Source organism: Lissotriton helveticus, chromosome 4_2, assembly GCF_964261635.1.
Source record: "Lissotriton helveticus chromosome 4_2, aLisHel1.1, whole genome shotgun sequence".
NCBI classification, from domain to species: Eukaryota; Metazoa; Chordata; class Amphibia; order Caudata; family Salamandridae; genus Lissotriton; species Lissotriton helveticus.
The window spans coordinates 44,188,684-44,477,041 of record NC_136064.1 but is presented as its reverse complement, the minus strand read 5'-3'; positions in this window follow the sequence as shown (position 1 = coordinate 44,477,041).

Genomic DNA, 288,358 nt, shown 5'->3' with positions numbered 1-288,358 from the left:
TTGTAAAAACCGCGTTGTGAAGGCATGCGATGTAAAAGCATGCGTTGTAATGTCATACATCCCCTCCTAGATATAGAGCTGGGGTTTGCATTGCTGTTATCATTAGCCTTTGAGGGCTGTGTGCCGCTGAAATGATAAGGCTTTGAGAGTTGAGATGGTTCGAGGGGTGATTGTAAACCCGATACTTCTTTGATCTTTGAAAATAAGGTATCCCCTGCATTTTTTAGGGAGCAGAACTTTGTATAGATTTTAGGTAGAAACGAGGTTTGGCAGGTTTTTGTCTTAATGCACCTTTCTGTTTTGGCCATATTGTGTGAGTTGTTTGAAGCGGATTTGTCCAATGATATGTCGATTAGAGAGCTCTGTGTCGTAAGCTTGAGTTTGGCTGGCGAAACCTCTTTAGTTTCCTCAAGCGGCTTTGCTGTTTGTTTGCGTTTTTTTTATTCCTCCTTTGCTCGTTGGGCCTCCTCGGACCCGTCCTGACCTCATTTTTGAGCCCGTCAGGCCCTGAGTTTGCAAGGTTTGGAGGATTGACCAGAGGATGGCAAGCGAAATTGAATGGACGGCGACCTTAATGCAAACTATTGGCGCTGTTAGCGCAGTTTCCCAGCTGTGATCCCTGTGGTCCCTGTGTGACTGGCAGTGCAGGCAGTCGCACGGTCACACAGAAGGTACGGCTGGGGTGGGGCTGATAAGTGGTCCTTGTAACTGTTTCCCTTGACACAACAATAGGCCCCCGTAGAGAGGAGAGGTACCTCAGCTTGCCTTCCGGGCTTGGGTGTCGCCACAAGGGTTTACAGATAGCCAATGGAGCTCAAAGTTTCCTCTAATGTATTAGTGTGTTAGTACTTTAATGGTCTCCGTCCCTTGGCTTGCAAGATTTCCAGCTCACCAGCCTGTCTGCTCTCTCCCCTTCTTCTCCCGCCCTGCCCTTCCCAGCTCACAAGCGCCGGGAGAACGCCAGGGGCCCCCCCGCCGCCAACACGTAGTGCTGCAGCAGTTGGAACAGGGCAGCAAGGCGGGCAGCGAGCAGGCAAGGCGGGCAAGTGGGTGGGAGCAGTAACAGCAGCCGTCAGGGGGTTAGCCGGTTAACAAGCGGTTAAAGCGGAATGATGGTGGAGACAAGATCCAGGTGTCAGCAGTGGATTCTGCGATAGGCTCTACAGTAAATTGAGCTCATCTCAGGCTGGCTGGCTGGTGGTGAAGGCGATGCAGGCGCTGAAGGTTGTTAGCTCTCAGCCCCTCTCAGGCCCCGCTCTCCACTGTTGTACTCCGTGGATGCTGTGCTGCGCGGCTCACTCCGCTGTAAGGCGAAAGTCAGAGGCGGGGTCATGGGCGAGCTTCTTTTCAACTCTGGCCGCAATGCCGCTTTACCGCTTTAATTCCCAGATTCCTAGCCCAGCCGCTTGTCTTCCCGCTTGTGCCGCAACCAGTGTCCGCGGATCGGGGAGATGGTTGGCAAGATGATTTTCAGCGGTTTTCAGCGGTTTCAGCGGTCTCGGCGGCAGCGGCGGGTGGCGGCTCGCGGATCAACTGACCAGCAGGCTCTCAGCTCTCGGCAACAGGCAAAACACGGAATGGAATCGGAATTTTTACCTCAAACACCATGATTAAAGTCTTGGAGGTGATTCCCGTTCCTTGGTCAGACCACAGAGTTATAGTGTACAACATAAAAACAAATTTGCAGCTATTAACACCAATAAATACACCTATCATAGTTACCTATCAAGACTGGGCCAAAATTAACACTCCTTACCTTCAAACCTCACTATTTGAAATTAAACAGAACTTGGCAGCAGATACGAACTACGCAGTTCATAGATTAACCACTTGGATCAAAACAGCAGTAGATGCTGCAGCCCCCAATAGGAGTCTCTTATCCAGAAGAAAAAAGCTGTCTGAACCTTGGTTCTCTGAGAAACTGAGAGCTCAAAAGCAAATTTGCAGAAGGACCGGAAAAAAGTGGAGGGCAAAATATGATCAGGTCATAAAAATCGAATATGCACAAACACTATCAGAAAACAAGAGACTGATCATTGAGGAAAAAAGTAAATATTTCACGTCGAAAATTTTGGAAGATAAGAATTCCAGCAGGGAACTGTGCACTACAGTAAAAAAAAACGAGGAAATGTCCCAGCCAATTCCAAGACAGCCAGTACCCCGGAATTTTGTAATACTAAGGGTCAGTTCTTTATAAATAAAGTTGAGACGGTATACCAACCTTCATAGATGGTAATCACTCCTCCCCTAAGACATCCACGCCAGGGCCGGATAGTCACACACCTGGCACTGGTTTCTCCCTTTCGGTTCCCTCGTGGGAACAGATCATGCAAGTGGTGAAAACAACCAAATCAGGAGCCCCGTCAGACCCCTGTCCTCCTAACGTCTTCCATCTGTTCCCTGAATTACTCAGTGAACAACTAAATTTAGTGTTCACAGAGATTATTCAGTCGGGCAGGTTTCCTGATGTTCGGAAGGCAGCCTCAGTCCTGCCTCTGCTAAAAAAACAATCTAGACCCCGAAGAACCTAGCAGTTACCAGCCAATTTCTAGAATCCCATTTTCGTCTAAGGTATTAAGGAAACTGCTTAATACACAGATTACTTCTTTCACCTCCGCAGGAGAACTCCTGGATCATTTTCAATATGGGTTCAGAGAGGGAAATGGAACTGAGACTGCTCTGATCATGGCAACAGAGGAACTCAGAAGATCACTGGACTCAGAAGTGAAGGCCGCCTTAATTTTGTTAGATGTAAATGTAAATGTAAATGTGTGGGACAGCTGCCCGTAAGCGTCCCGGAGCTGAAGACCGCTGGGGAACACGTCCTGGCTTTCCCTGTGAGATGGTCCCTTCTGGGTATCTCCAAGGGAATCCGCCCTGCATACAATGGGTTAATCTACTGCTTTTTATCGTTACTGTGTGGAAACATGTGCTCCACTGTCATTGATGTATCACTGGTTGATGTTGATGTTAAGCCTCAGTGTGAGACAAAGTTCCATCCATTCGAGGCAGCCTTATACTTTCAGTTGCACCAACGACTTTGCACATTGCAAACCCCATCCCCGGTTCCATCACCAACAAAGGTGATTCTTTACTATTAATACTGTTCGACCTCCCTTTGGCCTTTGAAATCGTTGATCATCAGACTCTGAGAAACACTATGGATTCACATCTGGAACTTTCAGATATTTTTTGTTAATGCATCTCCTGATTTCTTGCACCAAAACCATCTTTTGAAGACTGACACCTCAAGATCACGGAAGTACCAGTCACCTGTAAAATGTTCCATTCATTCATCCTCTTCACCCCCATCTTTAACCTTAATATAGAACAGCAGGTAACTTTCTTTCTGAACAATGTCATCAAAGGACTTAAATATGCATATGGTATACAACTCCACATGACATTCTTAAGGAACAACAGCTTCTTCAACATACTCAAGACCTGCCTTGCTTTCATAGAGAATTAGATGTCAAGGGGCAAGCTGACATGAAACCTATCAAGGCACATGTATTCTTCTTCACAACCAGTAACAAAAAATCCCAGGTAGATTCACACATCAGTTGTCAATTCATTGCTTGGTAAATCTGGAGTAATGCAAGGCAGTAATAATACTTTTATTTGATTTGTAAAAAAATCATAAAAGGGTGGAGCTTACCACCATGCGATCATTATTTACATCTTAAAAACAGCGCAAAATCAGCTTCAAGAAAGAAAAGAAGATAACATCTTAAAATTACACAGGCTTTTCAAAAAGTGGTCTAGGGGGAAAATTAAGTTTGGGAGGGAATGTAAGTTGGATCGGGGTACACTTTTATGACACAAATTGGAATACTAAGGAAAGGAAGCAATAAAGTCTGTTGGGAAAATGAACATTGGTCCATCGCCGGCTTTGGCCAGACCTGTTATCCTGAGTCCTCTTCGGTTATTGCCTTGTTTCCCAGTTCTTGAGCAGCATGCTCCAGGAATTTTATGGTATTGCAGGATAATTTTATCCAAGACCCACTGAGGCATATGATGACGGCCGCCCTGCAGGTTCTCACCTGAGCGTCTCTTAAGAGTGGTAGCAGGAGCGCTTTCCTTAGGTTCTGGAGTGCTGGGCATATACATATTAAGTGCAGGATTGACTCTGCGCCGTTGTCACAAAGGCGACAGACGGAGGTTGGCCACGACCGTAGCCATTTGGGGGTGAGATCTTTGCTCACGAAGCAGCCCAGCCTTAACAGGCTTAATTTCCTTTTGTAGTAGTCCCTGAAGCAGTCTTGCAAATATGGATGGGGTTTCAAGTGGATGTATGATGACAAAACGATCCAGGTGTGGCTTTTTTCCAGCCACTGCAGCTTTATCCATTAGTAGTGATGCTTGTTTAATTGCCTTGTTGGTTCGCAGTTTGAAAGCAGTGTAGGTCATGGGTACAAGCCAGAGTTCTTCCAGTACTAATGATTGATGCTTTTGCCTGAGGGACTTATATGTGGAATTGGGGAGTCCTGCCTGTTTTTCCACTTCCAGCCAGCACAGATGAGCCAGGGAGTGATCTTCTGCGTCGCTCATTCGCCAGTAGTATTTGACAAGGGCTCCTTGTCTTGCCGGGAGCTGGTTTGTGAGACCGTATTCCAAACGTATTTGGGCTTGCGAAATGTAACGCGGGATTGAAAAAAGGTTTTTAAACAGTCTGGATTGGGCGAGGTTTAGCGCTGTGGAGTCCCGGGTTGCCATCATCTCAAAGCCGTATGTAAGCGATGGCAAGAATTTAGCAGCTACGATCTTTAAAATGTGGGCAGTGGAATTTCCACATAGATATTTTTGTACTGTTTTGAAGGCAAATTGGAGTTGTTTAACTTTTGATTTCCCCTGTTCCAAGTGCTGTTTATACTTTAGTTGGTGGTCCAGTAAGATGCCCAAGTATTTATATTGGTCTACCTGAGTTAGTGTGGTGGAGTTTATCTTCCAGACAAATTTTTGTCTTTTCTTGCGAGAGCCGGAGAAACATAGGACGTTTGTTTTTTTTAGATTTATTTTCAGTTGTGCATTCGAGAGGTACGACGCGAGCTTGGAGATCATACGTTGTAGGCCGAGAGGAGTTTGTGACAGGGGCACAATGTCGTCTGTGTATTGTAGACTCATTATGGGTGAATTACCCAATTTTGGTGGGTCCCCCTGTATAGAGCGTAGATCACTTTCCAGGTTCGCAGTGTAAATGTTAAAAAGACTGGGGGCCAATACGCAGCCTTGTTTTAAGCCATTGAGTGTACGGAATTTCTTTGTCAAGCATCGGCAGTCTCCTTTTTTCAATTGGACCCAGGTCTGTGAATAAAGCTCTATGATTGCTCCCATTAGCTTTGGCGGCGCTCCCCAGGCTTTCATTTTGGCCCAGAGTTTGGATCTGGGCACTTTATCAAAGGCCGCTTTTAGGTCCAAGAAACCCGTGTACAGCGAGTTGGAGTTGTCAATTGCCCTTTTTGCTAGTAGGGTTATCGCAGATAAGTTGGTGAGGGTGCCCGTTCCTGGGCGAAAGCCTGTTTGAGTCAAGGGGATTAGCCCTATACTGCTAACCCAAGCCTCCAGTTCTACCAGTAAGTTTGACGCATAGATCTTGGCCTCGACATCTATTAAGGCTATTAGCCTATAGTTGTTAGGGTCAGAGCGAGACCCAGATTGATGTATTAGATGTAAAATACTGCCCCTCCATGATTCGGGGATGTTCCCGGTCTTTAGACTATGACAAAATAAGGAGAGTAATTGACTTGCCCAAAACGTAGGATCTTTCTTAAATAGGGCGTTGGAGAGACCGTTTGGTCCAGGCGCTCCGTCTGCTCTCAATGATTTTATGGTGTTAGAGACCAGCGTTAATGTAATCAGGTTGGTGTCTCCTGTGTGCTTTATTATTGATGGTTCGCGGGTAGCTTTGAGGTCGGAGGGCTTTGAGACTGTCGTTGTTCTCAGGCTTGACAGGGCACACTCTGGGAGAGGGGCAACTTTATTATCTGATGATGTATCGTGTGTGAAGTTATATAATAAATCGATGTGGCTACACCAAAGCTGGTCAGTCATATCTGAGTTGAACTGCCGATGTTTACTGTTGAGTATGAAGTTTATTTTTGCCCAAAAGGCTTTTGAGATCTGTAGCTTGCTAGCGTGGAGTATGGTGCACGCTAGTTTTTCCCTGTGCATTCTCTTGGCCAAATTGGTCTCTCTTTTAAGCTCTTTTTTTAAGGATTCAATTGTTTTCAGAGTTTGTTGTGAGAAGTGAGGATCCTTTTTGCGTTCAGCCCTGAGAAATGCATTTATTTGCCTTTTTAGTTGTCGCAGCTTTGGGATGTACCCGTTCCCTCCTCTGTTTCTAAAGGCTTTTTGTCCTCTGTGGTTCGATTGAAATTTCTTGTTTATGTCCACTACAAAGGACTCCCAAGTCTTTGTTATGTCCGTTGATGTGTCAGATGGTGAAAGCAATGCGTGGATGACGCCATTAGGTTGGCGATGTTTTCTTCATTCCAATTTAGCCATTGTAGGTTAAAGATTTGGGTGTTCAAGGATAGAGGCAGCGCTTGCTCCGACTTTTTTGGTTGGGTTGTCAAGGTGAAGGTCTGTGGAAAATGATCACTTTCGCCACGTTCCTGAATATGGAAGTCTCTTATGTAAAGGAATAGGTCGGGGTCGGCCAGAGTATAGTCTATGGTTGATCCTGAATTCTTAGAGACCCTCGTTAGTGCAGCCGGTGTATCCAGGTCACCCCTTCCATTTAAGGTGTACAAATGGAGGGCTTCCAGCTCCGTAGCACATTTCCTTCCTGTTGCACTTTGTCTGCAATGATTGCCCTGCCGTGGGACAATGTGGGTGGGGAGGGTTCCCTCCTGGCGTTGAATTAGATTCATGTTAAAATCTCCAGTTATAAGCATATTTTCGCTTGGGTAGGTGGACTTTAGCATGTTGATTGCGGTGACTAGTTGTTTTATCCTCTTCCCTTTGTGTTTTCCGCCGGGGTGCATATAGAGGTTCACGATCAGAAGGCCCATGTTTGGGGAAATTTCAATTTTAATGCATTGCAAAGGCAGCACTGCCATGCATTAGTCTGTGCTGGTAAGGCGTTGCATGGTTGGAGAGTGGGCGTTTCCGTGCACCATTTGCTTCCTTTTTCTAAGTGTTCTGCATTCTGCAGCACACTAAGAAAGAGGAAACCGCCTCTAAAGATTATTTATGTGCAGGAAGGTGTCCCTTTTTGCATGGAAACAATCTTGCCTGGAATGCAGGCACCCTTGCACAATGGCGCAAGGGTGTCTGCTTTGGAGCTCGGCCGCACTGAGTGCGCCAGTGCACAGAGAGAAGGAATGCACCTTACAGTAAATATGGCACATTCCTGCCGCTTTCTCCATTTGAGGCAGCACAGCAAGTTGTCTTGCTGTGTTGAGTTGCGTCAAATAATGATAAATCTGGCCTGAGGGGTAGTCTGCGTGGGACTTTCACTCTTACTCAGACCTTCCCTTATCCAATCGCCCTTTTCATGGGCCTGTTTGTGTACAAAGCTTGATGAACTAACTACCCCAGATAGGCAAATCCACTCATGTTTATATGATCTCTGCAATTATAAACCTGTAGTGTTGGTATTTGGTTTACATAATTACTGAAAATCATGTACATTTCTTTCATGTTAAAAAGAGCTTCAGTAAAAATATAACAATACACATGAATAATTCCTTAGTAAAAGCAATTAAAAAAACAGTGATGTGTTAAGATCAAATATTTCAAGCAAAAGTCAGTAATAGGCGTACTGTTTCCCCCAGCCTTCAAAATTCTCAATTTCAGCCCGTCTACCTCTGTTTTGGCCCACATGTGCGAAAAGGGGGTTAGTAAATCAGATTTCTCCTCAGTGGCTGGTCAGGCATTATGAGCTATGAAGGGTTTCTCCACCAAAGACAGTCTCTTGTGATTGTCAAGCAGACAGCAGTACTAGTGCAGCCTTCATAAACTTCACAAAGCAGGCAGCCAATTGTACAGATTTCCTTCTCAAACACACCTCTATGGCTCCTCGGCAGGTCCAGATATTCAAAATGCGCCAAACTAGTTGAAGTCAAATCTTCCTTAGTGGGATCAACTCCTCGCAGATACATAAGCACATGGGTCAATGATTCATCTCCCTTGGCACAAAGGCGGCATTGCCTGTCCTTCTCCTCCAGGTTCCTCCGCCCATACCAATAGGACTTCAAGGGATTAAACTGAAGAGCAGGCCCATTAACTCATGTTTCATGGTGAGGTCAAGAGGCAGGGAATCCTAGTCCGAGTCGGGAGGAACATGGCGGCAGCAGGCTAGCTGTCGCGGCACTCCGAGCTCCGAGCCCCAGCAGAGTGTGATCCAGCAGCTATGGTTTACAGGTCTAACGCATTTTCGTAAAATGGTGCATTCATACCGACTTATTTGAAGAAACTTTCTTGTGGGGCTTTTCGAGGCGCGGAGCGCTTTTGGTGGCTTTCTCTTCTTCACGTTGCCTCCCTTCGTCTTTTGTAGCGCTCAGGGGGCGGCGCGCCCGGTCTGATGTGCTTTGTGTCTGGGGATGTGGTGCGGGCTGACCTGGCGGTTCTTCGTGTTGGCGTCCCGGGGGCTTTGCGGAGGGAGATGCCGGGAGGCGTGTGGTTGTGGTGCCGGGCCGCCCTGATGCTCCGCCGTGGTAGGCGATTGCGGAGCCTCTGCAGAGACTCCCATGTTGGTATTACCAGCTCCACTACATCCAACAAGGCTATAGTGCCGACGGCTGTGACTGCAGTGAAATTGGCAGAGTCAGAGGAGGCAGCAGAAGAAGCGACAGTGCCTGCAGTGTCTAGAGCGCCAGAGGGGATTTCTGGAGACGCAGTTCCAGCGCTGGAACAGGAGGTGAAGGGGAGAGAGGAAGGGGGGCAGCCAGTTGGGGGTCAAGCTGCAGCAGTAGCTTCTTCGACCCCCTTCACTGCGGTACTTTCCATATCTAAAGGAGCACAGTGTAAAGGTGCCAATAGAGCGACATTTAGCCGCAAGAAGAAGGGGAGGAAAGGGACTATCAGCGACCCAGATCTCCCAGGCACTTTCCGAGCAGGAGCAAGGGGTCCCTCCACAGTGTTTCTCTGCTATATCAGGGGCCATCCATTGAGTAAACCATCCTCATATATTACAACTGAGGTTAAGGCCAAACGTTCACACAGGGGAACTAAGGCAATCAAACCAGTACCTACTACTGGTTCTAGGATTACGCCCTCACTACGCTCTTTTTTTAAAGTTGTTCCCCAGGTATTGGATTTGGTCCAAGACCACTCTCCCCCTGTGTATGACTTCTCCCCCTCTATCTTGGTTACCCCTGGCCCTTTAGGCACTCCTACACAGCTACGTCTTCCAGAAGCTTTCAGTGCTACACGCCCGCTAGGTCCTTTTTCAACCTCTCAATCGTTTCCTGCAGTGGACGTCCTAGATACTTCATCGATCACTGCACCAGCCATCTTTTCAACTTTAAATATGGAGGGGCCTTGCCGTTCCCCCAGGGCTTGGGGGAGAGTGTAGCATCTTGCCATAATGAACAAGATAACAATGTTATGTCTCCTCTATCATTGACTGGGCAAAGCGCCTCTAATGAAGAGGCCATATTGGTCCCTCCACTTAAAGAGGTCGAAGAAGTTGGTCGTACACCTTCTAGCAGTAAACAGGGTCCTTCTAACCCACTAGTTGTTGATCCTATCTCCGACTCATGTTCCAGGGGGAGTACATAAAGAGACCAAGCAGGTCATGGAGGGGAAACTCTTGAGAAGCAGTTAAATTTAGACTGTTCTCTACAAACAACCTCTGACGTCCCGCCCGCTACAGAAGATATGCCAGTAGCCAGTGATCATAGTTACCCAATCTCTGATCCATCTTCTAGTATTTCAATGGCTTCCCTGCAGCTTATGTTTACTACCTTGTCAGCTGATATTAAAAGAGGGTTTGAAGAGTCTGCATCGATCCAGAGAGAGATCAGAAATAACTGTGAGTCACTTGACAGTAAAATTGATGGTCTCACTGCGAGAACGGAAGCTCTGGAAGAGACTGTTGGTGGGTTATCCCTGCATCTAGACAATGCCAAGGAGGACATATCGAAACTCAAGAAGGACGACCTGACACTAGCGGAAAGGTTGGAAACATTGGAAAATAATGCTAGGCGCTGTAACATCAGAATCCTGAACGTGCCAGAAGGAAGCGAGGGTTTGGATGTTAAAGGCTTTATCATTCCGCTTTTAAAACAGTCCCTCAACCTTGACTTGCCTGAAGATGAGCTAGCTAAAGATATCCAAAGGATACATAGAGACCCTTTTAGGCGCAATCTCCAAAGAACTAAGCGTACAAAGATTTTGGTGAACTTTCATACTTACGCTCTAAAAGAGCAGATCCTTAACTTGGCTCTAAGGCAAAAAATTTAACAGGCAAAGGGTTTACCTTCCAGATAAGATCCGACCTATGTAGGACTACCCTGGAAAAGCAGTGGGAGCTGGGAAGGAGGATGGAGGCATTCCGGGGGTTGGGCACGACGGTTCAAATGGGCTTCCCTGTAGCTCTGAAGATCATGTTTAACAACAAGATGTTTAATGTTCGCTCAGTCCAGGCAGCAGATGAGCTGTTGTCCTTAGGGGGGAAAATGGGGGCCTCTGGTTAGACAAGAGAAGTAATTCTAAATTTGAATTGAACATCATAAGGTCCATTACTATTGGTTAGCTGGTTGTTCTGTTTCTCTCTCCCCCTTCTTTTAGCCTTTTCCTAGGTCCTTAGCTCTAGGGCTTCTTTTTGCTATTTAGTCTCCTAACACTCTAACTCTTTAGTGAGAATGTTCATGTTAGGTTGAAAAGAGGATCTATGGAAAGGGGCAACCGATATTAGAAAAAACATCAAGGAACGACGCGAACTACGGCCACTTGGCTAATTGTAAAAGGTATATTGATCTAAATAAACCGTAAAAATGAAAAAAAGGACACAAAAAGGGAATAAAAATCAAATAAAAGGTAAAAAAATAGTAAAGAAAAAACAAAAAAAGAGAGAATAAAGGGAAAATAAAAAACACTCACTCTGCGGGGGCTTGGGTAGGGGAAGGGGTACCATCTGCCGGTCCTGATCCAGTTAGATAGTACAAGGGTTCTTCAGGGGAGGGGGGGGTAGGTTGGGGCACTGGGGGCTCAAGGGTTGGGTAAATAAACATAACATTTCCTCATTGATGGTCAGGTTCTTGGCTACTCCTCTTGATAAAATATGGGTAGTGAATTTAAAAATGGCAGGAGTTAGTGTTGACTCTTTCTTCTTCGTTAGATTAAGCGGATCTACGGGTAAGACAGGATTTTGGAGTTATGAGTAATCTCAGGATCCTTAACACAAGGAGGGTACAAAGTTCCCCGAGTGAGGTGAGAGTGTGAATGTAGCGTAGAGAAGGAAAAGGAAAAAAGGGCGGGGAATTTCCCTTTTAGGCAATCCACAGTCGCTCCTTGTCCTGACCAGACTTTGCGTGGGGGTAGGTGTTGACGGCAGAGACCGCATGCCGCTTGGGTACCTTACTCAAAGGTGCAGGTCCCACGGGAGCAGACTGCGGGGCACCTTAGGGATTGTCTTGGGGTCGCTCGTCTAAGGGCAGGACCATTCGGCCTGCTTTTCTACTGACCTCAAGGCATAAGGTTGTATTTTAAACATTCATTGTGTAGTACTGAGCACTTAGGTCCTGAAGAATTGCAATGAATGCAAGAAACATGTTGACCTGACCAGAGGGTTGTAGATATCTCACTGTGAACCTTATCACAGCACCTATCTCCCCTCCCACCTTTTAACCAAGGGAGTCAACCACACTAATAAAGTTCCCTGTGGATTGCCTAACCTTTTTTAAATCACTCTCACTTCATGACTACACATTCACTTGCCCTCTCGCACGCATGCACCATATGGCTGGAACAGAAGATCTCCGATAAAGAGCCCCTTCGCGGGTGCCCGTCAGACATTGCAGCGCCAGTCTGACGAGGAGCAGAACCCATATGATGAAGCATGACACCTAGCTTGCTAGGTGTGTGAGGGTTTTAGTTCCAAAAAGGGAAATTCCCCGCACTTTTTTCCTTTTCCTTCTCTACGCTACATTCACACTCTCACCTCACTCGGGGAACTTTGTACCCTCCTTGTGTTACTGTTCTCCCGGACATGTACATTGGACCCCACTAAATATAGTCCGTTTCTGGTTCCTGCCTTTTGTTGATAGATATAATCTCAGGATCCTCTCCTGGAATGTTAATGGCCTGCGCACCAAGCCAAGAGCAAATAAGATCATACAATACTTGCGTGATACGGATGCGCAGGTCATTATAGTCGAGGAGACACACTTAATAGAGGCTGGGATGCTCGAACTGGTTAGGAAAAATAGGTGGATTGATGTTTCAGTATCTTCTTCCCAAACTTTGAATATAAGGGGAGTGACTATCCTTTTAAAAAAAAACATAAATACAAGAATTATTTTGCAGGAGGTCGATTCTGGTGGGAGATGGGTTATTACAACTGTAGACATAGGTGGAGCTCGTTTGACTTTAGTTGGCTATTATGGGCCTAATCGGCACGATCCATCAACTCTCGAATCATTATTTTCTCATCTTTTACGGTTCCCAGAGCCCATTATTATAGCAGGGTACTTTAATATCATATTAGATCCCTTGCTCGATAAATCGCCAAGTAGTAGGCAGCAAACATTATCAAAAACTAGAGCTTTTCTTCTTAACTGTATGAGTCAATATGGACTCACAGACATTTGGAGGGTAAAAGCAGGGTTGGAATCTGGATTTTTGTTTAGAAATTTCAAATATCGTCACCAATCCAGAATCGACTTCTTTTTAATTAGTCGTAATTTGGTTGATTCCGTAAAAAACATCAGTTATTTGCCCTCGCATCTGTCCGACCATTCCTCAGTATCTTTGAATCTCTCTGGAGTAATTACACCTCCTTCTAGATCTTGGTCGTTCGACCGTTCTCTTCTCTTGTCTCCAGAAGATATCTCATCTATTAAATTTGAAACCCGCGAGTTCATGCAAGCAAACATTGGCTCTGCGGATCATTGTATAGTATGGGATGCTTAAAAGTGCTTTCTTCAAGGTGTAATCAAGAATAAGGTTGTGTTCCGAAGGAGGCAATATACTCAAGAAATAGAATCCATTGAAACTGACCTTCTTGCAGCACAAGCTGAATTAGAATACAGCCATAATACTCCTAACCATGTTCCTTCATTGCTACACAAAAATCTGCTTGCCCTAAAAGATAAAATGGTATCCGTCCTGAACCAACGTATCCTCCAGAAATGGGAGAGTAGCAAGCTATCCCATTTCGAATATGGGGAGGGTGCCGGTAAATTACTGGCCTGGAAGACCAAAACTGACCAGGCACGCAACATCATAGCCTCGGTAATTACGAGCAAAGGCACCCTCTCCTCGGACTCAGAAATTAGAACAGCTTTTAAGGATTTCTTAAAAAAAATATCAGGAGGATAGGAACATCACCATAGACAGTGTAGACAGATGGTTAGAAGGTGTCTCCCTACCATCACTATCTTCTGAACAAAGTGCTTTTTTAGATAGGGAGATTACCGAGGATGAGGTTATGTTAGCTATCCAGGGGAGCAAGGGAGGTAAGGCTGCAGGCCCAGATGGCTTACCAGCTGAAAACTATAAAAATCTGGTGGCAGAAATATCGCCCTTCCTTGCCGCTCTCTTTAATCAAATACTGCAGGAGGGGGCTCTTCCACCGTCATCTTGGAATGGCGCATCTATCACGCTTATTTTGAAACCTGGCAAACCTGCTATCAACTGTGGTTCGTACCGCCCCATATCAATCCTGAATGCAGATTATAAAATCTTTGCATCTATTTTAGCAAACAGGCTGGGCCAGGTGGCCCCTGATATCTTACATCCGAATCAGAAGGGCTTTGTTAGGGGACGCCAACTTTACGAACTTACTTACGACCTTATAGGTGCCATAAATATAGCGATTAAGGACTCCATCCCTTTGGCTATCCTCACGTTGGACGCCACCAAGGCCTTCGACAGGGTCCACTGGACGTTCCTGTCGGGGGCCTTGACCAAATTCGGCGTGGGCGAGGGCTTCCGTAGAGCATTGGAACTGCTATACAATAGTCCATCAGCCTCTGTACTGGTAAATGGGGCCTTGTCTGAACCCTTTGCAATTACAAGAGGAACACGACAGGGTTGCCCCCTATCCCCTCTCCTATTTGACTTATATATAGAGCCCTTTGCACAGAGATTAAGAGAGGATGATACCATCAAACCCTTCATCTATGGAGAGTGGGAAAAGAGGGTGGCCCTCTACGCGGACGATGTCATGATAATGACCTCTGAAATCAGTACCGCGTTCCCTGCAGCTATTAAGTTAGCCTTGGAATTCGGGGAAGTGTCAGGATACGAGGTAAATGCCTCAAAGACTGAGATTATTGTCTGGAACGATCATGCGAGTGGCTTTAATGAACAACTTAGTGAAAGCCTGCGTTATTTAGGCCTAAACATCGTTAAAGATATCACTCAAATTGCCCCCTTGAATTTTGCAGTAATCGCTAAAGAGTGTCGAAAGCTAATGAGATTTTGGCAACACCTCCCCCTGTCTTTGTTGGGTAGAGCGAATCTGGTAAAGAAGTCTATCCTACCAAAGGTTTCCTTTTTATTCAACAGTATCCCACTTTTTTTGATCCATCCTTGCTGGCTAAGTTACAGGGAGAAATTTCCTCATTTCTTTGGAAAAACAAAAATCCAAGGATAGCTTGGAAAAAAATCAGGCGCCGCAGGGAGAAGGGCAGGCTGGCGGGCCCAGATTTACAGATATATGCGTGGGCGTTTCAGCTATCACACTCACGCATGCTTCTTAAAATACCAACAGATGAGGGCATAGGTAGTATGTTTTTGGCTCCTTTGAGCTGCGAGGGTGTCGGTCAATCTGGTTACCTTTTTAAGTTTGGTGATCCCAAATTTTAAAAAAAAGGTAAAATTGAAGGTGCTTTATGGCCTGGCAAGAACTTGGGCAAAGATAAGATCTACAATTAACCTGGGGTATTATTCTAGCAGATCTCCAATATGGGAGTTACCTTTGGCTCCAAGCTGGGCGTGTGACGCACTAGCACTCCCGATAAGAGAGGCTGGAATATCTGTCTGGGGAGATTTGTTTTTTGAAGGGACCTTGCTTCCTTGGGAATATCTATCAAACAAGGTGGGGCCCAACTTGTCTAGATTTAAATACCTACAAATATCGAGTTGGGCTCAAGCTGCTACTACCCAATCCACACGTCGAATAAACTTGCCACTAGGAGGAGGTTGTGAACTTGAATCTCTTCTGGTAGATAAACCGCCTGTAAAAAAAGAGATCTCTGTGTGGTAGAATTTAATATTAGAGGAGATCAATGGCAACTTTCACCTCCCAGAGCTACTGTGGGGAGAACAGATGCCGGGCTTGAATGTGAAATGTCCTGCACAGTACTTTGGGACTTAGTTAAACCAGCCTGGCTCCGCAGAAACCATTTTTTTACCCTGCATAGGGCATATTACTCCCCACAAAGGTTGTCTAATTTCTCTCTGGGGGGCCCCATGGCTTGTGCAAGGTGTGGTTTAAATGAGGCCCCGGACACGCATATGTTCTTCGACTGCCCCCAGTTGGCGCCTTTTTGGGACTCAATCCGCAGCAAACTTTCACTTTCTCTGGGCTTAAATGTAGTGATCGACCTTTGCATGGTTATCTTCGGAGTTGTGGACCAGACTCGTAGTCCAGCAAAGAACTTACCATTCTACTCCATCCTGGCGTCCCGTAGAGAAATCTGTAAGCATTGGAAGGATGCATCCCCTCCTACATTCCATGATTGGTGTGATTCAATCCTTCAGATTTCGAAATTAGATCTCGCCAGGGCTGGGAAACAATACAAAAGAGTTTTTGGCATCTGTTGGATTGGTCACATTGAACCTGGGTTTTTTTTTGTGTTTTTTTTCCCCAGGTCATCTGCCATTTGGGCAATATGGTTGGTTCGACGGGCGTGAGCCAGTCGTTGTTGTTGGGAAATTGTTACCTTCTCCCTCTTGCCTTCCCTGCCAGTCTTGACTGAGGCAGCACGACTGTTCTGTATGCACCCCACTACCTTCTTCTGACGCCTGGCAGCTAGAAACCATGAACGTGAATGAGGACTTAAAAATAAAAAAATACAAAAAAGAGGCAGGGAAAGCTAGGATGGCAGGGAGCCTGGCTCACAGAACGTCGAGTGTAAAAGTGGCCAGGTCCCAAAAAGGCGACCTGGGTTCACACAAGCACAGTGGGGGGGTTAATACTGATATGGTTACAAACTATGTGCAATGATCATGACAATATTCAAAAATAAAGCAATGTAACAGTCTCTTCATACAATTTAATCATTGCACGATATTCTGTATTTTGATTTCAGTCAACATAATCAAAAAGCAAACATTTACATGTGTATTACAGCTTCCATTTACAATAATACAGTTTCAGTTATTCAAAACAAAACAAAAGCCCAATGCATTTCGGGACGTCTGTCCCTTCGTCAGGGGCGAATCTGCAAGAATATATAAATGCAAATCAATTATCAAATTTCAAAGTACAGAGGAAAACCATTAATTTCATCAAATGAGCTCGTGAATGCATTATGAATGTGATGTTAAACCAATGCCAAAGTCATTGCGCATGCCTTAAGACAAGTGGCCCCGTGTACAGGCTGACCACACCATGCATTCCAGCATGCCAGGCACAATTTATTGTGAAAATCATGTGTCCAATAAATGAAAATCATTCGTGTAACTACCTCCACCAATACAACTGCCATGTGTCCACTTACTGAAACTGCTCTAGTGTCTCCCAGTACGAATTAGAGCTCCACAATCTAAAAGATTCAGCAATGTATGAGGACCAGGTCAAGATAGCTTTTTTCGCCATAAGTTGGCAGGGTATTCTCAGACGTTGAGTCAATTGCTCACTTTGCCACTGGATTCAAGCAAGCCCGGCTGAAGACGGCTGCAATGCCAGAAACCAGTCCTGGGAAGCTTGTTTCCGGTCCAGGGAAGGCATGGCTTGGCAGTTCGGACTGGACTGTTCCCATGAGGCACAGGGTCAGACTGATTTGCATATGGCCATGTCTGAACTGGGGTGGCAGAGTGGGCTAAAGAATGGTGATGGATTAAACCCAGATCAGTTGACTGGGGGTGAGTGGTTGTATTGTCAACGCTCCCTCCATCATTTCCTTTGGTTTTGCCAAGATAATAAAGGATCATCATTCGTACACTAAATAATCTGTCTGCTAATTTCGTCAGCATACCATTCTGATCACTCTTTCAGCACGTGTTTACTCAGTGACACCTGGACTCAACGGATACTGCAATAGTAGAGGGAAAATACACATGCCCTGAATATTAAGATAGTTCGTGTGTAGCGCCCTCGAGTGAAAAATGTGGGTAAACAAGGTTCTTACCTACGTATGTGTAATGATCCCGAATGATCATGCTGATCAACCTACACATTAAGACGACACTGTACAAAATAATATTTAAAATGCTGATCAATGCTACATGATCAATGCTACATGCCACTAGTCATCGCCGTACCATCTATGAGTGCAAATGCTGCTAGTCCTTACCTATATGTGAATTTCATGACTAAGACGCGGCAATCTGATCAACAGTTCCCTTACATAGATATATTTCCCAACCGCTGTCGTAGAAATGAAGTATTAAGATTACGAATAGTAATTAATCCTTGTTATGCGAATGAAGGGATAATAGGGGCTATGATGGATTCTGAAGGGAAGTGTACCTGCAACATAGGCACAAAATGCAATATTTTGCACAAACTACTAGATTGTTTTAAGGTTCTTGCTGCATGGAAACTGTTTTATGACCAATGTTTTTTAAATACGGTATTACAAACCGTGCACAGGCAGTAGATTTGTTAACGGAAATGTACTATTTGGACAGAGCATGTGCACTTGGGAGATTTATGTTTGAAGTTAAAATTGTTTTTAAGAGTTTAAAGAATCGGGAATTTTATGAACTATATTTTATAATAAAATTAATCAGGTTAGGAAAATGAAATAACTAGGAATCAAGATGTATCATGAAATTGTATATTTAATATGTATAAATTATTTAATAACACAGTATTATGAAAAGATTGAAATGCTCTTTTATGTACAAGGACCATGGGTCTAAATAAACATTCTTTTTGATATTGATACTGATTCATATATTATGTAAAACAAGCCTAGGAAGTCTGGATAGTTCTCATGTGTAGGTGGAGAGCTTCTTTTATTGGAGCACATCTACTACATCAGCAACACCCTAAATCTGCCCACCTCAAATGTCTGTTTTCAAGCAGAATTTTTGAGAACAGGATTAGCACGGTGCAATACATGCTGAGCTAGAAAATCAAAATAGTCCTATGCTATTTTTGTAATAAAGTGTTTGAACATAGGGTTAGCCACTGGTATCCATGCCAACTGGGAAAATGACAACAGTATTTTACTACTCCAGGCACAGTAGTATAGTTAGTATAAGCAGGATATTATCCACACCAACCTGAAATAAATAAAAGCAACTCCTAAAACATGTACTTCACTATCATTAGAGCTCAGTAGAAAAGTATTGCTCTGTCTCGAGTGAAGGGTGCACCCAATATAGGCCAAAACCAAACGCACACAAGCTTAGAGTGCCCGCATAAATTATGTAAAACAAGCCCCAGGTAGTGCCCATGTTTAGGTGGATAGCTGCTGTTTTTAGAGCACATCTATAGCACCAGCATCAAACTGAGGGCCATATTATCAAGAACGGCAATAACATTATCGCCTCTTTAGCGGCAAGAAACTGCCCCTAAAGTGGCAATAAGGGACTTGATAATATGCCCTTGTGAATTCCCATAGAAGCCCAGGTTCTGGTGTGAACCTGGGCTTCTATGGGAATTCACAAAGGCATATTATCGAGCCTCTTATCGCCGCTTTAGCGGCAGTTTCTTGCCGCTAAAGAGGTGATAATATTATCGTCATTGTTGATAATAAGGCCCTAAATCAGCCCTTTTCTAGCAGAGTTTTTTTAGCAGAGGATTAGCACTGTGTCTTCCACTCCAAGCTGGAAAATCAGCAAAGCCTTTTATCGTTTTTGCAGCAAAGTCTTTAAGCACAGGATGAGGTAGTGCTATCCACACCGAGGTGAATGAAGACAAAAGCCTTTTACCACTCCAGGCACAGTATTACAGCTTTGGATTAGTGAAATACCATTCAAGTCAACCTGGGATGAATAAAAGCAACTGCTGACACATGTTTTGGTCTCCTTAGAGTTTGTCAGAGAAGTATAGGTTTGTCTTGACACAAGGGGGCACCCAGTAAAGGTCAAAACACTCACAATCGTACAGTGCCTGGGCTCAGAATTCTGGGTAGTTCCCAAGGCTCTGATCAATTAAAAGAAAACAATGAGTGGGCACATGACTTGGCCTGGCAGGAGCAATGGTGAACAAATACAAAACGGGCATCTATGAAATACATTTCACATAATGAAATGGTGTACAAGCGCATGCCAAAAAGGAGCACTTCATCCCTCCTCTATCAGCAAAAGCAGCACTAAAAAGAAATTACTGCAGAAATATAAGTCCAAAATGCGTGTGCTCCTATCTGTGGTACTACAAACCACCTCTAAAGCATCATTAAGAAATGTAAAACATCAACCAAAAATAATAACAGCAAAACTGAAAGAAATGTTTACAATAAACCTTAAAAATTCCCCAAAAATAACAACCCTAGTCAACAATTACCTGCCAAATACTTTTTAAAGATCCAGAAAACCCATAATAAACAACCATTTAACAAACACAAACACAGCTAAAACACATACACACTCACGCACAGACACATACACAAACGTCTGTGCCTGGCCCGTGCCTAGGGCCAGAACCCCTGTGTCTCTAGCCACAGAACATAGCAATGTGACATACTGAAAAGAAGAGCTTTGGAAATGGAACACAGGAGGCAAAACCTCCTGCTGCAAGATAATCAATCCCCTAAAAGAGCTTAAGAACTGCGAGCACTGTTTGCTGCAGCTGAGCTTTAGGAAAGTTAAGTCGCTAACACTACAACAAAAACCATTTCACTCACCCACTAGCAAGGGTGTTAAAGCCATGTTAATCAATGCACGATCGCTAATAAAACATAACACGGAAATTGCAGAAATGATTGAAAGCCATAAGCTTGATCTGGCTTTCATAACAGAGACATGGGCAGACGCAGCGTCAGATCCCGACCTGGCATTAGCACTTCCTGCAGGATATACCATCACTAGAGCTGATAGAACACTCAAGCGAGGGGGAGGGCTAGCTACTATTGCTAGAGAAAAGCTGTTGGTGTCAGGATCCCCAGCAGGCAGCACCCCAGAGTGTGAATTGTTATCCTTCCAGATATTACTCAACAAAAATTACACACTAAAAGAACTTCTTATATAGCGGCCACCAAAGGTATGGACCCCCCTTATGGACAAAATCAGTTCTTTCTTGGAAGCCAGTATAAATTACTCAGACTTCACAATTTTAGAAGATTTTAATTATCACCTAGAAAATGCAGCAAACCACAGCACAACCACACTTATTGACGCCTTGCTGGGCTTCTCACAAGGACAGATAGTTAAGCAAGAGTCTCATGTTGCCAGACACACCCTGTATGGAATTTTTACCTCAAACACTATGATTAAAGTCTTGGAGGTGGTTCCCGTTCCTTGGTCAGACCACAGAGCTATAGTGTACAACATAAAAAGAAATTTGCAGCAATTAACAACAATAAATACACCTATCACAGTTACCTATCAAGACTGGGCCAAAATTTACACTACTGACCTTCAAACCTCACCACTTGAAATTAAGCCAAACTTGGCAGCAGATACGAACAACACAGTTCATAGATTAACCACTTGGATCAAAACATCAGTAGATGCTGCAGCCCCCAATAAGAGCCTCTTATCCAGAAGAAAAAAGCTGGCTGAACCTTGGTTCTCGGAGAAACTGAGAGCTCAAAAACGAATTTGCAGAAGGACCGGAAGAAAGTGGAGGGCAAAATATGATCAGGTCATAAAAACCGACTATGCACAAACACTATCAGAAAACAAGAGACTGATCATTGAGGAAAAAAGTAAATATTTCACGTCGAAAATTTTGGAAGCTAAGAATTCCAGCAGGGAACTGTTTGCTACAGTAAAAAAAACTAGCAAATGTCCCAGCCAATTCCAAGACAGCCAGTACCCAGGAATTTTGTAATACTTTGGGTCAGTTTTTAAAAAATAAAGTTGAGACAGTATATCAAACCTTCATAGATCGCAATCACTCCTCCCCTAGGACATCTACGCCAGGGCCAGATAGTCATACACCTGGCACTAGTTTCTCCTTTTTGGTTCCATCGTGGGAACAGATCGTCCAAGTGGTGAAGACAACCAAATCAGGAGCCCCGTCAGACCCATGTCCTCCTAACGTCTTCCATCTGTTTCCTGAATTACTCAGTGAACAACTAAATTTAGTGTTCACAGAGATTATACAGTCAGGCAGGTTTCCTGATGCTTGGAAGGCAGTCTCAGTCCTGCCTCTGCTAAAAAAAACAATCTAGACCCCGAATAGCCTAGCAGTTACCGGCCAATTTCTAGAATCCCATTTTCGTCTAAGGTATTGGGGAAACTGCTTAATAAACAGATTACTTCTTTCATCACTGCAAGAGAACTCCGGGATCATTTTCAATATGGGTTCAGAGAGGGCCATGGAACTGAGACTGCTCTGATCATGGAAACAGAGGAACTCAGAAGATCACTGGACTCAGGAGTGAAATCCATCTTGATTTTGTTAGATTTATCAGCTGACTTCGACACTGTCAATAACGAAATATTAATCGGCAGATTAGCAGAGCTGGGCTTTCAGGAATCCGCCCTTAACCTACTGTCATCCTTCCTGACTGGCAGAAATTTCTCACTAGAATTGGGAGGCTCCGCATTCAAATCGTTCGAACTGCCGTGTGGTGTGCCTCAGGGTCTTCTCTGAGCCCCACACTTTTTAATGTCTATGTGACTCAGGTGGCCTCGATTATTAGGCAGTGCAGTTTCTCAGCAGTCTCCTATGCTGATGACACCCAGGTGGTGGTATCAGTATCAAATAGAGTAGATGAGACAGCTGATCACTTTAACAACTGCATGTCTCAGGTAAACACCTGGCTGCAGACTAACTGCCTGAAATTGAACGGCAAAAAAACGTAAGTCCTGCTGCTGAGCCCCGACCCTTCCTTCTGGTCGCCGAGATGGTGGCCGGATAACTTGGGAGACTGCCCGACACCAGTCTCCAAGGTGCAGTGGCGGCTGGTGACATTTCTGAGTGGTAGGGCAGAAAGAACCAAGATATATTGCTTGGTGAGTGAAAGATCTTCCATAGGCATTCAAAGAGTTTAGAATTAGGACTTCAACCACAATATGCTCGGCATTAACATTTTTAGGAACAGCTGCTGGTATTAACCTGTTAAATGTTTTAGTAAAGATATAAGAGCTGATAAAGGAAATGTCCAAGTACAGGATACGTGAACCTCTGCCAAAGAGATGTGGCCAAAGGAGAGTTTCCCACAGCATCATCCCATCCAGTAATGCTCATTCTCCACTGCTCCTCCGATCTACTCCCGGAAACCATCACCACTTACTGGACCACTATTTCCCTCCTATCCTCCATTCCTTGTGCCCATCAGTAAGCCCAACATGTACTGCAAACCAGCCACCAAATACACATAACTAATCCCACATCCTGTTCACATTCTTCCTCAAGGTTACACATCTTAGTCCATGCTGTACATTGAATAGAAACACAGTGCAGTGCTGCATGCCATCACTTCACAATTATTGGTAGACGTACAGAGGATTTCTTTACATTTTAATTACATTAACCTACAGTTGAACCATTTCAGGTATTGCTATTTACTCTAATGCCTTCAGTGCAGTGTCAGTTTTCAAATACACATATGCATGAGAAATAAATACTTTCCAAATGTAGAATTAGTTATATGCTGCCACTTCTCCCTCAGATATACTTATTCAAAACGGTCCAGCATTTTTCATTAGTAAAAACGTTACGGTAGTGATGTATTTCTGCATGAACCTTAATTGTAAAGCACGTGATCCAGCATCTTAAATAAAGCGCATATTACGGAGACCTTTACGGAAGTTTAAAAATCACCAGCATCCAACAGATGTGCCAAAATACATGCACCGTTTCGCTATGTTCCTGGGAATCGAACTTGTGACCCACAGCTTACACTTGGGTACTAGTAGAATCTGATGCACTGCCCACGGAGATCTATGAATCAGCACTGTGAAAATGCATGGACCCTGGAGGTTTACAGCAAACACCTAGTTCCAGATGGAAAATGTGGTCTGTTTTTGGGTCTGTGTATAATCCCATTTCTGTTGGTTAATGAGTGATCTGTTAAAGGCCACACCGGCACACTTCTGGCGACATCCCTACTGATCATGTACAGCTTCCCGTCCGATACAGTGCAGCTAGTCGGGCTCGGGTATAGTATGCCAGAGGTAGGTTTTCAAACTGTACGCCAATCCGCCCGCCCTAATGGCTTCCTCCTTTGGTGCATTGTTGACCCAGTTTGATGTTTGAATCTTCCATAGATATACAATACATCAAAAAAGCCCACGGCGGAATAAGAAAGCCTCAGCATATCTACACATGAAAGCTGCACAAGATTTTTTTTTAAATCGCAACACGATCGTGGCTGCAAGGGGTCGGGGGAAATAATGCTCTTTGATGCTGTTCAATCTCACTCGAAATGCTCGCTCCCTGCAATATGTGGCTTGCATTAAATTAGTTCCAGTGCGACTTTCCTTGGTGGAGTCATACATACTATACGGAACAGGGCACAGCAAAACTATGCACATAAAAAACACACAAAACAGAAGTGAGCCTAAGGATAAACAATCTCTTCAGACGACCCTTGATTTCCTTACAAGAACTCGTCAGAGCACGTTTACGAGCAGGCTATTTCGGTCTACCACACCAACATTTAACTCTGGCATATAACAGATGAGCCTAGCTGGAACCTCATCGATTATCTTCTTGGTACAGAAATTGTGTTAATTTACAAGACGGAAGTCGAAGGCACGGCCCACGGCACTTCTGGCCTAGTGTCATAAACTGCTTGTGAATGAATACATCCGAGTCTGGCCTGTTTGCATTCCCGCGCTCGGTTACATAACGTCCTTTAACAAAGTTCTTTAACTCTTGATCTGCACGCCCTCAACCCCATTGTGTACACATAGGTATATATAGCCCACGTCTCACTCATACCGTACGTTCGTACCTGCTAGCAAGATTACTAAATGGGCCTCTACAGTGCGACAGGAGGGTGTAAAGAAAGAAGCAGCAGCATAACATTACCTACCATATCACGACGACGAGTCAGGAGTCACGCGCTCTCCGGATGGATCGACGACTGACGACTGGACTTACTCAGTACTGGTCTGGTCTACTGACTTTCAGTTTCACTATCACTACTTGTTGTTGACTAAGTTGTGGCACTGGTGCGCCACGCGCTGCACGTCACTGCAGCTTACAGAAATGGCCAATCACCACGACATGGCTTGATATAGCCATGATATGTGATTGGCCATACTGTACAGCAGCAAACACCCACGCACGGCACCATGATCCTGACCCTGCTGCTGTCTACTCAGCCAATCCTGGCGCAGCCTTAACAGTGCCACTGCGCCAGGATTGGCCTCCGAGCAGGAGAAAATCTGCCCATAATGAGACCGGGCCCTGCCAGGGGGGTGGGGGGGGAGGTCTAATAGTTGTACGCATGCGCAGGCCAGTCTCAATTATGAGTACTCCTGGCTGTCACATGCGCAGTCACCCCGACCCCGCTGCAGCTGCTTACGCTCTCTGGCGCTGTCACTCACTCTCCCACAACCCCGCCCCCCACGGCCCACTTCCATAAGCAAATGCCCGATTCTGCCGGGCTCGTCAGTGCGCTCTGATTTATTTGAAAGAAATGTGTTTGAATTATGTTATGCATGTTGTTGGCACCAGCGGCGGTCGTCCATGGCTAGTGGGGCAACGCCCCAACGCCCCCAATGGACGCACCGCCACTGCCTAGGTGTGATCCTTGATGACAGACTGACATTTGACGGTCAAATGAATAAACTTTCTTCCACCTTCTGGGGTATTTTAAAGATGATCAGAAAGATCCGTTATTTCATACCCCCACATGCATTAAAGATACTGGTGACAACCTTGGCTCTTTCCAGGCTGGACTATGGCAATGCCCTTTATATAGGAATGTAGGGATACAATCCCAGTATCTACAAAATTGCAGCGACTGCAGAATGCTGCCGCTAGATTGATGATGGGCATCCCCAAATATGAAGCAATCTCCCATAGACTGAGAGCCCTCCTCTGGCTCCCAGCGGAAAAAAGAATCAGATTCAAATCACAGTGTCTTGCTTATAAGGCACTTCAGGGCAAAGGACCACTATATCTGAGATCGCACTTGAAATGGTACGGACCAGCCAGAAATCTCAGGTCATCTCACTCAAAATTGCTACAAATACCCAAATATAAGCAGGTTCGCTGGGGAGGCAGAAGCTTCCTACTGGGGACAGCAAAAACTTGGATCCAACTGAGCTTTCGGAATCTTATAGGAGCATCACTTGGTCTGCCTACCTAATACGCCCTGCCAATTCCAGCGCCAAGACGCCTTCAGGCATACATGCACTATACAAATCGCCAAATCAAATCAAACATAGGAGGCTGAGAAAAAAGTCCTTTCTTCATGATCTAAACTTCAGAAATCCTTCTAAAAAGACATACCTTTACGGAAAAAAAACGCATTTTGGTATCCGCTTCATCTCTACCCATTGCTCCTGAGAGTCCTCTTGATCCAAAGCTTTTCTTTTATTTGTGAGGTGGCTGATGAAAATATCTAAACACTCTATAGAAGTAACATAAAAAGTGTGTTTTTTTAACTTAGCAGTTAGAATTATATTGTATTGGTTGTTGCTGCACAGTTTGCACAAGTTTTACATAATCTTGCTCTGGAGTGAATCAGAATTCGTCTGATACAGATGAGAAGAAAAACATGAAGGCCATCCCTGAGACCGCATTATAAAAAAGTGGAAAGTTGTTAGAGCATTACTCATGGAGATCCAAGATTCTCCTTGCCATTTCCATTTTGCATAAATGGTAGCTTTCCCACCTTGGCGTAGCAGTACTGAGATCAACAGCAATGGACAGCAGTTCTTAATTGTCACCTTTTTGAAACCCAGATAAACAATGCAGGTTGTTAATTCCCTCCTTTTCTTCAGAAAATAAAACAAACCATAGAATGCTCGGGACATAGAGTCCCAGGTAATGAGGAGCTGCTCCAGATAGGCTTTCATATGGTCTGATTCCTTTTGTTTCACGCCATAAATATTAATGAGGTAAGTCTCAAATTGTGACCCACTAGGAATCTCCGCCATGAGAAGGGACGGTGGCCTGCTGAGTTCAGCAGACCACCATAGCTCTGACTACTTTTACATAAAGCATTTTTTCTTTAAGTTCAACCTACATTCCCGAAAGGAAAAACGGGATGTATTTAAACTAAAATAATGATAGGTATAATTGCCATTGGACAACTGCCTACTCCAAAAAAATACCTTTTCAACATTCACAAAGGGGAAGGGATCCCTTGAGGACCCCTTCCCCTTTGTGAATGGCTTATTGTGGAAAATTAGTGCGTTTTGGTGAACATTATCTGCGCCATCTTGCCTCTTCCCCTGATGCCACACTTTTGTCGTGCGCGCCCGCCATTTTAAGATGCCCCGATCAGAACAAACCCTTTTGCATGCCGCTGGCCCCTGACATAGCCCTTTGCCTTCGCTAAGCCTGCACGCTGACCACCCCCTGCTTGCACCTGCCTTGAGTCATAAACCCCTCTTCGGCGCTGCTCTGCCCCCGGCCCTCATCCTGTTCCCAGCGCGACACCTCCCTGCTTTCCTTTCATGATCTCCGGCCCTTAGATGCAAACCCCCTTTTTCCCCGTGTGCCCGTTTTGTCCTCCCCATTCCCAAGCCGACACCCAGCTCTGCCGATACCACCCTTGCCCCTCCCCGTACAATAGAAAGCTTCCCCCATCAAAGAAATCCCCGGGTTGATCAAAGCCCCCACCCCATGAGACCCAATCACACTCCCCACATTCCGTGACTCGGCGGATTATCCAGCTGCGTGATGCTCATCACCTGTTGTGATTAGGGTGGGGATTTCAACTGTAAATGTGTGTGGGAACGGGCCCCAAAGGGGGATTCCGGGTATGTCTTTCCGTATATCAAAGCTTTGTCACATATATGTAAACTGCAATAAAAACCATAAAACACTGTATATAAGGGGCCAGGCCTCAAAACGTAAGTTAGAGCACCTCAGAACGATACCTTCTGTCCGTTTCGTTGTGTTCTCCTCCGGAGAGAATAAAAAACCTTGTTTCCTGCTTTCCAGTCTCCAGCGCCTGCCTCTTCATTGATTTAAATGACTAGAGGGTCACAGAGGCAATACCGCCGGGCAAATATCGATTGTCCCCGACCCGATTGAAACTGTTTTTACAATTGGCGTCCCAAGCGTGGGGCCCATCAGCGACTCGTGGATCCAGTGGGAGAGGTCCCGACGACAGAGTGAACGACTGCAACGATCGGGAGAGCTCTTGCCCAATAGACCCTCGTCTGGCAGCCGATCATCCGAACTTCACTAGTTCCGAACAGACCTCTCTCGAGTGATCTACGGTCCTGACTGGGAACCATCAGGAGTGCCGTGAGAAATACGAGAAAAAGAGGACGATCGGGCGCTGGATTCGGAAGACAAGAAACTGTCCACATGGTCCGGGTAAGGTCGTGTTGCCACGACTAATTGCGAAATTTGTTTTGATCGCTTGATTGTTCAAAATACTAGTATTGCCTTGTTTATTTTTATTTAGAGATTCACTGTCTGCAAACGGAGAAGCAACAGGCTCTCTCTCCCTTTGCAAGCAGTGGAGGATAAGTAGGGTAGCAGCCGTGCTTATTCTTTTTCTCCCCCACTCAATAATTGCTTGAAACTGAACTGTTGTTCACAAACTATTGTTTCCTGGAGATTCTCTGTCTGCAAGCAGGGAAGAGACCATCCTTTTTGCAGATAGTGAAAAGGGTAGGTAACGCAGATCTTTGCGATCCTACTCATTCTCCCCATTGTTATTTTGTTGGTCTATTGGTTTTTTTTGGGATCCATGAGGTATTCACTGCCTGCAAACAACGTAGAATAGAAATATTCTGTCTAGTCTTTGCACCTAGTGATAAGATAGGCAGTGCTGACTTTTTAGTCCCTCGTTACGAGCCGTCATGTCTGTCTTCTCCCCATTGATAAATAGCCTGTTTAGCCCGGACCGGGTGTTAGAGGTGGACCATATGGCTCCACTAGAAGGCACCCCTAATAAGGACATGTTCATAAACTATGGGTTAGTCACCATAGCTTATAATAAATTATGGCACAGGTATACCGAAGATAGCCAAGACAAACAGTGGCCACTGGCAGGATCCTTTGACCTTGATAAAATAGAAACGTTAGAAATAGCCCTTCGAAATAATAAGACGACGCCAATTATGCTCGACAGTCTCGGTATGTGGCGCAGAGAGGCTACGAAACGACAGAGAAAAGACGAGGATAAACCAAGTAGGGAAATATACCGACAGGACAACCCCAGGACACCGCTACCCACAACTTACCCCCCGACACTATACCAAGGACGACCAGACTTAGGGTCAGACCAATGCGCTTTTTGTAGGTATGTCGGACACTGGAAAGCCCAATGCCCGACTCTACTGAGCGTGAGTAGGAGCAGAGGACCGACAGGAACGACAGACCGACAGTACGAGAAAAGGCGCGAGACAGAGAAGAACCCGACTTACATAGACAGGCCAGACAGAACCACCACGTTTGATTATGCCCGATGGCACAGATTTCGCCAGGAAAATCTCAGCGGCATGATCAAGTTCTCCTAGGTCGGGCAATGTCAAGACGGGAACCCAGCCTCGTTTAAAAACTTACAGACGGAAAGAGATAATTATGACCGATAACTGTTTTTATATTTGTCTTGGGTCTTTGTATGTCGTACTTGTACTGCCCCCCCCGTCTGAGTTCGTGTGTATGTAAATGTACAAATCTGCGTCACCCCTCTACACGTGTTTCCGTGTTACTCGACCCCTGTTAGCAGAAACTTAGCATAAAAGCAACCTGGAAAGAAAGAAATGATAAAACAAAATCCGTAGAACATTAATAAACTTGAACTTTTAATTTAACACAACAAACAAGGAATAATAACGATAAACTGTAGAAAATGAAAGTCAAACAGAACATTCGCCCCCCCCCCCCATTCTGGAACCTTCCAAAATAGGGCAGGGTTACGGCTACGCCCAACCAACGGCAACCCATATAAGGCGAGCCCCGCCGCCAACTCTTGGTCAGGAAATCTTAACGTATGGGGGAGCCGGAGGAGAGGCAGGAGCCCGCAGCCTGGGCATTTGCAGGTAGTCCCGCCACATGTCTCCTTGGCCGGCCGCAACGGGCCTGGAGAGACTAAGGTAGTCCCGCCACATGTCAAGAGGAGAGCGAGGCATCTCTTCCTTTTCTCTTCTGTCACAGCCGCAGCAGTCCTGGACGGCGGGATGTCCTGCACGTACCTCCACAACAATTTGTCCAAGTTGGGCTGGGAGGGAGAGGCGACGCGGACGAGCCTCTCCCACCTCCACCGGTAGGAGGTTTCCCAGCCCCCAGTCCGACGCCGAACACCCCCAGTCAGGCGATGGTGCCCATACTTCCACAGCACCGGACACACCATGGTACACCCCAGTACTTGCGCAGCACCGAACACACAATGGTGGCACCCCAGTATTTGCGCAGCACCGAACGTACAATGGTGACACTTAGGGAACACCGGATGTGGAGAGGCCTTCATGCAGGGCGATGAAAAGGAGCGGCATGGAGTGCACCGGGAGAAGGAGACGATGTGAACGAGTCTCCCTCGCCCCCCCCAGGTGGGGGCATCACAGCTGCACCCCAGCTGAACGTCCCGCTCTCACAAAACAGGGACCTCTTCCTTTCACTCCGAAGGGTCTCTTCCATTCTTGCAAACTCGACGAGGGTGGCCCCTGTAGGGCCTCAAAATGGCGTCTGGATCCGCTGGAAGGCGGGCCCCGGCCACTAGAGTAACTTCGGCCAGCCATACAACTCAAACATTTGTCCCATGGAGCACGAGCCCCCATCTCCGGCAGCATCTCCGCAGCCTTGAAGATCATACAAAGGTCCCCGGCGGAGCCTTCGGCCTTTGCAGGTTTCCGGTAAGGGACGGCTGCTTCGATCGCCAACGAAACAAACATGACATTGCCACACCTTCTGTTAGCGTGAATTCTAGAACTGCCGAAAAGGATTCTGGTCCAAACTGCCAGTAATGGAAACATTTCCCCCTGATGCTGCTTCCGGACTGTGCCGGCCCCGCCCAAAATGGCGCTGGTATCAATCGGAACTTACGAACACCTCGTGGTGTTCCTTCGCACTAATATAAACTTGATGTTCTGAGATTTTTGTGATCCTTTGTACACTTGGCTAGAAAAGACAAGGAGAGCTCACTCGACGAACAGTATGAAAAGATCCCCGTTACAAACGTTGATTACGAATATACAATGTATTATATTTTTATAACTGATGTAAACCTCATTCACGATACATGCGTACGGTATGTATATAGGAAACCTGATTACAACTGTTATGCTTATGTTTCTAAATTATGAAAATATATGCCCCCGAACCCCCAGCCAATTAATAGACGTTTTAGTCTCTCACAAATGAATGAATGAAACTTTCCGATGTTTTTACTGTTGCAAACGACACCCCCGCTGTACGCACTTTAGCCATTGCCACGACCGACCAAATACGACCACACCCTCCTAATCCATATGCTGAAATGAATTTGCAAAATAAAGTCTTTGAAACTATGGACGGGTATTGCATGCTTTATTTTAAAACAATATGGGATGGGTAGGAAAGTTCTTTTTTTGTGCACCCTACTCTGCTCTCTCTTTAAGGTTAAAGGAAGATGGTTGCCCAGCCCTGGAGGACGGATCGGATCGACAACACGACACTCCGTCTTAAAAGTACGCGACTGACTCATGAACTCTCGCGTAGAGGAAGACCGTGACTTCCAAGGATGGGTAAAACGAATGGTGTAAATGAGGGAATGTAAAAGGAGGGTGAAATGAAATAATGTAAATATTGTAAAGTACAACGTTCCAAAGTAGCAGGGGCCCAAGAACCGAAGAACTTTAGAACGCCACGGCGTTGAAAGAGGTTTAAGGATCCCGATAGTGAGATATATCCTTTGACTAGATACCTCGCACTAGGCACCTCTGGTTTCCTTTTTATGTTTCCCCGCACACGCCCCACATGAACACTCTACCCCCCCTCGACTCCGAAAACCATATCCCCGGGGACCCTGCCCCAAGGAGGAAAGACGAGTTAGAGGTAAGTAAAGGACTTATGAATCCATGTATTTGTATGCGCGCGAATGCTGTCTCCCCCACCCCCTCCCCTTTTTTCCTCCCTCTGCAGGTTACATCAGAGATTACAGCCAAGGTGTGGCGAAGATCTGAGACCTTGCCATGTCTAAGTGCACGAAACGGACTAGCGCCGCAGGGTGGTGTCTAAGCACGCCTGCAAACTACTCACGTATCGAACAAACCCGAAAAATTAGCACAACCTGATAAAAAGTGATCACCCTTAAACCAGACCGGACGAATGAACCCACGTTACGTATGATGCGAAACTGTGAGGGAATGTGTGTGTGTGTGTGGCTGAGGCGTTGACCCAACTGGTCAAAGGACCGAGAATGCGAGAAAGTGCGACAAAATGGTACCTCCTTTTTCTTCTTTCCTTTTCCCAAAGCACGTCCCCTCTACCCTGTCTAATGCTCAAACTGCATGATTACAAGCTAACGTGGACTCGTGAATACCCTTTACTGTGTAATGCACTAAATAGCCTTTCTCGAACGCACTGCCGCCCTCTCCGTTGCACGTGTACTATTTAGCCTGCCGTTGCTCTCTCTCTCTCTCTCTCTCTCTCTTTCTCTCTTTCTCTCTCTCTCTCTCTCTCTCTCTCTCTCTCTCTCTCTCTCTCTCTCTCTCACTCTCTCTCTATTTTTTCACTACCACTCTTCCGAGTGGTTAGCCCCGAAATTGGCAGATTGCCACCCCTAGCACACCACCTAATTGGCTTCAAATACCGTCAGTATTTGCACAAACATTTGTCTTTAATGCAATCACCCTGAGGCCGCGTCATTACCTCTCCTTTTCCGCTAGAAGTCAATGAACCCAGGTTGGGCCGTAAGGGAAAGGACAGGTAAGACGACAGAGGTTCCCTAATCTGGCCCGAAATAAGGGAACTACATGTCAACGGCTCCTATAGTATAAAACAAGGACCTCAGAATACGCGACCCTCCCCTCCCCGAATCGTCGCAATACCCAAACCAGAAAAACGATCACCCCCGTTGCCTCCCCTGTCTATGTCCCTGGTTGTTTCCCATAAATCCCCTGTCCTTCCTAGTTAAGTAACCGGGCTGTAAAAGGTTACGTAGGACCCAGAATGATGTTTTACAAGGTTAACAGACTAGACCAAGGTAAAGAAATCGTCAAAATGAACCTCGCAGTAGCTGAAAAACAGGATGCACCGATAGAAAGGAAATGTTTAGCCATGTTCGTCTCTCAGCGAAATACCTGTGTAGTACCATGTTGACGACTCACTGTACCCTTTTGTAAATGTGAAACTCTAGAGAACGGCATATCTTTGCCAGATTTATCTCCCGAAGGTGGGTTACCATCAGATGAACTGTCATGCCTGTAATAAATGATTATGAAGGAAAGTCATAGTAAATCCAGCAGGTCCGCCACCGGTCATTCATATGCCAGTTGTGAACGTTAAAAATGACGGACATTTTCATTCTTTGCCTGGAGCTGGGAGAGAAATAGACTTTTTGATTATCTTCATCCGAAAATTTTCTAAAAGACTGTCTTTTCAAACTTGTTTAAGGGTACTGCTGTTGGAGGAGAGAAGGACCGGATGTGGGAGCACGAGGCCCGACTGCAGACTAAGGGACACCTACGACATTGGCCAAGGCGAGACCACGACTGAAAAGAGCTGCAGGACGAGGCACTGTTTTCGACAGCATGAAAAGAAAGGGTCGACCTGATGCCCCTGCTCGACGTCCAGTGCCTGTCGACAAGTCCCCGCTCTCTGAATTCCGTCACACGCCCGCCTATTTGAAGTCTCTCGTTCCCCTAGTTTGTTCCTAATTTGGCCTTGCTCCATCCCCCTCTTTTTCCTCTGACCTACCCTATAGACTGTTTTGAACGCTCTTCTTCCATCGGGACTTTCTGACAATCACCTCAAAGGACACGGGGCGAAAAGGACCTTTTCCGACCAGAAACGCGAGGAAAGGGTCGTGCCCTGCAACGCAGAACTTAGACCAGAGCTGGACTCGTAGCTCCACCGCCGGTGCTCAACAGCGCCAACGAAAGACCACAAAGAACAATGAGAACTCGTAAACTTCGAACGTTTGACCTCCTCAACCACCGTTTTTTTCTACGCCTCATTTCTCTCCCAGCCACCATTGTATTGATCCTGCTCCAATCCGAATCCGAAATATGTATTAACCTGCCAGTTTACGTTATGATATGTACTTGCTGCTCGCCGTTTTTGTATTTCATTCCTATGACTTTCCTGCTGAACAAATTTATCAAAGTTCATCAAATAGGTGCACCTCCTAAAAACTAGAAACCTCAAAGTGTATTGTTTACAACTCTTTATCTTGGGTTTCCTACCGTTCTCTCTCTCATGCTCACCACAATAGACCCGAGTAGAAAATGAACCAACAAGATGTCTTGAATATGTTAAAGGAGGGACTGTGGAAAATTAGTGCGTTTTGGTGAACATTATCTGCGCCATCTTGCCTCTTCCCCTGATGCCACACTTTTGTCGTGCGCGCCCGCCATTTTAAGATGCCCCGATCAGAACAAACCCTTTTGCATGCCGCTGGCCCCTGACATAGCCCTTTGCCTTCGCTAAGCCTGCACGCTGACCACCCCCTGCTTGCACCTGCCTTGAGTCATAAACCCCTCTTCGGCGCTGCTCTGCCCCCGGCCCTCATCCTGTTCCCAGCGCGACACCTCCCTGCTTTCCTTTCATGATCTCCGGCCCTTAGATGCAAACCCCCTTTTTCCCCGTGTGCCCGTTTTGTCCTCCCCGTTCCCAAGCCGACACCCAGCTCTGCCGATACCACCCTTGCCCCTCCCCGTACAATAGAAAGCTTCCCCCATCAAAGAAATCCCCGGGTTGATCAAAGCCCCCACCCCATGAGACCCAATCACACTCCCCACATTCCGTGACTCGGCGGATTATCCAGCTGCGTGATGCTCATCACCTGTTGTGATTAGGGTGGGGATTTCAACTGTAAATGTGTGTGGGAACGGGCCCCAAAGGGGGATTCCGGGTATGTCTTTCCGTATATCAAAGCTTTGTCACATATATGTAAACTGCAATAAAAACCATAAAACACTGTATATAAGGGGCCAGGCCTCAAAACGTAAGTTAGAGCACCTCAGAACGATACCTTCTGTCCGTTTCGTTGTGTTCTCCTCCGGAGAGAATAAAAAACCTTGTTTCCTGCTTTCCAGTCTCCAGCGCCTGCCTCTTCATTGATTTAAATGACTAGAGGGTCACAGAGGCAATACCGCCGGGCAAATATCGATTGTCCCCGACCCGATTGAAACTGTTTTTACATTATCATCTCCTTTAAGGAGGTGATAAAACATGAATGTTTTGTGGAAGGAATTTGGTCGCAAAATATTAATACATGTACTGTAATTCAGTAATTGGAAGGAACACCCTAAACACGCCTCTTACTAACACCAAATCGGAATATGGTTGTAAACCCAAATTGGGTTTCGTTAACATGTTGCCAAATCACAATTTGAGCTTTACATCAGAAAGAATATTTTTGCGGTCACCAACCCCCAACTCTGCATATCGATCCATTTGCGACCTCAAAAATGCTTTGTATATTTGGCCCTAAATCTGATTCAATTTACAAATGACCATCTTTAAATAACATAGGGGCGATTAGGATTGCGTTTTTTCTGCATCCTCTGGGCCGGCGGAAGTGTCCGCCGGCCCGGAGGATGCAGAAAAACCACTGCGGAGCCTTCAAAGACCCCCCGCCAGATTAGGATGGCTGGGGGGTCAGGAAGACCGTCTGCAGCTTTTCCGCCGCGGTCGCCTTTCCGACTGTGGCGGAAAAGCTCTAACATGGCTGGCGGTGTCTATCAGACACCGCCAGGCACATTAGGATGTTGGCGGTCCTATGCCTTTCCACGGCGGTATTTCCGCCGTGGAAAGGCATACAGTCTTTTCTTTGGGGGCCCGTTGCGGGCCCCCAGCGGTGAAGGGGGGGGTGGGGGGTGCACATGGGGTGGTACCTGCCTTTGCGTGCACGGAGCGGCAGGCACCACGCGGTGCCTGCCGCTTTGTGCATGCAAATGCACTGCTTTGATTTTTGACATTGCGGCGGGTGCTGCTTCAATGTTAAAAATACAGGATGTGACCGCCAGGGTGGTGATCACATCCTAATTTGCATGGAGGGACCGCCGCTGCCCCTGCGGACGGTCCCTCCTACTCTGGGGTGGCATCCGCCCGCCATCCTAATCGGCCCCATAGTGTGGTATTTATTAGTCCAACCTACTTTGGATTATGCTGCAACCAGGTGAATATTCATCACAAACCGGATTGATTTGGTAATAAACCTTCATGGTTTCTAAATCTGCTGCTTTCTCTCATTACTGTGGGGCAAAATGTGCTCCACTGTCATTGAAGTATCACTGGTTGATGTTGATGTTAAGCCTCAGTTCGAGCCAAAGTTCCATCCATTCGAGGGCAGGCTTATACTTTCAGTTGCACCAACGACTTTGCACATTGCAAACCCCATCCCCGGTTCCATCACCAACAAAGGTGATTCTTTACTATTAATACTGTTCGAACTCCCTTTGGCCTTTGAAATCGATGATCGGATGAGAAACACTATAGATTCACATCTGGAACTTTCAGTTATTTTTTGTTAATGCATCTCCTGATTTTTTGCACCAAAACCAGCTTTTGAAGACTGACACCTCAAGATCACGGAAGCTACCAATCACCTGTAAAATGTTCCATGCATCCTCTTTACCCCCATCTTTAACCTTAATATAGAACAACATGTAACTTTCTTTCTGAGCAATGTCATCAAAGTACTTAAATATGCAAATGGTATGATTGCTACATGACATTCAAAAGGAACAACAGCTTCTTCAACATACTCAAGACCTGCCTTGCTTTCATGTAGAATTAGATGTCAAGGGGCAAGCTGAAATGAAACCTATCCAAGGCAAATTTATTCTTCTTCACAAACAGTAGTAAACAATCCCAGATAGATCCACACATCAGTTGTCAATTCATGATTTCGTATCAGGCTCCCACCCAATAGTCCATTATACATTCAGAGGCCCGGATTTATCATAGGATTGCGTTGCCCTTGCGTCACGCAGAATGACAGAAAGGCAACACAATTCTTAAGCCAGATTTACCAAGTCATGCAAGGCCGCCATGCATGGCCCTGCGTTGCTTTGTAAATGTGGAGTAATGCAAGGCAGCACTGCCATGCATTAGTCTTTGCTGGTAAGGCATTGCATGGTTGGAGAGTGGGTGTTCCCACGCACCATTTGTTTCCTTTTTTTAAGTATTCTGCTTTCTGTATCACACTAAGAAAGAGGAAACCACCTCTAAGAATTATTTATGTGCAGGAAGGTGTCCCTTTTTGCATGAAAACAATCTTGCCTGCAATGCAGGCACCCTTGAAGGAATGCACCTTACATTAGAAAATATGGCACATTCCTTCTCACTCCATTTGAGGCAGCACAGCAAGTTGTCTTGCTGTGTTGAGTTGCATCAAATAATCATAAATCTGGCCTGAGGGGTAGTCTGTGTTGGACATGCACTCCTACTCAGACCTTCCCTTATCCGATGGCTTTTTTCATGGGCCTGTGTGTGTATAAATGCACATTCTTGATGAACTAACTACCCCAGATAGGCAAATCCACTCATGTTTATATGATCTCTGCAATTATAAACCTGTAGTGTTGGTATTTGGTTTGCATAATTACTTAAAACCATGTACATTTCTTTCATTTTAAAAAGAGCTTCAGTAAAAATATAACAACTCATGAATAATTCCTTAGTAAAAGCAATTAAAAAACAGTGATGTGTTAAGATCAAATATTTCAAGAGAAAGTCAGTAATAGGCGACTGTTTCCCCCCACCTTCAAAATTCTCAATTTCAGCCCCTCAAACACAACTTTATGGTTCCGGCAGGTCCGGATTTTCAAAATGCGCTAAACTTATCGAAGTCAAAACTTCCTTGGTGGGATCAACTCCTCGCAGACACATAGCACGTGGGTCAATGATTCCTCTCCCTTGGCACAAAGGCGGCATTGCCTGTCCAACTCCTCCAGGTTCCTCCGCCAATACCAATAGGACTTCAAGGGATTAAACTCAAGAGCAGGTCCATTAACTGACGTTTCATGGTGAGGTCAAGGGGCAGGGAAAGGTAGGATGGCAGGGATCCTGGCTCACAGAACATCGAGGCCAGACTAATGCTCCAGATGTTTCACTGCTTTTGCATCCTGGTCTAACCTGGGGAGGCATGGAGAGCAAAAGAATGATGGATTTACCCCAGATCTCTTGACGGGGGAGAATATTTTGATTTGTTCTGCATTCCGTCCATCAATTGTGTGCCTTGTGCATCCAGGTCTGCCGGCATTAACCCAGCTTGTTTGGTCAGCAGCTTGGCCACCACCGGTACCCGTAGCTCTCTTGTCCAGATTGTGCTAGCTTCTAAAAACTCCAAAGCGTGAGCTAGGAACTTTTGCCAGTTCGTTGCTGGGTTGCTTATGAATTTCCAGATGGGATTTTTCAGCGTGCGCTAACGATAATATTAATGATAATATTTAATTAACATAAACTAGATTTGTTATCACTGTCATAGCAAGAATGGCAATTTCTGCTATTTTTAAACAGCTGAAACTTAGCATTTGCGATTTTTAACTCCTGGCTTAATAGGATCACAACGGGTGCTAATTAACAGAAAATGGTCAAAAAATGTTCTTTTTCACTTATCAACTAATTGGAAAAGCATCTGAAAATATGCTCATGGGGTTCGCACTCGCAGGCTATACAAAAAGGCAAAACTAAGCAAAGCAATATTCTGTAAAATTAAAGTCTGAAATATGAAAAAAGGAAAGTAATAGTCGAACGCATAACTAGAACTCCCTGTCTCGACTTCTGGTGGTCTGCTTTTTTTATAGTCTGGCTATTTGTTATTAACATTGTTGCTGGGGTGCAGGGAAGTGTTATTTATTTGCCATTCCAGTTATACTAAGAACGCATTATTTATTACAATATACATGTTTCATTGTATCCAAAGTTAAGGTAACAATGGATGTAAGTAGTCTGTGGCCATCATTGGTGCTAAGAGTAGCAAAGAATGAATCCCTTTATTCAGTCTAAGCAGTGCCTAGTGTGGTTGCATCCTTGGTGGCGTGTCTTTTGGAACTGTGTGCTCCTTTGTGTTGCCAACTTATACTCGCTCCTCCCCGATGGACCTCATTCTTGATGATCTTTTATATCCATGGTAATCAAAGAAGTCGAAAGCCAACATTGATCCTAATGTGGATTGTGGAGCAATGGAGAACACCTCAGGAGGTCTAAGTCTTCCAAACACTGGACAGTTCATTTGTGATCTTTGGAGCAGGTAGGGATGGACGTTGCTCAACAACAACAGATGACTACCATTTGTGCAGTGCCTAATTTGTAAAAAAAGATGTGCCAGGGCTGTCGTCAGGAGACCACTGCAGCTTGCACCACACATTGCGCCTGCCACGCTGCCAATAATAGTAACCACACACCTACTAACCATCACACTCCTATAAGTGTGACAACTCAGACTATTTCAGGCCCAAAAGCTATAAGAATGGTTTGGATGGCAGACAATAGTCTTTTTTTTTTAGTCCTCCTATTTGACAAAGGCAGAGAGCGAGATCTTTCTGAAGGTCTGAGGGATCTGGGGGGCATATACCTTCCAAGATCTATGCCAGGGAGACCAAAGCCTTTTCCAACTCGCAATTGATAAGCAGACTAGTGGTAACCACCACAGATCTCGCCAACACATTGAGCTTGTCTTAATCCTTGGACTAGGCCGAATATAGCAAAATACAAAAATATAATTTTAAACCTAACTACGAAAGTACATTATGCATGCAAATATCAAGAGCCAAAAGAGATAAAAGAGACCTACATTTTATTTTTCTTAGCTGAAACTATCTGTCAGTCCAATCTAGCTATATGTCTTGAAAAATTCAGCCAACTCATACATGTAGGGGGGAGCTCTGAGACCCATTTTTATACATTTCCCTTTGGGCATTTGTCATTAAAATAAACAATAGAGATCTGGTGTTCTTCTACCAGTTTGTTTTATCTACTCCAAATATAACCAAAGGAAGACTTACCTCAAATTCGTTACCCAGGATTTTTTTTTAATACGTTACCCACTTCTCGCCAGAAGAGCCGGATAGCTGGACACAGCCAAATAAGATGTATATTCCAATTGGCATTTAAGGCAGCATCTTCTTCTAGGACCTCCCATCTTAGCGAGCTTCTTGGGAGACCAGTAGGCCCTGTATAGGGTGAACAAGTGGAGCTGAAGTTACCGAAGCCCATAATGTAGCAGCAGATATTTGCCATAAGTCTTGGATATCGCAACCTGGCATGTCCAGCTTCCAGATTTCTTCAGCCAGGATCACATCCCTGTCATCTCCTTGAACTAATGCCCAATACCACCTGGAGACCTCCTTTCTATAGGTTTGTGTTTTTAACTAATCTTTCTTGACCTTTGACTCCACCCCAAGGTTTAACTGGGTTCACAACCAACTAACCAGCTGGTAATATTTAAATCTGGATAACTTAAAATCCATCTTCTAGCTTAGTTCAGTCCAAGTAAATATCGTCCCTTCCTACATGAGCTGGCCCCAAAAAACCTATGTTTACTAACGGTGAAGCTAGCCTATCTATCTTACATAGTGGGGTTCCTGGAGAGTTCCATCTTGGTGGCATAGAGATACAGTAGGGAATACCTCGAGTTTTTATTACCTGAATCCAGATTTTAGAGGCTACAATTAGTATCTTAAATGTACATTTTTTAACAATTTAGCGTGTGCAAATTTAAACAAGAATCCTTTACTTTCTTCTCCTAGGTTGCTTATTAGAGCCCTATATGTAATTGCCATATACTGGAGGGTCATCAGTAGTCATCTGGTGTTTTGCAAAAACAAAGGCCAATAATACAATTGAAAATCTGGAAGCGCTATGCCCCCTTCCAGTTTTTTCTTCCTAAACTTTTTCCAGGAGATTCTCACGCTTTTACTCCTCCATACAAAAACTACTGAGTTGCCCATGAAGATTTTTGAACCAGGCAGGCTTAAAGAGCAAAAGAAAGTGTTAAATATAAATGTAAATTTAGGGAGGATTGTCATTTTGACTAAATTAGCTCTTCCTAAAATGGATAGTGGAAGGAGATCCCAGCTTTGCAAAAGCCTTTTGGTTTCTTGCATAAGTCGAGTATAGTTTATTAAAGGCATTTGCTCCAGGTCTTTTGGTACTCGCACCCCTAATAATAATAATAATAAAGGAGTTTATAAAGTGCATGGTTACGCCATACCGGCGTGTCCCTGCGCTAGGGTGAGAGAAGAGGCAGCGCCTCAAACCAAGTCCAGAGCAGCCCACCTAGCCAACATGAGAACAGATGGGTTTTAAGAGCCTTCCTAAACTTCAATTCAGAAGTTTCCATCCGGAGGCTCAGGGGGATCTTATTCCAGCTCTGAGCCGCCAAGAGCCGAAAGGACCTGCCTCCCATTCTGGCCGTCTTAACCTTCGGTACAAGCAGCAGGCCAGTCCCACTCGATCTAAGAGACCTTACGGGCTTATAGCAGGTAACCAGATCCCTCAAATAAGAGGGACCCGTGTCCTGGATGATGCAAAGGCATTTTAGTGGGAGAAACCTCCATATATTACATATGATTGAAGTTATAGTTAGGAGGTAAGAATGAAATGACACTATTCATATCTGATATCTAGAATAGATCCTGTAATTAGCATTTATAAATAATTTACACAAATAATATTGTTACAGATATAAATCGACGGAATTCTACTAAGAAAATGTAAAGAGAACATGATATAGGTGCCAAAACCAAGTAACTTTGACAACCCTTTCTAACATATGACTTAGGTAAGTATTTATGCATAACAGGTGGTTCTTTGCAATACTCCTGTTGAGAGGACAAATAGCTCCTGGCGGACTTTGATATATTTAATTTTTTTTGGGATAGTATTTCCATCACCTTTTAGATGCTTGGATAGTGAATTGCCCTATAATCAGATCGGTTTTGAATTCAATCTATGAAAGCATGACACTAGAAAAGAGTTAATAAAAAGTCTTTTGGCTAGTTAGATCTGAAACTGTTCTGTGGACGTTTTTCTACAGCATCTACTGTATACCAACCAATGACAAGTCCCCCTTGCCATCTATTATAGATAGAATACCAATGACAACTTAACATAGGATCCCTTACAGATAATTTAACATAGGAGAATGCCTATAAATTTCTTTAATACAAGTGTGTTTGTAAGAATGTGATGTCTGAATGTATAGGGGCAATGTAGTGCAACCTCATGCAAGTGTGGCAGAATGGCCTTACTGTGAGCTCTGTATCTTTAGAAACCTGTGTTATGTGGGGAGGTAGGGTTAGCAATTTGCTGTTAGTTACATTAATTTGCTTAGTGCTTCTTGCATTTGTATCATGGATATATGTTTATGTTGTTTCTTTTTCTGTTTTAGTATGCCACTGGTAGAATCACCCTGAGGAAGGTTAAACACCGAAACGCGTTGGTGACAATTATGTCTTATAACCAGTGTTTCCCATTAAATATTTGGAATTGACATTTAGTCCCATTGCTGTATTGACCATCTTATTGCACTTTATAACATGCTGTTATTTTTGTCAATTTCTTTGTGTGGCTATACCCATATGGAAAAATATTTACGAAGGATTTTTCGAGCATATGCCTTCAAATTTGTTGGTTTGTGAGTCATTTTAACACATATCTTTGATATAACCATACATTGGGTGAGGAGAAAAATAAATACAAAATAAAAAATATATATTTTTGTAATATGTACGTGTGAAGTATAGTTTTTACCTGAATATCTATGATATATTTGCAGCACAAATGTACAAGTAGCACCTTTGCCCAGTGCTGACCTTTTTTCCAATTATGATGCAAAGGCATATGCACAGCATCTTAAACATCACTATTTTCCTTACTGGGAGCCAGTGCAATGTGTTCAATGCTCTTTTGGAGCTCGCCCTCCTAGGTTGCATAAGCACCAGCCATGCGGCTGCATTCTCCACAACCTGCAATCTTCCAAATCATTTAGCTGTAGCGCCATGGTATAGTGTATTGCCATAGTCTAGGCGAGATGTAATGAGGGCATGCACCAACGTTTTCCTAGCCTCTACAGGAAGGAGATCCATTGTTTTCCGCAGGCTTTTTAGTACTCCAAAACATGTCCCCACTACACCTCTAGTATGAATTTCATATGAGAGATTGGAGTCCAACCATACACCAAGGTTTTTCACCTGGGTGCATGGTGTAGGAGCGGGGCCCAGACTCGGAGGCCACCAAGCCGATGTCCAGCCTAACGGAGTACCCCCTACCACAAGCACTTCGGTCTTGTTACCATTAAGTTTCAGGCGGTTCTTGGCCATCCAGGAGGCAATCTCCTGCATGCATGCCCTGAAGTTAGAGGCAGCCAAGTCCGGTGCCTGTGATAGGGAGATCACCAGCTGGGTATCATCGGCATATCTAAACTCAGTTTTATCTAAATGTTTGAGGTGCGTAGGGATAGGAGTATTCCATGACATAGTCTCGGTCTTGTCTTCATTGAAAAGGTAGCACGAGATTTACCCAAAGCTTCCCGCTAACTCCATGACTACTGGCAAAGCAGTTCCCAAGTTAGCTGTGTACACTACCAGGTCATCCGCATAGAGAGCTCCTTTTATATACCACTCTCTATATTAAAATGGGAGGATTCTTTGGTTTGCTCTTATTCTCCTCGCCAATGGTTCCAGATATAAGTTAAATAGTAAAGGCAAGAGAGGGCAACCTTGTTGTGTTCCCCTATTTATCCGAAGGGTAGGGGTTACATGACCATTAATCAATAACGTTGCTGTAGGGGAAGCATATATACCTTGGATAGCCTGAAGGAAGTTACCACCAAATCCATTTTGTTCTAGCACTTCATATAAGTAGGGCCAACTGACCCTGTCAAAGGCACCAGCGGCATTGAGCATAACCGTTAGGTGAATCCTCATAACCGAGGCTGCGTATAAAGCACACACCAGGTCTTGAGTCATGTCAGAGAGCTGCCTTCTCTTCATGAAACCCTTTTGATTTGTACCTATTATATCTCCTGAGACCCTATCTAGCAGTCTAGCTAGAAACTGTCTGTGTATTTTATAATCTGCGTTTAGAAGCGAGATAGGTCTAGAGTATTCAAATCTTTTTTGGATCCTTGTCCGGCTTGAGATTTAAGGTGATCACTGCTTACCCTCCAAGTGACAGGATCGGTGTTTGCTACGTATATATAGAATTAAGCATTTCTGGAAAAAAGGGGGTGATTTACTTTTTCAGGATTTTGTATACTTCATTGGGAAGGCTATCGGGTTCTGCCGCCTTTCCATTCTTTAAATTCTTGATAATCCCCTCTATTTCTTCGATGGAAAAATCTGTCTGCTGAGTTGTGCTCAAAAGGGTGAGTTTATCCTGCTTTAGCCGTTCACCTATTTCTGCTGCTGTCCCTTCTACATCATCCGTATATAATTCCTGAAAGAAATTCACAAAAGCTTCTCTAATTGCACCTATTTCCATACACTTAGTTCCTGCCTTATTTATTACTTCCTTTATCTCGTTCCAAACCAAATCCTGTCTAGCTTTCCATGCTAACATATTCCCACATTCTTCCCCAAATTCATGATTTGCCAGTCTGCTTATCTTGCATCTCTGTTTCACTAGTCCTTCTAGGTAGTCGGTTAAAATGCCCTTGGCTTCTATCAGCTTATTTTGTAGTTGTTCTATTATAGAAACTCAAGCAGCTTTGACTCAAGCAGCTTCCTTTTCTACTATTTCCTGCTGAATCTCTCCAATGTTTTGCTCATATTCCCTTACTTTACTCTTCCCCGCCTTGTTTTTATAGGCACCTAAATTAATTACTTTTCCCCAAAGGAAAGCTTTATAAGCATTCCATACAATATTTGGTGGGGCTGTGCCCACATTCTGTTCAAAGAAGAAGACTGTTTCTTCTTTCAAAGATCTTACTATTTCTGGGTCACCAAGTAGGGTTCTATTTAGAGTCCACCTTGTCTGTGCAGGTGGGGAGTTAACTAATATCTCCAAATGTACTGCCTCATGGTCAGACAAGTATGAAGGGCGATGAGTTATCTTAAGAGAGTTGTTGGTAAGTTACCGATCTATCAGAAAAAAATCAATTCTAGATGCATGGGCCAGTTTCTAATTTTGAAAGGTATACCCTCTCTCCTGCCCTGCTTTCAGTCTCCAGATATCTACCAAAGCTAAAAATGTATCAAAAATGTGCAAACGCCCTCATTTTGGGAGAGTTTACTGCTGGCCTGCAGGTTTATTTATCCGGGACTGGGTCCAGCAAGGTATGAAAATCTCCTCCCAAAATAATATGATATTTTGTCTCAAGAATCTGCTGATATAATTCCTTAAGTGGTCTGGAATCATCACTATTTGGGCCATAAGAGGTCACAAAAGCATATCCTATGTTGTGAATCTTAACATAGCTTATTACCCACCTACCCCTAGAGTCAACCTTCAAGCCCTCTATCCTTATCTGGGCCGATTTTTTGAATAGGACTACTACTCCCTTCACATTAGTAGCCTGGTTTGCACACACCAGATGAGAGATCCATCTGTTCCTCTTTGAGATTTCTAGCCACTCTTCACGGCGTAAATGTGTCTCCTGCAATAAGATAATATCTGTATCGGAAAGCCTGATAAATTCCAGAATCTTCCTTTGCCTGGAGGGCACCCTTAAACCATTCACATTCCAGGACATTATTCTTAAATTGTTAGCCATTCTTTCCGGTCATTTCTTAGAGTGACAACCTCCAACGTCCAAACCCCCCTCTCGATCCTAAAATGCTATCCCTTTGCGCTAATGAGGACCATATTTTTTTATTTTTTCCCTATCTGCTCCCCACCCTGTGCTCAAATAAACAAAAAAACGTGCCTCCTCCCACCCACCCTAGGGAACCCTCCCTGTATCCTATCTGGGTATTCCAACATACCTTATTTCAGTTTGTGCCTCTGCCCTATCAAATAACTTAAAGCAATTTAGGAATCTTTATGAGACTTGATTTTTTCAATTAAACGCTCTACCTCAGCCCCCTCTCTCATATTGTACATTCTGTTGTTCCACATAACTCTAAGAGTTGCCTGGAATTTTAGCTGTGCGGTTGCCCCTAAAGCCTTCAAGTCTTGGATGTATTTTCCTAATTACCATTACCGAGTTTAGGTAGCCTTTGAGATATCTGACCTAATCATTAAGGACCAATCTTGTTTTTGAGCTGTTTGCCCCTGAGTGCCATTGAGAGAATTAGGTCTTTAGCTGTGTATTAATTTTTCCAGAGGTTTTCTAAAAGGATCACGATGTACCCGCTGGATGTCATTCCGTAAATCTAATTTTGCTGTTTCCGGGAAGAATTCTATCAACAGATCTACTACAAAGTTCTTTAGGTTTCCTCCCTCCATGCCTTCTGGGATGCCTAGAACCCTTAGATTGTTTCTTCTGGAATTATTTTCCATCACTTTAAGCTTGTCTCTCAGCTCTTTTTCTCCTGCCTTCAATGCTTTTATTTCCTTTTGATTTATTTGTGCTTTCTCTTGCAGTGATAGCAGAGAAGATTCCATGTTAAGAAGTCTTTCCATGATGTCTGCCAACCTCTCCTCTAAACCTTCACAAACAGCTTGAATTTTTGCCTAGTTCTGTTCCGAAACAGCAAATTCTTCTTAAATGTCACTTAATAGGGCGAGCAGGATCTGGGAAACATCTATATCCGGTGTCTCTTGTCCTCTTCCAGATGCGTTTTGACCTCATATGCTCTGACTCCCCCACCTGTCTTCTCCCCTATGGCTCCAGCATTGGTAAAAGTATGTCTGGTACTGTCTGGGATGCTGGGGCCATGATGTTCCCAACGGAGTTATTAAACAGATCCTCACTCAAAAGGGGGGAAAACGGTTGTTAGACCTGGCATCTTTGGCGTGGTTTCCCCCTATCTTTTTGCCTCTACCTCCTGTATTTTTGACGCTGTGCTGGATTTCGTTTTTGCGGGTTTAGATGCTTTGGGCACTTTGCCACTGCTGTTCAGTGTCAATGTGCAAGTGCTCCCTGTGTAAATTGTTATTATGATTGGTGATCCATGATTGACATATTTGTGTCACCAAGAAGTCCCTAGTAAAGTGCACAGAGTGTGCCAGGGCTGGTGATAACAAATGCTACTAGTGGGCCTGCAGCACTGATTGTGCCACCCACATGAGTAGCCCTAAAATGGTGTCTCAGGCCTGCCACCGCAGTGCCTGTATGCAGTCTGTGAACTTCCATGTCCTCCTGGTCAGTGTCCCCACTGGCCAGGCCTAACCCTTCCCTTTCGGTACACATTGGTCACCCCTATGGAAGGCCCAAGGTACCCCCTTGGGCAGGGTGCAGTGTATGTGAAAGGTAGAGCATGGACTTGTGCAGGTGACATGCTCTGGTAGCGAATTACAGCCATGTTCGTTTTTCACTATTGTAAGGCTAACTTGCCCCATAGGCTATCATGGGGAATGCTGGCTACAGTGGCTACCAGAATATCTTCCCATAGGAGCAATATAGGACATAAAAGTCTGGTATCCCTGAACTTAGAATTTAATAACACATCTTTTAGGAAAGGTTGTTTTTAAATCCTGTGTTTGAGAACAGCACTTTTAGAAAGTTGCTGTTCTCTTGTCTGACCTTTCTGTGTGCCTTGGCCTGTTTGTGAATTGACTGTCTGGTTTGTGAGTGACAGGGGCTGGGTGGCTCCCAGAGTCTGAGTGGGCCATCCCTGGGCTGAATAGCTCCATCTGCATCTAGAGTAGTGGGAGGTGGTAGCACCTGGGCCTGAATAGGGCTGTGCCTGCCTTCCACAATGCTGGCTCCACTTCCTGCTGGGCGGCTGATGACCCTGCCCCTCTCTCTGAAAGGAAAAGAGAGGCCAGGAAAACAAAGTGCTCAAGGAACACCCAGAACTGGTTCAGACTGGGCTCAGAGCCCTCCTGCACAAAGGGATAAAAGACTTTTAGGGGTATAAGTACAGGACCCCTTACTACAGAAAATTAGATCATCCTGGAAACAAGAAGGAACCTCTGCCAAGGAGAAAGCTGAAAGACTGAAGAAGAAGGACTGCCCTGCTGTGTGATGCTGGACTGACCTGCAGTTGCTTTGCTGCCTAGGAGAGGGGAAGGACTTTGTTGTTGCTTTGTCCCCTTACTTGAAGGAATATCCAAGGGCCTGTTGTGAGCTGGCTCCCTGTTTTGAAGTTCCAGGAACAAAAGGACTTCACACCCAGCTTCCCGGAACTCTACTGAGAGAGCGTTGTCCTTCCTAGAGTGCTTGGGCCAGTTGTGGTGCCTCTGGAAGTGATACTTGTGTTGGGAAGTTGGAAACCAAGATTTGAGAGACTTTGCTACAGAACATGTATTGCATTGCTCGATTGCGGAGTGCATCAAAGTCAGTGCAAGGAAATTCCCACAGCCGCGAAGGTCGAGATCGTCGCAGCGCCTGTTGCGGCTGCCAGAGACTTCGCACCCTTCGCTAGCAGGAAAAATATCATCGCTGCGAGTATCGTCGCAGAGCCTGTCATCACTGGGTGAGATCGTAGCTCCGCCGCTTTGCGAGCTGTTTCACGTCGCTGCGAACATCGTCGCAGAGCCATCGCTTCGTGGGTGCGCGAGAGAAGAAGATCGTCGCTAAGCCCCGGAACTCGTCGCATCGATTCTTTGCGAGAGAAAACTTCCTACGGAACCTACGCACCGGAATCCATACAAGTCATCGCCTTCCTCCCCATACAGACCGGATTCGTCGCAACACGTCTGCTGCTGCAGCGGGGCTGTCGCTGAAGCCTCCCCTGGGTCTCAGGAGTAACGCAACGCTTGTTTTCTACCGCTACAGTTTCTGTGCTTGGAACTTTTTATCGTAAACAAAGGTACTGTGGCTAAAACGTGACGCAACTGTGGATCATTTTATCGCTAACCTTAATAACACTTTGCAACCATATTCTTGAACTGTGGATGTTGGATTATTGTTGTTTTGGTCTTGTGCAATTTAGATTAAATACCTTTATTTTTCTAAACTGTTGTGGAGTCAGTTTGTGGTGTTTTCACTGTGTTACTGTGAGTATTGGTACAAATACTTTACACATTGCCTTTGATAAGCCTGACTGCTTGTGCCAAGCTACCAAGGGGGTGAGCAGAGGATATCTAAAGAGTGTTTCCTCCTTACCCTGACTAGAAGCAAGGGTCCCTATTTGGACAGTGATACCTACCTCTGCCAACTAGAGACCCCCAGTTCTAACAACGGTTCTCTGAAAGTAGCGCAGAGTCTGCTTCCTTGATGATTTTGGGAGATTCCATTATAGGAGTCTCGGTCTGGTTTGGTTGCGACTCCTCTGTATTCTTTATCTTAAAATATGATCTTAGAGGAGTGGTAATCTTAAGCCTCTCTCCAGAGTGGTTAGAGGATGGTATTATGGTCTTAGCACCCCTTTTCTTGGTCTTGCGAGTACTGGTTTGTTTGTTAATTTAGGGTTTTACACTAACCGAACTGTTCCCTAGTGCAGTTTTTGTACTACCTAGACTCTGGATCATTCCACTGCACTGTAGTCCCCCTCCAAATTCTGTGTTTCTTAGTGTATATCTATGTTTTGCTATAGTATTGGAGGTAGCAGGTACAGAGAAATTCGGTATACCTTCCTCCAAATCAAGTGTTGTTTTTCCCTTTTTAGATAAATTAAATGCCTGATCAAGTCCTTTTTTGCACTCAGGAGACTGTTTTCCTGCTAGCACGAGAGGTTTGTGCTTTTTTGGGGGTCATAGATGAACTCAGTGCTCCACTTTCTTCCTCCAGAGGCTCTAGGAGGGGGTTTGCTGCTAAGGGACAGGTGCTGACTCTACCCACGATGCCCTGGAAACTGATTTGGGCTACTGAACACCGATTGTGTCTGAGCTCGGAGGGCGCAAGGAGGCAGAGAGAACCTGTGTTTGGCATTCCCCTTCCCCCACAGCAGTGCTGCCGGGAGGTACACAGGAAAATGAGTCTTATTTCCAAAGAAAGCTGAGTAGAACAGCAAAACAAAGCAACACGATGTCGGCAGGGGGTGAGAAACTGCGATTCCATTCAGGTAAGCGGCATGATTAACGGAGGCAACGGAGCTTGCGGCCAGCGCGTTAGCAGGCCGCCATGATCCCCTCCCAAGTTCAACAATAGTCTTTTTTATACATATTGAAATAATTACTGTTGTTGAGGTCATCTCTAAATTGTTCAGACAGCCCCACTTTGTGGCAGACTGTCAAAAGCACTGGTGTTGATAATTGAGTGCCAGTGCCGAGCACCTGAAACCACCAGCTCAAATTAGGCACTGCATTTGTTGGTGTAGAGGACTACTCTTCAACTAAATTGAATCTTCACTTTGTCATTCAATCCAGATCCATTATGGGTTTTTCAACCTCCTGGATGGACGTTGGGAGAGTTGCTTTCTGGCATTTGTCAGATATCTCATCATTGATCGCTAGTGTGAGGGTGTTCCTCAGATATTCTTCCGTTTGGGGGTGCAACAGCATGTTTCTTTCTGACTGTGTTACCATTTATGGGTGTGCATTGACTATGGCAAGCCTTTTTCCTTTTTTGATTAAGGTCAAATTGCAAATTATATCTATGGCAATATAATCTATCTGTAAGTACTGCAATCAGTATGGGTTTGCAATGTATTTATTTTTTTTTGCAGAGTTTTATATAGCGCGAACTAGACCCGAACCGAATCGGGTATCAGAGCGCTTTACATAGCACCAGTTACGTTACATGAGGACACACATTCATTTTTTGTTAGGCACGGGGAGATTAAGTGATTTGCCCAGAATCACAGGATGTTTGGCGTCGTTACCGAGACTCGAACCCAGTTCCTCCAGGTCCGAGGTCGAGCGCCCTAGCCGTTAGGCCAACTCTTCTCCCCATTTATCACTTCCTGATGATCTTCATCAGGCTAAGTATTATACTTTGTGGTCTTTATTTCACCCTACCACCTTCAGTTGTCTTTGCCCTTCTTTTAGGGCACTTTTTGATATTCAACATTGGGAGTTGTTGGGTAGTTGATCCTTCTTACAGGCCCTGGTCATGGTTTCAAAAAAGAGACCACAAAGTTAGAGTAGAACTCGTAGGTCGTCTGATTTTTAGACTGTAGAAGGAACTGAATTTGCAATCCTGAGACCGGGCTTACATCCCCCACCCACCACAAAAAATTAACATACTGGGGAGCCGTGGCAAACGGGTAATAGGTCAGGGGGGCCGTTTGTCGAAAAAGTTTGGGAACCACTGCCCTAATGCAAGTTGTTGCTTGATGTAAAGACTTACGTGGCAAAGGAATTCAGTGGTAAAAATGGGTCATTGTAAAGACTGCAGTATAAAGCCATGCATTGTAATGGCTTGTGTGGTTCCAACATATGTAACATGATTGGTAAATTGTCAAATACATATTTGCATTAGATTTAGACATGCACAACTTGTCATTGTTATTAATGCAAATATACTAAGTTTATGTACTTAATTATCACATATAGACATCGCTCAATAAAGGAAGAAAAGTTCATCAGTTCTATTCCATTTTCAAGGATTAACTTACTTACCTGAAAGTGGAATAACCCCTACAACAGTTGAAATGAAATGAAATGTATATTTATAATGCGCACTAATACCCGGAGGTGTCTAGGTGCGGCGGCTCAGGATTAAAGAGTGAGCCTGCATGGGTAAAGCAAGAAGAGAGAGCCACTACAAGTTAAACAGGCAGACGGACCCAGAGGCTAGTCTATTTTCTTTTGGCAGCCGCCGCTAGTGAAACGCGGCAACCGCCGCTAGTGAAACGCGGCAACCGCCGCTGGTGAGCCGCGGCAGCAGCCGCCCTTGTGTCGCGGCAACTGCCACTAGTGAAACACGGCAACCGCCGCTGGGGAGCCGCGGCAGCAGCCGCCCTTGTGTCGCGGCAACCGCTGTTAATGAAACGCGGCAACTGCCGCTGGGGCAACGCGGCAACAGACCCGCACTGCACCGGACCCGCACCGGTCCTGCCGGATCCATCAGACACACCAGACCCGCATCGGGCCCCTGGCTCACCTGCCTCTCCTGGGCTCACGTGGGCTGCTGGGCTGACCTCTTCCTCTCCCTCAAAGACTCTGAGGCGTGGGAGGTGGCACTCCCTCGGACCGGGCTGCAGCGGGCTGCAGCGCCCAGTGTGCGGATCCCGTGGGAGATTGGAATGGTGAAGGTAAGCAGTGCTGTGGAGTGAGGTGCAGGTGAAAGCCATCCCAGCCCGCCTTTAATTGGAAGACTGAGGGTAAGGAAAAGTCTGGGGCCGGGAGTGCGGGGAGTGGGGGGGTTTAGATGCTTGAACTCTTCGTCCTCCCGCTGCCTGCCTCTCCCCTCACCTGCCTCACCCGCCCACTGTTTGCCGCCTACACGGCTTGCCTCTTCCTCGACTGGAGTAGAGCCGTCAAGGGGTTGGTGAATTGACAATTCGCAAGGTCATCCCTTTTCACACGCGAGCGCGGCTGCCGTTAGAGTCGGCCGCCGAGTAAGAGTCTGGGGGGTGGCCGGAAGGCGGCCCGACTAGGTCGTGCTGACCTGTGGTCCTCCCCATGTGCACCGCTCACTAACAACAGTGACTGCTTGTCCCCTCAGTGCGCCAGCGAGCATTAGATCTTAGATCGACCGTGCAGCCGACAGCTACAAGACAGCCACCACCTAGAAAATACCTACTACTCTTAGTGCGAGCGTCAACTACCAGCGACTAGCTATTACCAACTATTACCAACTAAGGGGCCGATTAGGATGGCGGACGGACTTGCGTCCGTCCGCCACCCCTGAGTTGGAGGGACCGTCCGCATGGGCAGCGGCGGTCCCTCCATAGCAATTAGGATGTGACCGCCACCCTGGCGGTCACATCCTGTATGTTTTACATTGCGGCGGATGCTGCTTGAAGCAGCATCTGCCGCAATGCAAAAAACGAAAGGTGTGCATTTGCATGCACAAAGCGGCAGGCACCGCGCGGTGCCTGCCGCTTCGTGCACGCAAGGGCAGGGGGGTACCATAGGTACCCCCCATGTGCACCCCCCACGCAACCTTCACCCAGGGGGCCCGCAACGGGCCCCCAAAGTGACTGTCCGTATGCTTTTCCACGGCGGAAAAGCCGCCGCGGAAAAGCATGACTCACCCTGCATCCTAATATGGCTGGCGGTGTGTGATAGACACCGCCAGCCATGTTATTGCTTTTCCGCCGTGGTCGCCTTCCGACCGCGGCGGAAAAGCGGCGGACGGATTGGGAGACCCACCAGCCATCCTGATTTGGCGGTGGGTCTTTCAGGCCTCCTCGGCGGATTTCCCGCATACTCCGGGCCGGCGGTGGCTTCCGCCGGCCCGGAGTATGCGGGAAATCCGCCATCCTAATGACCCCCTATATCTGTGATTAAACCTGGAAATCACAGCCAATTGACAAGCTGGACTCTATTAGGCCTCAACAGGGGACGCGCTTATACTATTAGAACAAAACTACAAGCAAAACTACAATTGCAACTACAACTCTTGTCAGGGCCATCTTAAAAGCGCAAGTAAATAAGGATAAAGCTGAGCGGCCTAAACGCCAAGAACAATGAGATCAGGTTGAGTCAGACTACAACTAAAGCCCAAACCAAATGATAAGCATAAAGCACGGAAAAGGAAACTTGGAAATCCAGAACCAACGTCTCCACTAAAACTAAATAACTCTCAGGCCAGTAATCCATTCAACCTCAATAAAAACACTCAGGAGGATCCAACTATGTCTGTCATGGCAACACCACCTTCAAACAAAAACTCAACCTCAATTCCAGTTTCAAGTCAGACGACAAACAAAAATGATCAGTCAAATACTCCCCTGAGATCACTCAGCCCAACTTCGGCCCTCCAGCACCCAAACAGGTCTGCCCAATCTGGATTATCCTCCGTATCAAAGACCTCATCAACAACCCCGGCCAATCTTATAACCTTCGACGGACTCCCAGCAAAGAAAAGGCTATGTACTTTTCAACCTAAGATTAAACCAAATTTTTCTTCCTTAAAGACCCAGGTACAGCTATTTACTCTAGGACAGAGAATATTCGAGGCCTCCAAACTCCGCTCCTTCAAGGCGAACCTCTCTGTAGTTGCACGATGATGAACCAGAAGGATCCTCCCCAACTATCTAACATCTTCTTTCCATCCAGGAACGGGGCCGCCACGGATATACACATACCAACACCACTCGACCTAAGAAAAACTACAGCTCCAATCACTCTAACAGACCATGATCCCGCCACCTTCAATCTCTCAGAAATAGAATCTGACAGTAAAACTTCTTTGAGAGATTGGAGCCCATCAATGAATGCCCAACTGCTTGAACCGGCAACCCACCAATATTTGTTCAAGCAGAGTGAGACCCACAGCAGAAAGTCCAGTCCACAACACCTTGGAAGCAAAAATGCGTCAGCGGTAATCGAGGCCATGATACATAGTGAGGAGGCAAGTGATGATGCGCCCAATCTCCAGCCAGTCAGCTGCTCTCCAATCGCAGTGAAGGTTACCCGAGATGTAACCACAACTTTTCCAATGGACGCCATGGGTGAAGGATGTGAGCCCCCTTTCTCCCACCAGGCGGGTACTCCTTTGACTCTGTCTAAAACATCCCATCCGAATTTGAGCAGCACTAGTGAACAAATTACTTCAAATACCCGGCCAGAAGTACCAACGGCATCTCAACACCGCACCTTATTGCCGTTCAATGATTCCCAACCCATAAACAAATCCATAAACGATGACATGTCCTCAATAGCAGCCCAGGAGTGGGAGGAATTAATTGCCACATACAACGCCAACTCTCCCAAAGGGAAACGGCCTACTGCCGGCTCGCCAAAAATAGAAGGGCACACCAGCTTAGGCAAACCAGCTCTTAAAACTCCACGGATAACAATCCTAAATACCCTACAATACTCGGCCTCCGCTCTGGACTTCCAGTCACAAAAAATGGACCTACAACTTTCTGTCTTACTATCTATGGCTGACTCCATTGCCGGGATTGATTGGAAAATCTCGGAATTGAACGGCCTCATAAGGCGGGGCCAAGACGCTGTCTTTGCAGACCAATCATCCCCTTCAAAATTGGCGCAGCATGACCTTCTTTTAGACAAGCTCTCATCTCTCCCATCAATGTTAAGGGATTTGATAAGTGACTTAAAAACAACAGCCTTCCGAACCCTTAAGCCACAAACCCCTGACCCAATTCCAGCACCTCCATCCATGCCAACATGGCCAGTGACCAAGCCGCCCCGCTACCTGAACCCTGTTACCATTTTATCCTCAACTCAAACATTATCCCTCGGTCCACTTGAATCAGAGTCAACGTCTACCACTCGGCTCACAGCGGAACCCCCTTCACACTGCAATGCCAAGTCTAGGAGAAAGAACAAAAGGAAAGGTAGGAACCGGACACTAACAGGTGCAACACATAACATAGAAGAACATTTGATATTCTCTCCCTCAGCGGCTGCTGATACTGGGAGTTTGAAAACCAATGACCAGCCTTTCCCTCTGCACAAGGTTGCATGCAGCACCCCTCCAGTGTCTCCATCACAGAGTGCAAAATCAGTTCACAAACTTATAAAGAAATTGACACCTAAAAAATACAAACAGATACCGTTACAATTCAAAGCAATACAACTTGACCATAACACTGCTACCAAAAAATCCAAACCAATCGACGAGCGTTTAACAACAGGCTACGTGGATACCACCACAGAGACACCTCAACAGTCTAAACCAAAATCAACCAATTCATCGGGCCCTCGAGGTCAGACAATCTCCAAAGTGGGCTTTCCCCTGCCCCTGACACAACATCCCCAATTTCTTTCCCTGAACGAGGGCGACTGGAGAACAAGAGTCCGGCAATAGTCTCACCAACATTGAAGAATCCAGGCACCCCAACCTCAATCTTTTTCATTCCTAAATATAGATCCAGAGGCAGGGCCGATATTCTGAACAGGGGCAACATTTTAAAACTCATGCACTCACTAACAAACCTCATAAATATCAGTACCACTGACCTTCTACAAGTAGGGTTTCAGTCCAACACTGTCCCCCAAGGCCCAGACATAACAAAGACAATCTGGAACTCCTCGGAGATAGCGCACAAAATAATGAAAGAAGAAACAGCGTTCCAGCAATGGGGGATTGCCCTGAAGCTCGAAAAGCAACCACGCTACCCCACTCCTCTACTACCCTTTACTTGGCCACAGTCTCAAAAAAACACCAGCTCAATACTAAAGGGAGCAGGGAGCAGTTCACCCGGGATTCGTACTGGAAATACAAAAAGCCCCCGACCTGGCCAAAATAATAACCAGGGCAGTCAACTCTTGTATACAACCGACCTCAATTGGAAGTCAATCCAGCGCACAGTCACCACTACGGGAGTGTGAAGGAATAACGCCAATTAAATTTGACTATCCCAATAACGAAGAAAGACCTACAAAAGGTGCCGAGCAAGGGTCAATGAAAACTACCCCAGCAGACATCAGACGGCAAATAAAAAAAGGGAGACCCAATGGAGCGCCAGGGCCGAATGGAATACCGTCTATGCTGTACAAATCAGATCCAGACTTCTTGCATGCCACCTTATGTGCACCCCTACGGCATTAACTAGCTTGGATTCACTGCACTTCGCACACCACTCCAAGATGGCGCGACCTTGCCCCTATGGTCCAAAATGGCCGCCACTCTTCACGAGCTCGTGAAGTCCTTCCTCTATATCCAGTTCGGGTTATCACTAGCCTGCATGTCAGACCACTTAGTCGGCATCCAGCACTGCTGCCAAAAGGTGAGACTATCGAGCCATCACCTTGCTAATCCTCAAAGGCAAGCTATAATTTGAAGTGATTACGGTTCCCAGCCCGATCCTTGATCTCGGCTTGGGTTCAATTTTCTCACCCGATTCCCCTTCTCCCACAGGGCCTATTCACCACCGTGGGACGCCCACCATCACAAGAGCACGCAACCCGGCACCTGCCCCGCGGCTCCACATCGATCACGAAACGGACCGCGGCTCCCCAACCTCATTGAGCCCTCACGGAGTCCGTTACGAACAAGTACGGCTGTACTTGTATCATTTATCAATCAGATATGCCTTACTCTGCCAGCCACCCGACTGACTATTATTCACCGTACTAATTCCATTGTAATACTCCTTTCAATAGGATACTCCTGCACCTCGCAACCGTCCTAAATACCCTGAACCCCCGCCAAGCCCTGTGGCTCCCCATACCAGCAGCCTCATTGAAATCGGACTTGGTTAGTAGATTCAAGTATGACGACGCATGTTTCCCTGCACTGCTAGCCGGCTCAGCCACTTTTAAACCACACACACCGTTATTATGCACCTCCCTCCCATGAACATTGTTATGCACAATAGAGATCACTGTTTGCTATCGTGTGTCATAAATCCGACGCCGAGCCCCTAACTGGCTCTACCTGTCACCACGCCGTTGTTTAAATTTCGTTTTTTAATTTCGCACTGCGCCGCAACCGCAAAAATTCGGCTCACCTTCAATTTTGCATGAGTCTGTTTGTACACGCTCCTCCAAAGCGGTTTTAATTGACTTATGGTTGACATGGTTATATATGCACCTTAAGTTATGTGTACGAGTTGTAATGACATGCTGCCCAACTTTATTTTTAATCTTAATTTTCTGTTCAAAGTATACTTTCCTGACCTTTGCCTTGCACTGCCTTTTCTCCCCCTTTATTAACAGGTTGGAACCATACCAGGCAAATAATCACAATAGTCCTGATGATGATCCCGGTTTATTAGGAGCCAGGGGATTGAAACGTCGGCCTTTTTAAATACAGTACTACATATATGACCCCTGTGTTAAAATGCGTGTAGTAACTGTAATTGTGAGCTTGCGATGTTAAGTAACGGTTTACAAGTCACAAAATTGGCTCCACTTCTTTTTGCCTGTTATTTCCTTCCTTTACTTTATTCTTTGTTGCTTTGAATGATAGGTACAGGATTGTGCCCTATCACCTGTTTGTATGTCAATTGTTATTATCTCATCTTTTGCAAAATAAACACCTGTGGCCCGGCTGGGTACACAGAGTGAATTGAGTTTATAGTGCTGACTCTGGTCTATAAATCTATTGGACACGATTTTTCTTCCTTACTACTAGGACCTTTGTTCTTTATAGTAGTTGATTACCCATGGTCCTAGTTTATCCATTGGGTTCCCTTGTGTTTCATAAAAAGAACTTAGAATCTCTAGTAGCATTCCTTGTCACTGTTTCCTAATCTCTATAGGTCAGTGGTTCCCAAACTTATTGGACTCCCTGCTCCCTTGACCTATTGCCTGTTGGCCACGGCTCCCCATTATGTTCATTTTTTTGGGTGGGTGGGAGGAAGTAAGCGCGGTCTCAGGAGTACTTCCATTTTGCTTCCTCAAAATAATTGGAATGGAGCCGATGAAGGTACCATAATCATATGTAGACAGCTACCACAGCTTTCTACAAAGCAGACACATTTTCGAAATCTGTATCAACAGCTGTCACCGTTTGGAATCATATTTAGGCACCTAAAATTCAAAACTTTTGCAAACCTTGATCGCATTTACTGTTACCACCTTCAGCTTTGTTTGATAGCTTTCATAAATGCTTACACACCTGGATTATGTGTCAGACTCACAATGTACAAGGTGCAAATACATTTATTTTGGCTTTTTCTACTTAAAATTCCTATCAGTTCAATGAAAGTCAATAGGGGAATTAAATTCCACCAATCCAATTTTAGTAAGTCTCCCTCTTACCTCTCCCCAAATGCTGACGGGTGAGATATCAGATTGATAGATATGTCAAACACCGATCATAACAGAGTTTTGTTCCTTTTTTTTTCTTCCTGCCAAATGCAATTCTTAAATACAGAGTCTTGTACAGTTGTTATAGGTACCGTGGAAAGGTCTAAATACCACTAGTCAAATATTTGGGAACTTAATGTTAATGCACACAAATAATTTGGTGAACAACAGGTGAAAATGTTTTGTCACTTCACAAGGGAATGCTGGATTTGAATGTATGGAACAAAATATGTACCGATTTCCTGTAGTAATTACTTTCAAGACCAATGCTGTCACAATTTACTTTTCCTCAGATACAGATGGATCTGAGTTGACACCTCTATTCTATCATATTTTTAAAAAGCAAAAACAAAAACGGCATTTTGACGTCATTTTTAGGTCTCGCCTGGCGACCGCAGCATGAAGGGGGGCTTGGGGGGCAGCCGAGCCGCGAGGTCTGCCCCCCGGGCAGATTTGGGAGGGGGAAGGGGGGAGAACAAGCGAGCGGCCATTTTGCCGCGTTGGGCTGGCTAGGGATAGCCCAAAAGCCGCCCAAAAGGAGCCCAAAAGCCCAAAGTATAAATAGTTTTCCCGAATGTTCCCAGCCACCATTTTAGATACTGAGACCTGGTGGCTGGGAACGTGTTTAGTCAGGAGTTTTTTGTCTCTCAGGTATTTTTATGGATATAGTTATTTCTTCGGTTTTCGCTAGTTTTAGGGGGCTTGGAGAGGGGCGAGGCCTCGAGGCACTACACGGCTGGGTGAGGAGGGGCCCGGCGTGGCGGCGGCGGCCGTCGCCTGCGCGCCGCCATGGAAGTTTGCGCATTCCCAGGTAGGCTTGTGGCAGGCGGTGTGGGACACTAAACGATGCAGGGAGGGCGGACGAGGCGCGCTGCCAGCGGCGCCTCGCAGTCATTAGGAATGGAATCGGCGGGGAGGGCGGCATATTGGTTAGGATCCGAGGGACGTTTTTTGTAATTATTGTTTGATGGAATTGAAATGACAACGCATGGTATGTAATGGGAGCATGAGATCCAAAGGACGTTTTTGTAATTATTGTTTTATGATAGGATTGACATGACCACACATCGTAGGTACATGGAGCATGCACAAGGCAGTTGTAGGCTAATGCACGTCATGCATAGTACTTCTCAGACACTGCCGGCTGAGGCGCGTGTGTCCAGGAATAAAGCGGGAAGAGTCAAACATTGATTACAGTCACTTCATGGCAATTGTACTGGCATCTTTATTAAAAATTAAACAGCAGCAATTGCTTTCTATGTTTTATGCCAGAGATGGAGAGTCTAGATGAAAGCACGCATGGTGTGCCTGCATTTTTCCGCGTTGGTGTCTTTTACTACGCATTTATCAATCGCAGTTAGAAAATGGAGGTGTTGTAACTGAAGGGAGGGGGAGGGACAGCTCCTCTAGTGACAGTTACATCTCAGTTCCGTCTCAGTTTATAGCAGCAGAAGCACTCTTTCATTTACCTGCCTCCTGGGGGCCGGGGTTAAAGGGGGTTAATAGGGAGAGGGTGCGAGGAGGTCGGGGGAAAAAAGGGGGACGGTGAGGGGGGGGGCACGCGGTTCAGGGTCCCAGTACACCAGCAGTACCTTTTCTTTGGCAGGGGGGCGGCCGGCGTGGGGCTCCAGACTTGGTATGGCTTGGGGCGGCCCGGCGGCACCAAGGAGAAGGGAGGGCTGTGCTTCCTGCAGCAGGCCCGGAGTACGCGAGGGTCTCGACGTGGCTGGTTACGAAGGCCCCAGGCGGGCTCGCCAGTCCCTCCACCCACAGGGCCTCCAGCGGCTTGGGGAGTATGAAGGCCCCAGGCGGGCTCGGCAGTCCCTCACACCCACAAGGCCCTCAGCGGCTTGGGGAGCGTCAGCAGCCATGGAGCAACAGCAAATTGCGTTTACCAATCAAAGCAGCGGGGACATGGTGGGGGCTTCGCCTCTTGTATAAGACAATGCAGGGGACATCTACAATGGTGGTATGCTCGCGTGCAAGCTTTACATGCCTTGGGGCCAAGGATATTACATTCATTGTCATGTGCTTTTCCTTATACACGATTACAATGCAGATGCCATTGGGGGTTACAATGGTGGAATGCTCGCGTGCAAGCTTCACATGCCTGGAGGCCAAGGATATTTATTTCATTGTCACATGCTTTTCCTTATACACGCTTTTGCACACTTGTACTATGTCTAGCATAGGAGTTCGTCATTACCACATCAGGCTTTCGGGGAACCTCAACGTATTCGGTCTGTAGGGTAAGATAGATGGGCAACCAGCGACAATCAGTCTACCGGAAGGATTGGGGGGTCCTTACGCGGGCAGCTAGGGTAAACATAAGCGCTCTTAGATAGAACGGGGTGGTGGTGTTAGCTGAGACATTATTTTGTATAGTTGTTGGAATACTGGAGGAGGCCTGTGGTCATGCAAAGCTATGGGCGAATGTTGACCTACATTGGACAGGAGGTTGTGGTATATTTAGTTTCCGACACATTAGTTCCAATATATACGAGAATAAGCTATCGCGATATTTACTCACGGAGGACGCGGCGTTATGGTTAAGTTTTCCTTTTTCGACAAGCGGCGTTTAAGGGACAGAAAAAGGGGCTTTTTGGGGATCATGAGTACCCCTGAGTGGGTAGCGGTGGGTAGGTTGTTATACCAAGGTTGTGGCTCGCAAGGTCGGGCAGGAGTGTGTTTAATCGCCGGGGTGAGGTTGGGTCATGCAGTCGAGTAAGAGTCTTTATTGCGGGTGGGAATGGAGACATTAGACGGGGTAAAAGGCAACAGTAATTCTATGCCTTTAAGGTGGTCCAGAGTTGTCGCAGAGAAGTTGGGGATATTGGGGGCTATTAGCACGTGCCCGTGGTGTTAGAGGTAACGTCAGACATGGGACTCCATACCATTATGGCCGACACGTTTGCCGTGCAGTTGGGTCGCGTAATCGCAGGAGCTACCATAGCGTAGCTGCACCGCACCAGCGAAGCACTCGACTGTTGAAGCGAGTTCGTGAGAGGAGGACTGATGTAGGCAACCATGCGTCTGTAAGTTCTCTACCGTGGCTGGGGGTTTTTGTTGGGTTGTACAGTGATATGCACGGAACTCAGTCATTATTTTAGTTTGTCACGTTATGTTTCCTTGCGAGGTTGCACGGGCAAGGTACAGGGGATGTAAGTACAGTGGGTTTCCTTCATGGGGGCGCTAAGGTCTCATAACACGATAGAATATAGGTACTGTTGAGGCATGTGTTCAATTTTAGTTCTGATCAAAGAGAGGCGGAAGGTAAGAGATACGGAGTGGTGCGTGATTACACAGCAGTAGGGGGCGAAGTAAATTTCATGTGGTTGCGGCGTCGGACTTTGGTTCCTTTTTAGGAACAGACGTTTGGGTCTTAGTGGCCGGTCGCGTTGGTGAGTAATGAGGAAACATGGAGGTTAGAGGAGTGTGCATGTCGCCTAGTAGTATGGTGCGGCACCGCGGATTGGACAGCCGTATGGGACCTGGGTTACGTTTGACTCCACGAATCTGCGAGGGTGTAGTGGTGTTCGGACACGCGGGACACGTTGGGTGTGGAATCTGCGAGGGTGTAGTGGTGTTCGGACACGCGGGACACGTTGGGTGTGGAATAGGTGCAGGGACATTATGAATATGCGCTTGGGGGCATTCCGTGTGGGGTGGGCAGACGATACATATACATGTTCTTAGGAGATTGGTCGTAAATATGTTCTGGTTGGTGCCTGTGTGATTTTACAATGGATTCATGGTGCAACACTTGTCCTGGAGAGGGGGTCGGGATAATGATGTGTGAGAACAAACGTCGACGCTATGACACTCTTCCATGGATAAGACTACTGAGCATGGTATTGGGATTAGGTATATAAGGGAAGAATAATGTTATATGGCGAATGGCACATATTGACCAGATGGTGTGTGGAAAAGGGTCAAACAACACCGCTCAAAACAATACTGCACATGGTAAACCTGAGTAGCTGAATATGTGAGTCGCCAGACATGCATGAATTATGGCTTAACATTGGGGTTGTACGTAAGATAGGCTCTTAGGTGGCTTATGAACATTGCGACAATGTGGTTGGATAATAATCCCTGGAGCGTTATGGAAGGTTGTTCAATGTGGTGACACAGTTGAAGGTAAAAGTAACTTTGGAATAATTCCCCAAGGACCACTTGTTATTATATTCTTTGACTGGGCCCAGTTCCTGGGGAATATTGTTTTGCCAAATGTAAGTTCATTAGGTAGGGGGACACGTCATTGCCGAGGGGCTGCGCGGGTTCCTGCACGGGGTAGAAGGTTTCGGGGGTTCCAGCAATTGTTTTAGGGAACGAACGGGTCACTGGGGAGTTTCAGCCCCACCTGGATGACTCTTTTTCGGGGCGGGGCCCCGGATTCCACGAACTGCCAGGTGGACTGGACAGGTTTCAGGAGATCACGGAGGTCCTTGGGGTGCCATGGGCGCCGGATAAGGCAGTGGGGCCACGCACGGCGCTGTCACCTTTGTGTAAGGAGCTGATCTCGTTGTTGCTGGAGGCACGGTTGCCGGCAAGCGAGCAGCGGCGGATGTTGAGGCGGCTCGAGGTGATGGAGCCTAACCGCAAAGTGGCAGTGTGGGGAAATTCAGAAAGACAAGTGGGGCCAGGCACGGCGCTGTCAATTTTGGGAAGGAGCTGGGCTCGGTGTTGCTGGGCACACGTTTGCCGGCGGACAAGCAGCGGCGGATGTGGAGGCTGCTAGGGGTGAGGGAAGCAAGGAACACGGTGCCAGTGTGGAATTTCGAATGACAAGTGGGGCCAGGCACGGCGCTGTCACTTTTGGATTGGAGCTGTTCTCGGTGCTTACTGGAGGTGATGGAGGCAAGGCACAAAGTGCCAGTATGGAATGTAAAAAGACAGTGGGGACGGCATGGCACGGTCAAATTTGGGTATGGAGCGTGACTTGGTGTTGCGGGAGACACGGTTACGGGCAGACAGGCGGTGGCGGATGTTGAGGCGTCTCGAGGGGATGGAGGCAAGGTACGAGGTGCCAATGTTGGAACGTCAAAAGACAGTGGGGCCAGGCACGGCGCTGTCACTTCTGGGTATTGAGCTGGTGTTGACTGGAATCACGGTTTCCGGCAGGCAAGCAGCGGCAGGGGTTGAGGCGGCTCGAGGTGATGAGGCATGGCATAAAGTGCCAGTGTTGGAAATTCAAAGACAGTGGGGCCGGCATGGGCGGTCAATATTTGCGGTGGTTGGACGCGGGTTTTGCTGGAGGCCTGGGTGCCGGCAGACAAGCAGCGGCGGATATCGGGGCTGATAGAGTTTCTAGTGGCATTAGCACATGGGGGTAGTGTCGGAAATTCATGTGCTGGGGGGACACCGCGTTTTTTGCGGGCAGGGTGGTACGTGTCGGGGAGGTTTGCGGGGTGGAAGCTTTAGGTAAGGGCGGGGGGAGGATGGCAGTGGTGGGGCACTTTCCGGCTTTGGAGTTGTGGGGCGGAGGAAGCGTATGGCCGGTGGTGCGGCCGGGGGGACATTACGCGTCGGTGGCGATGATCCGCAGCGGTATTCGGCGTTATGTGCGCAGCGAATTTCTTTTGAACGCGCAAGGGAAGTTGAGGGGGTATAGTTGTCGACAATGGTTGCTCGTGCAGGTCGGAAAGGGTTTCCTAGCCCGGGACGTCTTGATTTGGATGGCGGAGCTTTCGTTTGTAAAGAGAGCCAAGTGGCAAGCCGGGATAGCTTACTTGGTGGTAAGCTGAGTCTCAATCCTGAATGGTTTCAGGTTGCATTGGTCAGGGAGGCCCGTTATTGGGGGGTGCGAGTGAGTGGGGGACAGGCGGTTGGCGTTTTAAGGTTGCATCAAAAAAGGGGGGTGGGGGGGGGCAGGAAAAGGGGGAGGCGGTGTAAGCACCTAACCTCCGCCTTTCCCTGGGTGGCGGAGTTGTTTTTGATGTTGGCCAAGTTTGGCTGGATTTCGGTACTTTCTCGTGAAGTTTGGGGAGTTGGGAAACGGGAGCGGGGAAAGCGTAACCAGTTTGGGAGTTGACATTAGAGGGTAGTTAGTTACAGTTGCAAGAAGGCAAATAGGACTGTAGGTCTTGGGAGGTTTTGGAGTTAGGAGGTAGGGGATAAAACTGGATAGTATTATGATGTAATGGAGTTATATGTTTGTATATTGCAGGGTGGGGGATTTTATCATGTGGGGATCGTAGGGGTGGGGGGAGTAAAACAAAAGGGGTCAGGTAACTCGATGTTTAGAGAGGTTTCAGTTTTGTAAGGCAGTTTGCCAGTTTAATAAATGTGATGTGCACCTGTTTCAATAAAGCGGCCTTTTACACACACAAAATGGTAGTCGGTGTGCTTGCCCCCCTTCTTCCCTCCCAAGGGGGGTTTGGGGGGCAGCCGAGCCGCGAGGTCTGCCCCCCGGGCAGATTTGGGAGGGGGAAGGGGGGAGAACAAGCGAGCGGCCATTTTGCCGCGTTGGGCTGGCTAGGGATAGCCCAAAAGCCGCCCAAAAGGAGCCCAAAAGCCCAAAGTATAAATAGTTTTCCCGAATGTTCCCAGCCACCATTTTAGATACTGAGACCTGGTGGCTGGGAACGTGTTTAGTCAGGAGTTTTTTGTCCCCGCCCACCCTCCCTAGGTTTCTAGGCTTGTGCTTTTGGTTGTGCTGAGAAAGTCAGGACAGGAAGGGTTTTTGTGTCAGGTGGCTGGGTTGGGACAGGTGCACAGGGGGTGTTTATATGTAAGTTGTCGCTTGGAACAGGTGCTGGCGGAGTTGTTTTTGATGTTGGCCAAGTTTGGCTGGATTTCGGTACTTTCTCGTGAAGTTTGGGGAGTTGGGAAACGGGAGCGGGGAAAGCGTAACCAGTTTGGGAGTTGACATTAGAGGGTAGTTAGTTACAGTTGCAAGAAGGCAAATAGGACTGTAGGTCTTGGGAGGTTTTGGAGTTAGGAGGTAGGGGATAAAACTGGATAGTATTATGATGTAATGGAGTTATATGTTTGTATATTGCAGGGTGGGGGATTTTATCATGTGGGGATTGTAGGGGTGGGGGGAGTAAAACAAAAGGGGTCAGGTAACTCGATGTTTAGAGAGGTTTCAGTTTTGTAAGGCAGTTTGCCAGTTTAATAAATGTGATGTGCACCTGTTTCAATAAAGCGGCTTTTTACACACACAAAATGGTAGTCGGTGTGCTTGCCCCCCTTCTTCCCTCCCAAAGTGCTGTCGCCAGCGAGATCTATTGTTACTGACTTGCTTCGGAAGGGAGACAGGAGATGTGCACACGCAGACCCGACTGCAGTTGTGAATGTGCCCGTGAACACGCACGTACAGACACGCGATGTGTACATCTCCTGTCCCCCTTCCGTCCTCGCAAGCCGCATGCAATTTCACTTTTGTTTTCTTAATGCGCAGGCGTGCTCAACTCGGGATGTCCTTAAGCCCTGTGAGCGACGTGCTTTTTTTTCTAACAGCCTGTCTATCCTATATACAAAAGACATAAACCAAATCATATTATGGCATATCACATAGTAAGTAACACACCTTCACCCTTATCAATATTAAACATATTAAACAACATTAGAATGTACAGAATGGTTTTCACGATGCATCGTAACAAGCACTGTGAATTGCGTTAGTTGTGCAAGGAGAGATGCGACAAGCAGTTACACGGTGTTTACCTTATGCCGCACAACGTGAGGAGCGAGCGTGATGCACCCTCCAGCAATTTACACAGCTCTTTCTCCTGCTCTGCTTCACCCGTCTGCACGTGCCCGCCTCTTCCACACCTCAGAGGCTGCTCGCAGAATGCAACCCGTGGAGCTTCGAGGAAACGAGAAGCAACAAGGTCACATCACAGGTTCAGCAACACAAGATGTAGATCCCTATGCCATGATCTCAGAGTCGACGGAGGCATGGTGGCGTCAGACAAGGAAAGAACAGGTAAATTAAATAAGCATTTGTCCAAAAGCTGTCTGAACGCAGCACAATGCAGTTTCTTGCACCAGGTCGTTGTCCAGTTATAATCATGGATGCAGCCAGACTAACTTGACTAGGTCACGCCCCTTCGCAATGTACGGTAGGCAGAAAAGGGTCCACAATGTAATTACTCACTGATGTTTACTCCACTGGACATCTATACACTCTATTAAGGTGTAGGATGTCGCCACACGAGTTCGCAGAGATAACTGGTTTCAAAATGTCACATGCATCTGACATACTGATAGGCTGTTGCAAAATTGTGCCTTTTTGATTTAATTGTTTTTTTTGTAATTAAATGCTTATTAGCGACTCTTACAGCGGCTTTTAAAGATAGCATTACCAACCGCATGAAGACTCTTTCAATCGAATTCAAACAAAACTAAGGTGCAAGTCATATTTGAGGTCATTCCGGAAACCTATTTACAATGCCGTTGAACCCCCGTGACGCTTCAAGGACAGCACAACTTGGGTCGTAGTTTTTTTCATAAATAACATCATAGCTGTGGAACTTCACTTTAAAACTCCCTGCTGAGAGTGCACGGGTCAATTTGTCTTGACGTGTAAGGTGTTCGATTAGAAACTCGCACATCGGAGATGCAGAGTTTGCAGCAGCTTCCTCCTAATAACGTAGCGCCCATTCAGAGATGTTTTTAAAAGTGCCTCCCAGGATCTGGAAATCTGTTCAGTACGGGCACTTGCAATAAAACTCCTAAACTTCAGGAGTTCCGGTTCTGATGGTTAAACAGAAACACTTCCGGCGTGACTGTACATATGCTCTGCAGGAGCGGTTGAAGCTAACTTTTATAAAGCAATTTCTCATTTCAAAAATAATGTTCTTTAATAAACGAGGGGACAGACGGGTAGAAAATAGTTCTGGGTACCAAAATAAAAGTGTCTCACTTCGTGAATTAGATAACTAAAGGTCTCGCATTTGCAAGAGTTTGAGTTATTGGCTTTGTAAATGACAATGCCTTTTATTTATGTGTTTTGAAAAGCTGCAAGCGGTGCGTAGACGCGCACTTTGTACTTCTAGTCCTTGCTTACGAGAAGGAAGGCTGGCAGTAAAAGAGGCGCAGTTATTGCAAGCCTTGCTTCTTGTAAGCAAGGACTATAAGTACAAAGTGTGCGCTCGCAGGTTTTCAAAACACACAAAAAAATGCATTGTCATTTGCAAAGCCAATAGCTCAAACTCTTGCAAATGCGAGACCTATTGCACTGCAAATGCTTGTTATTTTTGTCTGCGTTAAAGAAAATGCAACCATCCGTGATCACTTGGGGGGATGTCATAGTAACCCCCCTTGTGTGCGAGTGCCATGAATTAAACACCGCTGCCGCTGTAAAGTTCTCGCAGGAAAAAAAGAAGCATGTTACCCAGAGCAGGTAATTCATACACTGGGATCTTCAGTGTATGATTAGAAACAGTGCGATGACTAAATGCAAAGTAAACATGGTGGTCACGATGGGACAGTACATATTCCCTAATTAGCCTAGACTATACTCAAAAATGCAACCTTCGGGATACAAATTCATAAGATACATTTTAGGGAGAAACACACAATTGCCTTTGTTCCCAAATATGTCAACTACGCTTTCGATATACATTTTAATTCAATGGCCATTTAAATGCACATAGCTTAGGTTTAGAAAATAAGTGAGTTGTTCTAAGGAACAAGAATGGAACTTAGGCGTATTACACAACACCTCCATGCCAAAGCTACATTATGTAGAATGGTTATTACTATGTCTACATCAACCGTTCACTAGAAAAGACACTGAGCGCACTTGAAAAGACGCCATAATGAAAGAAGAGCAATGCCATGCGCTTGAGTACCCATCCCTAAAGGGTGGTCACAATCAGGATAGATGGCCATGGCAGTCGTAGGCATGCGCGGTGCCATTTGTTGTGCAAATGCACCATTTTCAAGACTCTGCCATAGTAAAACAATTGCAGAACGTTTCTCCAGCCTGCAGTGGTTCCCAAACTGTATGCTTCGTGGGCAGCACCCGTTGCTGGATTTAATTGCGCACCAGGGTGCCGCGACATACTAATTGGGAACCACTGCCTAGGGGAAAGCGATGGACTTTGGAGAGGTATAAAATTACTATTCCAACTTCAGTCTTCGCAACAGTAGGGAAAGCGTCGGACTTCAAAGTCCAGCGCTGCTTCCCCTATGGCAAGTCGCTGTAAAGTTTTTCGTGGTAAAGAAATGCAGTAGTAAAGATGGCTCATTGTAAAGGCAGTATGTGGTTTAGATTTCATTATAAATGCTGTTTCCCTAGGGAAAGTGCCTTCTAAAATGACATAAAGTCTTCATCCAGCACACCATTACTTTAGGAAGTGCTCTCTCCTAATTCATATTTTGAACTTTCTCTGAATGCATCTCCAAGGTGATGATTACCTATAAGAGGTACATAAATATTCATAAACTTACAAGTCTGGATATGCAGGTGGTCCCAATCAAGCGCTCAGATTACTCCAGCTGGAGCATCCGAGCGCTAGGATTGCTGCCCCATCAGCAACAAGGAGAAAGAGAAGCAGCGCAGGAAGCAAAGGACCTTTAAAAGAAGAGAAAAGAGGCGTGCCTATTTAAACTGGTGCCAGGTCACTGTGGAAAAAAGGAAGTTAGCTTTGTCTGAACAGCCAGGTTTTTAGATTTTTCCTGAAAATAGCCTCAGCACGTTCTAGTCTCAGATGCAAAGGAAGAGTGTTCTAGAACCTGGAGGCATAAACGCCAAAGGAACAGCCACCTATCAGGGCTTTATTAACCCTCCGTATCACCGGAAGTGCAGTAACCGAGGATCTGAGCTGATGGGCAGGTGAATAGGGTTTCACCAAGTCGAGCAAGTAGCGAGGCCCTCTGTGGTTGAAAATCTTGGGACATAACATTTGCAGACATAGAAATCATACAATACTACCAAAAGGTCTGCTTTTACAAGTACAATTCTCACAAATAAAATTCCCCTATCCTGAATATGCAAATCAAGATTTTCAGTCACTAATGTAAAGAATACTCCGGGAACCAGAAGTAGTGTTAAGTTATTTATTATGTAAAGAGACAACACACCATATGCATGTGTGCCTGGAAACAGAAGCCACGTCAACTGACTCAGTAACTGTTAGGTAAACTGTCATCCTAGAACACCCAGCTGTCAACATTACAGCTAATGTCATAACACTCGTGCGCAGGGAGAACAGCACGCGCAGGGCAGGGTAAGGGAAAGGGAGAAAGGGCTAAGACATAACACATCTCCTTCCCTAAAGGACAGAGAGTCAGAAACATACTACAAGCATTACTCTAATATAAACAAAGAGCTAATCACAAACAAAGTCTTTGTATGTGCTGGGTTTACCCAAAATACGGCCAAAGCTACTTGTGCTAGCCTTCGCTTCCACAGCGTCACTGACTGACCTATTCCCTGGGTCTGTCAAGGGGCTACCCCCTGAACTTAAGGAGCTTCTTGTCACTCTGGAATTAAGATTGCTCTCCACACCCACACACTCTGATTTATCTTGTTCATTCTCAGAAGTACTGATGTCACAAGTGTCCTGAGATGCTACAGAGGCATCCGTGCTAAGACTTCTGTATTCACCAATAGATTCAATGAACCCAAGGTCCTGTCCAACACTGGTATCGTAGTTCTCAAATGGTGTACCAGTGCAATTATCCTCACACTCTGAATCTTCTTCCTCAAGGTGTAACTATTTGAAGTTGTCTAAGTAAACCCCACTTCCCCCATCTTGCATGGGTATTTGTTCTCTAGTTTCCTGTTGACCTACTTCTGATCTGGAACAAACTGAAATTGCAGAGGCATGCCACACTCTTCCATCACTGAGTAAGGCAGAGTTACAAAAGACTTTCACAACTTCCAAAGGTGCAGTAAACCTATTCTCTTGACAATGTGTCCACTTTTCTTAATTCTCACTTTATCTCCTACTTTGATGCTGACCTCTTTGCAATTATTACGTTTGTCAAATTTTAACTTGCATGCTGCTAGTGCCTCTTTGATCCTTTTTCTAATTGTTTTCACTGACCATTCAGTTTTTCTGGCTGTCTTGAGCCATCCAATATTGTCTTTTGAAATGGGTGTTCTTCCTCTCATAATTTCTAATGGGCTCACCAACTTTTTCTCTCCCGAAGTAATTCTGTACCCCCAAACCATTTTGTTTACTTCCTTCCTCCAACATGTACCATTGTTGTTAGCTAATTGGATGGTTCCTTTTATTACCCTATTAAATCTTTCCACGGCACCATTTCCAGCCGGGTGGTAGACTGAAGTTGATTTGTGGGTGATGCCATTCCTTTTAATGAACTTTTTAAACACATCCGAAGTGAATTGACTTCCATTATCAGTTTCAAATCTTTATTTCGGTTAGAACAACCATAAAAGAACGAAATACAGTACAATAAATTCAACTTCCATCATAATCAAGCGGATGTTAATACATAGGTAAAAAAAGTTTAAAACATGAGTAGGCTATGGGCTCAATATAGAGTTATCTCTAAAGGGACACACAATTTTACCAGACATTTAAAGTTTGCCAAACACTATTTAAGTCCGTCCAACACTTTGGTACAAAAGCAAACATCGATGGGAGAGGAAATACAATATTAACATTTTTAGAATCATTACAATAAATATTATTAAAAGAAATACCAGGAACTATTATTTAATAGTGGTAAAAACATTGTAAAAGCTGTGCAATATTTCAAATCAAGACAGTTTATGAGGTATTACACCCGATACATATTAAAACTAAAGTATATTAATAATACTTCGGTAGGAAACCACCGCTCTACGCCTAATTACATTTAATCAATAACATTTTTAAGACCAGAATGTCTTATCCTTACATATCCAAATATTAGCTACTACATTTTTAAGCCATGTCTTTTTCGGACCATCGCCACAGCAAGGATTTCCATTATCACTTACAATTGTTTTAGGGATTCCTTCCCTAGTGAATACGCCATCCATGAATGTCACTAGGTCATTTGCTTCCACTTTTCGCATACTTTTATTTCTGGCCACTTAGAAAACTGATCTACTAATACCAGTATGTACACCTGTTCATCATGCCATTTCACGGGTCCCATTACATCCACTCCAATCCTTTCCCATTGCGTGTTTGGGCAATTCAATGGTCGAAGTGGGGGTCGAAGAGTAGTTTTTGTCTTATCTGAATTTTCACATTCAATGCAGTTTCTTACAGCTCTTTCTATTTCTATATCACAGCCAGGTCACCAATACCAACACTTTATTATTTGTTTGGTTTTGTTTATGCCCAAATGTCCCTCATGGCAAATTTTTATTATCCTCTCTCTTAAATTAATCAGTGGTATAACTTTACCTAGTCTTAAGATGAGGTTGTCCTCAACGGATAACTCATTTCTCAGTTCCCAAAATGGTCTTAATTCTTTCTCCTGACATTTCTTTCTAGGCCAGCTCTTTACTATGAGTTCACAAACCTCTTGTAATGTTTTATCATTTAGACACTCTTTTATCCAATCATCTTTCTGAATAGTTGGAAATTCCTCGCTGATACTTGCAACATAAAGTTCTTCTTCCTGTACATCTTTCTCCACATTTTGTAATGGCAACCTGCTTAGAAAATCTGCCACCACATTTTTAACTCCTGGCAAGTACTGTACTTCATAATTGTTTTCTAATAGTCTTATAGATAGGCGTGCCAACCTGGGTGATGCGTTGTACAAACCTTTTACAGTTAGCACCTTAGTTAGAGGTTTGTGATCACAATGCAGAATGATCTTTTTACCTCAAATGTACTGACGGAATTGTTCCATTCCCCACACACATGCCAGTGCTTCTCGTTCAATAACTGAGTATCTTTCCTCAGTCGCAGTTAATGAACGAGATGCGAATGCGATGGTGACTTCCTTATCAGTGCTTTCGATTTGCATGAGTACTGCTCCTATCCCTTTGCACTGGTATTAGTAGTGATTACACAATCCAGATTACCATCAAATCCTTGCAGGGGTGGAGCTTCACAAATTTCTTTTTTTAGTTTTTTAAAACTCTCCTCGCAACATTGTGTCCATTCGAATTTGTTTTTGTTTTTCAAAAGTGTTCTAATGTTGTATGTTTTTTCTGAAAAGTCTCTTACGAACTTGGAGTAGTACTCTACTAGCCCTAAAAATGCTCTAAGTTCTTCTTTCTTTACAGGTACCGGTGCATCCCTAATTGCCTTTATAAGTTGTTTCTTAGGTTTAATTCCTTCATGGGATATTTCATGGCCCAAGTAGGTTACGCAATTTTTACTGAATTTGCATTTTTTGTATTCTGCCGTCATACCGCGTTTTAAAAAATGTTTTAACACCTGTACCAGTCTGTTGTCATGGTCATTCTGATCTTTTCCCATCACCAAAATGTCATCCCTTAAAAATTTCTTGCATAAGTCTTTGAAATAACGCCGCAGCAGACGCTAACCCAAAAGGTACTCTTTTGAATCTGAAACACCCAAAAGGTGAGATAAAGGTGGTGAGGTGTCTACTTTCAGGATGCAATGGTACCTGATGGTATGCTGCGGCAAGATCAATTGTAGAGAACACACTTATATCTTTGGTGAGGGATAACATCTCACTAATTCTTGGTAGAGGGTACTGGTCTATGAGCATATTTTTAATAAGGTCTCTCAAGTCCATGCACAATCTCAATTTTCCATTTGGTCTCCTTGTGACAACCAAAGGCGCGACCCATCTTGCAGATTCCGTTGGTTCAATTATGTCTGCTTCCAGTAATTTGTTAATTTCTTCTCTAACCTCCTCCCTGAGTGTTAATGGTATGTGTCTGACCTTGTGTAAACAGGGCACAGCGTCCTCTTTTAGTTTAATTCTGTGTTGAAAGCCTTTCAACTTGCCAATATTTCCGTTAAATACATTAGGGAATCTGTCCATCAAGACACAACACTGTAAAGTGTCTTGTTGCATGACAAGAACAGGCTCTGAGCTGTTCGGGTTAAGTGTAATACCAAGCTTTCCCTGATCTTTCCATCCTAAAACAGATGGACCACTGGCTGCAACATATAACTTGCTGCTAGTTTCTCTTTCCTTAAATGCAAAAGTAAGTTTCCTGTAGCCCACAAGTTCAATTGGCTCGCCCGTAAAAGTTTTTAATGTTATGTCGGGTTTTTCCATTTTTCTTCCTAATATTCCTTGAAATTTATCTCTCCACACTTCATGGCTGACAATAGTGCATGGAGAACCAGAGTCTGCAATTATCTCAATCTCGACACCTCCTATTTCCACATTACATAAGGGTTTCTTTTTATTGCTTTTCTCATCATCCTGATTGTCAGTTTCCTCAGTCACATTTAGTACACACAAATTGTTATCTGATGAGTTTGTCTCTTCCTCTTCCTCATCCTCAACATACTTTACTTTAGCTTTACCACTTCTTCTGCAAACCTTTTGGAAATATCCAATAAGACCACACTGACCACATTTGTTATTTCTAGCTGGACAATTCCAGTCGTTTGCCAAGTGCTTGTTGCTACCACAACGATAACACCTTAACTCTCCGTATGTTTTCACATTTCCGCTGGGTCTAGGACTTTCCTTTGCTCCTATAATTTACAACCTTTTTTTAGTTCTGCTTACTTAGCTACTACATTAGTTTCCTTAATTTTTACTTTTGTTATCATTGATACCTCCTTAGCACATCGTCACATCAATTCAGCCTTTTTAATAATATCAATTACCTGTTGCAGAGGTTTCTCTCCCTTTGCCCAAAGAGCATTGTGTATGTTAGGATTTGCTGCACACATTACTATTTGGTCCCTTATAAGATCATCATGCATATTTTCAAACTTGCATGATAGTGCCAAGTTCTTTAGTGCAGCCACGTAGTCATCTATACTTTCATCCTTACCTTGTTTCCTCCTGTAAAATTTGTATCTATGATCTGCAACACATACTGTTGGTTTATAATAACAATCCAAATCTTCCATAGCATCATTATACACATTCCTCTCACCCCTATCATACACTTTCTTTGTAATGTTGTTGTATACCTTTAAACCTCCTGCACCCAGACAGTGTACTAATATTTTTTTCTTTTCTTCAGGTTTAATAGGTTCATCCTCTTTCTCAAATGTGGAAATGTAGTTACAAAAATACACTTTACACTCTTCCCATTTTATTGGTGGAGCACCTGCACATTTTAAAAATGGTTCTGGGGGCTGCAGATTGTAAATGTTATTAGATGCCATAGTCACTTGTTAACTCTCCAATGTTAACTTTTAATTAATTTTACTTTTGTAATCCTTCCTTTTTTTTTTTAGTTCCTTGTGTTTATATGCGCTGTTTTAACATGCCATTTAAAACATTTCATACAGCTGTCACAAGTCGTTATTTGTTTTTCTTTTATAGCGCACGTTAGTCAGAAGATGACGTTTACTTAAGTTAGACGATCGTTATTTACAAATGTTACAGCTTTCCAACAATGTTGCACGCACGTTTCCAGTGCGTGTGAATAAACTAGACCGTATAAATTTGAACTCCCGAAATGGCATCGAGTGCGTCAGCTTCACGTTACTTTTCGCGACTGCGCCACACACCTGAGGAGATTTCTCTCACAGCTTCCCAAATTCGTTCAATCCACAATTCAATCGCTTAGACTTGAATTACCTCACGTTTACGAGCAGGATCATGCAGCTTACTCGGTACAGCACTGTGCATACTACTCGCCGATGAGTTTTACAGCTTGCCTTCCACACGCCAAACCTGAGGAGATTTCTTAAACTCTCTCCGCTAACGGAACCACTTCCACCACCGAATCCTCTTCGATGATAACCTGGACTGTCAAGGCTCGCTTTGCGCAAAATCTTCTTAGAAAGTCTTTTCACAGCTGGCACACTCAGGTGAGCACTATTTCCGTTGTGATAAGTTACTTCATAAAATACTGCTGCTTCGTCTTTAAGTACATAGAGTATCTGCACACATCAGCAGTCTTTACATATAAAGTACATTTTTTACGATCATTCTGCTACACTTTTACGCTTCCGTATTTCCTACTTTCTTCTCATTACATTTTTTCAGCATCACCGCAATCCATCGAACTTTACCCCGCGTTGCCATTATGACGCATCCATTACAACGCAAGTTGTTACAACGACTTGCGCTGTAGGCGCTGGATTGTGGAATAGTTTAATTTTCTATTCCAACTCCAGCCCACGTAACAGTAGGGAAGGGGTTGGAATAGAAAATAAAACTATTCCTTTACCAAGAGCGCCCTGCAGCGCAAGTCGTTGTACCGACTTGCATTGTGATGGCAGCGTCGTAATGGCAGCGTGGGGTAAAGCCCGCGTTGTCATGGCTGTTTACCCTTTTAGGGTGGCAGATTGTGAGACTAACCTGGATTGGTGTCAACATGCTGAGAAAGTGATCCATTAGAGTCAAGGATGCGCTAGAAAGTGGGAAAAGGTATGGGGATGCGGGGTGATGCATACACAGATCAGTGAGGATGCACCCTAATAGTAATAAGGCTGGATTTGGCAAAGGGGTTAATTCTGTAATTTGAATATATACTAAGTAGTGTTTACTCTACTCTATTGTGCGTTTGTGGATTATTTAACTCTCCTTGACACTGTCAAAGTGATGTACTTCTGTTCTATCATTATCAGCCATGACATACATGTATAAACCTGTGACATTATGCTGAGCAACTGTTCAATACAAAGATTTTTTAAAAAAAAGACTGTCAGTCTGTGTCCAATAAATGACCATTTGTTGTTCCTAAATTCATTTTAGTTGCAAACAAAAACATGAGGTTGATGTACGCAATGAGTCAACCTGCGCCAACTATAATAGGACTAGCGCTATGTGAACTTAGGAGTGTCACAAAAACTGTGCGGTTTTGTTGATTCATGAACTCAGAAAAGGTTTTAGGGCCACATGTACGAACGTTTGAAATAGCTAGTTCCTATTTGCAATTCCATGCAAATTGCAAGAAGGAAATCGCAATTTCAAATGTATGAAGCTCTATGAGTGTCATTTGCGATTCCCAGTTAATCGCAAATACACGAACCTCATTAATATTCATGAAATAGGTTGCAATTTGCGACCCACTGGAAACTAATAAAAACACAAGGATGGTGGCCTGCTGTAGACAGCAATGTCTGTGTTTGCTTTTAAATAAAGCATTTTTTTTTAAAGCAGCCCATATTCCTTAAAGGAAAGCAGAATGAGTTTCAAAAATAAGAATGACACTTTTAAGTTTCATTTTGTAGGTCTCACTGCCTGCCCTTAAAAACAATTTTTTCAATGCATTCAAAAAGGGGAAGGAGTAGCCCGGAGACCCCTTCCTGTTTGTAAATGGGTTTTGATGGTAAAAAGCAATTGTTTTGCAACCGCAAAACATTCTTACATATCACCGTGAGTCACTATTTGGAACGGATGCCCTAAACACGCCCCTTCATAATTCTGAATCACAACCTATTTTGCGATTTGGTAATAGGTTGCTGAATTGCAAAATAGTGTTTGCATATAGAAAAGGCTTTTGTGCTGTTTTCGATGGTCCGATTCCGCGAATTGGGCTGTTTGCGAGCTCAAAAAGCTACGTGTATGTGGCTCCAGGTCTGCATCACTGAAGGATTAAAACAAAAACAAAGAACATCTGGGAAAAAATGCTAGCAGCATAAGCAAAAGGTGTTGCTTTGCAATTACAGATTTCTGATGACTGAGTAAGATGTGCTGTGGGGTGATGTAGCTTTGCAAGGAGCCTACTCTCCACCAGACTCCATTGTATTAGTTTTTACTATAATAGACTGTATAATTAGTTAACCATATTATTTGACGACCAATGTTAGTTTAATAGAACTGCTACTGGTGAGAATGCAAAGCAAAGCACTGAAGAAACAGAATTCCTGCTGCAAGTGAAGAAAAGCGAGGGACGGACCACAGTGTGGATGTAATTGCTTCCCTGGTGAAAGTTGTATTAAGTAATCCATTCTAATTGTTACTGCTCCTCTCTGGGGAAACACCACAAAGCACTGCTGTGGTTTACTTGAAACGTTGCCAGGGACGCAGCATATTCATGGAATTCTCATTCTTCCGAAGTCCATATAATTCTTTGGTACTCACTTGTTATTTAAATGCAACATAGCTGGACAGGAACTGCCCATTTTCAAGATCAGGGATTCGGTGTAGGCAGCTGGCACCCACGGCAGGCAACCAGTAGCAGCCTCATCCCTGGATCTGTTCCCTCCCACCAGCAGCTACTGAACCTTCCTCAGCGCCTGAAATCCGATTGGCACCTGTTCCTGTCCCTAGGCTCCTCGGTATTACCACTCTTTTACAGCACTCTGTTTCTTTGTAGCTAATTATGAACCTAAAATATAAATCTTTAGGTTTTTAAGAAGAATGAGGGTGAGGGTCATCTTTGCACAAGCAGAACAAAGTACTGCAAACATAATGACTCAAGTTTCGCACAAACAGAACATACAGCCAGATTCATCAAACCAAAATCGGCTCGCAAAGGGCCAGATTCTGAGAATCTGGCCCTTTGCAAGTGCTATTTTTGCATTTGGGATGCATCATCCCAAATGCAAAAATCGCAATTCTAGAAATCGCTAAATTGCGATTATTTGCATTTAAGGAATCTAAATTTGAGATTCCTTAAATGCAATTCATGAACCATTTTAAAATTGCGAATTTGCAATCTGGGGCCGCTATTTACCGCGAAGTCTAACTACGTGGTAAATAGCAAAAACTTAGAAAAATGCACTTTAGTGCATTTTTCTAAGTTGTATGTTACACACGCACATGTCCTTGGGACATGTGTGTGCGCAACACCAGTGGACATTACCATTTCAGGTGTGCAACAGGGTGTCCTTTGGACACCCTGGCACCCTTGAAATTGCTTCCTTATTTGCGATTCGCTAATTGCTAATCGCAAATAAGGAATGACTCCCCATTCATTCCTATGGGCCTTTTGGCCATTCCTTATTTGCGATTCGCAATTAGCGAATCGCAAATAAGGAGACAGTAGACATCGCAAAAAATATTGCGATTTCTACATGCATCCCGTTTTGCGAGTCTTTAATAGCGAATCCTTAAAATTCGCTATTAAGGACTTGCAAAACATGACTTTGATGAATCTGGGGGATAGTATTGGATATGATGACTCATGTTTCGCACAAACAGAACCCAATATTGGAGATGTGATAACATGTTTTGCACAAACAGAACAAATTACCTCTACGTCCCTCATCCTCGGACCAGTCATAACAAATGAGGTAGTATCCAATCACAGACAGGAGAAAACAGTGAACGCTTGCTAACCCCACCCACCTTCCTGCCAAGGGCTATAATACCATAGTGAACACTTAGCACTTCCTGTTTTGTTTCTTCTCTCTGACGGGATACAGAGGACGCAGAGGTAACTGTCGGGCTTTTTCCTCCCACGTGGAAAATTGTTGCAGGATTTCTCACTCTGCTGGGCTTTTGGAGCGCCTGTTGTGTCATGACACTAGAACAAATGACCCGGACCCAAGGTATGTAGTGGTAGTGGAGCTTTATTCCACACACGTCTGTCTTCTTCATTTCCCTTCTTCTTACTGCCGTTCCTAACTTCTCCTGTTCTGCTTCCTTTCTCCCCTCCCACCTTTACTCTTGCTGCGCCGGTCCTAGTGTCCCTGAATATTCTACAACATTACATTTCCCCCTTCTTAAACAAACTGAGTTACCTGAGATGTGTCTTTTTATAACAGGATATACAATAAAGAAATAAACAACATAGTTACAGTTCTTCAATGAGGCGGACGGGTCTTCGATGGAGACGCTGCTGCTTATAGTGGGCTATCTCCTGAGTCGACTGCTCCCCTTCACCAAGAGAGGTGAAGGTGGGGGGGGCTGATGCTCACTTCCCATCACCAGTGCTTCCTCCTTCAATGCACTCTGAGGCACAGCCAACGCGTCTCTGACAATGGGTATGCATCTCTGAAAATGTGCCACGTTCCTTGTGATTCTCTTATCCTCTGAAGCAGCCGTAACCATAGTCCCCTTTTGTTTTGTCACCAACTGTGGGTGGGCATGATATTGGCTATCTGCTTTTCTTTGTTGTTCTTGCCGTACCAGTACCCAGTCTCCTACCTAATTGGATGACGGTTTAGCTTTCCGATGACTGTCCGCCTATTCTTTTATCTTATCCTTTTTTATTCTGTCTCTTGCTTCTAATACTTCGTGATCAGAATCTTGACGAGTACAACTAGTTATTACTTCCCAGGCCGTTATTCTTTTGCGCACCAGGTGACCCAACATCAAGGTTGAATGACATCTATCTGTGGTATTGTGTGGTGTGGTTCGATATGCTCATAACACCTCATTTAATGCCACTTGAACATCACACTTTTTTTTCAGAGTGGCCATAAATCTTTCTACCATCCCATTGGCCTGTGGCCACAGGAGAGTGATCTTCCTGTGTCTGAAATTGAGGTGATTGGCAAATGCAGCAAACTCTTGCCCATTGAATGGCGGGCCATTATCTGTTTTAACCACCTTCGGTATACCTCACCCTGCAAAGACTTCATCCAACACAGGTATGGTGGTGGCAGCTGTGGCTGATGATATGAGGTGCGCAATTGGAAAATGTGAGTATTCATCCATTACGACCAGAATGTATTTACCAGATTGTAGCAAGCCAAAAAAGTCTACTGCGACATGTTGCTAGTCGCCTTCTGGCAAATCTGACATTTGTAGGGGTGCAGGTGGCTCCTCTTGACTTACTAGCTGACACTGCGGGCAGTCTTTGAAGTGTGAGTTCAACCATCTGTTCAGGGGTGGGGAACCAGACCCGCTCATGCAGTGCTCTCTTCGTGGCTACAATACCTCTGTGCCCTTCATGTGCTAAGTTGATAACTCCTTGGTGCAGCTGTTTCGGAATGATGATTTCTTTGTCTCGTTGCAAAAGACCATTTGAGGTAATGAACAATTCATCCTTCACATGTCAAAAAGAGGTCAGTTCATGAGTGTTAACTTGGTTATTCTGTCCAGCCTCTTCCAGATGTCTCCAGCTGTTTGTCTGAATGCGGTGTTTCACATTTTGTAAGGTGACATCCTCAATGGTGGCTTCAAGGATGGCCTCCAAAGGAACTGCTGGTGATTTTGCTTGACTCACTACAAAGTGGATGTATTCCTCCGCTAGAAACTGATTTGATTTGGAAGTTGACTTAGGATGTTGCGACATATAGTCAGCTGGATGTGCAGCTTTTCCAGGTTTGTGGATGATAGTATAGGTATACCCTTAAAGGCGGATGTCCCAGCGCTCTATTCTGGGTGGCATTTTGGCTCGGGGGTTTAGAAAAAATGGTTAGCAGGGCCTGATGGTCCTTGATGAGTGTAAAGTGTTTCCTATAGATGAAAATAATGAAATTTTCAAAGGCCAGACTACCGCCAAGCTTTCCTTTTCAGGCTGGGAGTATTCTCTCTCTGTGTCTGTTAGGCTCTGACTGGTGCAAGCTACGATATATCGTTGATCAGCATCTCTGTCATACTGAGCCAATATAGCACAAAGTCCCACAGGACTGGCCTCCACAGTGATTTCAGTTTTCTGCCGAGGGTTGAGATAAGCAAGATTAGTGGCTGACTCAACAGAAGCTTTAATCGAATGAAAGGCTTGACCACATCTGGTGGTCCATTGGAATGGGTGGCCTTCTTTGGTCAATTTTCTCAGAAGGTAGCTGAGAGTTTGGCATAATCCTTGATATAATGTGCACAGTAGCTTGCCATGCTTGGAAACAAACTCACATCTCCAGCATCTCGGGGCCTAGGAGTATCGTTCAACAATGCAATTTTTTCAGGATCAGGTGTCTTGCCTGTGTTCAAGAAAATGTGTCCAAAGTACTTCAATGTGGATTTGTGAACTTCACATTTATCTTCATTTAGTGTTAGGTTGGCATCCAGTAGAGCATGATATACCCGGTCCAGTGCTTTGTCATGTTCTTGTATCATCGCTCCATACACGAGAATGTCATCACTGTAGTTGAGAGTGTTGGGAATGTGGTGAATTACCTTTCTGATTGCTTCTTGAAAGATCTCAGCTGCAGATGAAACCCTAAAGCTGAGCCATTTGTATCTGAACAGGCCTTGGTGAGTTGAGAACGTGGTGATATATCTTGACTTTTCGTTGAATTCAAGCTGGTGATAAACCCTATTGAGGTCTAGTTTGGAGAAGATTTGGACCCCATTGAGGGACGTGATCATGTCACTGATATGAGGTCCCAGGTGTCTCTCACTTTCAATGGCGGTGTTGGGTGCTCTCATATCAACACAGAGACATATTTTGCCATGCAAACCCCTTTTTGGTACTATGATCACTGGAGAGGCCCAAAGAGTGGGTCCTGATGTTCTCTTGATGATGTCAGCCTGGAGAAGATCCTGCAGTTCCTCATCCACAGTCTGCTGAAGATGAAATGGAATTTTATTTATTTATTTGAGTTTTATATAGCGGTGGCTAGAACGGGAGGTATTGATAGAGCGCGCAGGTCACCCGACTACTGGGACCATAAGTAAATTTTCACAGTTACTCAATCAGGTAACCCACACTCTACTACCAGTCTATTTTATTCCACTAATTCCTATACCATTGATTTACCAATCCTTGTCACTGGTACCTATGACCACAATGGATCAGGGAGTTAGTTGTAAAGAAGGCAGTCAAATACCAAATAACTTTGCACTCATGTAATAACCACAGACTCGGGAAAGTTTTAAACTCTTTATTTAAATTTCATCAAAGGTCATAATCCAGAGGTTAAAAGCTATCAGACTATCAATAACCAACATTAGAAACAGTGTATAGCTATGCATAAGAAATATTATGCCAATCATATAGCAATATAAAGGGAAGGGAAGAAAATGGAACACACTATTAAATCAAATGACCAAACTTTAGTATTTTCTAAAGGGAGGGTTGGCAAAGGGATCAAGAAACATATACTATGCAATCATAAGAACATTTCAGCATAATCTATAGGAGGGTAAGAAAGAAGAACATGCTAATTAAACAAGTAACGATTTTGTTCATTCAAAAGGGAAGGGTAAGAAAAGGAACATATATAATCAAAGCTTTAGCAAATTTTGGAAAGGGTAAAGAATAAGGACACGCAGAAATGTAATAACGATACCCACACAGATTTATTATTTACCTAGAATGGTGTTAAGACCAACCCTGGCCACGGGTCAGTTAAGGACAGAAACCCCGAAAGTTGCAGTTGCCAGTAGGCCAGCAGGTGCAGATCAGAATCAGGACAGGATAAACCAGATTTGGATCAGGACCGGACCACCAAAGGTTAAGACCAGCACCCGCAGTTCAGTTGCAACGCCTGCGCTACTCCCTCTCTGCAGCTAACAGTCAAAACCCTGATGGGGTTATCGATTTTACCAAGAAAGTGCTCCGCCAGCACTTCAGCTTCCCAGACCCCGATTGGGTCAGCAAATTATCTGACAGAGTGCTCCGCAGCTCCCTGATCTTAATCACCTATTGAGTGCGTTGGGTCAGTGACAGGTCAGCTATTCGGACAAGTCAGACAATTCCTCTAGCTAAACCTACGCTAGTTATGCTATTCTCCAGGTCAGTGTACCACCCCTCAATGTTGCAAATGTAAGGATCCCCAATTTCGATTGGCCAAAAGAGGATGAAAGGTCGTCACACCATACCAAATTTTAGCATTTTGCCATCTCTTATTCAAATTTACGTTTCCGCCCATCAATTCAGGTTCACATAACGTCTCCATTTCAACTAACAATGGATGTTCTATTGACAAATACATTGTATGCAATTTAGCTCCTACTAGCCGGGTCAGAAGTCATCTTCCCAGGCACATCTTGGCGGTGACTGTCTTTGGCTGGATTTCAATAACACCGAATTCCACTCCTCTCTGCAGCTGGTCATGCGCAGAAGGACTTTCAAAATGGAGTAATAGCACCTCCCAGGGTCAAAGATTGCGACACATGAAAAGTAAAAGGAAACAGCTTTGGAACACAGAAATAAATGATTACACTGTATACCATGAATGTCTACTCTATCCCCATTAACTTAACTTTAACTATGGCATTAGGATTGTGCAGAACAAAAAGCTTAGCAAAAAGCAGCAGTGCAAACTTCTTGCATGTGAGAAGATAGAGCAGCCGTATTAGCCCTAGTGCGCAGAAGCAACAGATTCCCTCCAAAGCTGCAAGTACGTCAGGTCACGTGGGTATGACAGACGCATGCGCAGTAAAAATTCCCGCGTAGCAGCAGCCATTTTAAATGCAAGCGTATTAGGATTAGTAAACACATAAGCGAGCTTCACTCGGATAACCAAAATTGATGAAAAAGGGGAAAATTTAATAAGAAAAACATGTTGATTACATAATTAGAATTATTCGAGGTTCATGAGTTCAAGCAAGTCGCTTTTTCGTGCGAATCCTTGCTCCATCAATTCCCTCTTTGATGATATTTTATATCATCACCAATTAATGAAACAGATGCCAACTTCTCACATTTCACCCATTTCAATCTCTTCAACCTTTCTATTCTGCTTTTTCTCATTATTATTATGAGAATTTTTCGTCTTTTTATAATCTGGCTATTCAATTCTTCCAATTCAACTTCTTCAATATTTCGTTTCACTCCTCGCTTATTCATGGAATATTTCTTTTTATGTTTTCGACATTTGCAACTACTCCTAATACTAATAAACCTATTCCCGTCATTGGCATCAGTATTTTACTCACAAGACTTTTACCTAGATTAGAAAACCAACTACCTACTGAGGAGAGACCATCAGTAAGCCTCTTCCATGCACTATCAACCTCCAGTGGTTTAAGCTCTTTTTCCAAATTGGTAATATTTCTCACATACCACTTAATTTCAACACTTTTGTCTGGTACGTAAGTGCAACAGTGTTGCGCTTTCAACATTCTACAGACTCCGCCCTCTTTTGCCAATAATGTATCAAGAGCAAGTCGATTTTGTAAAACCATAGATCTGATCGTAACCAATTCGGTATTGACCATTAAGAAACCTCCAGCAGTGTCAGTTGATAACCGATCCACTACTGTTGACAATTTTCCGATTCTGTGTGTATTCAGAGCCACTCCCACTGTAGGTATCAATGCACTAAATATATCACCTACTATTTCACCAACACTAGCTCTTTTACTGTGTACTAATCCATTTGTTTCTTCATTGCTTCCAGTGATTTTACCCACATGGTATATCTTTGGGAAGACATTACCAAAATAACAACTCCCATACCAATGGTCTGGTAATTTGAAATAAGCCTTGTTCCCACATATATAATAAATTCCGGGAAACACAGGTTCATTCCATCTTTGAAACCCCAACCCCCAATCCATACTCATATTATAAAGAGAGAGCCCAAACCTTTGAGGCGGGTAATCTCAGTAACCACAGCACCAATCACAACACCCAATACAGCGTTGGAAAGGGCAGTTGCAGCAGAATGACATAGGCTATGCAGACTGCCACCATATATATATATTTTTTTTGCAGAGTTTTATATAGCTCGAACTTGACCCAAACTGAATCAGGTATCAGAGCGCTTTACATAGCACTAGTTACGCTACATGTAGACACACATTCATTTTTGTTAGGCACGGGGAGATTAAGTGATTTGCCCAGAATCACAGGATGTTTGGCGTCGTTACCAAGACTCGAACCCAGATCCTCAGGTCCGTGGTCGAGCGCCTTAGCCGTTAGGCCAACTTCTCTATACATTTAAAAGGTAAAAGAACCGTGCCAGCAAAGTAGTCCCTTGTGGGCGTGTCTGCATTGTGCTTGGGTCGTGACTAACGCTGGGGGCGTGTGGTACGGCCATCACATCGTGGGCTGTGAGCATGTGCTGGGGGCGTGACAAACGCTGGGGGCATGACAAACGCTGGGGGCGTGTGTCCGCCCTTCATTCCATGTGAGTCGTACATAAAAGCGCCAATTACGTTGCTGCGTATCATCAAGGGGCACGCTGGGGGCATGAGAAACACTGGGGGCGTGAGTCCGGCCTTCATGCCATGTGAACGCAATTGCGCCGCATCAAGGGTCATGCTGGGGGCGTGAGAAACGCTGGGAGCGTGTGCTACGTTCCGCCCTTCATGCCATGTGGGTCGTACATTAATCAGAAGATCGTCTGCTGTGGCTGTGTGCGGGGGGCGTGACAAACGCGTTCACGTGGAGGCCTGGTAAGTTTCGTTACTGCAGCCTCTCCTGCGCGCTGTTACTTGAACTCTATCATTCAACGAAATTACATGCGCCTGCTACCATCAACCAGGGCTCTAGCCGGGCTCAGGCGGCGGATCAGTACACTAATTACACGCGTCTGATAACATCAACCAAGGCTGCAGCTGGGCCTCAAGCGGGGTAACACACACCTGCTAACATCAAACAGGCCTGCATCTGGGCCTCAAGCGGAAGAACATGCAAATGAGCGTGTCTGCCGGGGCAATTACTGCAGCCTCTCCTACTCGCTGTCACTCAACTCTCATTAAACGGATTTACCCACGGCTGATAACTCTCTCTTTGAACGACATTACACGCGCCTGCTAACATCAACCAGGGCTGTAGCCGGGCTCACGCGGCGGATTACTACACCAATTACATGTGCCTGCTAACATCAACCAGGGCTGCAGCTGGGCCTTCTCCGTCCCTATTCTAATGAAACAAAAAATGTTTTCTACCCCGAAATTTTTTAATAAATTGCCCTTGCCAAATACACACATTACACACATTCTATTTCATACCCAGACAACGTCAGGACGGGCTGCTAGTTACCTTATAATTGTGTTCACACTCACTGGAACCAATGAATATATTATTATAATAACTAGTTCTTTCTCTGTGGAGACAGAGTTTCCCCTTCTTTTCAAAATCCAGCAACATAGCAGCGTTAGCCTCACTATTTGAGGTGCTCCCTTTCAGCCCATTTAGGAATTTTCTGATTTGTGTCATTTGCTTTTCTTTGGAAACTCTCTCTTCTTTTCTCTACCATATTCAAAAACATTTTCTCTTTTTCTTGTAATAAACATGTTAAGTTATTTTTGTGTGCATCATTTATATCTATTTTACCTGTAGTTAGAAAATATTCACTCATATAGCAGGCTACATCTCTAGTAGTATGTATAGGGTTCAGGTTCCTACGTACAGGAAGTTCAGAAAATATCACATCTAAATTGGAATAATAATACTGTAAAGGTCCTTTCCTGTAGAATTAGCTAGCTAAAACACTACAGGAAATTCCATAGGTTAGTGGTAAATTGTGGTAGGTTACACCTTCAGCCACTGACTTAGGCAGCTTCATACAGACATAGCAGTCTTCTATCTCCATGGCTTCTACATAGTGTACTAATAGATTTGGAAATACATTTAAATGAGTTCTATTTTTGATTCTATTATAATGCAGTCCTTCCTCATCTGGTGCTTCTAATTCTACTTTCAGTTGTCTAAGGCTAAGTGCTTTCTCTTGTGTATCTACTCTCTGTGGTGTATTTTTTGTTTGTAACTCTTCTGTATCAGGTGGCAGTTGCTCATTAGTGTTAAACTTTGTCTCTTTACTCATCATGTAAGGAATAGTTATTGTTAGTCCTATTCAAACTATAAGTACTATTGCTATACTACATAAACATACTCTACAACATGTCTTTAGACAACTTCTTTTCGGCCTTCCATTAACAGTAGGATCAGCCATTTCTGACTTAAGGAGATTCAACCCCTCTTTGTAACTTTTACACAGATTTTACCCTGTGCGAATTTCAGGTTGGTCTCACTTCTTCGTCAGTTTGATCAGTAGTCAATTCTTCATCACTTTCGTCACTGATTTCCAAGTTTTCATAATCTTCTAACACAATGTAAGTCCACTCGGGGCCTTTGTATTTATTATTCAGTCTCTGTATTTGTGGACTTCTTCTTCTTGGTTGTATCACAGGTTGATCAGCCTGACTTGTAATTTCATTTACTTGTTCAGGTTCTTCATCAATTGTTTTTAACCGCAGTCTCAGTCTTTTGACAAATCTAGGCCACTTGTCTCCTTTTCTGAGTCTTTTGGCTGGCACCTTGCTTTGGCCCTCTTCAAATGCTCTATTGTTTTCGTTCAGTTGTGGCACATCAATTTCAATGCTGTCCTCTGTTTCCCTCTCTATCTGACTAGGTCTAGGTCTTATTTCTGTTTCTTCTGCCTGGCCACTAATCTGGCCTTGTTCAGGTATTTGCTGATTTTGATTTTTGCTTGTTTCACCTTCTTTGTCCTGAACACAACTTTCTATTTCAGTCTGGTCCTACTCAAGCTCTTCGAACCCTTGCTTTTCTTCTGCTTGAGCTTCAGCCCTAATTTTTATCTGTCCCTTTTCAGGCTCAGGAGTTCTTGGTGGAGTGTCGATTATCTGATCTTTCCCTATCTGGTCCTCCTCAGAATCACTTTTGACTTGGATTTCTATGATCTAGTATCTTTTTCTTTACCTGTCTCATCCTAACTATCACTCTGTATATCTAAATAGGTTTGACTTCTTGTCCGCACATATTCTGCAGGTATGTCGATCACTGATTCAATCATCTTGACTGATGCTCGGCTGTTCCTCTTCAGCTACTTCAGGATCGATTTCTTGAGACCCCTCAGCTGTACAACCTTCAGCCTCAGTTTAATCAGATTCCGTCACCTTCTTCGTATGACTGGCATGGATCCAGTGTGGAACTCCTGCATACTTTACAGCTGTGGTGGTGACTAAAATCACTTGACGTGGTTTACCCCACATGGGTGCAAGACAAGATTTCCGAGTGTGTTTCTTTATCACTACCCAATCACCTGGCTTCAGGTCATGTGCTGGAGTTGCTGGTCTGGCGACAGCGTCTTCCCCAACCTGGCAAGAGATAGAACGCACCTGGTCAGCCAGTTCTTTGCAGTATTCCAGTACTAAATCATCAGATATATTTAGCAGCTTGTGTCCTGGTACCCATGCTTGCCGCATAGCTCTTCCCATCAGTAGTTCATCGGGACTCGATCTGTAATACTTCTGAGTCCCATCAGAACAAGTGGCAAAGCCTCTGGCCACTCCAATCGGGTTGACTCATATATCTTTCCCAATCTTGACTTGATAGTGCCATTCAATTGTTCTACCACTCCAGAAGCCTCTGGGCGACATGCACAGTGGAGTTTTTGCTTAATTTTGAATGCTTCACAAATTAGACCCATTATTTCAATGTTAAAATGTTTTCCTTTGTCTGATTCAATTGTTACTGGAAAACCGAAACGGGGGATAAGCTCTCTAAGTAAAAGCTTAGCTACAGTGATGCTATCGTTCCTGCGTGCGGGGAAAGCTTCCACCCATGTTGAAAACAGGCAGACAATGGCAAGTACATATTTTAGTCCTCGACAAGGAGGTAACTGAATGAAGTCAATCTGCAATCGGATAAAAGGACCTTCCGCCTTCCCAATCTTTCCTGGTAATACTACTGTTTTCTTCCTTGGGTTCATTTGTTGGCAAATTAAACACCTCTGGCAGAGTGCCTCTGCTATGTTCCTGAACTTCGATTTAAACATGTTCGTCTGAACATACGTATCATAGCATCTCTTCCCAAATGTGAATCTCCATGAATCAACCTAGCCATAGGAGCAAGCAGACAGTTGGGTAACACTACCGTTTCATCAAGATAAACAATGACACCATCTTCAACCCTTCTCTGACACTCTAATTTCCTCCATTGTTCCTTTTCTTTTGGTTCTGCTGCATTCTGCAAATCGCTCACTTCCTCCCACGTATTCACACCTTCCAGAAACATAAGTTGCCAGCTGTTTCCGCCCACCTCAACCTTTTTTATTAACAGCTATTTTATATTTTGCACAATGTTGGGCTAACTGGTCAGCATATCGGTTACCAGCTGTCACTTTGTCGTTGTCAGATTTGTGAGCAGCACACTTGACCACTTGACCACAGCCACTTCTTTTGACAACTAGATTGCTTTCAGTAAATCTTTCACATATTGACCATTTCTGATTAGAGTACCTGAAGAAGTCAGAAACTGTCTTTGCAGCCATAGTTGGCCATAGTCATGCACAACTCCATAACCATATTGGCTGTCAGTGTATATGGTTACTTTCCAATTTTTCCCAAATTTACAGGCCTTTGCCTGGGCAACCAATTCAGCTACTTGTGCAGATTTGACTCCAGGTAAATACTCATTGTCGGTGAAATTGCTCTCCCACCCTCGCAGCTCCACCATTAAGTGAGGTGCCCCTGCCCCTGCACTCTTGAGTGTTGGTGATCGAGGCCCTCCTCCACCCGCAGGTTTCCCTGCGCCTCATCCCTGGTGGTCCAGTGGACCTCTGTCTCCTTTCTTTCTTTCTGCTCCTTCACTCGTTTTTTCTCCCCTTTCTATCTTTCACCTTTCTGCACCTCTGTTCTTTTGCGCCTTATTTCTGCCCATTTCCCTTTCTCTCCCTCTGCTCCTTCACTCGTTTTCACTCGTTTTTTCCCCTTTCTATCTTTCACCTTTCTGCACCTCTGCTCTTTTGTGCCTTATTCTTGCCCATTTTCCCTTTCTCTCCCTCTGCTCCTTCTCTCGTTTTCACTCGTTTTTTTACACTTTCTATCTTTCACCTTTCTGCTCTTTTCTGCATCTCTGCTCTTTTGTGCCTTATTTCTGCCTATTTTCCCTTTTTTCTTTATCCCTTCTTTCCTCCCTTTACCTTTCCCCGCCGCTGCTGCCCCCGCGGCCCCTCCCCCCCCAGCACGACCGGCCCAATCCAGCTCCCCTCCCCGCTCCCGCCTCCCAGCTGTCCAGCCCTCCCCGACCCCTACTTAATGGCGGCCACTGCGGGGACAGGCGAGCAAGACCACTGACTCATTGTCAGTGAAATTGCTCTCCCACCCTCGCAGCTCCACCATTAAGTGAGGTGCCCCTGCCCCTGCACTCTTGAGTGTTGGTGATCGAGGCCCTCCTCCACCCGCAGGTTTCCCTGCGCCTCATCCCTGGTGGTCCAGTGGACCTCTGTCTCCTTTCTTTCTTTCTGCTCCTTCACTCGTTTTTTCTCACCTTTCTATCTTTCACCTTTCTGCACCTCTGTTCTTTTGCGCCTTATTTCTGCCCATTTCCCTTTCTCTCCCTCTGCTCCTTCTCTCGTTTTCACTCGTTTTTTTACACTTTCTATCTTTCACCTTTCTGCTCTTTTCTGCATCTCTGCTCTTTTGTGCCTTATTTCTGCCTATTTTCCCTTTTTTCTTTATCCCTTCTTTCCTCCCTTTATCTTTCCCCGCCGCTGCTGCCCCCGCGGCCCCTCCCCCCCAGCACGACCGGCCCAATCCAGCTCCCCTCCCCGCTCCCGCCTCCCAGCTGTCCAGCCCTCCCCGACCCCTACTTAATGGCGGCCACTGCGGGGACAGGCGAGCAAGACCACTGACTCATTGCCAGTGAAATTGCTCTCCCACCCTCGCAGCTCCACCATTAAGTGAGGTGCCCCTGCCCCTGCACTCTTGAGTGTTGGTGATCGAGGCCCTCCTCCACCCGCAGGTTTCCCTGCGCCTCATCCCTGGTGGTCCAGTGGACCTCTGTCTCCTTTCTTTCTTTCTGCTCCTTCACTCGTTTTTTCTTCCCTTTCTATCTTTCACCTTTCTGCACCTCTGTTCTTTTGCGCCTTATTTCTGCCCATTTCCCTTTCTCTCCCTCTGCTCCTTCACTCGTTTTCACTCGTTTTTTCCCCTTTCTATCTTTCACCTTTCTGCACCTCTGCTCTTTTGTGCCTTATTCTTGCCCATTTTCCCTTTCTCTCCCTCTGCTCCTTCTCTCGTTTTCACTCGTTTTTTTACACTTTCTATCTTTCACCTTTCTGCTCTTTTCTGCATCTCTGCTCTTTTGTGCCTTATTTCTGCCTATTTTCCATTTTTTCTTTATCCCTTCTTTCCTCCCTTTACCTTTCCCCGCCGCTGCTGCCCCCGCGGCCCCTCCCCCCCCAGCACGACCGGCCCAATCCAGCTCCCATCCCCGCTCCCGCCTCCCAGCTGTCCAGCCCTCCCCGACCCCTACTTAATGGCGGCCACTACGCAGCGGCCGCCGGCTGCGGGCGCGCCGCTGGTGCACCGAAGGCGCATCAAAGGCAAGCACGTCTGCGCCCGTCTGCTACCCGTCCGCGACCAGCACCAGGAACCCTGGACCTCCGCCCCCCCAACGCTACGACCCAGCAGCACTCCACGCACTCAACCCAGGCTGCAACAACAACTGCAAGCTAGCATCACCAGCCGACACCCATGGACCCTTCAGCTGTCACCGCTGCCGGCACACCTGCAGCACCGCCAAGAACACGGATCCAGCACAACCCGCCCACAAGAACACAACCGAACTGAAGACCCTGCAATGCATCCTCCTCAACGTCCGATCCCTCCACAAACACGCCACAGAAATCTGGGACCTACTCGACAGCACAACCCCAGACGTAGCATTCTTCACCGAAACCTGGACCAACACCACCTCGGGACCGGACATCGCCATCGCCATCCCCCAAGGATACAAGATCTCCAGGAAGGACCGCCCCATCCACCCAGGAGGAGGAATTGCCATCGTCCACAAATCCAGCCTCCGCCTGAGCACACTCCCTGACGAGTCCACAGAACTGATGGAACACCTTCACTTCAAGATACTGGCCAGCCCCACCGCCGCCCTTCGAGGAACCCTCATCTACCGACCCCCTGGACCCCGCGGACCCTTCGCCAACTCCATCACGGACATTATCTCCCCGCAGGCCATCGCATCCACCAACTACACCCTGCTGGGAGACCTCAACTTCCACCTCGACAATCAACTGGACCCCAACACCACATCCCTCCTGGACAACCTCCACAACATTGGACTCCGCCAGATCGTGACCGAGCCCACGCACTCAGCAGGACACACTCTCGACCCCCTCTTCACTACAGGAAACTCCATCACCTTCAGCCACACCACCGAACTCCCATGGACCAACCATCGTTGCGTCCACTTCACCTTCAGAACACCCACCATCCACAGACACCAGCACCTGCTTCCACAAAGAAACTGGACCAAAATCACCGATGACCAGCTCACCTCCTCACTCAACAACTCCACCCCAACCATCGCGGAAAACGACGACCCCAACACCGCAGCCCGAACCCTGCATAGATGGATCTCGGACAGCACCAACACCATAGCCCCCCTCAAGAAAAACAACAATACCCGTGCCAAGAAAGCCAGATGGTTTACCACCGAACTTCGAGAGTCCAGGCGCACATGCCGCCGCCTCGAAAAGGCCTGGAGAAACACCAAATCCACAGAAGCCCACAACAACTTCAGAGCCGCCACCAACGCCCACCATCAACTCATCAGAGAAACGAGGAAAAAAGCGATTGAAGACAGAATCTCCACCCACGCACACAACAGCAAGGAACTCTTCAGCATCATCAAGGAGTTCGCCCAACCCACCAGCGAGTCTACCGACATCCCTCCCTCACAAGACCTCTGCGACAAACTCAACATCATTTTCCACCACAAAATCAAGAGCATCTACGACAACTTCGACGAAGACAACCAACACACTGAACCCTCACCAACCACCCCCGACACCCGGAAACCAGCGATTGATGACTGGACAGCCCTCACCACCGAAGACACACTGAAGACAATGAAGTCAATCCACTCAGGGGCCCCCACGGACCCCTGCCCCCACCACGTCTTCAACAGAGCCGCCAACACCATCGCACCCATGCTCCGCCAAACCATCAACCGCTCCCTGGCGACCGCCTCATTCCCCAACGACTGGAAACACGCCGAGGTCAACCCCCTCCTAAAGAAACCCTCAGCGGACCTCACCGACCTCAAAAACTACAGACCCATCTCCCTACTCCCGTTCCCAGCGAAAGTCATCGAGAAAGCCATCAACAGCCAACTCGCCACATTCATTGAAGAACACAACATCCTCGACTCCTCCCAATCCGGCTTCAGAAAAAACCACAGTACGGAAACCACCATCCTCGCCGCAACAGACGACATCCGCACCTTACTGGACAAAGGAGAAACAGTAGCCCTCATCCTCCTCGACCTATCAGCGGTTTCGACACAGTCTCCCACCGCACCCTAATACGCAGACTCTACGATGCAGGAATCCAGGACAAGGCCCTCGACTGGATCTGCTCCTTCCTCTCCAGCAGGACGCAGTGGGTCAGACTCCCCCCTTTCCTCTCGGACCCCACACCTATCACCTGCGGAGTCCCCCAGGGCTCCTCCCTCAGCCCGACGCTCTTCAACGTCTACATGGCTCCACTTGCCCCCATCGTCAGAACCTACGGACTCAACATCGTGTCATATGCAGACGACACCCAGCTCATCCTCTCCCTATCCAACGAGCCCAACACCGCCAGACGCAACTTTCGAGAAGGCATGGAAGCCGTCGCCAAATGGATGAAAAACAGCTGCCTACAACTAAACACCAACAAAACAGAAGTACTCATCATGGGCCCAAACCCCGACGCCTGGAGTGACACCTGGTGGCCCACCGCCCTCGGAAACCCGCCAACCCCCACAGACCACGCACGCAACCTGGGAATCATCCTGGACTCCGAGCTCAAAATGGACCGCCAGATCAACTCTGTCTCATCTTCCTGCTTCCACACCCTCCGCCTCCTTCGTAAGACCTTCAAATGGATCCCCCTTGAACACCGAAAGACAGTCACTCACGCCCTGGTCACCAGCAGACTCGACTACGGCAACGCACTCTACGCCGGAATAAACAAAAACCTCATCCGCAAGCTACAGAACATCCAGAACGCCGCCGCAAGACTGGTCCTCAACCTGCCAAAACACTGCCACATCTCCCAGCACCTGCGCACACTCCACTGGCTCCCTGTCGAGGCGAGAATCACCTTTAAGATGCTCACCCACGCACACAAGGCCCTCCACGGCACCGGACCAGCATACCTGAACAGCCGACTCAAATTCCACGCACCCCAAAGGACCCTACGATCAGCCCAGCTTTCCTACGCTGTGGTCCCCCGCACCAGAAAGACCAGATCGGGAGGCCGCTCCTTCTCCTTCCTCGCGGCCAAAGCATGGAACGCCCTTCCGCTCCACCTCAGACAGACAACATCGCTCCCCATCTTCGCAAGAAACCTCAAAACCTGGCTCTTCGACAGACCCCCTCCTTGATGGAATGGAACCTGCACCCCCCCAAACCCCCCCCCACCCCTAGCGCCTTGAGACCCTTACGGGTGAGTAGTCGCGCTTTAACAAACTCCTGATTGATTGATTGATACTTCGACTGGACCTCCCAATGTACACACTGCATAAACAGCGCTTAGACCTCCTTCCTCCTGTCTCATGCATGAGCCATCCACAAATAGCTCATACTCTGAATCAATTAAAGGCTCTTCTCTTATGTCTGGTCGTGGTTTTGTGCTGTATTCAGTCAGGTCAATGCAGTCATGTTCAACTTCTCCCTTCATTTCTGCAGTATGTGAGTTAGGTAACAGGGTTGCTGGGTTCAGAATATTACACCTAGCAAGGGTTACATTTCCTGCACCTATAAGAATTCTCTCGTCAGCCGACTAGGTGTGAGATACTGAGTTCTAGTTCTTGTCAGCAAAATTACAACTGCATGTGGAACATGCACAGTTACAGGATGTCCCATAACAATGGATTCACTCTGCTCAAGGCTCATACAAGTTACAGCTACTGCTTTCAAACATCCAGGCAATGCAGCTGCCACTGGGTCTAATGTGGACGAAAAATATGCTACTGGACGTCGCACTAGTCCATGAATCTGAGTCAAGACTGAAAGTGCACAATTATCTCGTGTGTCACAGAACAGTGCAAAATCCTTTGAATAGTCAGGCATCCCCAATGCTGGAGCTGTACAGACATTCTCGTAATTTTACAAAGGCAGTCATGCTTTCGTCATCCCATTCTACTGGGTCCTTGGCTCTCTTTTTTGTCATCTGTATCAGGGGCTTGGGAAGAACTGCAAATTCCACAATCCATTGCCTGCAATAACCTACTACTCCAAGAAACATTCTGATCTCTTTTTGTGTTTGTGGCAAATTCATGTTTTTAATTATCCTGATTCTTTCTGTGGTAACTTTCCTGACATCTCTCTCTATCTGGTGCCCCAGATATTTCACTGATGTAGCACAAAATTGTAATTTCTCTGGTGACACTTTATGTCCTCCTTCACCTAAGTGATTCAATAAAGCAATGGTATCAACAACACAGTCTTTTCGTGTTTTAGATGCCACCAAGAGGTCGTCTATATACTGAACCAAGACTGACTGTCCAGGCAGTACCAAACACTCAAGGCCCTTTTTCAGAATCTGATTAAAAATCGAGGGGCTTTCTGTGTACCCCTGAGGAACACGATTCCAAATGTAAACATTGCTGTCGAATTCAAATGAAAAAAGAAATGTGCTATCTGGGTGCAATGGAATCGAGAAAAAGGCGTGACACCGGTCTGTGATAGTGAACCATCCAGCTTCCCACGGTATCTGATACAGAATCACTGCAGGATTTGGCACGACTGGATAGCAAGGAACAACAATCTTATTAACCTTTCGAAGGTCTTGTACAACCCTGTACTTGTTATGTTATGTTATGTTAAGTGCGTTTTGTAAAGCGCGCTGACACCGAAGCTTCCTGGCGCTGATAGACAGAATAGATGAGAGGGGAGCAGAGTTGGCAAAATCTAACCAGAGGTGGGGAAGAGGAGGGTTTTCAACATTTTCCTAAAGGTCAGGAGGGAAAGGGAGGATTTAATGGGGAGAGGGAGAAGGTTCCAGAGTGCGGGAGCCAGGTGAGAGAAGCGGCGACCGCCGAATCTCTTGGTTTTGCTCTTGGGGGTGATCAGCAGATCTCGGTGAGCTGATCGAAGATTGCGTGTGGGACAGTGAGGGCGAATGAGGGATTTTAAGAAAGCGGGACCAGGGCAGTGAAGTGCTTTAAAGGTGAGGCATGCCACCTTGAAGGCAACCCTACGATCGACTGGGAGCCAATGAAGGCACGTAAGCAGAGGCTTAGCTGATTGCCATCTGGGAGTGCCATGAATCAGGCGGGCCGCCTGGTTCTGGACAACTTGGAGGCGTTGTATAAGATACTGCGGTAGGCCGTGGTAGATGGCATTAGAAAAATCCAAGCGGGAGAGTACCAATGGGATGACAGTTTGGGTGAGTGCCGCCGGGGGAAGAAGGTAACGGACTTTGCGGATCCTCCGGAGTTGGTACATACAGGAGGAAACCACCGCTCCAACTTGAGCTCTGAGGGAGAGTTCGGTGTCAATGATGACACCCAAACTCTTTACTGTTTTTACAGGGGTCGGGGGGGGTCCAAACTCTGGCGGCCAGAACTGTGGACCCCAGTAAGCTTGACTGAGCCCAGGAAGGAGGAGCTCAGTTTTACCGGGGTTCAACTTCAGTTGGTTCTGGTTCATCCAGAGTTGGATGTGAATCATGGCTCCGTGAAAGGTTTTAACAGCGTGTGGTGAGTTGAGGGAGAAAATAATTTGCAGATCGTCAGCATAATTATAGGTGACGATGTCCCATTTCGAGAGTGACTGAATGAGTGGCCGGAGATAAATATTGAAGAGGAGTGGGGAAAGGGAAGATCCCTGGGGGACACCACAGGACGTGGGGGTTTGTTTAGCGGTGTAGGGGCCCAGACGGACCGCCTGTGTTCTTCCCGTAAGGAAGGATTTGATCCATTCAAGAGCAACGCCCCGGATGCCTGCCTGCTCGACACGGTGGAGAAGGGTGTTATGATCCACCGTGTCGAACGCGGCCGACAAATCCGGTAGGACGAGGGCCTGGGGGATTCCCGCATCCGCGCCGCTCCTGAGTGTGTCAAGGACTGCCAGAATAACGGCTTCAGTGGAATGAGCAGGTCTGAAGCCGGCCTGATTCGGCTCGAGATAGCAGGAGGTTTCTATGAAGCTGGACAGGCAGCGGGTAACATGGGCTTCCATGAGTTTGGAAAAATAAGGAAGGAGTGAAATGGGGCGATAATTTGACGGCTCCGACATGTCCGCCCCTGTTTTTTTTAGGAGAGGTACCAGAATGGCATCCTTAAAGGCAGTAGGACAGATGCCACTGCAGAGAGATCTGTTCATTAGATGTAAAACACTATCTGGTAGGTTGAGACAGATACTCCGCAGGACAGAAGGTGGGCAGCAATCATTCGGCGAACCAGATTTCACACGAATGGCTAATTCTGACAAGGAGGTGGAATCTAGAGCAGGGAAGGAAGTGAGGGTCAAAGGGTTGTGAGAGGAATTATCCGGTAGTGGCGGTTGGGGAAGTGGAGGGATAGATTTTTTGATTTTTGAGATTTTTTCTACGAAAAAGGAGTTCAGAGTATCACAGGCCTCCTGAGTGGGGGTCTGGGCAGGAAGGGTTCTGTCATCTGTGGTTAACTCATTCAGAACTCTGAATACCTCCTTAGATTTATCAGTTGCCTGGGAGATCCTGTTGGCGAAGTGTTCCATTTTGGCAGAACGGATAGCTGTTTTGAAATCTTTACGTGCGGCCAGATAGGATTGTTTGGCTGAGTCCGAATAGTCATGTCTCCAGGTGCGTTCTAACTGGCGTGTTTTTAATTTCCGGGCTTTAAGATCGTCGGAGAACCACCTGTGAGAATTCCGATGTCTAGTACAGGGGAATTTGACTAGGGGGGCAAATCGGTCGCTAGCCGACTCTAGCCAGGAGGCAGTATCTCGTTCTAGTCCGTCGATGTCGTTAAGATCGTGGATGACGGGGCATTAGTCAGCCAGGGCGATGAGGAAGCCCTGGGAGTCGTATGAGCTCCATTTACGGGAAAAGCCACCAGCCAGGGACAGGAGTCTGACCGTCAACTGTGATGATGGTATCCACTAAGTAGTGATCAGACCAGGCACATGGAGATATGTCTGGTGGGGACAGTGCCAGATTGCAGGTCCAAATCTGGTCCAAAATGTGTCCCTTGATATGGGTGGGTTGAGAGGCCTGTTGGACGAGGTTCAAATCTCTCAGAATATCAAACAGCTCGGTGGCATGAGGGCCAGCATTGGTGTCGCCAAACCAGTAGTTTAGGTCCCCAAAGATAGCGAAGCGGGAGTGCAATGTGAGGAGAGAAGACAATTGATCATTCATAGTGGAGGAAAAGGATGGCATAGGGTGTGGGGGCCGATATAGTAGGAGGAAGGTAAGAGGGCCAGTATTCGTTTGCACACTAATGAGGAGATTCTCCACCTCAGGGAGGGGGAGAGAATAGGAGGAAATGGAATTAAGGCGTTTGGATATGATGGCCGCTACCCCACCACCGGGCCGGTCGCCATGTCGGTCGGCGTGGAGAATGTAGTAGTCAGGGGGGAGAGCCGCCAAAATATCTGGTAAAGATTCTGGAGTAAGCCACGTCTCCGTGAGTAGGAAGATATCGGGATTGGAGCTGGAGAGCAGAATGAAAATGTCCTCAGAATGTTTTATTAGCGAGCGAGTATTCAGGTATGATACCCTAATGGATGTGGAGTTCCTAGTCGACGTGGTTAAAGATGGGCATCCGCCGACAAGGGATTGGTCAAGACGCGAGATACCAGCAGCAGAGATGTGCTGCAAGACCATAGAAGATGGTAGTGTGGCAGAACTCTGTAAATCTCTAAGTGCTTGGGGGGAGTATCTGATGAAATGGTCAGCATGGCGTGCCCTATGGCCCGTCCTGGCGTGGACGGGCGCAGACGGGCTTGCCTTTGGCGCGCCGCTGGCGCGCCCGCTGCGCGGACGTGGAAGGCACATGATATAAGTAGGAAGAAGCAGAAGGGGGTGTGGCCTAATTGTCGAGGGGGCGTGGCCTGACCAGGCTTCCTCACAGTGATGATGTCACCAGGAATGGCGGCCCGCGACAGCGTTTAGATCGGCTGTGCAGGGGAAGTGCTAGCGAGGGTAGGTGAAAACAGTTAAAATCATAAAAAGAAATACAATTTTAAAATAAAACTCGTTGCTCCCGGCTTTCCGCCTCAGGAGTTCTTTCTATCTGTAAGCGCTCGGGTTTTGGCGCGCTAAATAGGCGGAGGGGGCGTGGCCTAATTGTCGAGGGGGCGTGGCCTGACCAGGCTTCCCCACAGTGATGATGTCACCAGGAATGGCAAAAAACACAGTTGATGGACAGAATGTAGAACAATGTCATACATTCACCCCAGTACAATGATCTGGGCCTAAATCCATCGTTTTTTTGCACTCCACACCACCCTGGGTTAGACACTGGCTATATGCAAATCAGCTCTGACCCTGTGCCTCATGGGAACAGTCCAGTCCGAACTACCAAGCCATGTCTTTCCCAGACCGGAATCAAGCATCCAAGGACCGGTTTCTGGCTATCAGCCTTCATTCAGCCTGGATAGCTTGACTCCAGTGGTGTGGAGAGCCTGGGACTCACGTCTGAGCATACCCAGCCCACTCAGGGTGAAAATTGCAAAAAAACACAGTTGATGGACAGAATGTAGAACAATGTCATACATTCACCCCAGTACAATGATCTGGGCCTAAATCCATCGTTTTTTTGCACTCCACACCACCCTGGGTTAGACACTGGCTATATGCAAATCAGCTCTGACCCTGTGCCTCATGGGAACAGTCCAGTCCGAACTACCAAGCCATGTCTTTCCCAGACCGGAATCAAGCATCCAAGGACCGGTTTCTGGCTATCAGCCTTCATTCAGCCTGGATAGCTTGACTCCAGTGGTGTGGAGAGCCTGGGACTCACGTCTGAGCATACCCAGCCCACTCAGGGTGAAAATTGCAAAAAACACAGTTGATGGACAGAATGTAGAACAATGTCATACATTCACCCCAGTACAATGATCTGGGCCTAAATCCATCGTTTTTTTGCACTCCACACCACCCTGGGTTAGACACTGGCTATATGCAAATCAGCTCTGACCCTGTGCCTCATGGGAACAGTCCAGTCCGAACTACCAAGCCATGTCTTTCCCAGACCGGAATCAAGCATCCAAGGACCGGTTTCTGGCTATCAGCCTTCATTCAGCCTGGATAGCTTGACTCCAGTGGTGTGGAGAGCCTGGGACTCACGTCTGAGCATACCCAGCCCACTCAGGGTGAAAATTGCAAAAAACACAGTTGATGGACAGAATGTAGAACAATGTCATACATTCACCCCAGTACAATGATCTGGGCCTAAATCCATCGTTTTTTTGCACTCCACACCACCCTGGGTTAGACACTGGCTATATGCAAATCAGCTCTGACCCTGTGCCTCATGGGAACAGTCCAGTCCGAACTACCAAGCCATGTCTTTCCCAGACCGGAATCAAGCATCCAAGGACCGGTTTCTGGCTATCAGCCTTCATTCAGCCTGGATAGATTCACTCCAGTGGTGTGGAGAGCCTGGGACTCACGTCTGAGCATACCCAGCCCACTCAGGGTGAAAATTGCAAAAAACACAGTTGATGGACAGAATGTAGAACAATGTCATACATTCACCCCAGTACAATGATCTGGGCCTAAATCCATCGTTTTTTTGCACTCCACACCACCCTGGGTTAGACACTGGCTATATGCAAATCAGCTCTGACCCTGTGCCTCATGGGAACAGTCCAGTCCGAACTACCAAGCCATGTCTTTCCCAGACCGGAATCAAGCATCCAAGGACCGGTTTCTGGCTATCAGCCTTCATTCAGCCTGGATAGCTTGACTCCAGTGGTGTGGAGAGCCTGGGACTCACGTCTGAGCATACCCAGCCCACTCAGGGTGAAAATTGCAAAAAACACAGTTGATGGACAGAATGTAGAACAATGTCATACATTCACCCCAGTACAATGATCTGGGCCTAAATCCATCGTTTTTTTGCACTCCACACCACCCTGGGTTAGACACTGGCTATATGCAAATCAGCTCTGACCCTGTGCCTCATGGAAACAGTCCAGTCCGAACTACCAAGCCATGTCTTTCCCAGACCGGAATCAAGCATCCAAGGACCGGTTTCTGCCTATCAGCCTTCATTCAGCCTGGATAGCTTGACTCCAGTGGTGTGGAGAGCCTGGGACTCACGTCTGAGCATACCCAGCCCACTCAGGGTGAAAATTGCAAAAAAACACAGTTGATGGACAGAATGTAGAACAATGTCATACATTCACCCCAGTACAATGATCTGGGCCTAAATCCATCGTTTTTTTGCACTGTGTGACATTGATCCACATTCTGTCCATCACTGTTGTGTTTGCAATTACCGCTCTAAGTGTACTGGGGATGCTCAGACGTGAGTCCCAGGCACTCCACACCACTGGAATCAAGCTAGCCGGGCTGATGAGAGGGGTTACCTCGAAACCGGGCCGGTCCTCGGATGCTTGTTTCCGTTCTGGGAAGGACATGGCTTTTGTAGTTCGGACTGGACTGTTCCCATGGGGCACAGGGTCAGCGCTGATTTGCATATCGCCATTGTCTAACCCAGGGTGGTGTGGAGTGGAAAAACGATGGATTTGGGCCCAGATCTTTGGACTGGGGTGAATGTGTGACATTGATCCACATTCTGTCCATCACTGTTGTGTTTGCAATTACCGCTCTAAGTGTACTGGGGATGCTCAGACGTGAGTCCCAGGCACTCCACACCACTGGAATCAAGCTAGCCGGGCTGATGATAGGTGTTACCTCGAAACCGGGCCGGTCCTCGGATGCTTGTTTCCGTTCTGGGAAGGACATGGCTTTTGTAGTTCGGACTGGACTGTTCCCATGGGGCACAGGGTCAGCGCTGATTTGCATATCGCCATTGTCTAACCCAGGGTGGTGTGGAGTGGAAAAACGATGGATTTGGGCCCAGATCTTTGGACTGGGGTGAATGTGTGACATTGATCCACATTCTGTCCATCACTGTTGTGTTTGCAATTACCGCTCTAAGTGTACTGGGGATGCTCAGACGTGAGTCCCAGGCACTCCACACCACTGGAATCAAGCTAGCCGGGCTGATGAGAGGTGTTACCTCGAAACTGGGCCGGTCCTCGGATGCTTGTTTCCGTTCTGGGAAGGGCATGGCTTTTGTAGTTCGGACTGGACTGTTCCCATGGGGCACAGGGTCAGCGCTGATTTGCATATCGCCATTGTCTAACCCAGGGTGGTGTGGAGTGGAAAAACGATGGATTTGGGCCCAGATCTTTGGACTGGGGTGAATGTGTGACATTGATCCACATTCTGTCCATCACTGTTGTGTTTGCAATTACCGCTCTAAGTGTACTGGGGATGCTCAGACGTGAGTCCCAGGCACTCCACACCACTGGAATCAAGCTAGCCGGGCTGATGAGAGGTGTTACCTCGAAACCGGGCCGGTCCTCGGATGCTTGTTTCCGTTCTGGGAAGGACATGGCTTTTGTAGTTCGGACTGGACTGTTCCCATGGGGCACAGGGTCAACGCTGATTTGCATATCGCCATTGTCTAACCCAGGGTGGTGTGGAGTGGAAAAACGATGGATTTGGGCCCAGATCTTTGGACTGGGGTGAATGTGTGACATTGATCCACATTCTGTCCATCACTGTTGTGTTTGCAATTACCGCTCTAAGTGTACTGGGGATGCTCAGACGTGAGTCCCAGGCACTCCACTGTACTGGGGATGCTCAGACGTGAGTCCCAGGCACTCCACACCACTGGAATCAAGCTAGCCGGGCTGATGAGAGGTGTTACCTCGAAACCGGGCCGGTCCTCGGATGCTTGTTTCCGTTCTGGGAAGGACATGGCTTTTGTAGTTCGGACTGGACTGTTCCCATGGGGCACAGGGTCAGCGCTGATTTGCATATCGCCATTGTCTAACCCAGGGTGGTGTGGAGTGGAAAAACGATGGATTTGGGCCCAGATCTTTGGACTGGGGTGAATGTGTGACATTGATCCACATTCTGTCCATCACTGTTGTGTTTGCAATTACCGCTCTAAGTGTACTGGGGATGCTCAGACGTGAGTCCCAGGCACTCCACACCACTGGAATCAAGCTAGCCGGGCTGATGATAGGTGTTACCTCGAAACCGGGCCGGTCCTCGGATGCTTGTTTCCGTTCTGGGAAGGACATGGCTTTTGTAGTTCGGACTGGACTGTTCCCATGGGGCACAGGGTCAGCGCTGATTTGCATATCGCCATTGTCTAACCCAGGGTGGTGTGGAGTGGAAAAACGATGGATTTGGGCCCAGATCTTTGGACTGGGGTGAATGTGTGACATTGATCCACATTCTGTCCATCACTGTTGTGTTTGCAATTACCGCTCTAAGTGTACTGGGGATGCTCAGACGTGAGTCCCAGGCACTCCACACCACTGGAATCAAGCTAGCCGGGCTGATGAGAGGTGTTACCTCGAAACTGGGCCGGTCCTCGGATGCTTGTTTCCGTTCTGGGAAGGGCATGGCTTTTGTAGTTCGGACTGGACTGTTCCCATGGGGCACAGGGTCAGCGCTGATTTGCATATCGCCATTGTCTAACCCAGGGTGGTGTGGAGTGGAAAAACAATGGATTTGGGCCCAGATCTTTGGACTGGGGTGAATGTGTGACATTGATCCACATTCTGTCCATCACTGTTGTGTTTGCAATTACCGCTCTAAGTGTACTGGGGATGCTCAGACGTGAGTCCCAGGCACTCCACACCACTGGAATCAAGCTAGCCGGGCTGATGAGAGGTGTTACCTCGAAACCGGGCCGGTCCTCGGATGCTTGTTTCCGTTCTGGGAAGGACATGGCTTTTGTAGTTCGGACTGGACTGTTCCCATGGGGCACAGGGTCAACGCTGATTTGCATATCGCCATTGTCTAACCCAGGGTGGTGTGGAGTGGAAAAACGATGGATTTGGGCCCAGATCTTTGGACTGGGGTGAATGTGTGACATTGATCCACATTCTGTCCATCACTGTTGTGTTTGCAATTACCGCTCTAAGTGTACTGGGGATGCTCAGACATGAGTCCCAGGCACTCCACTGTACTGGGGATGCTCAGACGTGAGTCCCAGGCACTCCACACCACTGGAATCAAGCTAGCCGGGCTGATGAGAGGTGTTACCTCGAAACCGGGCCGGTCCTCGGATGCTTGTTTCCGTTCTGGGAAGGACATGGCTTTTGTAGTTCGGACTGGACTGTTCCCATGGGGCACAGGGTCAGCGCTGATTTGCATATCGCCATTGTCTAACCCAGGGTGGTGTGGAGTGGAAAAACGATGGATTTGGGCCCAGATCTTTGGACTGGGGTGAATGTGTGACATTGATCCACATTCTGTCCATCACTGTTGTGTTTGCAATTACCGCTCTAAGTGTACTGGGGATGCTCAGACGTGAGTCCCAGGCACTCCACACCACTGGAATCAAGCTAGCCGGGCTGATGAGAGGTGTTACCTCGAAACCGGTCCGGTCCTCGGATGCTTGTTTCCGTTCTGGGAAGGACATGGCTTTTGTAGTTCGGACTGGACTGTTCCCATGGGGCACAGGGTCAGCGCTGATTTGCATATCGCCATTGTCTAACCCAGGGTGGTGTGGAGTGGAAAAACGATGGATTTGGGCCCAGATCTTTGGACTGGGGTGAATGTGTGACATTGATCCACATTCTGTCCATCACTGTTGTGTTTGCAATTACCGCTCTAAGTGTACTGGGGATGCTCAGACGTGAGTCCCAGGCACTCCACACCACTGGAATCAAGCTAGCCGGGCTGATGAGAGGTGTTACCTCGAAACCGGGCCGGTCCTCGGATGCTTGTTTCCGTTCTGGGAAGGACATGGCTTTTGTAGTTCTGACTGGACTGTTCCCATGGGGCACAGGGTCAGCGCTGATTTGCATATCGCCATTGTCTAACCCAGGGTGGTGTGGAGTGGAAAAACGATGGATTTGGGCCCAGATCTTTGGACTGGGGTGAATGTGTGACATTGATCCACATTCTGTCCATCACTGTTGTGTTTGCAATTACCGCTCTAAGTGTACTGGGGATGCTCAGACGTGAGTCCCAGGCACTCCACACCACTGGAATCAAGCTAGCCGGGCTGATGAGAGGTGTTACCTCGAAACCGGGCCGGTCCTCGGATGCTTGTTTCCGTTCTGGGAAGGACATGGCTTTTGTAGTTCTGACTGGACTGTTCCCATGGGGCACAGGGTCAGCGCTGATTTGCATATCGCCATTGTCTAACCCAGGGTGGTGTGGAGTGGAAAAACGATGGATTTGGGCCCAGATCTTTGGACTGGGGTGAATGTGTGACATTGATCCACATTCTGTCCATCACTGTTGTGTTTGCAATTACCGCTCTAAGTGTACTGGGGATGCTCAGACGTGAGTCCCAGGCACTCCACACCACTGGAATCAAGCTAGCCGGGCTGATGAGAGGTGTTACCTCGAAACCGGGCCGGTCCTCAGATGCTTGTTTCCGTTCTGGGAAGGACATGGCTTTTGTAGTTCGGACTGGACTGTTCCCATGGGGCACAGGGTCAGCGCTGATTTGCATATCGCCATTGTCTAACCCAGGGTGGTGTGGAGTGGAAAAACGATGGATTTGGGCCCAGATCTTTGGACTGGGGTGAATGTGTGACATTGATCCACATTCTGTCCATCACTGTTGTGTTTGCAATTACCGATCTAAGTGTACTGGGGATGCTCAGACGTGAGTCCCAGGCACTCCACACCACTGGAATCAAGCTAGCCGGGCTGATGAGAGGTGTTACCTCGAACCCGGGCCGGTCCTCGGATGCTTGTTTCCGTTCTGGGAAGGACATGGCTTTTGTAGTTCGGACTGGACTGTTCCCATGGGGCACTGGGTCAGCGCTGATTTGCATATCGCCATTGTCTAACCCAGGGTGGTGTGGAGTGGAAAAACGATGGATTTGGGCCCAGATCTTTGGACTGGGGTGAATGTGTGACATTGATCCACATTCTGTCCATCACTGTTGTGTTTGCAGTCACCAGGAATGGCGGCCCGCGACAGCGTTTAGATCGGCTGTGCAGGGGAAGTGCTAGCGAGGGTAGGTGAAAACAGTTAAAATCATAAAAAGAAATACAATTTTAAAATAAAACTCTTTGCTCCCGGCTTTCCGCCTCAGGAGTTCTTTCTATCTGTAAGCGCTCGGGTTTTGGCGCGCTAAATAGGCGGAGGGGGCGTGGCCTAATTGTCGAGGGGGCGTGGCCTGACCAGGCTTCCCCACAGTGATGATGTCACCAGGAATGGCAAAAAACACAGTTGATGGACAGAATGTAGAACAATGTCATACATTCACCCCAGTACAATGATCTGGGCCTAAATCCATCGTTTTTTTGCACTCCACACCACCCTGGGTTAGACACTGGCTATATGCAAATCAGCTCTGACCCTGTGCCTCATGGGAACAGTCCAGTCCGAACTACCAAGCCATGTCTTTCCCAGACCGGAATCAAGCATCCAAGGACCGGTTTCTGGCTATCAGCCTTCATTCAGCCTGGATAGCTTGACTCCAGTGGTGTGGAGAGCCTGGGACTCACGTCTGAGCATACCCAGCCCACTCAGGGTGAAAATTGCAAAAAAACACAGTTGATGGACAGAATGTAGAACAATGTCATACATTCACCCCAGTACAATGATCTGGGCCTAAATCCATCGTTTTTTTGCACTCCACACCACCCTGGGTTAGACACTGGCTATATGCAAATCAGCTCTGACCCTGTGCCTCATGGGAACAGTCCAGTCCGAACTACCAAGCCATGTCTTTCCCAGACCGGAATCAAGCATCCAAGGACCGGTTTCTGGCTATCAGCCTTCATTCAGCCTGGATAGCTTGACTCCAGTGGTGTGGAGAGCCTGGGACTCACGTCTGAGCATACCCAGCCCACTCAGGGTGAAAATTGCAAAAAACACAGTTGATGGACAGAATGTAGAACAATGTCATACATTCACCCCAGTACAATGATCTGGGCCTAAATCCATCGTTTTTTTGCACTCCACACCACCCTGGGTTAGACACTGGCTATATGCAAATCAGCTCTGACCCTGTGCCTCATAGGAACAGTCCAGTCCGAACTACCAAGCCATGTCTTTCCCAGACCGGAATCAAGCATCCAAGGACCGGTTTCTGGCTATCAGCCTTCATTCAGCCTGGATAGCTTGACTCCAGTGGTGTGGAGAGCCTGGGACTCACGTCTGAGCATACCCAGCCCACTCAGGGTGAAAATTGCAAAAAACACAGTTGATGGACAGAATGTAGAACAATGTCATACATTCACCCCAGTACAATGATCTGGGCCTAAATCCATCGTTTTTTTGCACTCCACACCACCCTGGGTTAGACACTGGCTATATGCAAATCAGCTCTGACCCTGTGCCTCATGGGAACAGTCCAGTCCGAACTACCAAGCCATGTCTTTCCCAGACCGGAATCAAGCATCCAAGGACCGGTTTCTGGCTATCAGCCTTCATTCAGCCTGGATAGCTTGACTCCAGTGGTGTGGAGAGCCTGGGACTCACGTCTGAGCATACCCAGCCCACTCAGGGTGAAAATTGCAAAAAACACAGTTGATGGACAGAATGTAGAACAATGTCATACATTCACCCCAGTACAATGATCTGGGCCTAAATCCATAGTTTTTTTGCACTCCACACCACCCTGGGTTAGACACTGGCTATATGCAAATCAGCTCTGACCCTGTGCCTCATGGGAACAGTCCAGTCCGAACTACCAAGCCATGTCTTTCCCAGACCGGAATCAAGCATCCAAGGACCGGTTTCTGGCTATCAGCCTTCATTCAGCCTGGATAGCTTGACTCCAGTGGTGTGGAGAGCCTGGGACTCACGTCTGAGCATACCCAGCCCACTCAGGGTGAAAATTGCAAAAAACACAGTTGATGGACAGAATGTAGAACAATGTCATACATTCACCCCAGTACAATGATCTGGGCCTAAATCCATCGTTTTTTTGCACTCCACACCACCCTGGGTTAGACACTGGCTATATGCAAATCAGCTCTGACCCTGTGCCTCATGGAAACAGTCCAGTCCGAACTACCAAGCCATGTCTTTCCCAGACCGGAATCAAGCATCCAAGGACCGGTTTCTGGCTATCAGCCTTCATTCAGCCTGGATAGCTTGACTCCAGTGGTGTGGAGAGCCTGGGACTCACGTCTGAGCATACCCAGCCCACTCAGGGTGAAAATTGCAAAAAAACACAGTTGATGGACAGAATGTAGAACAATGTCATACATTCACCCCAGTACAATGATCTGGGCCTAAATCCATCGTTTTTTTGCACTGTGTGACATTGATCCACATTCTGTCCATCACTGTTGTGTTTGCAATTACCGCTCTAAGTGTACTGGGGATGCTCAGACGTGAGTCCCAGGCACTCCACACCACTGGAATCAAGCTAGCCGGGCTGATGAGAGGTGTTACCTCGAAACCGGGCCGGTCCTCGGATGCTTGTTTCCGTTCTGGGAAGGACATGGCTTTTGTAGTTCGGACTGGACTGTTCCCATGGGGCACAGGGTCAGCGCTGATTTGCATATCGCCATTGTCTAACCCAGGGTGGTGTGGAGTGGAAAAACGATGGATTTGGGCCCAGATCTTTGGACTGGGGTGAATGTGTGACATTGATCCACATTCTGTCCATCACTGTTGTGTTTGCAATTACCGCTCTAAGTGTACTGGGGATGCTCAGACGTGAGTCCCAGGCACTCCACACCACTGGAATCAAGCTAGCCGGGCTGATGATAGGTGTTACCTCGAAACCGGGCCGGTCCTCGGATGCTTGTTTCCGTTCTGGGAAGGACATGGCTTTTGTAGTTCGGACTGGACTGTTCCCATGGGGCACAGGGTCAGCGCTGATTTGCATATCGCCATTGTCTAACCCAGGGTGGTGTGGAGTGGAAAAACGATGGATTTGGGCCCAGATCTTTGGACTGGGGTGAATGTGTGACATTGATCCACATTCTGTCCATCACTGTTGTGTTTGCAATTACCGCTCTAAGTGTACTGGGGATGCTCAGACGTGAGTCCCAGGCACTCCACACCACTGGAATCAAGCTAGCCGGGCTGATGAGAGGTGTTACCTCGAACCCGGGCCGGTCCTCGGATGCTTGTTTCCGTTCTGGGAAGGACATGGCTTTTGTAGTTCGGACTGGACTGTTCCCATGGGGCACTGGGTCAGCGCTGATTTGCATATCGCCATTGTCTAACCCAGGGTGGTGTGGAGTGGAAAAACGATGGATTTGGGCCCAGATCTTTGGACTGGGGTGAATGTGTGACATTGATCCACATTCTGTCCATCACTGTTGTGTTTGCAATTACCGATCTAAGTGTACTGGGGATGCTCAGACGTGAGTCCCAGGCACTCCACACCACTGGAATCAAGCTAGCCGGGCTGATGAGAGGTGTTACCTCGAACCCGGGCCGGTCCTCGGATGCTTGTTTCCGTTCTGGGAAGGACATGGCTTTTGTAGTTCGGACTGGACTGTTCCCATGGGGCACTGGGTCAGCGCTGATTTGCATATCGCCATTGTCTAACCCAGGGTGGTGTGGAGTGGAAAAACGATGGATTTGGGCCCAGATCTTTGGACTGGGGTGAATGTGTGACATTGATCCACATTCTGTCCATCACTGTTGTGTTTGCAGTCACCAGGAATGGCGGCCCGCGACAGCGTTTAGATCGGCTGTGCAGGGGAAGTGCTAGCGAGGGTAGGTGAAAACAGTTAAAATCATAAAAAGAAATACAATTTTAAAATAAAACTCGTTGCTCCCGGCTTTCCGCCTCAGGAGTTCTTTCTATCTGTAAGCGCTCGGGTTTTGGCGCGCTAAATAGGTGGAGGGGGCGTGGCCTAATTGTCGAGGGGGCGTGGCCTGACCAGGCTTCCCCACAGTGATGATGTCACCAGGAATGGCAAAAAACACAGTTGATGGACAGAATGTAGAACAATGTCATACATTCACCCCAGTACAATGATCTGGGCCTAAATCCATCGTTTTTTTGCACTCCACACCACCCTGGGTTAGACACTGGCTATATGCAAATCAGCTCTGACCCTGTGCCTCATGGGAACAGTCCAGTCCGAACTACCAAGCCATGTCTTTCCCAGACCGGAATCAAGCATCCAAGGACCGGTTTCTGGCTATCAGCCTTCATTCAGCCTGGATAGCTTGACTCCAGTGGTGTGGAGAGCCTGGGACTCACGTCTGAGCATACCCAGCCCACTCAGGGTGAAAATTGCAAAAAAACACAGTTGATGGACAGAATGTAGAACAATGTCATACATTCACCCCAGTACAATGATCTGGGCCTAAATCCATCGTTTTTTTGCACTCCACACCACCCTGGGTTAGACACTGGCTATATGCAAATCAGCTCTGACCCTGTGCCTCATGGGAACAGTCCAGTCCGAACTACCAAGCCATGTCTTTCCCAGACCGGAATCAAGCATCCAAGGACCGGTTTCTGGCTATCAGCCTTCATTCAGCCTGGATAGCTTGACTCCAGTGGTGTGGAGAGCCTGGGACTCACGTCTGAGCATACCCAGCCCACTCAGGGTGAAAATTGCAAAAAACACAGTTGATGGACAGAATGTAGAACAATGTCATACATTCACCCCAGTACAATGATCTGGGCCTAAATCCATAGTTTTTTTGCACTCCACACCACCCTGGGTTAGACACTGGCTATATGCAAATCAGCTCTGACCCTGTGCCTCATGGGAACAGTCCAGTCCGAACTACCAAGCCATGTCTTTCCCAGACCGGAATCAAGCATCCAAGGACCGGTTTCTGGCTATCAGCCTTCATTCAGCCTGGATAGCTTGACTCCAGTGGTATGGAGAGCCTGGGACTCACGTCTGAGCATACCCAGCCCACTCAGGGTGAAAATTGCAAAAAACACAGTTGATGGACAGAATGTAGAACAATGTCATACATTCACCCCAGTACAATGATCTGGGCCTAAATCCATCGTTTTTTTGCACTCCACACCACCCTGGGTTAGACACTGGCTATATGCAAATCAGCTCTGACCCTGTGCCTCATGGGAACAGTCCAGTCCGAACTACCAAGCCATGTCTTTCCCAGACCGGAATCAAGCATCCAAGGACCGGTTTCTGGCTATCAGCCTTCATTCAGCCTGGATAGCTTGACTCCAGTGGTGTGGAGAGCCTGGGACTCACGTCTGAGCATACCCAGCCCACTCAGGGTGAAAATTGCAAAAAACACAGTTGATGGACAGAATGTAGAACAATGTCATACATTCACCCCAGTACAATGATCTGGGCCTAAATCCATCGGTTTTTTGCACTCCACACCACCCTGGGTTAGACACTGGCTATATGCAAATCAGCTCTGACCCTGTGCCTCATGGGAACAGTCCAGTCCGAACTACCAAGCCATGTCTTTCCCAGACCGGAATCAAGCATCCAAGGACCGGTTTCTGGCTATCAGCCTTCATTCAGCCTGGATAGCTTGACTCCAGTGGTGTGGAGAGCCTGGGACTCACGTCTGAGCATACCCAGCCCACTCAGGGTGAAAATTGCAAAAAACACAGTTGATGGACAGAATGTAGAACAATGTCATACATTCACCCCAGTACAATGATCTGGGCCTAAATCCATCGTTTTTTTGCACTCCACACCACCCTGGGTTAGACACTGGCTATATGCAAATCAGCTCTGACCCTGTGCCTCATGGAAACAGTCCAGTCCGAACTACCAAGCCATGTCTTTCCCAGACCGGAATCAAGCATCCAAGGACCGGTTTCTGGCTATCAGCCTTCATTCAGCCTGGATAGCTTGACTCCAGTGGTGTGGAGAGCCTGGGACTCACGTCTGAGCATACCCAGCCCACTCAGGGTGAAAATTGCAAAAAAACACAGTTGATGGACAGAATGTAGAACAATGTCATACATTCACCCCAGTACAATGATCTGGGCCTAAATCCATCGTTTTTTTGCACTGTGTGACATTGATCCACATTCTGTCCATCACTGTTGTGTTTGCAATTACCGCTCTAAGTGTACTGGGGATGCTCAGACGTGAGTCCCAGGCACTCCACACCACTGGAATCAAGCTAGCCGGGCTGATGAGAGGTGTTACCTCGAAACCGGGCCGGTCCTCGGATGCTTGTTTCCGTTCTGGGAAGGACATGGCTTTTGTAGTTCGGACTGGACTGTTCCCATGGGGCACAGGGTCAGCGCTGATTTGCATATCGCCATTGTCTAACCCAGGGTGGTGTGGAGTGGAAAAACGATGGATTTGGGCCCAGATCTTTGGACTGGGGTGAATGTGTGACATTGATCCACATTCTGTCCATCACTGTTGTGTTTGCAATTACCGCTCTAAGTGTACTGGGGATGCTCAGACGTGAGTCCCAGGCACTCCACACCACTGGAATCAAGCTAGCCGGGCTGATGATAGGTGTTACCTCGAAACCGGGCCGGTCCTCGGATGCTTGTTTCCGTTCTGGGAAGGACATGGCTTTTGTAGTTCGGACTGGACTGTTCCCATGGGGCACAGGGTCAGCGCTGATTTGCATATCGCCATTGTCTAACCCAGGGTGGTGTGGAGTGGAAAAACGATGGATTTGGGCCCAGATCTTTGGACTGGGGTGAATGTGTGACATTGATCCACATTCTGTCCATCACTGTTGTGTTTGCAATTACCGCTCTAAGTGTACTGGGGATGCTCAGACGTGAGTCCCAGGCACTCCACACCACTGGAATCAAGCTAGCCGGGCTGATGAGAGGTGTTACCTCGAAACCGGGCCGGTCCTCGGATGCTTGTTTCCGTTCTGGGAAGGGCATGGCTTTTGTAGTTCGGACTGGACTGTTCCCATGGGGCACAGGGTCAGCGCTGATTTGCATATCGCCATTGTCTAACCCAGGGTGGTGTGGAGTGGAAAAACGATGGATTTGGGCCCAGATCTTTGGACTGGGGTGAATGTGTGACATTGATCCACATTCTGTCCATCACTGTTGTGTTTGCAATTACCGCTCTAAGTGTACTGGGGATGCTCAGACGTGAGTCCCAGGCACTCCACACCACTGGAATCAAGCTAGCCGGGCTGATGAGAGGTGTTACCTCGAAACCGAGCCGGTCCTCGGATGCTTGTTTCCGTTCTGGGAAGGACATGGCTTTTGTAGTTCGGACTGGACTGTTCCCATGGGGCACAGGGTCAACGCTGATTTGCATATCGCCATTGTCTAACCCAGGGTGGTGTGGAGTGGAAAAACGATGGATTTGGGCCCAGATCTTTGGACTGGGGTGAATGTGTGACATTGATCCACATTCTGTCCATCACTGTTGTGTTTGCAATTACCGCTCTAAGTGTACTGGGGATGCTCAGACGTGAGTCCCAGGCACTCCACACCACTGGAATCAAGCTAGCCGGGCTGATGAGAGGTGTTACCTCGAAACCGGGCCGGTCCTCGGATGCTTGTTTCCGTTCTGGGAAGGACATGGCTTTTGTAGTTCTGACTGGACTGTTCCCATGGGGCACAGGGTCAGCGCTGATTTGCATATCGCCATTGTCTAACCCAGGGTGGTGTGGAGTGGAAAAACGATGGATTTGGGCCCAGATCTTTGGACTGGGGTGAATGTGTGACATTGATCCACATTCTGTCCATCACTGTTGTGTTTGCAATTACCGCTCTAAGTGTACTGGGGATGCTCAGACGTGAGTCCCAGGCACTCCACACCACTGGAATCAAGCTAGCCGGGCTGATGAGAGGTGTTACCTCGAAACCGGGCCGGTCCTCGGATGCTTGTTTCCGTTCTGGGAAGGACATGGCTTTTGTAGTTCTGACTGGACTGTTCCCATGGGGCACAGGGTCAGCGCTGATTTGCATATCGCCATTGTCTAACCCAGGGTGGTGTGGAGTGGAAAAACGATGGATTTGGGCCCAGATCTTTGGACTGGGGTGAATGTGTGACATTGATCCACATTCTGTCCATCACTGTTGTGTTTGCAATTACCGCTCTAAGTGTACTGGGGATGCTCAGACGTGAGTCCCAGGCACTCCACACCACTGGAATCAAGCTAGCCGGGCTGATGAGAGGTGTTACCTCGAAACCGGGCCGGTCCTCAGATGCTTGTTTCCGTTCTGGGAAGGACATGGCTTTTGTAGTTTGGACTGGACTGTTCCCATGGGGCACAGGGTCAGCGCTGATTTGCATATCGCCATTGTCTAACCCAGGGTGGTGTGGAGTGGAAAAACGATGGATTTGGGCCCAGATCTTTGGACTGGGGTGAATGTGTGACATTGATCCACATTCTGTCCATCACTGTTGTGTTTGCAATTACCGATCTAAGTGTACTGGGGATGCTCAGACGTGAGTCCCAGGCACTCCACACCACTGGAATCAAGCTAGCCGGGCTGAAGAGAGGTGTTACCTCGAACCCGGGCCGGTCCTCGGATGCTTGTTTCCGTTCTGGGAAGGACATGGCTTTTGTAGTTCGGACTGGACTGTTCCCATGGGGCACTGGGTCAGCGCTGATTTGCATATCGCCATTGTCTAACCCAGGGTGGTGTGGAGTGGAAAAACGATGGATTTGGGCCCAGATCTTTGGACTGGGGTGAATGTGTGACATTGATCCACATTCTGTCCATCACTGTTGTGTTTGCAGTCACCAGGAATGGCGGCCCGCGACAGCGTTTAGATCGGCTGTGCAGGGGAAGTGCTAGCGAGGGTAGGTGAAAACAGTTAAAATCACAAAAAGAAATAAAATTTTAAAATAAAACTCGTTGCTCCCGGCTTTCCGCCTCAGTAGTTCTTTCTATCTGTAAGCGCTCGGGTTTTGGTGTGCTAAATATGCGGAGGGGGCGTGGCCTAATTGTCGAGGGGGCGTGGCCTGACCAGGCTTCCCCACAGTGATGATGTCACCAGGAATGGCGGCCCGCGACAGCGTTTAGATCGGCTGTGCAGGGGAAGTGCTAGCGAGGGTAGGTGAAAACAGTTAAAATTACAAAAAGACATACAATTTTAAAATAAAACTCGTTGCTCCCGGCTTTCCGCCTCAGGAGTTCTTTCTATCTGCTTACCACTCAGTTTCTTTATACCAATGATGGGAGAGTTACATGGACTGCTCATTATTTCTTGCAAAATGCCTGCTTCAACCAAATGCTTTATTTCTACTGCAACACCTGTCTTTATTTCTGCACTCATTTTATACTGTTGAGTATTTGGGTAAACTGTATCTTCTCTTATGGTCACTTTTATTGGGTCAACATTTGCCATTAATCCTACATCCTTTCCAGTAAAGTCCCATACCTCTGGTTTTACCTTCTGTTTAACCATGGGCGAAGCACTACGCTAGGCTCGCGGAGTTTGCGAAGTTTTCGCAACTTCGCACTACGCGAGCTGCACGTAGCACAGTGCGAACATGCGTAGTGCAGCGTAGCGTAGTGCAGCGGTCATTTGTTGCTTGTTCGCGGTCCTGAACGTCATGTTCGCAACCGCGATCAAGCAAAATGACATCCCAGCGAGATTCTCAACACGGGGAGGTCAGGTTTCTCATTGTGAGTGGTTGCGCATGCTCGCGACCGCTCTCAATGAGAAACTACCTGTTCGCTTTGAGAAAGCTGCCCCTCGAGTAATAATCTACTCGAGTAGCAGAAAACTACATCTCACACTGTGCAAGATGCCGTTTTCAATGCTTGCACATTGCCGGATGCTTGTCCACACTGTGCAATCATTGAAAACGCATCTTGCACAGTGCGAACATGCTACTACACAGCTCGCGTAGTGCTACGTGAAGTTCGCGTAGTGCGAAGTGCACTTCGCGTAGCTTCGCGTAGCTTCGCGTAGCGCTACTTCGTGAACTACGCCCACCCTTACTTCTGTTGCAGTTCTTCTGGTAAGTCTCCTACTGTCAGTCTTTTAACTTCTGTCTCTGGTCTTGCTAACATTAATTTGTAAATTCCGTCTTCGTCTGGGGTTTGAATTTCAACACCATTTGGAGTGCAAAAGATGGTGCAATTCATTTTGCACAACAAACCTCATCCTAGCAGGTTTACAGGACTTGAATCACAGACAACGAATCTATGCATTTCTTTAAAATCACCTATTCTAACTTCCATGGGTTCTGTAACTGGGGTACTAATTTGTTTATTAGAAACAACTACTACTTGGATCGCTTCTCCCGAGAGGGGTAGGTTTGGAACGTCTGCTGTTTTCACAGTATGACGGGTAGCACCAGAGTCCAACAGAAAGGTGACATCATTTCCTTCACCCTGTCCTTCAATGTATGGACCTGACTGGTCTATCGGCAAGGAGGCACCAAGCACGCACTCCTCGTCCTCCCACCTCAAGCTTCATTTCAAAAGAATATATCGTTCAGAAGAAATTGTGAAGTTGCTGGATCTCTTCTTTCCCTTCCTTCCCAATCTGTGTTATCTACACTCTGTTGTGCTTTGCTCCTGTATTTTGGCATAGGTGGAGGGGGTAACTGATTCTGTATTACCTGCTGCTGGGTCTTCCGTGGCACCTCATTCTGTGTCTGTGTATTTGAATCATTATTTGGCACATTACCATTCTGCACAACCTTACACTCGTCCTTCCAGTGCCCCAACTTGCTGCATCCGTGACATGGGAATTTCTTTTTGGCATCCTCCCTATTGAATTTCCCCTTGGCCTTCCTCCACTCCCATCTCCTTTAATCTGGTTGCTAGTCATCTGGTTTAACTGTTGTTCTTGTTGCTCTGCTAATTTTACTTGTGCTCACATGACTTTTTCTTGTAACTCTTTCCACTTATTTTCTAGCTCATCCGCACAATACTTTGCATATTTAAGGACCTCATCTATGGGCTTAGCCTGCCAACAAATTTTATTGTCTTTAATCCATTGTGAAATTTCTGGTCTTAATCCTAACACAAATCTATAAATAAAATGTGTCATATTCTTCATATCAATATTGTCTAGTCCACTGTACTGTTTGAATGTCTGTAATAAACGTTCATAATATGAATGCACTGATTCATCCTTATTCTGAGTGGTTCTATCTATTTTCATTCAGTCTTTCTCTTTTGCAGGCACCTTTCCTTTGAGGTAAAGTATTACCTGATTATATTTTTTCATTACGTCTTCGGAACGTGCCCCTATCTTTGGGTCTCTTGGGTACTCATCACTAGGCCAATCAACAGCAATTTTACATTCTGTCCACAGATCTACGGTAACTACAATGTCAAATAATCCGTCTAAGTCTTTCAAAAGACACTTTGAAACCTTTACAAATCTCTCGACTTGTCTGTACCACTCTATAGGTTTTTCAAGAAGTTTTGGAAAATCATTCGTAAATGACAAAATATCCTGTCGGGACCATGGGACATGCACATAGCCTCCACCTGGTACCTCTCGCATGGGGCATCATTTTTCCACCTTCTCTGTTTCTTCTGAAGTCATTTGTTTTGATCAAACCTCTTCCTTTTTCTTTGCCCATCTGGCTCTCCATTTGTCTAATTCTCCCCACTTCTGTAATAAGGCTAGTAGTTCTCTGATTTGCACTTTCCTTCCTGACATATTCATGATTTCTAAATCTTTGTCAGAAAATTCAGCTCAATAGGTTTTTTGTCATACCTTTGATTTACCAATGTCAATTCCCATACTAGCTGCTGTGTCCATTAACTTTTCATGGTACACCCTTGTATTACTAGTAATGCTTTTACAAATGAATAGTAGTTTGTCTTCACTAAGGGTATTTACCCTGTCCAATCCCACATTTCCAGCCATCAATTCCTGCAATTCAATTCTTAATTTATTTACATCTAATGGCTTTGGCTGTGTTTTTGGTTTCTCTATTTCTCGTGTCCATCTGTCTATCTCTTCAGGAGTTACTACAGTGGCACTTCTCGTACCGGAGGATGTCTCTATCTGAACTTCTCTTGAATTGAGCTTTCTCATTGAGCTACCTTCTGGTTCTGGTTCTCTGATTGGTAAATCCATTAAGGCGGTTACTGACTCACATTCACTTGCCTGATCATCTATTATCAGTGGCTCTTTTCTTGGCTGTATTACTGATGTAGTTATAACGGGAGCTTTTGGACTAGCTTGCTTATCTCCATACAAAGGAACAACTGGGCCAATAGTTACTGGGATTGTCAGAGCTTCAGGACTTGTGTTTAATTGAGAGATTTTCTGAATTAATTCACTTCTCTGTTTATTTAAAGGCTCTCTTTCTCTTTCTTGTAGTACCTTTTCAATGGAGGTCTCATGTACTATTTGCGGAATCAAAGGTGGTTTTAAAAATGGGGCATTTGGATTTACTGTACTTGGTCCCTCAGTATAAGGTGGTGGATTTTTCATTAATAAATCCTCCGTATAATCATCGTCTGAATCACCAATAGTCATTAAATGTTTAGTTTTCTCGGTCCTTTTACCTCCCGTGGGCTCTTCTAAGGTTAGTACAGGATATAGCCCTTCCACTAACATGTTCTATCTACATTGTTTCATTTGTTTATCTTTGGAATCTCGTGGAACCTTTGGGTAAAATTTACTCAGTCCTTTGTCAATTCTAGGTCTGTCTCGCTCAAAAGCCTCAATCTCCCATTCTTCTAGTGCCTCATATTGCGTTAATCTAGGTCTAGGATGTAAATCATTCATTCGAGTCCTTAAATTGAACACAATTCTTCCATTAAATGTGCCTTCTAAAGGAAATGTTAAAATTCCGTCATCTTTCATGTATTCCACCCAGTTCTATAGCCATACACAAGAGTGGTAGCCTCTTTCAAACATCATATTGATGCGGAAGTATTCTGTGGTGGAATAATGACCCCTTCTCTAGTTTTAATGGGCTTGTCTTTTTTAAATTAATTCTTAACTCTGCCCACAAGTGACAATTTTCTCTTACTTCCATACATATTGCGAGGTCTGCCTCTTATCAACTGATCCCTAGCAAACCCTTGGTATCTTGGATCAGGTCGAATTTCTGGATAACTTGGATACCACATATAATTCATGTACTTTAAAATGTGCAGGAAAAAAATGATTTCTGTTTACTAAATACCTCCTATAGTAGCGCGTCTTTTATTCTTCTTCAACCAATCAACTATGTGGTTTCAAATAATTTTAACCAATGGTTGCGCTGCTTTTCCCGTGAGATGAGTTCCCACGCTCCTGCGCTCACCCCTACTGTACAATTCTATCTCAGCTACACACCCGCTGTCTCGACCAATACCAGCACGGCTCTGTGTGATATCAGCGCCGCTCCGCAACTGACTCCTTCTTTCACAAGGTAATACGAACTCAATTCCTTTATTTTTAAAGTGCAATTCTCTTTTAATTAACATGTAAAACATTCACCACTGTACTCGAGTGACTAAATAGGAAAGAAATATTTCACTGCAAGTAAATCCCTTCCGTTTACTTTTCATATACTACGAGTAGATCCCTTCCTCCTACCCTTCACACAAGCATTAGAGAACCTGCTACTCCTCTGGCTTTATCCACTCCGGGACATATACTAAGACCAAAGTTTCACCAGCGAACCCCTTTGCTATCAATCGAGCTCAGACAAACCTGCTACTCCTTCCGTGTGACACTTACTAGGTGATATCACAACAAAAGTTTTGCCAGCAAACCCTTTGCTATCATTTATTCAGAAAGAAACCCTAAATAGTGCTTCCGGTTCTGCCCAACCATGCACTAACTTCCTCTGAGTAAGTGACCTCAGACAAACATATAACAGGTACGAACGATTTTGGTTAATACAGAAAATCAATATAGCAGCAATGACATCAATAACATTTCAACACATTCCAAATTTTATTACATTTGATCGATCCACAAATATAACTATAACCAACTAACTTAACTACCTATCTTAACTAATCCCTAACCATACTACTGCTACCAAAGTAATATACTGATAGAGCGCGCAGGTCACCCGATTACAATTTTACCAATACTCACCTGGGCCCATAATTAAATTTTCACAGTTACTCAATCAGGTAACCCACACTCTACTACCAGTCTATTTTATTCCACTAATTCCTATACCATTGACTTACCAATCCTTGTCACTGGTACCTATCACCACAATGGATCGGGGAGTTAGTTGTAAAGAAGGCAGTCAAATATCAAATAACTTTGCACTCATGTAATAACCACAGAAGCGGGAACGTTTTAAACTCTTTATCTAAATTTCATCAAAGGTCATAATCCAGAGGTTAAAAGCTATCAGACTATCAATAACCAACATAAGAAACAGTGTATAGCTACGCAAAAGAAATATTATGCCAATCATTTAGCAATATAAAGGGAAGGTAAGAAAATGGAACACACTATTAAATCAAATGACCAAACTTTAGTATTTTCTAAAGGGAGGGTTGGAAAAGGGATCAAGAAACATATACTATGCAATCATGAGAACATTTCAGCATAATCTATGGGAGGGTAAGAAAGATGAACATGCTAATTAAACAAATAACGATTTTGTTCATTCAAAAGGGAAGGGTAAGAAAAGGAACATATATAATCAAAGCTTTAGCAAATTTTGGGAAGGGTAAAGAATAAGGACACGCAGAAATGTAATGACGATACCCACACAGATTTATTATTTACCTAGAATGGTGTGAAGACCAACCCTGGCCACGGGTCAGTTAAGGACAGAAACCCCAAAAGTTGCAGTTGCCAGTAGGCCAGCAGGTGCGGATCAGAATCAGGACAAGATAAACCAGATTTGGATCAGGACCGCACCACCAAAGGTTAAGACCAGCACCCGCAGTTCAGTTGCAACGCCTGCGCTAATCCCTCTCTGCAGCTAACAGTCAAAACCCCAAAGGAGTTATCGATTCAGCAACAAAGTGCTCCGCCAGCACTTCAGCTTCCCAGACCCCGATTGGGTCAACAAATTATCTGACAGAGTGCTCCGCAGCCCCCTGCTCTTACTCACCTATTGAGTGCATTGGATCAGTGACAGGTCAGCTTTTCGGACAAGTCGGACAATTCCTCTAGCTAAACCTTCGCTAGTTATACTATTTTACTGGTCAGTGTACCACCCCATATGTTGCACATGTAAGGATCCCCAATTTCGATTGGCCAAAAGAGGATGAGAGGTTGTCACACCATACCAAATTTTAGCATTTTGCCATCTCTTATTCAAATTTACGTTCCTGCCCATCAATTCAGGTACCCATAACGTCTTCTTTTCAACTAACAACGGATATTCTATTGACAAATACATTGTATGCAATTTAGCTTCTTCTAGCCGGTTCAGAAATCATCTTCCCAGGCACATCTTGGCAGTGACTGTCTTTGGCTGGATTTCAATAACACCGAATTCCACTCCTCTCTGCAGCTGGTCATGCGCAGAAGGACTTTCAAAATGGAGTAATAAAGCACCTCCCAGGCCCAAAGATTGCGAAACATGAAAAGTAAAAGGAAACAGCTTTAGAACACAGAAATAAATGATTACACTGTATACCATGAATTTCTACTCTATCCCCATTAACTTAACTTTAACTATGGCATTAGGATTAGGCAGAACGAACAGCTTAGCAAAAAGCAGCAGTGCAAACTTCTCGCATGTGAGAAGATAGAGCAGCCATATTAGCCCTAGTGCTCAGAAGCAACAGATTCCCTCCAAAGCTGCAAGTACATCAGGTCACGTGGTATTACAGACGCATGCGTAGTAGAAATTCCCCCGTAGCGGCAGTCATTTTAAATGCAAGCGTATTAGGATTAGTAAACACATAAGCAAGCTTCACTCGGATAACCAATATTGATGAAAAAGGGGAAAATTTAATAAGACAAACATGTTGATTACATAATTAGAATTATTCGAGGTTCATGAGTACAAGCAAGTCACTTTTTTGTGCGAATCCTTGCTCCATCAGTATCAGAGCGCTTTACATAAATAGCACAGACTAAAATGTGGATACTCGTCTGATGCTTCTAACTAGTTCTACCCCAGTGTACCTATCCTAAGTGTAGTACAAGGTAATACGTAGGTGCTGTATTCTATAGTATGGTAAGATATAGTTTGGTATGCCACAGTTTGGAGTGCCAAGAGTCCCTCTAGGTTCTAGTCAGCGCCATACCTTAGAATGAGAGAGGTGGGAATGTTCCTGTGATGTTGTGCTAGAGGTTTGCACACGTTCATTTACGTGCAATTGAACTTGAAAATAAAGCATCTTCCCGAGCCCGGTGAATAGTTTTGGAATCTTGGGAATTATGTCAGGTTCGTCATCAACTCGATACAATATTTCTACTAGTTAAAGTTGTTCCGCCATGGGCAAGCTAAGAAGACAATCTGCTGCAGGACCTTCAATGACATGAATGTGAGCTGGAATGGTCCCGTCTTTGTATGTGAGATCCGTCTGAAATTGTCCTAGACAAGGGAGGAGTTCCTTTGACATCCATGTATATACTCGCACGGCAGCTTTGTGTAGGTGCAGTTGTGGATTCATTTTATTGTATTACACAACTGAAATGTAGTTGAGGGATGCCCCACTGTCCAGTACAAACTTGGCCATGTGTTTGCCCATTTGAAGATGGAGTCGTAGCTATTTCTTCAGCTTGTCAGGAGCCGCGACCATGTAGACATATTCATCACTGTCTTGCAATACTGGTGAAGGCAACCTCGACTCTCGAGATTCTGATAGTCGCAATTTGTATGTCACATGAGAGCGAAGGATGGACCGTGATGAGCCCGTGGAAGGGTCTCTGCAGCCCCACACTGCCTTGGCATGATGGCGAGTATTGGGTTGTCTTGATTGTCTGTGAGTGTCTTTGCGAGGTACTCTGCAAACATTCTCAAAGTGATTGCCTCTGCCACACTTCCTACATCTTTGACCTAATGCAGAGCATGTCTCAGTGTGAGGGAAATAATACCCACAGCGATAACATTTAAGTTGGCGCTCCTGTCCTTTGTCAGTCCGACTGAGACTGCGACGATGACTTGTACGGTAAGAATGAACCGTAGACCTCGATGATCGTTTCTTTGCAGGAAAAGACCTGTCTGAGTTACGAGATTGGAGCCGGAAAGCTTGTTCTCGTTTTCACCTCTTCAGCTTCCAATCGTTTTGCATGTTCTTCAGCCTGATCATTGACTCAAATCATTTCTTCAATTTCATCAAGGGAGTAGCTTTTCTTTAAAAGGCGTCTTTGTAAAGACTCAGACTGACACCCTGTGATGATTCGCAAGCGAAGAGCGTCTTCCGTCGTGAAAGAGTTGAACGCGCAATAACAGGCCAAGCGTTTGAGGCGCATGATTAATACTCCCATAGACTCATCTTTTTCTTGGGATGCCAGATTGAAGGTGTCATAATCAATGTTTCTTTTGTGAAGAAATGTTTTGTTTAGTGCTTCACGCACATCTGCTTTGGACGACGCAGCATCTGCTGGAAGTTCCTTTATAATCTGTCCAACATCTTTACTAATTAAATTGCGTAGTGCAATAAGTTGGTGATCCTCATTAGTCACATGCAAAACTTTCATGAAATCCTCAAAATCTTCTATCCATTCCTGCCAGCGAAGGCCCTTTCCTCCCCAGATATGAGAACCAGGAGTTCTGGCAGGCGTAGAAAAGGGACTCCCAACATGGTAAGTGTGGGCCTCCCGTCTGGGATGATGAGGTAGGGGACTCCCGCCTGGTGCTGGCTCCAGGGAAGGCATGGCGCTGTCTCGATGTTGGAGAACCAGTCATATTGGAGTGTTATGCAAATGAGCGTCAGGAAGGTATCTGAGCACTGGAAGACTCACAGCGCCTGTCACTTGGCGCAGATGCTGCAAAGGAGATGATGACAGCACTTGAAGCAGGGTGAAGGAGCAGCAACGAGGGACCCAGGAATGTAACGGACGCAACGGCTAGCATACAAACAGCCAACCACTACTAGCATTGAAAGTCTTCATGAATCTGCTGAATGAGAATGTGTGTTCCACTCTGGCTAAGATATGTTGCCACTTAGGGAAACTTATTTGTAGCGTGAATAAATTTCCAGGTGAGTGCCTGACTTAAAAATTGCCGCCGTGGAACTCTTGCAGTGGATTGGATGAGGCGCCTGACCTCAAGATGGCCGCTGGGTTAATCTCGCTCCTCGTGAGAGTGTAGACCAGAAGCAAGGCAGGAACAGAAATCATCGGCAGCCTAGAAGCTGCCCATCGAGCACACACAGAGCAGGCACTTGGGACCTACGTGTGGGCAAATGCAGCCACCCTGGCCAGGACAGGCACCAACATGCCTCAGAAGAACGCCTGAGGGAAGGAGAGCAAAGCGGGAGATCGGCACAACCTGGATCCTGATTGACCGGGATAGGTTCCCGGGTCGCATCTAAACATCTAATCGGCAGACACAGCAGGAGAAACACGTGACCAGGGTGGGCTCCAGGGTCGCGGCACAGCAAGGCAGCTCCAAGGCAACAGAGCTCTCGACGGGGCATCACTGTCAACACAATGGTATACGGCCAAGTTCAAAGACCCCCTTCGTCGCCAGCTGTAGTGTTGTGACACTAGAACAAGCGACAGGGACCCAAGGTATGTAGTGGCAGTGGAGCTTTATTCCACAAATGTCTGCCTTCTTCATGTCCCTTCTTCTTACTCCCATTCCTAGCTCCTGTTCCGCTTCCTTTCTCCCCTCCTTGCTGTGCCGGTCCTAGTGTCCATGCAATTCTACAACATTACAGCGCATGTGACCTTCTTGGGAGTTACTGGAGTCTTGACGCATTTCGTGGTCTCCTGTGACTCCTATTATGTGTGATGCTGTGAGTATTCCCCTGCTGTCGGGAGACCTGCCTGCTGGGCTTGCGTTGTTCTCCCAGGTCTGAGTTGTATTGCCTCTGTCTAATTGTTTTCTGGCTTGACGGCGTACAAATATGTGGCCATTCGCTGGTGTGTGACCAATATTGGTTGATATGTTCCAGGCAGGGTCGGATTGGTAACGTAGGCACTAGGAGTGGTGAAAGGGCCGGTAGCCGAGTTCTAGCTGTGGCCTGCTTTTTTGGGCAGCCTGGGGTCTGTGCTGTTAGGATACCGCCAGCGCCCTAGTGGGTGCCTGAGTGGCCTTTCTAGAGGCAGATGGGCAGAGGTATCACTCCCTTTCTCTCGCTGGGCGGCTCATTGATGTACGCTAATTGAGTGGGGCAGGGGGCCTGAGCAGAAGTGGTCACACTTGCATTCATGTGTGGCTTAGCTGTGTGAACTAATCATTGCATTTTTAAAAACTAAATGAAGTTAATAAAACTTGCCCTCACCCCTTTCTTTTCAGACAACTTCGCTGAAGCAGTATTTTGCAGAAAGGCAATACGTAAATGTGGGCTGCTTTTTTTGGGTGTGCCTGGGATGATTTTTTTTATCCCAATCCAACCCTGGTTCAAGGCATTTCAGAGTCTGCTATAAGTTTTAGGCACTGTGCAGCAGAAGGTGTTTCTGTGGCCATGTCCTGCAGGCGGGCTCTTGAGATGTTGCCTCGGGAGTGTGGGCACTGCGCCTGTCAGGAAAGGGGATTTGCTCATGGCCACCTAGGCTCCCCTGTGTCTCGCTTGTTCGCCCAGCTGCAGCATCCGTGCTACTTTTCAAGGGCTTACCTGTTCTTCGGTGTTCGCTTCATCCTCGGTGAAGCCGGTCCCACTGCATTCTGGGTGAGCTGCTCGTTGTTGGATTTTGAGTATGGCCTGCTTGTGTGCGCCTTGGCCCAGCCTCTCCCTTCTGATGTGGCTTCTGGGACCGCCGCTTCCCGTGTGACTGCACGTGTCCCCCCAGGCTACCCCCAGGCATGTGGGCTTGCCCAGCAGGCTACCTAATGGTGTGACGGTATGTGGGGGGATGGACACGTGGCTCACAACAATCCCGTCCTGCCAACCCTGACATCATCATTTACCCACGATTACCAGATTTCTTGTGCTAATGTGCTGTCAGTCACACACTAGTTCTGGTATGATGCCTGTTTTACTGCATTGAGATATGGGTATATCATGGAAGCCTGGATGTTGTTCGCTGGCATTCCATTTTACCTTCTGTGCAGTGTTCTCTATTTCCTGCAACATGGGAATCCATGCGGGGAAGAGGAGCCTTTTTTTACCAACGGTGTCCCTGTCTTCTGTGTGTGAGTCCTGGGTCTGCCCCTCAGCCGAGAATCGAGGTTGAGTTCGAAGTATCGGCTGCAGATGCTAAATTTGGACACTTTTTTGTCGTCCCTGGAGAGGAATAAGACTGGTTCCCTTTCTGATGGTGGGTAGGAGCTGTATTCTGCCTTTCCGGCTCTGATACTTCTGATGTGTTGTCTTCTGGCTTTCTTGACCGTAAAGGGCAGTGTGTTTACCGATTAAATGGTGACCTTCTATGGACATAGGTGCTGCTACAGTTTGGTTGCATTCTACTGGTGCCCTGCCCATTCATCCTTTCATGATAGATATCTTCTTAAATGAGGGGGGCCTCCTCGCTTCCTGTCTGCTTTTTCTCCTTTGGGGTTTGGAGAAGAGTCCTGAGCCGGCACATGTGACCTCTGTTGTTCCCAGTCTGGTGGGGCGCCCTTCACTGGCAGTGGATAATGTCCTTATGATTGGAGCGGATGAAATGGGTGTCTTCTCTTTGAACCGGGCTTCTGCAGAGTTGCTCTGTCTGTATTGTCGGACTTCCAGATGTTGTTCATGACTATGCAAGGATTGGCATTGTCCTATTGTGTTGGAATCCATGAAACACCAGTCTGATTTCATTCTGACTTTCTATTTGCTTCAGTCATAGTATCAGCGTTATCCCGTGGGGCTTCTATTGCACCCGGCGCTACCTGGTGCTGATGGATTGGACCACAGATCCTGCTCAGCGTTCCCTTGCTTTGAGGATGCCTTTTCCTGTTCCATGACTTTTTGGTACGGTGGTAAGGAGTAGCACAAGGTCTTCAAGGAGAGGAAGTATTATTTTTCCTTTAGTGGACATCCTCAGCGGAAGCAGTCTAACTTCTCATCTACTGTTTCCATTTGCCTGACTTCTCATAGGCAGAAAGGTGCTTTTGATCGTCTGAGTTTATGGGGCATGGGTTTTCAAGGCCTGTTTCTGAAGCCCCACGGTTAGGAGCCCAGGAATCCACTTGCGGCCTGACTGTGCCACTGCAGAGCTGCCAGTTGGCTTGATGCCACAGGTTGATGGAGAGCTGCGTCATTTCCTAGTACATTGGTGTAGCATGACATTGGACAGATGGACAGATGGGTGCTGAGTGTCTGGCAGATGTTTGCTGGATCGGGGTTGTGTACTTTGACCTGTTGTCGTCAATGGTGTTGACACCTCTTCCAAGGGTTGCTCTCATTGTTGAATGGGATTCAATTGCTCCTTTGGAAGTAGGCAATTGTTCCAATTCCGTTGCGGAGTGGGGACAGGGCGTTTATTCGGTCGTGTTCCTGGTCCCAGCGATTATTGGGGGAAGAGGGCACGATCCAGGTAGTGTTCAACCTCCGGTTCCTGTACCATTATGTCTGGTTGTAGCTGTTCAAGGAGGGGACCATGCTGTGGATTATCCTGTTGCTTCAGGTGGGTTTGTGGTGGCTACATTTGATCTCCAGACTGCCTACCTCCTTGCACCAGTGGCGTTGAGGTTCCAGGAATGTCTATTTTTCTCTCTGCGGGGAGGGTCGTCCTTGGCAGTTTTGTGTGTTCCAGTTTGGTCTATGTCCCTCACCCGTAGTGTTCACCACAGTGGTCTTGTTGTTCTATCGTTCCCCTCCTAGTATTCTGACAACGAAGGCCAGTGCTTTGGGTTGGGATGATGCTGTGTGTCCTTGGTCTGTTTGGGCTGATTGGACCAGGTCAGTGTCCCTTTGTTCCTCCAACTGGACGGAGCTGTCAGCTGGGGGATCGGCCCTTCTATTTTTTGAGCCACACCTGGCGGTTTGCAATATATTGATGCCAACCGACAACATGGATCCTGTGGCATTTGTGTACCATCAGGCCAGCAATTGCAGTTTTTCCTTGCATCAGGTGGCTTGTACGGTCACAAGTTGGGCGGTGCTCCCTCTCTGGGCCATTTCTCCTCAACTTGTCGGGTGTACGGACATTGTGGTGGTGGATGCTCTGTGCCAGGAGTTTCTGTCTTTGCTGGCACTGTGTGTCTCGCATGGGGTGTGTTGCATGGTCTGTTGGAGGTTAGGTTATCCGAAGGTGGTTTTGCTTGCATTCTGAACCTATACTCTTCTGCCGACTCTTTGCGTCAGGGTTCCAGAGGTCAGAGAATGGTCTCAGGCTATCTTGCTTATCCCTTGGCCTCCTCTGTTGCTGTATGCCTTCCCTCCTTTTCCCCTCCTTCTGGCATATTTGTTGAATGACCTCCAAGGGAAGGTGCATGTGGTGGCAGTTCTTCCATTTGGCCTCGGAGATCGTGGTTCTTATTGCTGATGGCTCTGGTGTGGGTCTGCCTTTGATGTTGCTTGGAGGCTCTCTCCTGTCCAGTCCTCCTGTCATCACCCACTGGTCCTCTGTCCTTAGGGGTCTGGAGGTTGGTCAGTGAGCCCTGGGGAGGCGAGGTTAACAGGCCCACATTTTGTCACGATAGACCATACCCTGCTCGTGGATTGGTTAGACCACCACTTAATCCTATTCCCCCTCACTCAACCGATCACACTCCAAACCCCCCACCCAAGACCCCCCCATATGGACGAGAAACCTTATGCAGATCGACATGGCTGACCTAGAGGAAAGGGTTAACTCCCTCCTCACTGTCTCAACGGATGATCTATCCACTGCAGAACTCACCGCCCTCTACAACACAACGATGACACCCATTCTAGACCAAGTAGCCCCCCTGAAACAAAAAAAACCCAGGAACATCCCATCCAGATATTGGTTTAAAACGAACATTAACAACGAAAGGAGAAAACTAAGAGCTACAGAATGTCTATGGAGGAGCAACCCCTCCACAAGCCTATACGAACAACTCAAAGAAGCCCAAAGGAAATACAAAAAACACATCAGCAGCGAAAAAAACACTTTCTTCTGCACCGCCCTGGACAACGCAAAAACAGGCCCAAAGAACTGTTCAAAATCACCAGGCAACAAACCTTCAAGCCCCCTGAATCCTCAATGCAGGCCTCCAAGGACCTGTGCGAAAACTTCGGCAACTTCTTCGAAGGAAAAATCACCAAGATTGAGCTCTCACTGGACATCAACCCTCCCCACAAAAGCTTGACCCAGTGACAGAAGACAGCACTCGCAAACACCCCATGAAACCATGGAAGTCCTTCAACCCATCCCGGAAGCCGAGATCCTCAAATAGATCTCCACCTCCAAACCAGCCTCTCACGTCCTCGACCCTATACCCTCCCAATTGACCAAAAAATTGAAACTCTCCGTAGCCCCGTTCTGGTGCAAGATTATAAACATCTCCCTGAGAACCGGCGTCATACCTGAATGCCTCAAAGTTGGCCAAGTCATGCCACTACTAAAAAAAACAGGCCTTGACTCCAAGCACCTGAGTAACTTCAGATCCATCTCCAATCTCCCCCTCCTATCCAAAATCCTCGAAAAATGCATCCTTCTACAACTGACTCAGCACATGGACAGCATCAACCTTCTTGATCCCCACCAATCGGGTTTCAGAAAAGGATATAGCACCAAGACCGCGATCCTTAACATCACAGACAATATCCACAAATCCCTCAATACCGACCAATGTTGCCTCCTCAGTCTCCTGGACCTATTGTCAGCCTTTGATATGGTTGATTACCAATTACTCATCAAGGCTTTACAAGAAAGGGTAGGTGCTGATAAGGTGGTCCTACACTGGTCCTACACTGGTTCTCCTCCTTCTTACACAGCCGCTCACAAAGGATACAAATTAAAAACGTTCATTCCGACTCACACCCAGTCAGCAGGGGCATCCCCCAAGGTTCACTGATCTCACCACAACTGTTCAATATATACATGGAACCCCTCACCACCATACATAAAAATACCAACATCCCTTTCTACCTATATGCAGATGACACCCAGATCTATCTGGAAACCTCCTCCATAGATGACATTCACAGACTAAATGACATTCTAAAAGAAATCCAACTATGTCTGTCTCTAAACCACTTAAAACTCAACCAAGACAAAACTGAGATCCTCCTCATCTCCAACAAAGAAGAAAACCCTCAAATTTCAGAATGGCTTAAAGCAATGGATGCTCTCAACGGCAATCTCACTCTGGCCAACTCCGTAAAACCCTAAACCTGACATGACCAAACACATTAAGAACTCCGCAAAGAGTGCCTTCCTCAAACTGAAGCTACTCAACAAAATAAAGCCCTTCATCCCAACCAAAGACCTCAAACAAGCCACCCAATCACTGGTGCTATCCAGACTCGACTATGGGGGTGCAACCCTCACTGGTACAACAAAATCTCACCTAGCTCCCCTCATAACAACTCTCAACGCAGCAGCCAGAATGGTCCCTGGAGTTAGGAAATACGATCACATCTCTCCAGCACTCTGAGAACTAAGTTGTCTCCCAGTCGAATTGCATGACAGCTTCAGAACAGCCTGCCTCACACACAAAGACCTGCACACAGGAAAACCTGACAATCTGGCTGCCAAACTCAAGAAGTCCGGTCAGACAAGGAACTTCAGGAGCTCCAATACCCTACTACTCATCCCTATGAAAACACGCAAACAAAAAACCACCACGCGGTCCTTCACCGGAATCGCATCCAATATCTGGAACTCCATCCCCGCTGGTATTAGGACTATCCGTCCGTCACAAAATTAAAAAAACACTTAAAAGACCTCTTCCTCAACCGCTCCCTCCCAAACAGATAGCCGCCGCTTAAATGCAAATCCCTGCTCGCCGCATCTCCCCAACATTGTATCACCAAAACCTACCTTCTCCTTACTCCTTGACCCCGACCTGTTCCCTCTCCCATCTTAGAGGTTCAACCCAAGACAATGTGCACTCAATGAGGTTATCTCAGGATTCACATACTACCTCAATGCTGCACAGCACACTTGGGGGCATATTGGCAAGAACCTTGTTGAAAAGTAAATGTCCTGCACATCAAACGTGGGCTTCTATTGGAATTCTATAATGCATATTAGCAAGCACATTTTCGCCATTTTAGCGGCAGTTTTCTGCCACTAAAACTGCGATAATATTAACAAGGTTCTTGCTAATATGCCCCTTGGTCTTCTGAACCAATATGTATACTAATGCTTTATTGTATGACTCTTGCACTAAAACTGTTGTAAAGTGCTCCGATACCCTCGGGTCCGGCCAGCGCTATATAAATCTCCTTAATAATAAATACATTTTGGCGTCCAGGGTTCTCATGGTGGTTCTACTCTGTCTACTGTTCTTCAGTTCTTTTTGAATGACTTGCATCAAGCTCTGCTCTTTCTCCTTTTAAGGATGTTTTTTCCTGGTTGTGGTTATTTCGGCCAAGGGATTTAGGGAGCTATCTGCTTTGAGCTGTTCTTCTTTTCTGCGGTTCTTGGAGAATGCTGTGGTTTTACGTTTGAGTGCTGGCTTTCTCCCTATGGCTCAGTCTCCATTTCGTACCTCTCTGGAATTGTACTGCATTTTTGTATTCTTTCTCCTTCTCCTAAGGGGCAGTTGTTGTGCACCCTTGAAGTTAAACATGCTTTGTATGTTTCTGAGGACAGATCTGCTGCTTTTCATTCTTCTCCCAATCTGTTTGTGCCTTTTGGTCTTGGAGGGCGTGGGATGGTTGCTTCTACATTGCCCCTAGGGTGTTGATTTGGGGCTCCTTCACTTTGGCTTTTGTGAGCTCCAACTTGCCGGGTCCTTCCACTATCCAGGCGTGATCTTCTAGAGGTGTGTGGGCTTCGAGGGCCACTTTCAAGGGCATACCCTTGGACGTGATTTGCTGTGCGGGGACTTGGGCATCTAACCTTATGCTTACCAGCCATTACCATTTGTTTTGTGCATGCACTGATTGTTTGATTTTGGGAGTGGTGTGTTTCAGGCTGTGGTGCCTACTGCTCCTGTTTGATTGTTACTGGGATGTGACATATACTCTCTGTGGTGTGCTTATGTCCTGTGTTGTTTTTGCTTTCTGTTGGTATGTCAAAGGCCTTCTATTTGAGTTGTTGGTTTGGTATACCTCATTTGTTGTGACTGGGTCAAGGGACTTAGAGGTAATGCCCGGATTACTTACCGGTAATGGATATATTCAAGATCGACTCTAGGCTCTCAGTATGAGTTGGCAGTTAATACCGAAAAGCCCTATACCAAGAGTTACCATGCCTATTGGAATTATAATATGTGTGTGTTTCAAGCAAAGAATCGGCGATGGAATACACATTTCCAGATCTTATTCCCCAAGATATGTTATCCTTGTTACCTCTCTATGATCAGAATTGCCAGGAACACTAATTACAGTTACTCTGGGTTGGGAAAAATAACAAGGATTACTCGTTCCATGATTTGTGATGCACAAGCTCTTGGGGACAGTTTCTTCATGTTGCTTCTGAGCTTAGTGGATTTCAGGTTGTGTTGCAGCAGTGGGTATTTATACTTTGAAATATGGTGCCTTTTTCTAAATATGGCAACAGAGGAACAACCCTGTCCAGCAATCATGAACAACTTTTAGAAGTGCTAGCCACGGCAGGGAACAATTCAGAGGCAAGCGGAGATTCTGGCATGGCTTCCCTACTCGAGATATTTTAAACTCATCGGGCAGACAGTTTTGAAGAGATTTGAAGAGCTACATCTCTTTCCCCCTGCATCTAAATGGTGAGATTGTGAGTGTGCTCATTCTCACGAGCTATCCAGCAGGTTCGTCAGTGTACTTGCCTTTGTGGAAGCAGGGGCGGCCTTAGGCATGTGCAAGCTCTGCACCTGCACAGGGCCACCAAACTCCAGGGGCCACCACACCAATATATATCCTTAATATAATAATCCTCTGAGGATGGATACATATTTGCGTGACGGCCCCTGGCAGGGATTTGGCGGCCTCTGGCTCTGTTCCACTTCCTAACACCTTTCTGAGCTCTGGGGGCCTCCGCCTCGCCCGGACCCCCTCTTCCAGGGCCCCCTATCTACGCTCCCTGCCCAGAGCCACCATGAGCCTAGAGCCGCCCGTGGTGGAAGTGCACACGTTATTGTATAAATTACGTGTTGTTCCCTGCTTGCCTTGCGAATGTGTGTGGCTGGAGCATGTGACGTAGACAATAGGTAGCCATATTTGTAGATCATTTTGAACTGATTTCAGTGAGGAGTCTCTTGTCGATTGGTGATTTATAAAATCAAATACATAATTTTCCATAGTAAATTAATGTGTCCCTAATTAATGGTGACATCTTTCAAACCTTGTACATGACTTATATGGCAGTGAGTATATGTTTCACCCATTTCTGACAATTTTTTTCTATGTGACTTTTGATTACTTTCAAGTTTACAAGCAGCAAGTTAGTAATTATGGCAACTCATCCAATTACCCAACCACCTCCCTTTTTACAACATCCTGATGCCATGGGCACCTCCAACTATTTGCTGACTGCTAGTGGTGGGAACTGATGCTGGGCTCTGCCTAACCAGACCCAGGGTCAGTACTGTGCTGAAAGAGACACTTAGAATACAGTGAAAACACCTACTTACAGTAGGGTACACTATGGGTTAGGGTACCCATGTGATTGGCATGACTTCCCCTATAAGGCACTAGATACATACTACATAATAGGGCAGGGGGATTGAAACTACCTTTAAGTCCCTGGTATAGAAAAGGGCAGGACAGTTTAGAGACCAGCAGCCTTTTCTGCACTTTCATGTGTGCACTGCTGAAGCCTGATGTCAGTTTAAAATCAGTCCGGTGTTGCAGGACTGCTTTTTAAATGCAAATTGTGCCCAAAGCGACTTTGGTGTTTGATGCACTTAAAAATTAATAATCTATAATGTTTGGACATGGTAGGTATCCCCATAGTCTGGGGTGAGGGGGAGTCAGGAACTTATAATGAGAGTCCTTTTAAAAAGGTTTCTATATACCCTGGGGTTAGTGACATTGCACGTAACTCCCCACATTGTGGTAAAATACTTCCCAAAGTCGACTTTTGTGCTAGGAGCACTGTAAAATGAGTATCTGCAATATTTTGAGGACCCCTAAAGTCTTTCCTAGGTGTTTCAGGGGCGGGGGTCCTGTGGGTATTAGCAGGGTCCTTATGAAACCTGTTTTATAGGTCCAGGTATTGGAGAAATTGTCTATGACATATAACCAACTTCAGAAACAATGAACCCCTTTATTGCTGCTCCAGTCCTTTTGGCTTCACATCCAAGTCCGAGGAGACCACCCCCACAAAATGACCAAAAAAGAAATCAGTGAACTCCACATTTGTGGACCTTCCCTGCTGAGCTAACGCAATGAGCTGGGCCCGCACAGAAGGCCCTCCCAATGGCTCCTGCAGTGTAAGCTGTATGGCCTGTTGGCAAATACATGGCAATCACTTGCCGGATCTTTCTACTGTTATGGGGCTGACATACACTGAGGCAGATAAGAACAAAGAAAGATATTTAATTATCAAACATGGAATTAGAAATATCACAAAGTAAATAATCCAATAATGAAAATATATATTATTTTAACTTCACAAGTATAGGTCTCATTTTGGATTACTGGCAAAAACGTTTGTTATGATCGTAGGGGCCTTATTTAGAGTTTGCTTGAAGGTATACTCCATCATAAATAGAGTTGATATCCTGTTCGCCACATTACAAGGTAATTGTATTCTATGGAGCTTGTAATGCTTTTTTTTTTTGAGCCAGGTGGGCTGTGATCTTTCAAGAGGCAGCGCCACCGTTTGCTTGGCATTCGGTTTCGCTCAGGTAGTACCATGAGCAACAATCAATTATGCCAACTCTCCCCCATTTAATGAAAAACTTGACACTTTGTGACATTATTGATATTGCCGCCTTGGGTGAAGACACAGCTTGCCCATGCCCAAGCCAGGCTTTGACCACAGCCTGAAGGAATTTAGTTTTAGTGTTCATCGCCACAAGGGGCACCACTCTGTGGGTCTCTGATCATGGCCAACCTTTGGAATGGTAAAGCTGGGTATTTACCCAGAGAGGAGTTTGTTGGCTCACAATGCACCCAGCCAGAAAGAAAGTGGCAGAACTGTTTATTTTGCATACAGGGTACTTCACAAAATTCATGATGAAGTAAAATGTGTGCCAAAATCAAAATCCTGACTAGACGGCGCACGGTACAGTTCTTACAGTGGACGTCGCATCCACCCGATTAAGATCAGGTTATCATGTCCAACAATACTCAAATTATTGTTAGAATTATGACAAATGTATGGGCTTTATTTATTTTCATCTACCTGATTCTCTGCTGGGCCACATAGCTGTCTATAGTTGGTCAGAGCCGCCCCCACAAGAATTCAAAACTCCTCTGGTTTGAAGATGGAAGCCCTGTCACGAGTAGGTTCCATCAGATGATTTTGAGAAGCAAAACTAGATGTCCAGTACATATTGTGGTGCGGACACAAGTGACCAGGGGCCATATGTATCAAGCCTTTTTCTCATTTGCAAACGGGCAGATAATGCGAATGGGAAAAAGCCTTTTGGGATGTATCATCCCAAAAGGCCATCGCAAAATAGTGAATCGCAAAATTTGCAATTCTCTATTTTGTGAATGCAATCAAGGAATTGCAAATTGCAATTCCTTAAATACAAATCTGGAAGCACCACAAATGTGCTATTTGGCCTTAAGGAATTGCAAATTGCCACCAACTTGAAGTTGGTGGTAATTTGCGATTTTCTTTAAAAAGGACTTTTTTCATTTTTCAAAAAGTGCCATATGTTGCACATACATGCCTTTAGGAAATGTCTGTGCGCAAAATGTGCACTCATACATATTACAGGGGTGCAACAGGGTGTCCTTTTGGCACCCTTAGAACCTTGAAATTGCATTCTCAATTGCGATTCTCTAATCGGTAATCGCAAATTGAGAATGTCTTCCCATTCATTCCTATGGGCCTCGTAGCCCATAGGAATGAATGGGAAGGTATTCCTTATTTCGCAAATAAGGAATATGTAGGATTCACAAAATTTTTTGCAAATCCTACATACATTGCATTTTACAATTCTCGAATTGCGATTCGCTATAAATCGCAATTTGAGAATTGCAAAACTCTTTTTTGATTCATATGGCCCCTTATGGCTTTGAAAAGTGTGCACATCAATGTGATGGATTTCTATCATTGGGTGCATACACAGTGGACGACGGATTCTGTCAATCAGGTACCTGTTTAGTTAGCCATTGTAGGACTGCATCCCACGGTAAAAGATGGGTACAGCATTGGTTTACAAGTTTATCGTCCATGTCAGATAAGTCAGGCATCCACCATGTTTGGCCTGCCTGCAAAAGCCATTATTGTCAGGGCATGCCTGACAATATGGTGGATGAGAAGCATGTCACTGACAGAAGCATTCGTCATCTGTTATGGTGCTTACATCAAAACTGTATTGCACCCATTACACTCAATGGCATTATACTACCTGCAGTAGTAGATATATAGATACTTAGATAGATACACAGATATTTTTAGTGGAAATTTTAAATGTAGGTTTAAAAAAAAATACATCTTTTTATTTACATTGCATCTCAAAAGTGTTTGTGTGTTTACAACATAGGGGCTAGATGTCCTAAGCATTTTAACTGGCACAAATGCTCCGTTTTGGCAAATAGTTTTTCTTATTTACTAATCCCAATTTAGGAGTCGGAGATGCTTTTGCGACTCCTAAAATGGGATTCCAAATCGACATCAATTCGGTATCTGGAAGGACATGTTGTTGGCATATCTATCCAAATACCAAATCAGAATCTAATGTAGCAATGTTTTGTGACTGAAATCTGTTTGCAAAAAGTTATTTACTGACAACTCAAAGGAAGTGATAACCCACTGGCAAAAGGGAAGGATTACCCTTGGGGCTCCTTCCTTATTGTGAATGTAAAAAAAGTTTTTTTAAGAAGAGGCCGGGGTCTATGGCAGAGTTCTTCAAATTTGGTACTGGAGGACTGGATCCATGCCCGAAGTTTACCATATCCCCATTTAGATAAATGGAATTAGCTTACAAATCTGGCATGGATCCGGCCCTCCAGGGCCGACATAAGAGAACTCTGGTCTAGGGGACCCCTTAAACTAACTTAAGAAAAAATAAACTTTTCTTTTTAAATACAGTCCTGTCTCCTTTAAGGAAATTCAGCTGCATTTTTCAAAAAAAGTTTGATGTATTGGAAAGCAATTAAAGACATGTGAGTCTGTGATCACAACAGGCCACCATCCCTGTGATGGTTTTCCATTGTAGTGATTTGGAATTGACGCCCCCCCTAATTAATATGCATAAGGTAGGACCAAAAATAATTCGGAATCTTAAGAACCAATCTATTATTACATAGGTTGATTGCTGAAATTCTTTACCAGTTGAGAAGTAATGGTCACAAATAGCAATCAGAATTTTGCGATCCCTAAACCGTACAAATGGCCCAAGGTTACTTGAGAGAGACCAAATCAAAACCAAAAAATATTTCTGTCTGTAACAAATTTGATTTTTGTGTGTGAGTAGTTTTACAAATAGTACTCACGTTGTAGCCAAGTGACATGTGACTGCTTTGATAAATTGTTATACTTTGCATTTAATAAAATTTGACTTTCTACCACAATATCCTTTACGCATTTTGCTTCTGTTATCCAGCTTTGTCAACCACCCCAGGCAAGTTGGAGAAGGAAAACATTATTGTAATGGACATGTGTACAGACCACGCCTGCATCAACAGACCATGCAAGAAAAGCAGATCATTAATAAGTACAGGCCTGCTGCAACACCATAGATATCAGAATTGCTGCTGGACATCAGAATGCAGACTGCCACCCCTCCTGGGCTGAAGATCATGACAGTGATATATTTTTGTGCAACTGGATATTTTTAGAATACTCTGGAAGACTCAAATGGGATGTCTCAGCCAACATTTGCAGCTGTCCTCCAACATTTTCAGCTGTCCTCAATAGGTCTTGGATGTTATGCTCAGATGAGTACATTCAGTTTTATGGATTGGAAAGCATACCGTATGTGGTAGGTGCCATAGATAGTACCCAGCTACAATAGTGTCACCTCAACAGGCAAAGGTGAACCACAACCAACATCATTTCCAGACCATCAATATGCAGGTGTTTTGCATTGTGGACACCATCAGCAGTGTCTGTGCAATAATTCCACCCATGACTTGCTGTTGCAATGCAACAGCAGAATACTGCACAAATGGGATACCTTACTCCAAGTAAGGCCTGGCTTGTTGACAAGTGTCATCTATTACTTTTCAGCCACCTTAACTGTTATGATGTGGGAAGCCATACATGAGGCGTGTAAAGTTAGTTTTTGTTTGTTTTTATGCTTTTCTGGTGACTCAAGGTATCCTAGTCATACCGGCTAGTTACACCTCTGAAGTACTCAACAATGTGAGGGGAAGTCCATTTCAACGAGGCCCAGTAACGAATTAAGGGGCATATTACCAACACAGGCGATAAAATTATCGCTTGCTTTATCGGCAGAAAACTGCCGCTAAAGCCGCTTTTGCGGCAGTTTTCTGCCGCAAAAGCGGCTTTAGCGGCAGTTTTCTGCCGATAAAGCAAGCGATAATTTTATCGCCTGTGTTGGTAATATGCCCCTAAGTGTCCTGTGGAATGAATGGCTAGTTCAGGGGCCTTAGCAAGTTCTTAAAGAGTGTTGTGCTTCATTGTGTAGTTGCAGTTTAAAAAAGCAGTCGCACAAATCTCTGGAGGCCATTCCATAAATAGATTGTAAGGGAATAATTTACGCAGAAGCTGTGGTTCCAAGATTCAGTGTTTCAGCGCACATAACCCGATTTTTCCTCTATATTTTAGTATGTTTTTGCTTGGAAAGGTCGTACTTTAAGTGCCATAGCAGGCAGGCTATGAATATGAAAAAGTGTGTTTCCAAACTGTATTTTTCAGCATAATATCTGTATTAGTTTGTAGGAAGTTTTTCAAAGACCGGAATCTTTTTATGTGCGGAGACTCTACAATCGTAAAGATACTCCTTTTGAACTGCATTGTAAATGAAAAAACATCATAAACTTGCACAAAAGTGTGAGTTTACCTTTGTGTATCAGGCCCTCAGATTCCAAGTTCATTCTTTTACACAGATGGGCATGGGGTTAAATATATAATAATAAGGGAGATGGTTTAGGTGACATAAATAGATGGAGTCTAGTGAATATGTGGCTGTGTGTGGAACGAGGATGGTAACTCACTGAATCAAGTAGGTAATGGAAAAGGTGAACACTGAGATGTTTAGTCTCAGCTTGCTGATGCATTTGTGAGATTTGCTTTGAGTAATGCTGCTTTGCAAGCGTCCTTCTAGCCACATGAATTCATTCAATTCATTTGTACAATACTAGATTGCTTAATTCGCAAATTCATATAATTTAGGATAGCCTGGAGTTCTAAATATTTCTCTACACATGAGCAATTTTGTAAATAACACACCTTTATCCAGCTAAGAAAGCAAAGCCACCCACTGCAGGGGAGAGAAGAGATTTGTATGAGATTGGAACATAATTGCTCCCCTGGTGCAGAGCAATTTAGACTCCACCCTCACATGTCACAGAAATTCAATTATGTGTGTGCATTTGACATTATAGTCACTGTGTGCCTTAACTTCATTAACATGTGTGAAGGATTTAAACTTGCTAATGAAATGTATTTAGTGTAGGGACTAGATATTTATATATATATGTCTGCACTTATGTTTAAACATGAAGCATGTATCTTTTATTCAAGTTCTTTCCACCTACACTTTAAGTAATATTTACATATGTAAACGTGTACTTTTTTACACACATCGTACATTTAAACTTCAAGTTACATGTGTGCATGTATAATCATGTATTCGAAGTACACATTAAATGCTTACTTAAAGTTAGCCTGACTTCAGACCTCAGTCGAGCTATATTTTGCTTGCCAGCATGTTTTCCATTTCTTGCAGGTTTATTATTTTGTTAGAGAAATGTTTATTGTCTGTAATAGACTACTGATGGAACGATCTGGAGGGTGACATGGCAGTAAACATGGTGAAATAATGGTTAAAATAAGTTTTCTATTCATCATGTACCAGGATGGCAAGATAGTTCAAGGCTGAGAACCACAGTCTCAGTTAAATGGGTTGGGAATTCTGAGTAGTGTTGCAGATGCATCAAGGAATGCTTTTATTGGTCCCTGGTGTTGTGAAAGGAGATAAGGACGTTTCTGCATCTCCTGTTACTTTTGTGTTGGTCTCACACAGTTACATTCATGGCAGATTCCCTTTAGGCTTGGAGGGCCACAAACCTCTTTGCTGTCCTTACTCTTTCAAGAGTGAACTATTATGATAAACACCTATCTCCTTTTTCTTCAGACTTTTACTGAATTGCCATCATGCTGACACCTTCTTCTATGCTCCCGAATTAGTGTACCCTATTTCTGAATACGTTTGTAGAGAGAAGAGAAGTTTCTTTATGGAACAACTGATCTGTATCTTGTTACTTTTTATTGTGGCTATCACAGTTCAGTATCTCTTGCAATTGCATCTCAATCAACTGAGATATATTTCACTCTGTCTATTGTACTAAAGTACTTATCGAATTGAAACTTTGCTTGCATATTTATAGGATTGATTGGTAATCCCAATAAAACTCTTTAATCATATTCAGTGATTCATAGATTAGCTGTCTGGGAAGTCTAATGCAAGGTTCACTTGCATGGTCAAAACATGATAGAATAAAATAAGACCTATTTTGCCCAGGACCCTCAGGGAGAGCCCTAAATAAGGAAATATCAAACCTGTGGTTTGTCAGGATCTCATGGTGAAGGTCATTTGGTTATTTGGGTAGACTGAGGTTGGAGTAAAGATTTAGATTCCATCATCATGCTAGATTCTTTTGTTCTGTAAAGCTGTTTACTGAAGTTCCAACTAACTTTAGCCAAACAATGGAGTGAGCATATTTTTGTTACAGTGCTTGAGTGCAAATCTCTACTGCTGAAGAGCTGAGTGTTAGTCTTGGCCCTCTCTGCAGGGTCACCCCTAAAGTTAGCCTTCACCCCTCCTGTTTCCTAGACCCTTTTAGGATGCTGTGAATTTTACCACTGCTAACCAGTGCTAAAGTTCTTGTGGTCTCACCCTAAACATGGTCCAATCGGCCAACACCTGATAGGCACATTGAATGACTAGTGTGTCCCTAATAAATGGGTACGACATGTACCCAGGGACTAAAAATTGAATGCTAGCACTCATTGTGCCATCAACTCTAGTGCCATCAAACATGCCTCAGGCCTGCCAATGCAGCCTGTGTGCAGTTTTGAAATGCCATTTGGACATGCCAAAAGAAACATTTTACCAGACCCAAACCGCCCCTTTTTAAAACATATGTTACCCCTACAGTAGGCCGTAAACAGCCCATAGGGCGGGGTGCATTATATTTTAAAAAGTTGGACATGTACTTTTAAGTGTTACATGTCCTGATAGTGAAAAACTCACAAATGTGTTTTTCACTACTGTGAGGCCTACCTCTCCGATAGGATAACATTGGGGTCCCTTATCGCATTTAATACATGCTAACTTTTGTTTGGGAACAGGTAGGAATATTGTGTTTGGTGTCCAAGGAATTGCAATTTAGAATCCTCTTTAATAGCATAGTCATAATTTAAGTCACAATTCTGAAAATGATACTTTTAGAAAGTTGGCATTTTCATGTCCTAACCATTTAGTGCCTGTAGCCTGTTTCTGGGTCACATGACTAGGTGGGCAGTTGGCCTTTGTGTATTCCTCCTAGACATTCACACAATAGAGGGATTGGGTGTTGGCAGGATGGGCCATCTTAGCAGTATGTGTTGGATAGAGCTGTCCACAGACTCACTTGCACTTCAAAGATACTGCCCCAGCAAATACACAAAGTACTTCACACTAGCCTTTTGTGATGTCATTTGTTTCCTTTAGGGCCCACTTAGTTTGCTCGTATTTTAGTTTGCATGCACATTTAGGCTACTTTGCCCTGCACACGCTTGGCACATTTATTTTTGTGCTATGACATTATTTCAGAAAAGCAGTTCACGTGTTTTTGTTATTGCTTCAGACTGTCTGAACATATTGTACAACGTCAAACAACACTGTGCCAGGTCTTTGCTGTGATCCGGTTAACAAACGTAGCTTACCAATTAGAAGCAACATATATTCACATCTGCTGTTTTCAAAAAAACACTTCATAACATATACACAGAGATGGGCCACTTTGAAACAGAGAGAAGACATTCTAGCAGAGCAACAGCCCAGAGATGAGAGGGTTGCGCCGGCTGACATGTAGAACAACTATTAATGCATGACACTACGGGGACTCCCACGCATCCCAGATATCTATAATATAACACTGTGTTTGCGTAGTGATGGTGGGCTGAGGCAAATAAATAATTCACCATGGTAGGACTTCTTATTGTTTACAGTTTTCTTGTGAAGCTCCTCATGCAGTTGGGATGCATGTTTTCTTGTTGCAGATAGATGTTTTACAATAGAGCACAATGTGTTGCAATAGATATTGTAAAGTGTTCTTGTGTCGAAATGTTAACGATCTGTTTCCACGGTTCTCTGAGTGGACTAGAGGGTGGTGCTAACTTACCTGTCACTCTGGTAAGGTGCGGAGGGATGGTAAAGCCCTACCTTATGTTATATTATGTCTATTTAGTGAAGCGTAACTAATCGCTCCCGAAGGAGGATCTCAGCGCTCAGCCCCCACACAAAATGCTCCTAGTAATTTGAAGCTGCCAGGTTTTTAAGAGTTTTTAAATTGAGCAAAGTCTGAACAGCTGCAAAGGTAGCTTGGAAGCTGATTTCACGTTGTTGAAGCAGTGTAGGAAAAGGCTCTGGCCCCATATCTTGAGGCTCGGACGTGGGTAATAGACAGCACCTTCTTGCTGGATCTTAATGTACAAGAGGGACAGTAGTAGCATAGTTTGGCTTTATGATACAAAGAAAACCTGCCAAATAAGGCTTTATGGGCAAGACAACAGATCTTAAAGACAATGCGCTTCCTGACTGGAAGCCAGTGAAGGGAACTGAAGGTAGGGGCAGAATGAGAGCCTGCCGAGAGATTACAGACTCTCCAGGCAGCCGTATTTTGCACCACCTGCAATTTGGTATGAAGGGTGTCATTGGCTGCCATAAGCAAAGCGATGCTATAGTCTAAACAGCTGATTATCAAAGCCTGGATCAGCATTTTTCTGGCAGATGAAGGAAGCCAGGGGAACTCTTTCCTCAGTACCCGCAAGGTAGCGAAACTTGACCTTCTTAAGGCAGATACGTGACTTTTCATGGATAGTTCATGGTCTTGTTTGAAACCCATTTTTAGGGGGTGTTTGTCTTGTGCAAGGGTCAGGTCCCAGTCCATATGGTTACCAGATGGCAGACCAGAGAAGTTAGGCTTTCCCTATGAGCTAGTTTGCATTGGGACTCATAGGTACTGATGTGGTATGGTGACTCAGTCCCTACATACTGATGTTCTGTGGTCTCAGGCATAGTTCTGTTTACAAACAGAATCCCTGCAAGATGGTGCATTCAACGCCTAGTCTGGTACTAATTGCACAGGTCTCCTTAGTAGTGCTTGTGTGTGTCCATAATACTCTTTACACCGACCATTGGAGACTTCCATGGTCTAGGGGATTAATCCTCCATAGTATTTAGGTAGTACCAGATGATGTTGTTTTTCAAGCTTGAAAGTTTCAAAGGAGAATCCATTTTTGTGTTGCACTTTATTTTCATTTATTAATGGCTGCACCAGCTGTTGTCATTTCTGTTAATTGCAGGCCTTCTCTCCATGCACATGTAATGCATCATGGACTTAATGATGCAGGTGGTGGTTTTATCTTTGTGGTAAAAGCAGATGATGCTAATTATTTTGAAGTATTTTATTCTTCGGTCGATTTTCCAGCTGTGGATGCTAATTCAAACAAATTTCTTATATATACTACTCCTGCAACACCAGCACAATACAGAGCGTATGCACTCATTGAAATTCCACTGTCTTACTGGGTACAGCATTGGTTTACAAGTTTATCAACCATGTCAGATAAGTCAGGCATCCACCATGTTTGGTCTACCGGCAAAAGCCATTATTGTCAGGGCATGCCTGACAATATGGTGGATGAGAAGCATTTCACTGACAGAAGCATTCGTCATCTGTTATGTTGCTAACATCAAAACAGTATTGCACTCATTACACTCAATAGCATTATACTACCTCCAGTAATAGATATTTAGATACTTAGATAGATACACAGATATTTTTAGTGGAAATTTTAAATGTCGTTTTAAAAAAAAAAATACATCTTTTTATTTACATTGCATCCAAAAAGTGTTTTTGTGTGTACAAAATTAGGGGCTAGCTGTCCTAAGCATTTTAACTGGCACACATGCTCTGTTTTTGCAAATAGTTTTTCTTATTTACTAATCCCAATTTAGGAGTCGGAGATGCTTTTGCGACTCCTAAAATGGGATTCCAAATCGACATCAATTCGGTATCTGGAAGGACATGTTGTTGGCATCTCTTCCAAATACCAAATCAGAATCTAATATAGCAATGTTTTGTGACTGAAATCTGTTTGCAAAAAGTTCTTTACTGACAACTCAAAGGAAGTGATAACCCACTGGCAAAAGGGAAGGATTACCCTTGGGGCTCCTTCCTTATTGTGAATGTAAAAAAAGGTTGTTTAAGAAGAGGTCGTGGTCTATGGCAGGGTTCTTCAAATTTGGTACTGGTAGAACTGGATCCATGGCCGAAGTTTACCATATCCCCATTTAGATCAATGGAATTAGCTTACAAATCTGGGATGGATCCGGCCCTACAGGACCGACTTTAGAGAACTCTGGTCTAGGGGGACCCCTTAAACTAACTTAAGATTTTTTTTTTTTTTTTTTTAAATACAGTCCTGTCTCCTTTAAGAAAAATCAGCTGCATTTTTCAAAAAAGTTTGATGTATTGGAAAGCAATTAAAGACATGTGAGTCTGTGATCACAACAGGCCACCATCCCTGTGATGGTTTTCCATTGTAGTGATGTGGAATTGGTGCCACGGCCCTAATTAATTTGTATGAGGTAGGACCAACAATAATTCGGAATCTTAAGAACCAATCTATTATTACATTGATTGATTGCTGAAATTCTTTAACGCTTGAGAAGTAATGGTCACAAATAGCACTCAGTATTTTGCGATCCCTAAATCGTACAAATGGCCCAAGAGAGAGACCAAATCAAAAGTCAAAAATATTTCTGTCTGTAGCAAATATGATTTTTGTGTGTGACTAGCTTTATAAATAGTACTCGCGTTGCAGCCAAGTGACATTTGACTGTTTTGATAAATTGTTATATTTTGCATTTAATAAAAATGTGACTTTCTACCACCATATCCTTTACGCATTTTGCTTCTGTTATCCAGCTTTGTCAACTACCCCAGGCAAGGTGGAGAAGGAAAATATTATTGTAATGGACATGTGTCCAGACCACGTCTGCATCAACAGACCATGCAATAAAAGCACATCATTAATAAGTACAGGCCTGCTGAAATACCATATAGATCAGAATTGCTGCTGGACATCAGAATGCAGACAGTCACCCCTCCTATGATGAAGATCATGGCAGTGGTATATTTTTGTGCAACCGGCTCTTTTTAGAATACTGTGGAAGACTCAAATGGGATGTCTCACCCAACATTTGCAGCTATCTTCTGACATTTTCAGCTGTCCTCAATGAGGTCTTGGATGTTATTTTCAGATGAGTACATTCAGTTTTGTGGATTGGAAAGCATACTGTATGTGGTAGGTGACATAGATAGTTACAATAGTATCACCTCAACAGGCAAAGGTGTACCACAACCAACATCCTTTCCAGACCATCAATATGCAGATGGTTTGAATTGTGGACCTCACCATCAGCAGTGTCTGTGCAATCATTCTATCCATGACTTGCTGTTGCAATGCAACAGCAGAATACTGCACAAATGGGATACCTTACTCAAAGTAAGGCCTGGCTTGTTGACAAGTGTCATCTATTACGTTTCAGCCACCTTAACTGTTATGATGTGGGAAGCCATACATGTGGCGTGTAAAGTTAGTTTTTGTTTGTTTTTATGCTTTTCTGGTGACTCAAGGTATCCTAGTCATACCGGCTAGTTACACCTCTGAAGTACTCAACAATGTGAGGGGAAGTCCATTTCAACGAGGCCCAGTAACGAATTAAGGGTCCTGTGGAATGAATGGACTTTTAGGTTCCTGAATGGCTAGTTCAGGGGCCCTGGCAAGGTCTGCAGGAGTGTTGTGCTTCGTTGTGTACTTGCAGTTTAAAAAAGCAGTCGCACAAATCTCTGGAGGCCATTCCATAAATAGATTGTAAGGTAATAATTTACGCAGAAGCTGTGGTTCCAAGATTCAGTGTTTCAGCGCACATATCCCGATTTTTCCTCTATATTTTAGTATGTTTTTGCTTGGATAGGTCATACTTTAAGTGCAATACCAGGCAGGCTATGAATATGAAAAAGTGTGTTTCCAAACTGTATTTTTTCTGCATAATATCTGTATTAGTTTGCAGGAAGTTTTTCAAAGACCGGAATCTTTTTATGTGTGGAGACTCCACAATCGTAAATATACTGCTTTTGAACTACATTTGTGAATGAAAAAACATTATAAACTTGCACAAAAGTGTGAGTTTACCTTTGTGTATCAGGCCCTCAGACTCCAAGTTCATTCTTTTACACAGATGGCATGGGGTTAAATATATCAAAATAAGGGAGATGGTTTAGGTGACATAAAGAGATGGATTCTAATGGATATGTGGCTGTGTTTGGAATGATGATGGTAACTCACTGAATCAAGCAGGTAATGGAAAAGGTGAACCCCTGAGATGTTTAGTCTCAGCTTGCTGACGCATTTATGAGATTTGCTTTGGGTAATGCTGCTTTGCAAGCGTCCTTCTAGCCACATGAATTCATTCAATTAATTTTTACAATACTAGATTGCTTAATTCGCAAATTCATATTATTTAGGATAGCCTGGAGTTCTAAATATCTCTCTACACATGAGCAATTTTGTAAATAACACACCTTTATCCAGCTAAGAAAGCAAAGCCACCCACTGCAGGGGAGAGAAGAGATTAGTGTGAGATTGGAACATAATTGCTCCTCTGGAGCAGAGCAATTTAGACTCCACCCTCACATGTCACAGAAATGCAATTATGTGTGTGCATTTGACATTATATTTGCTGTGTGCCTTTACTTCATTAACATGTGGGAAGGATTTAAACTTGCTAATGAAATGTATTTAGTGTAGGGACTAGATATTTATATATACGTCTGCACTAATGTTTAAACATGAAGCATTTATCCTTTATTCAAGGTTTTTCCACCTACACTTTAAGTTATATTCACATATGTAAACGTGTACTCTTTTACTCACATTGCACATTTAAATTTCAAGTTACACGTGTGCATGTATAATCATGTATTCGAAGTACACATTAAAGGCTTACTTAAAGTTAGCCTGACTTCTAACCTCAGTTGAAGTATATTTTCCTTGCCTGCATGTTTTCCTTTTCTTGCAGGTTTATTATTGTGTTAGAAAAATGTTTATTGTCTTACTGATAGAAAGACCTGGAGGGAGACCTGGCAGTAAACATAGAGAAAAATTGGTTAAAATAAGCTTTCTGTTCATCATGTACCAGGATGGCAAGATGTTTAAGGCTGAGAACCACAGTCTCAGTTCAATGGGTTGGGAATTCTGAGTAGTGTTGCAGATGCATTCAAGTAATGTTTTGATTGGTCCCTGGTGGTGTGAAAGGAAATAAGGATGTTTCTGCATCTCCTGTTACTTCTAAGTTGGTGTTCACACAGTTACATTAATGGCAGATTCTCTTTAGACTTGGAGGGGGCACATACCTCTCTGCTGTCAATACTCTTGGACGAGTTAACTATTATGATAAACACTTATTTCCTTTTTCTTCAGGCTTTTACTGAAGTGCCATCATGCTGACACCTTCTTCTATGCTCTTGAATTAGCATACCCTATTTCTGATTTAAGTACGCGGAGAGAAGGGAAGTTTCTTTATGGAACACCTGTTCACTTTTGCTTGTTACTTTATTATTGTGGCTATCACAGTTAAATATCTCATTCCATTGCATCTCAACCAACTGAGATATATTTCACTCTGTCTATTGTACTAAAGTACTTATCGAATTAAAACGTTGCTTGCATATTTATTGGAATGATTGATAAGCCCAATAAAACCCATTCATCTTATTCAGTGATTCATAGATTGGACGTCTGGGACGTCTAATGCAAAGCTCACTTGCATAGTCAAAACAAGATAGAATAAAATAAGATCTATTTTGCCCAGGACCCTCAGGGAGAGTCCTAAATAAGGAAATATCCAACATGTGGTTTGTCAGGACCTCATGGTGAAGGTCATTTGGTTATTTGGGTAGACTGAGGTTGGAGTAAACATTTGGATTCCATCATCATGCTAGATTATTTTGTTCTGTAGAGCTGTGTATTGAAGTTCCAATTAACTTTAGCCAAATGATGGAGTGAGTGTATTTTTGTTAAAGTGCTTGAGCGTAAATCTCTACTTCTGAAGAACTGAGTGTTAGTTTTGGCCCTCTCTGCAGGGTCACCCCTAAACATTTTGCCTTCACCCCTCCAGTTTCCTAGATCCTTTTATGACACTGTGAATTTTACCACTGCTAACCAGTGCTAAAGTTATTGTGGTCTCACCCTAAACACGGTACAATAGGCCAACACCTGATAGGCACATTTAATTTACTCGTGTGTCCCTAGTAAATTAGTAGGACATGTACCCAGGGCCTGTAAATTGAATGCTACTTGTGGGCATGCAGTACTCATTGTGCCATCAACTTAAGTAGTATCAAGAAAGGATTGTCTACAAGGGATTTGCTAAAGAAACTGATGAAGAGAAATTTATGAGCATTAGTCTAGGAGGTTAGTTGTGAACAATCTAACTCTATTGTATCCACAGGATAACAGTGATTATATCTCAAGCAGGTCAAATAGAAGAAAGCACACGGAAAAACCTATTTGTTAGAAAAAACTGAATTGTATCGGATTAGTTCAGCGTATGGGGATACATTAAGAAAATTGTCTCACAATATACAGTTATGAACAGATAAAACAAATTAAATGACACATCAGTTCATAATCAAGACATCAACTCCTATAAATAAACGAAGAGTAACTCAAGTCAAACATGAACCAAGGAGACTCTTTGGATCAATAAATTGTTTTTGGAGATGATGTGTAGGTCGACGTTTCGGTCTTGGTTGCAGATGTCAAAAGACCATCATCAGGACAATTATATTAGTGTGAAGAAAGCCCCCTGTGTAAATATAACATAAATAAATTACCTCTCTGTATAAGATTACACATTTAACAGTGAAATATCAATATCGACAATTATAGTAGGATAACAGTGTGCATGGCACCAAAGTGCTACATTTGCTGAAGGATAAAAAATCATTTAGCATAAACAACTAATTGGAAATATTTACATGACCAAATCATTTACATTTCAATCAAATTCGGAACAATACTTTAAATTCATGGTACCATTGTTAGATGCACTTCAGATGTGCCTATGTAGTGAAAGGGTCACCCCAAAACCCATTACAAACAGCAAGTTTTTCACTGACTTACTTTAAGAGATGATGATGTGATGAATAATGGAAAACTCGCTGGCACAAGACGAGCAACCCGCAATGTTCTGTCGGGTCAACCATTGGGACAAAGCAAAGTAAAAATCACATCAGTAAAATGTCTTAAATATATGGTGGTTTTAGGATAGATCGAGAGAGGCAACATCGTACCTATCTGCGTTCCAAGCATGCAAAAATCTATCCCGATATGTTAATCCGACGTCGACTGCGAATGACACTTCAATATATGAGTCGTCAACGTCTCTAGAAGCAACAGAAGGACTTATGTCTCAATATTGTCAAAATAGCCTTAATCAAACTAGCACTTTAATATTGGAAGGTCTATGGGCCTAGTGTTATGTAGAGATGTAATAATTTAAAAGAAGCAACGCGCCACTGCATCTGGGTCAGTATTGATGTATTAATCCTTAGGTTACTGACTCAGTTGTGCAAAAGGAGGAACTAGGCTGTTCTTAACACTCCCAAATGTAACGTTTATGATTACCGACATGGAAAATACCAGATTGGAGACTATTACCAACTGAAATATGAATGTCAGTATGCTCCCAGTGCGTAACAGAAGCACCCAGATTAACTGTCTAATCACACAGTACAAAGATTATACAGGTCCTGTCTTCATACTAAATGAAGGATGGACGCTATCTCAAACAGAATTCTGTCTGACTTATACATGCGGTCTAGCTTGGTACTTTCACTGGTGGAGACGGCTAAGCCTAAACCAATAACACGATATCCAGTCGGTGGGCTGTACACAGACATAGATATAAATCGTGTTTACACGGGACTAAAGACGCCTGCAATACGTGGACTAAGCAGTGATTAAAGCTGCTGGTTCTGATACTTACAAAGCAATGGTGGTTCACAAGAAGAAACACACCGGACGCACTTCCAACGGCAATTGCACATGGATAGGACACGAGCATGGACTGTCGGCATATTTAAAGACCGACACCCGGAAGTGTAACGGACTAAACAAATCACAAGGAGCACATTTAGTACGTCATTGTTAGAGGCCAAAATGTGTCTTGCGAGTTCTTCTAGTTAATGTGGCGGCCATATTGGAATATAGTTGCTGAAGTGAAGTGAAGTGAAATGAGTCTTATAACGCGCTACTAAGCCCAAAGGCATCAAGGCGCTGTATGTAATGTGCAATGGGCTTAGAGTTGTGATATTTTAATGATCACAGAACATAAATGAGTGAAAACATTGTCACATATTGAATCAAGATGACAAAACATAATGGACAATACATAATTGTACAGTTAAATCCTTAGAGTCCAATATCGAATGAACACCTTAAGGAGTCAGACAGAAACAAAAAATTTCACTCATACGATCTCATATAGAGAAAGGAATTGATTCTGTCTTATGTGTATATAACTAAAACAATCATATCACACATAAGGGAAGGGTAGTTGCAAAAAAGGAACCTACAAATTTATTTCGATACGAAAATTGTATTCTTTTTAATAGGGTTTCATGTTAAAAACAAGCATTGTATGCATTCAAATTACATAAAAATGACACACAAAAACAATTTATACAGTATTAATAAAATATTATCACACAATGTTAAAAAAGAAGGAAAGTGGCGATCAATACTCGCGACGCGCGTTTCGGCGTTCCGAAAAAACGCCTTTTTCAGGAGGCACAATTTATATCTGAAACACACAATTAATAAACATAAAAATACAATCAATTACATTTAATTAAAAAAGGAATCTATTTCAAACAATAAAACATTGTATAAAGCATAATCAGTTCGACAAATTTCAAAACAATCTTTCTATGCAACACACCTTCCCTACTTGCTGTAGCAATATCATTTTTGCTAGACAAGTTAAAAAACGAACATTTTTTTATTTGAGCAGTTGTCTAGTGGCCAAACCACGATAAATGGGGACCCAATGGAGAAAGACCATCCCATGCTTAGATAATATTGGGGTTTATAATGTTATAAAGGATATGACAATAAATCACTGTGGGTGAAAGAAGACATACAATAAGTACCATACTGCATGGCGGTGCAAGACTATGGTACAACTCAATCACATGGATAACAAACACAACATAATTTGCTCACCCAAAAGAACAAGTTGTTGGTTCTAGTTGGAGATAGATGGTTCTAATTGTCGCACATAGAGACCAAAAGACCACGTATGTAGTACTGAATATGGATTCGTTTTGTAAGCTTTCACTTAGTATCTGAATTGTGAACAAAAATTAAACCATAAATACTTGTTTAATTATGAAGACGGCAAGCTAAGTAGAACGTCTAAGGCAAACCACTAGCAAAATAATGTGCTTACCTAGATGTATTATTGAAGCAATCTCCTTCTTATGATTATGGAAACGCTCAATGCTTGCGTTCTACGTCCTGCCTGAGCTTGTATCATCCAGCTAAATTCTATAATTATCCTAGACGAAAACAATTGGTATTTAAATCTATAATATTTAAGATTAGTAGCTGATTCTTATCTAATTCTTAAGGTCGCAGATCGTGACACTTTTAATTAAGGGCATTACTTTATACATGTGCTTACCTATGGATAAAAACAGCAAATCACTTGTAATGTGGTATTCAAAAACCCAACACGTTCCCCTTATTCACTTGCCTCACGTCTGATCTCTTGAATGAAACCGAGGAAGGGTCATGAAGAAAAAAGGGAGAGAAGAGGAAAATGTATCTTACATTAATTCTAAATGTGCCTGTTTTAATAACAAAAGTCTCATAAAATTATTAAGGACTTCTTAGTCAGAGATCGGTATAACTTACATGTAACAATAAATTATTCCAATCAGACCAGACAGCCGAGCCGAATATACACGTGTCCTTGAGGGTTGGAATCTTCAGGGTCCGGAAATTATTTCACCGGTCCTTTCTTTTGCTCCGCGTGATTCTAAATCACAAAAAACAGAACCCACAGTGTTCGTGATAAAGAACACATTGCTCGTCAGGGTTCAGATTATGTAAACATTAGGCCAAATGGCTTTTGTAATTCTCCTTACCGTCAGAGACTGCATATGTAGGGAACACGGCGCTGCAGAACATGACTGCCGGCGTTTCCTGGCCGTTAAGAGAAGTATCACCTGGCGTGTTTCTAAGCCGTCTTTAAATGCATGAATCAAGGGGTCACGTGGTTAGCCTCTCCCTCAGGTCTTAAAACCCCGGTCAAGTCAAATTGATACTCGACGTATAGTAAAGGCGGCGATCGTTTTCGTAAAAACAAGTAGGGAGAGTAAACAAATAAACCTAATACATTGAAGCGGACTTTCTTGTAAAATGGAAGGTGCACATTTGTTGCATATATCTTCCCTCTCTATTTTAAAGTGACAAAATCAGCCATTCAATCAGCAATATATGCGTGCCATAATTGGCATGCCTTTTTAAAACAATACTTGAGTAAGCTAATATTTTTAAGAAGAGACATTAATGGATTTACAGAATGTTCCTTATCATTAAATAAATGTCTAGTAGAGAAAATATTGCCTACTGCCAATTCAGGCAAATACCCATAATGCTGAGAATAACTGTAAGGAGAAATAGCTTAAAATATAGCGTTCTCCCACGGAATTTCACTGTTTAATCCTTGTTTAAAAGTGTTAAGGACAAACATCCAGTAGACTTCCTTTTTCTTTCTAATGGCGCAACCACCTTTGCTGTCAGGTGTCCTAATTTTCTCCAGAATGCGCCATTGGAAGTTGTCTGGTCTGTGGTTCTTATCAAGGAAGTGTTTCACCAATGGTGCTGCCAACTTGCCTGTCTTAACAGCAGATCTATGTTCGGTCAAGCGCACTTGAATAGACCTACATGTCTCGCCGACATAGCCTTAGCCACAAGGACATAGGATAAAGTAAACCACATTTGCAGTTTTACAATTCCACATGTCATTAGCTTTGGCCAGAAAACCATTGTGGGTAAACTCTTCACCACCGAGGATGTTGTTGCAAGATTTACATGAGGAACATTTGACTGTTCCGCGTATTGGAAGGTTGTTTAATAACAATCTCTGGCTCGGGCCTACATTAGTCTGGTTGGTTCTGAATCTTGAATGGACAATCTTGTCCTTCAAATTTCTGTTCCTCTTATGCGCAAAAAGGGGTTTCACCAGCATATTTGTAGAGGTGGGGTTACAGTTAAGAATATGCCAATTGGCATTAATAATCTGTCTCACACGTTCATTAAGTGTGGAGTGTGTAGTTACACAGACAAGTTGGTCTTTAGCAGACAGTTCCTTCGGTTTCAATAGGGTGTCGCGGTCATAGAAGCGCGCTCTTTTATAGGAACTTCTTACAAGCCTATGTGGGTATCCACGGTCTAAAAACTTCTTTTGCATAATCAATGCCTGCCTATCATAATCCGTGAGGTTGGTGCAATTTCTATGAACCCTTAAGAATTGGGAAAAAGGGATGCTCTCACGTTGGCTCTTAGGGTGAAAACTGCTAAAATGTAGCAATGTATTGCGTGCCGTGGGCTTTACGAACAAGTCAACTTCTAATTTGTTATTATTCTCTCGTATTAATAAATCCAAGAATTCAACTTGATCTACACTATATTGGGCAGTAAACTTTAGATTGTTATCAGTCAAATTGAGCCACTCTAAAAACTCCAGAAGGGAGTCTTTCCCATTGGTCCAGATAAAAAAGATGTCATCTATATATCTGGACCAATGGGAAATGGATTCAAAAAAAGGTGCTACTTCGTTATCAATGAATTTGTCCTCAAACAAGGACATGTAGATGTTCGCTATTGATGGGGCAACTGAAGCACCCATTCTTACTCCCCTTAATTGTCGATAGAGTAGGTCTCCGAATTCAAAAATATTTTCGGTTAGAACAATGAATAAGCAGTCAATAAGAAATTTCTTGGGGCAAACTATGCTATGCTTATCAATAAACCAGTCTGTTGCCTTGATAGCCTCGTCCAAGGGGATATTACTTTACAAGGACTCAATGTCCATTGTAACCAGTATGTCCCTATTGGGTACAAATTCCAGATTCTCAACTATGTTAACCATATGCCCTGTATCCTTAACATATGATTTGATTTTTGGTATATATGGTCTTAAATAATGGTCCACAAATTTGGACAAGGACTCTGTTGGAGTTCCGATCGTAGATACGATAGGTCTATAAGGGGGATTGTTAGTATTTTTGTGTTTCTTCAGTAAACCGTAAATACACACTGTCTTGTTCTTATTAGTATTAAAAAAATCATGTTCTTTAATACTAATGTCCCCGTTAGTTAGGGCTAAATTTGTCAGATGTTGAATCTTTTTTATAATATTACTTGAGGGATTGAAATTAATTTTCAGGTAGGTAGAGTTGTCTTTTAACATTGTGATCATATTACGTTCATAATCATCAGAATCAAGTACGACAATACCTCCTCCCTTGTCACATCCCTTAATAGTCAATTTTTTGTTCTCTGATAATCCTTTCAAAGCTAGTGATTCTTCCCTACTCATGTTGTACAAAGGTTTGGGAATGAACCGAAGCGTCCTATCTAGTTTTTGAAGGACCACCAACTCAAATGCAGCCACTTCCGGACCCAATTGGTCCAAACCTGGACTAAAGGTGGAAGGAAATATCAATTCTCTTCGTCTCGTTTGTTCATTATTGATATCTTCATGGGCCTCGAAAAACTTTTTTAGCCTGATCTTTCTGAAGAACAAAATGATGTCTTTATATAATTCAAAGGTGTTAACATGTGTTTGTGGCACAAATGAAAGACCCTTAGATAACAGAGCTTCACTGTAATTGTCCAATTCTATAGATGATAGGTTAAAAATAGGAATTACATTCCTTGACCCCAATACTGTCTGTTCCGAGTTTGCCTTATAAATTGGGGTTCTTGCAGTTGATGTTGCTGCTGATGCTGCTGATGTTGCGGCTGATGTTGGTGCTGATTCATTTGAAAATTTCCCCTGGTCTGCCCTTGTCCCTGAAACCTCACTCTTGGACGGCCTCGGGGAGGCCCTCTGTTGGATAAAAAAGGACGCTGCTGGGGTCGTGTGCCAGCATAGGAATTAAAACCTCCATCGGGTTCATAGTAATTGCTATTAGAACCTTCACCTTCAGAATCTGACGTATCAGTAAAGTTGTTGACTCTTTGTGGGGCATTCCTAGATTCATCTATATAGTGTCCATGTGGACTAAGGTACTTTGGTAAAACAACTTAGTTAGTTAAGAGACGAATATTGCAACACCAATCTAGGATACGATGTTGGACAGAGAATGCCCCTCTGGTTGAGCATCATCTGTTGAAAAAACACACTGAGAAAGAAATGCTTTGGTGGGTTGTCGAAACTGTCAAACCCACGATTAGGCAGTCCAACGTTGATCAAATTCTCATTACCAAAGAACAACGCTGGATTTGTTTTGCAGATTCTGTGAAAAGTGGTCTTAATTCGTCAACAGAATGGTTCACCTTGGCTTACTTAACGTGACCCTCAGTTGCTATAGATTTCATGAATTCCAGTACCTATCATTCTGAGTGTTAGGTAACAACGTACTTGAGTTACATGACCAGTCAATCCTGTAGAAATATAGAATATATGGTAATAACTTGCATGTTTGTCATTCCACATATTCTATTAAATCAACAACATTTTGTGTCATATATGCTCAACTGCTGTCAACTATGTGATATTTGCCTGTTTCATAACGTATGGTGTTTATGAAAAACAACCTATAAGAATGGATAAGACAGAATCAATTCCTTTCTCTATATGAGATCGTATGAGTGAAATTTTTTGTTCCTGTCTGACTCCTTTAGGTGTTCATTCAAAATAGGACTCTAAGGATTTAACTGTACAATTATATATTGTCCATTATGTTTTGTCATCTTGATTCAATATGTGACAATGTTTTCACTCATTTATGTTCTCTTATCATTAAAATATCGCTACTCTAAGCCCATTGCACATTACATACAGCAACTACATTCCAATATGGCCGCCACATTAACTAGAAGAACTCGCAAGACACATTTCGGCCTCTAACAATGACGTACTAAAGGTGCGCCTTGTGATTTGTTTAGTCCGTTACACTTCCGGGTGTCGGTCTTTAAATATGCCGACAGTCCATGCTTGTGTCCTATCCATGTGCAATTGCCGTTCAAAGTGTGTCCGGTGTGTTTCTTCTTGTGAACCACCATCGCTTTGTAAGTATCATAACCAGCAGCTTTAATCACTGCTTAGTCCACGTATTGCAGGCGTCTCTAGTCCCGTGTAAACACGATTTATATCTATGTCTGTATACAGCCCACCGACTGGATATCGTGTTATTGGTTTAGTCTTAGCCGTCTCCACCAGTGAAACTACCAAGCTAGACCGCATGTATAAGTCAGACAGAATTCTGTTTGAGATAGCCATCCATCCTTCATTTAGTAGGATGACAGGACCTGTTTAATCTTTGTACTGTGTGATTAGACAGTTAATCTGGGTGCTTCTGTTTCGCACTGGGAGCATACTGACATTCATATTTCAGTTGGTAGTAGTCTCCATTCTGGTATTTTCCATGTCGGTAATCATAAAAGTTACATTTGGGAGTGTTAAGAACAGCCTAGTTCCTCCTTTTGCACAACTGAGTCAGTAACCTAAGGATTAATACAGCAATACTGACCCAGATGCAGTGGCGCTTTGCTTCTTTTAAATTATTGCATCTCTACATAACACTAGGCCCATAGACCTTCCAATATTAATGTGCTAGTTTGATTAGGCCTATTTTGACAATATTGAGACATAAGTCCTTCTGTTGCTTCTAGAGACGTTGACGACTCATATCTTGAAGTGTCATTCGCAGTCGACGTCGGATTAACATATCGGGATAGATTTTGCATCCTTGGAATGCAGATAGGTACGATGTTGCCTCTCTCGATCTATCCTAAAACCACCATATATTTAAGACATTTTACTGATGTGATTTTTACTTTGCTTTGTCCCAATGGTTGACCCGACAGAACATTGCAGGTTGCTCGTCTTGTGCCAGCGAATTTTCCATTATTCATCACATCATCATCTCTTAAAGTAAGCCATTGAAAAACTTGCTGTTTGCCATGGGTTTTGGTGTGACCCTTTCACTTCATAGGCACATCTGAAGTGCATCTAACAATGGGACCATGAATTTAAAGTATTGTTCCGAATTTGATTGAAATGTATATGATTTGGTCATGTAAATATTTCCAATTAGTTGTATATGCTAAATGATTTTTTATCCTTCAGCAAATGTAGCACTTTGGTGCCTTGCACACGATTATCCTACTATAATTGTCGATATTGATATTTTACTGTTAAATGTGTAATCTTATACAGAGCGGTAATTTATTCATGTTATATTTACACAGGGGGCTTTCTTCACACTAATATAATTGTCCTGATGATGTTCTTTTGACATCTGCAACCAAGACCGAAACGTCGACCTAAACATCATCTCCAAAAACAATTTATTGATCCAAAGAGTCTCCTTGGTTCATGTTTGACTTGAGTTACGCTTGGTTTATTTATAGGAGCTGATGTCTTGATTATGAACTGATGTACTGTTCATACATCAGTACTGATGAACTGGCGGAACTAGCGCTGACTCGTTACCTAACCTGTGTTGGACAAAACGCCATTCTCGGCGAGGACTGAGGCCACGCCCCCTGAAGGCCACGCCCCCTTGTCGCTGTATTTGAAGCGCTGATCACGAGCGCCCAAATCTGACATTCGCGCACTCCTGAGGCTGTAGCCGGGAGCTCTTAGAACTGCTAAACTTTCCTTTTCTGTGTCACAAATTATCTGTTGTTTTTAAACGCACCACGCGCTAGCAAAGCGCTCAGGGCACTTACCTTGCTAAATAATCACTGCGAGCGGCGGAACTAGCGCTGACTCGTTACCTAACCTGTGTTGGACAAAACGCCATTCTCGGCGAGGACTGAGGCCACGCCCCCTGAAGGCCACGCCCCCTTACCCCCTATATCATGTGCTGTCACCGGAAGCGCAGCGGACGAGCGCAGCGGGAGCGCCTAAGGCAAGCCCGTCTGCGCCCGTCATCGCCAGACCATCGCCTCTCGCCTGTCCCCCTGGTTCAACCAGGCCCCAGCCGCCTATACGCTATGACCGCGAGGAACTCCTTGGCATGAACCTTAATCTAAGGTGCTCTGGTGCTACTGGCATCCTGGGCCACTCGCAACTCCACTGCAATCGATGCCACTTTTCCACCAGCACGCCCACCCGCGTGTGGGGTGGCTGTACTAGAATCACAACCCCGCCTCTGACGATACTACAGCTCAATGTCAGATCCCTCGCTAAACACCATCTTGAGGTAAATTCACTTTTACAGGATGAAAATCCTGACGTCCTGTTTCTGTGCGAAACATGGCTTCGAGATGGCGTAACCACCATCCCTAACCTGACGCTCCCGGATGAGTTTCACCTGGCCACCATAAACCGTGAAACACGGGGCGGCGGCATCGCAATAATCTATAAAAAGCACCTTACCTGCTCGTTCATTAAAGAATCACTCCCAGACTGTGAATGTGCCCAATTTAAAATCAGTATTAGCCCTCAGTCTACGCTATCCGGCCTATACATATATCGCCCACCAGGCCAGGCCTCAAGGTTCATTGACGCCCTCCTTGAGACATCTACGGCGCTCATCACCAAATCTGCTAACTTCACCATTCTAGGTGATCTTAATCTGCATTTTGACTCAACTAACGACCACACAATCGCTAATCTTCTTGCAGATCTCTCGGCACTACAACTTAACCCGCTGGTCCATGCTCCCACACACATAGCTGGCCATACCCTAGACCCGATTTTCACTAACATCCGAGAAGCAGTCACTGAGATCCCCACCCCAATGGGATGGACGGACCACTACCTCGTCAAACTTATGGTTCCTGTACCACAACGTCAGTACATAACTGAATCCAACCGGCGCTTAAAAAGACCTTGGCACAAACTCTCCATTCCCGCTCTCCATGAAACCCTAGGAGATTTCCACTACGAAGCTAATCAGGAGATTGATGCGACCTACTCCTCGTTCACTACCTGGATTACTAAGGGCCTTGACACTCTCATCCCTGCCAAGCTGACTAAAGGACGCAACACACCCTCTAATCCATGGTATGATGATACCCTTAAAGCGTTGCGTAAGGACTGTAAAAAAGCCGAGCGTCAATGGAGGAAACACCTTGACAACCAGGATAAGGTTAAATACCTATCCAAGCTTAAGATTTATCACAAAGCCATTAGATCTTCCCGCGCCTCCTTTTACGCTAACAAAATCAGCTCCAATCCGAACCCTTCTAAAGTGATCTTTAAATTAGTCAAAGAACTCCAAAATCCTAGGGCGCCTCCTCCAAAAATTTCATCCAACGAACAATGCGAGCAGTTAGCAGCATATTTCGTTGAAAAGGTCCAAAAAATTTATGCGACCTTTCTGCAGAACCCCTCTCATTCTGAGGAACTTAAGACCCCAGCTTCCACCCTCATTCCTCTTACCCAAATCCCCGCTATCACGGCCGCTGACCTAACTAAACTATGCAAGAAAGTGAAGTCTGGCTCCCCAGCTGATCCTATGAGTCCTTCCCACTTCCTGGACTCAATTGAATTTTTTTTACCCCCCATGCTGAATATCCTTAATCTTTCATTTACCTCTGGATCGGTACCCATAGCTTGGAAGCAGGCATGGGTATCACCGATAATTAAAAAACCTGCCCTCGACCCTTCCAAACCGGAAAACTTTCGGCCAATTTCCCTCCTCCCCTGGATATCCAAGATAGCAGAGGCCCATGTTAATGGCATCCTCTCGAAACATGTGGATCGTCATGGAATCCTGGATCCCTCCCAAAATGGCTTTCGAGCGGGCCATAGCACTGAGTCCGCCTTATTGGCTACCACCGAACATCTCCGGACGATTTTAGACGCCGGTCAAAGCGCTGCACTGATCCTCTTAGATCTCAGTGCAGCCTTTGACACGGTATCCCATGACATTCTTCTGAAACGTCTGGAGATGGCCGGTGTGACGGGCCTTGCTCTGCTATGGTTCCAATCCTTTCTTAAGGACAGGTCTTTCAAGGTGTCAGCCCCTCCATTCCTCTCTAAAACCCATCCCATAGCACAAGGAGTCCCCCAGGGCTCAGCGCTGAGTCCCTCCCTCTTTAACTTATATGTTCAGCCACTTGCGGACGTGGCCAAAGAGTGGGGGCTCACGCTGGTCTCATACGCCGATGACACCCAGCTGGTCGTCACCCTCTCGGAAAGCCCGTCCATCGCGGCATCCAAGTTTACAGAGGGTATGGCAGCGGTGGCACAGTGGATGACGGAGAATTACCTCCAACTTAATGCCGGGAAAACCGAGGTGCTCCTCCTGGGCCGAAACACCAGCCTATGGAACGAGCACTGGTGGCCTTCATCCTTGGGCACCATTCCACTCCCTAAAAACTGTGTAAAAAATCTGGGAGTCTGGATGGATGCTAAACTCAGCTTCCAGTCACATACTAAAAAGGTGGCGGCCACCTGCATCGGTCTCCTAAGGAATCTCAAGCCTATACTTGGACTCTTTGATTCTAAGGCCCGCCAGCTAATTATCCAGGCAACTATCCTGTCACGCCTGGACTATGCTAACGTCCTCCTCTTGGGAACAAACAAAGCAGAAACAGCTAGGTTCCAACGTATCCAGAACGCGGCGGCCAGAATGCTGGTTGGTCTCCCACGTAGATGCTCAGTTAGAGCTACCATCCGCAAACTCCACTGGCTGCCCGTGGAACACAGAGTTAAATTTAAAGCCCTTATCACGATCTTTAAGATCGTCAAACAGGGAAATCCCCCCCTACTGCGAAACCTGGCCCGACCCTATGTCCCCGGTCGCGAACTCCGCTCCTCCAACCAACTTCTTCTGGCTGTTCCCAGAACTAGGCTCTGTCGCACTGGAGGTCGCTCCTTTAGTGTTCTCGGTCCTAAACTATGGAACAATCTCCCCCTCAGTATCCGCTCCATAGACTGTCTCTCAACCTTTCGTAAAGCTATCAAGACCCACCTTTTTCCTGCCACCTAGGGCTTTCAGCCTTCCCCCCCTGCCTTAGAGGTATGTGTCTGTCTTTTAGCGCCGGGACGCCCCATTGCTGGGGTAGCTGTTGCGCTTCACCAAACCTAGAAATTAGAAAATTAGAAATGTGTCATTTAATTTGTTTTATCTGTTCATAACTGCATATTGTGAGATAATTTTCTTAATGTATCCCCATACGCTGATCTAATCCGAGAAAATTCAGTTTTTTCTAACAAATAGGTTTTTCCGTGTGCTGACCTGCTTGAGATATAATCACTGTTATCCTGTGGATACAATAGAGTTAGATTATTCACAACTAACTTCCTAGACTAATGCTTATAAATTTCTCTTCATCAGTTTCTTAAGCAAATCCCTTGTAGACAATCCTTTCTTGATACTACATATTGCCCAAGCCTACAAGGGTCTACTGGGTCACCCACTTTGCTTTTACGCATCAACTTAGGTAGGCATTTCAAACATGTCTCAGGTCTGCCATTGCAGCCTGTGTGCAGTTTTGAAATTCCATTTGGACCTGCCAAAAGAAACATTTAACAGGCCCAAACCATCCTTTTTAATACATATGTCACCACTACAATAGGCCTTAAACAGCCCATAGGGCAGGGTGCATTATATTTCAGAATGTGTGACATGTACTTTTAAGTGTTACATCTCCTGATGGTGAAAACCTCAGAAATTCCTTTTTCACTAGTGTGAGGCCTACCTCTCCGATAGGATAACATTGGGCAACCTAATTACATTTACTAAATGCTAACTTTTGTTTAGGAACAGGTAGGAATATTGTATTTGGTGTCCAAGCAATTGCAATTTAGAATCCTCTTTAATAGTACAGTCAGAATTTAAGTCACAATTCTGAAAATGATACTTTTAGAAAGTTGGCATTTTCATGTCCTAACCATTTGGTGCATGTAGCCTGTTTCTGGGTCACATGACTAGGTGGGCAGTTGGCCTTTGTGCATTCCTCCCAGACATTCACACAATAGAGGGACTGGGTGTTGGCAGGTTGGGCCATCTTAGCAGGATGGGTTGGATGGAGCTGTTCACAGACTCGCTTGCACTTCAAAGATACTGCCCCACCAAACACACTATCCTTTTGTGATGTCATTTGTTTCCTTTAGGGCCCAATTCATTTGCTTGTATTTTAGTTTGCATGCACATTTAGCTACTTTACCTTGCACACATTATGCTTGGCACGTTTGTTTTTGTGCCATGACATTATTTCAGAAAAGCAGTCCACATTTTTTTGTTAGTGCTTCAAACTGTCTGAACATATTGTACAAGGTCAATTCACATCTGCTGTTTTCAAAAAGACAATTCATAACATATACACCGAGACAGGACACTTTGAAACAGAGAGGAGACATTCTAGCAGAGCAACATCCCAGAGATGAGAGGGCTGCACTGGCTGACATGTAGAACAACTATTTATGCATGACAGTATGTGGTCTCCCACGCATCCCAGATATCAATATTACAACACTGTGTTTTCCTAGTGATGGTGGGCTGAGGCAAATAAATAATTCACCATGGTAGGGCTTCCTATTGTTTACAGTTTTCTTGTGAAGCTCCTCCTGCAGTTGGGATGCATATGTTTTCTTTTTGCAGTGCAGATGTTTTATAATAGAGCACAGTGTGTTGCAATAGATATTGTACAGTGTTCTTGTGTCGAAATGTTAACAATCTGTTTGCACGTTTCTCTGAGGGGTCTAGAGTGTTGTTCTCTGAGGTGCTAACTTACCTGTCAGTCTGGAAAGGTGAGGAGGGCAGGTAAAGCCCTATGTTATGTTTTGTCTATTTAGTGAAGCGCAACTAATCGCACCCGAAGGTGTATCTCGGCACTCACCCTCCACACAAAATGCACCTAGTAATTCAAAGCTGCCAGGTTTTTAAGAGTTTTCTAAATTGAGCAAAGTCTGAACAGCTGCAAAGGTAGGTTGGAAGCTTATTCCACGTTGTTGAAGCAGTGGAGGGAAAGGCTGTGCCACCATATCTTGAGGCTGGGACATGGGGAATAGACAGCACCATGATGCTGGAGCTTAATGTTCAAGAGGGACAGTAGCAGCATAGTTCGTCTTTATGATACAAAGCAAGACAACAGATCTTAAAGACAATGCGTTTCCTGACTGGAAGCCAGTGAAGGGAACGAAAGGTAGGGGCAGAAGTAGAGCCTGCCGAGATATTACAGACTCTCCAGGCAGTGGTATTTTACACCACCTGCAATTTGGTATGAAGGGTGTCATTGGCTGCCATCAGCAAAGCGTTGCTATAGTCTAAACAACTGATTATCGAAGCCTGGATCAGCATTTTTCTAGCAGAGGGAGGAAGCCAGGGGAAATCTTTCCTCAGGAGCTGCAAGGTAGCAAAACATGACCTTCTTATGGCAGATACGTGACTTTTCATGGATAGTTCATGGTCTTCTTTGAAACCCATTTGTTGGGGGTGTTTGTCTTGTGCAAGGGGCAGGTCCCAGTCCAGATGGTCACCAGATGGCGACACGAGAAGTTAGGCTTTCCCTATGAGCTAGTTTGCATTGGGACTCATAGGTACTGATGTGGTATGGTGACTCAGTCCCTACATACTGATCTTATGTGGTCTCAGGCATAGTTCTGTTGACAAACAGAATCCCTGCAAGATGGTGCATTCAACGCCTAGTCTGGTACTAATTGCACAGGTCTCCTGAGTAGTGCTTGTGTCTGTCCATAATACCCTTTACACTTACCATTGGAGACTTCCATGGTGTAGGGGATTAATCCTCCATAGTATTTAGGTAGCACCAGATTATGTGGTTTTTTAAGCTTGAAAGTTTCAAAGGAGAAACCATTTTTGTGTTGCACTTTATTTTCATTTATTAATGGGTGCACCAGCTGTTGTCATTTGTGTTAATTACAGGCCTGCTCTCCATGCACATGTAACCCATCCTGGACTTAATATTGAAGGTAGTGCTTTTATCTTTGTGGTAAAAGCCAATGATGCTAATTGTTTTAAAGTATATTATTCTTGGATCGATTTTCCAGCTGTGGATGCTAATTCAAACAAATTTCATATATATACTACTCCTGCACGACCAGCACAATACAGAGCATATGCACTCATGGAAATTCCACTGTCTTACTGGGTACACAACACACTTGGTTCCTTGGCGCCCTCCCCTCATGTAAATGCACCCTCACACATGGGTCCCCTTAGTAGTGATGGGGCCAGAACAAGGTGGATACACACCATACCCTGATATGGGAGCTCTTAATCTTTTGCAAACAAGAGCATTCTACGAGTCCTTAGTTACATTATATAGATGCCTAACTCAATATGTTTCACACACTTTACTGGCTGTGCCACCACAACCTGGACTATTAGGACAAGCCCAGTTGCCTTCAGTGCCTACTATAAGTCCCGTAATTGTACATTCAGTTATGGGCATGGTGCCCACTCATTATGAGGCAATTCTATTTTGGTTGGCCCAAAAAATAGATTAACTTGAAGCTGTGTTTCACCTTACAGGATCACAAGAACATCACAGAATAATAACTATGTGCTTACCACATGGAATGGTTCCCAGATTAGGTGACTGTCAAACTTGGGGAACAGTCTTTGCCGCTGTATATACCAACAGCCATGGCACTCCGCCCATGTCAGACTTGCCGGACGTGTTAAAACAAATGCAGAATGAGCATGGGGCAGCTGCTGCCCTGGATTTGGGGCGGAAACTAATGTGACATTTTCCTGTGGTCTCCTCAATTATTCTGTCTTACATTAAAGGCTAAGCGGTAACTCTGGCTACCTGGCAGAGGCTCACAGTTGTCGCACAAGCCAATCATGAACACCAGCTACCTATATTTATTACTGATGTGTACACATCCTCAGGGTGCAATCTTTTGAGAATCAGACCTACTAACCCACCTCTTAGCAAGCCATGTACTGGCAAGCAAGGCAAACAAAACTGTGAGTTTGTTAGAAAAACATGGGATAAATCTAAACAAACACAGAAAGATAAACCTTACGGAGGTTTTCCACCCCAGGAGATCCCTGAAAGATGATACAATATTCGCGATCGCACTAAAATCAAGGGTCCAGACAGGTATCAGAGTTCTGATGCATTTTCTCCTTGTTCCTTGCAGGACTCATCTGACAAGCAGTGCGAGAGAGGATTGCAATCTGAATGCAGACAAGCAGAGTACGTGATGCAGAAAAAGGGACTCAACTTTTGTCTGACATAAAGATATAGGAGGAGGAGAAATCCACTCCATTTAAACCTCAATTTCAGAAAAAGAAGGTTGCAGCTACCACTGCAAAATATGCCACAGACACAGACCCCCCCTCCTAAACAGGAGCTGTGTGGTGACTCTTCTCAACAGCTCGGCAGAAGTCGCCATAGTGTGCTGGAATCTCCAGGAGTTTATGGTTGTGAAAGAAACTGATTGCTTTATTACAGTTGATAAATGCAAAAACAACAGTTGATGGACAGAATGCAGAACAATGTCATACATTCACCCCAGTACAGAGATCTGGCCTAAATCCATCGTTTTTTTGCACTCCACACCACCCCAGTTCAGACATGGCCATTTGCAAATCAGCCTTGATCCTGTGCCTCATGGGAACAGTCCAGCCCGAACTGCCAAGCCATGTCTTCCCTGGACCGGAATCAAGTATCCTAGGACCGGTTTCTGGCTATCAGCCGTCATCATCCAGGATAGCTTGACTCCAGTGGTGTGGAGAGCACGGGACTCACATCTGAGCATACCCGTCCCACTCAGGGTGACAAATGCAAAAACAACAGTTGATGGACAGAATGCGGAAGAATGTCATACATTCACCCCAGTACAGATATCTGGGCCTAAATCCATCGTTTGTTTGCACTCCACACCACCCCAGTTCAGACATGGCCATATGCAAATCAGCCTTGACCCTGTGCCTCATGGGAACAGTCCAGCCCGAACTGCCAAGCCATGTCTTCCCTGGACCGGAATCAAGCATCCTAGGACCGGTTTCTTGCTATCAGCCGTCATCAGCCAGGATAGATTGACTCCAGTGGTGTGGAGAGCACGGGACTCACGTCTGAGCATACCCGTCCCACTCGGGGTGACAAATGCAAAAACAACAGTTGATGGACAGAATGCAGAACAATGTCATACATTCACCCTAGTATAGAGATCTGGGCCTCAATCCATCGTTTAATTGCAGTTGATACCGCAGATAGGTGCGTAGCACCTCCTGATAGAGTATATGTTCTGGACATTCAAATTGATGGTGAAATACAGCGCACCATTAAAGCAGTTTTCTGGGAAAATGTAAGTATGTCATATTACATTTTTCTAGCAAAGGTCAATTGGCCTCCACAGTTCACACAAACATCCCCACATGGTGAGGATGTCCTACTTCCTTCCTTCTATGTTCTTGTCCCTGAACCATTCAGAGAAGCTTATGCAGTAGAATGGGCTCTTGCAGTAGCCCCAGTGCTATATTGTGATCATGCTGGCTGGGATGAGGACTCCCCTTATCATATCATACCCATAAGGTCTAGCCCTCAAGTGCAACCCCAATATTCCATTAAACGAGCTGCTAAGGCACAGATGAGATAAATACTCTTGCGAATTGGAATACCAGGGATTGATTGAACCCTGTATCTCTCAGACGAATAATCCTCTTTTTCCTGTTTTTAAACAGGATCATTCACATCGAATAGTCTTAGACTACACACATTTAAACAGTCATACAAGCACATTTGCAATACGAAATACACAGAGTATGTCACTAACTATCAATAAAGCATGTAAAAAGAATATATATATATATATATATAATATGTCCAACGTATTTTTTTGTTGCAATCAAGTGCCGGAGAGCAGAGATTGGACAGCCTTTTCTGTAATTGGCTATCAGCATTGTTTTTCCCCGCTTGGCTATGGGCTACAAAAACAGTCCGGGAATATTTGTTGCTTGCTTAGTGTCAATTCTACATGATATTGACCTCTGTGGAATTTTAGTTCGTGAACTGAACATCATCTGCGCCATCTTGCCCATTCCTCAGACTCACGTATGAACATACACGACAGCCATTTTAGGTACCATGGTCTCCCTGTTCACGATCGATCATCAGCGCACTTCCCTGACCCTGCAAGCATCCCCCATGCACCCTGGCTGCCCCCGCTCTCACATGCACAAGTCATGAACCCTCCCCTTCCGCATGACTCTGTCTCTGGGAATCACACCCCGCGCCTGACCAACACCTCCTTTCCTTCCATGAATACCCCTCTTTTGATAAACCCTTCCTCTACGCTCGATTGTCCACACCGATCCTTTCTTTCATGAATATCTCTCCTTTGATGACCCCTTCCTCTGAGCCCGATTGTCTGCACGGACCGCTGGTCATCCCTTGGCCCGAGGATACAGTTTATTGCCCACTACTGTATGCACTCGCCCCTCTTCAAAGGAGCTACTATTGATCATGACCTCCCCACCTCCTGAGATTCGATCAGGCGCACACATTCCAAAGGAATCGGCGGAACACTCAGCTGCGTGATAGCCCCCTCCTATTGTATGGGGGGTGAGGACCTCTACTGTAACCACGTGTTGGAATGAGCCGGAACTGGGGGGTACCGGGGATGTCTTTTTTCCATTACTTCACAATGTCTTTATTGTAATAAAGAGCGGTCACATGTCATAAACCAGTGTATAAAAGGCCAGGCCTCAGAGAGGCTGCTAGAGAGCACCTTGAGACGATACCTTGTTGTCCGATCTGATGTGTTCTGCTCCGTCGGAATAAAACTTGTTTCCTGTCTTCCTGTCTCCAGTGCCTGCCTCTTTATTTGATAAACTTTGTATGGTATTAGAGGCATTTAACGCCGGGCAAAATTACTTAAGAAACATCGACTAAATCGCCTGACCATTTTTCTGATTTTCATCACCTGGATGCACTGTCGTATGTAGATGACAGCTGCCTGATGGGTGATGAGCTGAATCTCCACTTGGCCAGAGTAGATTGCATAATATTGGGATTTCCTGAATTGAGTTACAATTTAAAATTCAAAAAATTCGAATATAGCTTCTCTGTGTGTTCTTTTCCTTGTATATGAACTTATGCATGAGGAAAAGAGCCTTGGCCCTAACTTTTTGGACAAATGTGCACAACGCTTAACAAATTGCAGTCTCTGCTAGGGTTTAAAAATGTTGACAGAACATATATACCTGATTATGCCCAATGCATTACATCACTATGGAGCATATATATCAACATTTTTCGCCATTCACAGACCTGTAGGCCCATAGGAATGAATGGAGTCACATTAGCTAATAGCGATTCACAATTTCCAAATCGCTATTAAATAATGTAAAGGAATCAAATTTTAATGTGATTCCTACATCCATAGGCATCTGCAATTACCAAATAGCGATTCCTTAAAAAACGCTATTTGGTTATCGCAAATGAGGAGTTTGATGCATGTGCATCTATAAGAATGAATTCTTCCTGATTTTCCAAATGCACTTTAGACATCAGAACACACAGATACTCTCAGATCATTACAATCTGATTTGCTTTCCACATGTCACTTGCATACACATGCAAATGCCACAAATCTAATCATCCATGTTTTCCCAGGTGCAATTAGATATCACTTTTACCAAAGTTGAGACAGTGCTAATGGCATATAAATTGCAATTACATTCCAATATGAAAATACATTTTGTCTCCACTGAAAAAATACTGACAGAGATGCAGATGGCTATTCTTAAGGAGCGGTCACTTGCACAAGGGAAATGCATTATTGTCATTACTTCCTTGCCAGCCTTAAAGTCTGCCCTAATGCCAAAGCCCTCCATACTAGATGGATACAATGGGCAACATCCTTATCAGCTGTTGATATAGACTTTGTCTTTGACCAGTCTTTACAGACACAAGAATTCTTGCTGTATGAGCAAGTTTATCCCATGCCCAATTCGGTCTTAACTCGTGTACAGTATAAACAGATTGTTTACATTGATGGTTCAGCCCAGCCTGCTATAGGCTCTAAACAGAAGCACTCAGCGTGTGCCACAGTTGCCGGTCTGATCACGCCAGAAAATTCCAACCATAAAAAACTCAGTCCTTAGGTGACTTCACTGCACAATAGGCTGACCTGAAAGCTTTGCTACTTGAACTCGAACATACGGATCCTAAATTCCCCCACACTTATTGTGTGTGATTCATATCAGAGTGTACAATCTTTTAATGATAATTTACACTATTGGTGTCAGAATGGAATTAAAGATTCCAAAAAGCTACACAATCAAGTATAAAACACTTTGAATTAAAGTGGCAGACCTCAAAGATAGGTTGCCACAGGCTCACGTGATATGTACGTTGAGTCATGAGAGTGTGGGAACACACGTTGAAGGGAATTTGATGGCTGATGAAGCTGCCAAATTTGCAAACAAATTCATTCCAATGAGCATTTGAAGATGTCTGCCTCTGCAAGAATCAAAGAGAAACCTGAACCTTCCGGCTGGACTCCACAAGTTGGTGACTGTCCTGACTTCTCAGAAGCGTTCGCTCCTCACGCTGCTCCCTGCCCTTTCTTTGGTATCGTAGCACTTACTGCCAAACTGCTCATTGCCTTTGATTTCATTTGCGCCCTGCTTCCTGCAATTTATTGTGCCTGATTATATCGTTTTCGTAGCTCTTTACTGCTAGACTGATCTTCACTTATTATTCATCTGTGCACTGCTCGCTTTGCCTACTTTAAGTTTTTGTGCCTGATTGTGCCGGTGCCACTGCCCATTTAATAGCGATTTTCAGGTTGTGCCCCAATCTCGTCCTGTTTCACTTTTGGCTTGCTGCCATTTTGTTGTTTGTTTGTTGTGCCTCCCAGCCCGGCTCTCCACCCCGCTCCCGCCTCCCAGCTGCTCCTCCCTCCCACTGTAACTTAAGGCTCTACCCGATCTCTCAAGCGCTGTGACCGTCCTGACTTCTCAGTAGCGGTCGCTCCTCGCGCTGCTCCCTGCCCTTTCATTGGTATCGTAGCGCTTACTGCCAAATTGCTCATTGCTGCCATTTTGTTGTTTGTTTGTTGTGCCTCCCAGCCCGGCTCTCCACCCGGCTCTCCACCCCGCTCCCGCCTCCCAGCTGCTCCTCCCTCGCTCCGCCCCCCTCCACTATCCACTTATGTCAGATGCACGGCGCAGCGGACGAGCCCTATGCGAGCCGAAGGCGCGCCAAAGGTAAGCCCGTCTACGCCCGTCCGCGCCTGGACCGCGCCCAGCGCCAGACCCCAATCCCCCGTAAAACCCACTCCACCCGCATAACGTACAATGCCGCTACCCTCTCTGCACTCAACCCCGGCCGTCTCCCAGACTGCTACCAAGCCACACCAGGACACACCCATGGACCCTTCACCTGCCACTCCTGTAAGTTCGACTGCATCAGGACCCACACCAAATCCACAAACTCCAAACAGAGCCCCGTAACTAACCACCTGAAGTGTATCCTGCTCAATATCCGCTCAGTTCACAGACACGCAACTGAACTTTGGAACCTACTCGACACCACATCCCCGGACATCGCCTTTCTTACAGAAACCTGGATGAACGCCTCTTCAGCGCCAGACATCGCCATAGCCATCCCAGACGGCTACAAAATCATCCGAAAGGACCGCATCAACCAAATAGGAGGAGGCATCGCCATCGTCCATAAGAACACCATCCGCATCACGACCAGTTCGGACGACCCCCTCGCAGCTGCCGAACACCTTCACTTCCAAATTCACATCGACCCCAAGACCACATTCAGAGGCACCCTCATATACAGACCACCTGGACCCCGCACAAAATTCAGCAAAGACATCACCGACTTCATCAGCCCACACGCCCTCTCCTCCGAGGACTACATCCTACTGGGAGACCTCAACTTCCACCTAGAAAAGAACAACGACAGCAACACTAACACCCTTCTGGACAACATCGCCAATCTCGGACTCAAACAACTTGTTGACACCCCCACCCACTATGCCGGGCACACGCTCGACCTAATCTTCTCCTCCAGCAAGCACATCTCCTTCAACCACGCCACAGGACTCCATTGGACAGACCACAGCTGCATTCACTTCAACTACAAAAAGACCACAACCCACAACCACCCACAACCAATCCCCCGCAGAAACTGGAATTAAATTACCACCGACCAGCTCTTCACATCGCTTCACCAAAACCCTCCTACCAAATCATCGGAGCCAAACCAAGCAGCCATCAACCTCACACAATGGATCACCGACAGCGCCGACGAATAAGCACCCTTGAAAAACCATCAAATCATACAAGGTAGCAAAAAAGCCCCCTGGTTCAATGATGACCTCAAGAAATCCAAGAAGATCTGTCGCACCCTTGAGAAAGCATGGCGAAAAAACCCAACCACTAACAACCTGGCCACCTTCAAGAACGCAACCCACAAACACCACCAACTGATCAGAACCACCAAGAAATCAGCATTCAAGGATCGACTCGACAACAACGCCCACAACAGCAAGGAACTATTCAACATCGTCAAAGAGTTTATTAACCCCACTGCCGGCACCAACGACATCACTCCCTCTCAAGACCTCTGCGACTCTTTAGCCTCGTTCTTTCACAACAAGATCGCTGACATACATAACAGCTTTGGCGACCAGTCCACCCCACCCACCTGCGAACAAAAACCCCCCACCAACAACCTCTACGCCTGGAACCCAATCACCACTGAAGACACCATCCGCCTGATGAACTCCATCCACTCAGGATCGCCAACCGACCCTTGTCCCCACCACATTTTCAACAAAGCAGACTCCATTATCGCACCCCATCTCCGAGATGTCATCAACTGCTCCCTCAACTCCGCTACCTTCCCGGAAAGCTGGAAACATGCCGAACTCAGCGCCCTCCTGAAGAAACCCACAGCAGACCCCACTGAACTTAAGAACTACCGCCCCATTTCGCTCCTCCCTTTCCCTGCCAAAGTCATTGAGAAAACCGTCAACAATCAGCTTGCCGCCTTCCTCGAATCCAATGGCTCCCTCGACCCATCACAGTCCGGCTTCCGAGCCAAACACAGCACCGAGACCGCCCTCATCGCAGCAACAGACGACATTCGAACTCTACTGGACAACGGAGAAACAGCCGCCCTCATCCTACTCGACCTCTCCGCAGCCTTCGACACAGTCTGTCATAGCACCCTTTTACAACGCCTCAGCAACATTGGAATACAAGGAAAAGCATTGGACTGGATCATCTCATTCCTCGCTGGTAGAACCCAGAGAGTCCGCCTCCCCCCTTTCAAATCGGAAGCCTCTGAAGTCATCTGTGGCGTTCCACAAGGATCATCACTCAGTCCCTCCCTCTTCAACGTATACATGAGTCCCCTCGCATCCATCGTGCGCCAACACAACCTCAACATCATCTCATATGCAGACGACACCCAGCTAATCCTCTCCCTCACCAAAGACCCAAACTCCGCCAAAACCAACCTACACGACGGCATGAAAGAAGTAGCAGAATGGATGAAGAACAGCCGTTTAAAACTGAACTCAGACAAAACAGAAGTCCTCATCTTAGGATCATCCCCCTCCACTTGGGATGACTCATGGTGGCCACCGGCCCTAGGAAACGCACCCCAACCAACGGACCACGCGAGCAACCTGGGATTCATCCTGGACTCCTCCCTCTCAATGACCAAACAAGTCAACGCCGTCTCATCATCATGCTTCAACATCCTACATATGCTCAAAAAAATCTTCCGTTGGATCCCCACCGAAACAAGAAATACGGTCACCCATGCACTAGTCACAAGCCGTCTGGACTACGGAAACACCCGGTACGCCGGAACCACAGCCAAACTACAGAAAAAACTCCAACGCATCCAGAACGCCTCAGCCAGACTCATCCTAGACATCCCCCGCCAAGCTCACATTTCCGGTCACCTGAAAGACCTCCACTGGCTCCCCGTCAACAAGAGAATAACCTTCCGTCTCCTCACCCACGCACATAAAGCCCTTTACGACCTAGGACCCGAATACCTCAACACGCGCCTGACCTTCTACACCCCCACCTGCCAACTACAATCGTCCAATCAAGCCCTCGCCACGATTCCACGCATCCTAAGATCCACCATGGGGGGAAGATCCTTCTCCTACTTAGCGGCCAAAATCTGGAATTCTCTCCCCACCCACCTCCGCCTTACACAGAACCACCTCTCCTTCAGAAAACAACTAAAAACCTGGTTATTCGACAAGTAACGTACCCCCCCTTCCCTCAAGCGCCTTGAGACCCTCTGGGTGAGTAGTGCGCTATACAAATTTTGAACTTGAACTTGAACTTGAACTCTTAAGAGAGAAGGTGGCAGTAAAGATAGAGTTTGGCCCCTCATACAGAGCACGGGTGCCAGTCCTTGGCATTCAAGATACAAGTGCTGTGATGTTGCTACTTCTTCCAAGTTCTACAGACAATTGTTTTGTCTCCATTATTAACATCAAGTTACATCATGTGGTGATTCTCAACATTTGGCCATGAGGAGTCCTTTGTAGTTCCCTAACTCCTCTCACTACCATACAGGATCTTCCTCTACAGCTAGTGAGCACCACTGAAGCAGTTTCTCCGTGGATGGGAGGGGCGGAGAATGCACTTAAATCCATACCTGCCTCCGCTACAACTGCTAGAAACTCAACTGAAGTCACCTTACTACTGCATCTTCTGCAGCTGATATTGTTTATACAGATCCACCACTATTAGATTTTACAGATTCGGTTCATGTACTGGCAGCACCAGTTTTTTGACTAACTGTGGGGGGTCAGATTATTTTTCTTCGGATTCTTTTTATGAATCTTCAGTGTTAGACACTCCTCCTGCACAGATCAGCGTTTTCTTTTCTTGGCTGAAATACACTTATCTTGTCTCACCTTGGATATATGTTTGGATAACACTTGCCTTAGTTTTTCTATTCCTGTGGATTGGAATTGTGACAGTGGTTTTCTTGCTAATTAATGGGCACTACCTTCCAGAGTGCTCCGCTGCAGAACTGGCCAACGGTGTTTTGGACCCCCCCCCCCCACTCTTGTTCGCATAAGCTGAAAAGGGACTCAGCCCTCGTGAACATTTAAGCTGTTCAATACACACTTTTTTATTACACACAATGGAAACATCGTCCCACTCCCCCACAGATGGATGTCATGTCAACCTAGTTCACCAAAATAAGAAAACAAACACCAAGAGAAAACACATCAGTGTTACAATGTTTATGGCATAAGAGCTCCTTATCAGCCAGAAGGTCCAATAGAGTGGACCACTGTGTGTGTCTGGCATTCGACTGAACACCAGACATCAAAAGATAAAAATAGCAAGCAATAAATCATGCAAAACCTTTACCTATAAAAGTTGGGGTAAGTCCTATGTCTTCTATACCCTTCATTAACAAATCCAAACACATCAAATATGATAAGCCAAGAACCAACTAAGAAAGTCTCCTTATCTGGAGTGCTCCAGATGTTGGCAATTATCTAACTCATATACATCGTCCATTGAATTAACATGACAGGGATATATATTAAAAATCTCTTTAAAACCACTACATATAGTTGACATTATTTTCAGCTTAGGCATCCAAGAAGGACTTTAAGGCCAATAAATGCTTAGGATCCTTTGCCTGGAGATTTGAGTCATTGAATTGAAGTTAAGCAATAAAATATTTGTGCCTTTTTTAAGTTGACCACTAACAAATAATAGGTTCCCGTATCAGTTTTACAATTAGAGCCTGATTTCGATGTTGGGAGGAATTCCTTCTTCCCGACACCGACTCGGTCCTGGGACCAACCGACACCCGGTCCGGGACCTGACCGCCTCATTAGGATGAAATGAATGAAATGAAATGAAAGAGACATTTATAAAGTGCATGGCTACCAGGGAGCATCCCAGCGCTCGGCCAGACACGAGAGAGGCAGAAAGAACTAGCGGAACAGGAATGTCTTCAGTTGTTTTTGAAAGACCAGATGATTGAGTATCCTGCGAAGACACAGTGGCAGGGAGTTCCAGAGTTTGGCAGCGTTATAAGAAAAAAGCCGCCCACCACTTCTAGCCTTCTTAATCCTGGGGACTTCAGCCAGATGCAGCTTGTCTGACCATAGTTTAGTATTAGCCTTGTAGGGACGGATCATGGCTGAGTTAATAGGGAGGCCCCTTCCCTTGCATGGATTTATGCACTAGGCACAAGGCCTTAAAGCTGATTCCTTCCTCCACCAGGAGCCAGCAAAGGGAGTGGAGAGCCGGTTTCGCCGATTGCCCATTAGAAACTCCAGTCAATAATCTGGCTGCACTGTTTTGAACAGTCTGGAGTTTAGCGACTACTGTAGTGGGGGCACCCAGGTATAGGGCATTTCCATAATCTAGTCTGGAAAGTATAAGTGATTGGACCAGAATTTTTTTAGCTTGGAAAGGGAGAAGAGGGAGGCCTTTGCGGGCCATTCTAAGCAGACCATAGCAGATAGCTGTCATCTTCCTGGCCTGCACCCTAAAGTACAAATCCTGGTTAAGCCAGATGCCCAGTCTCTTGATTTCGGACTTGGGGACCGGTGCGGGACCCATACAGGCTGGGCACACTGTTCGGTTGCAATCCTATATTTCACTATGGGAGCATGTATTACGGCCATAAACCAGCTGTAATGCATGCTCCCATAGTGAAATTGGAGGTGTGGTTCATCCCTGCACACCGCAGCAGGGGTACCTGCCTCAAGATGCAGGGATCAACGGAGGTGCATCATAGGTACCCCCCTTTACCTCTAACCAGAGGCTGTCCACCAAAGAGGACCCTACTGGGGCCCCCCAAACTGGATTTTTGACATGGTTTCCATGTCGGACATGCCGGCATGGAAACCATGTCAGAAACGGGCATTGCAATCTCAACAGCGGAAACACCCGCCCTTAAGATTATTAGCCGGCTTCTGACTGGCGGATTGGCTCTCTGAGCCCTACGGAAGCCAGCCAGAAAGACTGCCCAGTTTCCTTTCCGACCGCCTCGATCATAATAAGGCAGTTGGAAAGGAAACCGAGCGGCCCATTATGATGCAGCCCTGAAGGCTTTGACAACAGATTGGAGTCTTTACAGGCTGCATTGTAATCGGCCCAATAATGTCTATACATATGAGTTGTCATTCCTTCCCTTGCTCTACCAGACACAGAGGGCCTAGAAGGACAAAAGAACGAGGTATAACTATGCATATAAAAGAAATTAACTGGATTCCATGTTTCCTGCATCCCACTGGTATTATAGCCTTTAATAAAGTTGCACCATGTTGGATCTGATTTCTTAAACCCTATGGTATAGAGCTTATTGGGTGCATTTGAGTTATGTCCCACAACAGATATTAGGTTTACACTTAATAACTCTATGCAGTATATTACAATGGTGTCATCAGTGATGTCATTTGAGATGTAATCAGTGATGCCATCAATATTTCAAACAATCGATAGATGGACAGAGAGAGAGACAGAGATAGATAGACAGACTGTTAGCCAGCTAGATAGATACATACATAGATACATACATACATACATACATACATACATACTAAGGGGGTTATTTACAAGCCTCTTGTGCTGCAGGTGCGTCACTTTCAACATGGGAAAAAATGACGTACCGGTGGCGCAAGGTGCTTGTAAATAAGCCCCTAAGTTTGCTTTAAGGGAAGCTATGTTTAATATATCAAGTACAAATAATGTGATCAACACATAAGGATCTTGATAATCTGCACAAGGTATGTCTGAATGATGAAAACAAATGTTATAGGTAGAACAAAGATCACCTGTACAGGGCCCACGCAAGAATTTACAGGCTAACTAATGTACCCCAATCTGTTCTATGAGTGAAAGTAGTCACAAAGTAATGTACAAAGTTCCCCAAGTGGGGTGGTGGAGAGCTAGAGTATGTCAAGTGAAGCGTGAAAAGAGAAGGATTGGAAAAGCCAAAGAGGGGAATACCCTTGTTGGGACTAAAACCCTCACACACCTAGCAAGCTAGATGTCATGCTTCATCATATGGGTTTGCTCCTCGTCGGACTGGCGCTGCAATGTCCGACGGGCACCCATGAGTGAAAGTAACCTGATGTCCCTCCACCCCCACGCGGTTGGTGCCCTAGGCGAAAGACTAGCATTGCCTAAACGCAGACGTCTTGAGAATGTTCCGTAGAATCCAATCGGTCCAATCGTCTTGGATGACGACAACAAAAGCTGGCAGAAAACACAACAAAGGTAAGTCTCTGAGGCTTGAGTGACCCATCTATTATAAATTGCTTTTGGAAGTAATTATTATGTTCCATCGCCAGTTGTGCAGCCTGCCACCTCGCCTCCACATCACTGGTATAATTGCGGGCTTGGGTTTACAAAGCACGGTCCAGCTGCACCTGCTCTGCCTTTGTCAGTCGGTGCGAATGAAAACAGCTAAAAAAAAAGACATTTTCAGAAAACAAGGAAACAAAATGCAGAAAGCTCTGCTTGTGGCCTCATTGCAATCTCATATCTGAATTCAATCAACTTATTGTTAGATGGAGGGATAATGTGTAGTACCAATTGAACTATAAGCTCCCTGTCCTTTGAATAGAAATTGTATCTGCCAGCTGTGCCTTTCTCTCCAGATGAATATCTGTCACATAATTCAGAATCACAAGTCAAACAAAGCAGGTAAATAAAGCAATGTAACACATGGGAGAGCTGAAATACCTGTACGCATTTATACATAGTTTCCTCAAATCAGTCTATTTGTAAGTTCAGCTCTGACCTTTAATCTACCTCTATCTGTCTCTCTGATACTCTCTCTCTTTCATTCTCTCTCTCTCTATGGCTTCACAAAATCTTGCTCAAGACAAAGCCAGCAAAGATGGAGGCATAGAGAATAAAAACAAAAGGGCTGCATAAAATACACACGTTCTCAGAACCCCATTCAGAGGGCCACGGAGCAAGCGGGGGCTGTTGGGCCCAACCGTGGGGGTTGAGGTCTTTCAGTCCTATTGTCCAAGAGCCCAAATTACTTTGGATCCTGAGAAATTGGACCAAGAACGCCTTCAGAATTGGACTTTCAGTAGTAGCACAGGTCTGACAGTCCAAGACTTCTCTGGGAAGATAGTCAGGGGGTGAACACAGGCTGTCAACTCAAAATACATGCAGCAGCAATAAAGGATTGCCCAGTCCAATATCTGCTTTTGTTATAAAAGAAGTATTTATTTACGACTACAAAGTAAAGTAAGAAATTCAGAAACAGTACACACAGTCCTCCGAGGTCAGGGCTCTAGTGTTTTTTGGCAGATCCCTGAGTTGTACTTCCCTCAAGCTAGCAGTAGTGGTTATTTCTCATTCACTATTCAGGTTAAGGCTCACTAGTTGTCAAAGTCTCAAGAGTCCCACTCCAACTCTGTATTAATGCCAAAAGTGTTCCAGTGTTCAAGCACTATCTGGCAAGCAAATTCCCCTAGAGCCGATTGGCCAGAAATCAGTCTTACTCGCACCAGTAGGATCTGAGTGATCGGAGTCTCTGAGCATGTACCCTCTGCAGGTGCCTGAGCTGCAGCATCTATCTCTGGTAAGTTTCATATGTGCGGCCCAGCGAGTTCCTTACATACGGTCCTGCAGAGACCATAGCGGGAGGGAGGAGGGGAAGATGTTCTTTAAGCTTCTCTAGACTGGGTAAGTTATTCGGTTTGTCCTTCGGGTAGTGGGGGTGGGAGGGTTTGTGCTATGATTTTTGCGTTTGTCCTCAGTGACTTTTCTGCCTGCTAGGATCACCACAGGGGCCTCGCTCCTCAGATGACAATCCCAACCAGGTCACACTTCCTCCTTAGGCCCAATGGCCCCCACTGGCATAAGGGATCACTGTTTCTGCACTGCTCCCGGGCTCTGCCCCAATCTGCATATCAGTTCTCTTCACAGGGTACCACCTGGCATACAAAGTCACAGGCTTACCACCACACACAGGATATGGCCTACTCGCTGATTTCAAACTGCAGATGGGCGATGACCTGTTTGGTGCAGCAATGATCATGGTTCACTTCACGGCAGTTCTACTCTGGTATATGAGGGTCGCTGACCCAATTGGTGCAGCAATGATCTCCTCACACTTTCCTACGGTAATGCACCAGCAATGATTTCCCACTGGACTTCTCTCCCTCTAACATTGTCCTCTTTCTAAAAGGTTATACTGCTCTTGGCAAGCAGGCAAAGACTGGTGTTTTGGACTCTAGGCCAGGTGGGTAGATGGGAGACAAGCAGACCTTGGGCCTCAGCCCTGGCCACAGGCATACGTTTTGCTGAGGTACTCATCCTCACACAACCTGGCTGGCTGCTTGACAGTTGACAATTTTTAAGATCTCAAGCTCCTTTTCTGATAGTCCATCTTAAAACATCAAATTTGATTTAGATTCTGAGGCCCCTATTTGCAAACAAGTCATGCAACGCAACAAGACACCTTACAGAGAGAGAGGGCAATAATGTGCCATATCTACAAATATATGGTGCATTCCTGCTCTCCCTGCACTGGTGCACACAAAGCAGCCTAGCACAAATGTAGGTACCCTTGCACTATGGTCGGAGGGTTACTGCATTATAGGCAGGACTGTTTCTGTGCAGGAGGGGACCTATTTCCTGCGCATAAACTATTCTCTGAGGTTTTTTGTGCTTTCTGTGTATGCTGCAGAATGCAGCACACAAAGAAAGAGGAAAAAACAAGGAGAAATAAACATTTAGAAGAATTACCAGGTTTACTTTTGTAAGTAAATCTAGGAATGTACCAAAAACAATGGGTGGATGCGTGGAACCACCAACTCTTTACCCATGGGCTGCCTTCCCAGGGCAGAATAACGCAAGGCTGCGGCCTTGTGCTGTCTTTGGTTACTCCAGATTTACCATGCCACACACAGTGTGGAATCTGCGTGGCACAGTACATTTCACATACAGAGTTGTCTCACCGTGTGTTGGCTTGCGTGACACAACAGCAACCCACGCCCTTTGTGAATCTGAGCCTGAGTCTTTAAAGGTTATGTTGGTGGTCTGGTTCTTTTTGAAGTGCCCTCTCCTCTGCTCTCTCATCCTTCTGAAAGCAATCTGTCAAAGCAGGAACAACCCCACATCTAATAGCCATTCAACACAGGCTAAGGGAGTGACTTGAGGTTCACACCTGGATGTCAGTCACAGTGATTTACGTTTCCTCAGGGCTTCATCTCTTCATTTTATGTTCCTCTTAGCAGCCCCATTTCCTTCTTGAGCTATGCCCAGGCCCCTTCTTGTGACCTTTCCCTGAATCAAAGAACACCTTTTGAAGTGTATTGGAAAGCCTGGTTCTCCCTTGTTTCAGTGAGCCCCTCCAAACAACATGAATGCAGCAATACACAAATCTGTCTGGGTTGTCGGGGGGGTATCCTCTAACTCCTTTCGTCATAGATCACCATGAAGCCCTCGGTCTCCCAAAATGGAACCCAGAGTCTTCCATGTGCTGTATAATCACAGGCACACATACACCCAGCTACCAAAGCAACAATGGATGCCCCTGAAACCAAGATGACAGGGTCTACAAACCCCCCCAAAAAACTGCCCCTGGTAACAGAGTAAGCTACCAAACAATAACTCAATCATTAAACAAAACAACATATTTAATCTAACCCAATACCACAGGAGTTTGAAAGACCATGCACGTTTTTAATAATTTTCTTTTTTTAAATTCTTACAATACAAATCTCATTGCATAAAGACACAAATACACCGACACAACAGATATACAAAATATATGCACAATACAAAAAGAGGAGAAATTCCAAGACCGTCCTATTCGCATTTTACAATAGATGCACTCCTACTACTATGACACGGGATTTCAATAGGTTCATGTAATGACATATGTACATCATCCATGCACTGTAGGTTGTGCTTTTAATTTTGTCTCTCCTCCCAACGATATCTATGAAAAACTTATAATGTAAATCTTTAATTGTAAAGAAAATGGCCATTGTAACACAAAAGTAATTTTTAATATCTCCAGTGCAATCACAGAAAAATCAATTTTGTTAAACATCGCTTCTAAAATCAACACTAAAATCCAAACATATTCTGCCAATGTCCATGGTATTCCATAATATTCGCAGGCCATTCAAATTTCCCACCTGTGGTGGAGACCCATAATTTTCATAAATATAACTTAACTCTCCTTCCACTTACAGTGATGACAATCTCCCATACACAAAGAATTCAAAATCACGTAACTCCTGCTAAGGCCTGATTAAAAACAGATTTTAATATAAAAATGTTTTTTTCTCGTACTTATGTGGTACAGTGGTATTATGTGGAGTGTATTTGTACATTGAATACAACATATTTATGTGACGTGTACTTATGTGGCACTAAGTGTTATTATATTGAGTGTATTTATGTTGCATTGAGTAGCGTGTGAATTATGTGGCTTGTAAATATTTGGTCCTAAGTGGTATGTGGAGTGTATTTATTTTGCATTGAGTGTAGTGGAATTATGTGGTGTGTGGAATTATGTGGTACTGAGTGTTATATGTCGTGTATTTATATTGCATTGAAAAGAGTATAATTATGTGTTGTGTAATTAGGTGGCACTGAGTGGTATTATATGGAGTGTATTTATGTTGCATTTAATAGAGTGTAATTGTGATGTGTGATCATGTGGTACTTAGTGGTATTATGTGGAGTGTATTTATGATGCAATGAGTATAGTGTAATTACGTGGTGTGTAATTATGTGGTACTTAGTGTTGTTATGTAGAGTGTATTTATGTTGCATTGAGTATAGTGTAATTATGTGGCGTGTTATTACCTGGCACTGAGTGATATTATGTGTTTTGTATTTATGTTGTATAGTGTCATTATGTGGCATGTAATTATGTGGCACTGAGTGGTATTATGTGGGGTGTATGTTGCATTTAGTAGAGTGTAATTATGTGGCATGTAATTATGTGGCAGTGAGTGGTATTATTTGGAATATATGTTGCATTGAGTGCAGTATAATTATGTGGCATATAAATATGTGGCACCAAGTAGTATTATGCGTAGTGTTTTTGTGTTGCATTGAGGAGAGTGTAATTATGTTGAGTGTAATTATGTGGCAGTGAGTGGTATTATGTGGAGTGTATTTATGGTGCATTGAGTAGAGTGTAATTATGTGGCATGTAATTATGTGGCACTAAGTGATATTATATGGATTGTATGTTGCATTTATTATAGTGTAATAGTCTGTGCTGTGAGTGAACGGCACAAGTGACCCGTTAAAGGATCCCAGCTTGAGACTAAGGTAAACAAATCTTTGTTTTAAGGGACTCCCTTTAGCTGAAATATTTGCCAGTTAGAGAAGCCTAACGGCTGGGGTTTTAACAAATACGGTCTCTGTGCGAGACAGTATTAATTTACAGTATAAACAGCAGAGATCAAAAGCTTCAACTTTGAAATGTTATTTAGGAACAGTCATATTGCATGGTATATAATTTACCAGTAAATGTGCATATTTAAATGCATTTAGCGAATGAGCGTCCCGTTAGACACTGGTTAAAATTAAGCCCCTGAATGGCCATAGGGGCACTGCCAGGAGTGCTGTTTTTTTTTCTTTTTACCTTTGTAAGGGGGCTTTTTTTTCATTATAAATAAAATTAAGCAAGTATTCAATTGCGACAGTATTTCGAAACACAAGGCTGGAATATCGGGCAGGATTGTACGCGTTGCCAATGAGTATTGGGGCCTTGAGCCAGTGGTAATGGGGTGAGCTCAGCTTGGTGCCAGCGAGTAAAGAGGACTCACACTTTCATACAAGGGGAGGAGTCCAACCTGTTGTCGTTGAGTACAGAGCCCACTATGTGGTTGTAGGGAGTGGATGGAAGTGAGCGTCAGGCGGGTTCTGCAGGATGTCAGTGTGGGGACATTGAGGTTGTTATCCTGTGAGAATATCAGTTTGACATTAGTGAGCGCGGGCCCAATGAGGTTGTAGCACTTAAAGCTGAGCTTTGGTTCAAAGACTCTGGGACTCATGATAGCTTAATACTGTAGAGAGACACGATTTGTGTCAGTGAGTAGCGGGCCCATGAAGGTGTAGTACTTGGAAATACTCAGGTCGGTGACAGTGAATCAGGGGTCAATGAGGCTGGGTTGCTGGTTTGAGCTCGGATTGGTAGTCAGTGAGTGTGCAGTCCCTGAAGAAGCAATACTAGATAGAGCTCAGGCAGCGAGTCGGTCCGTTAAGTGGGAAACAATGAGATGTCAACTCAGGAAGGCTGAGTTTGGTCTCAGTGGTTGTGGAGCCTGTGAGGCTGGCAGGCAGGGAGCGGCAAGGTGCAGCATGCAGCGTGGCATCAAATTAAAAGACAACAGATTATAACATATTTATTCAAAGTATTTGAATAAATAAGGCATTTGATTCTTGCTGAATAAAAAATGTATTGCTGCTTCCAGGGAGCGTGCGGCGTGGCATCCAATTCAAAGGCAACTGGCACAGCCTGCATCCCAGACACACACCACGTTTCAACCAGATGTCACCAAAGCTCACTCCCACAAGGGAAACGCCAAACGTGCAGGCGCTGCAATACAAGGCAATGCAAAGCGTGCAAGTTTTTGCCCAAAAAGCTGATGAATTCCAAAAGGTCCCCTCCTAAGCAGTGCATGCGCGCTGCGTAGGCGAGAACTAAAAAGGACCTATTCACTTCTACTGATCACTACACTGTATGCCTCCACCACCACTCTTGTGCTGCTTAACTCCTGATAAAGGCAGTAGCCTTTCACTGCTGTGAGGGTAGTGCTTTGGGTACCCCTTCCAGTCCAAAAAGACCACAATTCGTGAGTCAGACCTATGTCGTGCTACACATGCGTGGCTGCCTATGACAACAAAAATCAGCATTTGGGATCCAGACATCAGTATCATAGGGCAGGGGGGCATGTTCATTACTATCCAGTGGACTTTTTCTATCTCAGCACAAACATACACACACATAGACACACACAGACACACTTGCACACATAAAAAGGCATTTTGCGCTCAAATTTTACCTGAATGGTTTTCTGAGGTAAAAAAGTTAACTGAAATCACTCTTTTGAGTTTGATGTGATGGTATGCTGATGAGAGATTCCTCACACAGAAGAGCATAGCTACCTGCTCATCAATGTTAGTTAGGGGCTACCTATTGACACAAATATGTTTGGTGAGGTCCTGGAGATCGGTACATAAATTAATGTTTTACTATTTTTTCCGCCAGTACCAGCCATTCTGAGGATTAAATCTCCCCTAACACACTGATTTTTTTTTGTTTCTCGAGTTCTGCCTTCACCAGTTCCATCATAAGATATGAAACCTTCTGAACTTTGTGAACCACAAGTCTTGCTTTCTTTTCTAATACAATTTTATGTTCAAAGTCACTTATCAACTCTAATTTGTCATCAAACACCCCAGAAAACAGCTAGATCGCATCCTCATCTTCACTCAATCTTGATATCATCTTCACTAGTTAAGGTGAAGTAGGGTTGAACATTATTCCCAAATCACAATGATGGTGCCATCTCATGGGCATATGACCAATCAGATCAACTGATATCAGGCTCTCTTAACGCAATAATAATCAATGCCGAAAATCATTTCCCACATGCCGTAGACTCTGAATAGGCCAAGATATTCACTTCTTTATCCCCAGTGTAAGTCTGTATTTAATCTTTCAAATATGTTATTGCTTGCTCATGACGTTCTCACTAGTGCCCTAAAAAAATGTTCTTCACACAATTCTGGACTTCTTCCACCTGCCATATCAGAACTCTGCTTGAAGGCTCTGGCTCATTAGAGCTCGTGCAGCCCTTCACATAATGGACCTTCTTTCCACACTTCCTGCATGAAACACTCCATGCATAATATAGCATTATAGCCCGCTGCCGAGGGCTATACCGGCTGTTAAAGGCCCTGATCCCGAGTTATACTCCCGAGCCGCAGGCGAGTGCCTATAACGAGGGAGAGGGCCTTTAACACCTGTTATAGCCTGAGGCAGAAGGGCTATAAGGCTATTAGAACATTCCACCCACTAAGGGTAGAATGTTCTAAATTAAAAATGGAGACACAAAAAGACAAACTTTGGCATGTTGGAGCTCCGGGCTTATACCAGCCGTTATAAGCCCAGAGCTACTCCATTGTCTGCAATAGAGCTCCCAGCATTCCAATGTTCTAATTCACCTTACTGGAAATGGGAATTCCACATCTGCAACATCTGTGGCTGTCCCTCATATGGTGCTTCTGAGGTTCGTTGGCATTTCTTTTCATCTTGTTTCATTCTTCCTGACTGCTGCTCTTCTTCACCCTGGACATTTCTGCAAATGTCCCTTCTTCATTCTGCATCTCATCCACCCAGCCTGAGCTATGCTCCAGCCCCACAGAAACAGCATATTTATGTCAGGATTCTTGGCCAAATGTTATTCCTTTTCTTTGGGGAAATTTGTACAGTGTCCTAATTTATCTGTATAGGATGAACCTATTATGTTCACCAAACTCACACATCGCTGCCATGTTTATGAAACAGGCAAATTCAATGCCAATCTTCTCGGTTTTACCTTGTTTATGACCAAAAAACTGATGGCTCTATTGAACAACAGTGATGCAGGTACCAAAATGTGCCTCTAACATCTTCACTGGCGTGTTGTAAACATCTCTAGATTCACCCTTTCCAATTGCCTACATCAATTTTATCAAGACTCTCACAAATGTTTCTGCCTTCTGTTCCTAAATTGTGGAGTAAAACGCCCTGCTTCCTTGCTGCTGAAAACATTTCTCCTTCAATTCCAACTAAGTATGAACCAAATCATGTCTTCTGCCTCTTCAAAGGCAAAAGTGGTTCGCCTGCGTCTGATAAGTGGTAGCAGCAGGCTGGTAGCTGCCATGACAACAAATTTAATTGTGAGTGCCTTCAGAAAGTAATAAAGTAAAAAATAAGGCTTGAATAACCATTCAAAATAGTAATTCTAAAATAATAGATAACAAGCTACGATGCATACCTAAATGGGAATAGTAGTTCAATGTTCATTATTTATCATCGATAACTGGGAGGTCACAGGGGCCTAGATTTACAGATGCAGCACAACACAACTAAAGCTGCTCTCCTGTTTTGCTTGAGAGGGAGAGATCAGAACATTGCCATATCTACTAAGGACGCACACCCCCTTGTGCCATAATGAAAGGGAGCGGGCGTTCTGAAAGGATTTTTTTTCTGTAGTGGGAGTATACCTTTCCAGTACAAAACTATCTTTTAACACCTTTCCTGCTTTGTAATGGGCTGTACAATACAGCACGGATATAAAGGAGGACAACCATTTTCAATGCAATCGGTCTCGCTTTTGGAACCTTATATGTGTTTAGCTATGCAGCACATTAGCCTGGGTGCTGAAACATCTACTGTTCTTTAACATGGAGGGAATGTAAGCACCAAACTGCGTGACACTCCAGGTATGGGAACATATGGAGAAAAATATTGCCTTTCAGCGGGAAATGGTATAGTCCAAAGCTCTGTTTTTAATATAAAAGCAGAGCCTTCGGTAGCCATATCACTGGAAATACAAGATTTGAAAAAAATATTATTGTCTATGGGTGCTTGTGGAAGACAATTTCTATAGACTGGAACCTAGCGAATACTAAAGTGATTCTGGTATTTTACTGACCTCTGATGGTAGTTTTCTATCAAGAAAGTTAAATAGTTTTAAAAAGTCCCTCAGCAGAAAGCACCTGTGGAGCATTAGCGCCCCGTGGGTGCTACATTTGAATAGCCACAGAGAAGAAGAGAGCGTGGGCTCTGCAGCATGGAGCTGCAACTTACTTCGAGGTGTAGTGTAGTTCCTATATTCCCAACAGGTTCCGCGCATTGGAGTAGTATATCCTGTAATTTAGACGTAGGACTGTGGTCGACTAGGTCTCTACCGAATATACTAGACTTAATTGTTTATGTGCCAGCTAGCTCAGAGGTCACTAGAAACTTTCTTGAATTAACAAGAAGGGATTAGTTTCTGACAACCGCTTAAAACATGACAACTTTGTTCCAAAAGAATAAGAAATATATCTCTAGAGTCGCGGAAACAATAGATAGTTATTTCACTCAGTCAATCGTTGGCTCCCCGTCAACAAGAGAATCACCTTCCGTCTCCTCACCCACGCACACAAAGCCCTACACGACCATGGCCCGAGCTACCTCAACAACCGCCTCAACTTCTACGCTCCCAAACACCACCTCCGATCGACCAACCACGCCCTCGCCGCCGTCCCCCGCATCCGAAGAGCGACAACAGGAGGAAGGTCCTTCTCCTACCTGGCCGCCAAGACCTGGAACACCCTCCCGACCGACCTTCGCCTGACCTAAGACCACCTCTCCTTCAGGAAGAAGCTCAAGACCTGGCTGTTCGAGCAGTAGCGGCACCCCCCCCCCCCAAGCGCCTTGAGACCCTCCGGGTGAGTAGTGCGCTCTATAAATGCCTTGATTGATTGATTGAATCGTGCATGCTTCGTTACACCGGAGGTGCAGAGAAATAGAGAGACGGGCGTTTTCAATAAAAGGTATTTATTGAACAGTCTTCTTTCTCAAGCATAAGAAATTAACTGCTACAATTGTAATACTTGTTGTAAAGTACAGTAGAGTATTATTAAAAAAATACTGTAAAAGCATGATATGGTTTCTAAGCCATATAGTACATAAAATACATACAGTGATAAAAGGATGACTAAACTACTCAACTGGTGCTTCTAAAATACGCCTACCCCGGTGTACCTAACCTAGGTCTAGTACAAGGGAAGAAGTAAGTGAGGTGTAGCTTAGTTTCAGTATTCTTTGCCAAGAATCTAATCCAAGAATTCTCTTAGGGTCTAATCAGCTCAGTACCTTGGTTTTTAGAATGTAGGAGGCCGGGTATCTCTCTCTCAGGACTCGATTTCCCGGCAACCAGCAAGGGTAGTCTGGAAACACCGAAGCTGGTTTTCTCGGTTGGAGAAAGTACAGCGTCTCTCAGTGCGTCACTTGGAGGGTCGGCTTCCTTCGGCACTTGCTGCAGCAGGGCACGTTGGGCAAGTAGATAGTCGAACTGCTCCAAACCACCGTGTGTTTGTTTGGACAAGTGTGGGCATATTTATACCTTGATAGTGCCGAGTTTGACGTAAGATTGGACATAATAACGTCATTAGAGACTTAATTCTCTGAAAACTCTATGAGTTCTTGGATAAATTAATATTCATGCAGGGGGAAGTCCCTGACTGTTGAAGGCGGGTTTTTCCAAGAAATCGTTGTAGATTTTCAGAACTAGTGGAAGTAGCCAAGCCGTATTAGGACTACTTGAGCTATGTCTTAATATGGTTATGATTTCCATGGCTAAGAATAGTTCTACTTTAAGCAGATAACTGTGCCAAGTGAAAAAAATTATATTCTGGGATGGAAAAAAAATTTCAAATGTAGATCGTAAAAACATAGAGTTCCCAAGTTAGAGGGTTTTATTTTGAAAAACCGAAGACCGAATTTCAGAGTTCATGGAACGCTGTGTGCACTTTTCAAAAGTTATTCTCGGTGTCGGGAGAAAACATCAAGTCATCTAAGCTGGCAAAGAAACCGTCTACCACAGTTGGTGAAAGTGGAACTATTTCATCAAGTAGATCAAATGTGCATAGATGTGAAGCATCACCATCAGCGTAATCCGCATTAGCAATGTTCGCTGTAGATGGTACCTGTGTGCCTGTTGTTCCACATACCTCACCAATAGCTGGATTCGCCGGTGAAATCTCAATGAATGCAGTCATCAGGATTGGCAGCCGCTGGGGGCAACACGATGTATGAGTCGTTACAGGACCTAGCAAAGTGTCAACATCCGTTGGCAGTGCTGTGGCTGTGGTGTGGCTCACTGGTTAGAGGCGGCAGACCCGGAAGCAGAGGTCGACCCGGGACCAGGGTTCGATTCCCGACGCAGCAGGGTCTTGGGCCATGGTCAGCGAACTCGATAATTCTCGCCTTGGTGCCTACTCCAACCATGGGTCCCACTCAGCAACTCTGGGCAATAGCTTACTTAATCTCTACTAACGGCCCCATCAGCGCCGGGGATGCCTGTCTTCACCTTGGAGATGCCCAGGAGGGACCATCTCACAGGGAAAGCCAGGATGGGTTCCCCAGCGGTATACAGCACCGGGACGCCCCTTTGCTGGGGCAGCTGGGCGCTTTACAAGTATACAACATTTAAGTGTAAGCCAAATGTCTAACAGGCATTCTTCTCCGCAAAGGAGGCATTGTAGAACAAGTAAGATGCAATCTTGCCAGATTGGTCTGAATGAAAGGAACCAAGTGGTATTCAGATCTCTTAAATGAGCCAAGCCAAGAATCTGTGTAATTCTGTCACGATACCGCATGGCCAGGAGAGCCCGTTCCATTGTAGTCTGGGTATCGTCGGTGACTGGATTTGCCATATCGGAGCAGAAGGAACAAAAATAGAATTCCTTCTACGAGTCCCAAAATGAGAAGCAGACCACCAAACACAGAGTGCACGAAATTTGGAAAAATGCAGAGGACTGCTTCAAATGGTGCTAACAGTACTGAAAAGATCATCTTAAATACATGTGTGATGCCACTGGTATCAGACATGTTTAAGATTTGACCTAACATTTCTGCTAAATGTACTGGGCAGTTTGTTGATAATAATGCATGTATCTCTGCAGAAGTCCTTGCAACTTGCAGATCATACGTTTCTCTAGACAAGGTCAGTGGCACAGTTTTTTGTAAAAGAATGGCTTTCATTCTGCTCAAAGTATCAATTCGTATAGAAGAGATATTCATTGAAGGCCATAACGCCGTCTCCCTGTCTGTGTTACTTTTTGGATACAATACTTGCATACAACATGTGACCCTGGCCGACATACTAACCAGATAGGCTTTTCCTGGCAACATGCCACAACAACTGTGATCGTTGAGCATAACGTAGCTGCCATTAGAAAGCTGCCTGAAAATCAGGTCTATCACAGTCGCTGGAGAACCATGCATGTGGCAAGAAAGGTTATTTAAAGAACCTTTGCTGGCTCCATGTAAATGAATACTTTCACATAAAAGTGTACCGCTTAGTGAATTTTTACAATTTTTTGTACTAAGAAATGCCTCCTTTCCCCCATTCCAACATTTGTGAGTGTATGGTAAATTCTAGGTTGACTTAATGTATCCTTTACCCAACCTTTCATACAGGCCTGCTGGTATATGCCGTAGACAATACTGAAATTGGAAAATCGCCACTGGTATCGTGATGGTGCCATGCATTATCCATTCTACGACAGGTTTCTCAGAAACCGTCAGTGGTATCCTTTCCAGTTTTTCAATGCTCAGCACTGTATAGTCTGCTCCTCTTTGTGGCAAAGAGATTTGTTTATCTGTAAGGATGAAGACAGAAAACAATGACGTGGCATTGATTAGACGCCATGGCACGTAGCCTGAATGGAGATTTTGTAACGTCCAGCCTAGCAGCATTATAGAACGTAATTGAGACTGGCCATGTTGTAACATTAGCAAATCCTGTTCTATTATGTCAATGGCAGATGATACAATGCTGTCCAAAGAATAAATTCTGGAGGACAGAGTCATTAACCCATTGTCCACTACAGAGAGTGCTTTCTCTAAATTAATACGATCAATTTCTCATATTTTTTCTGCTGTTTGTTGTACGCTGCGTATATACGGGCGTATATGAAACGTTTTTGACGTTGTTTACGAGGCCCAAGTAAGAAGTCTCATAAGTCAACGCCTTCTTTAAGTAAAGTCAAGTGTTGTTTAATTTCTGGAAGTGTTGATTTCTGTAGCCAGTCAAGGCATAGTTTTCCTACACTGTATGTTGTTACTATCCCTGGATGTAGTCTCTGGGAATATCTTGGATCTGGCCTACTCATTTTGAACCCTTGTGTTATGTTCATGAATCTATCTTGACAATTCTCCGTGTCTATGGGCCAGATTAACCATTGTTTCCAATCAGGATTGGTTCTGTTGTGTTTTAAAATCTGTTTTACGTCTACCTCCTCATCTGTAGTGTCAATAATGTTAGGTGTGGTTTCAGGTATGGACGGTTTGTTTAAATCTTTTATCTTAGCTAAGCCAAGACATGATGTTTGTTGAACAGTGTCATTTAAAAATATTATTTGTTCTGGGATAATGCAGGCTCTGAACAAGGCTTCCAAACCTTGCACCTGCCATTCTTTTGGACCCCAGACAGTTTTTGTCTCAATATTGCCATTCCAAAAGTTAGAACCTAATGTAGACAGCTCAGCATAACATTTTGCAGAATACATTTGTTTAGTATTGGTCAACATGTTTTTCATTCCTGTCTTAATCATATTTTTGTAATAAAACGTTTCTGGATTTGTGACATTAAAACCTGAGAAGTAGGGAAACTTTTCATAAATTTTTTTGAGCTGCCCTTTGGCGGCGTTGGACAATGTTCCCATTGATTATAAGTAAAAACATTTCTAGGATTTACAGATGTGTGCTAATAATGGTGACCATAATTATTATAACAATACATTTGTTCATAATCTGATGAACCTTCTAAGTATTCATGTTTAGTGAATTTAGCTGGCATTTCTAAGTCTGACATCATATTATTCACAGTTTCAAAGCCCCAATCATCAGAAAATGTGCTGGGTGAAACAAAGTCATTCAAAGAAACCTTAAACTGGTATGGAATCTTCAACAATTCCAACAAGCCATGAATGTCATTATTAGTTGTGTCCCATGCGGTATACACCCGTTACAACGGATCTTTTACTCCGCAGACCCATTACAACGCGACCATTACTCCGCATACCATTACAACGCATTGCGCTGGGGGGCGCTCTAGGATAGGGAATAAGTATAATTTACTATCCAACACCTTCCCTAGGGTCCACGGGGACTGGAGTTAAAATAGTAAATTATACTTACCACTATCCAGCGCCCCAAGGCGCTATGCGTTGTAACGGTATGCGGTGTAAAAGTCGCGTTGTAATGGTCTGCGGAGTAAAAGTATGCGTTTTAACGTCATACATCCGTCCCATGCTATACCACCAAGTATAGGAACGGCTGTGATGTTCACTGATGACAGGTCTCTTCGCTCACGATGAGATTACTTGTACGTTTGCAGGAGTAAGTTGATGTTCTTACTTGCTGTGTCCATTGTACTGTATTTTCCATCTATCATTTGTCCCAAACTCAAAACAAGAAAGAGCCATAGCAGGAGAAAAAGTACACCTAATCCAATCCAAAATTCAACCCATGGGAAACCAGATATGTTCTCTCAGGTTGATGAGGGAGTTCTGTTATTTGTTCTTTAAAAAGTGTTTTTGCTGGCGTTTCTGGTTCACTTGGATCCTCAGAAAAGTTATCGAAGTTGATAAAATAGCCAGAGGCAGTTCTGTCAATAGTTGGTATTGCAGTCGGATTCTTTGAAATTACTGGAGTTGCTTCCTCCTTTGACATTTTTATATAGTCAGATGCTACATCATTGTAGACAGGAGTTTCTTGACAAACTGATATTTGGGTATCAAGAGGGACGAGTTCCATGGCTGCGTTGCAAAGCCCTTCTTTTCTCACTGCAGGTTTATCAAAGGTGACAAGTTTTTCACTTTGAACCTCTTGAATAGTAGCCAGATTTGGTCGACTGTTACTTCTTGGGAGTCCACCTGGCCTACTACTTATTGTCGGCCACATGATTGTGGTTTTACCAGGTCAATTGATACTGTTCTGTTCTCCCTTTTTCCAGCAAGCGGCGGTAGTAACACTGATCTTGTTCTAAGGATTGCTAAGACAGGTGCTGGTTTTCTATAAGAAGGCCCAAATTCCTTCTTTACCGTAATTCTTTCCCTGACTAGATTCCCAATCTTTGGAATCCAGACAGGTCTTGCTGGGACAGATGGTTTTTCTTCAGTGGTTGTTGGGCTTTGTGTTGTGTTACTCAGACTTCTTCTTGTTTCATTTAAGTCCTGTAAAACAGCCAAACAGTCTTTGATATCAAAGGGTTTCTGTTACACCACTGAAGTTTGACAATCAAGATCCTGGATGAGCATTCTAGTACCAAATAATAATTTATATGAATTGATTCCCCCCAGAGAATTTCTTGGCAGATTATTAAGACTACATTGGACACTATTTAGATGTTTGACCCACCCGTCACCCAAACCTAATATCCTAGCTGTTATAGATTGCTTTATGTCACGATTTTTTCTTTCCATTACTGCATTTCCCTCAGGATGGAAGGGACTTGAAAACCGCAGTGAAACACCCAAGCTGGCCATGGCTTCCTTGTAAGCTCGAGAGCTAAACGCAGGACCCTGGTCACAATGTAGCGTGCCGATTGCGTATGTGCCGATAAAGACTCATAAATTCTTTATAACAGTTCTGGTGTCAGCCGAGCGCTGGGGCCACATCCAAATGAATCTTGTGCAGGAATCCACTGCGACCATGATATATTTATAGTTACCGTCCCTTTGTAAAGGACCACCGTGGTCCAGGTAAACACACGCTAATGGTTTATCTGAAATCGTCTGCGCAGGTCGTTTCACTGTAGAAACTTTTATTTTTGGGCAGATTTCACATTCTAGAACATAGTTTCTAGTTTGCTTCCTCATGCGCGGCCACCAATATCTCTGTTTTAATAATGATACTGTGGTGGAAACTCCTGCGTGTGCAGAGGCGAGTCCTTCGTGTGCTGCTAAGATTAGTCCTAACCTATGTTCCATGTTTGGGATTGCCCTATCCCCCAATCCAGGGATTCGAGCAAAAGGAACTGAGTTTGCATCAGTTATATATGAGTACTTTACAGGAAAGCCTTTCAGGAGTGTTTTACCACTGTCTTTTACTGAAGCAGTGACAGCTTGCATTATTTCGCTGTCTATTTTCGTTTTTTGAACGAGTGATTGCAGCTACGGAAGCCGTTTGCACAGCTGCCTTCGCGGCCTCATCAGCCAATGAATTCCCTTCAACGTGAACGCCCTCACACCGATGACTCAGTGTATGATTCACGTGAGTCTTTTGTAGTTCTTTTTGTAGAACTACTTGTTCCCATAGCAGTTTATACTTAATTGTGCCACCTTTAGCGTCACTGAAACCGTTTTGAACCCAGTTCTGCAAATATTCGTTGTAACACTGGACACAGTAATACAAATTGCACACTATTAGTGTGGGGAATTCGCGTTCGGTATTTTCGAGCGCCATCTTGAAAGCCTGTAGTTCAGCTCGCTGAGCTGTACAGTCTCCGAGAGATTGAGTTTTTGTGACCTTAGGTCTAAATTTACCTTTGCGCCAGCGACCTTTAACAATCGCGCACGCAGCAGTATAGGCTTGTTTACCCCCAATTGCGGGTTGTGCTGGGCCGTCTGTATATATTATACAGCCGTAATGTTCAAGTGGCAGAATTTCAGTCGGCAGAGGACATTCTAATTCGTAATGTAGGAATTCTTGCGTTTTTAAATATGGGTCAAAAACGTATTCAATGTCTGTTGCGGCAAGAGAATTTACCCATTGTATCCATCTTGGATGTAGAGCTTTAGCATTTGGAATGCTTGCCTTTGTCACTGCCTCTAAGGCAGGAACAGGTGTAACGATTTTAATGCGTTTACCCTGTGCGAGGGCTCTTTCTTTTGCTACAGCAGTCTGAACTGCTGTCAGAATCTTTTCTGTTGAAGTGAATTTCATTTCAGCTTGTGTGTACAAATGTGATTTGTATGCTATTGGTACAGTCACACCTTCGTTAAAGGTTTGGTATGTGAATCCGCATCTCCCTGGGATGATTCGGATCACTAGGTTACGCACGTTGTCGCGTGTTTGTAACTGTGTTTTTGCTAACATATCTGTTTGCACTGAACGCAAAATTTCTGTGTTTTTGTGTCCAATTAGTAGGTTTGAAATCAGGTTTTATTAGTTCGTAGAGAGGTTTAATCCTTTCTGCGTAATTTAGCACATAAGTTCTTCCAAAATTCAGAAAACCTAGAATTGACTGTAAGTTTTTCAGCGTTTTTGGAGGTTGGAGCAGTGCGCATTTCTCTAAAAAGTTTGCTGCCAGGCTTTTGCCTTCACTTGATAACTCATATCCCAAAAATAGGACGTTGAGGTGGGCAATTTGTGATTTCTTAAAATTGAATTTATACCCTTCAGAAGCGAATCACAGTATGATGGTGTTCACTCTTTTCCAGTGTACGTCCAAATCATCATCTGTAAGATAGATGTCATCGACATAGGCTAATGCCTCATCATCATACGTTTGTAGTAACTCTAATACTCTGGCTGCAAATAACCCTGGACTATTCTTGAATCCCTGGGGGAGACGGCAAAATTGTCGCTGCATCCCCATAATTGAGAAAGTGGTCAAATACCTGCTTTCCAGTGCAATGTTTTGACAAAAGAAACCATTAAAGATATCTAACGTAGTTTTATATTTTTTGGGCATGATGTTATTTATCAGTGCTGTACTGTGTGCATTTTGTACTGCAAAAGTTTTGCAACAAGAGTTTAGATGTCTTTAATCCAAAACTAGACAATATGAATTGTCCGGTTTGGAGACAAGAAACAAAGGATTGTTCATTGTGCATGTTTCAATCACCCCTTGGTATTAAAGTTGATTTAAGATGTCCCTGACCTGTTTTTTAGCTTCCTGTTTTACAGGATATTGCCTTTGCAGTGTTGATTGAGTTTTCAACTGGATTTTATGGTGAGGGGAATCCTCATCATATCCTACATGATTTTTGTATAGTGCTGGGGACTGGGCTACAGCCCATTTCCTGGCATAGGTGTATTTTTTATGAATTGGAATGTGATTTGAGAAGGCTGGCATAATTATATCTTCGCCATGTGGGCACTCCCTGACAAATTTAGGTGGCCTGTCTTGTTCAAGTAGAAGGATGTGACAACCCTTAGAGAGCTTCTCCCAAAAGAGTGCTCTAATTTTTCTTGGTTTGTCCCCCTCTATCTGGAGTGTTACTTCATATAACGTATGGGGTACACTAACCTTGGTGTCGGCAGTTTCAACTTGAATGCATTCATTCAAGTCCACTGTCTCCAGATGATCCTTCAGGATCTTGCGAGCTATGGTTACCTCTGCTGTGCTGTCTAGAATTGTTTGGGCCCACTCCCCGTTCTTGAGTTGTGTCCTCAAGATCCTCGGCATGTCTGATCTTTAGACTTGCTACCTTCTTTTTGGTGAATTGAGTTTTCTTATTTTTTGGAACGTGTTGTTTGTCTTTGGACTTTACTCGTTCTTCTTTTTGTTCTGATCATCCTCTTCTTTCGGATGTCTGCGAGGAAGTCTGAAAGGTACGAGAGGAACGTGGATCATTATCTTGATTTCTATAAGGTTTTCTCAAATTATCCCTATTTCTGAGGTTGTACCTCTTTTGAGAGGGCGCCTGTTGAGGAGACTTTCCTCTGGACTGAGAACGCTTCTCTCTAGGAAGTGTCTGTTTGCTATTTTCCCACTTCTTTTTAGTAGTGGTGAGATTATTTTTAATAAAAACTTTTTCAGGATTGTCAGTTAGTTGGGGTTTTACTGGTTTCCCACCCAAACTATCTCTACCTAGTTCTTCGTATGATTTTTCAATAATTCTGGCAAGTTCAAAAGGTTGCTCTGTTATATCTGCTTCCTTTAGTTTTTTGCGGATTGCCACTGATGCTGCTTCACCTTTGATGTTGGCTAATAGTATAGCCGAGACCTGTTTGAAATCCTTCAGTAATTTCATACCCAGATTTAAAGCCAGTTCTGGACTGTATTAATTTTGAATCTGTCTCGGAACGTTTGGTATTACCACCATAGACGGGACACCATGTGTTTTTGTGTAGATTGAAGCAAATACTGTACCCCAAGTGTCGCAGTCCTCTATGTGTGGTGCAATCTCCATTGGTAAACATATTGTTAGAATCCTGTGTTTCTCATGAGGTGTACTATCAGGAAATACTGCCTCCATTTGGGTAATTTTTTGAGCTAACCAGAATGGAATTTCTTCCCGTTTTGCGGGCAATTTACCAATGACTGACTGTATAGTCTGTGGCGTAATTTTGTTTGTGTTCCCCTGATGAGGGATGTGCTGTGGAATTCTTACACCTGGTTGGACTGTTAAAGTCCTCATGACATATTGAACCAACTGCCTGTGTATTTTAATCGGCTGTTTTAGCTGAGCTAACAGTTCAGGAGCTGTCATTCTTTCAATGTCAGGATGTGGTGTAAAGCTGGCTGGTACCGGCCATGTGGCTCCTGGTCTACCTAGTGGACCGAGCCTGGTAATGTGATTTTGATGTTGTAGGGTGCCATTAAACCAGAGCTGATGCTCTTGGTAAGTTAGTGGAATTTCAACGTCCTCAAAAGGGACGTATTCCGCTGGTGGTTCCTCTAATTTATAGAAGTGGAACTTGTGTGTTACTGCATTTGCTGCAGAAAACATATTCCATGAATAGAATACCTCTGTCTGCCGATATTCATGTGCCTCTATAACAAATATTACTTTACCACCTCTTGGTGATACCCCATTTTCTATGAGTTATATAGTAATTATTTTCCTCCTATTTACCGGGATTAGTAAAGCACCCGGGTCATTTTGTTGGAGAGTTGTGTCATCTAAAACTGCTTGAGCTGCTGCTGCAACTCTTTCTAATTCTTTGTCACTATCCGTCATTTTTGTTGACTGGAAGTGTTGCAGAACAAGTTTCAAGGAAACAAAGATTAGGTGCACAATATTTTGGAACACTGTATCCTTCAACGTTGAACAAACTAAAAACTAATACATAGTATTTTTCCGTCCTACTCAGTTTAAAGCGAATATTTTATTCTTTAACCCACTCCAGACATCTATTGGAGTATTTTACGGGAAAAGGGGTCTGTGTGAAAAGCACGACTGAGTTACTCTAGTTTCTAGCGTTAAATTATCGCCTTATCAAATGTTGGGCACCATGTAGTGTAGTTCCTATATTCCCAATAGGCTCTGCGCATTGGAATAGTATATTCTGTAGGTAAGACGTAGGACTGAGGTCGACTAGGTCTCTACCGAATATACTAAACTTAATTGTGTATGTGCCAGCTAGCTCAGAGGTCACTAGAAACTTTCTCGAATGAACAAGTAGGGATTAGTTTCTGACAACCGCTTAAAACATAACAACTTTGTTCCCGAAGAATAAGAAATATATCTCGAGAGTCGCGGAAACAATAGATAGTTATTTCACTCAGTCAATTGTGCATGCTTCGTTTCACCAGAGGTGCAGAGAAATAGAAAGACGGGCGTTTTCAATAAAAGGTATTTATTGAACAGTCTTCTTTCTCAAGCATAAGAAATGAACTGCTACAATCGTAATACTTGTTGTAAAGTTCAATGTGTACTGTACGAAGAGTATTATGAAATAATACTGTAAAAGCATGATATGGTTTCTAAGCCATATAGTACATAAAACACATACATTGATAAATAATTACTAAAAGTACTCAACTGGTGCTTCTAAAATACGCCTACCCCGGTGTACCTAACCTAGGTCTAGTACAAGGGAAGAAGTAAGTGAGGTGTAGCTTAGTTTCAGTATTCTTTGCGAATAATCTAATCCAAGAATTCTCTTAGGGTCTAATCAGCTCCGTACCTTGGTTTTTAGAATGTAGGAGGTCTGGTATCTCTCTCGCAGGACTCGATTTCCCAGCAACTCGCAAGGGTAGCCTGGAAACACCAGAGCTGGATTTCTCAGCTGGAGAAAGAACAGCGTCTCTCATTGCATCAGCTGGAGGGTCGGCATCCTTCAGCACTTGCTGCAGCAGGGCGCGTCGGGCAAATACATAGTCGAACTGCTTCATTTCTAAGCCATATAGTACATAAAATACATACATTGATAAATAATGACTAAAAGTACTCAACTGGTGCTTCTAAAATACGCCTACCTCAGTGTACCTAACCTAGGTCCAGTACAAGGGAAGAAGTAAGTGAGGTGTAGCTTAGTTTCAGTATTCTTTGCCAAGAATCTAATCCAAGAATTCTCTTAGGGTCTAATCAGCTCCGTACCTTGGTTTTTAGAATGTAGGAGGTCTGGTATCTTTCTCTCAGGACTCGATTTCCCAGCAACCCGCAAGGGTGGCCTGGGAACACCGGAGCTGGATTTCTCGGCTGGAGAAAGTACAGTGTCTCTCAGTCCGTCAGCTGGAGGGTCGGCTTCCTTCGGCACTTGCTGCAGCAGGGCGCGTCAGGCAAGTAGATAGTCGAACTGCTCCAAACCACCGTGTGTTTATTTGGACAAGTGTGGGCATATTTATACCTTGAAGGTGCCGTGTTTGACATAAGATTGGACATAATAACGTCATTAGAGACTTAATTCTCTGAAAACTCTATGAGTTCTTGGATAAATTATTATTCATGCAGGGGGAAGTCCCTGACTGCTGAAGGCGGGTTTTTCCAAGAAATCGTTGTGGATTTTCGGAACTAGTGGAAGTAGCCAAGCCGTATTAGGACTACTTGAGCTATGTCTTAATATGGTTATGATTTCTATGCCTATATAAGGATACAGTACTTTATACTTATATAGGGGCATGATTCGGGAAAATTACACTAGGGTCCAAAAAAGCTATACAACAGAGGGAATCCCGACATGGGGATTCCCCCCACCCAGATGCTGATGAGAAGCGGGAGCCTACTTATGCATATTTTAAATGCTGGTGCCCACCCCGCATTGTGGTGGCTTTATAGCGGGTGGCCACCCCGCATATTTGCTTGAAAACCGAGCAGGAACCCATCCTGCATCGGTACCTTTGGAGCGAGTGCTCACCCCTCATCTGGCGAGATCGAGGGAGAAGAAAAGCCGCCGCCTCACCTAACGACCCGGAAGCCTAAGCGGCCTTGCCTGGTTGTGGGCAGGACCGAAGAGGAGGCAGTGTGATGTAGGCTGCGTGGTGCCTACAGGAGGACGGGAGCCCACCCCGCCTCCGTGACCGGGAGAGAGGGAGGAAGATGGCGCCTGCCCGAGCAGGGCTCCCGTGTGCCGGTGGGAGCCCTGGGTGTCCCCGAAAGTAAGCCAGACTGGAGTCCCCAAGCAGCAGCCCCGCATGTCTCCTGGGTCTGCTGTAAACGAGCCTGGTGGCGGGAGTGAGACGGAGCCTCACGGGCTCCACGGGCAACGAGAAGAGGAGCGGCCAGTTATCCCTTTAACGCAGGCCGCAGTGGTGAAAGGCTTCACAGTCCCTGAGGTGAAAGGACCGGTAAGAGGTCTGGCAAGGTGTTGTGCCGGCATTTCCCTACGTGCAGGGTAGTTGTCCCGGGTGGCAGTGAGCAGCTTCCCCTAAGAGAGGCATTGCATTGGGGGTATTCTTTCGAGGAGACCAAGGGGAGTTGCACCTCGCCTCCCTCGCATTATGGGCATTGTTTGGGCTGCGTCTACAGCTGGGGAGGGTTAGTGGAAAGCCCAGTGTCCACGAAAGGACACGCCATGTAGGGGAAGTCCAGTTGGGAAAGTAAGCTTTCTTGAGAAGCTCATCTTGCAAAAACTTTGTGCCCTGAGGTACTTTTCTTTTGTGTGTTACCCCGAGTTTGAGTGGAGCAAGGAGTCTCCACAGAACTTCCCAATAGTCCAGGAGGAAAGCGCAGAGGCACTGGGACTGTCATTGGGGGATAGGGAGGCACATTGTGGCCTGTGGGCCATTGTTCTTATGCCCAAGAGGGGCTGAGGTGATGGGCAAAACTGCAGGTGTTACTGTGGGTACTTTGGTGTCCTATTACTGCTGATATGTGCAACTATGACGTAATGCCTAATGCCTGAGACGGTTATTATGTGTGCACTCTATAGGTAGTTAGCCACTGTGTTCTGCTGATCATGATTATGCCTAATGTATGCAGTCCATCAGTGTAATGTGATGCCTAATGTTTATGCCTAAGAGATTATGCATAATGTGTTTTAGGCCTACAGTGAGACAGACAAAATGTGGTTATGTTACTAGATATGCTGAGGTCATTATTCTGCCAGTAGTTACTGGTTGTGTTTTACATTTGCTACTTGTGCTTTGTGATGGTTTTGACAGTGGCCAGATTGGCCCTGTCCTGTATATAGTCCCCTGTGAATATTGCCTAGTGCCATTTGGCACAGTGTATATTCTGTGATTATGTTTCTGATGTGTTTATGATAATACAAAGTCTATTTTTGATATACCCTTGTGTGGAGTTTCTTGTGCGGTGTGCCTGACTGCTCGTGCCAAGCTACCAAGGGGGTGAGCAGGGTTATCTTCAGCGTGTAAGTCCCTTGCCCTGACTAGAACAGTGGTTTCTGCCTGGCTTAGGCGCAAGCCCTAGCCAACCGGAAATCCCATTTCTAACAATGATGATACATTCCCCTTTAAGGTTCTAACTCAGTGGGCCGACATAGGTCAATCTCCTAGTTAATAAAATGTGTCCAGCTCCTGCCACTGGGTATTGGCAGATCCTATGGAGCCAATGTAACACCATGTTCTTCAAAGAATCATGGGTTTCTATATGAATAGGTTGCCTGGGGACATTAGCTAGAACTGTCACATATGGGCAACATTCTGGGTGCAAATTTATCGAAACATGGGCTCCCACACTATAGGCACCATTGTTCCACACTGGTTTAAGTGTAAAGGACTGCAACTCGGGACACGGTATATCACTTTGTTTTGAATTTGCTACGGTCTACTGGGTGGTAGGCCTCATATTATCCAAAGAAACAGGTGCAGATTAGAAGTCATTGTGGATTCGCTCAATAACAGTGACAGCCCCGCGACTCCTCTCCATTTGGCATTTAGTCTCCTCAATATTGGATGCCAATAGAGGGGGAGCTGTAGTAGGTGGCAATGACTTAACTATTGCATACCCCCTCTTAATCCTATCCACTCCTACAATCAAACTGTCTAACTTTTCTCTAATTGGGATTAACAAGTCTTCTATTCAAGTTAATATTCTGGCTACTAGTGTGGCCCATTGTGCCTCCACAAGGGTACTTTGATTGTTATCAGTCACTGGGCACCTCATGTTAACCCTTGTGTGGGCTTTCGAGCCTTCAGCCACCGTTTGGGCCTTCTTACACTTTCTTTTCCTCTTTGGTGTAGGAGGGGCAGGTGATAAAGGAAACCTCTGGTTGGAGGTCTAACACTGGCACTGAGAGGGGGTAAGGAGCCGGTCCTTTAACAACACTAGGGCAAAGAGGCCCCTCTAACTGGGACTCCCAGGCTAGGGGTAGGCCAACGCTGATGTGGATTTCTATCTACCTACACCCAACCGCCTGCACTAGAAAAGAGTCAATTGTTGTACAGGCAGTATCCGATGCAAGGGCAGTGGCTGTAGCCTTACTTTTACCCATATTATCCTAAGTAGCCGTATTAACCCCTTCTCTGCTAGGCCTTTTCCCCTCCTGTGCTGAGGCTTTTTTTGGCGTTTTGGAGTAGTGCGCGCTTAGGCCCTTGTAACTTTTTGACCACATAAGGTATCCACGCCAAATTTGCGTCCTTTTCTTCCAACATCATGTGAATTCTAAAGGCGCCCAGGGTTTGTGGATTCCCTTGGAGGGGTCCCAGAAATTAATCAAAATATAGTGATTTTTTTGTTTTTTTCAGAAAAATGGGAAAAACGGGCTGCAAATGAAGGCCTCTGGGTTTTTCCCTGAAAATGGTATCAAAAAAGGGTTTGTGGGGCTGAAATCTCAATTTTCTCAGCTTTTAGGGAATGACAGTCTTTTGTCAGAGAACCGACATTTTTCACTCAGTTATGGCATTTTTCTGGGACATAGCCTATTTTTGCTATTTTTAGAGCTTTCCACCTCCTTCCAGTTAATGGTAGAAATGAGTTTGAAAGCAATAATGGATCCTGGAAAGCTTTACATTTTCGAAACGTAGATACAATTCTGAATTCAGAAAGGGCCATTTGTCTAAATCCATGAAGGTTTCGTTATAGAAACTAACAGTTACATATTGGAATAATTGAAAATTTGTTGAAAAAAACAGCCTTTTGTCTCAACGTTTTCACCTATAACTTTTTCTAATTTTGACAGCTCTTGGAAAGCAATATACCGTTACATCCGTTAGACCTTTCTGGTTGTGGGGATATATAGGACTTGTAGTTTCACCAAGAACCCGACGAACCCAGATCCAAAAACTGAGCAGCAACTTGCAATGGTATTTTTTCATTTACTGGGTATAGAGCACTTTGTCTTGGAAATTGTATACATGGAATAATCTGTATGAAAGACACCTATGTATTTCTGAATTGGGTACAAATTATAGAGTTCAGAAACAGTATATAATTGCACATTTTCAAAATTGGGAATACTCATACTAGCATGAGAATTATTGGTCATTTTTCAAAAAGATTTTATTTTTTTACACAATGTCTTTCATTGAAAGGGAGAAATGCATGAAAGCTCAATTGGTAATAACAGTTGATTTACGAATCTGAATTACCCCAAGTGTCCCGATAAAAACGGTCCCTCACTTGTGTGGGTCGGCCTTGTGCCTGCGACAGGAAACGGCGCAAAATGCAACGTGGTCACACCTAAATTTTGCAGTTACAAATTGACCCTTTTTTGGCAAAGTGCCTACCTGTAATTTTTGCACCCTGGCTCTGCCGGCACCTAGGGAAACCTAGCAAACCTATACATTTTTAAAAAGTAGACACCCAGGGGAATTCAGGATGGGGTGACTCGACTGCCTACCACCAGGTTTTGTTACCCAGAATCCCTTGCAAAGCTAAGATTTTGACAAACAAAACACATTTTCCTCACATTTCTGTGGTGGAAAGTTCTGGAATCTGCGTGGATCAACAAATTTCCACCCACCCAGCGTTCCCCCAGGTCTCCCGATAAAAACGGTACCTCACTTGTGTGGGTCGGCCTTGTGCCTACGACAGGAAACGGCACAAAATGCAACGTGGTCGCACCTCAATTTCCCAGTGAAATCTTGCGCTCTTTGGACAAAGAGACAACCTTTTGTTTTTGAGCCCTAGCTCAGCCGGCACCTAGGGAAACCTAGCAAACCTATATATTTTTGAAAACTAGACACCCAGGGGAATTCAGGATGGGGTGACTTGACTGCCTATCACCAGGTTTTGTTACCCAGAATCCCTTTCAAAGCTAAGAATTTGACACAAAAAAACACATTTTCCTCACATTTCTGTGGTGGAAAGTTCTGGAATCTGTGTGGATCAACAAATTTCTACCCACCCATCGTTCCTCCAGGTCTCCCGATAAAAACGGTACCTCACTTGCGTGGGTAGGCATAGTGGCTGCGACACGAAACAACGCAAAATGCAACATGGTCGCACCTCAATTTCCCAGTGAAATTTAGCACGTTTTGGACAAAAAGACTACCTTTTGTTTTTGCACCATAGCTCTGCCAGCACCTAGGGAAACCTAGCAAACCTATACATTTTTGAAAACTAGACACCCAGGGAAATTCAGGACGGGGTGACTCGTCTGCCTACCCCCAGGTTTTGTTACCCAGAATCCCTTGCAAACCTAAACATTTGACAAAAAAAACACATTTTCCTCACATTTCTGTGGTGGAAAGTTCTGGAATCTGCGTGGATCAACAAATTTCCACCCACCCAGCGTGCCCCCAGGTCTCCCAAAAAAAATGGTACCTCACTTGCGTGGGTAGGCATAGTGGCTGCGACATGAAACAGCGCAAAACGCAGCATGGTCGCACCTCAATTTCCCAGTGAAATTTAGCACGTTTTGGACAAAAAGACTACCTTTTCTTTTTGCACTGTAGCTATGCCAGCACCTAGGGAAACCTAGAAAACCTATACATTTTTGAAAACTAGACACCCAGGGGAATTCAGGATGGGGTGACTCGTCTGCCTACCCCCAGGTTTTGTTACCCAGAATCCCTTGCAAACATAAAAATTTGACCAAAAAAACACATTTTCCTCACATTTCTGTGGTGGAAAGTTCTGGAATCTGTGTGGATCAACAAATGTCCACCCACCCAGCGTGCCCCCAGGTCTCCCGAAAAAAATGGTACCTCACTTGCGTGGGTAGGCATAGTCGCTGCGACATGAAACAGCGCAAAACGCAGCATGGTCGCACCTCAATTTCCCAGTGAAATTTAGCACGTTTTGGACAAAAAGACTACCTTTTCTTTTTGCGCCGTAGCTCTGCCAGCACCTAGGGAAACCTAGCAAACCTATACATTTTTGAAAACTAGACACCCAGGGGAATTCAGGATGGGGTGACTAGTCTGCCTACCCCCAGGTTTTGTTACCCAGAATCCCTTGCAAACATAAATATTTGACAAAAAAAACACATTTTCCTCACATTTCTGTGGTGGAAAGTTCTGGAATCTGTGTGGATCAACAAATTCCCACCCACCCAGCGTGCCCCCAGGTCTCCCGAAAAAAATGGTACCTCACTTGCATGGGTAGGCATAGTGGCTGCGACATGAAACAGCGCAAAACGCAGCATGGTCGCACCTCAATTTCCCAGTGAAATTTAGCACGTTTTGGACAAAAAGACTACCTTTTCTTTTTGCACCGTAGCTATGCCAGCACCCAAGGAAACCTAGCAAACCTATACATTTTTAAAAACTAGACACCCAGGGGAATTCAGGATGGGGTGACTCGTCTGCCTACCCCCAGGTTTTCTTACCCAGAATCCCTTGCAAACATAAAAATTTGACAAAAAAACACATTTTCCTCACATTTCTGTGGTGGAAAGTTCTGGAATCTGCGTGGATCAACAAATTTCCACCCACCCAGCGTGCCCCCAGGTCTCCCGAAACAAATGGTACCTCACTTGCGTGGGTAGGCATAGTGGCTGCGACATGAAACAGCGCCAAACGCAGCATGGTCGCACCTCAATTTCCCAGTGAAATTTAGCACGTTTTGGACAAAAAGACTACCTTTTCTTTTTGCGCCGTAGCTCTGCCAGCACCTAGGGAAACCTAGCAAACCTATACATTTATGAAAACTAGACACCCAGGGAAATTCAGGATAGGGTGACTCGTCTGCCTACCCCCAGGTTTTGTTACCCAGAATCCCTTGCAAACATAAAAATTTTACAAACAAAACACATTTTCCTCACATTTCTGGGGTGGCAAGTTCTGGAATCTGCGTGGATCAACAAATTTCCACCCACCCAGCGTGCCCCCAGGTCTCCCGAATAAAATGGTACCTCACTTGCGTGGGTAGGCATAGTGGCTGCGACATGAAACAGCGCAAAACGCAGCATGGTCGCACCTCAATTTCCCAGTGAAATTTAGCACGTTTTGGACAAAAAGACTACCTTTTGTTTTTGCGCCGTAGCTCTGCCAGCACCTAGGGAAACCTAGCAAACCTATACATTTTTGACAACTAGACACCCAGGGGAATTTAGGATAGGGTGACTTGTCTGCCTACCCCCAGGTTTTGTTACCCAGAATCCCTTGCAAACAAAAAAATTTGACAAAAAAAACACATTTTCCTCACATTTCTGTGGTGGAAAGTTCTGGAATCTGCGTGGATCCACAAAATTCCACCCACTCAGCGTGCCCCTAGGTCTCCTGAAAACAATGGTACCTCACTTGCGTGGATAGACATAGTGGCTGCAACAGGAAACGGTTCAAATCGTACGGTGGTAAATTTACATTACCTTATTGCAAAACTACCTTGATTTTGGGGGGGGATCTGAGTTTGTGGCCCGGGGCTCGGTGGTATTCTTTGCAAAGTAGCAAACCCAAACAGTTCTGAAAACTAGACACCCGGGGGAGTCCAGGGAGGTATGGCATGCGTGGGTCCCCCAATGTTTTCTTACCCAGAACTCCTTGCAAACCTTAAAATTAGGTAAAAATAGCACTTTTCCAAACTTTTTGGCGTGGGATCGCCGTGCCGGCAAAAATGTCCTACCACCCTGCCTTCCCCTTGTTCTCCCGAGTAAAAGGATACCTCACTTGTGTGTGTGGCCCAAAGCAGAACACGCCAAAAATGAATTTTGAAAAAGTAGTTTTTAGTCATATTTAAGTTTTACAAATTAAGCCCCCCAGCCTGAGTCACATGCCTTTGGCCCACCCACACAAGTGAGGTATCATTTTACTTGGGAGAACAAGGGAAACGCTGGGTGGTAGGACATTTGTGCCGGCAGCGAGATCCCACCCAAAAAAGTACGGAAAAGTGGGTTTTTTGACCAAAATTTAAGGTTTGCAGGGGTTTCTGGGTAGGAAAACATTGGAGGACCCACGCATGCCATACCTCCCTGGACTCCCCCGGGTGTCTAGTTCTCAGAACTGTTTGGGGTTGGTAGTTTCCAAAGATGCCCGCCAAGCCCCGGGCCAAAAGCTCAGGTGACCCCCTCAAAAAATAAGATTATTTGGCTAAAGGTAATTTTTTGGTCTCCACAGTATGAATTGGGCCTTTTCCTAAAGCAGCCACTATGCCTACCCACGCAAGTGAGGTACCATTTTTATCGGGAGACCTTGGGGAACACTGGGTGGGAGGTAATTTGTGTGAGCCCAGTGATGCCACGCTTTCCCACACTAAAACGTGTGAAAAAACTGATTTTTTCCAAGTAAAAAATGAGGTTTGCAAGGGATTCTGGGTAAAGGAACGTTGGAGGATCCACACAAGCCATACCTCCTTGGAAGCCCCCGGGTGTCTACTTTTTAGAAATGTGTGGGTTTGGTAGGTTTTCCTAGATGGCTGTCTCGCACGGGGCCAAAAACCCAGGTAACCCCTCTTGCAAAAGCTGGTGGACTTGACATTTTCACCATTGTTAAATTCACCAGCTTTTGCAAGAGGGGTTACCTGGGTTTCTGGTCCCGTGCGAGACAGCCATCTATGGAAACCTACCAAACCCACACATTTCTGAAAAGTAGACACCCGGGGGCTTCCAAGGAGGTATGGCTTGCGTGGATCCTCCAACGTTCCTTTACCCAGAATCACTTGCAAACCTCAATTTTAGCAGAACAAAATCAATTTTTTCACACGTTGTAGTCTGGGAAAGCGTGGCATCACTGGGCTCACACAAATTACCTCCCACCCAGCGTTCCTCCAGGTCTCCCGATAAAAATGGTACCTCACTTGCGTGGGTAGCCATAGTGGCTGCAACAGGAAAAGGTCCAAATCGTACGGTGGTGAATTTAAAATACCCTGAAGCAATATAACTTTGATTTTGGGGGGGGGCACCTGAGTTTTTGGCCCGGGGCTGGGTGGTATTCCTTGGAAAGTAGCAAACCCAAACAGTTCTGAAAACTAGACACCCGGGAGAGTCCAGGGAGGTATGGCATGCGTGGGTCCCCCAATGTTTTCCTACCCAGAACTCCTTGCAAACCTTAAAAATAGGTAAAAATAGCACTTTTCCAAACTTTTTGGCGTGGGATCGCCGTGCCGGCAAAAATGTCCTACCACCCTGCGTTCCCCTTGTTCTCCCGAGTAAAAGGATACCTCACTTGTGTGGGTGCCCCAAAGCAGAACATGCCAAAAATGAATTTTGAAAAAAGTAGTTTTTAGTCATATTTAAGTTTTACAAATTAAGCCCCCCAGCCTGAGTCACATGCCTTTGGCCCACCCACACAAGTGAGGTATCATTTTACTCGGGAGAACAAGGGAAACGCTGGGTGGTAGGACATTTGTGCCGGCAGCGAGATCCCACCCAAAAAAGTATGGAAAAGTGGGGTTTTTGACCAAAATTTAAGGTTTGCAGGGGTTTCTGGGTAGGAAAACATTGGGGGACCCACGCATGCCATACCTCCCTGGACTCCCCCGGGTGTCTAGTTCTCAGAACTGTTTGGGTTTGGTAGTTTCCAAAGATGCCCGCCAAGCCCCGGGCCAAAAGCTCAGGTGACCCCCTCAAAAAATAAGATTATTTGGCTAAAAGTAATTTTTTGGTCTCCACAGTATGAATTGGGCCTTTTCCTAAAGCAGCCACTATGCCTACCCACGTAAGTGAGGTACCATTTTTATCGGGAGCCCTTTGGGAACGCTGGGTGGGAGGTAATTTGTGTGAGCCCAGTGATGCCACGCTTTCCCACACTAAAACGTGTGAAAAAACGGATTTTTTCCAAGCAAAAAATTAGGTTTGCAAGGGATTCTGGGTAAAGGAACGTTGGAGGATCCACGCAAGCCATACCTCCTTGGAAGCCCCCAGGTGTCTACTTTTCAGAAATGTGTGGGTTTGGTAGGTTTCCCTAGATGGCTGTCTCGCACTGGGCCAAACACCCAGGTAACCCCTCTTGCAAAAGCTGGTGGACTTGACATTTTCACCATTGTTAAATTCACCAGCTTTTGCAAGAGGGGTTACCTGGGTTTCTGGCCCCATGCGAGACAGCCATCTATGGAAACCTATCAAACCCACACATTTCTGAAAAGTAGACACCCGGGGGCTTCCAAGGAGGTATAGCTTGCGTGGATCCTCCAACGTTCCTTTACCCAGAATCCCTTGCAAACCTTAATTTTAGCAGAAAAAAAACAATTTTTTCACACGTTGTAGTCTGGGAAAGCGTGGCATCACTGGGCTCACACAAATTACCTCCCACCCAGCGTTCCCCCACGTCTCCCGATAAAAACGGTACCTCACTTGCGTGGGTAGCCATAGTGGCTGCAACAGGAAAAGGTCCAAATCGTACGGTGGTGAATTTAAAATACCCTGAAGCAATATAACGTTGATTTGGGGGGGGGGGCACCTGAGTTTTTGGCCCGGGGCCGGGTGGTATTCTTTGGAAAGTAGCAAACCCAAACAGTTCTGAAAACTAGACACCCGGGAAATCCAGGGAGGTATGGCATGCGTGGGTCCCCCAATGTTTTCCTACCCAGAACTCCTTGCAAACCTTAAAAATAGGTAAAAATAGCACTTTTCCAAACTTTTTGGCGTGGGATCGCCGTGCCGGCAAAAAAGTCCTACCACCCTGCGTTCCCCTTGTTCTCCCGAGTAAAAGGATACCACACCTTAACAGAGTTAGTCAAAAGTCAAACATTCAAGCACGGCTATCTATTCCTCAAAGACACACACATACAGGTTGGATTTGGCACGAGGGCGAGTGATGGTTCAGTACATAAAATTTTATTAACAAGATATTTCAAAAAAATGAAATGCTCTGTCAATAAATAAATGCATAAAAACCGAACCAGTGACTCGCAACTCGTTAGCTGTAAAGCCACGACAAGGCACCAACCGTTTTACAGGCCATTCATGCACCTTTCATACCTGATACAAACCAGACCATTGACACCATCCGAATGGAAAAGCAACACATAACAACAATCACAATAAGGGACAAGGTACACCCTACTGCAGAAAGAGAAAAAAAACAATTATTACTGCACACCCATCTAATCCGCAAGCACACACACATACTGGTTGGATTTGGCACGAGGGTGAGTGATGATTCAGTACATACAATTGGATACGCAAGTAATTTCATCAAAAATGAAATACACTGCGTATAATTGAAAGTATGATAAAGTGAACCACTGACTCACAGCTCGTGAGCTGTAAAGCCACGTCAAGGCACCAACCTCTTTACAGGCCATTCATACACCGTTCGTACGCGTGACACATACAAAACATTCACACCGCCAGCCGCGGACCCATCACATTTCAACACTCACACCAGCAAACAGCGCCATTCAAGGGCCCATCACTTTCACACGCCCACATTTCTGACACTGCAACTACACAAAATGATGGACTGTGTGGAGTGTCACTCAACTAGCAGTGTGTGTAGTGACCAACAGAAAGTAACTACTCACACACCGCCTGCCGAGCGCCAGTCCACCCACACCACCATCCAAGCACCAGACCATGCACACCGCCAGCCAAACACCACTCAGCGCACACCGACAGCCAAGTACCACTCCACACACCACCAGCCACGCATCACTCCACGCACACCACCAGCCAAGCGCCACTCCACAAACACAACACCAGCCAAGCACCACTCCACACACACCGCCAGCCAAGCACCACTCCACACACACCTCCAGCCAAGCACCACTCCACACACACCGCCAGCCAAGCACCACTCCGTGCACAGACAGCCAAGTACCACTCCATGCACACCACCAGCCAAGCGCCCCTCCACACACACCACCAGCCAAGCGCCACTCCACAAACACAACACCAGCCAAGCAACACTCCGTGCACAGACAGCCAAGTACCACTCCACGCACACCACCAGCCAAGTGCCACTCCACACACACGACCAGCCAAGCGCCACTCAACACACACCACCAGCCAAGCACAACTCCACACACACCGCCAGCCAAGCACCACTCCACGAACACCACCAGCCAAAGACAAATCCAAACACAACACCAGGCAAGCGCAAGAGCACGCACACCGCCAACCAAACACCAGACCACGCACACCGCCAGTCAAGCACCAGTCCGCAGACACCACCAGACAAGCACCAGTCCACAGACACCGGCAGCCAAGCGCCAAACCATGCACACAGTCAGACAATGGACACTACACGCAAACCAACATCATACTTTAGTTTTTTTTTTAAATAAAAGAGAAACAAAAACAAATTGCAAATTGATACAAATCTACTAACTCGACAACTAAATCTAAAAAGACTACACAAATACAAACTTTGAAACTGAACAATAAGTTTTACAGAATAAAGACCAACCAGTTCACTTTACCACTCATTGATACTCCCAAAAATTCTTTTGCGTGTGGTACAATCTAAAACAAGCAGGTACACACAGCCCGGGGTTTGAAGGGCAGTCGGGGCAGTACATGCGAACCTCCTTCCGCAAACCTCTTCGCCAACAGACTCTACATCTCCGACTGGGAAAGTCTTTTGAGGTTGTAGGAGGAATTGTATCAGGAAAGTGGCGATCTTTCAATCTGGCAACATCCTCCACCACTCCAACTCTAGGAACACTTGCCTGTTCCACTAAAACAAGGCTGCCTATTACAGACTCCTGAAACTTTACAAAAGACATCTTTGACTGGGGACAAGATTTCTGGAACACAATAAAAGCATTAAAGGTTGCCAAGTGGAAAAGATGGATAGCCAACTTCTTGTACCAAATGTAAGCCTTACGAAGAGCAGCATACGGTTCCAACCTCTGATCAACTCTGTCAACACCACCCATGTACTTATTGTAGTCCAGTATGCACACAGGTTTGCGCACTTCTGCAACCTGACCCCAAACAGTCCGCGGTTCAGTGCTTTCATCATGTATTGTAGTCAACATGTAGACATCTCTCCTGTGTGTAAACTTCACAGCTAGAAGCTCCTCACAACGCAATGCACTGCACTGTCCCCGAGCAAGCTTTCGACAAACAAGTTCTTTTGGGAAACCTTTACGGTTTGAGCGGATTGTGCCACAAGCAACAGTGTCCACTTTGGCCAATTCCCTGAACAACCTCACACCAGTGTAGAAGTTATCGACATACAAATGATGGCCTTTGTTAAACAATCCACGACCAAGTTCCCACACAATTTTCTCAGTCACTCAAAAAGTCGACGGACAACCAGGGGGGTTAATCCTGGATTCCTTACCAGTGTACACCCTGAAATTAGAGACATATCCAGTCTCACTGTCACACAGCATATACAGTTTGATTCCATAGCGTGCCCACTTACTAGGAATGTATTGCCGAAATACCAAGCGGCCCTTGAAGAACAGCAAAGACTCATCCACTGCAATTTCTTTCCCAGGATAAAAGATCTCAGAAAATCGATCAACCAAATGATCAATGACAGGCCGAATCTTGAAAAGACGGTCACAATCAGGGTGATCTCGTGGCAAAGCAAGACTATTGTCAACAAAATGCATCATCCGCAGCAGAAGCAAATACCTATCACGACTCATGACTGCCGGAAATATAGCTGTTGCCATCAAGGGACTAGTAGACCAATATGAAGCCATTGAGGGTTTCCTAAGCAAGCCCATCAAAAAAAAGTTAAACCCAAAAACTTTTTCATCTCCTCCAAATTTGTGGGAGTCCACCGAGTAGCTCTAGCGTGGGGCTTAAGGCTGGCACGGTTCACCCTCAAAAAAATTTCAGCATACAAATTAGTCTGCTCTACAATCTCTGCCAAAAACACATCATCCATAAACAACTTGAAAAAATCAATAGGCAAAAAGTTTTCAGTGTTCACCCTACACCCTGGAACACAAGTAAATTCAGGCAATGCCGGCTGCACCATGCCTGGTGCAACCCAGAGGTCAGAACTTTCATCGTCAAGTCTTGCAGCCGCAGGCCGCCGCCCAGCTGCCTCTTGTCTCACTACACCAACTGGAAGTCTAGCAGCCCCAGGCTGCAGCCCAGATGTCTCTTGCCGCACTATTGGCACATCAATGTCCTCTGCAACCACAGGCACAACAATATCCTCCCAAACCATAACCACAGCAATGTCCTCCCCAACCACAGGCACATCATCCACACCAAAAGTAGCTTCATCAGCACTCAAAGTGTCTTCATCATCAGATGAAGCCATGTGTAGAGAAAACTCACTACCTGAATCTTCACCTCCCACCTCTGGCTCAGAATCAGAGTCAGACTCTGGACCATGGTCAGAGGAAGAATCAAAAAGCATTCCAACAACTTGCTGAGCAGTAATCCGGCGGCTAGCCATTATCCTTACCAATAAAGGAGTCTGCACAAACAACTCAACAACCCCAACACTGCGCAAAGTAAGATAAAAAATGTAAGACTTTTTCACAAAAAACTATATTTAGAAAAAATATACAATTCACTTACAAGACACAACTACACTCACCAGCACCTACTCTGCAAAGACACAGCAAATAGGCAACGATATCCCACTAGAAAGAAGAAAAAAAAACTTACATCTACAGAAGGACACATCAAAAACAAATGCAAAACATGTTTTACAATCACAACAAACAGAAACAAAACATACTCGTATTACTACACACTTTGCAAAATAAACAATTACATTACAATTGAACAAAAAAAAGGTCTCTTACCAAACACATGCAACTACAGAAACAGCAGAACAACAGAACAACCAGTAACAGAACCGCACACTGCAACAATCTAAAGAGAAAAAAACCCAATACACATTAGAAGAAACACAAACAACACACATTACAACAGGCTATGTCACAGGGTATGTCACAAATGGGGTGTCTGTCCCCAAGGGGGGAAGATTATAAATCATTATAAACGTGGGCCCCCTGGAAGCAACCCTACGTAGGGCAGAGAGGCCAAATAAAGACACAGCAGAACATACAGAAAACAAATGGGCCCAAGGAAGCAACCCTTGGCCAAGGGGTCGCTCCCTATAAAAAACAAAAACCTGGAGTATAGTGGGGTTTTCTATCCCCCCCCTGGGACCAGAAACGGTAAAAAAAACAGCCACTCCGCCCCCAGGGGGGGGGGGCAGAATAGTCTACAATATTTATAATGCCCCCTGGAAGCGACCCTTGCCCAAGGGGTCGCTTCCTTTATAAATATACTAAAATCCCTGGTGTCTAGTGGGCTTTTCTACCCCCCCTGGGTCCAGATGTGACCCAAAAAACGGCTGATCTGCCCCCAGGGAGGGAGTCCACCGAGTAGCTCTAGCGTGGGGCTTAAGGCTGGCACTGTTCACCCTCAAAAAAATTTCAGCATACAAATTAGTCTGCTCTACAATCTCTGCCAAAAACACATCATCCATAAACAACTTGTAAAAACAATAGGCAAAAAGTTTTCAGTGTTCACCCTACACCCTGGAACACAAGTAAATTCAGGCAATGCCGGCTGCACCATGCCTGGTGCAACCCAGAGGTCAGAACTTTCATCGTCAAGTCTTGCAGCCGCAGGCCGCCGCCCAGCTGCCTCTTGTCTCACTACACCAACTGGAAGTCTAGCAGCCCCAGGCTGCAGCCCAGATGTCTCTTGCCGCACTATTGGCACATCAATGTCCTCTGCAACCACAGGCACAACAATATCCTCCCAAACCGTAACCACAGCAATGTCCTCCCCAACCACAGGCACATCATCCACACCAAAAGTAGCTTCATCAGCACTCAAAGTGTCTTCATCATCAGATGAAGCCATGTGTAGAGAAAACTCACTACCTGAATCTTCACCTCCCACCTCTGGCTCAGAATCAGAGTCAGACTCTGGACCATGGTCAGAGGAAGAATCAAAAAGCATTCCAACAACTTGCTGAGCAGTAATCCGGCGGCTAGCCATTATCCTTACCAATAAAGGAGTCTGCACAAACAACTCAACAACCCCAACACTGCGCAAAGTAAGATAAAAAATGTAAGACTTTTTCACAAAAAACTATATTTAGAAAAAATATACAATTCACTTACAAGACACAACTACACTCACCAGCACCTACTCTGCAAAGACACAGCAAATAGGCAACGATATCCTACTAGAAAGAAGAAAAAAAAACTTACATCTACAGAAGGACACATCAAAAACAAATGCAAAACATGTTTTACAATCACAACAAACAGAAACAAAACATACTCGTATTACTACACACTTTGCAAAATAAACAATTACATTACAATTGAACAAAAAAAAGGTCTGCCCCCAGGGGGGGCAGACAAGTCTAAAAAAAATTATGGGCCACTAGGAAGTGACCCTTCCCCAAGGGGTCGCTTCCTTTACGGTCCAGATCACGCGCTAACATGGGCGATCTGCCCCCAGGGGGGGGCAGAAAAGTCTGGATTGCAAAATTATGGCCCTAGGAAGCGACCCTTGCCCAAGGGGTTGCTTCCTTTTATGAAAATAAACATCCCTGGTGTCTAGTGGGCTTTTCTGCCCCCCCTGGGTCGAGATCGCTCGCTAAAACGAGCGATGTCGACCCAGGGGGGGCAGAAAAGTCTGAATTACAAAAAATTAGCCCCTGAAAGCGACCCTTGCCCAAGGGGTCGCTTCCTTTTCAGACAAAAACAATCCCTGGTGTCTAGTGGGCTTTTCTGCCCCCCCTGGGTCGAGATCGCTCGCTAAAACGAGCGATGTCGACCCAGGGGGGGGCAGAAAAGTCTGAATTACAAAAAATTAGCCCCTGGAAGCGACCCTTGCCCAAGGGGTCGCTTCCTTTTCAGACAAAAACAATCCCTGGTGTCTAGTGGGGGCATTACTGCTGCAGGATCGCGACGCTGTGCGCGATCCTGAACCAGGAATACCCTGCATTGGGACATCAGGGGAGAGGAAACAGTGTTTCCTCCCCCCTGATGCCTCAAGGCACCGAGAAATGGCCCCCCCGCCCCACCGGAGACCAAAAACCTACCTTGTAGCTGGACTCGCTGGAAAGAAATGGCTTCCAGCGCGTCCAGCACTTCCTGATGACGTCGGCGTGCGCGACAGCACGCTGACGTCACCAGGAAGTGCAGGGGGGGGCGGGGGGAGCAGCGCGAAGTCTTTCACTGCCACCCCCCAAAAAACTAACACGATCGGAGCCCCAGGGGGGGAGCGACAGCGCTCCCCCCGAGGGCTGTACTGATGACGGAGCAGTTCCGTCATCAGCACAGCCCAACCGATGCTGATGACGGAACCGTCATCAGCATCGAAGGGGTTATACAAGAAGATAAAATATAATGTAATCCCCTTCCGGAATGGATAATCAAAGGAGCGACCTACCCCCTGTGCCATTCTATTAAACAGGATAATATTCAAGCCAATGCAGTTATATCAGTCATACAGGTGCAGTTCCTAAAAGACAGTCAATGTGGACTGAGACTCCTTTTTCAATATATGTGCAAGCTAAAACTAAGTCAGACCAGTGTTCAGGATGAGATATAGTTGAATCAGATCTGTTTGGAACACTGTACCTTCTTATCTGCTTTCTCAGTGCCAAATATTCGAGGGGACGGCCTGGCCCGGCCTCTTTTGGGCAATGACAGGCAAGGATGGGTTCTCCCTTGACCCAGGCACAGCCCGTTTTCATCCAGCAAAGGAAAAGGTGCTTTATAGCGCAAAGCATCACCAGCTTCAGGAAATTACAGGGCCGCCTCCTGGAACCCTGTGTACGCTGGTTGATGTAGTCCCTGGAAAACCATCCAACTGTGTCGCGCGCAGCAGGAATGGAAGAGGTACTTTATAGTGCAAAGCGTCACCAGGTGCAGGAAATGACAGGGCCGTCTCCTGGAGTCCTGTGTATGGTGCTTGATGTAGTCCCTGGAAAACCGGCTGTGTCCCTGTTGTGGGGATTCTGTGTATAAACAGATCTATGCCTGGGACCACAAAAGTCAGTATTTAGGGACTGAGTCAACATACCACATCAGTACCTATGAGCCCCAATCCATACTAGGTCATAGTGCTTTACCGGTCCTTCTAACCTTCCCAGAGTAACAAGTAAATGACCACCCCAGAACACAACATTCCTAGTCCCCTCCGGGAACTGTAGAAACAGATTGCCTACCTTTCATTTTCTCATTCATCCATGTCCTTAAAAAAACAAAATAGACAAAAGAACAGTTTACAATATTTATTGAAACTTAACATGCTCTATTATAAAGCATCTGTACTGAAACTAGTACACATACACACCAGTGTGAGGAGCATTACTATAAAAGAATAAATAGGAAGTCCTACCATGATGAATTATTTATTTGACTCAACCCATCTTTACTAAGAACACTCAGTGTTATGTTATAGATCTCTGGGATGAGTGGGGGCCCCCATACAGTCATGCATAAATAGTAATTCTACATTGTAGTTGGTGCAGGCCTCTTGTCTCTGGACAGTTGCTCTGCTAGAATGTCTTCTCTGTTTTCAAAATGGCCCTTCTCTGTGCATATGTTACAAGATGTCTTTTTGAAAACAGCAAATGTGAATGTATGTTGAGTCTAACCTGATCACAGCAAATACCTGCCACAGTGTAGTTTGACCTTGTACAATATGTTCAGACATCCTAAAGTAATGACAAAAACATGTGGACTGCTTTTCGGAAATAATGTTGTGGTCCAAAAATAAATGTGCCAAGCGTAGCAAAGTAGCCTAAATGTGCAAGCAGACTAAAATACAAGTAAACTAAGTGGGCCGTAAAGGAAACACAAGATACCCCCTCCTTTGCTCAGGGGAATGCAATGCTTCGCAAATAAGCAGTGTATTAATAAAAAGATTATATGGATAATAATAAAAAATATATAACATATACATTTTGAATAGTACCCAGAATAAGGTGTGCTGGAGGTATCCATGATGACTCCCAAGAATTTAATAGGAAGTGAGTAGAGGATGTACTCATTCTCCACAGACGATGACCATGCGATAGACCTGTTCAAATCATCCAGAGAACAGACATGCTCCTTGTTGTCAGCCGATGCTGAGGAAGTATCTGTGCATCCTGATTCTGTGCCATTAGTGTCAAAGTTAAATGAGTCTTGTGCAGAAGCACTCAACTCCTAAGATAGGGAGAAGCTCATATCTCGCGTTTTGCAGTAGCTGTAATCCCCTGGGACAACCCCGAAAATGGGTCATTAGAGGACTCATCAACATATTCATGTCCACCAGAACCGGTGTTTGTAGAGCCAGTCAAATATCTACTGCCCATTTTGAAGGTACACCCTCCGCAATGAAACACAGGCAGATGCAGGACAATCGGACAGGTCAGACTTTCAAGTACCCGGCAAATCTAGTTCTCGGAGCACTAAGATTCTGAATAACCTTACCATGCGTTCACAATGTAGATAGACCGGAGGTAGCCCCAGAGAGCTTGGAGATGTAACATCCATTGCAGAGGAGAAAACTTTGAACATAATTGCTGCAAATTAGGTATAACACCAATGGTATGTCGCAAAACACACTGGAAAAAAGGGAATAAATAAAAGCTGGTATTACTCAAAAGATATTTTGAAAGGAACTGACTATGCTAAAACCTATAACTTTAAAAAAGTGAGCTAAGTCAGCAGTATTAGATGCATTAAAGATGCAATGTACTAATTCACCGAATACAATATTTAGAGAAAAGTATAAGTCCAAAGAGAGTTCTCCAGATCGTATCTCTCAATGGAAGTCTTTATTTTCAAGACACAGATTTCAGTCAATGATCCTGCGTAGTAGGGATCATCCAAAGTAGCCAAACATAAAAACAGCCAACACGTGCTTCGTCTTGGGAAGATACCCAATGACTTCCTCAGGGCTACAACAGAAGAAAAAATACCACATAAGTTATCTTTAATGTAAGTTGTAATCCATTAGTAAATACCAAAGAGACACACATCAAATGTGATTGCAAACGACGAAGAATGAGTGATCAGCACAGAAAGAGCTTAAGGTGAAGGAAAACGTAAGTTGAAGAAAAAGATCACCAGAAAAAGCAGAAAAAAGATAGAGACCATCAGCCACCAAAATGTCTTATTATCCAATTCTACGACCATCCCAAGATCATAAGATATCCCTATGCAGTAGGTTATACTGACGTAACATACGGATAGTTTGAAAGTCTTATCCAAAGGTAAGGTGGATCCCATGGTGCAAAGTAGTCGCCTAAAATGGGTTAGTCAGAAGGATCTGTACGACTCACCCGAATTATTTTTATTTTTTTTGTCAAGATCACATCAAGAATGGCTTCACCGTGTTATTGTATGATCTCATATAATGACATTCTAAAGGAAGAAAGAAGTGCAACAAACAATAAGATAGGATACGAAATCAACTTCACATTGATTCAGAGGTAATTTTTTATTTTAGTTATTTTTTGGTGATTGAATTATATGTGAAGTTTTTAACGGATATTTTAAAATATTTGTCTTTTTTAGAACCGAGTCGCCTCATTATGCCAAGAGGCATATTTATTTTCACATGAGGCAAATTATATTGGTATTAGATCCAATATAAAAATAATGCGCTGAAAAAGAGGGGGTGTACAGCAGACAATAAAGATACATTGCGGTTGATCCAATAATGGTGGTATATTCGACAACCATATTATCACATCACCCAAGTATATTTAAGTTAATTTTCTCAAGCAACAAATTGAGTCACGAGTGGAGCACCATAATATACCTCTCGAGTACTTATGTTCACTCACGATGGCAAATACCTTAAGATAGTAGTATAGTTCCGTCGTGTATTGCGCATTCCATATAACATCAAGTTGAGGCCACAGTAAAAGATTTCTAAAATAGAACATATAAGACGATTAGATATCCAGTGTCAAGTTGCACTACATATAGCGGTGCTTACATGACGATATTCCAGGTCCAAAGTTTAGTCGAAATATATTTGGACCATAAATTGAGTCCAGCAGTATAGACAAACAGTCATTTGGATTGCTGATATACCACCCTCTTAGTAGATTCTGCTACAACAATCAATTAAAAACAGTACAATCCCATTCAGAGGATTATCTCACCCAGTCGTAATGTTCACCTTCGAAGGACTGAAATTAAAGTTCCAAAGTCAGTCATTGATAGGTTCTAAGTCTAAAACAAAATTTGATAAAAGACTTATGGCTCAGAATAAAGTAAGCCGTTTTACAATAATTAGTATAAAAGTATCCCAAACAATTTCGGCATTTTGTAAGCACATGGGCATATTCTAATCAAAATTCCCCCGTTTAGAGAAAAGCAGACATTCTCGCCACCATTAAGTCCAGTGGCACATTACTTTTATCTTATTTTATTTATGGCAGGTTTATAAGCGCCATCCCGGGTCAAAAGGCATGACGAAGTAAGAAGTATAAAGCTAATCAGCGTACAAGAAACGTGAGAGTTCACATCATATTCCCTCAAGTATCTACAATCGCAAGGTAATATTCAGATTTCGTGCTTACCAGGTCCCGGAGAGTACTCCCGCCATATTCAAACGTCATAAGTTAGTAAACCGAGTGCCTAGTAGCAAGTGTTTAAATACCAAAGGCTCCGCCTTTGATGTTCCATAATTAAAAATAAAGGACGGCTTGCTGTGTATCGCATTTCCAGCGAAAACCACAACAACAACCAGCGCCATCTTGGAGCAGGATATTGACACTCTTAGGCTTATATTATGCGTAAACAATAAGGTTTCTAAGGTCTTAACGTCTGCCATTCCCTTTTGTATAGAGTAGTGAACGATTTTCAATTTATTTAGACTCTTTTTGGAGATTATTAGCGGGCTCGTATCATATCCCGAGATAGCCCGCAATATTAATATCCGGATCCAATAAGTTGAAATTTATTCGTAACCCGAAATCGCTGTACAGTAATTGGGTTTAAAATGCCACTATATAATGTGGTAATCAGAACTGCCATTAAAATTAATAATTAGTTCCGATGGTAAAGATAATATATACTGTAAGTATTCCATAAGGTAAATGACGAGTAGAGTCAGATAGAAAGTGAAGAGGACACGGGAAAGGAGAGCAAAGAGTACTATATAAAGCACAGTATTATGTGATGCTAAGAGCATATAACATTCATAAATCAATAGATGTCCCAGCTGTATAACGTTTTTCTAAGATCTAACAGAAAAACAATACAGATCAGTCAAAATTTACAGAACATTATGTAAGAGCATATTTCGAAATAGATACATACATAATGTCATCCACATTTTTAAGGGCACAACAAAGATGGTTCACCAGATAATTACATATTATATGGAAAAGGGAGAACAATATTTTGACATAATTCATTTGATTCCAAATTAAATATAGACCAGAAACATTTGTCATTGTTATCCAACTGATGTTATACAGGTACAGAAATAGAACTAAACATCAAGGAAAGAGTGGAGTTCATGGTCTACATTAATTCCGCACTCCACAGCGCGTAATCTCAAAATCCAGAGAGCCTCACATTGTCTCAACTTGAGCATTCTATCACCACCTCGAGCATCATTATATACAACCTCAATACCAAAGAATTGGAAACCAAGTGAACCCCTTTGTGCCACACACGTTTTGGCATGGCAACCAATTGGGTATCCAATTGGGTATCTAGTATCTAGTTTTTTACTGCACGAAAATGTTCAGACATTCTATCTTAAAGAGACTAGATACTAGATACCCAATTGGTTGCCGTGCCAAAACGTGTCTGGCACAAAGGGGTTCACTTGGTTTCCAATTCTTTGGTATTGAGGTTGTATATAATGATGCTCGAGGTGGTGATAGAATGCTCAAGTTGAGACAATGTGAGGCTCGCTGGATTTTGAGATTACGCGCTGTGGAGTGTGGAATAAATGTAGACCATGAACTCCACTCATTCCTTGATGTTTAGTTCTATTTCTGTACCTGTATAACATCAGTTGGATAACAATGACAAATGTTTCTGGTCTATATTTAATTTGGAATCAAATGAATTATGTCAAAATATTGTTCTCCCTTTTCCATATAATATGTAATTATCTGGTGAACCATCTTTGTTGTGCCCTTAAAAATGTGGATGACATTATGTATCTATTTTGAAATATGCTCTTACATAATGTTCTGTAAATTTTGACTGATCTGTATTGTTTTTCTGTTAGATCTTAGAAAAACGTTATACAGCTGGGACATCTATTGATATGAATGTTATATGCTCTTAGCATCACATAATACTGTGCTGTATATAGTACTCTTTGCTCTCCTTTCCCGTGTCCTCTTCACTTTCTATCTGACTCTACTCGTCATTTACCTTATGGAATACTTACAGTATATATTATCTTTACCATCAGAACAAATTATTAATTTTAATGGCAGTTCGGATTACCACATGATATAGTGGCATTTTAAACCCAATTACTATACAGCGATTTCGGCTCACGAATAAATTTCAACTTATTGGATCCAAACATTAATATTGCGGGCTATCTCGGGGTATGATACGAGCCCGCTAATAATCTCCAAAAAGAGCCTAAATAAATTGAAAACCGTTCACTACTCTATACAAAAGGGAATGGCAGACGTTAAGACCTGTGAAACCTTATCGTTTACGCATAATATAAGCCTAAGAGTGTCAATATCCTGCTCCAAGTTGGCGCTGGTTGTTGTGGTCTTCGCTGGAAATGCGATACACAGCAAGCCGTCCTTTATTTTTAATTATGGAACATCAAAGGCAGAGCCTTTGGTATTTAAACACTTGCTACTAGGCACTCGGTTTACTAACCTATGCTGTTTGAATATGGCGGGAGTACTCTCCAGGACCTGGTAAGCACGAAACCTGAATATTACCTTGCGATTGTAGATACTTGAGGGAATATGATGTGAACTCTCACGTTTCTTGTACACTGATTAGCTTAATACTTCTTACTTCATCATGCCTTTTGACCCGGGATGGCGCTTATAAACCTGCCATAAATAAAATAAGATAAATGTAATGTGCCATTGGACTCAATGGTGGCGAGAATGTCTGCTTTTCTCTAAACGGGGGAATTTTGATTCGAATATGCCCATGTGCTTACAAAATGCCGAAATTGTTTGGGATACTTTTATGCTAATTATTGTAAAACGGCTTACTTTATTCTGAGCCATAAGTCTTTTATCAAATTTTGTTTTAGACTTAGAACCTATCAACGACTGACTTTGGACCTGTAATTTCAGTCCTTCGAAGGTGAACATTACGACTGGATGAGATAATCCTCTGAATTGGATTGTACTGTTTTTAATTGATTGTTGTAGCAGAATCTACTAAGAGGGTGGTATATCAGCAATCCAAATGACTGTTTGTCTATACTGCTGGACTCAATTTATGGTCCAAATATATTTCGACTAAACTTTGGACCTGGAATATCGTCATGTAATCACCGCTATATGTAGTGCAACTTGACACTGGATATCTAATCGTCTTATATGTTCTATTTTAGAAATCTTTTACTGTGGCCTCAACTTGATGTTATATGGAATGCGCAATACACGATGGAACTATACTACTATCTTAAGGTATTTGCCATCGTGAGTGAACATAAGTACTCGAGAGGTATATTATGGTGCTCCACTCGTGACTCAATTTGTTGCTTGCGAAAATTAACTTAAATATACTTGAGTGATGTGATAATATGGTTGTCGAATATACCACCATTATTGGATCAACCGCAATGTATCTTTATTGTCCGCTGTACCCCCCCTCTTTTTCAGCGCATTATTTTTTATATTGGATCTAATACCAATATAATTTGCCTCATGTGAAAATAAATATGCCTCTTGGCATAATGAGGCGACTCGGTTCTAAAAAAGACAAATATTTTAAAATATCCATTAAAAACTTCACGTATAATTCAATCACCTAAAAAATAACTAAAATAAAAAATTACCTCTGAATCAATGTGAAGTTGATTTCGTATCCTATCTTATTGTTTGTTGCACTTCTTTCTTTCTTTAGAATGTCATTATATGAGATCATACAATAACACGGTGAAGCCATTCTTGATGTGATCTTGACAAAAAAATATATATATTCGGGTGAGTCGTACAGATCCTTCTGACTAACCCATTTTAGGCGACTACTTTGCACCAGGGGATCCACCTTATCTTTGGATAAGACTTTCGAACTATCCGTATGTTACGTCAGTATAACCTACTGCATAGGGATATCTTATGATCTTGGGATGGTCGTAGAATTGGATAATAAGACATTTTGGTGGCTGATGGTCTCTATCTTTTTTCTGCTTTTTCTGGTGATCTTTTTCTTTAACTTACGTTTTTCTTCACCTTAAGCTCTTTCTGTGCTGATCACTCATTCTTCGTCGTTTGCAATCACATTTGATGTGTGTTTCTTTGGTATTTACTAATGGATTACAACTTACATTAAAGATAACTTATGTGGTATTTTTTCTTCTGTTGTAGCCCTGAGGAAGTCATTGGGTATCTTCCCAAGACGAAACATGTGTTGGCTGTTTTTATGTTTGGCTACTTTGGATGATCCCTACTACGCAGGATCATTGACTGAAATCTGTGTCTTGAAAATAAAGACTTCCATTGAAAGATACGATCTGGAGAACTCTCTTTGGACTTATACTTTTCTCTAAATATTGTATTAATTGCTCGGGAACTAAGTTCGTTTTGTAACTATTTCTTTCTGTGTATACAGAAGGAACCTTCTCTGGCACGTTAGTGATCGTTGCCTGTTTTTTCCCTAGAGCATCTGTTACTGATAATCTGCTTTTTTCACTCCTATTGGTTTTGCGCAAGACACTACCCAACCACGTATCGCAGCATTCTTACTAATTCACCGAAATGTATTGGGAGGCCGGTGTTTCAATGTACTTCACTGGATTTCCTTGCCACCTGCAATTCGAAAGTTTCTCGAGCAGAAGTCAGTGCCACTTATTTTTAAAATAATAGTGCTTTGAGTCTGCTTAGCTTGTTAAAATGGAAGTCCACAACAAGCTATTGTATCCTCATTGGGGAGGGGGAAAGAGAATAGTTATTTATTTATTTAATTATTCAGTTTTTTATATAGCACAAACATGACCCATTGGGTATCAGAGCGGTTCACAATTACATAGCAACAAACCTTTGTGACATTCAAAGAGAGGAGGCATCCAAACATAAACTAAACAAATAATTTGAATAGTCTGAGTAAAATTCTTCCATCCAAATGTAACACGTGGACTGAATCAATGCAATAATAACAAAATAAGTTCACTCATAAGTAAAGACACGATTATGTACATTAATGACATACTAGGGCATATACTTCTGACTGGTCATTTAGTAAATAACTTCCTTGTAAACTGGAGAGTTCTGTTATGCTACATCTTGAGCTCTTCTGTTATGCTATATCTAGGACTCTTCTGGAGAGAGCTGATTCCATACTCATAGGGACTAGGAGATATATTGACTAACAGATATCAATGTAATTGTTCTGTACTAGGCTATGGTAGGAATTTACTCATTTGATAGATCTTTGCTTCCTTCTTGAAGAATGATTGTGGCCGTGACTCTTCTAATGTTTGGATGAAGTGAGTTCCAGATTCTAGGGGCAGCTCCAGAGAAAGCTCTTTCATATGTTTACTTCTTCTGAAAGATAGGAGCTTTGGGATGGTCTGCCACCTCCACATATCTAATTTTCTGAACTGGGTACATCAGCATTTGTAGTGGAGCACTTTGTGTGTAATACAAGCCAGGTTAAGTTGAATTCTGGCACTGAGAGAAGTGGGCGAATTTCCTAGAACCTGTTATGAGTCTTGCAGCTGCATTGAGATAAGCTTTTAGTGAAGCTGTTGAGATCTTGGGTTATCCTGTCAGTGTTGATCCTCGAAATGACTAATGCCTGGACTGCAAGTCTGAGGTCTGATGATGCAATGAATAGTTTCAAGTTTCTAAAATAGCTCTAGTGAAAGTGGGCACTTTTAGCCATTGAGTTGATAGGTTTGCATGTTTAGATTCTTATCAAGTATAATTCCCATTGATTTGGTTGAGTCGACCAGGACCTGGGTGCAATTTAGAGCAGTGATCGTCTTGGTCTATTCCTTAACATCAGACAAGCTTTTTGGGGGGATATTAATAGGAATTCTGTTTTTTCCATGTTTAGTTTAAGGTGATTGCTAGTTAACCATTGTAAGGCCCCTCCAAATGCGTAATTGATTGTCTTGATCTCCTCTAATGATGAAACGTTAATATAAATCTGGGTGGTATCTGTATACAATGTGGACGGAAATGTTAGCAGTCTGTAGAATTGGTTCGACATATTCGTAAATAGTGATGGAAATAATGTTGAGCCTAGTGAAACTCCAATCGAATTAGGGGACGGCAATGAAAGATCTTTGTGTTCTGTTCTACAAGAAGGATTGAAATTAATCTAGCACAGTTCCCAATAACACCATTCTATTTTCTAGTAGGGCTAGCATTTTTTCATTGTTTACCATGCCAAAGGCAGATGACAAGTCAAGAAGAACTAATAGACATTTTTCGTTTTGATATAGTAATAGTAGAGCATCGTCCACTATATGAAATATTGCTGTAATTGTACTCTGACCTGGTTTGAACCCAGATTTGCAATAGTCTAGCAGATTAAATTTAGTAATGTGTTGACTCATCTGTTGCACACATTTTCTAGCAATTTGTTTAATAGGGGAATATTGGTCACTGGCAAAAAATTATTTGGGTTACCAGGGTTCCCTGTCAGTTTTTTTAAGATGGGGAGTACTTGTCCTGTTTTTAGGCAGTCTGGTAAGGAACCTTAAAACAAAGAAGCATTGATTATAGTTGTGCAAATGGAGATTACAATTAGGTAGACTTTTCTCAAACATTTTGAGAGGAGAGGATCATTGTAGTGGTTATTCAGTTTTATAGTAGAAAGGGTTTTGGCAAAATCGGTGTGGTCATATAGTTTGAAAGACGACCATTGTATTTGATTTTTAGGCTTTGCCTGTGAGGAGTCTATGTGATCATCATTTTGGAATGTCTACAGGCTGATGAGTATATCTGCAGCTATCTTGAGATCAGGCCAGGGCGACTGACGCTGGAATCTGGGGATCAGGGTTCGATCCCCGGCTCCGGCGGCAGGTTAGCCCAGCACCATGTGACTCTGGGCAATAGCTTGCTTAATCTTCCCGACGGCCCCCAGCGCCTAGAGACCCTAACGGGTGATTGTGCGCTATACAAATGTGGATTATTATTATTATTATTACTTTCCAGGGAGTTGGCTTTGGATGTAAAGAAGACTGAGAATTCCTCATAACTTAGATTCTGATGCGGTTTGGAAAGCTTCCCAACCAAATGGATTTAGGAATGCTTTGCAACAGAATCAGATCGGGGAAGTACAACCGACCGAGTACGATGCACCAGGATGCTTCCAGATAAAATGTGGTTGGACTCCCATTGACTTCAATGGGAGTCTTTGTTCCGACCGAATGCATAGACTCCCATTAAAGAAAGGGGTGGCTGGGGAAAATCGGTCACCCTGTGGCGGGCACCCCCTAGTGCCTGCCACACTGTGCATGACTGGTAAGTGAAGACCCATGGGTACCCCCACGGGTCCAATAGGGAAGGCTCCAGGTGCAGGAGGGCCCACTACAAGCCCCTAAAGCCTGAATCGAGTAGGATGGCCCAATTCGGGAAGGCTGTCAAAATCCAGCATCGTAATCGGTCGTTTGGAAATGCGGCCCGTAGAGGCGTACAATTCCACTCCTTATGGCTCGGTCATTCCAAATGCAATCGGGTTTGGATTGGGATATTCCTAATGCCTAATTCGCATCATTCTCAGTCAGTTGAAAACCTTTACAAGTTGCTTGGAAAGACACATTCCCGATCCGATTTGGTCAGAGCAAATGCCATTAGGAGGCCTTCCTAACCAAATCAAAATCATGCCTTTATATTGGTTCTTGCAAGGATTTGGACAGTTTATTAGATTGTTGTTTTATCATTTCAAAGAGCTTACAAGGTCAGTTTTTGGCATTATCTAGTTCCGTTCTAAAGACATCTTTTTTGGATCTGAGGATACTTTTGTTTTATGCGTTTCTAGTCTTTCTTAGGAGTTCAAGGTGGGGGGATGATGGATGCTGTCTCCATTTCCTTTCAGCTAGTCTCAGTTTTCGCTTTTCATCATATAGTGACCCATTAAACCAAGGATTTGTGTTTTTATTTATATATGATGTTCTTTTCAGTTTTAAAGGAGTGGTCAAGTTGATTATATTAATTTTCGTTGAATTATAGGGTTAGGAGGTTTGGTAACATTCACCATATTATTAGGCGGGTGTAGATCCCTCTATTAACATGCTACTAGTTTCTTATTGTTTGTCTTTAGTGTCCCGTACTCACTGGTAGAGTTTGACGGATTGCTGACCAATTTCAAGGATTATTTTGACAGCCTTTTCTCTGCAAATAATCCAGTCTAATGTAGCACCTTTTACATGAGTTGGGAGAGTGCAGACTTGTGCAAGGGATAGGTCTGCTAGGAGATCTTTGAGTACATTGACTTGATTATCATTAAGATTGTTCTAATGTAGATTGAAGCCATCTAGAAATATATCATTGGAATCAGTGGAGAATTTGCTGTAATGATCTCCATTAAATGGTCTATGAAAGGGCATTCACACCTGGGGGGTGATAAAATGCAAGTAATTCGCAAAGTTGAATATCTACAGTTTTTAAAGAAAGTTTGAGGTATTCACAGCAGTCCAAAGGGTCAGAGGGTAGTTGAGTAACAGAGAGATCAGAGCAATGCATGTAGGCGATACCTCCCCCGTTTTTGTCTAGTCTATTTAGCCTAACAGTGTTGTAGTTTGGAGGAACCAATAGACCCATGCAAGGGGAAGATGATGCAGGTCACATCGGTCTTCTTCAGGTCGTCTATCAGTCTATCAGTCCCAGTCTTATCTATCCCCTTACCTTAGTCAGGCACTACAGAGGTAAAAAACGATCAAGTCGATCAGGACCATGTGGAGGGAAATTCCGCCAACACGGAATGTAAATACTGTGGTGAGATATAAAACAATTCTAGAGATGTGATCCAAAATATCCTATCATTACTAATATACTGGTATTTCGAATCATCAAACCCTTCATACAGGTTTTGTCTCCAAACACTCAATGTTTCAAGCATCCCCATTAGCATCTACTTAATCAAAAATGTCCCTTTTGCCACATTATGGTTCCAAAAATTAAAAATAGACGTGTTTCATTAATTGCACTACTGTTGCCCAGGTATGTGTTTCACAACTCTCGTTGTCAAATATAGCACTAAGCATAGGCCATATCCAAATCCGCACTTAAAGCACCATCACTCACCGAGTTCATTGAATGATTAAACCCGAATTGGCTCCTGGCGGGAGGAGCTCCAAAGAACACAACCTGTGTTCCAAGAAAGAAGGGGGCGGTCGAGAGAATGTATAAGGTGCACATACAATGAGATATACCAATGCGCATGATGTCCCTTTACCTCATACTGCATGCCCCTCCTAAGTAGTAGAGTGTACATAACCTAAAGTATTAGCCCCCAAAGTTTGCGAAAGGATGCCCTTCCCACAATCGAGCGTCTCCGCATAGTGTTTGAAACGCAGGCTCTCGCGACCAACTGGTCATGCATTAAACGCCCCGGACATCTCTTACTGTTCAGATGCAGCCTCCTGCACCTCTCGTGCCAGTCCAGTGGTGCCGCGAAGGTGATTGTGGCACGCCTGCGCCTCCATTATAAGCGTGTTACCAACAGCAAACAGTCTGACTGCCGTAGCAGGCGCGTCTACGTCACGGCGCGCCTGCGTGACCCTGACGCTCGTGAGGGAATCATGGGAAATGTAGTAGCATTGGATATTAAGCCCTTTGATGTTAGTTCTGGCGTCCTGTATAAAGTAAGGACCGTATCTGCCTCCAAACCATGTAGCCTCAGGGATACACGGTAATGGCAATGGTAATTTTCCGGTCCCAGCAGCAGTAATCTGACTCCCAAACCAGCATAAGTATATGTTGGCAGGAATATCACAGGGGTTGGTCACCTCCTTACTTGAGCTAGAGGTATAGGATTGTGCACCGCTTAGTCCAAAGTTTTGTTTGTTTCCGTGCAACCAGGGTATCGTTCCCCGCCTGGAACGTGCTGAATACTCTCACGTAGCAGCTGTACTGCTATAGTATAGCTGTCACCCTGAGCACAAGTTTGTGCTGATCCTTCAGCAAAAGAATTTTATATCAAAATAAATGTTCGAATTTTTTTTTTTAAAGTTCATTCATAAGTGTCTTTATTGGCACTTTTCCATTAGTGCCGAAATAATAACTGTTCCCAATTTATAACATCCAATGCATTTCGGCAGGGTCTCCCGCCTTCATCAGGGAAATGTTTCTGAAAATTCAAAAAACTTTCAATCAGTTTCAATACCCACTTAACTAAAATATGCAAATCAAACTCGTTAAACACATGATTATATGAACGTAACCACCCATTTACAAACTTTAGCAATGACCTGTGCTTAAGTTCGAAACAAATCAGTGTTGTATATTTACATGCAATTCATTATTTCAACCTAATCTGATTACTCCATCTCTGTCGCTCGTTGCGCTTTTTATATCGTATCTTTAAACACACAAAAATATAATGCTGTGCCGCCCTCTAGTTGCTCTGTCGTTAAAGCCTGAGTTCTCTAACTTAACACATAGGTTTAAACTGCTCTTACCTCGACTAGTTTCTGACGAGTAACTCTCGGTAGTTTACAACGTGTGTAGACCATACAGGCTTCTACTTCCGTGTTTGTTTGAACGCGCTACGCCGCGCATGCGCTGATATGCTCTTTCAACGCGGGTTTTTATTAAAGACACACTATCCATTTAAGCAACATTAGACTAACATTGTCGGTTCGATCCCCAGCGGGGGTGAATGCTTAACCATGCTACTGCGCTATGCGCATAATTAATAAATCTAGATTGCCTGCTAAAAAATAATAATAATAAACCTATAATATCATCACAGGCTATGAAACAGTCAACATTGATTATAAGTAACACAAAAACTCTGTGCGTTCATTTAGCCCATTCGGCTTAAGGCTGTTCAGATAATATATCCAATGGTTCTCCTGTTTTAACAAATTGTTCTTGTTGATGGTCCCTTCTTTTTTCTCCAATGTTTCCAACACACAAACTCTCAATTGGCTTATGTGATGTTGCTTCACTGTAAAATGTTCTGCTACTGAAGATTTCGAAGATTTTGTGCGTATGTTGCTTTTATGTTCATTAACACAAATTTTGAGTTTTCTTTCGGTGTGCCCCACATATACATCTCCACAGGGACATTTGAGCATGTAGATTAAGTTCATTGAATCGCATGTTGCTTTTACTTTAAGATGGATTGGAAATCCCTTCCTTGGGTGTGTTATAGTTGTTCCCTTCATAATATTATGACAGGTGTTGCAATTAAGGCAGGGTACAGTGCCCCGATATGTGGGTTTTGTTTGTGGTTCTTTGATAGGTTTTAGGAAATCTGCTAAATTCTTTGCTCGTGTGTGAGCAAATACTGGTTCTTGAGTGAAGGCTCCTTGAAAATCCGGTGACATCTTCGTGATTTGGAAGGGCACTAAACAGTCATTACAAGAACAAATAGAAATTTTAAATACTAAAGTGGATAGAATAGGATTTACATGGAACATCAACGAAACGCAAATCCAATACTTGGATGTAGAAATCAGCAAAATATGTAAGAACCTTACCACTAATCTGTTTAGAAAAGCCACAGACATGAACATTAGTTCGAGACATCTTGCACTGATCTGGAGGGTATATGTATGCATGCTGGTCCAGTCCCTTCTTGGAATGGGTAATTGGTGAACCCTATATACTAGTTGATATTTATCATGCCTTACCCCGAGTCTTTTGTTATTTGATCAGGGCTTATTATTTGATGGATTTCGTTTTCTGGAGGTTGATCTCAAGCACTCTTTCCTCACAGAACAAATGAAATCTGTCCAACACCCTTTGAATCCCCATAGGGGATTTAGATACCAAGAGTGTATCGTCAGCAAACATCATGGCTGAGATTCTTCGGGAAGCTAATTTAGGGGCATCTAGATGTTTTTCTTGTGACAATACATTGATCAATGCTGAATAATGTAGGGGCGAGTACGCAGCCCTAGCGCATACCTTGTTTAATTGGTATGGGAGCCGATAAATTTCCATCCCTACCAAATCTTATTTGTGCGAAGTTGTTCTCATGCAATCGTTGAATAAGGTGTATAAGATACGCCGGAGCCCCCAACTCAAGTAAGACAGACCATAATTTTTCCCTAGGCACCAAGTCGAAGGCTGACCTCAGATCGACAAATATCAGGTACAGACTACCCCCCTCCAGACAAACCGTCTTCCAGTGGAGTAGTTGCAGTCTTAAAACTTGATCCAGAGTTGACAGTTTTTCCCTAAACCCTGCCTGGAGCGGAGAGAGAATACTCTCATCTTCTATCCAGGACTGGAGTCTGAGTAACAGGACTCGAGCAAAGATCTTTTGAGGGATATCTATTAAACTAATTGATCTGTAATTACTTGGCAATAAAGGCGAGCCCTTTTTAAAGATGGGTATTATTTCTGCGCCTGTCCAGCTTATAGGGATCTTCATACCCATCAAGATTGCATTGAAAATAACCCACAGATACGGGGCCCAAATATCTGGCTCACTCCTGAAGAGATCCCCAGGGGTCTTATCCAAACCAGTGGCTTTATCTGGGGCTATTTTCTCTATTGCAGCCTTTACTTCCTGCAGGGTTATAGTTGGCCAGGGGTATCATCCAAACGTTGATCACATAGGGGCAACTCTCGGTTCTCTGTTTCTTTGTACAAAGATTCAAAGTGTTCCCGCCAAACCTCTTCTCCTAGGGTCGGTTCTAGTGCTCTTCTTGGTACCGTTGAACCTGAATTTACAATTCCCCAGAAAGTTCTCATATCTCTTTCCCCAAGAGAAGTTTTCAATAAATCCCAGTTTTCCAGTTCCCACCTATGTTTAGCTCCCTGGACAGCCTCCTCATAAGACCTTCTCCGAGTTTTGATTTGAGGGCGATCATTTAATTTAATTGAGGCCACCAGTGCGCTTTTGGCTTTCCGACAAAATGAATTGTACCATGGTGGGGGCGCAGGCCTACCGTTTTTTTTAGGTTTGCCTGGGAAAAAAAATCTAATACTATTTTCTTTAATTTTTCAAGGTTAAGCCTGATCGCCTCTTTATCCATGCGGTCCCTATTTAGATTATATAGGGTAGAGGCTTCTAAAAACACCGGTAAAAGAGCATCATAAAGGGTGCCCATATTTTCCTGCGATTTAATAAAATTGACCCGTCGTACTCGCCTCCTGCAGTTGGAAACTGTTAGCCCCTGATCGTTATGAGAATCAGCACAATACAGTGCATTTGGGGTAACTGTGTGGAGGTCAACTACTAATACGTCATGGTCGCTGTCAATACGGGGAAAAATTCTAAAATCAAGCATCCTGTCCCAGTAGTTAGTATTTAGCAGGATGTAGTCCAGTATAAACCCTCGATCTTTACTATGGAATGTAGAGGCAGATGATGTGTCAGAGAGTGATCTGCCATTGCATGCTCTCAGTGCGTGATTTAAAATAAGGCAATTCATCTGGATTACCAGAGGTGTCCATTTGGACACCAGTGGGCAGCCAGATTCCGGGATTTCATGGAGGGGATCCTCCTCGGAGATACTATCACAGTTCAAGCCCTCTAAGGGCTCGAACTGGCAGTTGAAGTCCCCTCCTAATATAACCTTGTTTTTTGCAGGGGTGCTAGATAGAACTATATCGAGCTCCTCGAGGGTGGGAGACTCCTTTCCTCTCGGTGTGGGTCTTGAATAAACATTGATCAGTGTAATGGGGCTGTGTAGTGAAAACTGCAGCTGTACGCATAATATGTCTCTAGAAAATGTATCTAATTGGACTGCCGTGCAGCCAAGATGGACTCCCACCCATATAACTAATCCCCCCGAGGGTCTTCAAACACCCGCATAGATTGCCGGAATATGGAATGAAGCAAACCCTTGCATGGTGACTTCACTTCCTGCCCATGTTTCCTGGAGCATACAAATGTCATGTTCTGCAATAAAAGATCTCCACTCCGGGTCATCTAATTTACTATTCAGACCTGCTATATTCCAGGACAGGATTTTTGTAATTTCTTCACTGGCTGCTTTCGTATTAACATCCTTCAGTGCCCGGAGATGGCAATTCTTTGGTCCTACATTTGGGGCTACATACACATCTACCTTCCCTGAGCTTCTCGCAACTGAGGAGCAAGGAGGACCAGCTAACGGGGCGAGCTCATCCCATATTGGGATACTGGATCGGGAACCGCTCAAGTACTCTCCGCCCAGATCTTCCTGCCTAGGGGGATAGGGCTCAGGGAAGCACACCCCATTTTCAAGATCATCTAAGTTTGCCAGCTTCGCCTCCTGTGCTGCTACTGGGTCTGCCAACTGTCAATCTACCCCTTCAAGGGGGCTAAACCTATTACCAATAGGTAAATTGAAGGTATGTTGATTTGTCCAGTTTTGGCCGGTATTTGACGAGAAGTGATTAGTATTAGAGGCTTTCCATCTCATATGGTTACAATGCTCGTGCCTCGGTGGTGATTTGGGAGGGTAGAAAAAGCCCAAAGGAAGTAAAAAAATATTACCTGGGTTCATACCCAACACAGATGTTAAAATTCTTTCAGTAACAGCAGGATTTCTAAAATTAATGACTATGCAATTGCCATGAATATCTTTGCAAAAACAACAAGTGATGGACTGAATGTGGATCAATGTCACACACTCCCCCAGTCAAAAGATCTGGGCCCAAATCCATCGTTTTTTTGCACTCCACACCACCCTGGGTTAGACAATGGCGATATGCAAATCAGCTCTGACCCTGTTGCCCCATGGGAACAGTCCAGTCCGAACTACAAAAGCCATGTCCTTCCCAGAACGGAATCAAGCATCCGAGGACCGGACCGGTTTCGAGGTAACACCTCTCTTCAGCCCGGCTAGCTTGATTCCAGTGGTGTGGAGTGCCTGGGACCCACGTCTGGGCATCCCCAGCGCACTTAGGGCGGCAATTGCAAAAACAACAAGTGATGGACTGAATGTGGATCAATGTCACACACTCCCCCAGTCAAAAGATCTGGGCCCAAATCCATCGTTTTTTTGCACTCCACACCACCCTGGGTTAGACAATGGCGATATGCAAATCAGCTCTGACCCTGTTGCCCCATGGGAACAGTCCAGTCCGAACTACAAAAGCCATGTCCTTCCCAGAACGGAATCAAGCATCCGAGGACCGGACCGGTTTCGAGGTAACACCTCTCTTCAGCCCGGCTAGCTTGATTCCAGTGGTGTGGAGTGCCTGGGACCCACGTCTGGGCATCCCCAGCGCACTTAGGGCGGCAATTGCAAAAACAACAAGTGATGGACTGAATGTGGATCAATGTCACACACTCCCCCAGTCAAAAGATCTGGGCCCAAATCCATCGTTTTTTTGCACTCCACACCACCCTGGGTTAGACAATGGCGATATGCAAATCAGCTCTGACCCTGTTGCCCCATGGGAACAGTCCAGTCCGAACTACAAAAGCCATGTCCTTCCCAGAACGGAATCAAGCATCCGAGGACCGGACCGGTTTCGAGGTAACACCTCTCTTCAGCCCGGCTAGCTTGATTCCAGTGGTGTGGAGTGCCTGGGACCCACGTCTGGGCATCCCCAGCGCACTTAGGGCGGCAATTGCAAAAACAACAAGTGATGGACTGAATGTGGATCAATGTCACACACTCCCCCAGTCAAAAGATCTGGGCCCAAATCCATCGTTTTTTTGCACTCCACACCACCCTGGGTTAGACAATGGCGATATGCAAATCAGCTCTGACCCTGTTGCCCCATGGGAACAGTCCAGTCCGAACTACAAAAGCCATGTCCTTCCCAGAACGGAATCAAGCATCCGAGGACCGGACCGGTTTCGAGGTAACACCTCTCTTCAGCCCGGCTAGCTTGATTCCAGTGGTGTGGAGTGCCTGGGACCCACGTCTGGGCATCCCCAGCGCACTTAGGGCGGCAATTGCAAAAACAACAAGTGATGGACTGAATGTGGATCAATGTCACACACTCCCCCAGTCAAAAGATCTGGGCCCAAATCCATCGTTTTTTTGCACTCCACACCACCCTGGGTTAGACAATGGCGATATGCAAATCAGCTCTGACCCTGTTGCCCCATGGGAACAGTCCAGTCCGAACTACAAAAGCCATGTCCTTCCCAGAACGGAATCAAGCATCCGAGGACCGGACCGGTTTCGAGGTAACACCTCTCTTCAGCCCGGCTAGCTTGATTCCAGTGGTGTGGAGTGCCTGGGACCCACGTCTGGGCATCCCCAGCGCACTTAGGGCGGCAATTGCAAAAGCAACAAGTGATGGACTGAATGTGGATCAATGTCACACACTCCCCCAGTCAAAAGATCTGGGCCCAAATCCATCGTTTTTTTGCACTCCACACCACCCTGGGTTAGACAATGGCGATATGCAAATCAGCTCTGACCCTGTTGCCCCATGGGAACAGTCCAGTCCGAACTACAAAAGCCATGTCCTTCCCAGAACGGAATCAAGCATCCGAGGACCGGACCGGTTTCGAGGTAACACCTCTCTTCAGCCCGGCTAGCTTGATTCCAGTGGTGTGGAGTGCCTGGGACCCACGTCTGGGCATCCCCAGCGCACTTAGGGCGGCAATTGCAAAAACAACAAGTGATGGACTGAATGTGGATCAATGTCACACACTCCCCCAGTCAAAAGATCTGGGCCCAAATCCATCGTTTTTTTGCACTCCACACCACCCTGGGTTAGACAATGGCGATATGCAAATCAGCTCTGACCCTGTTGCCCCATGGGAACAGTCCAGTCCGAACTACAAAAGCCATGTCCTTCCCAGAACGGAATCAAGCATCCGAGGACCGGACCGGTTTCGAGGTAACACCTCTCTTCAGCCCGGCTAGCTTGATTCCAGTGGTGTGGAGTGCCTGGGACCCACGTCTGGGCATCCCCAGCGCACTTAGGGCGGCAATTGCAAAAACAACAAGTGATGGACTGAATGTGGATCAATGTCACACACTCCCCCAGTCAAAAGATCTGGGCCCAAATCCATCGTTTTTTTGCACTCCACACCACCCTGGGTTAGACAATGGCGATATGCAAATCAGCTCTGACCCTGTTGCCCCATGGGAACAGTCCAGTCCGAACTACAAAAGCCATGTCCTTCCCAGAACGGAATCAAGCATCCGAGGACCGGACCGGTTTCGAGGTAACACCTCTCTTCAGCCCGGCTAGCTTGATTCCAGTGGTGTGGAGTGCCTGGGACCCACGTCTGGGCATCCCCAGCGCACTTAGGGCGGCAATTGCTAAAACAACAAGTGTCGGACTGGACTGTTCCCATGGGGCAACAGGGTCAGAGCTGATTTGCATATCGCCATTGTCTAACCCAGGGTGGTGTGGAGTGCAAAAAAACGATGGATTTGGGCCCAGATCTTTTGACTGGGGGAGTGTGTGACATTGATCCACATTCAGTCCATCACTTGTTGTTTTTGCAATTGCCGCCCTAAGTGCGCTGGGGATGCCCAGACGTGGGTCCCAGGCACTCCACACCACTTGGAGTCAAGCTAGCCGGGCTGAAGAGAGGTGTTACCTCGAAACCGGTCCGGTCCTCGGATGCTTGATTCCGTTCTGGGAAGGACATGGCTTTTGTAGTTCGGACTGGACTGTTCCCATGGGGCAACAGGGTCAGAGCTGATTTGCATATCGCCATTGTCTAACCCAGGGTGGTGTGGAGTGCAAAAAAACGATGGATTTGGGCCCAGATCTTTTGACTGGGGGAGTGTGTGACATTGATCCACATTCAGTCCATCACTTGTTGTTTTTGCAATTGCCGCCCTAAGTGCGCTGGGGATGCCCAGACGTGGGTCCCAGGCACTCCACACCACTTGGAGTCAAGCTAGCCGGGCTGAAGAGAGGTGTTACCTCGAAACCGGTCCGGTCCTCGGATGCTTGATTCCGTTCTGGGAAGGACATGGCTTTTGTAGTTCGGACTGGACTGTTCCCATGGGGCAACAGGGTCAGAGCTGATTTGCATATCGCCATTGTCTAACCCAGGGTGGTGTGGAGTGCAAAAAAACGATGGATTTGGGCCCAGATCTTTTGACTGGGGGAGTGTGTGACATTGATCCACATTCAGTCCATCACTTGTTGTTTTTGCAATTGCCGCCCTAAGTGCGCTGGGGATGCCCAGACGTGGGTCCCAGGCACTCCACACCACTTGGAGTCAAGCTAGCCGGGCTGAAGAGAGGTGTTACCTCGAAACCGGTCCGGTCCTCGGATGCTTGATTCCGTTCTGGGAAGGACATGGCTTTTGTAGTTCGGACTGGACTGTTCCCATGGGGCAACAGGGTCAGAGCTGATTTGCATATCGCCATTGTCTAACCCAGGGTGGTGTGGAGTGCAAAAAAACGATGGATTTGGGCCCAGATCTTTTGACTGGGGGAGTGTGTGACATTGATCCACATTCAGTCCATCACTTGTTGTTTTTGCAATTGCCGCCCTAAGTGCGCTGGGGATGCCCAGACGTGGGTCCCAGGCACTCCACACCACTTGGAGTCAAGCTAGCCGGGCTGAAGAGAGGTGTTACCTCGAAACCGGTCCGGTCCTCGGATGCTTGATTCCGTTCTGGGAAGGACATGGCTTTTGTAGTTCGGACTGGACTGTTCCCATGGGGCAACAGGGTCAGAGCTGATTTGCATATCGCCATTGTCTAACCCAGGGTGGTGTGGAGTGCAAAAAAACGATGGATTTGGGCCCAGATCTTTTGACTGGGGGAGTGTGTGACATTGATCCACATTCAGTCCATCACTTGTTGTTTTTGCAATTGCCGCCCTAAGTGCGCTGGGGATGCCCAGACGTGGGTCCCAGGCACTCCACACCACTTGGAGTCAAGCTAGCCGGGCTGAAGAGAGGTGTTACCTCGAAACCGGTCCGGTCCTCGGATGCTTGATTCCGTTCTGGGAAGGACATGGCTTTTGTAGTTCGGACTGGACTGTTCCCATGGGGCAACAGGGTCAGAGCTGATTTGCATATCGCCATTGTCTAACCCAGGGTGGTGTGGAGTGCAAAAAAACGATGGATTTGGGCCCAGATCTTTTGACTGGGGGAGTGTGTGACATTGATCCACATTCAGTCCATCACTTGTTGTTTTTGCAATTGCCGCCCTAAGTGCGCTGGGGATGCCCAGACGTGGGTCCCAGGCACTCCACACCACTTGGAGTCAAGCTAGCCGGGCTGAAGAGAGGTGTTACCTCGAAACCGGTCCGGTCCTCGGATGCTTGATTCCGTTCTGGGAAGGACATGGCTTTTGTAGTTCGGACTGGACTGTTCCCATGGGGCAACAGGGTCAGAGCTGATTTGCATATCGCCATTGTCTAACCCAGGGTGGTGTGGAGTGCAAAAAAACGATGGATTTGGGCCCAGATCTTTTGACTGGGGGAGTGTGTGACATTGATCCACATTCAGTCCATCACTTGTTGTTTTTGCAATTGCCGCCCTAAGTGCGCTGGGGATGCCCAGACGTGGGTCCCAGGCACTCCACACCACTTGGAGTCAAGCTAGCCGGGCTGAAGAGAGGTGTTACCTCGAAACCGGTCCGGTCCTCGGATGCTTGATTCCGTTCTGGGAAGGACATGGCTTTTGTAGTTCGGACTGGACTGTTCCCATGGGGCAACAGGGTCAGAGCTGATTTGCATATCGCCATTGTCTAACCCAGGGTGGTGTGGAGTGCAAAAAAACGATGGATTTGGGCCCAGATCTTTTGACTGGGGGAGTGTGTGACATTGATCCACATTCAGTCCATCACTTGTTGTTTTTGCAATTGCCGCCCTAAGTGCGCTGGGGATGCCCAGACGTGGGTCCCAGGCACTCCACACCACTTGGAGTCAAGCTAGCCGGGCTGAAGAGAGGTGTTACCTCGAAACCGGTCCGGTCCTCGGATGCTTGATTCCGTTCTGGGAAGGACATGGCTTTTGTAGTTCGGACTGGACTGTTCCCATGGGGCAACAGGGTCAGAGCTGATTTGCATATCGCCATTGTCTAACCCAGGGTGGTGTGGAGTGCAAAAAAACGATGGATTTGGGCCCAGATCTTTTGACTGGGGGAGTGTGTGACATTGATCCACATTCAGTCCATCACTTGTTGTTTTTGCAATTGCCGCCCTAAGTGCGCTGGGGATGCCCAGACGTGGGTCCCAGGCACTCCACACCACTTGGAGTCAAGCTAGCCGGGCTGAAGAGAGGTGTTACCTCGAAACCGGTCCGGTCCTCGGATGCTTGATTCCGTTCTGGGAAGGACATGGCTTTTGTAGTTCGGACTGGACTGTTCCCATGGGGCAACAGGGTCAGAGCTGATTTGCATATCGCCATTGTCTAACCCAGGGTGGTGTGGAGTGCAAAAAAACGATGGATTTGGGCCCAGATCTTTTGACTGGGGGAGTGTGTGACATTGATCCACATTCAGTCCATCACTTGTTGTTTTTGCAATTGCCGCCCTAAGTGCGCTGGGGATGCCCAGACGTGGGTCCCAGGCACTCCACACCACTTGGAGTCAAGCTAGCCGGGCTGAAGAGAGGTGTTACCTCGAAACCGGTCCGGTCCTCGGATGCTTGATTCCGTTCTGGGAAGGACATGGCTTTTGTAGTTCGGACTGGACTGTTCCCATGGGGCAACAGGGTCAGAGCTGATTTGCATATCGCCATTGTCTAACCCAGGGTGGTGTGGAGTGCAAAAAAACGATGGATTTGGGCCCAGATCTTTTGACTGGGGGAGTGTGTGACATTGATCCACATTCAGTCCATCACTTGTTGTTTTTGCAATTGCCGCCCTAAGTGCGCTGGGGATGCCCAGACGTGGGTCCCAGGCACTCCACACCACTTGGAGTCAAGCTAGCCGGGCTGAAGAGAGGTGTTACCTCGAAACCGGTCCGGTCCTCGGATGCTTGATTCCGTTCTGGGAAGGACATGGCTTTTGTAGTTCGGACTGGACTGTTCCCATGGGGCAACAGGGTCAGAGCTGATTTGCATATCGCCATTGTCTAACCCAGGGTGGTGTGGAGTGCAAAAAAACGATGGATTTGGGCCCAGATCTTTTGACTGGGGGAGTGTGTGACATTGATCCACATTCAGTCCATCACTTGTTGTTTTTGCAATTGCCGCCCTAAGTGCGCTGGGGATGCCCAGACGTGGGTCCCAGGCACTCCACACCACTTGGAGTCAAGCTAGCCGGGCTGAAGAGAGGTGTTACCTCGAAACCGGTCCGGTCCTCGGATGCTTGATTCCGTTCTGGGAAGGACATGGCTTTTGTAGTTCGGACTGGACTGTTCCCATGGGGCAACAGGGTCAGAGCTGATTTGCATATCGCCATTGTCTAACCCAGGGTGGTGTGGAGTGCAAAAAAACGATGGATTTGGGCCCAGATCTTTTGACTGGGGGAGTGTGTGACATTGATCCACATTCAGTCCATCACTTGTTGTTTTTGCAATTGCCGCCCTAAGTGCGCTGGGGATGCCCAGACGTGGGTCCCAGGCACTCCACACCACTTGGAGTCAAGCTAGCCGGGCTGAAGAGAGGTGTTACCTCGAAACCGGTCCGGTCCTCGGATGCTTGATTCCGTTCTGGGAAGGACATGGCTTTTGTAGTTCGGACTGGACTGTTCCCATGGGGCAACAGGGTCAGAGCTGATTTGCATATCGCCATTGTCTAACCCAGGGTGGTGTGGAGTGCAAAAAAACGATGGATTTGGGCCCAGATCTTTTGACTGGGGGAGTGTGTGACATTGATCCACATTCAGTCCATCACTTGTTGTTTTTGCAATTGCCGCCCTAAGTGCGCTGGGGATGCCCAGACGTGGGTCCCAGGCACTCCACACCACTTGGAGTCAAGCTAGCCGGGCTGAAGAGAGGTGTTACCTCGAAACCGGTCCGGTCCTCGGATGCTTGATTCCGTTCTGGGAAGGACATGGCTTTTGTAGTTCGGACTGGACTGTTCCCATGGGGCAACAGGGTCAGAGCTGATTTGCATATCGCCATTGTCTAACCCAGGGTGGTGTGGAGTGCAAAAAAACGATGGATTTGGGCCCAGATCTTTTGACTGGGGGAGTGTGTGACATTGATCCACATTCAGTCCATCACTTGTTGTTTTTGCAATTGCCGCCCTAAGTGCGCTGGGGATGCCCAGACGTGGGTCCCAGGCACTCCACACCACTTGGAGTCAAGCTAGCCGGGCTGAAGAGAGGTGTTACCTCGAAACCGGTCCGGTCCTCGGATGCTTTATTCCGTTCTGGGAAGGACATGGCTTTTGTAGTTCGGACTGGACTGTTCCCATGGGGCAACAGGGTCAGAGCTGATTTGCATATCGCCATTGTCTAACCCAGGGTGGTGTGGAGTGCAAAAAAACGATGGATTTGGGCCCAGATCTTTTGACTGGGGGAGTGTGTGACATTGATCCACATTCAGTCCATCACTTGTTGTTTTTGCAATTGCCGCCCTAAGTGCGCTGGGGATGCCCAGACGTGGGTCCCAGGCACTCCACACCACTTGGAGTCAAGCTAGCCGGGCTTAAGAGAGGTGTTACCTCGAAACCGGTCCGGTCCTCGGATGCTTGATTCCGTTCTGGGAAGGACATGGCTTTTGTAGTTCGGACTGGACTGTTCCCATGGGGCAACAGGGTCAGAGCTGATTTGCATATCGCCATTGTCTAACCCAGGGTGGTGTGGAGTGCAAAAAAACGATGGATTTGGGCCCAGATCTTTTGACTGGGGGAGTGTGTGACATTGATCCACATTCAGTCCATCACTTGTTGTTTTTGCAATTGCCGCCCTAAGTGCGCTGGGGATGCCCAGACGTGGGTCCCAGGCACTCCACACCACTTGGAGTCAAGCTAGCCGGGCTGAAGAGAGGTGTTACCTCGAAACCGGTCCGGTCCTCGGATGCTTGATTCCGTTCTGGGAAGGACATGGCTTTTGTAGTTCGGACTGGACTGTTCCCATGGGGCAACAGGGTCAGAGCTGATTTGCATATCGCCATTGTCTAACCCAGGGTGGTGTGGAGTGCAAAAAAACGATGGATTTGGGCCCAGATCTTTTGACTGGGGGAGTGTGTGACATTGATCCACATTCAGTCCATCACTTGTTGTTTTTGCAATTGCCGCCCTAAGTGCGCTGGGGATGCCCAGACGTGGGTCCCAGGCACTCCACACCACTTGGAGTCAAGCTAGCCGGGCTGAAGAGAGGTGTTACCTCGAAACCGGTCCGGTCCTCGGATGCTTGATTCCGTTCTGGGAAGGACATGGCTTTTGTAGTTCGGACTGGACTGTTCCCATGGGGCAACAGGGTCAGAGCTGATTTGCATATCGCCATTGTCTAACCCAGGGTGGTGTGGAGTGCAAAAAAACGATGGATTTGGGCCCAGATCTTTTGACTGGGGGAGTGTGTGACATTGATCCACATTCAGTCCATCACTTGTTGTTTTTGCAATGAATATCTTTGCGGCGTTGACCAATCCAGCCCACCCTTCTCGTAGATAAAATGTTATCTGGGCTTTCGTAACAGAAGTCGCTATGGTTGTTAGCCAATGTACACTTTTGTTTTTTAGCTCTTGGTGAGATTCTGTCTGACCCTTTCTTAGCTCGGGTATCCCTGCCAGAATCAACACATACAGGGTTGATGCCGGCGGGAGATTTAATATTTGGAGGTTTTGAAAGATGGTCAATTTGTTCAGACAGAAAACCTGCAACTGTTTGCCCTTTTCCAGCAATATTTCCAGATTCCCCAGCACTACCTGTTACTATTTGTTGGCCCGTTTTTCCCTATGCTTGATTTGTGATAAGATTATCAACCCCTTTTTCCATTGTAATCTTCGCCTGTAGTTGTGCGCCTGGAATTATGTTAATTATTGGCAATAGTACTCTTCTGCTCGTGGTTGTATTGGGTTTGTCTCTCATTTGCATGTTTGTAATATTACCACTAGGGTTATTCTCCTGACGAGACTTGCTCTTAGTGGCTGCTCCTGTGACCAATATTGATTTTAGACCCTCCAGCCTTTCTAATATGGGCCTTAGTTCCTCCTTAATGATGGCTCTCAACTGGCTCTGTAAATTAGTCACCAAGGCTGATACCCACCCGGGCTGTTCATCAGTTTGTACAGTGTGGTTTCCTGCCAAATTAGTCATCGGAGATTTTACCAAATCTACAGTGTTAGCTTGTATTTTTTTCCGCTTTGTTGGTGGCTTGCTTTTGGTCTTGGCTTAGCTTTGGTATTTCTATCCAGCCTAGGGCGGGTACTACCTATCTGGAGATCCCTATTTATGGTTTCTACGTCTGTAGGTATGTCACTTGAGAGCTCATGTAATGATGGTTCTGTTTCATCAGGGGAATGGGGAATCAATGTACTAGAGGCTAGGTTAGGTGTAATCGATAGCCTCTTTTCCGTTCTTTCAATTTCAGTAGCTACTGCCCCCAAGGCTTTTACTAGCATCCTGTCAATTGATGTTTGTTTCTGGATAGGTGTATGCTGAGGTGGTGGCAGCTACTTTTCTGGACAAACCTTTTTTCCCATTTTACAATATACCAGGTCAGAGGAGGGAGTAGAAAAAGAGTAGTGATTAAAGTATAAAATAGTTATGCTAACACAGAAAAACAAAACTTGTATTTAGCAATATGTCCTTAAAACTTTGTACATGTCCTTGTGTGAGTAAAGTTAGCAATTAAGTAAGATAATAATTCCCAATGGCTTGGGGCCGAATACAATTTCGACAGTACCTTGTTGAACGTTGTTTCTATTGCCAGGAGTAAGGGGGGTGGCCCAGCCCGGCCTCTTCTGGCCCCTGATGGCCACAGATGGCCCGCCCTTTGCCCGGGTTTAGGCCGGCGCTGCCCGCGTGCGTCTCCGGTGGCGGGAAGCGTTCCTCCATTTTGTAGTGCCTCCGGGCGCAGCCAGGCACGTCACAGGTGCGCCGATGATCCCAGGGGCACCTGGGGGATGGAGTCCAAAGCTGTTGCCCTCACGGTGCTCGCATTGGTGGAAAAAAGCCCCACAGCCGTTTCCCTCATGGCAGGAGCTTCAAGGAGCCAGGTCCGGTCGGATTAATTGTCCCCAACTGAGCGCTCGGTGCTCTCCTCTTTGTAGCGCCTCCAGGCACAGCCAGGCACGTCACCGGTGCGCCAATGATCCCAGGGGCACCTGGGGGATGGAGTCCCCAGCCGTTGCCCTCACGGCGCTCGCGTTGGTGGAAAAAAGCTCCACAGCCGTTTCCCTCATAGCAGGAGCTTCAAGGAGCCAGGTCCGGTCGGATTAATTGTCCCCAACTGAGCGCTCGGTGCTCTCCTCTTTGTAGCGCCTCCAGGTGCAGCCAGGCACGTCACCGGTGCGCCAATGATCCCAGGGGCACCTGGGGGATGGAGTCCCCAGCCGTTGCCCTCACGGCGCTCGCGTTGGTGGAAAAAAGCCCGACAGCCGTTTCCCTCACGGCAGGAGCTTCAAGGAGCCAGGTCCGGTCAGAAATAAGGCTCTGCTGTCATCCATGCCCTGGGTTCCCAAGTGTGTTTTTTCTTCGACCGTCCACCTTAAAACTTTTGCGGTATGACCCGCTTCAATAGAGTGTGACTTCAGCCTCGTATTAGATCTGCCACATGTAATCGTGCTGCGATGTTCCGTTATGTGTGTCTTTACCTTCCTGCTGGTCATACCCACATACTGCTTAGCACATGGGCACGTGATCAATTAGATCACACCCTGCGAATTACAATTGGTGTGTGCTCTCTGTTCCCAATGAGTGGGTATACCCAGGTCAATACACTTAGTGTCTGTAGTGAGATGGCAAACACTGCAAGAGCCGCATTTAAAGTGCCCGACTACAGGCGGCAAACCAGTGATGGTGGCCAATCGCCCCGGTGTACGTGGTACCCTAGGTCTAGTGTGAATCAAAATATCTTTGAGGTTTTGACTCCGTCTGAAAGAAAACAAAGGTTTTTCCACAGCCAAACTGCCAGAGTTAAGAATCTTCCAATTTTTAAGTAGTGTCCGTCTTATTTGTTGGGAGGCTGTATTGAATGTCGATACAAAGACAGGTTTATTAACTTCTGATCTCTTTGTTTTTGTTAATAAAGATTCCCAAGCGACATTCGATGCTCCCTTCTTGGCATGTTTTATGATCCTTGTTGGATAACCCCTTTTGTGTAGTTTTTTAGACAGGAGGTATGCCTCCTCTGTAAAATCACTACCTCCAGAACAATTTCATCAAATGCGGAAGAATTGCGCATTGACCTGGGGTGAAAGCTATTGAAAGCTAATAGTGCATTTTTGTCTGTGGGCTTGTGGTACACTTTTGTGTGTAGTAACACACCTCTAGGTTCAATGACCAAATCCAGAAAAGAGAGGCTAGTTTTGGTGGTCATGGACCTGAAATGCAGCAGCAGATTTATGCTGCTAAGCCATTCCAGAAACAAGTCCACTGAGGGTTTGCCACCCTTCCATATGACTAAGACGTCATCAATGTAGCAACGCCACAGCCTCAAATGAGACCTCCACGGGTAAGCATTATCATAGATGATTGAGTGCTCAAAGGCACCTACGTATAGACCTGCCAGGCTTGGCGCGAAAACGCTGCCCATGGAAGTCCCATAAGTCCAAAGATACATGGTGCCAGCACCTTCAAAAAACGTTTTTTGTAAGAGCAATTTCTGCGAGATGCAGGATAAATGCCCTGGGTGTTTGGTACTGCCAATCCTCCGAAAAAAGAATATCATCTAATACCCGCAGAGTTTCCCTCTGGGGAATATTTGTATGCAAGGCCTCGATATCGAGGCCTATGAGAAATTCCGTCTTCGGGTCAAATGGCATATCTTTGAGATGGTTTAAGATATCCAAAGTATCTCTTAAATAAGCTGGAAGTTTCTGAACCAAGAGTTTCAAGAAAAAATCACAAAATTGTGATAGAGGTTCCAGCAGCGACCCCATCCCGGAGACGATCGGTCTCCCGGGAGGGGGTCTCGCTGGTTTGTGAATTTTTGAGAGAATGTAAAATTGGGGTGTTTTGGGTTGTTTGTTCACTAAGAAGTTAGCCTCATGATCAGAAATCCAATCATTGGATCTTGCTTCTTCCACTACAGTCACAATCTCCCGGGTGATATCCTCAGTGGGGTCCACAGAAAGTTTCAAATAGTTTCTCTCATCCGCAAGAAGGCGGGTGCATTCATCATTATATATGGTTCTGTCCAGAACCACTGCTTCCCCGCCCTTGTCGGCGGGTTTCAGAATGATCTCTTCACAATCCATAAGTTCTTTAAGGGCCAGTTTCTCAGAGTTAGAAATATTAGAAAAAGAGCAAAACTGAGACAAGCTCAGTGTCTCCAGATCATTTACCACTGCCTGTTCGAAGGTAGCCACCTCCGGGGGTAACACTGTGAGTTGGGGAGTGAATGTAGATTTTGGCCGAAAGGGGGTATCACCACTGTGGGGATCCACAAACTCTTTATCTTGAATGAAAACCCTTAACCGCAAATTGCAGAAAAATACTGCCAGATCTTGACGTAGCCTGAAGAGATCTAAACGATTCGTGAGGACAAAGCCCAATCCCTTATTCAGAAGCTGTTCCTGGACAGGGGATAGGACGACCGAAGACAGATTTACCATTAAAGATGGTCTCGGCTGGCACCGGGAGTGCTGCCCGAGGCCATGCTACTGGTCACTCATTGTGTAATTTCTTGGTCCTGATTGTCCCAAGTGACCCGTTGTTGGCCTCTCTGTTAGAATAGAGTTATTCACAGAAGATTATGGCGGAAGTTAGAAAACTAGGGAATTCCTCCAAACCTACTGAAGGCAATTAGATTGCTCTAGGAGGACACCTGGGTAAGAGTCAAAACCAGCACCAGCACAGTGTCCTCAAAAATAATTACAGAGATCGGGCTGAAGCAAGGGTGTGTTCTGGCACCCATTTTGTTTAACCTATACACGGTGGATCTGGAAGACGCCCTAAAAGGAGCCTGCCTACTAGCACCAAGATTAGGTAACATGAGGTTGACAGTGCTTCAATACAGCCATAATGGACCACACAAAGGTTGGTCTACAAAGAGCCCTAACCGCACTAACTGGCACATGCATAAAAAATGTCATTTGCAATTCCTTATTAGCGAAAGATAAGGATTCCCTAATAAGGAATCGCAAAAGCCTATGCATGTAGGAATTGCTAAAAGAAATTGTGATTCCTACAAATTCCTTATTTGCGACTCGTAAATTGCTAGTCGCACTTAAGGAATGGCTCCCCCTTCATTCCTATGGGCCTACCGGCCGATAGGAATGACTGGTAAATTGCATGAGCAATTTGCGAGTACCAATTGATACTCGCAAATTGCGCATGCAATTTCAAGGTTGCAAGGGTGTCAAAAGGACACCCTGTTGCACCCCTGAAATTAATCTGTGCATAAATGTTGTGCACACACATGTCCCAAGGACATGTGTGTGTGTGTAACCTACAACTTTGAAAAATGCACTTTAGTGCATTTTTCAAAGTTTTTGCAAATTACCATGAAGTTCAACTTCATGGTAATTTGCGACCCCTAGTAGCGAAATTGCTACTTCAAAGAGGTTCTTGCATTGCATTTAAGGAATTGCAAAATGTGATTCCTTAAATGCTATCGCAATTTGAGAACTCACAATTAATTGCAATTTCTCAAATTGCGAGGGCCTTCACCCTTGATGCATCACAAAAGCTAATTTTGCTATCGCAAACGGATGATTTTTGAGAATCGCACAGTTTGCGATCACAAAAAGCTTTGATGCATGTGCCTGTAAATCATTTCAATAAAATCAATAACCTGACAGTATACCAAGGAAAGACCAAGGTCGTCATCTTCAGGACCTACCACCAGAAAAAGAAAGCGCAATGGCAAATGGGCAACTTGCATATCAATACAGCAGAGTCATACAACTACCTGGGGGTCTGGCTGACGGAGCGGGCAAATGCGAAGACCCACTTGAAACACCAGAGTACAAAGGACAAGATGATGATACATTTACACAAGCAATTAAACCATCACCTGATCAGCCCGACTGCAGGCCCAATACTGAAAGTTCTAAAAGCGAAACTTCTACCAGCAATCAGTTATGGCCACCCGTGTAACAGCACGCTACCTTAAATTCAATACAATCTAAAGCTTATAAAACGGTGCTCCAAATTTCCGAGGTCAGTAAGGAATGCAAGGCTAAGGCTGGAGCTAGGCTTGGCAAGGCCCGATTTGATGTGCCAGGGGGACTTTTTAAAACTTTATCTCAGGATTTTAAGGGCCCCAGCGAATTCATTAAAACACCAACCAAGATCCATCTTTGAAGAGCCACGCACGCTCTGGCACATCACCCTGCATAAAGCAATCAATACATTGAACATAGTGGAAGAGAGCATATCGAGGCCGGAAATTCCAATGATCACCTGGAAAAGAGCTATAAATAAACAAGTGGGCGAAATCTCATTCGATCTCGATTGTAAATCCCTCCGCTCAAGTCCACACCTAAACCCATTGAATAGCTCCTATATGGTAGGCAAAGTCCAGGTTTACCTAAGTGACGCTCTCACTCCATCAACCTGAAGTAAAATACTGTCCATGAGATTAGTCACTCTAGGAATTGCGGACTTCAATCCGGCATGGTGCCGAAGAGGAGATGCCACAAACTGCAGACTCTGCTCATATAAGAAGAAATCATGGCTGAACCTCTTATGCTGCTGCCCGAATCTCAATGACAAACGAAGAAGACTACTGCGCCCAATCTGTAACATCTATGGAATAAAATCCTGTAGAGAAACGTGAGCTATATGCTTTTCCAAGTCTAGCACAATGACCCTCGCAAGATTGGGGAAATTGATCTACAGCATCAGGCTCGCCATAAAAAAGGAAACAAAACAAAACTCTGGACCAATGTATCACAAACCTAAGGAACGAAGGCGAGGTGGTCTCGTAACTGCATTGATGCTTCTCCGTACTTCTAGCATCCCCCCAGGACAGAGCCATGCAGGAATACGGACCCATGGTCAATAGACATCTGCCACAGTTACATAATGTCATCCATCCCCATATAACAATGTGGGCTTTCGGATTGCCATAAGGCCCTACTTCCACATCCACAAACCCTGAAGAAGGCTGACTGTGGTGGAACTGGAGAGGGGCGGAAAACTTCTTTTATAAAACAATTTATAAATGGTTTTTTTACTCACTGTTTTAGCTGTAACACGATGACTGCTTTTACTGTAATTATTTTAATTAATTGTACAGTTAACAATAAATACAAATACAAAATACAAATACTACCAGGAAAAGATGACCATATGCTGACAACAGTGGCTTTCGCCCATGGGTCTACAAGCAAATACTCACACGCATAACATTGTTTCATAAGCTAGAGAACCATAAGTTAACCCTATAGTATTCCTCAGAGCATGTTCACGAGCCACTACTCTTGAAGATAAGCATTAAAATACATATGTGATTTCCATCACCATGAAACAAGTTTCATAGGGTTCACCACCATCAAAAATGGGTGACCGGCTACATTAGCACTACTCCATTGCTGCTCTTTTTTTTTACAAATTAACATTAATGTACATCACATGTCTAAAAATAAGAAACACAAGTTAACCCTACAGCACTTTTTTAAACATGCTCATGAATCTCTTTTTTTATTAATAAAAAAAGACCTTATTTGAACGGATTAGCCCCATGATATTTGAGATATAGGTCATCTGATGTGGTTTTGGAAGTCCACTTAAGCATGTCGCACTCCTATTTTATTTATAACATGCACAAATATTCTACATTTATCTACTCATTATTTGTTCACCACAAGGGCAGCAAAGACTTACCAGGACCTTACCAGCACGTGTTCATTTGACACAGCTCACTCATAGCAGGAGTCTTTCTTTTTTTCCTTTTATTGAAACTTCCTTTTTTCAAACTACCAGAAATTAATTAAGCACATTACACCGACTTCAGCAATAGTTTCTTCTTAACGAAAACATCTCTGAGTGGTTATTAGTGCATTTACACAGCTTACTCATAGCAGGAGTCTTTCTTTCTTTCCTTTTATGAAACAATTTTTTTTAAACTCACAGAAATTAATTAATCATATTACGTCAATTCCAGCATGTTTCTTTCTAACAAAAACACATCTGAGAGTTCATTTTTATAAACAGAAATGTTATTCACTTGTAACTTTCACATCAGACAATGATTTTCAGTCCTTTTCAGTAGTTGATCACAAAACATTGTTTTTTTCCATCCACACGAGCCTGGAGCAACCTTATCTCAACCCCCTGTTCTCAATGCATATTTAAGGTAACAGTACATTTATTTTTTAACCATTCTGGGTTCTTCAAACAGCCTAGTATTCTCATTTCACTCATTTAAATTACTAAGAGACATTTTTGTGTACTAGTACTACCAGCATGTTTGCCTATATTGAACACAGGGAGGATTTATCTATTCACTATCATTATTATTTAACAGAAAGAGCACTATATACATTTGCTAAGAGTGAGAGCAAGGCAGTGTCCCTTTTCCCCCTGGCCACATCTTTCTTTCACTAATGCATATCTATAGGAAAACAACGCAGCCACCAGCGACATCGCTGCTCATGTTTTTTCAGTGTCACACTGGGTGAATTTGGAAATCGGCAATGGAAATGTCATGTGGCAAGACCCGATGATGACGCTATCCACTAAACCACACGAAGCGGAGATTGCATACACCGCAGTCTGTGAATGCGTGGTAGATGGTCTCCTAGGCAAAAAGTTCTGAAACTCTGGTGTTGAGATTTATGTGGTACATTCCCCCCTCTTTTTGATAGATTACTTGTAATAACCCATCATAATTAGGGCAAATCGGGAAGTACTGGCCAAGCAATGAATTGTCCTACAATATCAATCCCCACTTTTTCCCATGGTGCAGTAGATAATGCTATTGGGCACAATGGGGAAGTTTAGGAAGGTGGGATCCTTTTGCATGGTTACCCCCACTTTTTTATGGGGTCATACTGTTTTTCTGACTAGTCTGACTGGGAGCCTGTTAAGCAGGACCCCTGTCACTGTGCTTCCTCCCTAAATTGGCTATGTTGAGTATGTTGGTATATTCCTAGATGGCTGTTGGTGTACCCTAGTAAGTCCCTAGTATATGGTACTAAGGTACCTAGGGCCTAGGTACAACAGGGGTACCTCATGGGCTTGAGTTCTATGTGTATCATGTTCATAGATTTTGACTTAACAAATACCTTCCTAAGGCAGTTAGTTTAGGACCATTGTTTTCTATACCAAAGCCTGCCATTGCAGCCTGTGTGAGTTGGTGCATGCAGCTCTCACAAAAGATATAAGTCTCCTTATATCTAACCTCACTGCACTTGAAACCTATAAGTCACTCCTCTAGCAGCCATTTTCAATACCAAAGGCATAGTGCTCCTTTCTGAGTGCAAGGGTGGCCCTGCATGAGCAGACCTACCCTGCAAATGCCAGAGTCCATTCTCTGGGCTTTGTAAGTGAATCAGCTGTTACAATAGGACATGCGTCCATACGCAATAACCATCTCTAAACTAGCTGGAATGAACCTGGGCATGTTTGGTATCAAACATGCTGGAATCATACCCCAACACTGTATCCACTGTTGGAGGTATAATTCCATCCATGGTAGGGCCCCACCGGGAGCCCTCCATGCTTCCCGGGACCTATCTTACAAAACCTGATGGCAACCTAGGGCTGCTGCCAACCACAGACACAATTCTGCCATCCTGCTGCCGGGCCAAGCCCAAGCAGGGGAAGGTAGGACAATAGGTTTCCTGTCTCCCAGACAGGACTTAGTGTATTAGGCCATGGTTAGGGTGCATGCCAAAGCTACATATTCTGCTGGAAGGGCACATTTGGTGCCCTTCTTGCATACTCCAGTTCAAACCAGATTAAGGAGCTGTTGGCTCCTCGCTCTGGTGCATAATTGGACAAGGGACATGGGAGTATCCTCCCCACTGTCCAACCCTTCCTCTGGGATGAGCCCCAGAAGCGTCCCAACCTTCACCTTAGGGTACTTAAGGGCTTACCTGTGGGTGGGTCCCTAGATTAGTCATGGGATTCAATTCAGATCCAGCTCCACTTTTACTTCGACCGTCTGGGTACTCTGAACTTCAATCTGGGCACTGAGAATGCACCTGGGAATATCCCTGCTGCTCCAGGCCTACTCATCCTGAAAGTTCGCTGCAATGTCTGTGCCTGTGCTCTGTACAGGTCCTTCCAAGTCCTGTTGACATCAAAGACATTGGAAAGAATCTCCATTGGAGTAAAGGAGTCACTCCCCTGCATCCGTAGGCAGCCCATCACAGCTGACCGACCGGTTTGCCGATCCTGGGCTCCCACGGACTCCACAAGGCTCAGCAACACAAGTGGTGGTCCGGCACTCCCTCTGGCCTGAACTGTTCTCTCATCATGTTTGAGGCCAGTATCCCTCGTCATCCTTGAACTCGAGTTGCCTTCGTCTTCCGTGTCTCCTGGTCACCCCTGGGTAACAGAGACTTTGTCCCCTCTGCTTTCAGGTACTCTTCATCTCAAATTCCCGTGTGGGTTTCAACTGACTCTTTTCATCCTCCGGTGGTAAGACTCCAACCGCGACATACCCTTGAATTGCATTGAGTACGTGGGCGTGTGTCTTCTTTGCACATGACTGTAGTGGGGTTCCTAGACTCTCACCATGGTTTTCCCTTGGGTCTCTGACTCTTCTACGCCTCCTGAGTCCAGTCTCGACTTAGGTTGTGGTAGGCATTCCACTATTTAGACATATGGTCTGGTCTCCCCTCTGGGGACCACTGTGTTTTGGTGCTACTTGGTGGTCTATGTCCAAAGTATTGTATGCATTGTGAATATATATCTTGGAGTAGGGGATATTGTAATGTGTTAGTGAGTGATAATAAGGTCGCTCCCCATGCTGCGGCACAGCTCTGCCTGCATTGTTTTCGCCTAATCTTGTATTTTTCCCCTGTGCCCAGACTTGTTTTTATTCCTGTGTGCTTGTACTTGTTTTCTTGCCCAGACTTGTTTTTATTCCTCTGTGCCAGTCCTTGCTTTCTTGCCTAAACTTGTTTTTATTCCTCTGTGGCTGTACTTGTTTTCTTGCCTAAACTTGTTTTACTTTCCTGTGCCCAGTTCTCCCACGGCCCGCCTGTTTTTCCCCCCACTGCGGCCCGCCCCTCTACAATCCCATTCGCCGCCTCCCAGCTGCTCCTCCCTCCCACATCTCCTCATATGGAGGCCGCTCAGCAGACATGCACAGCGGGCGCGCCACTGGTGCGCAGAAGCGCCCAGCGCCGGGACCCCTGGACCCCGCGAATGCCACAACGCCCGACACCGCTACGATGCCAGAACCCTCCACGCACTCAACACCAGACGATCACACACCTGCTTCCTGGCCGCTCCGTAGCGCACCCACGGATCTTTCACCTACCGGAACTGCAGCTTCACAAGCATCCGCCCCACCATGCTGCCGACCAGGAAAGAACCCAACCACCTCAGATGAATCCTTCTCAATACCAGCTCCGCCCGCAAACACGCCATTGAACTCTGGGACCTACTCAACTCAACCACCCCAGACGTTGCCTTCCTGACGGAGACCTGGTTGAACCCTGCCTCGGCACCCGACATAGCCATAGCCGTCCCAGAAGGCTAAAAGACCACCCGCAGGGACCGCACCAACAGAGCAGGAGGAGAAATCACCATCGTCCACAGGAACACTCTCAGAGTCTCGACCAACACTGACGACACCCTCAGCACCGCCGACCACCTGCACTTCCAGATCCACAACGACCCCAACACCACCCTCAGAGGAACCCTCATCTACAGACTTACTGGACCCCGACCACAGTTCAGTGAATTCATCGCCAACTTCCTCAGCACACACACCCTCGCCTCCATGGACTACATCCTCCTGGGGGACCTGAACTTCCACCTCGACATCAACAACAACACCAACTTCATCACCCTGATCGACAACCTAGCCAACCTTGGACTCAGACAACTCGTCACAACACCCACCCACTTCTCCGGTCACATGCTTGACCCCATCTTCTCCGCAAGCCCCCACGTCTCCTTCAACCACACAACCAAACGCCACTGGACCGACCATCGCTGCATCCACTTAACCGTCAAGAAACCCACCACACACCACCGCACCCAAAGATGCCTCGCCGCTGCTGGAGGAAAGTCACCGAAGACCAGTTAACCACCACCCGAGCCCAGAGCCCACCCGCCGACCCCACCGATCCCGATACCGCTGCCAGCAACCTCAGACAGTGGATCAACGACTGCGCCAACACCCTCTCCCCGATCAAGAAACCCTCCAACAGTCACACCAACAAGAAAGCCAGCTCGTTCACTGAAGACCTCCGGGCCTCCAAGCAAACCTGCCGAAAGGTGGAGAAGATCTGGCTCCCTGAACGAACACCGGGCAGCCACGCAGCCCACAAGAATGCAACCCGCAGACACCATCACCTCCTTCAAAGACCGCCTGGATAACAAAGCGCACAACAGCAAAGAGCTCTTCAGCATCCTGAAGGAACTCTCCAACCGCAGCTCCAACACCAATGACGTCCCACCCTCGCAAGAACTGTGTGACTCGTTGGCCACCTTCTTCCACCACAAGATTGCAGACATCCACGAATGCTTCAACGCCATGACCGCCCCGACAACCACTGATACCTCCACCCCCACGACCACCAATCACACCAACTGCCTGCTCTCCTGGACCAACATCAACGGCGACGACACCATCAAGATCATGAACATCATCCACTCCGGATCTCCGTCAGACCCATGCCCACACCACATCTTCAACAAAGCCAGCACAGTCATCGCACCCCATCTCCGGAAAGTCATCAACACCTCCTTCGAGACAGCAAGCTTCCCGGACAGCTGGAAACACGCCGAGATCAGCGACTTACTCAAGAAACCCAAGGCGGACCCCAAGGACCTCACGGACTTCCGGCCCATCCCCTGCTCCCATTCCCAGCAAAGGTCATCGAGAAGACCATCAACAAACAACTGACCCGGTACCTCGAGGAGAACAGCATCCTGGACCCTTCCCAGTCCGGGTTCCGCAGCAACCACAGCACCGAGACTGCCCTCATCACTGCCACCGATGACATCAAGTCCCTGCTGGACAACGGAGTAACGGTGGCCCTCATCCTCCTGGACCTGTCAGCTGCCTTCGACACGGTCTGCCACCACACACTAAGAACACGCCACCACAACGCCGGGATCCAAGAGAAGACCCTGGACTGGACCACCTCCTTCCTCTCTGACAGAACACACCGCCTTCCCCCCTTCCGCTCCAAAGCCAACGAGATCATCTGCGGCACACCCCAGGGCTCATCCCTCAGCCCAACTCTGTTTAACATCTACATGGCACCGCCCGCCCATGTCGCCCGTCGGCACGACCTCAACATCTTCTCCTACGCCGATGACACCCAGCTGATCCTCTCCCTTACTAAGGACCCCCACACCACCAAAACCAACCTTCACAAAGGAATAAAGGCCGTCACTGAATGCATGAGGAACAGCTGAACTCAGATAAGACGGATGTCTTCATCCTCCCCTTTGGCCTGGGACGACTCCTGGTGGCCGACTGCAGACTGCAGTGGAACCCGCCCCAACACCCACAGACCACGCACGCAACCTAGGGGTCATCCTCGACTCCACCTTCTCCATGACTAAACAGGTCAACGCCGTCTCCTCCTCCTCCTTCAACACCCTCTGCAGGCTCCGCAGAATCTGCAAGTGGATCCCCACTGAAACAAGAAGAACGTTTACCCAGGACCTCATCAGCAGCAGGTTGTACTTCGGAAACGCCCTCTACGCAGGAGCCTCGGCCAATCTCCTGAGATGGCTCCAACGCATTCAGAACGCCTCTGCACACCTGATCCTCAACATCCATCGACGCAGCCACATCACACCCCACCTGAGAGACCTGCATTGGCTCCCGCTCAACAAGAGGATAACCTTCAAGCTCCTCACCCATGCACACAAGGTATCCCACAACACCGGACCAACGTACCTCAACAGACGACTCAGCTTCTACACCCCCACCCGCCGGCTGCGCTCCGCTGACCTCGCCCTCGCCACAGTCCCCCGCTTCCGAAGAGCGAACTCTGGCGGCAGATCGTTCTCCCACCCCGCCGCCAAGACCTGGAACACCTTCCCCATCCACCCATGGCAGACCCAAGACATGCTGACCTTCAGAAAACTCCTCAAGACCTGGCTTTTCGAGCAGTAGCAGTATTCCCCACCCCAGCACCCTGAGACCCTCACGGGTGAGTAGTGCGCTGTACAAATGATATGATTGATTGATTATAAATACACTGTGTGGTTCTTTTTCATTTAGCCTATAATAAAATATTAAATACTAGTAAACCGATCTGCTTTGCACTCCGCCTAGATTAAGCCTGAAGGCTGCTCTCCACAGCTCAAAAAACAACAGGAGGAGTATCCCCAGAGGACCAAATCAATGGTCCTAAATGGGATAGGAGAGAAAGAGAAATAACAAAAGAAAGATCTTTTTTTGTAGGAAGACCCCTCACTCACCAACCTGGTTGGTGACATGCTTCATCATCGGGGTCCCACCCGGACAGCCGAGTGCCATCCGGGTGTGCTGCGACACCTGGCTACAGTGGAGTAGGTTTTTTTGTGTGAGTGAAGTGCAATAGAAAAAGGTGATGTTAAAAATTGTCCGAGTATAACTCCTTGAAAGAGATTTTTATTCTGAAGCCACTGAACAATATTAAAATAAATTGTAAGATACTTCAGTTGGCTTCAATGACCGACTGTATCTATGTGAAGTGTAAAATAGTTGTCGACATGTTTCAACCTGCGATGGAATTCACCAGGTTTTCTTCAGGACCAAGTGTATGGAAACTGGGCAGTATACACACACTAATGTGTACCCAACCCTTGATTCCAGGAAAAACTAATATTACAGGTAGGTGTCCTCACAGCTGGATTGGGCGAGGAAAAAATAGAGAAACCTGCGAAAGAAAAACACAATGATCATAGACAAACAAATTACGTGCCTGTAACGTAGTATAGTTTGTCAGTAAATGTCATTCTCCATGCGAATCCCTTTATGTTGAATATAGACACCCAATGGGTGCATACTAAACAGTGGACTAAGAATGTTGACAATTCATTAGTGATCTTAGTTGTTGCAGCAAGACCGGTGGTGGAATTCCATATTACAAGCCTAATAATAAGCCTGTGGTTTCACAAACTCACACACTCACACATTTACACTGATCAATAATAGTGAGAACGTGGGTTTGGGATAGTATTATTAAGTCACTCTTACACTCAGATTCGAGGAAGTGACTTTTTTTTTGGCCAACATGACTCCACCTATCCCATAACTATGCTCTTTAAGGGAGCATCATTAATAGCATTACACCACTCCTGTTCTGTAAATGTACACATTTGTGGTAAGTCTAAAGCTACAACTATACAGACTTCCTTATCCTTATCAAAATCACCAACACTCTTTTCCTCACTAACCTTTGAGAACCGTGACAAATAGTCTTCACATTTGTTCTTGCTACCAGGAATATGATCTGGAATAAAATTGAATTGTAATAGTTTTGTCGACAATCTTGCGATTCGTTGAATAATGCCTCTGACATTCTTGCCACTCAGTATGTACACCAATGGCTTGTAGTCGGTTTGAATTACAATCTCCTTCCCCACACAAAGTTTAAAAACTTCAAAACTGCCTACCAGCGAGAAAGAAGTTCCTTTTCGATCGTGATATTGTTTTTCAGCACCAGTCAAAACTGTTGATGCCTATTCAATTATGCGTACAAATCCATCCGCTTCTTAGCTAAGAACCGCTCCAATCCCCTCATTTCTAGCATCCACTGTTATGACACTCAGTGGCTCAGGGTCAAAATGCTGCAGCACTTTCGTGATGTCAACTGTCTTTTACCCATTCAAAAACCTCTTGGCACTCAATATCCCATTCAATATCCCATTCAAAAATGTTACCCTTCAATAACATTCTAGATAAGGGTTGCATATTGGTTCCATAATTTTGAATAAACCATGAATAAAATTCACACCTACCAAGAAACGATTTCAACCCTACTTTATCAACTGGTGGTTTAGCCTTGTTAATACTATTGACTAGACTAGGTGTGCGTGTAATTCCTTCCTCAGATACAGAATGACGGAAATATTCAACTTTGCCAGCAAGAAACACACACTTGTCCGTTCTCAAGACAACCCCTTTCATTTGAAACCTTCCTTACACTTCTTCGAGAATGTTGTCATGTGCCTATCAGTTGCATAAACAAAGACATCATCTTGGAAAATTAACAGCTTCTGAACACCCTTTAGCATGTTGGTTATTACCCTTTGGAAAACTGAGGATGTCAAAGCCAATCCAAAAGGCATACAACAGTACTGGTACTTGCCAAATGGTGAAACAAAAGCCGTCAAATCTCTTGATGCCAAAATCCACTTTTAAAATATATTTGACTTCCTTCAATCTAGCCAAAGTCTCATTCATATTTGGCAAAGGATAAGATCCCACCTAGATTACTTTTAAGGCAACGGAGGTCTACCCAACCCCTCAGTTCACCATTCTGTTTATGAGTCACCACCAATGGAGATAACCACAATGATGAATCAAAAGGTTTAATTATGCCACACTTACATAGAGAGTCTAACTTCTACTCAAGATCTCGTTAAATGGGAACATTCCTCATTCTGTGTTTTACAGGCCTTACACCTTCCTTTACTATTATCTTGTGCCAATAATCCTTGTGTTTCCTAATTTACTGGGAAACACTTGTGGATATTTGTTTGTAACCTTTTCCACATCCTCGTTGTCTCTAAGAACTAAAACTGTTCTTTCGCACCTGAATGGAGAACCTTGGTTGAACCACCCTAATATGTTCATACCCTTGTAGGCTACATAGATCTTCCCAGCTACTCTCCGACCTTTAAATTCTAATATGTCTTCATTGTATCTACATAAGTCGATGTTAGGTCCTTCGTATGACAATGCTTTTCTTTCAAGTGGTAGTACTTGTCTAGTGGGTCCTACACTGTCATACAATTCCTGAGTTACCATGGTAATGGGTTCTCCAAAAACTACTAACAAAGTTTGTTACCCACTATGATTTTAACATAGGGACCTACACACATATCAGGTTTTCCTGTCCTTATTTCATAATTCTTAACTAAAACCACATCCCTCAGCTCTTTCTCAAGATTTACATTTCCCCCTCCTTGATCACTATGATCTCTAATACATCTTACAGGAAAACGTTGTTAAGTTCTATAAGATTGACATACTTTCGCAAAATGTCCTATTTTGTTACATATTCTGCAAGTTACATTTTTAGATGGGCATTATTTACCTCCTTTTACATGTGTTTGAGTGCCACAACAAAAAGATAAATTTTACTAGGAAGAAAAACAAGTTTAGTTTTGAAAACTGGCTTAATCTGTCACATTGTTTGTTGTCCTTCATACCTTTACTCCCACTAGTCTTGACGAGAGCAACTGCTTCCTCATTTTTACCTTCTAATTACTTAGCTGACACTCGGGCCATTTCAATACTCGACGCTGTCTTAATTGTAACTTCCATTGATGGATTATCTATTGACAACAATTTTTGCTTAATGTCTTCTCATTACAATGACATATAAATTGGTCTCTTACCAACTGATCTGTAAAAACTTTAAATTGACAATCTGCAACAAGTCTCCTCAATACAGATATATATGTGTCTACATTCTCCCCAAAGTTTTGAACTCTCTTATTGAAGTTATGTCTTAACACGACAAGACTTTGTTGCACATTAAACCTAGTCTGTAGTACCTTTTCAGTTTCCTGATATTCATCTAACTCTTCTCCCGCCTCTGTTACTATTTCTGGTCGCTGCTAGAATATGGCTCTGCCCTCAAATCCCAGTGAAAGTAGGAGTGAATATTTCTTCTACTCAAGACGGGATTGCAGTGCCCCAATTGCCCCTAAATAAGCCTCGAAAAGTATCCAATAATATGTGGAGATGGATGCACAGCCTGCACTGTGTAGGGTAGAAATTGCTTAACTTACTTAAATTCCAATCATACTATTTTCCAACTAAAACCAGTATAATAGTGTTCTTAACACAACAATAAGATAATATACAGTTTCCACGCACTTACAGCAAGTGTGCCCATGACTGATACAGGCTGGATAAATGCCCTATGTAATTATATAATTTTTTCCTTAGTAATGCTTTTTGACAGCACAAAGTATCTAACAGCTGAGCGGGTCAGTGTTTGAGGACCCCTTCCTATGTGTCTTCTTAACGCTGGAATACACCTTTAATGGACCATAATTTTGCTACCAATCTCTGCTCGGTATATCAGTGCTCTACTATTACTTGTTAACCAAGTGACAAACTCACTATGAAGATGTTCCTCATATAATAATATGGCCACCTTATATGTGGTAAGCAGTTTATAACACGCACTAGACATAAGTAAAAATGTACTATGCTGTAATTTTATACTGTTGCTTTTATGGTTTTATAACGATAAAAAACCGAATAAAGAAAGAAAGAAAGCTAAAAAAAAAAAAAAAAAAAATAAGCTGTGTACATCAGGGTTGCTGTGCACAACATTAGCTGTGCGCATTAGCGTTGATCTATATACTGCCTCAGTTGTTTGTCTTTTAAATGAATCCGCAATGTAAGCTGTGCGCCCCAGCGTTTATCTTGTACCTTTTTAGTGGTGAGCATACTTGACGGAACATGACATTCCATTTTATTTTTAAAAAATGACGGATGCCTGATGTCACTTTTATGTATTAGACACAAAAGAAAAGGTGCAGTCTAGTCATTCCCAACTCAAAATTATGTGCAGGACCTGCTTGATTCCACTTGACTAAACAGCTTCGGCTTGTGCTGCGTTCCAGCTGTATGTCTGTGGTTCACTGTCAATTACTCCTAGGGGCCCAGCAACCTATTGCCTCACCACTAATGCACAACCCTGACTCTCCAATGAGTTTTTGGTTCAATTTCACGCTGAAATGATATAAAGCATGAAAATACCACTTAGTCACAAATTGCCTGCCACTCACCTCCCTTCATGTTAAGATCTGTCATCATCATTGTAGAACAGGTTGGTTGTGCTGTCCTGTGTGCCTCCCTTGTTGCGGGTCAATTTCTTGGTCTGTAAAACGATGATCTCGGATGAGGTTTGTGTTGTAATCTCACTTGGTCTGCCCCACCCCACCCCCCTCCTATTTCCCATTGGTATACCCCTGGCAAGAATGTGCGAAGATTCCACAGCTGACTCCATCTGACTGGAACCTGTGATGGTGTGAAGACGCATTAAAGAAGACTTCCTAAGAATTACTTGTGCGCGTCATCTTTACAACACTGGCGACGGAAAACCGTGTGGGGACAGTTCACCATCACCCCCAATGCTTACCCCAGTTACAGCCTGTAATTGTAGTGAAAACTTATGACTTGCCTTGGCGGAGTTCGTCGAGAAACCGTGTCGTCCTGTGACCCTGACTGTGCTGAATTCAAGCTGATTTTCAAAGTGTTGGTGAAGTATAATTTCTCTTCACTTGTCGAGGACTATCAAGGTGAGGAGTACCACAACACTTTGTCAGGACGGGGAGGGGTAACGTCCAGCCATCCCCTTGTAGTGTACAACAAGTGTGGTAGCCCAGCAGGAATGACACACAGGAACATTTGAATAAATTAAGGGTTTCCTGGTTCGAGGCAGTGCAACGTGTGCCTGTGAGTTAATTGCTGTGTGCTACCCCCTCAAGTTTTCCGCTAGCTGGAGCGGCTGACCTCGGCAGCCGCGCTGAAGAGGCGAAGGAAGAGTGTTGTTACACTCAAGATTTCAACCTGCGCCCTCCGGGTTTCCTGCTCTAAGACGCTGAGTGAGCGTGGTTTCCCAGTGCTGAAGAGGCGGGCGACCTGAGGTGTCATGTGTGCCCAGCGGAAGCGGCTGTCTTCGGCAGTTGCGCTGTAGAGGAGGGCGGCCTGGGGGGTTTTCTGGGGGGTTAATGGGTGCCTGTGGGAGCGGCTGATTGCGGGAAGTGGAGACCTGCTAGTTTCGGCGCCTGCGTTACCTCGTAGGCCGCTCTGTGAGACGCGCCTCTCCCTCGGCGCTCTTGAAATTTCTGCCGTGCCTTGTGGGAATTCTGGGCAGCTTGCTTTCCCAAAATAGCTGTGCTAACTTCCCATCGCAACTTCTACAGTCTTCTCAGGGAAGCGCGTCATCTCTGGAGGCGGCACGAATAGGCGGCGCCTCCCTCAGAGCAGCGCTTCACGAGTTAACCCTTAACTTTCTGGTGCTTATTTCCTCAGCCTGCCTAATCCTTCGCTGACAGGCACAGCTAACATTAAATATCGCTTTGTGGCTGCAGCAGTTTGGTTGCCTGTCATTTTCTAACGCTGATAGGCACAGCACAGTACTTGTCTTCATGTTCTATGTATGGGTTATGTGATTGTAAATTATTAACACAGAAGGGCACAACTGACAATTACTGTGTTCAAAGTTAAACAAGGATTTAACCAGGTTCCCCTGTTTCTGACATCGCCAAGAGCTGTCATTACTTTCCAGACAATGCCTCCACATCCTGTCTGTCATTGCCACGCGCTGACAGGCACAACTGGACTTTTACCATATTATACTGGTGCTTTCCTTGGGTTTCTCTTGGAGAGAAGGGTACGGTCTCGTCCTCTGAGAACACCCAGCGGCATATATCCTGCTAGGAATATTTTTACCTTTCTTTCATAAAATGGCAAGTACAAATATGTTGCAGCCACCACATTTCCTTAATGAAGTGGGAGAGCCACAGCTACCCTGGAAACATTGGTTTGGTCTTTTAGAGTCCTACATCATCGCTATTGGGGGTGAAAAGTTTTCAGCATTAAGAAAGTTGCATACTTAACTGCATAACTTAGGTATTGAAGGGCGTAAAATGTATGACAACATATCAGCAGAGGCAGAAGAAGACAGTGATGATGACGAAAATGTATATCTAGCAGCTGTAAATAGGCTGGAAAACCATTTTGGTAAAACTATCAACGTTGTGTTAGAAAGGCACAAATTATTTTTGAAGGTATAGGGGAAGAATGAAAAGGTAAAAACATACATTGCAGCCCTTAAAGGTCTAGCCAACACGTGTGAATTTGAGACCCTACAAGACTCCCTAATTAGGGACCAGCTTGTCAGATGTACTAACAACGCAAAAATTCAGGAAAGGCTCCTGGTTGCCAATCTTGACTTTAAACAAGCTATAGATATCGCTGTTGGTAGTGAACACACTGCAGATTGTATAGTAGCCATGAAGGGAGAAGGGGAGAAAAACACAGAAGTAAATGCCATAAACAAGCAAGAGACCCATAAAGAAAGTAAGTATAATGGTCCCAAAATCATTCCCCCAGGTACCAGACTAAAGTGTTTCAGATGTGGCAGCCCCAATCACCTTGTCAATCACGTTGGATGCCAAGCAAGATCAGTCACATGCCACAGATGTGGGAGGAGAGGCCATTTAGCCAGACTATGTAAAGATCAACAATCTAAAACAGTTCACTCCATTGAACATGAGCCTCCCAAAGAGGTTTAGCTGGTGTTTAAGGTACAGGAAGAGGACAAGGCAGGTGGCTTTCCGTCTTGTACCATTACATTAGACCTAAGGGACATTACTGTTTTGCCGACTCATGCTCGCCCTACACTTTAGTAGAAGCAGACACTTACTCAAGAATGTTTCCCATGTGGCAACAGAAAATACAGCCTGCTGACGAACACCCAGGGGGGTACAATGGGGACCCCATACCATTAGTAGGTATGACGACCATGAACATAGGGTTCAAAGGAAGGAGCACAGTAGGTAAAATATATGTCACACAGAAAGGGTCTAGTCTGTTGGGGTGGAAGCACCAAAGGGAACTAGGCATCAAGCTAGACCCCAATAGCCCTGACCAGGTACTCCTAGTGGACCAGTCGGTGTGAGGCAAGGAAGTTTGTGATGAGTTCCCCAAGGTGTTTACAGAGAAGCTGGGTTTACTTAAGAATTACCAGCACTCTATCAAACTTAAAAGTATAGCTAAGCCTGTGGCCCATAGAGTGAGACCCATAACTCATTTGATGCAGGTACCCCTTCAAGCTGAATAGGACAGACTTTTGGCTCATGGGGTTATCGAACCCATAGATAGCTCACAATGGTTGGCCCCAATCGTTCTTATGACAAAATCCTCTAGCAAGGATATTAGATTGTGTGTGGACCTTAGAGACCTATACAATAGTATATGGGTAGACAGGCACCCATTGCCACGCATACATGAGGTCCTCACATTAATCAAGGGTGCTAGTTGTTTCAGCGTCCTAGACCTCTCGTCTGCATACCACCAGGTGGATTTGCACCCAGATTCACGTCACTTAACCTCCTTCATTACCCCATTGGGTGCCTTCGAGTACATTTGCATGCCCTTTGGATTGGCATCGGCAGCCGCTGCCTTCCAGAGGATCATGCAACATATACTGGAGGGTCTCCCTAATACTTTGTGCTTCCAGGATGACATTCTCATTTATGGGAAGTACTTGGAGGAGCACAATTCCATTTTGAGGAAGGCATTGACTAAATTGGAAGCAGCAGGGTAATACTAAAGAAGAAGAAGTGTAGTATGGGGGGGCGGGGCAGACCAATAGGCGCGTGGTCGGTCGAATACATGGGCCACAAAATTTCGGAGGATGGCAAAAAGCCCAAAGTAGATTTGGTTGAAGCCATTCAAGTTACTAAGCCACCAACGAACGTGGATGATCTAAAATCATTCTTAGGATTATCAGAGTATTATGCTAAGTTTGTGAAAATGTATGCTAGCATTGTAGAACCTCTGAGATTGTTGCTTAAGACCAAAACTCCCTTTACATGGAGTAAAAGCTGTCAAGTGGCGTTCACCACAGTGAAGGATAGTATTGCCTCAGCCCCATCGTTGGGTAGATTTAACCCTACCAAACCCACTATTCTGTACACAGACGCAAGCAATAAAGGATTGGGGGCTAGCCTCACCCAGATGGATAAAAACATGGAACAAGTGGTGGCATTTGCTTCTCGCGCCCTTAAAGGAGCGGAAGTAAACTACTCTGTGATGGAGAAGGAGGCGTTGGCATGCACATGGGACATCAAACATTTCCGTTTCTTCCTCTGGGGCATTCCCTTCACTGTGAGGACCGACCACAAACCCCTTATGTACGCCTCTACAACCAAAGGGTCTGAAAAAACCACACCACGTATATCAAGGTGGATTTTGGGTTTGGAGGGGTACAATTTCTCTGTGAAATACATGCCAGGCTCACAAAACGTGGTGGAAGACTTCTTGCCCCGCTCACCAAATGATCTCAGCAGTGGTGATGTAGTAGTTGAAGACGAGGAGAGGATTTTGAAATTGACATGCCTAAGCAAAGAGGAGTGGGAGCAGGGTTTGAACGATGATAAGGATTGCAAGCACTAAAAGAATATATAATAAAAGGATGGCCCAGTGAGATAAATAAGGTGACACCTGTGTTGAGTGGGTTCTGGGAGATGAAGCTGCAAATTAACATTCACGAGGGTATGGTATTTAGAGGGGAAAAAATTGTTCCACCTATCTCACTCAGGCAAAAAATTGTAGCACACGTTGGTCACTTGGGGCATAGCCTAACAAAAAACAAAATTAGACTGGACTACTGGTGGCCTGGGATGGACGCCATGGCAGAACACACAGTGAGGGACTGCTTGGAATGTAGCAAGGCTGATATGACCCAGCAGAAAAGGAAACCACCCCTATCCCCAGTTTTGATACCAGATAGTCCTTGGTCCAAACTAGCTCTTGACATAATTGGCCCCCTAAACCTCAAGAGTTTGGAGGAAACATTTATACTGGTCCTGGTGGATTACCACACTAAGTGGGTGGCTTACAGGTGCGTCCAGCATATTGATACCAAGGTGCTCATAAGCTTCCTGAAAGACACCTTCTTTGAGGAAGGCATCCCAGATATCTTGATCACCGACAATGGGGTACAGTTTACCTCAGAAACTTTGAGGGAATTCCTTTTTGACATGGGCATCGTCCACCAGAAAACTGCACTTTATTGTCCCCTTGCCAACAGTTTGGTGGAGCGCATGAACCGCTTGATAAAAGAGTGTCTACAACGCGCTGAGAAATCAAGCACATCAGCGGCTCAGACTCTGCAGGAAACTCTCTGGGCCTATCGCACTACCCCTAACCTAGTTACAGGGGTGTCTCCTTTCACCTCATTGAAAGGGAGAACTCCTAAAACCGGGCTTTCACCTCCAGTAGGAAGGCAGACCAATTGTCACATTTACCGTGATGAAATTGGAAAGCGTTTTAAGGATCACCAAGATAAGTATGTAGCAAGGTATAACGCTGACAAACACGTGAAAGCTAGCCAGGTAAGGGAAAGGGATTTCTGAACCTATGCGGGTAACCAAAGTAGGTAGGAATGTGGTTCAGCTGGCCAACGGACAAACTTGGAGAATGGACAGGATTGTCCCTCACAGAGAAATACATGTTCCCCAGGCAGAGACACAAATGCGTAATATGAATGATGTGGCCCTTAGGAGGTAATCAAGGCCCACAGCTGCACCCAGGTGGACTAAGGAGTACTGTGTCAGATGAGAACCTTTTATGTATTGTTACAGCATGATTTGTATGTCATAATGGTTTCTGCAATTTTACCTCTATATTTATTGTCATCGGAGCTTGTTCTGTGTTAAAATGCTCCTTCCCAAGCAATGCTACTGTTGTGTACTTACTCTGCCTGCTTTTCCCTTCCCTTCCCTTGGTAAGGAGATGTGTTATAATCTCACTTGGTCTGCCCTGCCCACCCTCCCATTTCCCCTTGGTATAGCCCTGGCAAGAATGTGCGAAGATTACACAGCTGACTCCAGCTGACTGGAAGCTGTGATGGTGTGAATACGCATTAAAGAAGACTTCCTAAGAATTACTTGTGCGCGTCATCTTTACAACACTATGCTGATGGGTCCTTGTTAGCAGCTCGATCATTGCCAAAATAATGTGGTAATTTATGAACCCAGACACTATGAAGAATGTTCCTGGTAGGTTCATTTACAAGTAGATGCAATGAGCTGCTGGTGGCACACAGTTTGACAGCAACTGTCCTCCCTCAAATTCACCTGAACATTCCTATAGAGAACCTGAAATGTGACGCTCTGCCAACGTTCCAATCTCTTGCCCAGCTATACTCTAACATTATACCATAAACAGCTACTACACATTTGCTTTTATCATCTTCAGTCAAGAACTAGCATGATTTTCAAGTAACTTTTTTCTGCCATTGTGACTATTTAATCCTAACTGCAACCCTCTTTAGAAGAAACTTGATAACGTTCATGAGCAAATTAATTGCAGGGTACTGGGATAAGTCACCATTCCTTCAGGTAATTAAAAAGGAAAACTAACAGGGTTGCACCAAGTTCAGGAGGTGACTGTTTATACTAACCATGTAAATTTATTATTAGAACAATGGATGTTAGAAGCTAGGGGCTCCAACATGTGAATGTTTTTCTTTTACAGCTGTTGCTATGAACAAAGGCCTAATGGAGCCAGAGGGGATTTCAACTCCCTCCGGCTTCGTGAAGCCTTTGTTTTACTATTGCCTTATAGCTCGCCGTAGAGGGCTATAGCGGCTATTAAAGGCCCTCTCCAGCGGTTCGGGCCTTTAACAAGGGAGAGGTACTTTAATAGCCAGCTACAAAGGGCTATAAGGCTATTAGAATATTCTGCAACAAGAGGTCAGAGTGTTCTAAATAAAAAAACAAAGCCTAATGGGAGCGTGAGGGGATTGGAATCCCCTCAGGCTACCTAAAGACTTTGTTCACAGCCAGAGGTGTGAACAAAGAAACATTGGAATGTTGGAGCTCCAGGCTGATACCAGCCATTATAAGCCCGGAGCACTCCATTGTTTTCAATGGAGGTCCCAACATTCCAATGTTCTAATAATTAGAACATTCTGCCTTCTAGGGGCGGAATGTTCTAATAGCCTTATAGCTCTCTGTTGCGGGCTATACAGGCCATTAAATTAGCTAACAACTGATAGGATAGATCTGTCAAATAACAAACTGAAAGGCAGCTCCTGGTCGAGTCTCTCAGATTTCGCTGTTTTGTGATGCAGTCAAAGAAAAAGCCACATTATTAGTAGCTTCCTGAATCCTTTCAAAGATTTTTCTTCTCGAAGTTTAGCTGCTGTCACTGAGCACTTACACCTCCATAGGTAGTTCGACTGACGTTAGGCTCATTCTCAGATGCTGGATTCTCAAAGTGCAGATGTCTTCTTCTTGGTATTTAAAGGAGACTCTTCCAATAGAGGGGTTGGGCCTGTCATTACACTGTTCTTTGTAAACTAAACATAATGAGTTACTAGAGATTTACAGACTGGAAACCAATAAAGTTTGGCTAGATCTGGAGTAATACATTATTTTTGCCTTATATTTGTGTAATAATCAGAAGTCCAGTAGCCGAGGTGTATATTGTACATAAGATGATTCATTAGTCTTAGTTGCTGGGAAGTAAAAGTTCCAATAGTAAGCTTCAATGATTAGCCCCACCCAGGATCAACCTCCCTGCTGCTCAGCCCATACTCCGACTGACACTCACAGGCACCCAACATTCCAATGCATCACCATGCACCAACATTCCACACAGTACACTCATACTGACTGACCAGCAGGTTTAACAAATTGGTATCATTCTTGGGGACATATTCTTACAACTTAAATGTACTTATCAGTCTAGCTGGGAGACCAAAGCAGACAGCATCACAGTAATTTAACCTCACAACTATGAGCACATTCATTTTATGTATTCACTGTCGAGGATCAAAATCGGTGGATTATCCATTTTAGGATCCAAAGCTGACATTATCATGTTGTGGTTGCACCCTTGACGTGGTTAAACCTGAATCAAATGTTATCTCCAGAAATTTTTTAACTCCTCACTTGTTTTGGCTGTTTGCCTAAGAAGGGCTAGAAAGCATGATTCCATGCCGGTGTTTGTCGCAATGGCGGGCATATTTCTGTCTTTCCTCCATTGGGTTCTAAACTTCTGTGCAACATCTTTTCCTTGCCATTTGACAGGCAGTTTTACAAATTAGCTGCTGTTTAAGCAGGGGCATCATTTATCAGAAATGGTGCCTAAGATGTACCTTTGGCGACTCGTCGAGGACCTGAGGACAGCGAGCCGAGTCGCTGTCAGAGTGAAGGTGTTCCTGGGAGCTAGGCGTAAGCAGGATCCCATTTAGGTTGCGCGAGGATGCTTTTGGTCGAGCTCCTATGTTGGTCACACCATAGGTCAGGTTAATTTGCCTCTGTGCCTACACAACTTTGTTGAGTTTTCCCTTCACCCACCTCCACCTTGCTTTGAAGAATTAAAGGCGAGGTTTCTGTGCCGTTTGTCTAACGAGTGACATGTGTGATGTATGTTGTCCAGGTCTAATCAAAAAGTGTTTGCAAAAAAGGATCATAAATCATACCATCACTTAAGCCATTAACCCTGGAATGCAGCATCCTTGTTAAGGCAATAAATACATACTCATTGTTGAATATCAAATATATGAGATTCCATAATAAAATGAATAGTTTGTCATGGATTTTTAATTGGAAAATAATTATTCCAAATACCTAACTCTTCTATACCTAAAATATGTCTAGTAAAACAAATTAGACACTTAAAACCGTAGGTTCTTTTCTATTAAAGCACACTACTTGAGTAGCATTTGCCTTTATTGAGAAATGGTTATGTGAAGAAAGGAGGATCTGAAATCCAATTCATAATGAGGTTTCTGCCAGAAACTGTCAATCAAAGACCCTCATCAGGAAGAAACAGAATTCTTTGCACACCCATTAATCAAACACTGCCATGTTCAGAGAAGCATTTGTATTTTTCTATGTTAATAAAAGTTGACATATGTACCAACTCAGGGACACCCACAAAGTCACCCCTTCTCTCATATGAGGGACTGGAAATTTCACAATACTGGAAAGATTTCCACTGTAGCAAATTCACTATCATGAATCTCTTAATCACAATCAATGCTTAATTTGTCTTCAGGGGGCCACTGCAGCTTGCACCACACATTGCCCCGCCCAGCGCACCCAATGATAGTACCAACACAACTACTAAGCATCACACTCCTGCAAGTGTGAAGATTCAGCCAATAGTCATTTTTAATGTATATTGATTTAATAAACAACTATTATTGTACTATCTTTAAATTAGACGGACAGCGCCAGCATGTGGCAGACTGTTACAAGCCCCAGTGTTGACAATTAAATGCTGGTGTACAGCATCGCACACCACCGGCTCAAATTAAGCACTTATCACGATTAGGAAATGCATACACAAAGGGATGATGTTACCCACTTAAACTCAACATAGGTGCACAACATTAAGAATCGAGCCTTTGGTTTGACTTTTTGACAGTCTGTGCAAACTTTATCATGTAAGAATGGGTTTTACTGCATGTGTGCTGTTATCTGCAGACCTAATAAACCATTTAAGATGTTTCTTCTTGCAAAAATAGAACGAAACGTTTTTATAAGTAAAATAAAACAAGCTGGCTCAGTTTTTATAGCCACAATTGGGTATTTCTAATCAATCAATATGCCTGTTTTCTCGAGGCACCGTGATAAGAAGAGTGCCCATACATTTTAGGCAGAAATAAAATGTCATACTTCTGGTTTATCATTCGCAATAAATCCTCTGACTTATTGCAGTTAGGTTTTAGGTAAACCATTCTAACGCAGACACCCATGGCCTCAAATTAAAGTTTTAAAATATCATCAGGGGGTCTAGGATGCAACTACATCAGGGCCCTGGTACTATCAACATTCATGCAGACCGTGAAGCTGCTTAAGCAAGTTACATGTTAAGAAGGCCTCAAGTAGAAATTCAAATAAAAAAGAACAGAGAGGCATATTACCAACGATTAGCGATATTTATCGCTAACGATGCTTAGCAACTAATTTTTTAACGCTAAGCATCGCCGGAAATTATCGCAGAGATAACTTGCTATTAGCAAGGTTTATCTCAGAAGTGATAAAAATCCTTGCGCTAACTGCCAAATGAGAGATTATCGCTGGAAAACCAACGATAATCTCTCGAAGTTTGGCGTTAGCTTGATGATAGGGGCTCACAAACTTAGCCATGATATCCACCTTCCATAGGATATCATGGCTAAGTCAGAAAAATACCAGGTGTAAAAAAAGCGGTTAGCGCTGCTTTTTTTTATCACTAACAGGGTTAGCGAAATCCTTGATAATAGGAGAAATGTCGCTTAACATTTCTCCTATTATTTTTCACTGGAACGCCACTTTCCATCTCATTAGAATTGCAAGGGGAAGCGTAGAGAAAAAGGGTGCTAACATGCGAATTTGCGTGTTAGCACCCTGTTGCTGATAGGGAGATCATTTTATCTCCGCTTTTTGGCTTTTAAAGCCAAAAAAGCGGAGATAAATCCCTTGATAATATGCCCCAGAGATCCTTTCAGGACCCAATAACCCTAGGTGAAAACCTCAGATGTGAATGGTGGAAGGAGACTAAATAATCATCAAACTAAAAGTCGGTCAAGCACCTTGCCCTGATGCCAAGCAGCTGAAAAGAAAGATGAATTATGTCACAAAAAGAGACAGAAATACGTTTAGTGAAAAACCAAATCCAAATCTTCCTCAAACAGGTTCGCGGATGCAGAAAACAATAAGGACTTATGTTTACGAGCAGTGTGAGAAATTGGGTTACTGGTTGAGGCGGTTGAAACCCTACTCAAGCAGCAACCCCAATCCTTGTCAGGGTGAGGTAATTGCAAACCCCAAATTAACTTGTACTCAACCCTCTGGTAGATTGGCACGGATGAGTCATGCTTAACTTTGAGGCAACGTGGAAACTATTTTTTATTTGCAGCACTTCAAACAGTAGAAAAGTGAAAACAGAACAGAAGAGTAAACCCACAAAACCATAGAAACTCAGAGTGAATTATTGTAAATAAATCAAGACAAAAACAACAAAAATCGAATCAGTAGAACTGGGGATAGGCAGGTTTAAAGATTTCAGTAAATATAGTGCCAAAAAGCACAAAGAAGTAGATATCTGGTCGCACTGGACTGGGGTAAAGCCACAAGTACAGGTAGACCGCTCTTATAGCAGAGGCATAATCTATCACACATTTTAAAGTGGTTCCTTAGAAGTAGCTTTGGCTGTTCGTCTATGACCTGACGACAGCGAGCATGAGTTGCTGTCAGAGTAAAGACGCTCCTGGGAGTTAGGCATGAGCGGTGTCCCATTTTGGTTGCTTGTGGATGTGCTGGCCACTCTGTCGGTCAGGTTAATTTGCCCCTGTGCCTACACAACTGTTTTTGGGTTTTACCTTCACCCACTCTACCCTGCTTTGTCATGTCAAAGGGGAGGGTTTATTGTCTCACTAGTGACACATGTAATGCATGTTGTCTAAACTAATCAGAAAAAACTTTGAAATGTTGTAGATTTTTAATGGGAAAAGATTCATCCAAATATCTAACTGAAACTCAAACAGGTTCTCGGAATCTGAAAACAATATGGACTTGTCTGCTTATGAGACTGTTAAAACCACCATCCTTGTTAGGGTGAGGGACAAGCAAACCCTAAATTAACCTGTGGTCAACCCTCTGGTAATGTTGCACAGAGGAGTCAGGATTAACTTAGAGGCAATGTGCAAACTACTTATGCAGTACTTCAAACAGGAATAAAGTGACAACAGAATACAAGAGTAATCAAACTCAAATTTATAAATAAAGAGTGGCCGTTAAATAAATCAAGACCAAAATGACAAAAAATCAGGTAGTAGAACTGGAGATATGCAGGGTTAAAGATTTCAGTAAATATAACTCCAAAAAGCACCAAGCGCCAACTATAGATATCTGGTCGCACTGGACTGGGGCAAAGTCACAAATGCAGGTCAACTACGATGGAGCATGGGCCGGCTACAGAGACCAAGTAAGGCCCACTGAACAAGGTGTACCTTTAATCCTGGTTGCAAAGCATTGCGAAGTCTCACATCCAGGCTGTGTTGTGCTACTGAGGCAATGCATCAGTTCCAAGGGGCTGTGAAGCTGTGATGCTTTTGCCATTGTCGTTGATGATCCTGTTAACAAGGGCTTGTGTTTCAAAGTCCAGCATCAAGGATACCTCATGCAGTTGAGGCAATGTGTTGGTTCCAAAAAGCTGCAAGGCTGCAATGTGAGAACCTGTGCTGTGGTTCAGGCTACCGATGATGAAAGATTTGTGATGCAAGGGCCTGCATCAATGAACCTTCACACAGAGGTGGTTCCGATGCGGGCTGTGAGGAAGATGCAGAGTTCTTGTGCCGAGAGAACCTTCGCAGTATAGGTGCTGCATTGGTTCTGCTGGATCTAAAGATGGGCTGGCAGAGCACCTTCAGGGCCACTTCCAAGGGTCCAGGACTGGGGTGGCACCTCTTGGCAGATTAGGACTCATAGATGAGAGTCCAGGTGCTGGGTTCAAGGTTGTGGGAGCCTTCTGTCCCTGAGACTCTAGTCAGGAGTCCAGTCAACTAGCTCTTAGAGTTACTTTGAGGTCCTGGGTTCAACAGATGTAGGTCCATTTCTTCTCACCCAGGCAAGAGGGCAGCAGGCAGCAGCTCAGCACAGCAGGGCAGCTGTCCCTCAGATCAGGAGTCCAGCAGGGTGAGAGTCCTTTTAGCAGCACAGCCATCCTTCTTCCTGGCAGAGCATCCACAGGTCCAGATGTGTACTTATGATTTGGTGTGTAGGGTCCAATATTTTTCCCTAGGCCTTCCTTTGAAGTGGGAAAAGCTTCTACAGATTTCCCTTTGAAGTTCCCAGGCATCCTGAATTCCCTTCCCTTGCTCCAGACTATTTGAAGGGGTATGATGCCCTTCATATGGGGACAGGACACAGCCTTTTCAAGTGTAAGCAGGGCTGTGCCCAGCTTCGCCCTCAAATCCTGGCAGTGACGGCCCATCCAGGCACACCTATGCCCTCTAGTTTGTGTAACTATATTGGAGGAATAACCTAAGCCTAACTGTCAGCTACACCCAGTCATGTGACCAAGAGATAGGCTCAGGTACTAAATGGCTAGGGCAAGAAAATTTAATTTTTCGTAAAGTGGCAATTTCCAAATTCTAATTTCAAATCAGACTTTACTGTGGGAGAGGATTTTTTATTGCTATTCTAAAAATACCAAATATGAACTTGTTACCTGCTCCCATTTGGAATATATCAATTACTAGATGTAACAATATAACTCCAATGTTTACCTATGAGCACGAGGTAGGGCCTGCAGTACTGAAAAACATATGTAAGAGTTTTCCACTAAAAGGGCACGTAAAGCTAAAAGGTACATGCCTCACCTTTTAAATTCACTGCACACTGCCCACTGTGCTGTCCAGGCCTTGCCCTAGGGGTAACTAACATGTATTAAAAAGGATGGTTATTCATGGCAAAGGTTTATTTTGCCAGATAAAACTGGAAGTTTAAAACTGCACACTCAGGCTTCAACGTCAAACCTCAAAAATGTTTGAAGGGCTGCTGCAGTGGGTGGCTCTATCAGCGCTGGAAGCTTTCTGGTAGTATGTCATCTACACACCTTGGGCAGAGGTAGTGCCACTTTACTAGGGACTTGCAAGTAAATTAAACATGACATCGGGTATAAGTCAATTCTATCAGGTTTTAAGGAGAGAGCACAAACACCTTTGCACCGGTTAGCAGTGGTAAAGTGTGCAGAGTCCTTAAGTCAATAAGAAAGTTGAAGGCAAAAAGTTAGGGTGAACACCACACCAAAGATGCCCGGTCTAACAAGGAGTAGTCAGAGAGAGGGGTGGTGTGCACTCAGTGGATAAAGCCATGGTAAGAGACAAAATTATCCCATAACCGGCACACAGACCGCGAGAACCCCCAGACTCATATCTGTTTTTTGCTCTCAGGCTCATGTTTTGTTCTTGATCTTCTGCTCATGTCTGATTCTGGCTTCTGACTCATGTCGGATTCTGGCTCCAGGCTCATGTCTGGTTTTGAACCCCGGATTTATGTCTTGTTCTGGCTCTTGGATTCATGTCTGGTTCCGAAACTCCTGTCTGGTTCTTGCTCTTGGACTCATGTATTATTCTGACTATCGGACTCTTGTCTGATTTTGGCTCTCGGGCCTATGTCTAGTTTTTGCTCTCGGACACATGTCTGATTCTGGCTCCTGGACTCATGTCTGGTTCTGGCACCCGGACTTATGTCTTGTACTTACTCTTGGGCTCATGTCTCATTCTGGCACCCAAACTCATTTCTGGTTCTGGCTACCAAGCTCATGTCTGGTTCTGGCTCTCGCTCTCTTGATTTGTTATGCTTTTTCCTTGATGTTTGTACCAGTTACATGTTCACGTTTACACTGTTACTAATTGTTGGAGTTAGCCTTTCTGCAAGGTCATCCCAAGACTGTTGGACTACACCCTTCCCTTTTACTAAATTGTTTTTGTTGGCCCTAGGATGCTGCACACTTAACCTACATTTAATTTACTTGTAAAACCCTACTAAAGTAGTACTACATGTACCCAGGGCATTTAAATTAAATGCTGGTAGTGGGCCTGCAGCACTTGTTGTGCCACACCTTAAAGGTGCTTCTTTAAACATGTCTCATGTATTCATTATTGCTTCTCTGTGCAATTTCAAAAACTGACAAAATAAACCTTTTGCCTGGCCTAAATCTCCAATTTTAATACATGTACCACACCCCTAGAGTACACCCTGTATTAATGTAATTAATGTACTTGAAAAGTAGAAAATGTACTTTTAACTTTTGCATTTCTTGGTAGTGAAAAAGCTCTAAGGTTACCTTTTGCATTTAATAAGTGATACCTTTCAATTAGGGGCAGCTAGGCATGTCAAGATTGGTCTTTTTGTACTTTAAAACATTCTTTAAAGGTAAAGTAAGGTTTTAAGTCACAATTCTGAAAATGCCACTTTTATAAAGTTGGTGTTTTCTTGTCCCAGCTATTTGGTGTCTGCAGCCCATATCCTGGGTCACATGAGTAGGTGTAGCTGGTTGTTGGTCTTTGTATATTATTCCTAGACTGTGAGACAAAAGGATAATTGGTGTTGGCAAGATGGGACATCTCTTGCGGGATGAGGGGGAGGAGCTGTTGCCGACCATGCTTACAAAGCACAAATTCTCTGCCTCAGCACACTCACAAAGGGTGTCACACTAGTCTTTGATTTTCACATCAAAAGTATGTTGTGAATGCCTTTTAGGTTGCACGTACTCTCCTTGTCTGCGATCGGTTCGCCCTCCTTGGGTGTACTGTTGATCAGATGAAACCTGAAAGGAACGAGGAGGACGAGTATCAGAAACCTGAAACCAATCAGGATTTTAAATTTTGGAGTGGTCAAGAAAATCGTACCGCAATAATCAAAGGAGTCAAAAAGGCATAACAAACAAGGGTATAATCTTTTTGAGATTCAAGCTTGAAAAACTAACAGAACTAGGTGTGTCCTAAAAACTGTGGAGGACATGTCCCAAGCTCCACGCACGTCTCCACAGAACGGTGGGAGGTTATTGTGGATAAACTCAAGCACTACTAAGGGTACCCACAAATAAGTACCAGACTAAACAGTGGTGTCATGTTGCAAGGATTATGCTCAGAAACAGAACAATGCTTGGGACCATAGAACATCAGCAGATAGGGCCTGAGTCGCATATCACCTCAGTACCATGAGTCCGACTCCTACTAGTTATAGTGCCTCACTTGCCCTCCAACTCATATCCTGTAACACAAGTGAAATGACACCCCAGAACACAACACTCCTGACTCTCCCAGAGATCAGGGTAACAGAACCCCCCCTTTCGCACACACACTCGTACTCATCCACATTAAGATATGACAGAGACAGAAAGGACGTTCAGTATGTTTATTTAAACTCTAGAATGCAGTATTCTTGCCACCAGCTGCGGCCCGTGGAGGGACTTACGGTGGGGCGGGGAGGTGTGGAGGGGGAGGGGCGGGGTGGAGGGTGCTAAAAACCGGCATATGGATCATTGCAGGTAAGTAAACAATTTAATTAATAAAACTAATTTCGTAGCGCGCACTGCATCACATTTTGCGATGCAAGGCACACTACCAAATTCGTTTTATTAATGAAATTGTTTACTTACCTGCAATTATCCATATGCCGGTTTTTAGCACCCTCCACCCTGGCCCTCCCCCTCCACGCCTCCCCGCCCCACCGTAAGTCCCTCCACGGGCCGTGGCTGCTTGCCACACTTAGAAAACAACTGGCTAGCAAAAATAGCATCAGCATTGCCAATAGACCGTATATTATGAACGCCCTGTCATATTATGACAGTATAGCTAACCCTCCTCCCCTTCTACAAAGGCAAATTGATTATACTCCAAAGATCTCTGGGTTTAGTAGAGGGCCAGCATCCTAGCATACAGAGCTGGGCATTCTACATTTCAGAAAATATCTGTGTCTCTCTGTGTGTTACATTACTGTGCATACCTATATGACAAGGTTTACATGTTCATAAACAACAGCTGCATCTCTGTGTTGTGTCTAGGTGCAAGTGCCTGACCAGAACAAAATTACAAGGGACATTGTGGTTTGACCTTGTGTGCTGTTCAGGCTAATTCGAACGAGAGAACAGAATGAGAAAACAACTGCAGGTTCTGTGTGAAAATATAATGTTTTACAAAGGTGTATATAGTAATGTGTGCAAAGCTTAATACAACCTGTGTTGTGCACTGTTAGGCTAACCTAAGAAAAATTACAATGGGCCCTGTACAGAACACATGACACATATATATCACCACAGCTGGTGCTTTTTACTTCAAAATTGCATACCTCTGATTTTACTGATTGGACTTTTGTTGATTTGGTTTCAAATAATGCATTACATTGATCTACTTTTCCAAACTGGTGTGATATTTTTGCTGTGCTGTGTTTTCACTTTTTTAAGTGCTGAATAAATACTATACACATTGTTAAGTTAAGCCCGGCTGCTTTTGTGCCAAGCTTGCAGATGGTTAAACATTGGGTAATTTGGGGTTTGCTTGTGTTTCACCCTGACAAGAATTGTGGTAGCTGATTGAGTATGGCTTAACCCCCTCAGCCAGTAACTCATTTTCCTACACAAACTTTGATTCTGTCATACTTTTTTTCGCTTGTATGAATTCTAGTAATTTTTCATATATGTTTTTTTTGTGCCTTTTATGGCAAAATTAATTTTCCGGCCCAATGAAATGATTGAGCTTCTCCTATTTGTAAATTTGGTAGTGTAATGACTTGACTAAAACACATACATGGGTCCTTAATAGGTGTTCACCTAGGTAGACATGTGTCAGCACAGACCCAGGTTAAAGAACGTGCTGCAGATTCCACAACTGGTAATTTGATATATGTCAGTAGCAGTGTAATACATTCATGTGCACCACACAGCTTTCTTCCAGTCCTCTGGGTGTATTTCGGAGTTATGCATTAGGTTAATTTCTCTCTTGATTTGTCGAGTGCGCCCAAAGTACTGACAAGTGTCTTTAAAAGTGTCTTTGCCTTAAACTTTTGTCACCAAATTGGGTATTTCATCCTCTGCGATCATAATTACTGCTTGAGTGCGGGCCCACGCACCTCCGCGGTTTAGAAACTGACACCTTCTGTGTCAGTCGCATCCCTATTCGGTGAAACGGAGTAATTACTGAGCCTCTGCAAACGCACCCCGTGGGTCTCTTGCACTCTCCTGAAGATACTCTGACCTGCATTTGCATATAATTATACCACGCTGATGAGCAGAAAGTGGACACCCAGGCTATTTGCATTTTTGTTTCTCATTCGCTTCTGATTTTACATTTTATAAAGCAAATCTAATTTCTCCAGCTATCCGTGTTAACCTTTTCGGTCTCGGTGATATGATGAAAAAGACTTTCAGTTGATTTCACTGTACAACTAACTGTTCTTCAATTTTCAAGGCGGTCACTTCAGGGAGACGTGTGGCAGTGAATGGCAATGATTTGTAAGTACTTTGTAGTTTACAATTGTTTCTACCTTTTTTGTTTCTGTGTACAGGAAGGTGATTGGGCCCTGCTGCTGAGGCATTAAACACTAAGGGGCTCATTAGAATAGCGGGCGGGCTTTGCCCGCCCGCCATCCTATCGGAAATCGGGACCGCCCGCCCTAAGGGCGGGGGTCCCGCACGCACCATTAGGATGTGCCCGCCACAGTGGCGGGCACATCCTGTATTTATAGTATTGTGGCGGGCGGAGCTCTCTGCTCCGCCCGCCACAATACTGAAAATGCTTTGCATCATTTACATAAACAAAGCGGCAGGCACCGCGCGGTGCCTGTCGCTTTGATTATGCAAATGCAGGGGGGTACCACAGGTACCCCCCGTGTGCCACCCCCCTTAGGCCTACACTCTGGGGGCCCACAGGGGGCCCCCAGAGTGAACACCGCATGCCTTTCCGTGGCGGCATTGCCGCCACGGAAAGGCATTGCACTATTGCCAATGTAATATGGCTGGCGGTGTCTAATAGACACCGCCACCATATTAATCATTTTCTGCCCTGGCCGCAATGCGACCGGGGCGGAAAAGTGGCGGGCGGTGTTTTGCTCCGCCGTGGTCCCCCCCCGCCATTCTAATATGGCGGGGGGGAATACAGGGAAGGATGGCGGGTTATTGCCCCCGCCAGGCTGGCAATCCGCCCGCCATCCTAATGGACCCCTAGGACACCCTTTCAATACCCACGACGGTCGGTGCTCGCCATCATCAAAATGACTCATCACAAAGTGATAAATTTCACAATTTCTACATCAATTCACTGCCTAGGTTCTTTTTCTTTTTAACTTAATTCACCCATTGTTTGCCCTTATGCCCTTATGACCTATATATATATGTGATACTGAGCATCGGATTGGCATGTAGGGCAATCTAGCAGTGCCCGAAGGGCTGGTCTCACAGATCCGTGTGTGGGCTGTTTTTTTGGCTGGTTGTGGGCCTGTTTTATGGCCTGATGCGCAGGTTTATACTGTTTATTTCTCAGATATTACCGCAAACGTTGTCTGTGGCAAGCACAATTGCATGCAGTCTGCCATAACTTGCAAGACACCTTCAGAGAGTGTCTTTAAAAGTTCAAAACTGTCCCTATTTGGAAACTTTTTGTGTTGTCTGATGCAATGAAGTGCACTGGATTACTGCTAACCACGGGGCAGATTTACAAGCTTACTTTTGCGTCACTTTAAACATGGAAAAAGTGATGCAAAAGTGGTGCAAGGGGTGTGTAAATCTGCCCCCACGTCTCCAGTACCTGTGTTCCTTACCCAAAGCATGACCCCTGGTCATTTTATCCCTAAGTATTCAAGTATTTTTAACACCTCTGTAAGCTCCTAGTAAGTGGTACCCCTGGTACCTAGGGCATAGGTACTGAAGAGGGTCCCTGAGAGCAGCAGCATATTTTGTGCCACTCTAAGGGACCCAGCACCAAACTCAGGCATACTGCAGGCTGCATGAAACGGTGCTCTAAAAAGTGAAAACACAACATGACACACTCTTTTGTCCCATGTCCGCTAAACCCTACATGTAATATTTGTAAGTCACTCCTATAGCAGGCCTTAAAGCCCTATGGCAGGGTGCTTCACTTTACATATGAGGACATCTCTGCATGAACAGATATGCCCCCTAGGCTGGTCAGTTCCATTACTGACAGTACAAATGAACAGGGAAGACATCTTAAGGTATCTACAGGGCACTGATCAAAACTAGATCCCTAGATACATAATGACTACCCATGGTGTAATAAACCCACACTGATTCTAGTGATTTATTTATTAATGAGTGCACCCAGAGGGAACCTTAGAGGTGCCCCTTGAAAACCTACCAACGGACTGGTCTTAGCCAGCCTGCCAATACAGATGAGTTTCTGACCGCCAGGAGTGAAGGCCTTTGCTCTCACAAGGTCAGGCAGCTTCAAAGAACTCACTGCCTTTGGTTTGCAAATCTGGCTTCCCACACAGGAGAAGATGCCAACCTCCCTGCCCTGAGCCATCTGGTGATAGGACAGGCAGAAAAATTAGTTATGCAGGAGGCATGTAACAACGCCATGCTGGGCACACTCCTAGGGTGACCAAGCCTGAAGTGAACACCAAATTTAGGATTCCACCATCTTACGTGTGGTGGAATTAGGAATTCTGGGGCAGAGTAATGCACACTCCCCAAAGAAAGTGATGATCTAGCAGTGTAGTGACTCCAGGAGTAAGTAGCCCATCAACTGTTACCCCTCACGCCCCTTAATGTCCCTAAATTGTGTTTTTTGGGGACCTTCCCGATACCAGGACTTCAGCTTTTCCATGGACACAAAAGAAGAAGTGGACTGAGAAGACTGCTCGCCCGAGAAACAAGGAGCACGACTGACTTGACGCCAACCTTGCCTGCCTGCTGCACCTGACCCTTGAGGACCTTCTGAATTGTCCTGCTGCTGTGCAGACTCCAAGAAACCCAAAGGGCTGCCAGTGCTTTGCCACTCACTCAAGGAACTACCTTTGAGTAGAGGAGGTACTGCCCTGCAGCCGCAGGCACCAAAGAACCAATACCTGGTACACCAACTTGTCACCTAAGGAGTCTACTGATGCAGTAGTCATACAGGTAGGGATAGCAGTGATCTCACAGGTCAGATCTGTGTTTCCGCCAGATGTGGGGTTGCTAGGACCGACTGGAGCTGCACAGGACAAATACCTGGGGTACTGGATCCCTTGCAGCAGCCAAGGCTTGTTGTGTCCAGTCTGGACACCAGCACTAGGGAAGACCAAACTGCATGTCAAGGAATTTCAGAGACAGTGAGATCCACATCAAGAGTTGACCAGCTGTCCTTTTTGCACCTTTGCAGCAGAATCCAAGGCAAAGAGTGATTTTGCTACAGCTGCTACCTTCCACCTGAAAACACCTATGCACCGTGCCCCAAAGCCTGAGTCCAAGGCAGGTGACAGTGTCAACCGGGTCCCAAGCCCCACCAGAGCTAAGACCATACATGGGTTTGCCCAGACTGGACTTCTAATCACCGCCTGCATCCTCTTTCTGCATGCCCCCCTCCAACCGTGAGTGATTACAGCACCGGATCGGACTCCAAAAGACACCACTCAACCCGAGCCCCCCAGCCCGAGGAGGAGTGGACCAAGGGAATTCCTAAATGCCCAAGGATCTCAAGGGTCAAGCCCCACTGTGGGTTCCCCCAAACTAGTTCCCCAGTCCCTACTTGCAGCCTCTTTGAAACCAGACTGTTCTCCCATTGAAGTGAACAGGACACCTGACGCCATGACACATCTTTGCATCCACGCGCCCCAAAGTCTCCTGAGGTGACCTGTTGGTGTGGCATTGGACCATGCCCCCTTACATCCAGAAGAACAGTTCCGTAAGTCACTGACAAGTGTCTGAATGCAGTACATGCTTTTTCCCCATAGAATAAAGTGACGGGCCTCCAAAAACTGCACTGTGTGAACTTTTGAAAGTATTGTGATGGTCATTCCCTTACTGTGTATGAGCCCCACTCTGTTGAGATATTCTTGACTCTAACCCAACATTTGGCAAACATTTGTTTGAGTTGCTATGAGCAAATCATTTTGGCTGCCGAGAATGTAAACAGTTATGCTCTCGCTACTACAGTAAAGTATCACACAAACAGTACAGTGACTGGTAGTTATTCAAAGAAACAGAAGCAGATTCTTTGGTGTGTTCTTGGTCACAGCAAGAAGATGGTTTATTTTCTCCAGACTCAAGGAATGTCATACAAAGCCGACACGTGTTTCGTCGTGTACAGTTGAGTCAACACGACTCTTCAGGGCTTAAAGCTCAGTACAATCTTGGTAATTGGGTCTGGACTAGTAATCATGTGTTTGACGGTTATGTCAGAGAGAGACACTGATTAATCAAAATGTGATTGAATAGAAACGGTAAGTTCTTTAAGGTTAATCACGTAGAAAGCACTTGTGTCTAGGCAATCTGCCTTGTTGATTGCCAGAAATCTTCGAATTTGAGCACTCTGACTTCTGGTGTGTGTCAGGCAGTAGCCGGGAGGGGATCCGTCTAGTAGAAAGCTCACTAGAAACGGGTGCGTTTCTTGTGTGGCGATGCGCCGTATTTCGGTATCCCTCCTCCTATGGTTCCCGGTCCGGTCCGGGAACCATAGGAGGAGGGATACCGAAATACGGCGCATCGCCACACAAGAAACGCACCCGTTTCTAGTGAGCTTTCTACTAGACGGATCCCCTCCCGGCTACTGCCTGACACACACCAGAAGTCAGAGTGCTCAAATTCGAAGATTTCTGGCAATCAACAAGGCAGATTGGGTTAATCACGTAGAAAGCACTTGTGTCTAGGCAATCTGCCTTGTTGATTGCCAGAAATCTTCGAATTTGAGCACTCGGACCGGGTACTGCCTGACACACACCAGAAGTCAGAGTGCTCAAATTCGAAGATTTCTGGCAATCAACAAGGCAGATTGCCTAGACACAAGTGCTTTCTACGTGATTAACCTTAAAGAACTTACCGTTTCTATTCAATCACATTTTGATTAATCAGTGTCTCTCTCTGACATAACCGTCAAACACATGATTACTAGTCCAGACCCAATTACCAAGATTGTACTGAGCTTTAAGCCCTGAAGAGTCGTGTTGACTCAACTGTACACGACGAAACACGTGTCGGCTTTGTATGACATTCCTTGAGTCTGGAGAAAATAAACCATCTTCTTGCTGTGACCAAGAACACACCAAAGAATCTGCTTCTGTTTCTTTGAATAACTACCAGTCACTGTACTGTTTGTGTGATACTTTACTGTAGTAGCGAGAGCATAACTGTATATATTTGTTTAGTCCCCTGACTTTTTAGACGGTTAAGGGTGTTTTTCCGTCTGCTCTTTACGCACTACATACCAACTTGTCACTCTATACCCTGTAACGTATAACTGAGGTAGCGCGCCGGAAAGATCTGAATCTCTAAAAACCCCTTTCAAGTGTCTCTGCCGAGAATGTAAGTTTCAAAATGCGGTCTACCTTCAAACCTACCACACCGTTACTCCTTCTTGAAACTGAGGGTGGAGAAAGAGCATGACTGTCTTGATGTCACTGAACTATGCACCAAGTCAATGCCGACATTCAAGATGAGTCTGATTTGGTACTGTTGGTCAATGGGTCTTGTTTGAGAGACCATGAAAGAAATCTTAGAGCTGCCTACGCAGATTGTACAGTCTCAAGGGTAATTGAAGCCTCCGGACCTGGAGGAGTATTCTCCACACAAGTGGCTGAGTTGATCGCTCTTACTAGACCATGCTGTGTTTTAGACCAGTTGAAAGTGATGATTTTCACTGATACCTAATATGGATTTAGGGCCAGATGTAGGTAAATTTTATTTTACCACCTCTTAAATACCGCATCATACCGACTCGGTATTTAAGAAGTGGTAAAATAAAAGTACCGAGATGTAGGTAAATACAGATGTGCATTTACCGATTCGGAAACAATCGGTATTTACCGATGCGGTAAATACCGACCGGTAAATGCCCATGCATTCCTATGGGCTTTGAAGCCCATAGGAATGATTGGGCATTTACCAGTCGGTATTTACCGCATCGGTAAATACCGATTGACACAAGGGTGCAGGGGGTGTCACTTTGACACCTTCTGGCACCCCCAAAAGAGGCTCGGGTGCCATGTGGCAGGCATACCTGCCCTAAGGGCAGGTCTGCCTGTCATATGGCATAGGTGTGCATGCACACATGTGCAAGCACACCAGAATCGGTATTTTACCATCAAATAGTATTTGATGGTAAAATACCGATTTTTTAATGCTTGTGGGACTCAGAAGAGTCCCACCTACATATCAATTTTCCCTATTCCGTAAAAATACCGACTCGGTATTTTACATAATCGGTAAATTTACCTATCGGTAAATTTACCGAGTCTGTAAAATACAGGGCCCTACATCTCAAATTGCATTTACCGGTCGGTAACGGCCGAATTCGGCCGTTACCGACCGGTAAATGCCTACCTACATCTGGCCCTCAGTGTTGTTCACGACTTTGGACAGCTATGGTCATAGAGGGGAATCATGACTTCTTTGGAGTCTCCCATAAGAAATAGGCAGTAGGTGAACAAACTGATTGAAGCATTACAGTTGCCTACCCAAACTACAGGTTGCAGCGGAGAATACTATGTGAAAGTGGGTACCAGAATTGCAGATGTAACTGCAATACTGTGCTCATGGAACTTGTACATTCTATGGTGAATGCTCAAACGAGACTACAGATTAGACCAATTACAACCTTATAGGTTAACAACAGCTGATATATGGGAAGAAGTTAAGAGGTTGCAGGTCGAAGTGTAAGAGGCAGACCAGTAAAATCGGGTCAGAACAGGTTGTGTCAAAAAGATGATATTTGGGTTTCAACAGTTGGAAGACCGGTGTTGTCAGATAGTTTGTTGCTACCAATAGCTAGGTATTAACATGACCCAACTCATATAGGGAGGGATGCTCTGTGGGAGACTGATTTGACAGACATGGTTGAACCCCATTTTCAGATTGCGTCATAAATGTTTTACGTGTCAACAAATGAATGTAGGAAAAAGAATTCAAGTGACATTGAGCCACATAGGGAGATCAGATGATCTCTTCAACAGGATGCAGTTGTACTTTATCGAAATGCCTGTGTGCAATGAGCTGAGATGTGTCCTAGAGATTGTGTGCATATCCTCGCGTTGGGTTGAAGCCTACCCAACCAGAAGAAATGACAATCTCACAGTGGCTAAATTGTTGTTGAGTGAGCTCATACCCAAGTTCAGTTTCCCTTCTTCTCTGGAGTCAGACTGAGGGACTCATTACAGCAATGAGGGCCTGAAAATGTTGTGTGCAGCATTACAAGTGGAGCAAAGACTACATTGCAGT